The sequence below is a fragment of the Pogonomyrmex barbatus genome, unplaced genomic scaffold, assembly GCF_055798465.1.
Source record: "Pogonomyrmex barbatus isolate J1 unplaced genomic scaffold, ASM5579846v1 scaffold3, whole genome shotgun sequence".
Taxonomy (NCBI): Eukaryota; Metazoa; Arthropoda; class Insecta; order Hymenoptera; family Formicidae; genus Pogonomyrmex; species Pogonomyrmex barbatus.
The window spans coordinates 7,010,335-7,228,749 of NW_028297127.1; the positions used below are offsets into that span (position 1 = coordinate 7,010,335).

General features: G+C 30.9%; 21 protein-coding genes, 1 long non-coding RNA gene and 3 pseudogenes across 53 annotated transcripts in view; 7 read left to right on the plus strand and 18 right to left on the minus strand.

Moving 5' to 3' along the window:
• Positions 1 to 356: 356 nt before the first annotated feature.
• On the minus strand, positions 357 to 4,021 carry LOC105429194 (glycerol kinase 3). 3 transcript variants are annotated; one of them, XM_089079954.1, is made up of 11 exons: positions 3,853 to 4,021; positions 3,229 to 3,454; positions 2,613 to 2,871; positions 2,314 to 2,531; positions 2,015 to 2,227; positions 1,781 to 1,891; positions 1,406 to 1,662; positions 1,120 to 1,325; positions 880 to 1,020; positions 716 to 796; positions 357 to 636 (listed from the first exon to the last, which is right to left on the minus strand). In XM_089079954.1, the coding sequence occupies exons 2-11, from the start codon at positions 3,307 to 3,309 to the stop codon at positions 539 to 541; spliced, it is 1,665 nt and encodes a 554-aa protein (XP_088936080.1). In that variant the 5' UTR covers positions 3,310 to 3,454; positions 3,853 to 4,021; the 3' UTR covers positions 357 to 538. The 3 variants fall into 3 exon arrangements, 2 of the variants coding, with proteins under 2 accessions (XP_088936080.1, XP_088936079.1); XM_089079953.1 differs by having other exon boundaries at positions 3,229 to 3,476; XR_003096779.2 differs by lacking the exons at positions 357 to 636; positions 3,853 to 4,021 and having other exon boundaries at positions 781 to 796; positions 880 to 1,016; positions 3,229 to 3,611.
• Positions 4,022 to 4,503: 482 nt separating this feature from the next.
• Positions 4,504 to 10,153, plus strand: LOC105429193 (uncharacterized). Of its 4 annotated transcripts, none has more exons than XM_089079952.1 (12): positions 4,504 to 4,725; positions 6,114 to 6,341; positions 6,407 to 6,571; positions 6,663 to 6,875; positions 7,047 to 7,375; positions 7,470 to 7,711; positions 7,810 to 7,990; positions 8,078 to 8,315; positions 8,433 to 8,573; positions 8,686 to 8,805; positions 9,057 to 9,215; positions 9,285 to 10,153. In XM_089079952.1, the coding sequence occupies exons 2-12, from the start codon at positions 6,120 to 6,122 to the stop codon at positions 9,510 to 9,512; spliced, it is 2,238 nt and encodes a 745-aa protein (XP_088936078.1). In that variant the 5' UTR covers positions 4,504 to 4,725; positions 6,114 to 6,119; the 3' UTR covers positions 9,513 to 10,153. The 4 variants fall into 4 exon arrangements, with proteins under 4 accessions (XP_088936078.1, XP_011640316.2, XP_011640318.2 ...); XM_011642014.3 differs by having other exon boundaries at positions 4,505 to 4,725; positions 6,111 to 6,341; XM_011642016.3 differs by lacking the exon at positions 4,504 to 4,725 and adding an exon at positions 4,786 to 5,163 and having other exon boundaries at positions 6,111 to 6,341.
• A 105-nt stretch (positions 10,154 to 10,258) lies between these two features.
• LOC105429192 (midasin) lies at positions 10,259 to 100,116 on the minus strand. Its single transcript, XM_011642013.3, has 20 exons — positions 99,865 to 100,116; positions 99,093 to 99,328; positions 98,545 to 98,787; positions 97,371 to 98,425; positions 94,455 to 97,217; positions 93,811 to 94,291; positions 93,220 to 93,586; positions 92,803 to 93,120; positions 92,411 to 92,719; positions 91,944 to 92,168; positions 91,724 to 91,852; positions 23,384 to 23,528; positions 23,036 to 23,262; positions 22,154 to 22,365; positions 20,695 to 21,719; positions 19,187 to 20,319; positions 14,596 to 18,968; positions 11,928 to 14,372; positions 11,400 to 11,637; positions 10,259 to 11,269 (listed from the first exon to the last, which is right to left on the minus strand). The coding sequence occupies exons 1-20, from the start codon at positions 99,934 to 99,936 to the stop codon at positions 11,084 to 11,086; spliced, it is 16,182 nt and encodes a 5,393-aa protein (XP_011640315.3). The 5' UTR covers positions 99,937 to 100,116; the 3' UTR covers positions 10,259 to 11,083.
• On the plus strand, positions 45,484 to 91,559 carry LOC105429190 (uncharacterized). Of its 13 annotated transcripts, none has more exons than XM_089079957.1 (9): positions 45,484 to 46,435; positions 63,476 to 63,859; positions 80,635 to 80,836; positions 81,846 to 82,098; positions 84,659 to 84,913; positions 85,188 to 85,301; positions 85,650 to 85,832; positions 87,173 to 87,484; positions 87,696 to 91,559. In XM_089079957.1, the coding sequence occupies exons 2-9, from the start codon at positions 63,850 to 63,852 to the stop codon at positions 87,867 to 87,869; spliced, it is 1,503 nt and encodes a 500-aa protein (XP_088936083.1). In that variant the 5' UTR covers positions 45,484 to 46,435; positions 63,476 to 63,849; the 3' UTR covers positions 87,870 to 91,559. The 13 variants fall into 13 exon arrangements, 12 of the variants coding, with proteins under 12 accessions (XP_088936083.1, XP_088936084.1, XP_011640310.1 ...); XM_089079958.1 differs by having other exon boundaries at positions 63,502 to 63,859; XM_011642008.2 differs by having other exon boundaries at positions 63,527 to 63,859.
• A 1,343-nt stretch (positions 100,117 to 101,459) lies between the features above and the next one.
• Positions 101,460 to 102,875, minus strand: LOC105429188 (proteasome assembly chaperone 4). Of its 3 annotated transcripts, none has more exons than XM_011641999.3 (3): positions 102,572 to 102,872; positions 102,342 to 102,499; positions 101,460 to 101,913 (listed from the first exon to the last, which is right to left on the minus strand). In XM_011641999.3, the coding sequence occupies exon 3, from the start codon at positions 101,886 to 101,888 to the stop codon at positions 101,496 to 101,498; it is 393 nt and encodes a 130-aa protein (XP_011640301.1). In that variant the 5' UTR covers positions 101,889 to 101,913; positions 102,342 to 102,499; positions 102,572 to 102,872; the 3' UTR covers positions 101,460 to 101,495. The 3 variants fall into 3 exon arrangements, with proteins under 3 accessions (XP_011640301.1, XP_011640302.1, XP_088936094.1); XM_011642000.3 differs by having other exon boundaries at positions 102,556 to 102,872; XM_089079968.1 differs by lacking the exon at positions 102,342 to 102,499 and having other exon boundaries at positions 102,572 to 102,875.
• A 76-nt stretch (positions 102,876 to 102,951) lies between these two features.
• LOC105429189 (MKI67 FHA domain-interacting nucleolar phosphoprotein-like) lies at positions 102,952 to 104,457 on the plus strand. The gene is made up of 4 exons (XM_011642002.3): positions 102,952 to 103,234; positions 103,714 to 103,920; positions 104,010 to 104,118; positions 104,189 to 104,457. The coding sequence occupies exons 1-4, from the start codon at positions 103,100 to 103,102 to the stop codon at positions 104,431 to 104,433; spliced, it is 696 nt and encodes a 231-aa protein (XP_011640304.2). The 5' UTR covers positions 102,952 to 103,099; the 3' UTR covers positions 104,434 to 104,457.
• A 137-nt stretch (positions 104,458 to 104,594) lies between these two features.
• Positions 104,595 to 109,661, minus strand: btn (buttonless). Its single transcript, XM_089079969.1, has 4 exons — positions 108,266 to 109,661; positions 107,438 to 107,745; positions 104,985 to 105,142; positions 104,595 to 104,916 (listed from the first exon to the last, which is right to left on the minus strand). Exons 1-4 carry the CDS (start codon positions 108,550 to 108,552, stop codon positions 104,827 to 104,829), a joined length of 843 nt encoding a protein of 280 aa, XP_088936095.1. The 5' UTR covers positions 108,553 to 109,661; the 3' UTR covers positions 104,595 to 104,826.
• Positions 109,662 to 112,674: 3,013 nt separating this feature from the next.
• Positions 112,675 to 121,612, plus strand: LOC105429186 (thyrotropin-releasing hormone-degrading ectoenzyme-like). 2 transcript variants are annotated; one of them, XM_011641996.3, is made up of 15 exons: positions 112,678 to 112,957; positions 113,370 to 113,583; positions 114,197 to 114,550; positions 114,750 to 114,905; positions 115,043 to 115,351; positions 115,590 to 115,773; positions 115,915 to 116,343; positions 117,206 to 117,410; positions 117,759 to 118,012; positions 119,560 to 119,750; positions 119,986 to 120,150; positions 120,299 to 120,454; positions 120,673 to 120,739; positions 120,882 to 120,986; positions 121,316 to 121,612. In XM_011641996.3, the coding sequence occupies exons 1-15, from the start codon at positions 112,936 to 112,938 to the stop codon at positions 121,406 to 121,408; spliced, it is 2,904 nt and encodes a 967-aa protein (XP_011640298.2). In that variant the 5' UTR covers positions 112,678 to 112,935; the 3' UTR covers positions 121,409 to 121,612. The 2 variants fall into 2 exon arrangements, with proteins under 2 accessions (XP_088935795.1, XP_011640298.2); XM_089079669.1 differs by lacking the exons at positions 120,299 to 120,454; positions 120,673 to 120,739; positions 120,882 to 120,986; positions 121,316 to 121,612 and having other exon boundaries at positions 112,675 to 112,957; positions 119,962 to 120,121.
• A 1,922-nt stretch (positions 121,613 to 123,534) lies between these two features.
• Positions 123,535 to 138,456, plus strand: Kal1 (anosmin-1 Kallmann syndrome 1). Its single transcript, XM_011641993.3, has 8 exons — positions 123,535 to 123,953; positions 126,787 to 126,911; positions 133,808 to 134,000; positions 134,405 to 134,740; positions 136,393 to 136,589; positions 136,902 to 137,046; positions 137,162 to 137,373; positions 137,918 to 138,456. Exons 1-8 carry the CDS (start codon positions 123,878 to 123,880, stop codon positions 138,152 to 138,154), a joined length of 1,521 nt encoding a protein of 506 aa, XP_011640295.1. The 5' UTR covers positions 123,535 to 123,877; the 3' UTR covers positions 138,155 to 138,456.
• A 74-nt stretch (positions 138,457 to 138,530) lies between these two features.
• Positions 138,531 to 141,747, minus strand: LOC105429268 (uncharacterized). Its single transcript, XM_089079693.1, has 5 exons — positions 140,966 to 141,747; positions 140,703 to 140,805; positions 140,272 to 140,379; positions 139,794 to 139,949; positions 138,531 to 139,701 (listed from the first exon to the last, which is right to left on the minus strand). Exons 1-5 carry the CDS (start codon positions 141,745 to 141,747, stop codon positions 139,642 to 139,644), a joined length of 1,209 nt encoding a protein of 402 aa, XP_088935819.1. The 3' UTR covers positions 138,531 to 139,641.
• Positions 141,748 to 143,468: 1,721 nt separating this feature from the next.
• LOC105429267 (uncharacterized) lies at positions 143,469 to 145,269 on the minus strand (annotated as a pseudogene).
• A 2,057-nt stretch (positions 145,270 to 147,326) lies between these two features.
• LOC105429266 (uncharacterized) lies at positions 147,327 to 149,271 on the minus strand (annotated as a pseudogene).
• A 1,280-nt stretch (positions 149,272 to 150,551) lies between these two features.
• LOC105429265 (uncharacterized) lies at positions 150,552 to 153,373 on the minus strand. Its single transcript, XM_011642132.3, has 5 exons — positions 152,026 to 153,373; positions 151,483 to 151,582; positions 151,252 to 151,359; positions 150,685 to 150,840; positions 150,552 to 150,605 (listed from the first exon to the last, which is right to left on the minus strand). Exons 1-5 carry the CDS (start codon positions 152,805 to 152,807, stop codon positions 150,552 to 150,554), a joined length of 1,200 nt encoding a protein of 399 aa, XP_011640434.2. The 5' UTR covers positions 152,808 to 153,373.
• A 2,907-nt stretch (positions 153,374 to 156,280) lies between these two features.
• Positions 156,281 to 158,161, minus strand: LOC112552776 (uncharacterized). Its single transcript, XM_025218796.2, has 4 exons — positions 157,318 to 158,161; positions 156,917 to 157,016; positions 156,673 to 156,780; positions 156,281 to 156,536 (listed from the first exon to the last, which is right to left on the minus strand). Exons 1-4 carry the CDS (start codon positions 158,094 to 158,096, stop codon positions 156,321 to 156,323), a joined length of 1,203 nt encoding a protein of 400 aa, XP_025074581.2. The 5' UTR covers positions 158,097 to 158,161; the 3' UTR covers positions 156,281 to 156,320.
• A 1,560-nt stretch (positions 158,162 to 159,721) lies between these two features.
• On the minus strand, positions 159,722 to 161,582 carry LOC112552772 (uncharacterized; annotated as a pseudogene).
• Positions 161,583 to 163,077: 1,495 nt separating this feature from the next.
• Positions 163,078 to 165,026, minus strand: LOC112552779 (uncharacterized). The gene is made up of 5 exons (XM_025218804.2): positions 164,251 to 165,026; positions 163,927 to 164,026; positions 163,656 to 163,763; positions 163,217 to 163,372; positions 163,078 to 163,131 (listed from the first exon to the last, which is right to left on the minus strand). Exons 1-5 carry the CDS (start codon positions 165,021 to 165,023, stop codon positions 163,078 to 163,080), a joined length of 1,191 nt encoding a protein of 396 aa, XP_025074589.2. The 5' UTR covers positions 165,024 to 165,026.
• A 1,145-nt stretch (positions 165,027 to 166,171) lies between these two features.
• Positions 166,172 to 167,987, minus strand: LOC112552778 (uncharacterized). Its single transcript, XM_089079738.1, has 5 exons — positions 167,218 to 167,987; positions 166,936 to 167,038; positions 166,698 to 166,805; positions 166,367 to 166,522; positions 166,172 to 166,222 (listed from the first exon to the last, which is right to left on the minus strand). Exons 1-5 carry the CDS (start codon positions 167,985 to 167,987, stop codon positions 166,172 to 166,174), a joined length of 1,188 nt encoding a protein of 395 aa, XP_088935864.1.
• Positions 167,988 to 169,542: 1,555 nt separating this feature from the next.
• On the minus strand, positions 169,543 to 171,872 carry LOC112552777 (uncharacterized). Its single transcript, XM_025218802.2, has 5 exons — positions 171,115 to 171,872; positions 170,788 to 170,887; positions 170,204 to 170,311; positions 169,702 to 169,854; positions 169,543 to 169,602 (listed from the first exon to the last, which is right to left on the minus strand). Exons 1-5 carry the CDS (start codon positions 171,870 to 171,872, stop codon positions 169,543 to 169,545), a joined length of 1,179 nt encoding a protein of 392 aa, XP_025074587.2.
• A 3,740-nt stretch (positions 171,873 to 175,612) lies between these two features.
• On the minus strand, positions 175,613 to 178,798 carry LOC148935971 (uncharacterized). The gene is made up of 4 exons (XM_089080429.1): positions 178,001 to 178,798; positions 176,994 to 177,051; positions 175,773 to 175,928; positions 175,613 to 175,672 (listed from the first exon to the last, which is right to left on the minus strand). The coding sequence occupies exons 1-4, from the start codon at positions 178,756 to 178,758 to the stop codon at positions 175,613 to 175,615; spliced, it is 1,032 nt and encodes a 343-aa protein (XP_088936555.1). The 5' UTR covers positions 178,759 to 178,798.
• Positions 178,799 to 183,792: 4,994 nt separating this feature from the next.
• On the minus strand, positions 183,793 to 185,677 carry LOC105429264 (uncharacterized). Of its 2 annotated transcripts, none has more exons than XM_089079818.1 (5): positions 184,896 to 185,677; positions 184,638 to 184,740; positions 184,394 to 184,501; positions 183,975 to 184,130; positions 183,793 to 183,843 (listed from the first exon to the last, which is right to left on the minus strand). In XM_089079818.1, the coding sequence occupies exons 1-5, from the start codon at positions 185,672 to 185,674 to the stop codon at positions 183,793 to 183,795; spliced, it is 1,197 nt and encodes a 398-aa protein (XP_088935944.1). In that variant the 5' UTR covers positions 185,675 to 185,677. The 2 variants fall into 2 exon arrangements, with proteins under 2 accessions (XP_088935944.1, XP_088935943.1); XM_089079817.1 differs by having other exon boundaries at positions 184,394 to 184,497; positions 184,634 to 184,740; positions 184,896 to 185,674.
• A 1,037-nt stretch (positions 185,678 to 186,714) lies between these two features.
• On the minus strand, positions 186,715 to 190,064 carry LOC105429183 (uncharacterized). Of its 2 annotated transcripts, XM_011641992.2 has the most exons (6): positions 188,690 to 190,064; positions 188,314 to 188,596; positions 187,937 to 188,036; positions 187,557 to 187,664; positions 187,052 to 187,207; positions 186,715 to 186,969 (listed from the first exon to the last, which is right to left on the minus strand). In XM_011641992.2, the coding sequence occupies exons 1-6, from the start codon at positions 189,090 to 189,092 to the stop codon at positions 186,919 to 186,921; spliced, it is 1,101 nt and encodes a 366-aa protein (XP_011640294.2). In that variant the 5' UTR covers positions 189,093 to 190,064; the 3' UTR covers positions 186,715 to 186,918. The 2 variants fall into 2 exon arrangements, with proteins under 2 accessions (XP_011640294.2, XP_011640293.2); XM_011641991.2 differs by having other exon boundaries at positions 188,314 to 190,064.
• Positions 190,065 to 190,160: 96 nt separating this feature from the next.
• On the minus strand, positions 190,161 to 198,095 carry LOC105429178 (putative carbonic anhydrase 3). 2 transcript variants are annotated; one of them, XM_011641978.2, is made up of 6 exons: positions 198,050 to 198,095; positions 194,063 to 194,110; positions 191,915 to 192,070; positions 191,463 to 191,686; positions 191,128 to 191,361; positions 190,161 to 191,001 (listed from the first exon to the last, which is right to left on the minus strand). In XM_011641978.2, exons 1-6 carry the CDS (start codon positions 198,078 to 198,080, stop codon positions 190,810 to 190,812), a joined length of 885 nt encoding a protein of 294 aa, XP_011640280.2. In that variant the 5' UTR covers positions 198,081 to 198,095; the 3' UTR covers positions 190,161 to 190,809. The 2 variants fall into 2 exon arrangements, with proteins under 2 accessions (XP_011640280.2, XP_011640281.2); XM_011641979.3 differs by lacking the exon at positions 198,050 to 198,095 and adding an exon at positions 196,511 to 196,668.
• LOC105429177 (uncharacterized) lies at positions 193,180 to 194,056 on the minus strand. Its single transcript, XR_968065.3, has 2 exons — positions 193,644 to 194,056; positions 193,180 to 193,568 (listed from the first exon to the last, which is right to left on the minus strand). It is a non-coding gene; the product is annotated as an uncharacterized LOC105429177 (long non-coding RNA).
• On the plus strand, positions 197,378 to 207,280 carry LOC105429179 (TWiK family of potassium channels protein 18). The gene is made up of 4 exons (XM_089079979.1): positions 197,378 to 204,035; positions 205,120 to 205,365; positions 206,217 to 206,405; positions 206,708 to 207,280. Exon 1 carries the CDS (start codon positions 200,519 to 200,521, stop codon positions 201,542 to 201,544), a length of 1,026 nt encoding a protein of 341 aa, XP_088936105.1. The 5' UTR covers positions 197,378 to 200,518; the 3' UTR covers positions 201,545 to 204,035; positions 205,120 to 205,365; positions 206,217 to 206,405; positions 206,708 to 207,280.
• The window catches only part of nAChRalpha4 (nicotinic acetylcholine receptor alpha4), a 186,700-nt gene continuing 174,549 nt past the window's right edge, over positions 206,265 to 218,415 (plus strand). For 2 of the 9 annotated variants that reach the window (XM_011641988.3, XM_089079976.1), the window contains exons 1-2: positions 210,646 to 210,784; positions 216,386 to 216,627. In XM_011641988.3, the coding sequence (XP_011640290.2) occupies positions 216,421 to 216,627 (207 nt within the window). In that variant the 5' untranslated portion in view covers positions 210,646 to 210,784; positions 216,386 to 216,420. Of the gene's footprint in view, positions 206,406 to 210,644; positions 210,925 to 216,385; positions 216,628 to 218,415 lie in introns of those variants that run through there. The other 7 variants (XM_089079974.1, XM_089079975.1, XM_011641987.3 and 4 more) reach the window with 6 other exon arrangements.

The window sequence follows — 218,415 nt, forward strand, 5'->3', positions numbered from 1 at the left end:
AAGAATTAATTGATATATATATATGTTTATATATATCATTTCAAGAATGAGCTTTGCACTTTATTATATCTTTATTATAGGGAGTATTATCTACAATGCCTGCAACTAAAGAGTCCAAAGTATTCGATGAATGTATAGTATCAATTACTCCTGCTATTTTTCAAGAAAACGAAAAATCAGAAGATATTGCTGTCCAAGATAATACGGAAATAAAAAAAACTGACTTAAATATAAAGATATAAAGTTTATTTAATGAAACACTATAAAATCAAGTTGTTAAAAACAAAATAAAAGAAAGCTAAAAAACAATTTTCAAAAAGCTCTTATTAATACTACATTAATAAATCTGAAAACTATTTACAATCTTATGGCACTTTTTATTCTTGACTCTTTTTTAACTCATAAATACTATATTACATAAATAATTTAGATAAAGCAATGTATCATGTTTGTAAAATAACCCTACTTTCAATTATATTAATAAGCAGATTTTGTCTAAATGCAATATACAATACACAGTATTGTATATACAAACTTATTACAAAGTAGATCTATATTTTGCAACTATAAGCAGTATTATAGTTCCAATTATAAATACACCAGGCGCAGTAGCTTTATGTATATCTTCTGTATCATCTAGAGGTTAAATTTATTAATATAATTAAAATTTATTAGCATAACAATTTTATTATTAATATTTACTGTTAATAGTTACCATTTGTTTGTGGAAATTCTGACTCCCAACCTAAGCTTCTGTCAATACCCATTTTCCATCGAGAATATAAAATATCACGTTCTGAAATTAATATATTTCCATAATCTTTCTATATCATAAAATTTTTACATTTATCACAAATAATAATCACTATTGATAATCACCATTTTCAGTTATTGATGGCAAAAAGATATCACTGGGAACAACAGCAGCATCAATCTTTACATCCCATTTTTTTATTCCTTCTGCGCTTCCTGCAGCAATTGCAACTCCAAGTGCGGTAGTTTCACACATTAATGGCCTAACTTTCGTATAAAAATGGTATAAAAATAGTATAAATGTTTAACTTTGAGTCCAATAATATATATATATTTCTCCAAAATTTGAAGAAATATTCTACCTACCCACTGGAATTCCACAGATATCCGCGTGCATTTGCATTAATAAATTGTTATTAGTCATTGCACCATCAACCAACAATTTTGAAAGCATTAAGCCAGTGTCCTGCTTCATAGCTTCCAAAATATCTCTCGTTTGAAAGCATACTGCTTGCATAGCTGCCTTTATAATATGTGCGCTATTAGTATTTTCACTAATACCACATATAACACTGAAAAAATGTGTAGACCTTTGCAGATGTTGTTACAAAATATTTATAAATGTTTCTATTATATTGATAAAACTGATTACCTTCGCGCATCTTTCCTCCAATATGGAGCATACAATCCAGCAAAAGCTGGTACAAAAACAATATGATTGTCCGCGGGTATTTGTTCGACAATAGTTTCACAATCTTTTACATCAGTTAATATTCCAAGATTATCCTTCAACCATTGTATAACGGCACCTGCGACAGCTACAGAACCTTCAAGAGCATACACTGGAGAAGCATGCGCTCCTAATTGATAAGCAACCGTCGTTAATAAGCCATGGGATGAATCCACAATCTATTTAAAGAAAATTTTATCCAATTTTATCCAAAAATTTTATCCAAAATTTTATCTAAATTTATATTCATCCCAATATATCTATAATGTTGTAACAATGTATAAAAATTTTTCTTACAGCTGTGCCAGTATTATAAAGAAGAAAGCATCCAGTGCCATAAGTACTTTTCGCCTGTCCTTGTTGTAGACACATCTGTCCTACTAAAGCCGATTGTTGATCACCTAAGCACTATGATAAATATTTAATGAATTAAACTATTAACAAAATTCTTGTTTTTGATATTTTGATACATATTATTTGATATATCTTTAACTTAATAAAATAATATCTATACTATACAGAATTGCATACCCCTGATATAGGAACACCTTGTAGCAAATCATCTTGTATATAACCATAAATCTCAGAGGAGCTTCGTATTTGAGGTAAAATCTCAGCAGGTATTTTAAAAAATGACAACAGAGTAGGATCCCACTTCAATGTCATGATATTCATTAACATTGTTCTCGAAGCATTTGTTACATCTGTGCTATGAACACCACCGTTGGCACCACCAGTCAAATTCTAATTACAAAACTGGTATGTTAATCAATATAAACATCAATACAAAAAAAATATCTTTGTATTAGGCTTGCTTTGTGCGAACAAACCCAGATTAGCCAGGAATCGATGGTACCAAACATGAGACGTTTGTTAGCTAATGCCTCTTGAACTGGAGGTATATTTTCTAACAACCATTTTAATTTTAATGCACTAAAGTATGGACTAATCGGCAGACCACAGAGCGGTTTTAAATAATTCTTATTTCTATTACGTATATCCTTCAATATATCATCCATGATCAATGTGGTTCTCATATCCATCCATACTGCAATATATTATAAAAATTAATATTTTTACAAACGTTTTATGGAAAATATTTATGATATTAATAATAAAGCAACTTTACCTATAGCATTATAAAGTGGTTCTCCTGTTACGGAATCCCATACAACTGTAGTTTCCCTCTGATTTGTTATACCAATTGCAACTATGTCAGCTGGATCTATCGTCAATTGTCTTAAATTAAATACAGTTTGCTTAAGGCATTCCCTAACTGCTCTCAGTATTTCCAAAGCATCTTGTTCAACCCATCCCTCTTTTGGGCATATCTGTGATATTGAAACTTGATGATATGTTAAAACTTCTGCTGTATCTGCTGCAAAAACCTGTATTATTGTAATAAAGAAAGTATGTATAAATATGCATATATATTTTATAATGTCATGTTACAATAATATTAATCTAATGACAAATAGCAAAAGATGTAAACATAAGCCTCTTTTGACAAATCCACATTAATTACTAAAATCTAATTAAGCACTTTAAGCTTTTAATACATTCTCAATACAAACTTTAACAATAAATTAAAGTGTCATTTATTTGATCAGATGCACGAATATCTTGGGAAGAAAAATCGATTTGTTGCAGTGAACATATATCCTCGGATACATCCGAAATTACGATTTCACAGTAATTAACCGTGACGATAGCTGACAACACCGTGAAACGAGAATTCTTCGTACCAGAAATCTCGCACTGCTCGTGCCCTCGTCGATCGCGCCGACGAGAGGCCCGTATCTGCTCATCGATTCATTTTTGTTCATTTGACCGAACGTGGTCGCCTCTACACGACTGTGATCGGCATGCGACTTCACACGTGTTCGCTAAATCCAATCTGGCCAAGCTACGCCCGTTTTTCGTCCGCACAATTCAGAATATCGGCCAACTCTAGCAGCGATCTGCCGTTTCCTTTTGACACACGATAATATATCTGTGATGTAACAGAAGAAGAATCATATCGAGTCCCGAGTTTAATCAGTGTCAATTGAATACTTGGACAGTCTTAACTGAATTTGGATTCAAATCTACTGAACTCGATTAAACGATTCCCTTGAATTAAAGTGAATAAAAATGATATTGTACTTTGAAAGGAATTACGATAGGGATATTCAAAAAATATTTTTTTCTTCGTCTCTTGCATAATTTGGCGTAATAATATATATTAGAATAATTGTTATTGTTGAGTAACTGATATTTCAAGTTTAATCCATCAACAATTGATAATTGATATATTGCAAAGTAGATGAGGATAAATCAGCTAAGAAGTGTTGAGGCACATAAAATAATATATCTGAAATTTTAATTACTATCAGATCAGATTATATTTGTCTTCATTCAGTTGTGGAGTAAGTTACATGAAAATTGCCTTAAAATTTCACATGACGCACATGACGCGGCATCGTCGTGTGATTCTTAAAGCATATATGTAAATTTTTATTCGCGCATTTAAAATTTGAAATTCTTGATCTCGTAAATATATCATCAACCGACTATTTAATTATCAGAATCTGTCCTAATATTTTCATCCAAATCTGTTTCCAATCGAATAAAATAGCAATGACAGCCCATATTTTGAATCTCCTTTCAGTGATAAAAGTGGCTAAAGGGTATAGTCAATCAGAAGACTCATAAGCCACTTCTAGAATCATCTTTAAAAGAGAATTTAGAATATGGGCTTAAGGCCATCAATAATATTTTGGCTTTGAGACTTAAAACTTTAAATTTTATTATACAAAAGCAAAAGAAACAAATGCTACAATCCTAAAATGATTTAATTTTTTAGTTTATTAAGATTAGTGCAAATTAAAGCATTTTAGGTTTTGCTTTTGCTTTAATGCAACAAATTTAAAGTTTAAAGACAAAATATCGTTAATCGGGCCTGCATTGTGTGTAAATCGTTCGCTGCATTGTGTATCGAGCGACAAATGGCCAGCGCGTCGTCATTGCAGATGGCGCGCGCGACGCTACGTGATGTCTCATATTCTTTCTGCCCCGCCGGGTAGTGAAAACGCGCGGGCACCACAAATACGTCGCCATTTTCAGGATTCTCGACGTCGCGACAGCCGTCCAGCCCGATCGTCATCTCCTCGAAACTGCGAAACAGCCATCGACAGACACCGCTCGGCTGCCTGGCTCCTCTCTCGCTGCCAATCGTCCGCATCGGGGAATGAAAATTTCAAGTCAGTGCTGGCAACTTTTTACGTCTTATCGTTATTACATCCAATTGCACTTGATACGGCTATGCCATGCGTCCCAGCCGTCTCGGCCGCGTCTGCTCGCATGGCACACACGCTCACGCTCGAATGCTCGTGGAGAATTGTGCGACAGCGACCGCGCGGTCCAACGTGGGGTCGTCCGAACGTGCAGCCAGAGCCTCCGAACGCTCCGGGCCTCGTCGGCGACGATCGCGTTCGACGCAACATGGCGGGACAGCTGGGTCAGCCGTCGTCAGCCGTGTCCCGCGTCGAGTGCGCCCCGCGAACATGGACCTATGCCGACGAGTCGTACTCGCGTCTCCAAGCAACGCGCCTGGCGCTTAACTTGCGATCGCTCGAAATGTGAATATAGAAATTCGAGAATCATATAGGTCCGTTCTTTATACCTGAATTTTATATAACGTACGTTACCATTTAAAATAAAATAGATATGTATTTGAAACAAAGATAAGAAAGAAATTATGATATGAGGCCTATTCTTTTTAGCTGAATTTCTTGCACCGTTCGTCTTTTCTCTTTTTTTCTCTCCGATGTGGAAAGATAAAGAGGATAGATAAAATACAAAAAAGTTAAAAAGAATAGGCCTATGGATAAGCGGGTAAACGTCAATTTTTTACGCAACGTGCCGACAAGGACGAATATTACTTTGGCATACTTGCCAATTACATAGATTATCATAATTTATATTAAATAGTTGACGAAGCAGAATTATATAGGTTTGTTTTTCATCGTTGTATATGATCTATATTAAAATTTTATAATTTTAGGTGGAAACTTATAAAGCAAAATCTAAATATTTTTTATTTATATATATAGTTAAATTTTATGTATTTTATATTCCACATATATGTAATTAAATTATATCATCTCAACTGTTTTTTATAGATGCAACTTAATATGGACGTAATTGATGCTAATCTATCACATTTTAGTATTGAATCTGCTAATAACATGTCAGCATAGTTAATATTTTGCTTAGTATAAGACATTGGGAAGCGACATGAATTTTTCAAAAATAAATTTGTGATAATAAAAAAATTGATTAGAAATTATAATTTAATCATGTAATATATTAAAATTAAGAAATTTAAAAAAAATTGATCAGTATGACTTCTAAGAAGCTCATATAACTTACACATATATTTAAGTAATAACATGAGAGGTTTCAAAGTAATTAATTACACTCTGAGAAAGAAATATGACTTTTTTTTATTATTTAAAAGTTTTGATTTTGATATTGATTTTGATAAAGAAATAATACAAAATTTTCAGATATATTTAAAATTTAATTTTCAAATTTTTATATATTTAAATTTAAAATTACTAATAATAGAATATATTAATTACAGCAGTAAAATATGACGGCTGACTCTGATAAGGATTGCACACAGTGCTTAGTGTGCAATAGTAAAATTGCAGTATCCAGTAGAAATAGTGTACGCATCTTCAATGATTCTAGTTGCACTTCATCTGAGAAACCACTTGCGCATGTTATAGCAGCTGTTTTAGAAATTGATATAAATGAAAACTCTGTACATTCTCTCGTCATCTGTAAAAAATGTTTTAAATTGTTCAATGAGGTAAGGCAACATATAATATTACCTTTCAAGTAGTTCTTTTGATTAAGGATATGTTATAATTTTAGGTGGATGAACTTGAAAATAAATTACATGAAATCAAAATAGATTTACGTAGTAATTATAAAAAGACAATTGAAGTTAAGAAACTATGTGATATACTTCAAAATGAAGAAGAATATAACGATCATGATTATACAGATAACGCAGATAATCAAAGCACTGTAATAGAGGTAAAAATGCTATATAAAATTTATAGCAAAAATCAATTAATTATCATACAGTTACAGTTCGATAATATATAATTGTATTAATAATGTTTAGGAAATACAAAAAACTAAAAATATTAAAATAAAGAGGAATAAGCAAGAACAGGAAGAAGAAGAAGAAGAAGGAGAAGAAGAAGAAGAAGAAGAAGAAGATATGCTGATTGAACAAGATGACAGTTTATTTACAGAAGTAGATGAAAGTAATAGTTCTGATGAGAAAAAAAAATCGAAGAAGAACAAAATTAAAGAAAATAGCCCTCAGGAAAATGTATGTATAGATTAATTCATGTTCTTGCTGCAAATTATAAAAAATATGATATATAATATGAATTATTATAGTAATATTATTGTTAGTAATATAGAATGTAGTAATATAGAATTATTATAATAATAATTATAAGAATAATTATAGTAATATATGGCTTGTATATTTTTTCAGATTGTATTTAAAGAGGAATCTTTATATACTTGTTCTTTATGTTCAAATGAAGAAGAAAAAGTCGCCGGAGATGCAAAAACTATTATAGGACACATGAAAGATGTACATGATATTCGATTATATATTTGCGATGTATGTGGACAAGATTTTAGGAAGAGAAACGAGCTTTCTTTGCATCTTGATGATCATGTTGCAAAGGAAGAAGGAGATTTTCAATGTGAGATATGTAATAGAATATTTAGCAACCTGCGATTATTTCGGATTCATAAAAGAATACATTATCCACAAGTGAAATCATGGCCCTGTGATACATGTGGAAAGAGATACAAGTACAGTATTATAATGAAAATAATAAAATTATACATATAAATAAAATAAGAAACAAGAATAGGATAATTTATATATTTCTTTATTTCATTTTAGTTCCAAAAATTTGTTAGATGAACACATGAACACACATACCGGTGTTCGCCCGTATGTATGCGAGACCTGCAACAAAGATTTTGCATCTAAATATACATATAAAGCACATGTAAAAACACATGAAGTACGACCTCGTCCATTTGAATGCTCTCAATGCAACAAAACATTTTTGAGCCAGCAAAATTTAACTCAACATGAACGAACGCATAATGGCGTAAAGGAATATGTATGCCATCAATGCGGTAAGATTTACATATAATTAATATTTAATATTTTTTATATTTAATTTAATTTTATGTTAACATTTTTATTTGCTTTTTAACAACCATCTTTTTTAAAGGTAAGGCTTTTACTTCATCTCACAATTTAGAAGTACACAATGTAGTACATACTGGATATAAACCCTTTATATGCAGAATATGTGGTAAAGCATTTGCACGTAAAGCGGAAATACGTGATCATGAGAGAACTCATACAGGTGAAAAACCTTATCAATGCGAATTCTGTGGAGCAACATTTAGGTAAGCATTTGATGAAAAGTAAGAAGCTTATAATGAAATAATAATTCTTTATGCTTAATTGCTTGTAAACGATATTGTCATTTATAGTCAGAGATCGAATTTGCAATCTCATAAGCGAGCGACACATTACAATGATAAACGTTACAAATGTGATGATTGTGGAAAAGGTTTTAAAAGAAGAAGATTATTGGATTATCATATAAAAGCAGCACACACTGGTGAAAGGCCATACAAATGCGACGTATGTACAGCTACGTTTGTCTATCCTGAACATTTCAAGAAACATAGGCGTATACATACAGGCGAGAAGCCATATCTTTGTGAGGTATGTCTTTTAAAATTTTCATTAAAAGCTATTTTTTTTTTTTAATTGTCTCTCATTGAATTGATTTTTTTTTTATGTTTAATTTGCGATTTTGTATTCATAAAAGTTCTGTTTTAGGTTTGTGGTAAAGCATTCAATAGTAGAGATAACAGAAACGCTCATAGATTTATACATAGTGATAAAAAACCATATGAATGTTTGGTCTGCGGCTTGGGCTTTATGAGAAAACCATTGCTTTATGCACATATGCAAATGCAGGTAATATATGAGAAAATATTCGAGTTCATTATTTATTTCTTTTTTTATTTTTGTTATATTTAATTTTCTACTATCAATATAATACATAATTATAATAATTATAATTAATTAGGGTCATTTAAATGATACAATAGTAGTAAACCAACCGCGATTGACAACAGAAGATGATCAAGTAATAACTATCCCTAATAATAATACCGAACTACTGATGGAAGAAGTTGACAATGAACAGGTACATGACTTTTTATATAAGAAATATAATATATATAAATTATATTATTTTAAATGTTTATACTAATATAACACTATATAAATTATATTATTGTAAATGTTTATTTTATTTTAAATGTTTGCTAATAGAGAAAATATCTAATATATTTCTTGATTTAAAAATACGAATAATTATTTTATTGCATGTAATTGTGGAATGTACATTGTGTGTGATTTTATTACATGGATTATATGTATATTTTATTCATTTAGTTGAATGAAACTGAGTTGTATGTGACCGAATTGAAAGATCATGTGATCATACAACAAGAAGGTGAAGAACAGATGTACAATGAAGAGGATGTTGTTTTAAATATACCAGCAGCAGAAACTGTGAGTGGCGAAGTAGAACATCTTGTCGTTGAGAATCAGGTAGATAACAGTATCCCTTAAAATTGTCATAACATCTACTTACTGAATTAAATGTCATATTTTTTGTAGATAAATTTTGCAGAGGATGAAGCTATAACATGCAAAACTGAAACTACTGATCAAGTAGAAGCAGTGTACACTTATAACGGAAATGAGGAGAGTGATACAATAGTTGTACCCGCAACTTCATCATTTAAAGAGGGAGAAGACAAAAATGTGCGGTTAGTGCAGATAAGATTTCCGGCCTCTGTGGATGGAGAAGGCAGGAGTTGGTTGAGTTTAGTACAAAATAATTGAATTTTTGATGCAAGCAATATATTACATAATTAACTAAGAATGAAAGTGTTGAATGGAATAAACAGAGTGTTCCGTAAGTCGAGGTCAATCATTCGTGAAATGAATGAGAATTTGAAAATAAAAAAAAAAAAATTGAACATAAATCATAAAGTTATTTTCAAGTTATCCATTTTTATTTGAAATTGCTTTTGAATTTTTTTTATCAAAATTGAAAGAAGAAATTGTATAAGTTTGATAACATAATTAAAGTTAAATAAAAATTACAGGCTGTTTTAGCATTTAGGATGCACTATTTAGGATGCACAAATGCATCCTTGGAATTTTGATTGTTTTTGAGGTCCCTGATTATCTTTCGAGCGACTGACTTCTACTTTTGAAACATCCTATGTATTAATATTAATATGTTACTTATAAATTAAGTAATTTATATTAGAACAATAATTCAGACTATTTCAAATGTATATATATATGTATGTGCGTATGTGTGTGTGTGTGTGTGTGTGTGTGTGTGTGTGTGTGTGAAATAATATATTCTTATAATTAACTTCTACATAAAAATTTGATTAATATAAGTGAATATGATGACATATTATTTCAGCAATGATAAAATTAAATAAGAATAGAAATTAGAATTAATTTCAGTTCTATGACAACCTTAATTTTATCCTTTCATCTTAATCAATATGTAATTAATTCAATACGCAACATTATAAAATTTATTTTAATTTAAATAAAAAAATGGTAAGTTTTCATGATTAATTAAGAGTATTTTTTTATTATTAAAATATTTGTATTTTTTTAATTACAATTTTGATATATTTGAAAAATGTGCATGTATATATGTATATACACATACACAATAAACTTTACTAAATAAGAAATAAAATTAAATTACAAGTTTATCTACATATATTATGTATGAGTGTGCGTGCGCGCGCGCGCGCATATACATATTGTAAATACAATTGTCTTATTAACTTAAATTAAATTTCAATTTTTATAATTCTTAAACTGATTTTAAGGCTCCTGAGTAGTCACCACGGCGATTGGAATAGTGACGTCATAGGCAAGAAATGACAATAAAGTTTATTACGGTAATTTTGCAAATAAAGAAGATATTTGACTAAAATAATACTTGATATGGCTTTAAGACATTTATGAAAATGAGCGACTGCTAGCCTTTCTCTTCCTGATAATCAATAAATAGTTGTAAAAGGCACGTAAAATGAAGCCTGTTTAGGCAGAAAACACATGATTTGATAACTGTTGGAAGAAGAAAAAATGCTTTTACATATAATGTTCGAAGATAATTTTAGTTGCCGTTCGTTTTTAAAACAAAGTCACATCTGCACGATTAAGAACATAACGAAAATAACCGCAATAAAAAATTTCGTTGTCCACACGTCACTTATGTAAAGATAAACAAGGATAAGGATAAGATGAATAAGAATGAGCTTCTATTTTTCACCACGAGAGTACGTCGTTACCGTCAACGTGAAGTTCTTACTCACATATTAAATATTTATAAATATTATAAAAGACCGATTGTTTGAAACTATACATTTATTAGCTTAGGTATCAATTTTCCCAACTACTTCAAACCATTGACGTAAGGCATCACTCAAAACACCTGGCAATGTGTTAATGTCTCTAAGAATCATATAGAATGGAAATGGGAAATCGTCCAAATAAGATCGAAATTCTAATAATTTTCCTCCTTCCCCAAATATAGGCCTACGGATATCTAATATTGAATGCTGAAAAATAAAACATTGATTTTTAATAATTATTTTTAATATGCTGATATCTTTCATACACTAACAATAAGTTGGATTATTATTGTGACAATTATTAATAATATAATGATTTTGAGATATTAAAAATTACCTTGTTAACTGGATTATCAACTATTATGAATACTAAGAAGATATCTGCAAGTCTGGCTCTTCTGACAGCACGATTCACTTCATTTCTTCCGTTTGAAAATATTTTGCCATCTGACAGTATTAGCAGCAGTTTAGCATTGTCGGATGAGGCATATTGACTCTCAAACATGTCCACTGTAAAATCGAGTAACTGACTAACCATCGTCTTTTCTTGATCAAACCTTATTTCTTGTATTAGCCTATAAACAAAAAAAATCGTGAAGTAATCCCAATTTTTTACATTACCGAGTAAAAAATAGGATCATATTACTTATGTAAGATTAACTAAATCAAGATATCTGATTGACGAATTTAAATGTATAAAATAGCGAATCAATAGCGAATTCTGTCATCGAACATCGCACATCGAATTCGTTAAAATTAATATCGTTCTTTAATCTCGTTTCATCTTCTGAATCAGATATCGATTCAATATCAATTTATTTTTAATTAAATATTAAATGTCTATATAATAAAGATAAAGGTATACCTAGATCCACTTTGTTCTGTGAAAGTTTCTCCTAAAGGATGCAATACTTTCACTTGTTCTCCAAAGCTTACGACACTAAGTTGTCCTACTTCCAGATAAGTCATAGCTTTGCTAATTAACGACAGAGACTCGAAAGCCAATTCTTTAGAATGGCTATTTGCCATACTGCTGGAATCGTCCAACGCGAGGATGATCTGATAGTCACGTTTCGACGGTTTTGTACGCCTGAGCCAAATTTTATCCTTGCGAAATTGACTGGCTATATAAGGAATGATTTTACGCATATTGATGCGTTTGCCTGTCTTATAATCACCCTTCAATCTTGATGCTTGTGTGGGATCCAATACCAGTCTCAATTTTTCCGATAAATCCCTAGCGGCTGTATCGGTGACTGAACACAGACAATTCCACGCGGCTGTAGCTTCCCCTGTAGATGGAACTTGCGTCCATTCGCTCAACATTTTTTCTACCTCGAATCGCTTTCTTTCTATACAACCAGAGCCAAGATCATTTAATTCCAAATTGCATTCCGTCGTGTGAAATGTAGATTCATTTCCTCTCTGTACTGTCATGGTCGCCACTATTTCACCTTCTATTTCGACCGTTGTCTCCATTTGATTGTCTTTTACATTGTTCCTTTTATCGGAATCACTTCTGCGTTTATTGTCTCCACTCTCGGAGATCTTTTCAGGTTGCTGCTCATTTATTTTATTATCTGTTACGTCGTTTTTCTCATCCTCGTGCATCTCCATGTCCACGGAGACATCATCTTTTTCTTCTTCCTCATTTTCATCCTTATCCATATTAGAAGCTTGTTGTCTGACTTGATCCTCTGTCGCAGCGTCGAGTGTGTAATCATCGAATTTTTCAGAATCTTTGATGTGTTGAGCTATTTCAGTCTTATCGCTATTATCGTTGCCTACATCATCTTCCTTCTCGTTTCTTGAGACTTCGTCCAGCGTATAAACCGTCTTCAATTTCTTTAACTTTGGCTCAGGTCTATCCAATAGAGTGCGGTCTTCATTGCTCTCGCCTGGATTCTTTCTTTTCTCTGGTTTTGTCGTAATGTTGCTCTGCGGTGCTGGAACAGTTTCCTGCTTAGATGATCCTGAATGTCCACTCTCCTGTTGTGCCGATTGTGATTGTCCAGTGCCCTTATCGTTATTATCTTCTTGAGTATTTTCGGCTGAAGTTTCCTGTTGATCCTTCACGTCCGGCTTTTGTGCTACCGCGTCTCGCGAACCTTCCGTCGTTTCATTTATTTGTTGCGCAGCATCCATTTGTTCACTCGCATCATTTGCACTCGGCGCTGCCTTTTCTTGCAATTTTTCCTCCTCTGCTTTTTCATTTTGATTTTGCTCTTCATCTTTATTTTCAGCTTCCGCATTCTCCCCATTTTTTTCTTCCTTATTAGCTTCGAGTTCTTCTTCTGTTTTTCGCGACTGATTTTCTTTATCATCATTATCATTATCATTCTCATTCTCGTCCTCGTTCTCGCTAGAGTTTTCAGGATCACTTTCTTTAGTCTCCTCAATTTCTTTCTCGAGTTCTATATCTTGTTTCTCTGGCGGCGGCTTCTTCATTTCATCAATGTCAAACGGATTTTGTTCTTCACTACCGTTGTCTTCTTTACCATCTTCATCCAGATTCAAGTCTTCTGGTAGATCAAGCGGCTCGGGTTCGGGTTGAGGTTGAAATTTACCGTGATAAGGATTTTTGTGATCTTCATCTATTTGTGGCTCATTCAACTCGTTTATCTCCTTTTTATTTTCCTCTTTAGGTCGATCCTCATCATCCGTATCATCATCCTGTTTTTTCTTATTTCTGTCATCTTTCGCACCCATTTCCTCCTCACCGATTTGCTCACCTGTGCCTTCTTCATCTTCCTTTTCCGATTCCTGATTATCCTCTTCGGATTCTTCCTGATCGTCGTCCCAGATTTTTTTATCAAGCTGTTCAGCTCCTTCTCCTGTCTCTCCCATTTCTTTATCCAAATCATTTTCTTCGTCATCGTCGCTCTGTTCTTCATCATCATTGTTGTTTTCTATATCTTGAGGCTTACTGTCGAAATTTTCAGACATGTCAATTCCCTTTTCCTCCTCTTTGCAATTCTTATCGTCTTGTTTTTCCTGTTCTTGATCCGCAGGCCTTGCATCCTCAAGTTGATCCTCAGATTCTATTCTATCAGAAACGTCTTTCGTTCCTTCGCCATCAGCTAAACCCATTCCTCCTTTCTCTGTCTTTTCGCCCGATTCATCTGTCTCGCTTTCCTCGAGATCTAAATCCTTTGGCACACAGAAACCATTTGCAGCCAGATCTAAGAATACATTTAATTGTAGATATAATATCTTGCATGTAATACGGAACAACGCCACTTGTTCATTTAAATAAAATTGAACGAGCAAGATATATTGTTCCAGTAGAGGTGCACATTTTAGGAGCAATCTGAAAGAAATAAGAGTATGTATTTATTAATTTATTTTGTAGAATACACAGATTTCTTTTTTGTCAATATTTCATAGTGATAAAATTTTAACATCATTTTTATTTACGGAAAAATTATTCCTTTCAACAAGATTTTTTCAACAAGATTTTTAAGAATCGTTACGTTATATTGTAGCATCACTTGAACACCACTGAAAATATTAAATAATAAAATAATTCTTACCTAATACAGTAGTTTGCTGATCGCAGATCAAATTCACGTATCTTTAGTAAAAGATTGAAAAATGAATTGTATATATCAGAAAGCTTTAGATCCATTATATCCTGTTCAAGAAATTCGAAAATTTTCTCGTTTGATTTCTCATTTATCATGAATGGTGCATTTTCTTTCTCTCTAATATGAAAATGTTCTTTGTATTTCTTCTGTATTACAAGTAATGTCGCGTTTATTAGTTGTTCCAACATTAATTCGTATTGCTCGATAGCTTGATTCTTTTCCTCTAATTCTTGCGCTTCATCTTCGACATCCGCGAATTTTCGCAAGTTTTCAAAGAGTTGAAGGAAACATTCCATCTTCGTGTCTAAGAATGCTATATTTTCACAGATAGGATGCGCAACGTCTAGACTCTCAAACATATGTTTTAATTTCTTAGATCGCGCTCTTAAATCTTCGATTGTTGTATAGCATTGCTCCAAGAATTCAAAATGTTTCGAACTTAAAAATAAAATATGAGCGGAACATGTAGAACGATCTGCCGACAAGATTTCGAACGGCACGAACAATGCATGGAAATGTTTCGCGATAGCTTTTACTGAAGTTAAGTTGTTTTTCAATAAAGCGTTCGCATTTTTCCAAATCTCATCGTTTTGAGACGCGGCGATTATAGGGAGTGCATTTGCATTCAATGTAAGCGCGGCTCTATACGGATCTATCGACGATTGCGCGGGACAACATTGCAAAAATAGTAACAGCTGTTCGAATCCAACTTCCAATGTAATCAGTAACGTTTTCAGCTTTTCCACGCAATACTGGCCCTTATTCTGTCTCAGCATATTCAGATCCTGTTCGCGTATTTCGGACAGATTTGAAAGCTGTATGCGAAGCGACGAAAAATGATTAAACAACTGGACAATTGTTGTTCTCTGTGTGTGGGCAATCATCATCAAGTGCGCAGAATATCCTCGGCATCGATCTCTGTTTTGCAATCCCAGATCGGTTTGGGATCTGTTAAGCATTGCGTTGAGAGCGTTCAGCCTGATAAGAGATTTGTAGTAATACTTCTCACAGCCATTCCACTGCGTTAGCAGACTCTGATCGGCTTCCCTTAGTCTAAAGTACCGGCCAATTGTAGACAGATCCAAAGGTGATATCGTAAAGTCTATCACTTTGTCCACGTCGTTTTTCAACTTCAGTACACCAACGCGATAGCGTATGCCTATTTCAGCCAACTTCTTGAAGTAATCATCGAGCATCCTTTTCTTCTGCTGTAAGAAACTCTTCGCCTGAGACTTTTGCTTACCTTTTGGTAAACTTCTGTCAATATTCATATTCCGAAGATCTGCGCTTTGATTCATGAAATATTCGATGAAATGTTCAAGTTCTAATCGTACGTGATCATAAGAATTTTTTAAGATTATTTCCTTGCACAGAGATTTGGCCTTCGTCAGCAGCGTCTCTGTTCTAGTGATAAGTCCACTTGTGAATCGTATTTTCACGTTTATAGATTGCGAAGATATTGCTATGCTAAAATCTTCAGAATGTCTTCTTATCCTGTCTTCCAGATGTTCTCTATCATCCGACATGTATTTGTTTATTTCTGTATTATAAGATCCCGATTTAACAGTTAAGCAAGAAGATACGTTCTGCTTCAAGGCATTCTGGAATTCCTTTATAAATTTATGCAAAGTCCGATGTGTCTTTTCAACTGTCTCCTTTACAACCCAATAGTCGCTCTTGTTCCATCGCGCGATTTTAACAAAATCCTTCAACTTTTTCTCGATGGGCATCTTTAAAGCAATAATTTTCGCGTTTACATCGTCCACGAATTGTTTGTAATAATGATATATGTTCCATAATACGGCTAAAAGCTCGTTCTTGTTATTACTATCATTGAAATAATACACGTGACAGTGGAATGTTAAGAGAAGATTCAATCGCGATTCGAATTCGACGAGTGTCGACTCGTTCATGAAACGCTCCAACGTTTCTATCAATTCTTGCCTGGTGATAGGCTCATCATCCGTTTTCTGATTTTTATTTTTTTCGGATCTCATAATGTAGCTCTCAATCAATGCATACAAGAAGAACCACCATTTGGATGTGTCCGATTTGAGATTCTCATACGTTGTATCCAGGCAACCTTTCCAACAAGACAATTCCAATTTCCTCCAGCATATTATCTGTTTCTCTAATCTTAATACATAGTCGGTCATACTGACGCCGCTGTGCGCATTCTCCTCCCATTGATGCATTTTATCACGTAGTATCTCCAGACCTGTTAGGAATCTGGAAACAGGCGAAGTGATCGAGAACGTATAGATTCTTTCTATTATACATCGTATCGATCTTAGAGTGGGATGTTCTGGCCATTCCTCCATCAGTTGATCAACGCGATTCAGGATACTTTCGCACAAGGGCAAGCACTGCTTCACTTCCTCGATGTTGCTGTCCTTGTAAAAATCATAAGTTTTCATTCGTTCTCCAGTATTCTGTTCTGCGCTCTTTTCTTGACTCGCTTGTAATCCCAAAGTGACCAAAAAATTCAAGCTGTTGTACAATTCGATAGAGAGTCCCTCGCTCAAACTTGGCAGTAAGTTATCGAACATCCCGTACACAGTATTGTACCTTTGGATCAGGGGTTCAACGTAATTCGTTGAATTTTCCAAACCAGAACTGCTGCATATCCATTTGGCCGTAATGAAGGATGTTACGATGTTCGAATGGATTTGTTGAATCTTTCTGATGTCGTCCTTAGTGATGAGACCGCTGAAGTTCGCTTTTGTCTCATCCGATTGGATTGGTAACGCATTCCTTTGATCGAGAGAGGGATGCAAGTTATCCTCTATATCGTGAAAGTCTTTGTCGCGGTACGTGGGGAATAATTTACGAACTTCTTGGGCGAGTTCTTCCTCCTCCGTCAATGTATCGCTGTGATCTTCGATTTTATTCTTGTACAAACTGTCTCTCTCCGCGGCTCGTTTCTGTTCCTCTTGTTGCTGTTGTTTCCAGATCAAGACTATCTGCTGTAATAAATCGTTCATATCTCGCCATAATGACGGAGTCAAAACTTTATTCAAAATCACATAATTGTACAGTTCGTGCAAACCTAATTTGAATATTCGGAATTGCTCCTGCATTCTGACAAACGCATCCGTGGAATGCAAATTTTTACCGATTAGATTTCTCATACTTCTAGAAACGCATAGATCGCTTAGATTTAATAGATTTTCCTGGTGTCGGCCGATCGTCGGAAATCGAATTAGATTATATATCAAGGATTCAGTCACTCCGGTTTTATATAGAGATATCAATCGTTGGGTTTCGTTAATCATTATGGAAACGCCATGATTTAATTGTGCTAGCGCCGTCAGCAACGGAAGAATTATGTCCGGATAAGCCGACAGATATTTCGTTTTCATTTGTTCGGCGAATCGCTGCACTGATAAACTCCAGGTTTCCGCTTCTTGCAAAGCAGTTTCCGCGATTGTCAAATTGGCTGATTCATAATCTTGGCTGATCATGTTTACGCTCGCATATAGTTTGTTTATATGCTTCTCCACCAATGTGTAGGAACCTATTTTGTTCCTGAAATCGGCGCAATCTTTGTAGAGCGAAGTGAAATTGATGGACGGTGATCTGAACGCTTTCCAACAACCCAGATCATTTCTCGTCTTTAGCAAGCGACTCTCGCAGTTTTTCATAGCTGCGAATCTCGGATGATTGCGCTCGTCTGCCGCTGACATTCCCAAAATACGATCCTGCAACGTTGTAACATATATCGTCTTTCGACAATCGGCGATATCTTCTTCCAGGTACTTAAGCTTCAATTCCACTTTATGTACCGGATCCATAACATCCAAATTTCCAAAGAGCATTAATTGTATATAACCGAGAATCATCCATGCTTTTCCCCGTCGAAGCGTATTTTCCCCTTCATGAACATTTTCCTCACCGATATTATTTATTTCATCGTGCACCTCATGCAATTTTCCCATTGGTAGGAAATAATCACTTATCAATTTGTCTCTAATGTCATCTTTAATGTTGCGATCTCCGCTTTGCTTTATTAAGACGTCCGTGATTAAGTCATACACGTTATGATCGGTGTTCATTTTGTCGATTGTGGACAAATATAAACGCAAGTAAAACTTTAACGTTGCTAGATCGCTACTGCTCGAATTACATCGTTTGTTTGTCAATGAGATACTGTTGCGCCATAAAATCTCATTTAACAGCTGCAGTTGATTCACTTGCGCCGCATATGTTCCAAGTGCGACGGCGGGAAGAATATTTTTCTCTTTATCTTGATTTGTCTTATTTAACATTAATTGCAGTACTATGTTCAAGAGAATAGGTCGGCCGAAGTAGTATTGCGTCTATAAACACATATAAATAAAACAATAAATTTTGAGTTTTTAAAAAATGATTAAATTGAAAGATTGAAAGATAAAAATCAGAAAAGTAAATTGTATATAAGTATAATTTTATATTGATTATAAAATATTTTTTAATAATTATTTTAGTTCAAATTTCTGCCTATTAAAATTTAACATTAATCATAGAAGTAATTTTAGTATAAGAATAAAATACAAACCTTGGGTTCAATATAAGAAGTTACTGATTTTTCTATGTCTTTCTCTGTTATACCGCACCAATGTAAAAGACGACTAGTATTCTCGAAAGCATAAGATTGCTGAACAAATTGTGCGAGACAGCAGAACAACTCCGGCAGCAACAAGAGCTGTGATTCCTGCTTGATTTCCACTCGAGACATTACGCTCAACAAGCCCATCAGATTGCTCGGTATACTGGCCACATCCGCGAATCTTGCAAGGCAGTCCGCCAAAGTAACACCGGAAATCGTTACTCCCCGACACATTTCTCCCTGTAGAGTACAGGCAAACGACAGGAACACATACTCGTAAATCGGCCATAATCGTATCCTCGTGTTCAACTGCATCATTTCTTTCTCCGGAAGAGAACGTACTTTGTCCAAAATACTCTCGATTTCTACAGGAACTCGTAAACGAATGTGACTCTCATCGCAGAATCCTTCTATCTTGTGAACAATCTGCAATGTCGTTTCGTCAATTGGTTTATTGAAGTAAACGTCATTCCATAAAGAGATCACTTGTTGTCTCATCGCTAGCGCGTCTTTTAACTGCACAGCTATGATCTTTAGCTCTTGTTTCAGAATGCTGCCTGCCTCAATCCTCACATCAAAGTCTTTTGTTATCTGTATCAGTCCTGAATATACTTCCATGCTGATTTTCGAGGAGTGAGGCGGTGGAAGTGTCAAGTACTTTTTGATTTTTTTTGATATCTTCTTGAAAGGATCGTACACCGATTCCATGTGATGATTTATCTGGGCTACAATCACGCCCAACTCTTTGATCTTGATCTTGGTTTCTTTGTTCTCTTTAACAGACTTTCTAATTATGAATAACTTATGTAAAAACTTTAGCAACCATTTGTAATGCACTCTCAGCAACGAAGAAATTTGTTCCAAATTCGTGATTTTAGACTTTTTCGTTTTATCTATGAGCGTCATTTCACCCAATTTTTCAAATCTCGTGTACCATTTCAACTCTGATCTTAGTTCAACATACTCTTCAGTATTTATGTTTGTATCATGTAAAACAATGTCTATGCAAGAATTTACTTCTTTAAGGAACTTTACGAAACTTGTAATAAGCGGCTCACCTTTCAAATATGAAGATAACTTACCTGTAAATAAAAAATCCTGATATAATAAATTGTCCAATAAATCATCATATCTTGAAATGAAAAGTGACAATTAAAAAATAACAATAAGTCGAAAAAAGTATTTTTATACACAAATTAAAATTATAAATTTTTATTTATGTAATACATTTTTTTATTCAAAGTAAAATTCATATTATAATGATTTAGAAATGAGATATTCCGTTAACTACGATACATTACATTTAATACTTAACTACATTTCATAATTTTTCGAAAAAAATTTCCTTCGAGTTGTGACACTTTTTAATTCAAGATATGATATATTTATATTGCTAATATAATTAAGTTAAATAATTAATTAGAATAATAATCATCAAATTAAACAAAAATGTTTACCGGTGAGAATCAAGCTGGAATCTTGAATCAAGTTTGATATTTGCTTCACAGATAACAAATTTTCATCCTTCAACTTATTTGTCCTCACATGCGATGCATCATTTTTTAGAATCATACCGTACGCATATAGCATCAATAATAATTTATTTGTATTTCTGCTAGTATTATCATCCTTATCGCGTATTATCTTTCCAACAATTTGCCACAAATCCCAAGGTAATGAACTTCTCACATTTGCGGGTTCGAAACGAAACAGCGCGATTGCATTCGCCATTAGCTTGCTCTTCCTCTCAAGTTCGTCAAATATTGCATTTCGTCGCAGCATCTTCGAGATCCACTTCTTTCTGAGTGGTGCATCGTCTTGAGAAGAGTGCTCGTAAAAATTTAACAGAAGGTACGGCAATATGTCAGCAACGTCAACATCCAATGTAAACCTGCCATCCTCTTTAAAACCGCAGAAGTCATTTAACGACTTCGTTGTAACAATATTTCCTTCGATATTTTCTAGACCAGATTTTAAACGCGAGTCATACATTTTAACAGCCGCATTCAACAACAAGCCTTGCTGTCTGATAATAACGAGTGCCGAATTGTCTTGCAGATTCTTCACGCTCAACGTAGCGGCATCCAAATCGATCACTGAGATCTCTTCATCGCGTTCGACATGTCGTACGATAGTTTCATCGATCAGGGAAACCAGACGTTCTTTGAATCGTGAATCTCGCGATGGTCTAGACTTCACGTAGACATCGATGCAAGCATTTCTGAGCGCTTCTTTCGCGGGGAATCCACGCAATGATCGTTGCTTCACCAAGAACGCAGTGTGCAATAAATCGACCGCGCTGAATCGATCCACAGCGACATTTTCCTCCGACATTCTGTCGTAGATCTCGAGTAATGCGTCGTGATGTGCGGACCTCGTAATACCAGCGTTAAATAACAGCGACTTGAAATCGATTGCATCCTCCTCGACGTTCTCCTTTGGACCGAGCATATAAATCTCGACGCCTCTGTTACGCATAGCTCTAAAAATCATCGATTGTAATTTATATCGCGCGTGTAATAATGACAAGTATGCAAAATTATTATCGCGATGTAATTAGCACAACTATCCCTAATTTTATGAATTTAATTTCGAACGTTCATTGCAATCGTATGATGAGTGTGAACAATTATTATCGCGTATTTTTAATATATTATAATATAAAATTGTTATCTCGCTAATAATTTTTTCTCTTTCATACTCTTGTCTTACGTCAGATATTGGCAAATATTAAATAATAAATTATAAATAAAAATTATATTATAAATTATAAATGAGAAATATACAAAAATTTACGAACTTATATGTCATTTTCGACATGAAATAATAATTTAATTTTACAATCTTCTTATAATACATGTATAATAATAGGATTGTACGATTAAATTACTGACTTTCTGATGAGAGATAAATTACCTGGAAATTTCGCCGTATCGGGGATCCATGGTTAGAAATAAGCGGAAGTTTTCGTGCGGCTTGATAGTAACGACGTTGCCCTCGCTATCAACGCCTCGTTCACCGATACTGAGAACACCATTTGGTTCTAACAGTCCATTAAGTCTGTCTAATACAGCAGGGCTACATAGATTAACTTGGTCGATGAGTAACCACGTACCGTCTTGCAGGCACTAAAAGATGAGTATGTTATTACATTGTTTTAGATGAAACTTAGTGAGATTTTGCTGATTTCAAAACGAGATTCTGTAATGTTCGAACTGAAAGCATAAGCAAAAGTTAAAATTGTGCTAAAAAATTTGGTGTCTGCGACAGAATTTATCTAAAATATTTCATTATAAAATTATCGACTAATTCGAACGAACGTTCAGTATTTTCACTTTACTTTGACAATGAATATAATAAATACAGTAAAAATAAATTGCAATGAGACGGACATATATAAACGGAATAGTTTCATGTGTGAAGAAAGTTTTCAAAATTTTTGACTCTATTAAAACTTTCACAATATTTACATTATCATGTATCAAGGCTAAAATATTGAGAAAGCTAGCGGGAAGTAAAGTTCGAAGTAGCGCAACTTTATCGTTCGCGGCATGTGAAATATGAGAAGCGTCGTAGAGAATATCGTGTCTAAATTGTGTCTAAATTAAGCTTAGAGACTACAAAGTACGAGGAATAATTTAAAGCAATATTGTCAATATGTTCTCTGTATGTTTATGTATGTTTATGTTAGTACTTGCAGTACACACATAATATTTACATGAAACAGATTCATAAATTCTAATAGGAATGTAGCTTTCCGTGATAAAGAAATATTTATAAATGTCATTGATGAAATACCTTTACTAACACACTGTCCACCCATTCGAACTTTCCACCGGCATTCAAGCATTTATCCTGATGGACGAAAATCGACAAGTTCTTCAAGCTCGACTCGATATCTTGTAGCTCCAATTCGCAAGAAGGTTCCCGAAGCTTCATCACCGACACCAATTCCGACAATTTCTCGATTTTATGTAAGAATAGTTTGGTTTCCTCTTCCATTGTCCTACCGGCAACGTTTTCATCTGGCAGCAAACGGACGGCGAGTGATTAGATTTCATTCCAATAAAGAAGATCAGATTTCTCTTTCTCTGCCAGAAAGAAAATCTTTTCCGTAGCGAGAATTCCGAATCTCATTTTACTTACCGAATAAATGTCGCACTTGTTCCAGACGTTCATGAAGCTCGGTAACTTGCTCCAATTTGTCGATAGTTATCTTCGTTTGTAAATTCCCGATAAGTAAAGTCGTTACGCGCTCAAATAGTTGTTCAAGATGCCGATTGTAGTCGGTCTGAAACAATAATGAGAGATGCTTAATTGTCATAAAGTAGAAATTTTTAATTTTATTTTTAATATTTATTTATTATCGATTTTTCAAGCATTGTCGAATTATATATTAACAATAGTCTATACATTAAACTAAGAAACGAAAAAAATCACGTTCACATGATTATGTGAAATTTATTAAGAAACATGTACTCTGCATTATTTAAAAAAAGTACACAGAAAAATGTGAATTACAAACTTAAAATATATCCAATTTCTTTTGAAAAGTTCTTTTGTTGCGAGGAAAGAGATAAAAAGCCGACAACTAGTGCTGTTCAAGATTGTAGAGTAGACTTACGTGTAGTATCAGTATAACTTTAACTCGATTTACTTAAATTTTACGTTCTCTGCAATATTAGCATTATCAACGATCTTCGTGTACAGAAGGATTTCAATGTTAAAGAGAGTTGTCTGAATCGCACGAAGTACACATAATGAATATTCAAAGGACAAACAATAATCAGCATGGAAAATTAGACGCATGGCGATACGTGCACGGTGTAACATATTCACAAGCAAGATTGCAATAATATAGCAGCAGGATTTAGTTAACGGATTTAGCAGCTTACGAACCGAACAACGGGTTTTACCGAGAAGTTTGTAGAGCTTTCGCTTTGTGCACGATACGTGATACTTGTCGAACTTTGTATAGAATCAACCGCAGCTAATTGAAAACTTTATCAGTAAATGTAAATAAAGAAATTGATCTTGAAATTGATCTGAAATATATTAAGTTTATAATAATGTCTTAGATAACAAATAAAAAATTAAACTTTTCAAAACTATTAATATTATATTAACATTATGCATAAGTAACATAAATATTAATTAAGAAAATTCAAAGTTCATTAAACATATGGATAATAATATAAAGAATGTCTTTAATCATTTTTCATTTAATTTTAATTACAGATTGAAATATGGAATATCTTTTTTAGCAAAAATAAAAAGAATTCATGTTTAAGTTATATATAGACGAAAAAAACTTTTTTTTTTGCAAAAGTTTTTGCAAAGAAAGTTAATAGAGTTATAAGCTAATAAAATTTATTAATTTAATAGAAAGACTTTAAAAATATTTTGATTTAAAGTAATAAAGATGTAAGATCGATTGCAAGTTTGTCAGCAAAATCACAAAAGTTATGCATGTTACAGAATATTTTATATATTAAGTTTAATATGTCGTATTTTATCAGATTCTGAGACTTCTGTTAAAAAATATTAATTCTAATAGATAAAAAACCTACTGATAATAAAAATTGATAGCGATCGTTCGTAAATTCTAAAAATAAGTATCTTTTTCCAATACGAGATTAAGTATCTAATATCTGTTATTATTCTATTCGATTAGATGTCCTTTTTCACTCGACGATGAAGCTGTTCTCGTACTTTAAGAAGCCGACATAATCCTCGAACGAGTCCTCATAGTCGGCTAGAGAGAGATTCCGTTCCTGAGGAGTATCCGTCAGGATTATCCTTCGGGCGAATCGAAAGCTGCCAAGAATATCAGGCGTGAATCAAGATGATTGATGCCTGATGTGGAGCTGATGTGGATTTTCACATGTTTGCGTAACCGGCCGATAACCCCGTAAAGTCGCTCATTTTTCACAAATCCGTCAAAAATTAGCGCGTTCTAATGGGATGATTTGCGTCACCTCTCAGGAAAATCGCTGCCGACGAAGTTACGGAGCGGCTCAATCTGCCCGAGCGAATAAATAGATATCGTCGAATTAATTGCGAGTAACTATTTGTCACGTGCTTGATTATGGATAATTAATCGATAATTATGCAATTCTTTTTGGAATTTTGAGCTTAGAAGTTTAATTAAATTGAAAATCATTTGCAATTACAATTTATCTCAAATTTGTTTCTTACGCTCTTTTATTATCCTCAAGAAAGGCAAACGTAGCGTTGGTGATAAATTAGGATGTAATATTAATTGAAAATGAATTTAAACTTGAATGTAAACTTATGATGAATGGTTAGCCTTCGAGCGATTGCTAAGATATGTTCAATTTCTGAAACGCTTAAAAACATTTCCAGTAGAAATTTAAAATAAATTGTGAAAAAAAAACGATACAAAACAACATAAGTGATGAAAATGGGAGAAATAATTACGCGCTACATATCTCGTGAAGATGTTTTTCGTTCTTGTAAAGATGCGAATTTATTATTGCGGTTCGCCGGTTAGTATTTTTATTTTCATAGAAAACGACATCGTCGATCACGGAATCGTTGTGCTCGGATGTACTTTTTGCGCGAGTAATATAAATTATGAAAAATGTTAACTTTAGAAAAATCGATCATTGAAAAGCTATCTCGCGAGAGTTCTGCCGTTCGTAATCTTTTTATCGCAAACAATTGTATGTCGATTAATCCCATGAAAAATCAACTGTTTTATAATGTCAAAATGTTGAAATGTTGAAGTTGTATAAAGATAAAAATTCATGATAAATTATAATCGCGACAAATTTTCCTCGAAGAAAAGAATATGTAGGAGAAGTCTACAGTCGAAAGATATGGCACGATGTCCAATTCCGGTGCACCTTGAACATTACGCGCGCATTAAATATTTATTACGTTCACGTATCACAGACCGAAACGAATTCACGCCGTGAATTCATCTCGCGTGCGTTATGTAGCGAGAAAATTCGATATCGAGTTTTCCCGACTGCGCCTTTCGCCGCCCGTCTTCCCTGTGAAAGAAGTACCTCAACTTTTCCTCCTCCCACGACGAAATCCAAGAAGGTAAAAAAAGCAAAGAGACATTCCTCACCGCGAAATTGCGACGAAAGCTCAATGTATGTGCGCCGAAAAATAGGTGATAACCAACAGAAACGGAAAATTGATGTGGCGAAAATGAATGTGGCGATTAAATTCACTTTCGCGATATTATTTTTTTTTCGACACTTTTCAACATCTTTCAACTATGTAGGAAAAAGCAAATAAAAAAGAGCAAATTAGTTTTTCATAAAATTGCCGTGTAAATTTCAAATCTTAATGTTGCTTGTTTTGCATCAAAATGCGTTATATATATTATTCAGAATTAATAAAAGAGATAAACATTAAAAAATAATATTAATATAGAGCAACAAAATTTAATTAATTACTACTTTACTGTTATTACTTTATTGTCATAATTACATGTTATACCACAGTTCTATGAAAATATATTTATGGAAATATATTTATAACTTATTTATATCAGACACGAAAGACATATATTGGTCATATATAAATAAAGAATCATTCGATAGACTTATTTTTGAGAATTATTTTTGAACTTGCACATTGGCAGATATAAAAGAAAAAAAAAAATATATATATATATATATATATATATATGTCTTATCTCAAGCTGTTCTATTAAATATCGGAAGGTCATCTCAAAATTGGACATTTCCGGCCTTGTGTCAGTCGATCCTTTATCTCGTTCACGAAACGAGACGCAGCGTGTAGCTTTTTAGGAAAATTGCTCCGCGACAGTTTTCCCGAGAGATTCACGTATTCGGGGCACGTAAAATCCAACGGGCGAACGAACTATGAGTCAGAAGTGAAGCCCGATCGAGAAGGTGATGGAAGAATGTAAATTCCGCGATTGTGAGGAAAGACGGAAAAAAAAGACGGATTCCGTCTGGATCGTATAAGCTCTCGCGCAGTCAGACGGAATTTTTTTATCTCAACCTAAGGACTTCCTTATTGCACCAGATATTGCACTCGCAAGCACAGCTGCAATGTTGGCACGCGAAAATCAGTTAGAAAAAGATTTCAGGAATGAGGGGAAATAGCGGTAATCCCATTGCTTGACTTGTTCTACTTGCATCTACAAATAATTCTAAGTGGTATTATTATGTCTCATTTTGTAATTATTTTACATACATATATATATACTTTATAAATTTATAAATTAAAATAATCATCTCTTTTCTTATTTTCTTATTAATTTTAAACAATACATACTCAATGCAAATTATCAATAGCGTCCAAGAAATAATTATAAAACAGCATATTTATAATAATAGCTATAATAATACTGAGTCATTCATAAAAATGACGATTGTCGATGACGTCGATGAATCGGAGATAAAAGCGAACTCATTAGATTAGCCGTTTCGTCCGCATGTAGGCTCGTTAGTCAGCAGAAATATATATGTTCAGTGGATTCTTGATCTTTCACGAAGCATCGATTAACGTAGTCTTTCCAACCGGGTTATTCGGTTCAGAGGAGAAATAGGAAATATAGAACCGACTTTGCCCGATCGGGAGTGCGGAAGCAAAACGAACGAAACATGATTTAACGAACCGATTGCTCAGCTACCGCGAACGGAAGAAGATTCTGCCTCTGAAGAAAAGAGAAATATACTCGAAGCACGGGATTTCTACTGACGCCACGTATTTTAAAAAATATGTACGTACGTACATGTAGAGGTACTCGATATGACCCGATTCTATTGGGAGTATCTTTACAGAGCAAATCTGGTAAATCTGATTTCGATCACAATTTAGCGAATGAACGATTTAAATCGCCCGATATCAAATGAATATTCTACGAGATTTAGAGGATTAAACCTTTCTATAAAATATAATAAAATTTTCATAATATAATATTTAATAAAATATAATTGTATAATAATACATAAAAAGATAATATTTTATATAGGTTAATACAGTTTAGTTATATCGTAAAACACATATTTTTAATTTAAGACGGTATTCTATTTCATTTTCAGAAAATTTGATATTATGACATTTCAACATTTAATCAGTTCATTTTTTTTTTTATATAAAAAAAGAAATTTCATCTAAATTATGAGCTAACGTAACTAAATTATAAAGAATTTTCGTATGTTTCGTCATGTTTTCAGCATATTTAAGCATATAGCATATACATAACATTTAAACTTTTAATTTAATACAAAAACATTTAATTTAATACTTAAACTTTTAACTTAATACAAAAAATTTGTGATGACCGAGTTGCAAATAATGTCGGAACGGTGTAAAATAGTTTCTAGTCATCGGACGCCATTGTCGAGTTACTGTAACTTTTTTTCGTTTGTAGAGAAGAATTTCCGTCACCTTTAGCCTTCTTACATACAAAATACCGTCATCAAACAAGGACGTTATCTTAAGCACAGAACTTGTTGTTCGTGGAAAGTCGTATGAATACTTATATATTATATAAAAAATATTTAAAATCATTATTTCCTACTTAAAACATAATTCAATTTTGGAATTAACATAAACCTTCAGATGATTACAAATTAAAATAAAATTAAACAAAATATTAATTTTTTTAATCAATTTAGAAATTTTGATTCCAAAATACTCATAAAATCAAGCAATGAAATAAAAAATCCTGAGATCTTAAAAACACAAAAACACTAAAATTAATTGAAAAGGATTTAAAAACTAGTAAGACAAGAAGTTTGAAAATGTACTGATAATCAATGATTATAGATTTTCACAATTTATAAAGACATATTATACAATAATAGAATTCATCTTTCTTCCTCTCATAGAAGCAATGTTCGCAATATGTCAGAGTAGCAAGAATTACGAGTGTATTCGAGACTACTACTTTAATGACTTCACACACGCTTTTCTCTTCCGATAGCTTTGGAAAATCATTTTCGAAGGCGAAAGCAAAGTTAGTAAGACGAAGGGTGAAGTGGGATTGAAAGGGGATTTAACGAGCTCATGGGAAGTGGACCGTTAGCGCAAATTCTCGCTCAAAGATGTGTGCTTTTTGACCATTGACTGGCACAGGTAGAGCATAGTAACGGCGAGATGTCCTTAAAAGCACGCAAGAAAGAAATCCTAATACTTTTCAGCTTATCACCTCGAGCTTGTCTTCCCGCAAAATCTAATTAACAGTTACGCGAAGAATGTTGGTTTTACGCACAAAGCTATGTTTTTCGATTTTAACGATAAGACGACACGACACAAAATCAATTTTGTCACGATAAAATTCAACGTAATGAAAATATTACCTGATATGTTTTTAAATACATTAATGATAATTTAATAACGATTACATCAAACGAGCTAATTGCTGTCATCGGAATACTAATCGTGCATCCGCATTATGGCGAATTTATTGCACAAATAACGTTCTTTATGGCGCTATATACTATCGCCATACGGCAAAGGATTTACGTGTGGACTATTACGCGTTTTTCAGATATGTCCTTAAGTCTACCAGGGCAATATCTTCTTCTAAAGCGCTTTTATCGCGAGATACGCTTCGTGCGGATATTATTGCAAACGTGGCTCGCCTCGTAAAAGAGAACTATGAAATATGCGAAATGGTTATTGCCAATCAATTCACAACGGTGTCGACGGCAATCAGATCTCAAGCGAATATTACAGGCACATTTCGTCGAAATTCAATTTTTAAATTTGTCAAGATGTCACTCCAATTGTCGACACTGATCAAATTGATGTTTCTGATGCTGTATCTGTATTTTGACACACATGTTTTCCACGGCATACGCAACAATAATTTTTTTAAAATTCATAATTTATATTATAATTCACTTCATTACGTGATATATTATTAATTATAAAGTTTCCTGTTATTATAATAAGTCTCTGTTCTTTAAGGATATATAAATTTTACGGTATAAATTTTTTAAATCCTTTATGTTAACTATTTCCTTGATGACATCGTAATTTCATTACGACGGTTTTTATGAATGTGAAAGTTTTAATCGCGTTTGCACAAGGAAGAGGAAGGAAGGGGAAATTGCTGTACGAGGGCGACATAATGTCGCACTATGCATAAACAGATTTTAAATTTCCAAATGTCCCGACAGTTCACGGTTCTACCGTGTAAAATATGACTATTTCGCATATTTTGCGGGTACAGAATGGCAGTTTCGCTTAGCTAGACCATATTCGTCTCATCCGCGACCGTAAAGATAAATCAAATGTAATGCAATACTACGAAATTTCACTCAGAGCATCGTAAAGTGAGCCCCGCAGATTTCATATCATTGAATCCCCTTTAATGTCTTGCCCTTTACTAGAGATTCTCCAGACATCCTTAATGATCGATTCCGGTTTGATGTACTCGGGTTTACAACATAGTTTAAGAAATAGTTGTGTATCAAATAATCACTGACAATGAAATAATCCACGTCCTTTAAAAGCGATACGTGATGTTTAACGAGTTCGCCACAACTTGAACTAAACTGAATTTACACAGTATTAATAAATATTGATATATTTACTTTAGTCACAAAAAAGTTAATAAATTAAAGTTAATAAATTAAGTTAATAAAAAGTTATAAATTCTTACAATGCCTTTGTATAAGTAAAATTTAATTATTATAATTATATATAATTTGTATTGATTTGTATGGATACAAGAATTTTAATTAGCAATTGTAATTTCAAATAAATATTCAAGTAAATATTTTACTAGAAAACGCTTTTTTGATTTATTTCGAGGATATCAGAATAGTTGCCGGCATAATCTTTGAAATTCTCTCGAAAACTTATCTCATTAGGAGGGTCATACGTCATTCAAGATATATTAAGAGTTACAAACGGCAATACAGATCGCTAAGAGAAACGGGAAACAAAAGGGAATCTCAGACAAGCACACTTGCCAAACATTAAATTTGAAATACAGAAGTTCCATGCCATTAAATTTAGAATAAGAATCCTCCAAACAGATAAATTTTTCCGAAAGTAGAAAACATAGTGATACTTCTAATAAATAGTAACTCTTTCCTCGCACTAATTTTCTTTTTTCATTCAAATCGGATATTAACTTTCTTCTTTAATTGTACTTTTGTTACAAAAAATAGATAAAGTAATATAGCGTTTTAAATAAGATATTTTTTCATATTTTAAAATAAAATTTTGTAGAATCCTAAAACTGCTACAGTTTCTGCTGAACATTGTTATCTATATATTTATGTAATACTTTTTCTTTGAAATTATCTATGCAAATTATCACAGCTCTAAAAACAAACTCTTTAATCTTACAGTTTCGCATATTAGTACACATGATAATCCACCGTAAGATTATGTGTATCTAACTATGCAAAATGGCCTGCATTATTGTTGCATTTTCGAGATTAACCGATGAATATTAAAGATTGCTTCCTGGAAACTTGCAAGTTGATTAGACTCCACAATTCCTTCGTATTCTATATTCCCATTGTAATCGAATTAATAGTTGCCATTATCTTGCGCCAAGAAGTTGAATTAAACTTCAAATTTTACGTAGCAAAAGAAATGAATTCCTCGAGCGTAGATATTCAAGGAGAAGTTTGCAGATACTTTCCTTCGTTGATAAAAGTTGGAAGAACTTTGGTAAGAGTGACACTCTTTCTTTTAGTAATTTTCTCGTGGGCAACATAAAAATTAAAGCAAAAGCATAATTACAAGGTATGAATTTTTTGTCAAAGAAAATATCTCGAGTTGTTGCCGGCTACGTTTCTCCATGTCGGCGTAGCGACTTTTCGAAAAGAGAGATATTCAGGAAGGAATTCATATTAATACTTCGTAGAAAAGATTTATTTTATTTTTGAAAAATTTTGCATCGACAATATTTTTGTATGAGAAGTTTTCCATAAAAATAATAAAAAATTGAGAATAAAATCAATTTCACTCGGAATATCATCGATTACATAAAATAATAAAAATAATAAAAATAAAAAAACAAATCTCTCGATAAAAATTATCAATTCTTTTATATTGACGTCATCGTAAATCAATTAACTAATGCGGCAGTGAAGTTTAAATCGATATAAGAATAAATTTAATTAAAATGTATATTACATAATTGAAAAACAAGAATTAAGGCACACGTGTATATTTCTCATTCCGATGACAGTAATCTTTTCAATGTGCGGAATTAATACGTTTCCTCTACGTTTGGTTGAACATACGAAGCCATCCAGAACCTATTGTACTTTCGCGACAATGACGCCCATTGCAATCGGATAAAGCAATGAAGATAAGCACAAACTTGGGGGATTTCTCGTGCGCAGTGATTATAAAGAAATCGAAGAGAGAGAATTGCAGAAATCATTGGGAGAGCAAAGGCAATTCAAATTCCATTGAAATTCTCTTGAAGTCAGCATTAATATTATTATCATTTTTTTTAGACATAAAAAGACAGAAAAAGTGTACTTAATAAAATTGTAAAATATCATATAACCGCATTAACTATTTTTCTTAGATCATTTTTCAACATTTTACAACTTTAAGTATATATCATCTGTCTGTTACATATATATTTCACAATTTATTTAATTTTAAACATAAAATTTTTAAAATAAATTTTCTAATGTATTCGAAGCTGTGACAATATTTCCATATTTCGCCCACTTCTTTTAAGAAACTGAAAATGTTAAGAGCTTATTGCGCGCTTTACTTGATTATCTCTTGCGTTACTCCGAGAGAAATTCAAGTCTCAAGGACGAAATCAAGTACGTTTAGCTAATGTATCTCGTGTTCACGTTCCGGATTCTTGTTCGGAAAAACCGTAAAAATATGAAATTGCTCTCGGGTTTCATGTTATGCAATCGCTAGTCCGCGATGCGCAAATAAAACACTGGTGTCAAGACCTTTAGTGGTTAAAGCGCAAATGCCAACGGTGACAGAGATGAAAATTTCATCGTCGCAAATTTCACGTAACCCGATTAAAAGTTTCTCCACTTTCATTCGTGCTGTTTCTCCACTCTCGGGCTATATTGATTTCGCTTCCGTGTCGCTCGTTCTCCTACCGTGAATTTTTCTTCCAGGAATAGGACGACTACACTGACGAAGTGACAAATATCGAACTTCACGTTCAGCTCATTCGTTTAATTCATCGACGATATTAATGTTTCCGAGACTATTTTTGTAACTAAGTACAATGTACATTGTATTTACGACTTTCAAAAAAGAACGAGTTTACTCTCTATCATAATTTTAAATTTATTTCCAAATATGAAAAAAACAAATTTTTTAAATTAAAATTAAATTATTTATTAGGTTTATATATTAAAATTATATATATTTATAATTCAAAAATAATAAAAATTTCGATGATAAAGTAGAAGAACAGTTCAATATAAAAATAGAAATAGATATAAAATAGATTAAGAATGAAAAATTCCTTCGATTTACTTTTGAAGAAATTTTTCTTTCGTACTTATACAATGATATTTGAATACATAATAGAATCATGTATTGTTTAATGCTGAGATAAAGGTAGATACGTGGACATAGAAAATTTATGGTTAATTCAACAATTAAAGCGACTCGCGTAAATTCTCCCTGCAATGTCCTATTCGGAAGGAGTGGAGATCCAAGTTCATTCCCTTGCGTATTCAGGTCCTGGCAGGATCCCATTAAGAGGCTTGTCGTGATGGGCTAGATGATGGGAGTAGCCACTGGCGAGAGATGGAAGCTTTCTCAGCTTCTGGAACACGCGGAAGTGTCCTTTTCACGAAGATCTGAGCAAACACGTCTCGGCTGCATGTCGCTTCTAGAATCGCGACTCCTGAGCGGAAGAGAATCGCACTTGGTTGGCTTGTCAGTTCGAATTTTGACTGATTTTGCAATCGTACCAATAACATTTCTTCTAATTAATATAGATGAGTCAAGTTTCGACGCGTCATTAATATATTTCAAGTCAGATTACAGTACCAGGATTTAAAAAAAATGAAAGATGAAAAAATTTATGAGTATGTGTGTATGTAATTACAAAGTTGCAGTGGAAAATATTAAATTTTATTAATTCTAAGATATTTAAAATGAATGAAATATACACAGATAAAACTAATTAAAATAAATGAAGTAAAAGTAACATTTTAATTAAACATTCATACAAATAAGGATTACATAAATTATCATAAATAATTATATAAATCATAATAGATTTTCTTTAGTCGTCATTATACTTAAAAACATATACACTAATTTTACATATTAGTATTAATTTGAAAATTATAATTAATAAATCATGTGTATAATTAATAATTTGTTTTTTTTTGTTAATTTATAATTTACAGATTGTAATAATATTAAACTAGTTGTAGCGTAAACATGAAATTAACTTTTCTCTCTTCATTTTTGAGTACGTTGTATTATTCGTGCATTACACCTAATTACTTGTTTAATCCTAGTTTAATGATGTTTCAGAATGATAAACTGCTTGAACGCTGATGGCATCAATTCAAAGATGTTTCTAATAGTACAATGATGCACGTTGTTTTTGGAGAATATGCGATGCATCTGAAATGATTTATTGGTCGAACTTATGCGGTAGAACTTTATGCAAAGATCCGCCCACTTTGTGAAAATGTGTACGCACATCCTAAATTCCGGGGAATTATTGGACGAGATCCAATGAGATTTAGACGAATCGCATGTTTATGACGTTAATAAGGTAAAAAGAAACTCAAAATTGATATCATTCTTTTAATATTTATATGAAATGCTGCTAATCCTTCTTCTTAATTACGAAAATTTAAATAAAAAATAATGTTAACTATTCATAATTTTAACAGTTTTTAATTAATTAAATTGAACTATTTTATTAAGTATCAAAACTTTTTAAAAATAAATTTTATTTTCATTTAAAGAATTTTTTATATTTTAATGTACGTTTACATTATTAATATGTGATAACAAAAAGTCGATTTAAAATTTAAATTCAAAAAGAATCTGTATTTGATATGAAAGACACGATGCTTGAGCCACCATTTAAAAAGTTTATATACAAGTGAAACATAAGTTTCTGAAGAATATTGTCAACATTTCGTGGCATCCCCTAAAAGTTAGGCTTTATTAGATTTTACACGTGTTACGTTCTAAAGTTAATATTAAATTTATCGTTCTACAATAAGCGTTATTTGTCTTTTATTTAACGTCGACATGAGGGGATGGAAATGAGACAGTTATACATTCAGCAATAAATGCGCGGTTGGAGCGGTTGGAGGTCTCTCGACGTCCCTCGAAATTGTGAATTCCAAAATGAGGATGCATCATGTATCCTTACACGTGTTACGCTTGTTTTATGCAGCCGTTGCGCAATATATTTTATGGGGATGCACACGCCCGATCCTTTACGACTCTCGAAAACTTCAATAGGCTTGTTCTGTAAATACGGAGTAAACACAGTATCTCGATCGAGACGAAACGATCCTTCCTAAATAGGCAAGCGCGTAACTCTCCTTCGAGAGAAATCCATGAGCTTAAGAAATTGCGATTGGTATCTTAGGGTCGGTTTTATTTTATGAGGTACCAACAAGGATTACCAAGACGCAATTTAATGGTATCGCACGAAACATTACCCTCTGCGGGATAGTCGCCAACGAGATTATCTTCTTTTACAAGATATCGAATCACCACTACTCGCTGCTGGGAGTAAACATCGCTGAGTTCGTTCAATAAATCTCGAAAGTGCACATTGTACTTTGGCGCGTTACGAGGACTGAGAATGAAGGATGAGATGTACAAAATAAGAAGTAGAAGCACAAACTGTCAAAATTTTAATGGATTTTTTGACAGATATGGAATAGATATTTTCCTAGAGAAAATTTCGAGGCGGAACCATGCAGTTATTTGCGCTAGCGTAATAACGAGATCTCGCTTGAAAACTTTTATATAGTATCAATGAGACATTTGTTGTAGAGTTTTATTAATAATTGAAAGAAATTAAAATAACGTACGTTAAGATATTAAATTTTAAAAGTAAAATTTTTTTATAATTACGAGATAAGGTATAAAAATAGCGTCATGGTTGGTTATATCGTGCATTTTACCCGCCACGACACTTCCAAGTTGGTTAATCCCGAGATACGCAATGGCCGTCGTTTGTCTCCGCGTTCACTGTTGCTGTTCACGTCTTCGCAATTCAAAATGTAATTCCATTTGGGCGATCGTTGAGCCTTCAGATGAAATGCGCGCGGCGATAAATCAACAATAACGTCGATAGTTAACTTGTGTCAAGAAATACGTTAAACTAATTCACAATAGAACACAGCTTACTCCACTTCTTAAGAAACAATTGATTTAATTTACATTTAAATAAAAAATATTGTCAATGTTTGTGTGAAATACCAAGAAGAATGTATCACATACAACTTTGTACACTTGCAATGAAATATAAATTCAAGATTCGTTTTTGCAATACAAAACATATATTTAAGGGGCCAAACAGTTGAAGATAATTAAATAAGACTTTTTTACTTCTCACATATAAGAATTAATGTAATTAATTAATGTAGCAAATGTTAATTTTTAATTCATGTGAAATAAAAATCTTATTTGGCTTATATTCTCAATTGTTTATCGTGACCTAAATCTATATTTTGTTCCGTATATTTTTTATGTAATAATTCAAGTACATATCTGAATAAACCTGGAAGTGGCGCAGCGAGAAGCATTTCGAGATGAGAAATCGTAGATGCGCGATGTGATTGATAATTGGTCTCGTTATTATAAACGTCACAGTTGTGAACGGTGGAGGTCGTGGATGGGGTGGAGTGAAAATAAGTGAGCAAATAACAGCGGGCATTGACAAACGAGAGCACAGAAACGAGTGACGTCGCTGACCCGTCTTCGCGAGTATCCCGCGAACAGTCCATTCTCTTGGTGAACACAAAGCGATTTCCCTGCCTCGAAACTGATCGATAGATCTGCCGGATCGGAATTGATGAGAGAAGAATGGAAAGTGAGAAAGAGAGAACGAGAGAAAATCGGCGGAGAGAAAACGATCGCGTTAAATTGCGCATTAATCAACGTAGATCGAGCAATAAAAGAAAAAAGAAAAAAAAAACGGACGGTTTGTGTGCGTCAAAGAAAAAAAAAAATTTAATATTTTGCGTAAATTCAGCAGCTGGTAACATCGTTGTGTTCATGGTTACGCGCGATACACCTGCGTGTTCTCGAAAGCGAATTAAATCCTTGATGTGAGGAGTTGTAAACTTAGGGATCGTATATAGCAGATGTAATTTGTTCGCGCATAACGCATAAAACAGAAATTGGTATGATGAACTTAATTTAAAATTAAGGTTTTAAGTACGTTAATCTAAATTAGTTTCCCAATTAGTAGCCTTATTAAAGCGTGTGCATCAGTAATTCATTAGATCGGATTTTCGAGGTGCATTTATATATGTTTATTATATTAGAGGAAAAAAAAAACTATTCTACAACAAATCAGTACTTTTTATTTTTGTAAAAATTTACATTTTTTTCTAATAATTAAATAAATTTTATAAGAACTTTATAAAAAATATTATTTTCAACAAAATATTGAAATAATTCCAGAGATTGTTGGCAACTAACAGACTTTGGTTGGACTTCTTTTTTTAGAAAATACGTGACCACTCATTAATATTTATATTTATTTAATTATCAAATGCAAAAATCAATTGTACATTACGTCCGCGCATAAAATTACTAGCTTATCTCTATACGTTATGATTTTACTGATCGTCGTGTTTGCGGTAAGAAGACTTAGTTGGGATTAAGTGCATCGTCCTGTAAAGCGAGATTATGTTCGGTATTGCGGTCGTGTATCGACGAGTCTTGAATTATGCACATCGGCACGCCAATATGTGCGAGCTGCTTGCCGTCAGTGTTCATCGAATGCATCGCGATATCGCGGTCTCGCGCATCCATAATGCTATTATAAGCCGTCCTAGCATGTTTGTGCGTGCCGAAACGCTTCAACAGTTCGATGCAGCGAGCTTGAAGTACTGTATCTAAACAATACCTATTGTCGTGGATATTTAAAGTTCTGAAAAGTTCGCGAAAGTTGGAGAATAAGCGAAATGATCGGACCAGTATCCAGTAATTTGAAAAGAGAGTGAAAAGAGAGCCTTGCCTACGGGGTTGCGAGGAAAATTCGTTTGCTTACAGTTCGCAGATAGGACGTTTATCTTTCCAGGTCAGAAAAGGCACGAGAGATCCCGTGGGAGACATCTTAGAATTAAGTGCGCAACATTCGAGGGAAAAGTGTTTCCAAGGGAGCGTTTCCGTCTCACCTGGCTTAGTAGATTAAATGCGCCGCGTATAAGTAGCGTAATCCATTAATTATTTCTATTCGATAAATGATCACGAGAACGATCACCTTTTTTTTTTTTTTCCAAGAAATGTCCAAGAACTGATTAATTGCAATGAGTACGCGCAAATAATTTATACGCCATTAGTCTCACGTAGTCGTTAAATAATCTACACGATGGCTTGAAATCGAGATAAATCAACTGTAATAACAATGACGATAATAGGTGTTATTTAGTTGTTCCAGTCAAATAAATTTCCAGTTCATCGCATCGCATATAATAGCATTTGCAACAAATTGTTCGAAACGTAGTTATCCGTTAATATTCATTACAATAATGATATTAAGTAATAATGACATGGGATAAAATTTTATCTGAAATAACCTTTAATCTGAATTAACCTTTGAATTTATGCTTTTCTTCGAAATACCATCAGATTATGCATTCCGCTGCATATCGTCGTATATCTCATTATTATCAGCAAAAAATGTTATGAGTGATTTTCCACGAAACTGAAAACAAGGAATCATGATCTCTTCAGAGATGATCTCGCACCATCTTCCATCGTCGAGATTCTGTGGGGATTTTTTCGCTTCTTGCCGGTCCTTTTAGCCTCGCGGCACGTTCTCCGGAAGTCCATTCGGCCGATAGGAAGTACGGCAGCAGGCCAGATTTATACGTGATGAAATTGTCGGACGTTTCGCGGCGAAGACAATGTCGTTCCTGTCGCCACGGAAACTGTAATAATCTTGCGAGGACAATAGAGTTCCCTTCGAGAACTCTGTTACATGTGTCACCGGTGAACGGTTACTGATAATGTTGAAGTGCATTATGAATCCAAAGCATACAATATTATGTTAAATATAAACCGTAGAAGATAGTCTTCAAACGCAATATTTTTACACGACATTATTATAAAAGTTCTGCGTGTCCTTTTAATTTTAATATCTTAAATAACAAATTAAATGCATTGAGATTTCTAAGAAGATAAATTTTTCTTTATTTCAATAATATAATTTTGGAAAGCTCTAAGAAAAAACTCTCTTAAATAAATATAAATTTTTATTTTCCGATCAGGAAATAATTTACAAATTTTTAAGAAGGGATTTTTGATGATTTAGTTTAGTTTCTTCATTTGCTACATAATATGATATATAAAAAGTACGTGAGAATCTCAATATCACGAGATACTTGCAGTTTCGATGATAAGAGTCGATTATTATTATGATTGGCAAAATACGATCTGCGAAGGGGATAAGAATCGGTACTTCCATAGCGACGTGTTCATCGACGTTCCGAGATTATTACCGTTTGGCCAACGACATTTCCAACGAGTTCTTCGAGTGCTCGAGATGCGAAACGAAAGTGCTGCTTCAGACTTAAATGATTATGAAAAGACAAGCGAACTTGCAAAACAATCCGTGTACAGAACGTTTCAAAACTTTGCTTTGATAAGATAACAACACGTATTTGTAAATGAACTATAGTAAAATGTAAAAAAATTTTTTTCTAAATTTTTATGATTGTAATGTAAAATTTATAAAAACTTTCAAAACAATTTTAATAAAAACTGCAATTAAAGCAAATTTAAAACCGTATCAAAATATGATTTTAATTCATCAAATTTCTATATTATATTTTGATCTTTTCTCATATCTTCCTAAAAAAGTTTCTTGATTTTTTTTTTTTATTTAAAAAAATCCTTATGGGTATAATGGAGAAACTTCCAGGTCGGCAGCCGCGTAAATCACGTGTCACATCGGTCGATGATTCGATCGACGTGATGCCCCAGGTGGTCTATTCTCGTACTATCGGAAAACAATGAATCTAATGTCCTCATAGGACCAGTATGGGACGCGTAAAAAGTGCCAAAAACCTATCCAGAAGCCAGAACTGGAGAACGAATCAAGCATAAATATAGCATACATATGACCATGTGCGTCACGCGATGCTCTTATCAATATCAAAAATCTAAACAATAATCTGCAAAACACGAATGACATTTTGCGATAAAACTGAATATATGATTCTTTTATTCTCCGAATTTATGTATCCAATTCGAACGCTATATTTTAAATGAAAACAAAATAGGGGAAAAATTATATATAACGTTAATTATATATAACGTTAAAGTTATAACTGATTTTATTTATAAAAAAAAAAAAATCGTGTTTATAAAAACCGATGGTATTGGAAAAGTGACTACGATTATCATATCGATATCTTTTACTTCCATTTGTTTTCCTTTATTCCGACAGATGTACGATCAATGTAGGCTAAAAGTACACGTTCGTGTATGTTTTTCCAATGTCAAACAGAAAGGATGATTGCGCATCGTAAAATTCCCAGGAGAATAAAGTTTCCAACTGTGATACTGTAACGCGCCTCGAGCATAACGAACATCGCAAATCGTAAAGTCGCAAATCAAAGTGCAACGTCGATCCGGATCTATTTAACATGCATGGAATTTTTCAATAAGGAAAAGATATTAAGCATCAGCCACTTCCTCCCGAGCAGAACCGCAGCTGACGGATTTAGAGAATATTTGATTGCTTGCGACGTATGCACTCGGTCGCGATTTTTTATTCAAATAAAATACGCGTGCGCTCTCTGAAAATTTGCACGATTATTTGCGGATCGTGCAATCGAATCGAGTGCATACAATGCATTTTCTACGACAAAACGGGACAGGATACGACAACTGCAGACGATCGCAATCAGTTTTTCTATTGTGATATTTTTGTCACGTCGTGTCACTTCGCATTCGATTTTAATTGACGATAAATTAATCATACCTCAACCGAATTTTGAACATACATGCTTGAAATATTGAAAGCATAACTAATCTAACAGATGTGCTCCAACAAAGAAGCTACATAAATCTAAAGAAGACAATACATTTGATAAATCATTAATTTTCAATTCTTGTTTATTATTTATAAATTTATCATAGGTTGATAAAGTATTTCTCTCATTGATGTAAATTTCTTGTAAATTGCGCGAATGAGTTGTACATTTTTCGTTACACATAACTTTATTACGTTTTAATTTAATTCAATATGTTCGTTTTTCACGTCAAATTATATATTTCATAAAAAGATCGTGTGTTTTTCCGACAAATTATATTTTCTTTTTAGTAAACCAGCTACCTTAACAGCTGACCTATTTCTAATGTCAGCAATCCCATCGATCAATCAATCGAGCATTTAGATCGGTGGTCGAGGCTAATGCGACACGACGAGCGATGAGATGGAGAGTCGAGAGGTTCCTGCGTGAATCTCCAAGCACTCGAGTGCTAATGAAAACCCATGCCCACACTTTTCATTCAAGTTGCTTATCAGACCGAATCAGTGTTTATCAATCTTTTTTTAATCATAGAACATATATAAAATGTTTCTATAAACTGACACTACAGATAGATGTATGTTTCATAAATTTTTAATATCACTAATTAATTTCAAAATAATGCCATTGAAAAATATAATAAAAATTTCCCTTTTTTCCCTTTATCAAAATAATAACTTTGAAAAGCAATTTAAAATTCCATTTTTAAGGCAAGGTCTAAGTGAAAAGTCCAAGTCGAACAAGTCTTGGTTCGGTTCGGTTTAGTTAATTTTGTAGGTTTCTCATTTGTTAAGTGCAAAATGAAAATTATACAAAAAAAAAAATGCCTTTCGTTCCGCTGGTTGAAGAACACTGCGTTATGTATATACTGTAATGTGCAGATCGTAGGTAGTCCATAGCACAAGTGCACTCCATCCGTAACTGCCGAAGCGCATCTGTGCAACATGCATGCGGTTCGATGCTGGAGAATCGAGCGTTGGCCAGTGTATGTACACCAAATTGCCGGCAGCTCAATGATTAATCGCTTCTTGCAGTTGCTTACAATCTCTAATTACATTACCATCGTGATACTCCCCGTTATATATAACGTTCGGAGAATTGTTCATTTCCCGCCGATTATTCTGTCATTTGCTATAAATTATATATCAATTTAGCATTGTCTCTTTCTCAGCAAAGGCTTGACTAAAGGAGATTCTTCTCACATCTTATTTCAATTTCTTCAATTTTCAATTTTCACTAAAGCTTTCTTTGTAATTACAAGCGTAATATTAAATACAAATAAAATATCATCAAAATAGTAAAAATTCTCATTTTTCTTAGAGAAGGCAGAATCACTTTAATGAACTTATATTAATAAAAAGTGTAAACTTGAAGTATCTTTATTTATTTGGCATGTCAAAAGAAGAAGCTTATTAAACGTTATGAAGTATTGAACGGATTGCTTGATAAAAATTTTTTTACTATGAAATAAATATCAAACATTTGTTGAATAATTCGGTAAAATGAAGAGAAATCTACATTCTGTCTAATATGGAAATTTAACAACAATACTTTTAGTTTAATATGGTGTATACATGTATCTGTTAAAAGCTCACATTTCGATGCCAACAAAGTGCAACGCGATGAAATTCAACATGCAAACTGCATGTCGAAATTGTTCAGACCGAACTCCATGGGATTTCTATTTCGTTAGCTCGCAACTGTTGATTTTTTCCCGATACATTTGTCTTTCAATATGATACTACCTTATAGATTTACGAATGCTATATATTCTTTTATCAGTTTATATTGAAAAAAAAGATGTTCGTACGAACAATTCTAATATTTCAAATGAACGAAATACATTCAACATACAAATATTGATTTACGCGACAAATAATAATATTTAGATACATTAATTATTATCTATTAATCACATTAACAAACTTTAATGTTGTTAATTCGCAAATTTTATTTGCTTATAAAGTTTATTTTAGCTTTATATTTCATTTTCTTGATATACATTTATAAGTAATTTATAAGTAATTTAGTTATTTAGGACTAACAAATTATTTAAATATTCTATTAATTAATTTTTAATTTTGCTCGATTAGTTAATTAGATAAAATTAGCTAATTGTTTTAATTTTGCATTTGATCGTCATAATTTTGGTTTTCACATTTCACGCGTCCATTATTATAATTTATATACGTGCAGAGTTATTCTCCCGAGAATTTCGCCATATATGTCGCTGTTGCACTGGGATTTAGTCATTGGGTGAAATGCGTTGGCACTCGCCTGTAAAGCACTGCAAGTGACGTCACGGAAATGACATATAAGCGCATTGTTTATATGCGAGTGTTGGGACGCGTAAAACAATATATGTAGTACACAAAAATTTCGTCGAAGTTGCGAAACATTCGCAAAACAACGCATACTTTGCATATAATGTTAAATACATTGTGTTAAACATAGCGACTCAAATACAATGCACTTGTTCCGCTCTTTCTCTGCTCATCTCGTTTATGACTACAGTAAATTTTACACCATCAAAATGAGATATTAACGAGCTGTTGATTTTATATACGTTGATTTTATCATACGAATAATGTGAGATTAGATCTCGTCTTGAAATTAACAATTTAATTAATTGTTATATGTAAGATAATGTTTAACTAATAACAAAATTTAAATAACTTATTATCGTTATTACAATATTCATTAAATTATTATTATGAAATTATTATCACCTATAAAACTTATAATAACTTATAATTTTCACAAAAATTGAAAAACAGAACAAAGATTTATAAAAACTATAACACTATTAGTAATATTTCTTATATTTCTTTATTTATTTTTAAATATTATGTTTATGAAATCATTACACGTATTTTTCTCTATATATTATAAATAAAACTCTATTCTGTAAATATCTCTAAAAGTATATTTTACAAATTTGACAAATTAAATTGGAATTAAATTATGTAAATTAATGTTTTGAATATCGAATTCTTTCAGTAAAAATTAAGTTAAAAAATAAGTAGATTCAGGTACTCAATCAAACAGAATTTTTAGTAGCTATCTTTTAATTTTTTTTTCAATTGTTAAATAAATTCAAGAAACTTTAATCTTCACTATTAACTAGAATTAAAAGAATTAAATTATAATATATACAGAAATAATGTATATTAAAATCATTCATATTATTAAAATTATTATTAGAAAAGCATGTATTGAAGAAAGACAACGCATAAAATATTCCACATATATACAAATACAAATTTATTTCTTTTCCAAGTATTCATAAACATAGAAAAATTAAAAAACAAATATATAAAAATAGATATGACAAATATCAGTTGAAATATTTTATGAAAGTTTTATTAAAAGGTAAGATCAAAATAAACTTTTTTGAAACATTTTACTGCAATATTGCTTTCCACGCGACTAACATTATTTACTCTAAAGATCGAAGAAAACAGCAATGTCGGCCAAAATATCTCGAAGGACACGCGCACATACTTCAAATCGAGAAGGCACACGTAAAGGCATGAACAAAGTTCCAGTTAAGTGGTGAAATCCCATAACTCGCCTGGGTGACGACGACAACATTAAGAAAACTCATCCCCGTGTCCACAAAAATTGGCGATCGGCCAATTCTTGCTGTCATCAAGAGACAGCTTGAAGTTATCCGAAATTGAGTATACGTCGAGGACGATAGCGTCTCGGGATAAAAAGAAAAACGTCAAAGTATAGAAAGGGAAAGACAGAGTGTGAAGATAAAGTAAAGCAAGTAGTAAGAAACTGAGAGAGAATTCTGAGAGAGATAGAAGAACGAAGCGAAGAAGAGAGAGAGAGAGAGAGAGAGAGAGAGAGAGAGAGAGAGAGAGAGAGAGAGAGAGAGAGACAGATACGAAATGGGAAGCTGGCGAGAGCGAGAGAAAGATCGAGAGAGAAATATCGAGAGAGAAAGGACACAGACCGAGAGGGAGGAGTAGCGATTCAGGAGCAAGGGTAGCGGGGGAGGGTCGCGGCTTCGAATCAGGGGTTGCTTTCAGAGGAGCACGCAGTGCTCTCTCGTCTCGCGAGCCGAGAGAACGGGAGAGAACGTGCGTGCCGGCTCGCGAAAAGAGGGTAGTTTTCTCGCTTCCTCGGCAGACTTCTACCCTCGTGATCCCCGTCGCTCATTCCCGCCAAAAGGGCGCGAGGAACTCGCAGCGAACTCGCATCGTGACAAGCGTCGACTGTGTTGATACCTTTCACTTTTCTTTCCCCCCCCCCCCCCCCTTCTGTTCCTTCCATCTCCGTAAAATCTGGACGAGACACTCGGGAATGAGACGACAGCCGATTAACGCATCGGGATTTAAAACCAAGTGGAAGAGGGCTAACACTCGTGGAGATTAACAACGTGATCCTCGAGGTATTCCTCGATGTTATAGGATAACTTTCCCTCTTACGGAAGTGCCTTCGCCGATCAATTATCGTGTCGATTAAGACGATTTACGAAAACAAGTGAAAAACAAAGGATTAACGAAAACGTTCGCGAAAGATCGCGATTTTCGAGGTGCTTCTCGGTCACAAAGTCGTCTAGCTCGTAAGGAAGGCATCGGTTTGGAAAATCGGCATTTCGGGTTAATCGGATATCCTTGATTCCAATCGACGCATTCCCTCGATGATCCATTCGATAGTCCATTCGATCATGGATTGATTAACCCACCGGGTGGAGAGATTAACGCGACGAGTGCTTTAGTTCAGATGTACGATGCTGATACTACAGTGAGTTCACTGATCCGCGGTTCTCTTATCGTCACAAAGACGGGAAGAATCATTTAACAGACCGTATCCTTTCGTTTTCAAGTTCCTGGAGATTTCAATGAAATAGTCGGTTGTGTAATCAGCACCAGATTAACGCGTGAACCGTTTATAGAAAATGTTATAAAGAAAAATAAAATAAAATAAAATAAAATAAAATTAGAATGTTTGGTAAAAATAAAAAAATAAGTGTTTGTACATTAAACCTAAATGATAAGTGGTAAGTATACTTACCAGTCATCACAATTAAGTTCTTCATTTATACGACAAAAATTATTCTATTAAATAAAATGTGAGACCGTTTAAAAAAATTTCTATAGATAAAAAAATTCATGTATTAAAAAATATAGATGTTCTTTGTAAAATTTTTTTATAACCGGAACTGGAATATAATTAAACCTATAATAAAATCTATTTAAAATATACTATCAAAGCCATCCTTTTTAAATACTGATTTTGATAGTAGAAATCATTGTAAAAATGATGTATTATAAACGTTTAATAGTCTTCTAATCTAAATTAAATATTTAATATTAAGAGTGAAGAAAAATTAATCATTTAATATTAAAAGCGACAAAATAGTTTATCGCGTATAAAATATCGCATTTGCATCTTTTTGAATCAGCTAATAAACATAATCTGTGACTCGAGTGATAAAAGTGGAAAGGTTAACGCCCTAAAAGAATCATGATAAGATTCTTGCGGTATTTCGGAATGGAGAAAGATGACCTTTTCTACTTTAATTTATAATGCACATTCAGGATTATCACATACTAAACGTTAAAGTTGCAAACATAAAGAGAACTTTGATATAAATTTAAAATTTTGATTTCTCTCATCGTACTAATTGTATAAAAGATTTAATATAAAAGGCATATTTAGGCATAATATATAAAAGTAATCCTCAGAAAAAATTTTATATTATAAAAATTAATACGCTCTCTTCTTGAATTGATCGTGGAGTCAAAAGTGGTTCTCTTTACACAGAATTTAATTACAGTTATTTTCCGTGAAAACTACGATAAAAAAAAAAATTAGAATGAGGGAGCTTTGTCACCTTCGTTCTTGTAAAAGCCCTGTGTTACTGTCCAGATGGAATCGAGCTTTCAAAGAACAAGAATGATAAAAAGTCACGATCGCTTTATAAGATCCATTGATACAAAATAGCGCTTTTTAAATAGAGGCTCAAAGTTCAAAGATGATGATGAGATCAAATTTTATTCGATCACTGATTATTAAACATAATCATATATACTTCTTCATATATACTTCTAATACAATCATGTTTCATTATATATATTATATATTATAAATCAAATGTCAATTGTAGCATTCAACTTTATTTTTAAACAATTTTTCGAGAAATATTTGTTTAATAACTTTTTGCATTCAATAATCAATATAATATATCAATATAATATATTTATAATACAAGTATTAAGTTAATAAGTTAATTTTAATATTTAATAAACGGTAACATTAACAATTGGATATGGAAGATAATTCTTTTGTGAAAGATTTATTAAAATCAGACTTTATTTTACAATTGTAACATTTAGCTGAATTAAACATTACTTTTGAAATTTAGTAAAATATTTAATAAAAAGATAAAAAATTGCATCAAATGGTATTATCCAATATTCATAGTTAAAAAAAATTTATATGGAGATTTTCATCTTAAATTTGAGTAAAAAAGATCTTTTCTGTTTTGATTGGCATATTTGTAAACCTTTTTATACGACAAATCCTAGAATGATCAAGCAATAGTGGACAAACCACTGCTGCAAGTCAGAAAAGCAATTTCGTCAAGAAGGCTTCCTTCGTTGATCTTAAGTCACATGGGATTCTCGTCGTTCTATTTGTCGAGCCGAAGGAGAGTTTGTCTTTCTGGGTCGTGAATCGGTCTTTATTTAATTATTCCTGTCGGAATTCGCCGAAATCGCGGCGATGGTTGAGTGTTTCATCGCGCTTGTAAACAAAAACTCTGATTTAGATTCAAAGTTCAGCCGATTTACCTCACGAAATCTGTAGTAAATCGAGAAATACTTATAAATATCGCAAATATGAGCCGTTAAAAGTGACTGGTGACGTTAATATCTGTCCAAATGAAATATCGTCTCGAAACGAGACGCGAACCGCTGTCGCAAACTCGTTAAATTGTGCGCCGACTTTGTAACATTTGTCGATTCGATTTTATTCCGCATAAAAATTAGCGAATCCAATTAAGCGCGGTATCTAACGAGGCAAACTTAATTTAACTCGTTTTTCCGCACTGCACGCGACGTGTCCCTTTATTATGTCAGTCGCGTCGCCACTTTGGAAATTACGCGGCGATAGAACCGCGCTTTTTGCCAAGTCGGGGACTAATTTCGGCATAAATTCGTCCAAAAGAGAAAGAGGCTAGAAAGGATGCACGTACGTTTCTGTCGATATCGAGTTTGCCTTTATCTTCCCATTTCCTTTCACGAATATAAGAGATAGTAAATTAATTTACAACGTAACTTAATTTTATGTAATTAAATTGCATTTCAAAGAGTAGACATATAAGTTTTTGTCTGGAGACACGTGTACCTTTCTCTTTAGATCATTTGAAAGTTAAAAACAACAACCCAATTATACGTATTATTATCAAAAAAATATCACGACAATAATCATCGAATTAATTTAATTAATCGAGTCTGATTCTAATCCATGTAATTAACAATGTACTTACAATTCGCTTCAACTTGATACAGCTTCTTTAAGCCACAATAATTAAAATTTAATTAATTTAATTTTATCACTTTAAGCTCAAGAAAGATATTACCTAATTATAAATTCTCACCGAAATTCGCACATCATCTTTTCGAGTTGCAATTCGAAAGCAATAGAAAATTTCGCAAACTATTCTAATAAAAAAAGTGACGTACGTAAATAGAGTTACGTTTTACTTTCGAGAGAGGACTAATTTCCGAACAAATTCGCCCTGGAGTGCCTTGCCGAGGGAAGGCCGAGCGGATAAGTTTCTATCGGTAACCGTGTTCGTCTTTTCCGTCCGCGTCGGCGAAAACAAGGAACAACCCCGTTGCTTCTAACTTCCAACCGAAACAGTTCGGTTCGGCGCTGATGAGTTCGAGCGTGCGATGGAAACTTCGGCGCGATGGAACGTGTCCGGTGAACACGGTCGCGTTCTGATGCGATCCGGGGAAGTTTTCTCCGGGCCGACGCCGATTGTACGCCGATCCAACAGGGAAATAAAAGGAAATCCGATTTTGATCGGACTCGATTATATTACTTGCCCAAATTAGCGTTTGTCGGAGCGCAAGGGATAAACGTCTAGGTGTATTGCTTCAGATATACTGCAATACTAACAACAATACATCGAATTTAGTTCGTTTCATCCGTAAAAGACTTGCTACAAATTATATTTAATATAAATAATATATTGATGTATTATTTGTGTTTTCTTATTGTAGAAATATATTGATATTCGAAAAAAGCTGGTAAAGTCTCTCTCTTCGGTTTTACTGAATGGTGACGCATGAGATCGGGTCGATCAGGCAGTCGAAAAGACCTGTGAATAGCTATCGTTTACTCATTAATCGCGTCGCGAATATTAATTTGACGGTGATCGATAGACGAAGTAACGTATAACAAAGAAATTAAAATGAAATTGATGTAATTAACATGCCGGATGTCGGCGGCGGGAATATTAATGCGCCAGGAGAACTGAATCGGGTCGGTGACGATGATTAACACAATACTCCATACTGATATGCCGAAGGCAGGTTAAAATAATCTCACGACTGCTACGCTCGCATCACTTATCTAAATATTAACCCTCGCTAAAATTTAAGCATGAGTCCGTACACTTTACCGCCGTCACTTACGCCGTCACAAAAGCCTCTCGGAAACGCTGACTGTAATATCAAACAATGGACCAGCCGGAATGAATATTGTACATGACTGGCAAAATAGTGCAAAAGCGTTCGCGTATTGAGATTGACATTGTACTTCGCCATTTTGATGTTAACAAACCGCAATATATGCATGTGTCATTCACACGCCATTAAACCGCCGTTTCGTAAGATTTTTATACTGTTTCAAATCCATTATCTCAATACTAAAACGTATATTTGTTCAGTTACAAGCCATTAAATTTCTTTCATCTGAATTATATTGCAGTATAGGAAATAAAAATTTTGCTTCTCTCTCCGCGATTATATTTTCAAAATCGATTATTCCGTTCACGTTTTTCTGATTAATGATTTGTGTATTATTTTTTAAACTGCATGCTAAACGCAAAATAGATTATGTTCTTAAACACTTTCTTGGCATAGAATTTTTTTTAACACTAATACAATTTTTTTCTCTTCTCCTTATTCTGAGAAAACAGTTAATTTGTCATTTATCATTTTTTGTAACAAGATTTATTTTAACAGTAATTTTTATTGCTTCGTAAAGATATTCATATTTTACACATATTTAATATTAATAAAGTATCATCTTAATTTTTCCATTAGACAGATCATTGCGTAGGAATTTCATTCGGTTTAATTAAGTTTTTCTTACACTTTATTCTCATTAATTTTTCCGATATTAATTAATAACTTCCAAATCGCTGTCAAATTTACGTGAGCAAAAACATTTTTCACTTAACAGAGAAATTAAATGCGACATTAATTTCCTCGACACTTTATAGAACTCAAGAAGTCGTTTAATTTCTTTTTTTCTTCTTTAGTTTAGTTGCCTTATATATCCATGCTAGAAAATTAAACTTCTCCAGGCTTCTCTCATGCAGGAAAATCACGGTGCGAACATGAGGGGCTTTATAGACGGCCATAAAATACGATAATATAAAATTCGTCAGACGTAGTACGTTTTTTTTATGCTATAAGATTTAAAAACACAGATAACATATATAAAAAGATAGCGCTTGTCGCAATCTCAAGGCGTTAATGATTATTTAAGATTTGGCAAATTAAATCTTAAAGACAGGAACAAATTCTTGTTTTTTCGATAGTCTCGAATGAACTCTACTCATCATCAGATTATTTATCTTCCGATAACAAAAGGAACGAGAACGAACGGCGCAAAGAAAAGGCAATCAGACATGATTAATTATACCATCCGATATCTCGCGTTAATTTTTCTTTCGCGTCTATGTTCGTTGAGATAAAAAGGCAGGAGACATATTAAGCATTCGTCAAAGATTTATTGTCGATGTTTATGAAAAAATCTTTCAAGAATGTCAAGGTAAAGAAAAAAAAAAAGTACATCGAAGTATATTAATTAGTCCAAATCTAACGGACGACTCTCACTGATATTCCCCTTTGGATAACGTTTTTTTTTTTTCAAATTTCTATATTTATCTCAACATCGGATGTTTTAATTACACAAAAATGTGATATCGAATTAAAACCGATCTCCGAGCGAGAACTCTCTGTAATTCCGCTGTTTATATACGCAGTTATATTCTCATGACAAAATGAATTTCATTCGGTGGTAATTAACAACTACTGCCTGCAGCATGCACAAAGCATACTCCCTTTTTTGCATCCGTTTGCATCATAAATTATCCAATAGACAGGTGGCTACTATGGAACTGGCTTATATCTCTCGCACAAAACGAAATCTGTGATGCTGTTTATGCAACTAGTAATTACCGGCGGTTATCCGTCTTGTACCGACATTAACTCGCATTCGCAAACACATTCACCCCGAAGACCAACGTGTTTTATTGCAATCGTGACTTGGGTAAACAGCACGCGAACACGTGTTGACACGCACAAGTGGTAATTACTCGTCTCCCGTGCTGAATTAAATTAGACCGGAAGTAAAGAGAATTAAATTAGTCTACATTCACTTAAGATCTCCTTGTGTAAAGCATGTTCGCACATGTTGCTTTAATTAACTTAATATATTAGAATGTCGGATGATAATCTTATTTCCGGATGCGTTTTTAATAATATTAGTCCATTTATTTATTAATTTCAAAAAGAAAATGTTTGTTACGATGCAATTACATATGCAGTTTATTACGCCACGCATAAATAAATTAAGAGATATCTTGTATATTAATTTTATTAACAACTTTATTAGCAACAAAACAATTTATTTTTGAATAACTTCAAATGTGGAAGTGGATGGATGCATCAGCGTTCAAACAACTTTACATCCGTTTAAAAGCACACATATCCCTTTTTTAATGCAAGTGAAAAGTCCTTTCGCACCGATCGTACGTGAATCTAAGTGCCACTATGGGACAATAACGACGTCGAGACGAGTATTACTCGTCGCGGACAGCGAATATTAAAAAGTAAGTGCGAGAATCATGGTCGGACAGTGCCGTAACTTCTCGTTGTTTAGCGTTGGACTATTCCTCCCTTGGGCGCCGGTAGCTTCTGAATATTGCAACATCGCTATAGTTTGTAGCGCTTTGTACACTGCGATAAGGACGTGCTATTTGCAAGATGCAAAACCAATTACATCGCCTGCGAACATATCGATCCTGCATGAGCGTTCTGGAGTACCTCTCCACATCGTCTAAAATTACTCAATCCGAGGCCCGTTGGCCTCGTTCTTCTTTATTTAATGTTAAATTGTTTAAATGGAAAACTTATTTTTCGATCAAATTGTTTTACTCAATTTAAAATTAATTTTTTTCTCAATAAAAGAGATAATAATTTTTTAATCATATATTTCGAAAATAAAATTATTTATCTGGATTAAGTTTTAAATGTGTTAATTGTTAATAAAATTTTAATCTCTATTTTATACAGATTTTGATAGAATTTTGATTTATTTATCAAGATTTTAAAGCTGGAGGTGCTTACAAATTGTCAATCAAACATAATTTTACTTTAATTTTATCAAAATTTAAATCGTTTTGAAAGAAACGTAAATATATTTTGGTCAAAAGTGTTTCAATCAATAGAGTTATGTAAACAGAAATATCGTTTAACTTGAAAAAAAAAATAAAAAATGATATAGAGACGAAGGAAGTTCTTTTGGAAAGATATTTAAATGTCATAAGTCAACATTTTTTAGAAATAGAGATTTCTCAAATAGAGATTTCTTGATCACGTCTTTTCCGTCGTCATTATCTCACAAAAAAGTATCACAAGAAAAGCTTTATCCGCCCAAGAATTTCTAAAATGGCCCTTCTTCCGCGGAGAAATAAAAAGAAGCGTCCTCTCGTTTTTTTGATGATCATTGTAGAATCTTTAGAGAGAACGCTCGCGAGGGAAACGTTACTGCCCTCTTTTTTAGTTTATAGACTTACTTTACGTCCTATCGTAATAACATAATAGCGTTTCTCAAACCATAGATGGTGGGTACTTCGCAGCAAGAACAGTGGGACGTCTGAATACTCAACTGCTGTAATGAGAGAAAATTTAAACAAATGCGCAGCTCGTAAACCTTAACTTGTTTTTTTTTTAGCTTTTCACAGCTTACTGTGTCTTCTTGTACAGTAAGATATAAATAAGATAGTCTGTTATATTTTCAGAAAAAAAAAAAATCACTTAATTTTCCTAAAATAACTAGTAATTTTTTAACCTCAATATATACCGTATAATTTCGCAAAAGTAAATTCTACATAATATCGATATACATCTCCCGATACATAATTTTCTTTATAATAAAAATTACAGAAGTTATCCCAAGTGGGGAAATCGGATGACTTACTTTACATAAAGGAAATATGGAAATCGTTGCATTAAGGCTCGCGCACGATTGAGGAAAAATATGATTAAGGGACAAAGCGAGAGAGAGAGAGAGAGAGAAAAGGATCCGCATTTGCTTTGCTCGAATTCCGCGATACACGATCGCGTGAGTACGACAAAGCCGCCGGCATTACCCGGCAGCTCGAGGCCCCTCTCGATACGTCTTCTCGCGCGACAGCCGGGGTAGTTTTGCGCGCTCCCCTTGCAGTTTCGCGCCTCGTTGCATTGCGGCGCGTAGCACCATAATCCAGTCTGCATTAGAAACGAAGGCACCGCCGTTGCACGGAGCAAATGCGGACTAGTGCGCAAAAGCCATGGATTCGTTTTTCCAATACGCCCAATTGCTTCGTTCAGCGTCGGCTTTAGAGCATTCGACATTGGGCAAGAGTGATTATATATGCGGTGAAACCACCGTCGAAAATTATCCGGAAGATTATCAGAGAGAATCTCCGTTTTTTCACAGTACTTTTGCCAGCATAATTTTTCCTTTAATACGACGTTCATACATTGACGTAGAATATGCAGATTGTCAGAATCTGTTTTCTAGCTATAAAGGAAACATCTGAAATTAAAGCTGTTTCAAAAGAAAAAAAAAATCTCTTTTGTCGCGCTTTTGTAAAATCGACGCTAGGTTTTCGTTAACAATGAATATTTATATTCCATTGTGCTTACATTTCTCGCATAAAAGCATCTGTCCGCGCAAACATATCGCGGTCGATTCATCCGCAATATGTTTTTATTCATCCTTCTGCGCATTCTTTTTTTAACGCATGATACAAAACTATCGAAAAAAACGGGTTGCATTCTCCACTGTTATATCGCACTGTGATGTCGTTTTAGGGATTTATGTTGCGTACGCACCATGTAATGCTAGTTTTATTCGACGGCCTCAATTTGCCGGCAGAACGAGATAAGGTAGACGAGCGGAAATAATTTGCGGCTTTCTAATTATCCTCACAACAATAACCTCCTTTAGACATATTAGACTTAAAGTACAAGAAATACTTCTTTCGAAATAGAATTGCCGAGCAACACGCAAATTTTTTCCGCGTCATGCAATTCGACGTGCGAGCAATACCGGTATCTTACGAAATCGAATGTGGAAACCGCCACCAAACCAATCCACGGGCGCATTGTTCGAAGTTTCGAGCGTTATTTATCAACCAATATTACAACACGCAAACTTAAAACACGCAACACACGATTTCAACGTCACGTACGGGCATTTTATCGACACAAGCCGTTAGACTTAATTTCACGTAACACGTATGATAATTTTAGCGGGTATTGTTTCAGCGTAATTGAATGGTTGTATTCCATTCCATGCTATGTTGTTGAAAATGTTACGGACTATTCTGTCATTTATCTTCTCAACCACAGGCGACACGTGGGGAAAGTGTAGTGTCTCATCGTCGAATTCTCGTTAACCGGATCCATTATAAGAATCCTTGTTTTTCCAGTTGAAAGAACGAAGAATGATCATCGGTGTTAAATAATGTGTCTTAAACTTGTGAAAGCGTTTGCGAAAGGAAACTTTCTAAAGATGTTTTGTTTTATACTTTATCACAAAATGGGATGAATATAAATACAAATACTATTATGTGACGTCGATTTATATCAAAAATATATAACGTATTTTATGTCTCTCTTTATTTGCTATATAAACGAATAAATCTGCCTGTCAAGGAAATTTTATTTCAATGTACATTCAGTTCTATAAATACGAGTATTATCGTCAGTTTTTTAAAATATTGAATTAAAATATTGATATTAAAATATAAATATTAATTAAAATATTGAAAATAAAATTAAAATATAGGCATTATTTGCATTAGTTGTTATTTATTTATTGTTTTATTATTAAAATAATACAATTGATATTTTCTCAAGAGAAAAATTTTTCTCTTTAATATATTTACATTTGCAAAATGTCTTTGTTTTCTTGAATAAGCATATTTAAATAAAAAATTTCTATAGAATTGACTTCTAAAAATATAAAAACAGTATGCTAAATGTTCAGGAGCTGTTTTAAAATGAAAATGTTAATCGGTACATCGATTGATAGGCTATTCTTGAATGTTCAAACAGAAACATGATGTATCTGTTTAATTCCGTGACATTGTAAATTCGAGGGTACCGGAAGCTGCTATCCTGTCGATGTGAAAAAGTGCTGACGCATTACCCGATAAGCGTTCATATCGTGAAGAAAGTTCAAGGCAAAAGAGCGTAATCCATCACGAGGATCATAACGCGACTTTCTTCTGCTTTCGCGTAGCCGGATGTAAGACGTTCGTAAAAATAGACGGAAACGGGTCTCTTTAGTGCAGTTTCGAGGGGGTTTAACCGACCGACTTGCTACGTCCTCACTTCCGGAATAAAACGAGCATGACGAGGATATTGAGTTAAGTTAAGCGAAGTTTAACTTTCCTGTGGCGAAAAGAATTCTAGTCTCGTGTGGGCGAAGAATCGGAGAATCGATTCTGGTGCGAACGCGTGATAAAAGTAGATGGCGGGGATTAAACAGAAGTAAGGGAAAAGGGTGAGAGAGAAGAAGCGGAATAGTAAACTGTGAGTAAAATAAACCGATATAAACGACACTTGTAAACGCGGTAATTAATGTAAGTCGGGGAGATTGGCAGTGTAATAATATCTGTAACAACGATAAACGAATGAATTAAGACGTAACTCGTGAGCGTAAATGCAACATTTAATTGAACAGACTCTACGCAATTTAATTTCCGAGTAACTAATAAATTATTAAATTATATTTATATTATTTTTAATTATTTATATTATTTTGTTACAATAATAAATCTCTCTTCTTGAATATAGATTTTTGGATAAATTTATTTTCAAAGTAAAAATTTACGAATAGATCGCAAAATAATCTAAAAAAATTATAAATTTTTGCATTAAAGATATGTTTCTAAAAAATTCTTTTGATATATTCATTTTCCAAATAATTAAATGTAGAAGCTATCGCAAATGTAGAAATTATCACATACTTCTTAAATCTTATAATTAATCCTGTCCAATTAACGCTTTTGTTTATTTCATAAGATAAAGATCGTTAAATTTCATGTAGAATATCTTAATATACGTAAAACTTTCTTACCGCCGAAGTACTTCATTTCAACCAAGCGCGTCAGATGTAATCTTGGGTAAAATGCGAAGGTTCACGATATGACGGCACGTCGTTATGCATTTTGTTTATAACACTTTAGTACGCTCACTTATGAGTTCCCTATTTGCGATGCACACAAATTATGTGATTTTAATTTTTATGATTTGATTAAAAATATTTTTAAAAAAATTGAGAATTTAACTAATTAAATCAAATAAAGAAAGATCTAACAACTTATAATCCTAGGATTACTTATTTACATATTGCGTAATTCGCGAGTTTTCAAACGACCGATGGAAGTTGCACAATAATTGCGGACTATCTCGCGATTATCGAGACATCATTACCGCCGCGCCGCTCTCATTCGTGCGTGACAAAGGAGTCATTTCTGAAATTAAGGGCACCGTTTCACGAAACGAGGGGATACGCCGACAACGTTTTTCACGCGCTAGTATTCCATTCCGTGCGCGAAACAACCCGGCATTTCTCTCCGCCCACGTCATAATACGAAACTACCAACAATGCCGTACGCATCGAGACTACCGAGCTTGCCGTGTAAAACAATTGGACAACGGCACGTTCTGTTCTTACCCGGTATAAACATTCATTTACATCAACCACATGAAACTCATGCAACAACAAGAAATATGTTTCAAACGGATTCTTGAGAGGAGAATCTTATTTAAAGTCAAATTAAGACTTGCTAAATCAGTGTTCTGTAACTGTTAATAATAATCGAGCAACTTTTTTAACATGTATTATACTTGCGCAACGATAATAAAAAAACACTGTCACTAAAAATTACAGAATATTGGCACTAAAATTACGAAAAAAATTGTCGAAATAGAAAAATAAAATCCGTTTCATTTCTTGAATAAAAGTAATTTAAAAAAGACTTATGTCGAACATAAAAAGTGTGACGTTTTGCAATTTTAACTTTGCTTTCCATCAAAGATTTATGTTGGATAGATAACAAAACGTTTGTCAAGAATCGATATCACTGTATCTATATAATTAATCTTAGTTTATGTTTTCCCAAAAATATTTTATATGCATAAATGCTATAAATATTATATTCAAGATATTTTATTTTAAAAATCTTAATCTGTTTTCTATTGATAATAAACACGATTTAATATCAATATCTATATGTTGCAGATGTTTTAATTTAATTAACATTTACAAGTTTTACACATAAAACAAAATATGATTAGATCACACCAAAACAATTATGACATTACATTAATTTCGTGAAACAACTGTTCTTAGCAAGAAATTGACGGCGTTCCGAGAATATAATATAATGAGATATATGAGCTATTCTGGAGGGAGGAATCAGGGAAATTAATACATTTAATAAGCTAACAAGGTTTGTTATGACGTGACATTTACACAATAGATAAGTATAGTAATTGAGAAAGAGAGAGAAAAAGAGAAAGAGAGAGGAAGAGTAAGAGGAAGGGATTTAAGCTCTTGAAATCTGCAGAATATTCACTGCAAGAGAAAATAACACTTTGGATTTTCAATAAAGCAAGATTCAATAAGAGAGGAAAGTCTAAATTGTTCATGTTACATTAAGTTACATTTAACTTGTTTTAATAACTCAACTGTTTCCGGCGTTTTTACCAGAGCAGATTTATCTTCCTCCTTTAACTTTGTACGTGTCAGATTTCACGATGTTTTAGTAATTAAAAACAATAATATGATTTAAATTGTTGGACGATAAAAAATTCGGAAATACGCGTAACTGATAATAACGTCGTTTCTTCGTAATTACTGATTGGTGAGTGCTGCATTAGTTCCGAATTAGAACGCGCTATAAACGAAAATCATCCGATGCACAAAACCATCGTAGATAGAACGGCTTGATTGTATTACGACAAAATCAATATTCTATTAGCTCGTGTGCGTATCAACGTCGGACTCATGGGAAATGAGAATCATTTCGCGTTGATGGGACACGAACGAGTGCGTGGGACGTGAATGGTGCACATAGACAAATAGTCATATAGCCTGTCAATTGTGCCATAGTTAAACGTGTAAGCACTCCCCAGTATTCGAAAGCACTACAAAGAAGCACTTGATTCGAGGGGACTTGCTCTTGTCGATCTCGTAATCAGTTTCTATTATCAAATCAGAGATCCATTTAACATGTAAAGCGTGATGATTTAATTAAAAATATAATTCAAGTTTAAAATGTTGGAAATAAATAACTCTCCCTCCTTGCGTAATATTTCCTGACTAATGCAATTATCGCAAAATGCGCATAGAACATTGCAAACCTCAACTTACATAGGTTAATCTTTCATAATCATAAATTCCATTATCTCCTTTCATTATAGTAAGTGCGGGGAAAATTACGGATACGCGTATGTTAGCGCAAATAGTCGTAATAGAGATCAGGTCGAGTAGGCATAATATGCATCATATATTTCAATAAATGATTCAGTAATTAATTTATTTCAATGTTATTACACATGTATGGTATATATCTAAATGTAGACAAATGAAAATGATCGCTTCTATTTAATCGCAAAAGAGAATTACCCATCAACAAACGATACTGTCAATCTCTATTGATCCGTTTCTATTGCAAAATGTTAATGTCAATATCGCCGATATGATAATTCGCGATAAACGCATATCAACAAAGGATGATGTTAAGCCAACTGTGATGAATGGGCAACGAGTCGAGAATCGATTGAATCGATTAATGGCGATAATGAATGAGAGCCGCACTTCTACCGTCGGATTGACGAAGAGATGAAACTGACTCGTTGTCATCAAGTTATTTTCCCGAGAGGTTTAGTCCGGTCATTCCCTAGCAAAACTCTTCTGACGAAAAGTCGATGTAGACAATGATTCGCTGTTACTAGGACGTCAAACTTTCTCACATGATTTTTCATCCAGGGAAAAAAAAAAAGAAAAGTTTCGGCATGAAAGTTTTCGGCAAGACTGAAAGATTCGCGAAGATGACGGTTATTGATCGATTAATTAATGAACAATTTTTAACGGGATTTATAATGTGGTAAAGAAGTGTTTTAAGATTTCATTAGTATATTCATATTTTAGTCTGTTCTTAAAAAATTATATAATATAATCATATCAAAAATCGTAAAATCGTAAAATAAACTTTTTAAATATACAAAAAAAACAGAGGAAAAAAAAAGAAAAAAAAAATACAGATTTATCGCATTTATATTCCTTTAGCTTTTGATGTTATACATATAATTTTCAAAAGATCGTGCAAAAACACCAACCACTTGATGGTTAATGAAATGTTCGATGGCAAAATTATGAAGCGTGAATTTCCGCAAAAGCTTTCTAGCGCGAGAAAAGCGCGCAATAAAGAAGTCAGCATTCCAATATTTATTCACGGCCGTAGAAATAGGTCGGGCGGCTTTACGACGATAGTAATTTCGCGACAACTCGTCCCTGTATGTTGTGTGTGCCTGCAAGCGATAAAACTTTCTTCTAAATATTAGAATAATATCGTACTTACGTAAACTTTGTTTCGGGTGGGGAATGCACCAGCTGTGAAATAATATGGCGACAAGACCGAACATAAAACGTTTATAAATCCTGTTATCTGTCACGAGGAAAATGTATAAAGCCGAGTCAGTTAATCACTTCTCTCTCGCCTTAATCCTTATACTAGTAGCATTTGCCTAAAAGATATTCGTGTACATGCATAATTATCATTCCACTTTAGTCACATTGTTACAAGCAATAAAACTTTCATTTAATAATTACAATTATTACAAGATTATCAATAAAATAACACTATTTTCAATAATTCAATTCTTCTTTTTACTTAATTGTATAATTAGGTTATTTATTGAAATAATTGAACTACCTATTGTAATATTGAACTACCTATTATCTGGCTAGATAAATTGGAAATTATAGATGACCATAATTCAGATTTCCACACGAATCATTCGATATATAATCGATATGTATAACGCATGCCACCAATTAGTCAGAATAATAAATGATCTTCGATAATACTCTCGTGTGTTACACTAATATGAACAATTGTTTCATATCTTGAACATAATATAATAATAAATTCTAACTAAAAAAATGTGTAAGAATAAAAAATGACACTATTAATTGATGAAATTTTCTAAATTAGAATTCACTCTTAGAATTAAATAAAAGTTCAAGTTTTATTAACTACAAAAAATTTTAACTTTGCCAAAAACTTTTAGCATTATAACTCAATAATTATCATTCCTTTAACATTTTTAAACAATTTCTAATTCAATTTCCAAAAACATTTGTATAGATATTCTTCAAAGAAATTACAATTATTCTAAAACATTATTTCTAACGTCAAATATAATTATAAAAATTAAACTTTCTCGCCACATGAATGTATGATCGAAAAAAACAAAAATATATTTTATGAAGTAAAATCGACTTTCAAATTTGACCAAAAATAATTCCATTAAAAATTTGTTTTTTTTACGACATTTTATAACTAATGCGAGCAATAAATAGACAACACCGATTATTTAATATGCATATTTAAGAATGGCGAAATCCAATACAATACTGTGAAATTTCATCCTATTATAAGATGCCCCTCGCTATAAAATCGCGCAATAATATTTCCATATTCGCGACATCGAAGCATCGAAATATAAATTTCTATGAAAACATGAATTTATCTGTGTTTTACATTAATAAAACCGCTAAACGTACCAAGCGTACTCTCCTACCGGTAAATTTTCACATTATTTATATGTACGCAGTGCTGTCCATAAATTCCTATATCTGATTTAATAAAAAATACAATAATTAAAGTTCTCTCTGATAAGATCTATTTTTATAACATTTTTTAACAAATAAGCAGTATGTTAAATTAATAATTAATAAAATATTAAAGCAGGAATTAAAAAAAAAAAAACAGAAGATATAATATTCCCGAATGATTTTTCTTTAAAAGCTTCGTTTATTCTTTTGGTTTATTAGAGTTCGCGAATCTTGAAACATGGTAAATGTGATATATTTCATAATATAACGCAGACATTCTAAAAGTCGCATAGCTACGACACTACGACAAAAGACAATGTATTATTAGTCAGAAGATCTTGAAGATGCATTAAGTCAGCATTATCCGCGGCTTTATTAGAATTCTCCTCAAAGAGACTCAGTAAGCCCGGAGGAATAAACTTTTAGAATATTCCATAAGGAAGAAAGCAAGAGAGAGAACGATACGCATCTTGTCTGTACCTTGCAGTAACAAAAATTATGATTGATGTATATTTCATCGCCGCCAAATATCACTTGTCGTATTATTTGCGTTATTTCATAGTCGGAAATTAATGCGCCCATTTATAACAATTTTATGCGACTGCAGAATAAATTTGTTATTATCGTCTACTTTTCGTCATCACCATGACATTTATATTAAAAATTAAGAAATTTTCAAAGATTTTCTAAGTCCATTCACATTCTTATTACATTTTACTTTCGTTACATCTTTACTTGGATAAACTTCTCAACCGTCGTGAGCACATATATCTATGTATGTCTAGTTTAGAGCACCCTTTACAACTGTCAACAACCATCTCGTGCATGTTGGACCAAACTTCTTGATTTATGTCTACCTGGATTAATTACGTATGAGAACTTGAAGTAAATATCATATATCACAAATAAATGCAAGCAATGAATCATTACCAGTAGCATGAGTCCTATCTGTTATTTTAAGCAACTGCAAATCATCAAATGCAAAGGGATGTCGTACAAGCTTTACTTCTCTCTGGCATTTCAATTATTATTCCTGAAATAAATATTATAATAACGTTTAAATGACATAAAAAAAATATGGCAAATATTTTGGAATAATCTCATTCATATTAATAATAAATGTTTATCCATGATGTAAAGATTAATCACGAAGTTGAAAAATGTCCTGGTCTGCAGGGTCCGCGGGTCGGCGAGTTGATTCGATTAACAACTTGTTCAGAAATAATTTCATGCTGCGTTACACACCTTCATTAAGTCGGAATCTAGCCCCCGGAATTTCACGTGATTTTATTCCGTCGGGTGCACTCGTCACGATGATATTTCGCGACAGGCCAGCTAGGAGGCTCTTCTTTTCTACGACACATCGAATTCCGCACGATAATCACTTTCTATATTGTTTTTTAAAGTACTTTTGTTCTCTTCCGCAATAGTTTATATAATGACGTAAGTGCAGAGATAAGATAAATTGTTGCTAGCAGACTATGACGTTTATATAATAAAAAAAATCGATGATATTTGTTACATCTCATTTTTCTTTTTCTTTGAAAGATTTCGAATTTATATCTGGAAATATGACAGAGAGAAGTAAAAATATTAATTGTGTGTCGACAACTATGTGGTATATGTGTATCCGACACGGCACCATTTATTACAAATTCTTTATCTACAGACTGCATGTCCCTTTGACATCTTTAGACTATTCGTCATGTTTTCCTGAAAGGGGCGACGCGTGTGCCAGACGAAAATCGTCATCGCAGTTTAACGAGACGTATATCGATGATCGGGAAACGAGATATCCGGCACAGGGACGCGTCCTCAAGAGTGACAGCGGATGGAGAAAGAATGACGCACCCCTCGCGCGGAGGGATGACAGATCGAGGAAGAACGTTTTGCACGCCACGTCGTTGACTCGCCCTCGGCGGGCCAATTAGACGCGAAAGTGCTCGGTCGAGGATAAGAAACGGGAGCCTGGAGAAAGGAAGTCACTGCTGAGGCCGGGAAATTCGCCGGACGGAGAAGAAGAGAACGGAAGAGCCGAGAGAAATGGCCGCCGGTAAGTGGAAGTGGAATGCGAACGAATTAAGCACTCACCGCAATGCACAATGCACGGATCCCCGACTATCGGGGGGATAAAGCCGGCAACACGCACCTTCACGTATTAATAGTGGCCCCAGCAGCTCGCTTGGAAATTAAACTTCTCTTTTGCTTCTCGCGTCAAAGAGCACTCGCGCGGGCAGCGCTTTGTAGCACCAGTGATCGATATCCGTAATCCAACGAGCGCTCTACCATTCCGTAACTCTCACGCCGCGTGGTTAAACACCACTCTGCTTGACTCTTCTTAGAGCCACCGATCTGTTAGATCCACCCACACAGTGTAGCCCGCAAATTTCTAATTGCCCCGCGGCACCGAATTGCACCGACGTCAGTCCAGTCTAATTCGTCTGTTTCCATTAGAAACGCGCTCGCTCCTCCAGATCACGGATATAGTGCATCATTACGTGCTTGTGTTTTGTTCAAATAGAGTAATGTAACATTATATTAAATCCTTATATTAAATCCCAGCTTAATTGTGATTGCAAAAAAATATTATATAATTTTAATATTCAGTATTTATAAGAATTTAAAGAGTACAATAATCATACGAGGACAATAATAATTTCGTTATATTCGAAATATTGCAACTATATTAATTATGTTAAGAGAATTAATTTCGTTTAATTCGATCCACTTAATTTTTATAAAATAATCTCTCTTTGTAAGCATTATGATAATAATTATGATAATTTTCGAGAAAAGTTTTCATAAAGTTCTAACCATGCATCAAACTTTTTCCTCATTTTATTCATCACAAGAACCGTCCAAAGCTTTCACAAACATTAATCTTATTATATGGATATATATCATATAATTCTGCTATTAAATCTTGCAAATTGTGCATATAATTCATAAAATTTTCTTTTCGAGAAGGTTATAAATATAATTGCCGGCAAATATTATTATTGTACATCAAGGTTTAGCGTATTTTCGCAGTATAGAAAAAAATGTTCGATAGAAAATTACCGCAATACGAGAAAAATTGACTCATGATATCAAAGACTGATATCAAAGTGATGAATCAAAGTAATATCGTGCAAATAATTATTCTAAAAGAACCATTTGCACTATAGCTTGTTCTTACATAAAATACCTTTTTTTCTTATTTAGAGTATTATTTAATAATTATATTTCTCAAGCAAGAAAATATATAGCAATAAATTTTATGAAAAAGTTTCTAGTTAAACATACATGATAAGTGCCTCTTGCAAATAAGCTTGAATTCTTAATCAATTCTCTCAATATTGCATTTCCAATTTAAGTTCTTCTCGCAGAGAAAAGCGTCTTAAACATTGAATGCATTCATGAAGATGCAATAAACTTGCTCGGTTACGTGACCCCGCCCCAATCCGCATGCATCTTTGAATCGCTAGAGATGCAGTCGTCCTCCGCGAGAAGCGTGGCGTAAAAATGGGAAGAAAGAGCTGACCTGCCAATTTCGTGTGACTCTCCCTCGATTTCGATTTTCGCTGGAAAGTTCGTGCCGCTTTCATTTTCTTAGGGAATTCTCGTTGCAATTAGTTGCTGTATTATCGTAAACGGTGCACACGCATATAGTAAGATTTAGGGCTATCAAGATCCATACACCGATAAGATTTTCGGAAAAATTCTTTTCTCTACCATATTATTTTTAGATACGCAAAATTTATTATATTTTTTATATCAATTCTATAATAAATATTTAAAAAGAATTATTATCTCTTATGTTTTGCATAGCAATTTTTTAAGAGAAATTATATTGATTGGAATCTTTATTTGTATGTTAAAAATTTAATTATAAATATACATAAAAAAAATTTCCTGCTACCTTCCAGCGTCAAATAATATTTCAAATTCAGTCATTTTATTTAAATCTCATTTAATTCAGAATCCAAATGAGTTAAAATAGCTGAGATATTTATAATATTTTATTCTCTATTATTTATCCTCAGTTATTTTTTATAAATTTTCTGTAATAATACTGAAGAAGATAAAATTAAAGTGAAAGTTAAATCTAATTCTCATTTTCAGCATAATGAAAATTCAATTAAATACGAGTAAATGGTACATTTATAATTTCTATCAGTAACAGATGAAACTTCGAATTAAAATTACTCTTGCCATCAATAGAGAATTTCGACGCAGCAGAATTAATCGAGAGATGTTGCTCTAGCAATAAATTAAATGATTGCCAACCGTTCTGATTTTGATTGAACTCTTCTTAGCATGCACAGTGACGAGACGGGCAAAAGAGAAACTCGTAATCGAATGTCATTTCCATTTGTACGACATAGTAAAAGAGTAGTCGCGAGACGATCGTGACCCACATTATGACATTTAGCAATGTAAGCATGTAACACGAAGCAAAATTACGTTGCATAAAACAGTTTTAATACATTTCGCGAGAATATCGTACGCACGGTAGACGGATCTCCAAATATGAACAATTTAAAATTAGTATTGCGGTATTACAAGATAATTCACGATATGACAAGAGCGTTATTTTTCTCATTTGTATTCGTATTGTATTCGAAATAATGTCACGGTAGTAATGATGAAAGTGGCGCAGTGGAAAATTCCTTGAAAGAAAACATCATAATCCTGGCATTCTTGTATTTTCCAATCTCAAAGACGGCGAAAAGAATTCTCGACAAATGCGAGGAGATATCCGAGTGTGTGAAAACCCGATGGAAAATGAAAATCCCGTATGCTCGCTTACTTTATCATGGCAAGCATCCGCGAAAATTGTATTTTCCATGCCAGTAAAAGCTCGAGAGTATCACAAGGAATATGAACCATTCCCCTTGCGATATTTCGCTTCTCTCCGGGAATATATAATTTTGCTTCGATATATTCGCTACTCGAAGGAGAGAAAGAGAATTAGAAAAAGAGAGAGAGAGAAAGAGAGCGACAGACTATTCCGCAAATGGATCTATTTTTATTTAGATTTATTCTGAGAGGCTAAAGGTATCGTAATAGTATCTTTGTTACTGGAAATTCGCCACGTTTCTCGAAGATGTTTTACGAAAGCATAAAAATAGGAATTGAGCAAAATTCTCGGTTATTGTTTGAAAATTTAATCTTCGTTTATTAGCGAAAAATATCCTAAATTGAAAAATCTTTTTAGCGATCCAAAATTTCAAAGCGATAATCTCTTTTACAATAATTTTATAATCGATATTTCACTGTGTATTATTATAACTCGCACTCATTCTTAAATATAAACACTTTTAGTTTTAAGTGGATATTTTTACTATTCACAAATACATTTCAAAATATTTCCGTTAAAGAAAAAAAAAAACGAGCTTTATTTGCTCTATTTCTTCTTTATAATTGTTTTTAATTACATAAATTCAACGTAATAATCGTGAAATCTTTTCATTCTATTTTTTGCAAGATAATTTAAATATAATGTGCGAGTGGTTGTAAAAAATTTCCGTGCAATTAAAACTAGAATAGACAAGGATAAATTACAGCGCGATTGTGCGTAATTACACGTGACATTTATTCGGAATTGCCTGCGGCGTTAGGAAATATAAACGTTTTAAACAAAATTTATAAGTTATTATATGAATTTATTAATTGCAATGCATCCTCGATAATGGAAACCGGAAACCGGCTTTGATCTCAAAATAGTTTTATAGAAACGTAATTCAATTCCATGAGTTTAAGACATGAGAGAAGAGCCACATGGGAGATTAGCATTTTCGCAAATAGTTTTTCGTTCGTGTCGAAGCTTTTTAATCCAATCCTGTAATTTTAATCCAGAATATTATCGAAAATATGAATGTAGAATTTTAATGCAGAATTTTAATGCAAAATTTGAATACAGAGTTTTAATTTTATTTCGTTAAACACGATTGGATATTGTCTCCCTGTTTAAATTGAGGCAACTGACGGAAAAAGAATAGAAATAATCGTTTTATGGGGAGCTATTTAACATATGTAAAAATGGGAAATAATAAATTAAACGTTAAAACAGTTTCGAACAATGCATGTAGTAGCGCTTAATTTATCGTGAAACTTCTATCGACTTCTCTGTGATGTTTTCATGCATTTGCAAATTGGGTTACAATGGTTACGTCGTTGAAGCTCTCAATCAACCAACAAAGCTTCCCTCTTTTTTCATGTAATACGAGACGTATTTAACCTGGTATATGAGCGGCCTGTAATAGACAGTGAGAATTCGTTATCGCGAAAGTGATTACCGTCAGCATTTTTCTTTGTCTTCAATCTATATTGTATGTGCTGGCGACCATCGGGCAATAAAAAAAAAAAAAGAATTTTACGCCATTTCTGGGTCGAAGAAAAATAGCTTGTTTACTTAGTAGGTTCGGTAAATCGCGAGATCTACGGCTCGAGGGGATTTCGCCTGAAAAATGACCATTTGGGTAACCCAATTTTGTGAGTCTTAGATAAAAGTACAATCCTAATGGCCCACGGATTAGACTGCTCAGTCGTAAAAGTTTCACAAATGGTTAGAAATAAAATTCCCCCTTTGAATTTCTTAATGATGATATCTTAGTTAATGATAAGTAAATGCAAATTATCTGAAAATGTAAATTAATGTGAGATACCGCAATGTATATTTTACACACACACACACACACACACACACACACACACACACACACACACACACACACACACACACACACACACACACCGATTTATAAATAAAATACATTTTGCAGATAAAATGCGTAATATTTTTTGACAGAAGTTAGTCATAAATATCTCGTTTATTATATGCTCAACGCATATGATGCCATACATATTCTGTGATATATCTGCCTAGGAGCACTTTACAATTTTTCATTCAGCGCAAATAGAATAAATCATGCTGACATTTTCTTTACGATGCGAATTTATTCGTACGCGCGCGTGCGTACGTGTAGGGAAATTCCCGTGGCTTTCCGCAAAAGTGAACGGACTTATACTTTAGACCATAGGGAGGCAATGGTGTGCGGATTATCGTCTCTGCATTAGCTATTCTACCCATTCCCTTTGGGACATTAGATCCGTTTCTGGAATGCTGAACTTGAACATAGGCCAAGATTACATGAGGAAGAAGCAAATACTAGAGCGTGTATTTTGTAATTCATGTAGTAGATGACAATTAAATCATTAAACTATCGTATTGATATCGTCTATTGATTTTGAAATCAGTATATAAACAACATTAATGGCTACTTTTTTTAAAATAAGTATTATCAAGTAGTATTAGATGAATTAATTCTACATATTAGATAAATTAATTTGGATTTCACTCTGAACTTTTTGTAGAATAATTAAAGAATAAGAAAGAAGAAGAATAATTAAAAAACCAATTATCAAATATAATTAGCTTATTCGAGCTTAAATAAGAGAATATGATATGCGGCAAAAAGGCTAGCTTTTTTATTTCCTTATCACGAATATAAAGGATATTTTTCGATAAGACAAATTTTTATAAAATATCCTCTAGTTGCATATTGCATAAGGTAGTCTTATTAGCATTAGATTGCATCTGCACGTTTTGTTTGTTCCCTTAACTGCGCTCGTGGCGTAATTGCAAATTTAATGCAAAGTAAAACGCTCATATAATTCAACTTCACACTTAGAATAATATGAATAAAATATGTACATAATTTTAACTTGATTATGCTGTTTCAGGATTTCTAACATTTATTAGATAAAATATAAATCTTTAAGATGTTAAAAAATGACAATAGAAAAATTATGATTTACGTATCTTAAGATATAATCCATTTTATGGTTAAAATTTCTTTCATATTTGGTAATAAATTCACATCAACGTTCCGAATGCATAAAATCTGATAATGTCCATAAAATAAACGGAAAAAAGATAAGAGAGAAAGAAAGAAATGAGAAATGATATTCTTACTTCTGTTTTATTGATCTCACGTAGTATATGGTGAAAGGAGAGTCATTTACTTTACTGTATTCTAAAATGCTGAGAACAAGATGCACTAAACGGTAAAATGACTACATAATTTTGCTCAATTTATCAAGAAATATATTTGCTGAAACATTTCTTCCGCTTAAAACGCGCTTGAAGGAAATATTCGATGTAATAAAACGAGAACGATGTAATAGAATATCATGCTTGCTTTCACTTGTAGAACTTTTGACTGATTTAAAATCAGTATTTTCTTAACAAAAATTTAAAAAAAGTTTTAATTTGTACTTACTTAGGACTGATATTAGGACATTTTTTACAATTTAATTAACTTCAAAGAACAGTACATGTACAAATAAAATATTTCATAAAACTTCTCTTATAAATTTACAAAGATACTGTATCTTAATACAAATTAATAAATTTATGTATATACTAGTTAACAATATAAAACATTTTTACTAAAGAAAAATTTGAACTTTATCAAAGATTCTATAACTAAAAATGAAAAATGTCATGAACTTAAAGTGCAGTCTGTAGAATACAAAAGAGAAAAGATTGCTTAAGGCAAACTATACGATTTTAATCGCATTGTTATTTAAATCCTACAGTAACAAAGACGAGACTGTAAAAAAAAAATCATGGTCGCAGTCGATATTGGCGAAATTTAACCAGGTTTATCGCAACATGCGGCGTAATAATAAACCAGCCGTATTTTTGTCATAATACCTGCACAACCAATGGGATCCCGCAGACAAGATCAGTTTACGAGAAGATTATAGCAGCAATTATCGGGCTTTGTACATTCGACATGCCGATAGTTAACGAATACTTCGCACGTTCCATTTGCATGGTCAACGCTTGAAAGCGCTTTATAGGGTAACCACGGTGTGTGATCGTCTCGCAGAGAGCGTCGAGTCAGCCGTGAGTTCTCCGCAAATATTTGACGCCGTAACGCGAGATGTTCACGCGGCGCGAAATTGCGGGTTCACGCCCGAGAACGTCGCCGCGAAGTCGATCTTGCGGCATTAGCCATGAGAAAAATTTCCCGCGAAGCACGACTTTCGCTGCGAAAACTCAGGGATTCAGAAAATCGGCATAACCGAAATGAATAAAGACGAGATCTCTCACATTTATCATACGAAAGTGCCGCTTATGCAGTTCAGTGAATCAGTCATGATAACATTCCAGACAGATACGGTCTTTTTCGAAAAATGTTAAAAAATTCAGATATTGTAGAAATACGTATGCAAAGTTTACATACGCAGATTACAATTTATTAATATTTAACGCGAGAATGTGATTGTTTACATCTAAAAAAATATGTACAAAAACATACTGTTTAATATAAAGAGACTAATTTTTTTATAATTGATTACAAAACCTGTATACTGGAAATTTGATAAATTATTTTAATAGCTATTTTATCATAAAAATGATATACATTAATGACATATATATTTTAATTCTCTGTTTTAATTTTCTTTTTTAATAAAACCTGACGTTTTGTGTAATTCACATCCTTTGATTTAGTGTAAAAGAAATTTCTTAATCTACAAAGTTAATGTGTCACTTCCACATACCCATGCCTTATAAAGAAATGGAAAAAAAAACGGTACAAAGAAGTCACATTGAGTTTAAGAGATAGAGGTAAAGCACATGCATTGTTGTTCTCCCTTACGCAAGGAACCCAAGGAAGAGAAACCAGAGCGCATTTCAGAATTGCGTACCCTTCACAAAATGGTACTCGAGTTCTTCCTGGTAGCACGGTCGTCCTTTAAATTTTAAATAAAGCCGCTTGCGCGGGGATTCTATCGTCCAGGCAGGTGGACAATGAATTTCTATCATGGGTCAGCCTCGGTGTACTGAGAAGTCAGCTCGTCGCGAGACAACGGGAGCATTCCCACGGAATTACCTCGTCTGAAGTCACCGGAATAATATTTTGAATTCCACGAGGCTAAAATATTCGCCGTTTCTCAAAAGTCCGAACTTGTTGGAATAAATTTTACGAGTGAGAGGGACTAGTGGAGGATAGAAGGGATTTCCACGAAAGGAGCCGGAGGGCGGATTACAATGACAAGGCGGAAGAAAGATGGCGAAAGGGAGAAGAGCAGGAAAAGATACCGGTTCATGTTTCGGCAAGACATGGAGATGAAGATTACTGGGAAGAGTTTTTGGTTAAAGGATCAATCGAGCTTTGACGACGAGATCTCCGAGTTGATTTGTTGTATTCGAATATGTATCAGATAAGGAGTATCTGTATTTACTTAAAAACTTTGATCGCAACAACGTAAATTGCGAGCTTGGGACAACATGACTCTATGTAAGCAATACAGAATTGCTATCTTAGCATATATTATATTGTGAAAAGAAATGTATATAAATAAAAGAGAAGAGAAATAAGAAATTAAAATAATCATATGGATAAGATCTATTAAATAAATGGAGTGTATACATAAAATGTGTATATAAAATTGACAAAATTAAAAAATAAAATAAATGTGTTTAAAATACATCCTGCTTCTTATGAGTATAAATACTTGAATATACATATATATATTATGAGATAGTAGCACAAAATATTTTTTCTCATTGGTATTGAGCAAAAGTTAATAGCTTCTTTACGGAAAATAGTGATCATCGAATAGCCGTTCATTCGACTGAAACCTGATTGTGTATCCATACATGAAGATAATCCTACAGCAGCAGAGATATCGAACGCTCCATTTATTTATAGTTGTGAGTAGCTATTGCGATAGCTATATACTGCAGCCATAGCGATGGTTTATGCGACGGCAACCATCAGGAAGCGGCAAAGGCGATGAGAATTTTTGTGTCGAGATTTTATAGATTCCTCGCAAGCCGCAGTCACTGTCTCGGAAAATAGGTTCTTAAACAAAGGTCGATGCCGTTCTATACCTACGAAATTCCATTTTCCACTGTAATACTAGAAAAACGTGGCAAAAGTGTGATTTCGATATCGATAACAGGCAACCATTTTTGGATTGTCATTTTTCGAAGAGAATTTTATTTTTTTTTTTCTTTTTTAAATCTTCGTTTATATTTCATCTATCGTTTATGTTCACCTATCAACCTCGAATCAAGTTAAATTTTTGCTTTTCGTAAATCATTATGCGATGCGATGTTTTCGAAAGATTAGGTTTAAATACATTGTTGGAAAAAATGTGTTGAATTTAATATAAATCGCACGTCCCAAACGGTCCACTCAAAATTTTGTGTTAATTTAACATAATATAGATGTGTTAAATAGTGACATCGACACTATGTTAATATTTCAACAAAAAAGAAATGTACTTTTGATCTTAATTTGAAGTTAAGTTAATTTGAAATTTGTGTGTTACAATTAACATAATTTTTATGATAAAATAACATGTTGAGACGCGCCAAAATTCGAGATTGTGCCGAAACCACACAAAGAATAATAACAAGTCATCCCCACTTCTGTTATAGAGTAAAACCAACATTTTTTGTGTGTAAATTTTAATGTATTTATTGAATAAATACATACGAATTGTGTTATTTTAACACATTTCTTCTAAATCATTTTAATAATTTTACATTTTATATTTGTTAAGGTTAAGGTTTTATATTTGTTAAGTTAACATAGTAGACAAATGTTAAATTTACATATAAATATGTAAATTATTTAACACAAAAATTTTAACAAGAACAGATTTTAACACAAATTGTGTAATTACTGGTCAGATTATTTTGTCAAGCTTATCTATATAATATACTAATTTTATGTTAATTATATTTTGTATCAAATATATGTTATATTTTAAAATAATATATTCAAAGAGCAATTTTATTCATAAAAAAATAACATAATAATTTGTAGCTTAATATATCATGTTAATATCAAATATTCTATGTATACGAATTATATAATGAAAATAACAAATTAAGCGTATAACAAAATATTATACAATATTTTATGTCAGAGGATATTAAAATAAATTTAAATAATACAACGTAAAAAAATTAACATTTATAGAAATCCTAAATTAATTGAGATTGTATAATGTTAGTTATTCTAACAAGTATATATCAAGATTAAAAATATATGTTATATAGTTAAGGAAAACATTATTAATTCTTCATAATTTTATCAAAATATTATCGATAAAACAACGTCTTTCAGTAGGAGAAATATCTAATAGAACAATGTATTCTAACGTATAATGTGAACTTCTTATGCATTGCCAAAATTGTAACCCGACTATGCGGTAACCCGATAGAGCCCATAGATTCTGTCTACCAAGGGTCAAACAGGGTCCTGACGGGATACCCTTTGATTGTGATTTGTGAGTTCGGGGTTCCGAAGCTAATAAGTAGTTCAGAGACACAACGTCGGCCAGTAGTTCTGCTCGATGATAAAGCGGACCAGGCTTCCAACTTAAAGTTGACAGACAATGATCGATTAGCTCGCATCAGTGCTCGACAAGAGGCAAATAAAGGCACGATTTGTGAACATAACAATCTTTTTTTCTTTTGTAAACAAGGAAATCTGTTGTTTCGAGGAAATTACATGTCCAATTTGAAAAACTATTTCTGTTCCCTTCAGAAAAAAATAAATCTTTATTCGAGATTATATTCAGAAGCAAATAATAATTGCTCAATATATTTTCACAAATTTACTATCCATTCTCAGAATAGGTATGATGAAAATTTTTATCAGACTTCTAAATGTCAAACTTTCAGGATAACGCCCGCAAAGATAAACGAGCGGTGGAGGAAATTCGATGAATCATATCGTACATTTTCTTTACAATACTGCACCGGCAAAATTGATTTTTGATAAGATCGATCGGCGACCTGGACAAACTGTTCGAAATGCGCAATTTAACAAGGAATTTTTGTGTTGTTCGTTTCCCTTCAAATATCGTTTAAATCATGTCATATATGTACATATCGAATTATCCATATTTAAATTAAATAATTGCGGTCAAAAAAATTTATGATATTCATAATTTGAAATAAAATTCTAAGTTTCCTATTGTAATATGATTTTAATTTCGTTGCTTATGATTTTTAAATCATGTTTATTTTTTTCATTTTCTATCGCGTTTACGTTACAATGTAAATATTTAAAATATTAAATGTTAGAAAAATTTAATACCTTATATTTCTCTTTCGAAGCAAAAGTGCAGAAAAAGTTAAGAAATCTTATATCCAATAAGCAAGTAATTTATCACAAATTGCGACTTATCACACGTCGATGTGCACACAGTCGTCTTACGCGTGACAAGCGAATTAGATGCGGCGGAAGTTTACATTTACAGATTAATCATCCCCGAATGCGGCATTCATGCATAATCGTGCCCAGCAAGTCGTGCTCGCTTAAAGGCGAACGATCCTGAATACGTTACCAACCACTTTCAGTCACTGGGGAACATGTGGGGATCCAATTACCTCTGCGGTGAGGACGCGTAATTAACATCTTTGATGATGTTCCCTCAGCGTTACCGATGCACCCTCGATCAGATCCTCCCTTCCCTCCCCCCCCCCGCCTCTTTGTACGTACGTGCACGAGAAGGCCCGAAATTTAATTAATCACGCGACGTGATTGCCGCGGGAATCTCGCGCCCGAGACCGGAATAATCAAAATGCATCCTACAATCGCCTGTGATTTCAATGGCGGAGCATGCCCACCACGGATTTCCGGTGGTTGTTACAGCCCCGTGTTACCGCGCTCAGCGAGGAACAAACTTTGAGCGCGTGATGTATTTTCCAAATTATGCTCGAAGGACAGCAAGCTCGATAAACTCCTGTACATAACACAGCAAGGCTCAATTGTGCCAAGCAACTAAATAAGCTTGACTCGGTGATTTGCCCATTCATCGTAAATCATAGCTTCATCCACGACATAAATTTCAAGTTCAATAATGTCTTCATTTCCTATCCTATTATCATTAATCTCTAAATGATATTATTATCATCGTGGTTTTATCCATCATTATAAATATTCATATTTTTTTGCTTCTAAATTCCAAACGTTACAGTTTTAAAATAACTTGGAATAATTTTCCGTTTATTATAATATTTGCTAAATGTTATTTTAAGATAGTACAAGGAAAATGTCGAATAAGTCAATGCAAGTCTCAGCGAAATTATACTGCGGTAAATTACGAGATGCAAAGTATCGTTTCGCGAAATATTCAAATTGTTATTGGTTTCCGTCCAAGCCAGAGAAAAAGAGTAATCTTACGGCCGACTGCGATTTTCAAGGATGAGAAAATCGAAGGCGAGAAAACAAAGAGAGAAAAAAAAGAAACGATGCTGGAATCTCGTCAAGATTTTAATGAATTTATTTAGATTTGCCTAATTGGATTGCTTTAAATCCAATTACACATATTCACACACACATTCGCTTCTATCAGAATCTACGACTTTGTGTTGATCACCGATATTCTATTGCACACGTCTATCAAATCTCTGCATACGAATGTAATATTAGGTACAACGATTCACAATTTAGTTTTATATATAAAATAAGAAAGTAATCCTCGTATCTAATTATTCATATCACATAGGCAAGTATTACGAACAATAAGTTACATTACACGTCTCATTTAATTCAAAATTCGTGTTAATTAAACGGATAAGATAATGTAATGTCTAACATTATCAAGACTAAGATATTTCGAAACTTCAGAGAAATTAGCATATGCAAATAGCTGCAGAACTATAAGCGATTAAATTCTCACCACAAAGACCATATCTTATTCTGTAAAACATTTATTCTACAAGATTTTCTCATTTCTTTTCTCATTTTTTAAAATCTGCATAATTCATCAAGATGCATCGATGTACTGTGCTAAATACAATTCAAATTTATAGTATTTTTAATTCAACAATTTTTGGAAAAAAAAAATCTTAATTTTCACAGAGTTTCATCTTGAAGATGAAGTCGTTACCGCTATTGTATAACTTTTGCATTATAATAAAAGGAAGGCGTGTGACGCCTTCCTAATTTTTCACGAATAAAATGTAAATCTTCGTCTCAAAAGATATTTTAATAAGATAACTCATTATAGAATTTAATTTAAAATACATTGCATTGAATAAATGTTCATCCGGTGTTCTAAAACAAATAAAAACTTAAAAAATAAATTTTAAAAGCATAATCATTGTAAAAAAAATATTATAACATGCAGAAATAAAATTTTTCGTAAATCGAGAACAATTTACGATTCAATGATACCGCTGACACTACATAAACATATTCTTTTTCTAATTTTTTTATATCAATATCACTTGCGGCAGATGGGCGTTACGTGTGTGCCTCTTTACTCTGAAATAACCAAAGATAAAACTCACGAAGACGAAACGGGAAACGCCACGGGGAAACTTTCCCAGGAGAGATAACTTCGTCCTGGCGCCGGCTGAATATACATTTAAGTTTTGAAACATGCGAAAAGTAATTTCGTGCTTTCGAGCGTAACCGCGATTCTGGACCGCTGCGGGCGAAGGTTAGTCCGCAGGAGGACGAATTTCCCAGCAGGTTAATTGTGAGGCGGTTTAGGCGGAGGGAATCGCGCCGCTGATGTACCACGACCCTAAAATTGAATTATGTCATCCCCGCGTAAATATGCATGAGATGTCCTTCCAGTGCTTCCTGGACGCGGCTCGTTAAAAAACTCAAACAGATGGAAATTCACGATTCGTGGGATGGTCGACAAGAAAACGCATCGAAAAACACACATTGTTCGGCGTGATTTAATCAGGAACATTTCTTTCTTCTGGATTCCCATCAATGACGTGTTTTTACGTGTCGCTCAAATCATTTCTAATTAATTAATTTATTTTAGAAAAAGAGACCCGAGCCATCATCGCAAATTTCCAATTAAAGATGATGACTTTGCCAGCTTGTTCTTTTTCATTTTGTATCTCTCGTATCATGTAAAGAGATATGTTTCCGTGTTTTTAATATAAATTTAATTAACGTAACTAATTAACAAAATTAATCGAGAGTTTAATCGAGCTTTATTTCCGTGCAAATTGCCTCGTCTGAGAATAAAAGTATAAGAGGCACTTTGATCTTTTTCGATATTTCAATTTATCTATATTTCGCCTCGCCTCTTCACAATCTAGGAGTATTGCAAAGAGGCTGGAACTGATCGATAGGGATTTATAAGTCGACCGGATATCAATTCAATAATGATGTCAATTCGCTCACAGCTTAACGATCGACAGATAAAAGAAGCATCGGTAGTATACTTTCTGGTAATAGTACACCAGGAGAGATTCGTCGTCGTCTTTTTTGGCATCGAATCAGTAAAACTTTTTGCCACGATCAATAGCTAAAAGGGAAGACTCGCATCGACCGATTGCCAAGCAACTCCCAGTCATTCTGAAATCGAAAAAGTAGTGACGTCGAAGACGCTTTCAAGATGCCATGACAAAGCTTTATATCTACAAGAAGCTATGAACTTAATGGCAGATATATTTCATTTTTCTCTATCTCTAAAGAAAGAGAGAACATTGTTTGTCATTGCTATTTTTCTTAATCGTTAAAAAAAAAATTCAATCAGTCGGATTTCATATATAATTGCCAGAAATAATAGTTTCGTCTCAAAAAATAAAATTTCATCAAAAGTCAAGGGAAAGGAGCTCGCGATGACGAAACTTTCTGGGAAAGTTTAAGTAGCTCTAAAATTAAGAAAATCGGATACAACATTGAACAAAGCATCGCAAGCGAACCTTTGACGAAGAGTACGCGTCAATAGGCGACAGAGGATATTTTCTCTTCTCACCTTCCTAGTTCCTAACACAATTAACTACAACAGTACTGAAATCGAATTAGTTCGTATCGGATGCTGCTTAATTTCGCTAGCCTGGCTGTACATCGATAGCTATTGCAGTTTTCCCGGAGTCTGACAACGACCGACTTTTTATAGGTCGAATAAAGTTGAAGCTGTTTCTTTTTCTCTCCATGCACCCCTCTCTTCCTCTCTCCCTTTCTCTCCCTCCGGTTGACACTTGTCGTACGGTATCTCTTTCGGTTTAATGCGGAATTGGAATATGGGTCGTGTATGCGCGAAAACAACGAGACGCTTCGAAGTCAACGTGCGCTTGCGTTTATTCTGGTAAACGAGAACCGAATGATTTTGCCCGAAGGAAGAGAAAGGGATATGTGATCCCGCGGTAAGTGCTTCAAAGCACAGTGCCTCCCGGAATATATACGTCGAGGAAACCTTCATTGAATGATAAGAGATGAGATTCTCGCAAGCCAAGCACTTTGCTGGAAATTCGTTTGGCTCGGTTCATGTTCTATCTTTCGCTTATTTATTTTTACATAACGACGAAAAGATATTTTCTAGTAGATATTAAATATATAACATATAGATATTAGTATATAACAATAATTGCCTATTCACATTGCCTTGATCTTCCATAAATTTGTTTTTGTATAAATAAATAACAGAGGAACATTTATAGATATTGAATAAAGAAATAAATAAATGATAAAATTTCCGTGCCTGTTTAGAAGATAGAAATAAAAAAAGCTTTTTTCTCTCTTATAATTCAACTTTAGATATCGTGACATTTCTGATAATGAAAAATCGATTGACAAAAGGAAGCTGCGGACCTGTGAGTGAAGAAAAGTGCGATAGTTCCGACACATATTGTACGTTTTCAGGTATAGATATCTGTAAAATCTGTAAACTTCGGATATACTCGCTGTATTACTCTCTCTTATTTCCTCACTTCCTCACTTCTTTCAACAAAATGCGCGCGCAACTGAATCCCGGCGAAAGAATAAACAGCCGATATCGCGTTCACCCGGATTGGTATTTCACGCCTCTTCTCCGAAATACCTAGAGATATCGTGCTCGGCGAAATTAATTTAAGTGAAAAATGTTAGAAGATTGTTAGGAAAATTGACGAAGGCACTAAATTGGAACTAAAATAGAGATGTGACTATCTCAAAACGAATATAATGACGCCTGTTTTATAATACTGTTTAAAATTCACGATTGATTGATAGCTAAAGAAATAAAATTGTTTTATAAAAATTGTTTTTTTCTCACAAAATAGATGAAATAATATTATAAATTATAAATTACTTCATAAAAACGTTTAGCAATTTAATTTTTAATTTGCATCAACCTATTAGTAAAAAAGTGAAGTTTTATGGTTTTACGTATTCCAAATAACATTTATTAAATTAGATAATTAATGTAAGATAATAACTCTGACAATAGAATTTCGAGATATCATGCCATTGACAACATGATATCAAAATGATGACCAAATTAATACAACCAAATTAATACAACCAAATTATATCAACCAAATTAATATAAATTGTCGACAAACATCGTTTCTGTTATTCCATAATTACTGAGACAATATTAGAAATTTAATTAAGTGTTCAACCTCTAGTTACACATAAAGTGAGGAGAATCATCAAGACCTATTGGAGTAACTGGACTTCAACCGGAAACATGGCTCGAAATTTAGCGGAAAATGGAAATACCTGAGATTCTTACACCTTTGATCAATAACAATTTCTAACGTTTTAGTAATGATGAATTTCTGACTTCGTACTATAGCATATCCCGTGAAATTATATCAATCATTAAAATTTTTATCTAACATTTTTATATATATTGATAATTTTGCACATTCCATTTTGTTATATTTTATACCATTTATTAACTTTGAAGATTCGTGTATTGAAATCGGATTATGTTCGGTCGGATGGCAAGCCGATTCAAATGAATTCGAGATTTCAGAATCGCTTTTCGCAACTTCAATAGATATTACTGAATTCGAATGTACGTTCGGCAGCGATGACTAAATTAGACGATTCTATTGTGCAGGTTCAGCGGTAGCGATGATCGGAGCTAATCTGAGATTCGGCATCGGCGCTTCCGGGAATGTCACGTCCAACGCCACCAAGGTGTTCCAGTGTCATCCCGGCGGTGTGACCGAGGCCACCGTGATATTTAGCCTCGGTGCATTGGGGATGGGGGCGAATATCATCCTCATGACGTTGATACTGGCGAAGCGACAGCTGCGCAGGTACGAAGCGATAATAATCCACCGAAGAACGGCGCTTTATGACCCCCCGTGCTTTGCACAGATTAATCCGGGAATAATGCCGGAAATTCTCTCGTTATGACACGTTCGATATACAAGATACAATCGGGCATTCTTACGAGCATATTGCGCGTGCAAAAATCACACGACTGTAAATTTCTTGCAAATAGCGAGAAAGGATATTTTGCAATATGAAAAACATTTTTCACATTTTTATTTCGCATGCTATTTCATCCACCTCGTGACGTTCGGCATGTTCGTTCAAGAGGGACACGTCGTCGCAATAAACGAAAACAAATTTGCTTTATTGCGACGTCTCATACTTTCGAATAAAATTTATAAGCTAAGGGCAAGTTCAGCCTCGTATCGTACGTGAATTTATTTCAATCTCACGTAAGAGTATCCTGACTTGTTAAACTTTATTTCAGTACGTGAACAGGAAGCTATATTGCAGCTCGATAACCGTCACGTGCTGTTTACCGAATAAAGTCTCGATGCTATATGCTTGCGTGTAAACAAAATATTGTCTGATCGATACTTGAAACATGTGACACTTGGCGCACGTGACAAATTGCGAAGTGTTCCCAAACGTGAGATGGAACTTTAGGAACATATTCTGTTATCGATTTAAAGTTGACTTCCCTTAACGAATAGGGGTATATCATTTAAGATTGCAAGTAAATGTATATCGTATGTGTATATTTTTCGCGAAAAAAAGTTAAAGATTAGATAGAAGTACGTAAAATTTAATTATGAAACAAAAATTAGAATGTTCCTAAAAAATTTGATGATTTAAAAAATGCCTTATTTGCATTCATACGAATTCTTTATTTCAAATACAATTTAACCGCAAACGAGAGATCGCCTATCTGTGCGGCAATGAAATTGAGTGTATCCTATAAGATACAGCAACAGCTCTTGGATCAGGGAGGTTTGGCGAAACGGAGAGAATAGCGAATGTGTTGACGTATATTTATCCCGGGATTCACAGGTGGTCCCAGGGACTGTTATTCCACCAAGCCATGGTGGATTGCGCGAGGGCTGCTATATTGTTGCCCCTAGGCTCCAGTATATTGAATTGTCAGCCCGTTAACAAGTGCTCCCTGGTAGAGACCGCCTTTCTGTTACTGGTGACCGTTTCCACGGTAAATATGCTAACGACCGTGCTAAACGACAGCCCGGTATTCCCAGAGAGCGAGGAGGAGGCCGATCTGACCGCTCCCTTGCTGATGGATTCACCCCAGGTAAGAATTATAGCGCGTATACCCCTAAAGCTAACACGATCCGTACTTTCTGTTTACAATGCTTATTTCCGTAAGTTGCGCAAATATATAGCAAGATATAACCGAGAATGTTGGTTTATGCGTACGTAACTTTCAATCCCCGAATCTTAACAATTAAGTTTCAACTTATCTCTTAGCTCTCAGCACTCAGCTCTTCCAATTTACGACTATTTGTAACTTTTAATCTCGTTAATCTTTTCAAGCCTCTCTGGAACCTACATTTGATATTACATCTCTACGCCATAGAATTTCTAGAGGATTCATTTAATCGAATAGACACTTACTTTGAATTTGTGTTAATTCAAATTAATCTAGCTCGGCTTGTTTATAACAGGATATTGAATCAGAATTGTGACGTATATAAACCGCGTGACTTTGGCTAACATAGACTGCGGTCGTTCATCTCTCATTTCTCTCTCCAAAATTTCCACCTAACCGCAGCGTTGTGATAGCGAATTTAGCAATGAGTAATTGCGGTGCAAACCGTTCGCGTCATAGCATAGACATGTCGAAACGAGAGCTGTCGGATTGAACCAGATTTTTCAAAGGAAAATTAATCGCGCCGTAGAAAAAACGTTAAACGCACAATCTGGATCAGACATACGAAATCTTCTTAATAGATTATGATAAATCATGAAACGATTTCATCGATGCTTAAAAAAGAAAAATTTTTTTCAATCAATTTCGTAGCAGATTTTGACATCAAATTTTTTAATTTACGTTTTAAGCGTAATTAACGCTTAAAACATATTTACCAATAAAGCAAAATAAAAAATAATGTTTTAAGTATCATATGGCTCGTTTAATTTTCTTAATATAAATTATTAAAAATGTTTCAAATTTTTATTCAATTTCTCATTCAACTTTGAACGAATTGTATTTCAATTCCACTCACTCACTTACGCAGCAATGCATTTAATTAAGAATTTAAAAGTTGCGACAAAGAATGCTTTGCCATTAAGTAAAAATTATCTCCAAATTCATGCCGCACCTCAAAATTCAATCTAGATCTTATGAGAAACTCTATATCATTATCGTACGACCCGAGACAGTAAATTAGCGCAATTAATTCCTTAACGACTTGGCTTCCCTGTGCGCATGTAGTAACAGTCATAGCTCCAAATTAATTTAACGCAATAACTTGTACGTCTACTGACACTCGACTCGCTTTAGCAACAGCAAGGATTCTAATGATGGTTAAACATATATGATGTCGTTAAACATATATGATATAAAAATCTTTTGAAAGAAAATTGCAATTTCAATTACAAAATTTCAGTTACAAATGTTACATTCTAATAATTTCTATAATAATTCTAAATGTCACTTATGTTATACATTCTACTCAGCCTCGATTTTAATTATTTTAAGATTTTTCATTTATATACATAGTTTATTAAAGCTTTTCATAAGTTAAATTTTTAACTTGCAAATGGATAAACTATACAATTTTAACTTTAAATAATTTAAAAGAATAGAATGAAATATATGAAATTTTATTAAACTGTAAAAACAATATATATAATTATTAAAAAGTAAAATGTGTTAAAAGTTAAAAAATGTGTAATAATTTTATTTAATATTTTTGTTTAAAAAAAAAAATGTTAAATTCCTCGTATTTCCTTCGGATATTTAATATTTAAAAACTTAGCTCAATAACAGTTTCTATCCTTTGCGACGACGGATCAATTGTGGATTACAGAATTGCATAGATGTGTCAGGATTTAGAGTTAAATGAAGACAATCGGATTAAATGAAGACAAAACGGATTATATCGTAAACTCGTTAGACTGTCCAATCACGATTCTAAACGAGACCATGTTTGATCGAATGAATATTTATGAAATCTTGTGAAGCCTGTGGATATCTGTTTTCTAAAAATTTACGATCACAATTTGTTATGATTGATGGTTTTCCGATATTTTCACTAATTTTGTTTTATGCTGTACAAATAAATGTATAATTACGTATAAACATCCTGATTTTGTAAGAAATCATCAAATTAAGCACTGTGTTTGATTTAAATTGTAAATTTAAATTTACCTTTATCTGTAGAATTTATTTATATAAATTGTCAGCGTTAATCAAATAATTAAATTGAAAGCTAACACTTATTCGAATTTACAAAGTTAAGAGATTATTTATCGAGGATTTTAATTTTAATTACAGTCTGAAAGACAGTTTGTTTTCTATGTACTAAAATAACTACCAAAGAAACCCAATATATATTTTTCTTATCTTAGAAAAAAGTATGAAAATATTATAATAATTTGTAAGAAAGACATGCAAAAAGTAATGTCTGTTTCAAAATTGCTTCTGTATTTTTCAAATAAAGCTTAATTTTCTTTATATAAAAAAAACTTCGAAAACTCTTTAATTAAAAAACTTTTATTAAACCGCAAGCGCAATTCGTGAAATGTTATTAGTCAACGCAAGTAATGTCTTGTGTTCGAAAAACTTGGGAAGAACAAGAACGTGAAATTAATAAGATATTTTGAAAATAATCTTTCGTTGTTTGCAGTGTGTGCTCTTTGGCACCTTCATGATCTGGTTTGCCAGCATAACGATCAATCTGGGACCGACATTCCTTAGCGGCGCCTTAGCGGCAAACACGGAGAGCGGCCACAATGCGCCTGGTTGTCCATTAGTACATGGCCCTTTTCGCCACTACATACTCAATGTTCTCTGGATTGTCATCAACATCATTTGCGTAGCACTCACGCTCTTTCATTTGAGAAAATTACATAGAGATCTGACAAAGGCTAACGTCGAAGCGGTAAGCGATAATATCAATTATATGTACAGCCAAAATGTATAAAACTATAGTTTCTCCCCCAAAATTGATAAAATATATGAATATAAAATATATATCAAGTTGGAATTCAAAATTCGATTAATAGCGTTTTCATAGCGTTTTCTCTCACAGGAAAAGAAATTTTTCTGTTTAAAAATTTTATCCACTTAAAAAAAATATTACTCGTTTAAAATTAAATTTTTTCTATTATATATAATATATTTATGTAAAATACGATTATATGTTTTATATCCAGGTGCGAGTAGCTGGTCTCGTCACAACGCTCGTTAATGTAACGGGAGGACATCAGGGTGCAACGAATGCGCTTGCAACCGAGGATGGTGATACGAGAAATGGTACGACACCAAAGGTAAGTAATAATTTTCAACGCAGAGAGCTTATTTCTATATATATCAAAAATTCGAAAATTATGAAAATTAATCTTAACAAAAATGATATTTTTATTTGATTATTTAAATAATAAATTAATGTTTTATTTTTAAAAATCGCGTTTTAAATATCACTGTTAATATTCGTGCGTATACAAGGACATAAATTCTTTTCGGATATGAACATTTCTCATGTGTGTACACTCACAAATGCAAGCTTAGACATATATGCAAAGCAAGATGAAAATGAAAGAAGGAAGAGAGTGCCATAAGAGTGAGGCATAAAAAGATCTAAAATTATTCAGAAACGACGTCTATCGACATTTCAGAGAACGGGTGCCATCGAGGAGCACCGGAAAATGAGGAACTACCTCAGGAGGATGGAACGTGAAGGTGTGCAGCGGGTGAAAATGTTCCTGGTCATAACAGCGGCGTACGTTATATTCTGGGGACCATTGTTTTTCGTTACTCTGGTACACCATCCCGTCATAGGAAATCCTACTGGCTATGAGGTAATTAGAATGTATAGAGTGCTGCGACGAGATAATGGGAAGTTTGTATCTGCGTTCGCGTTAATGCTACTTCTATGAAATTCAGACACTATCGTATTTATGTCCCCACAAATATAACTTCCGGCCATTACTTATCTCATTCGTAATTGCATTTGTGCACACTTGCGATATCAGTGCGAATATTAATAACCCTGTGTATGAATGCTCGCCGCACGCTTGCAGATTAAATTTTGTCTCTATAAAAACGCCAGTTATATATGTCACGTTGTTTTATGTTGTTTTATTCATCCCGCGAGTGAAGTTTCCTTATTAATTTTAAAAGACACATTTACCAGAAATGATCGTCGGCAGTTTACATAAATAATCATTGTAAATATAAATGAGTACAGCTGACGTCATGCAAGTAGCAAGTAATAATCATGATCGAAATTAAAAAAGTCGAAGTTAATCGTCTGGCAGCGATATAAATAAATATAAATCGCATCCTTTTTTATCCGTATTCACACACCCTTTCTTAATCGTTATAATTCATGACGCAGTATTTGCAACACATTCCGAGAGACACAACAAAGCGAATTGTCAAGCGAATTTAGTTTTCCGGTAACAATACAGAGTTCCGATGGGAACAAATGCGAAAACTTGGCGAGAAAACATGAAATCGCAACTTGCTCGACCGTGCCGATACAGAGTTGTACGTGAATCGCTCGAGCGAATTCGCAGCCACCGAGCAGAGTTCCTTCGAAGAGTTCTTTTCACGAGAATATAAATTTTCGAGAGAGAAAAGTCTCCATCGAAAAACTCGTCGAGTGATTCAAAGACATCACCGTGGCGGTTTTGCTGATGTACCGTCGTAGCAGATGCACGAAATAGTCGCATTTTATCTTCCCGATGTGCAATAAATTTACAGGTTTTTGACAAAACAAAAACCGCGATGATGAAAAGTGTAATTTAAAAAAGAAAGGCTATTCTTCTCATGATGCATATAAACTCCGACATTTTTCAATGTAAAAAAATTTTACCTATAGCACGTGTTTTGCGTTCTCTTAAATATAATCTTTTCTTAATTTAAAAGAATAGAAATTTTAATAGAATCAGAGCTGTATATATAAATAATTGAATTAATATTTTTTATTGATCTTGTATGTTGTTGAACTACTGATATCACTATAATTTTATTTTCATGCTTTAAAAAAAAAATATTGCTTCCTTGAGCGATTTCTACTCTTTACTTTATTAAGTAACGCCACTGTGCAATTTTGGATTAGACTATAGATTTATGCTTGCACCGTGCTACTGTACACCGCATCTAAATCACTGGATTCCGCGGTTTGTTGTACCAGGTGACCCTGCACATCGCGTACGTACACGCTTTCGTAAACCCGGTTCTGTTCCTCACCCTGCACCGGGGGCTGCGACAGGGGATGTCAGACGTGTGTTGTGGCTGCTGCGAGAGCATAGCACGGTGGATCCTCGGATCCGCGGCGACCAGCCCGATGCAGAATGTTCAGCTACCCCGATACGAGGCGCCGATGAACCTCCCCTCGCCGCCGGATCCGCCCCTAGCGGCGCCGGCTGCACCGCCGGGATGTAATCTTACTGATGTGGCGCTCTTAAAACCACCCCTGCCACCAACTGCCAAACACTTACTGATGGTACGACATTCGTCCGAATGATCACGAAAACTTATCGCAGTGTTCGCTTAATTGCTTAAAGATCGATCTTTAACGACTTGAAAAGTCGCCATCGCTTAAATATCACTTACAGTAATTATCTTTAACGTCTCTTCTTCTTTCAATTTTTATAATTTTTGTCATGTAATGTATTTTATCCAAATAATACTAGATAGAAAATTATCAATTACAGGATGATTCTATCGTGATACCACCCGATCCTTGGAGTCTCACTTCAAGACCGAAGAGTACTTCTAGTCTTTACGAAGAAGAATTCTCTAGGAGACCGAGCCTCCTGTTACCACCACCGGCGGAATTAAACGATCTGCAAATGAGTCCGACGAGTAGTGACTTGCCTAGCGAATAAACAACTTTAATCAACATCGAACCAAAAAGCACAAAGTTAATCGATTACTATGTAAAAGTAATTGTAAAAATGAAGAAAAAGAAATAGAATTTTCAGGAAAAAGTCCTCCCTAATCCTCTTCCGAAGCATTACTCCAATCAGATGTTACACATATATTGTCCATAAGCCGAAATCAAATAAGTCGAATACCCGCAAATACCCTAACATTTTTTAATAATGAGAATTAATATTCAGTGAAAATATCACAACTACAATTATGTTTGGGAATATCCGTACATTTTACATTCATAGAATTTTTAAAGTAAAAATAAATAAAGATTAAATTTCATAAACGGTCAAGATAAAATTAAAGAATGAATTCGTTATAATTAAAATTATAAATTTAACTTCTATGGATATATTTTATGCGATATCAAAAAAGCAAGAATACATCAAGGTATTGTTAAAATTAATTATACAAATAATGCATCTTAAACTTTGTTAAGAAATGTAGTCATTGAGGACTTGGTATGCACATTTACTTTTATAATACGTATATAAAATAGATTTAAAAACAATTAACAGACTGACTTTTTTCATAAAATTTGTATTTATGTATATATCAATTTACACAATTGTTACGTCCAAAATCGTCAGTTAAAACAATCTAAACATCATTGTTTTCATCTGAACAATAATATAATTGTTTTTCCATATAAATGGAAGATATGAATTCCATTTATCACAGATTCATAATTAAAATTCTTTCCGGCAATTCTTTGCAATTTTTATCGCAAAGCATAAATCAATTCATTCACGATATTTTAGAAAATATTATATTAAAAATTTTAGATTAAATTTAAATTATATTATAATCCAGTATATAAATAATTGGTAATTAAATAATAAAAAATTAAATTTATTTTAACTGTCGCTCATATGTAATTAGCAATGCAATTTAAATTTAAATTCTGGATGATATATACGCTAAATATATGAAAGTACAATTATTTATCATTACATGCTATTTTAAAGCCCGAACTTTATCCGATATAAATCGAAATTAAATTTCCTTTTCTTCGCCGATATTTCACGTTGTGGTAAAACTTAAAAGAAAAAAAAAAATGTAACAAATTGGAAAGGAAAAAAATATAGTCCATCGGGCATCATCTAAATGTATCTGTGATTGCTTATAAACGTCCTAGTCTTATTGTGTCATTGTGCTGTCACTAATAGAGAAAAAAATATATAATGTATATACACAAAGCGGTACACACACACACGCGATAACTTGGAGATACTAGATAATTTTACGTAATTCGCGATCTGCTTTTTCAACTATACAAAACAAAACGAATATCTGGCAAGGCAGAGAAGTACAACGCGAGAAGTAGAAAGTATTAACTAGCAGGAAAAGATTTATAATTCCTTCGTTTAAATAGTTCCAGTAAGTGCACTAATTAAATGTACATAATGATAAAATGCACAGTCTCACTGCGTGTTGACGAAAGTGGTTGTTGCGTGAACTTCTTCATCTATGGGGACTCAATCTTTTCGAAACAAAACAGCATATATATTGAATTACATATATATTTTCTACGCAACATTATAGAGATTGCACCCGTTGCAATCGCACGATGCATCAGCATCCCGCCGACCTAATTGTGCGTTACACTTCAACATTTTTGTTTTATACAGATGAAAGAGATTAAGAAGAACGAGAATAAGAAGACAGAGAAATCAGTCATTTATTTTACAAATGACAAACTGAGCCAATAATTACGGCCAATATAAATGTAAATATGAACAATTGTCCCAGTTTCCTTGAAGTTCTCTACTAATTGTACCTTTGTTAATAATTGTCCGCAATTGTTAATTTGTCTCATATTTTAAATTCATAAATTTTACGTTATATTTAAGGCTAAAAAATATACGGAAAGCACTTGTATATCTCAAATATTGGAATATTTCATCACTTTCTTGTAAAAAAGACGAATAGTTCTGAAGTCACATTCCTCAAGAAATTATGATATTAATTAATACGATAACAGAGAACATATTAAAAAATTACAAATTTTTGAAATGTGAAAAATCAAGAAAAAAAGAGAAAGAGAGCAGAAGAGTTATAATATTAAGAACAATCAAAAGTCAGTTATTCGAATTTAAAATTGACAAATTTGTCACTTAATTTTTTAAAACAAGTAGATAATATTTCATAAAAATTAAAAATACAACTTTTAATTACAAGAATATACAAGAATCTTGTTTAATTTTATGTAAAAAATTGTAAAAGTTATTCATCAGAGTAAATCATATTATATCGTCGCAGTTAGCAAATCGGAATCGAAACAAATGATTTTCTAAAAATATAAATTAAGCACATTTCAATCAGAAGAAAGATATTTAAAATTTTTGAATGTGGAATCTGATAGAGCATAACATCTTTCTTAACATGTTTATATTATATAAATCTGATAAAAAATCAATATAAATTAAAATTGTGTTGAAATTTCATTCAAAATTATAAAAAAATATTCATTATTAACATAATTATGACATATGTGTATCAAAGTATATTAAAAATATTAGTATAGAAATTGTTTCTTATTGTATTGCAAAAAGCATATCAATGTAATATAAAGTATTATGTGTTTGAAAACGAGTGCAGCATAATATTATGTGGCGAGTATCAACGTTTATTAAAATTATGTGTGATATCCTCGCTAATTTTCCTTCTTATTCATCGGAGATGTGAAAGCAGCGCGCAGAGAATACTGCTTAAATACAAGTCAATTAATTATACTAAATATTTTGTTTTTAGGTACGTTTAATAAATGTTGAATGTAAATTATGTATGTTAATGTAAATTATTAAGAAGCGTGTAAAAAAGATAGAACAAGATCGAAATTTTTTATCGTAATTTTATAAATGCAATGCCAAAAAGACATAATCCATATCGATTAGTAGCAAGAAATTATAAGAAAGAATATTCAAAAAGATGTGTTAAAAGTACACAGATGTGTCAGAAATGTCGCTGTCTCTATTATGTATTTAATATGTGTGTTCGATATATTGCAAAACATTATTATAAAAATATATTACATTTACATTATATATATATATATATATATATATATATATATATATATAAAACACATTAATATATTTTATATTATATATTAATTAATGATGTTATTTTAATTTATTATGATAGTTTATTTATAATTATTTATTTTATTTCTAAATAGATCATATATAAAATGATAATAATATATAAATTGAGATCAATTTAAAATTTTTGTATTGTAAAATTTCTGTGTTTTCTTTTTTGTGTTTTAAGACATATTTAATGTGTGTGCATATAAAATATATATATATTCAAAATTATGTTAATGCAACTTTTTCACATTCTTATATATATGATTCCCTTTATTTTTTAATAGCAAATATTTTAAAATTGCTAAAATCGATTTTTTGAAATTTCTTGAAAGCTAAAACACTCGAACGAATTATTCTAAACAATTTCATCAGGTTTCAAAGTATATTATTAAGAACATTTTTAAGAGAACGGTGCCTAAAAAACCAAAACATCGCTGTAAATCGACAGCGAAGTATGCGAAATGACATACTAAATTATATGAATTATGCAAGCATAAATTTTATCCTTGCCAAAAGAGAAAGCATGCATTATACTTAAATGTATATAAAATCCTGTTCACATATTTGAAATAAAGATATGTGTAATATATAATTATATATGTATTATATGTTCATCTTTTTATTAAATAAATAATAAAAGTGATATTGCGTATTTCAAACATTGATAATCAAACATTAACGTTAAAAAAATTTGTTTATTTCACGTTGTCACTTACCTGTTCGAAGCCACCTAATATCTCTGTCGTGTCCATTGCAGAATTCAGAGCAATCGACCTCAGCTTCTGACCTGTTAAAGCGGCGAGTAGACGAACCACGCTGCTTTTCCCGCAACCGGAACCACCAACCTTATATTAAATTAATCACAATATAATTAATTAATCAAAAACAGAATACTAATCAAAAGTATTCAATGATATAGTACATGAATAAACATACAAGTATTGACATCCAATTCATTTTAACACACTGCATTAGACTTTTCAACACTCTTTTCTGTTCTCTAAGCACCAACAAATTGAAGTCCTGATGCGCGCTGCAATTTTTCCGGCTTAGTGTCATGTCACCGATGAAAAGTTTGTCAGCTGTGATATGCATGGGCAGTTGAGTGGGCGGAAGCGGATATTCTTCGAGTGAAAACATTTCTTCATATATTTGATAAACCTGCAAAATAAATAAAAAATGCGGAAAACAGTATATATATATATATATATATATATATATATATATATGTCAAATCATATTTTATTATATATATATATATATAAAATATAATTTGACATATTTTAATTTTATTCTAATAAGCATAGAAAATAGATATTACAATATAATTGTCTTCTCCAGTATTTTTCAAAATTTTTATTGAATATCTTGATGAAAAGAACATAACTTTATAAGTGATTCACCTTTTGTCGATCTTCATTAGTTCTCATTCTGTTAACATAAATGAGCTCCATGCTGTCACCTGGATTAAAGTACTGTTTATCGCCGCAAAATTCGTTAGAAGCAGCTTCGATAATCGTTTCACACCAACGGGTAATATCTCGTAAATTCATCTCCCACGGAGACCCAGCATGTCCCCATACAATGCCTGCTTCCGACGCTAACTTGTTATTGTACTGTACCATGTTATTGATCAATTCCATAGGAAGTTGTGGAAATTGTACACTGAGTATAAACTTCAAGTCATCCTTCATTAATGCATCTATAGAAACCTACAACAAATTTTGGATTGTATAAATTTTGTATAAATTGTATTATTTTTATAGCATTATATTATCATATATTCGTAATATACCTGAGTAAATCTATTTAGAAAAGATCTCGGTAAACCTCGTCTGGCTCCACCTTGTCGTAAAGGATTTTGACAACCGAACAATCTAGTACCAGGTTTGACCGAAAATGTTTTTCCCAATTCAGGAATGTATATTTCTCCCCTGTGATCAAAGCATGCGTTAAGGCCTTCTAAAACTGATTGTGATGCTAAATTTAATTCATCGAGCAAGATCCAATATCCGGCTCGCAAAGCTCGCAAAAATGGACCGTCCCGCCAGCCAAATTCACCTCCTTTTCCACCTTCTACAGGCAGATCAGCACCGAACAAATCGGATATGTCCTGTAATTACAATAGAGATGTCATTTTATTTTAATTTGATAAAATAAGTTTGAGAACGAACGATAAAAAAAAACTTATACGCTGTTTTATGGTATATACCGTTTGATCGCTTAAATTGATTCTAAGCAAAGTATGTCCTGCGGCTTTAGCCAGTGCAGACACTAAACTAGTTTTTCCTACACCTGGGCTTCCTTCCAAAAGAATCGGTTTGTTTAATTGCAATGCTCTTAGCAGCTTTAACGTATTCAGTTTTGTAGTAGAAGTTGTAAATGTAAATGTGTAGTCTTTGCAAGAGATTGAACCTTTTTTAATGTAAAATGGTGGTATTCCAAATATATCTGAAGTATCTACAACATTTTCGTTTACCACAGAAGTTACTGTATTAAGATCAAATTTCATTACATTTTTAATTTCCAATTTGATAAATTGAAGAGCAATTTCTGTAAAAGCTTTCAATTTGCTGACACTGAAAATAAATAACAATTAATTAATGAGCATTACATCGTTCATTGTAGTAAAATAAGTGAATAATCATATTAAAGTTAATTTTATCAAAAAAATTTATTAAATATTATTAGATTTAGAAAATTAAAACTTCGATTTTTATAAAATTAAAATATTAGAACCTAAAAAGATAAAATAAAAAAAAAGAACGCATGATAGAGAAATATTGTGTTAATAATATTTTACCTCTCTGAACCTGTGGAGCCAGATCCAAGACTATCAAGGTATGTAAGACAAGCACCGTGATAATATGCCTCTCCAATCGTCAATTTTGATAACAGAGTACCACTAGTGCACACATTTATAAAATCGACCCAAGTAAGTATATCTCGAATGCTCACAGTAAGTTTCTTGCCCACTTCGGTGGTTTGTAACCATTCGATGAATTTCAATATTGCAGTAGCGATGGACTCCTTCCTTGTTTGTGAATCGATGCGAAGATTATGTATTATTATATCGTGCAAATCATTTCTAGCTGAACATCCCTCGCACCACACTTCGGTGAAACGATTTCGCAAGGCTGGCGAAAGCTCCTTCTTGCCATAATCACCGCCAGGATTCATCGTGCCGATGAATATAAATTTCTCATCCGCCACGATCACAGTATTCTCTTCTCCGTACGAAGACTCTATTCCTTTTTCAGTCAATAAAAGACTACGATCTGGTTCTGTAAAAGATTAAAAATAAGCTTCTATAGTAAAATAAATAAATTAAATTCTTGTAGATGTCATTTTCTATTAGTTATATTTTTAGATATATAATTAATAAATATATAAGTAATATTTTTTGATAGAATAGAATCTATGTTGTATTTCACACTTTATTCTTACCTAAAAGTGAATTTAGTCGTTCCAATACGCTGTCATCAGCCAATGAAATTTCGTCGGCCAAGAACAGATCGCCGTTACGCATTGCGTTTATCAGAGGCCCGTCTAACCACTCAAAAAGCTTTTGATCATCTTCCGAATGTTCTCTGATAGGTCGTAAATTACCCAAAAAATCTGACGACTCCGTATGCATGTGACAGTTCATGCTATACATTGTTTGACCGTTAATAGCTGCTATCAATTGGCAGATTGTTGTCTTGCCCCCACCAGTTTCTCCGACCAACAACACCGGTTCCTTAAATTGGCAAGATTTCTTCACAAGAACTGCCATTCGACGCATGTGATAAGTCCAAACAATATGATTAAAATTAGGGATAACATTTTTAAGAATGTCTTCCAATAAATGCTTTGTTACTGGCGAAGTCTTATCATTCAATGTAAACAAATTATAAGGATCTACATCTCTCTTTAGATGTTTTTTTATAACAGATCTTATTTCATCCGCTTCTTCCGCTTTGCGGACTTTAGCCGCGAGAACAAGATAGCCTTCGTCCGCTAGATGTTGACTCCAATCGTACAGTTTGTTACCTACGTCGGGAGCTAATCTATATCTCTCGCCCCAACGAAACAGATCTCGCAAAGTTATAAATCCTTTTTTACCAGCAAAAGTAGCTGTACTCTTACGCCTTATCTGGAGATCCGTCATTACGTTAATCATTTGTTTGCTATATGATTCTGGCAGACTGCATCTTTGACTGAGTATTATCTGTAATTCGTTTGGCGGTATTTCGTCGAAATGCAATTCAACAAATCTATTTCTGAACGCTCGTGACAGAACTTTTCGGCCGCCGTAGAGTCCAGGAGGATTTTGCGTTGCAAATAGCATGAAATGTTCGTGTGCTTTTACTACCTGTTGTGTTTCAAGTATAAACAATTCTCTGTTGTCATCGAGGACTCGATTCAGAGCTTCCAGAACATCACTCGGCGCTAAATTTAACTCGTCCAAAATGATCCAATATCCTTTACGCATTGCATCAACTAGAACACCTTCCTTGAATACTAGGTTTCCCTTTTCGTCCGCGACATAACTTCCGACATATTCTTGTAGATCCGTATGCTCATGATTGTTTATGCGGACACAAACATGTCCTGTGATTTTCGCTAGATACATAATCAAACTCGTCTTGCCTACTGATGTGTCACCTTGTAATAAAACTGGAATTTTTCCGATCGATACTACTCTTACTAAATCTTTCAAGTTTCTTTTAATAGAATCAGTCAATATGTAATTGTTAGGTGTTTCAGGTGTTAAACTTCCTTGCAAGATCCAATATCCTTCAATGTTTATGTATTCTTTTGCAAAACTATTCTTCGGTTTCGGTATAGGATGGCAAAGAATTGCTTTGATGTTTTTATTATCTAAGATAGCTTTTACGATCATTCTCTGTACGATTGGGTACGATTTATAATCCAGCTGTGTCAAAAAACTCAAAGAGAAGGCTTCATATAGAGATCTCAGAATATTGCCACAGGGAACTGACGCAGAAATGTATAATGCGCGACACAACGTTCTCAAACTGTAATGCGGCTTGTGCGCTGTACCATCAAATAACGTGTTCATAGCTTCCTTTTTCACGTTCCGATAAAATTTTACGATCGCTTCATGTTTTTCTGGTGGAAGATTTAGCTTCTCCAGATAGGATCTTACAAGCAAAAGAAGATCTGATTGCTCAGTCAACTCGTCAATGTAAAACTCAGTAAATCTGTTCCTCAAACCAACCGGTAGATCTCTCTTGCCAACATCCGTAGCCGGATTCATACACGCGAACACAGCGAAGTCGGGATGTCTTTTCACAGGTTCTCCGTCACCACGCTCTAGTAACGGCAACGATTCCGAAGAATTTTCCAATAAACCAGAAAGACATTCTAATGTATCGGCATTCGCCAAATTAATCTCATCTAAGAGAACCCAATAACCATTTCGCAAAGCCTTGACTAAACTCCCTTCTATAAAGGAGAATGCCAGCGCATATTGGCTAATCACTTGAAGTCTTAATTTCTCTAATTTCTCCATTATTTCTTCCCATTTTTTCAGCATATCTATCGTTTCTAAATATTTTTCATTTTTTTTCTTGCATACATGTCTTTTTTCTTGCATGCATGCATTGTCTTTAAGCTTCTTTTTCAAATTCTTTATAGCAGCATCGGCAGAATGGTCCATCATAACAACAACAGCCTTCCATTCCTTTTGTTCATAGTACTCAGCTAAGTGTTCAAGGAACATTTTATTCGGTTCGAATAGAAAATGAGAGTGGAACAAGATTTCAAACTCCCTTCGGATGGGCGATATCAGGAACTTCAGATCGATCGGTTTATAACCACCTAATAAGTCCGCGCTCTCGCTCTGTTGATTCATATTTATGATTATCAATTTGTGACCAGTATTTCTCGCCAAATATTGTATTGCACTTGTTTTTCCAGTTCCCGTCTCACCGACTAGTAGCACAGGCTCTTTTTGCATGACGCAAGTAGCTATACGTTCCAACAAACACGCAGAAGGTCTTGTAAAGGAGAAGTTGATCTTTTTTACACTTATTTTTATTGTTGCGTATTGTTCTTTTTTACGAATCAACTCCACTCTGCCTGCTCTCAGAAACTCGGGAAGCGGTTTTATGATTGGTTTATACACGTTGCAAAAGTAATCTGCTTTCATATGTACAATGCCAAGTTTGTGAGCTACCGCTTTCGCCAAATTTAATCGTTGTTCTATAAAAAAAGATATAATATTTATTTGAAACCATTTTAAATATTATGAAAAAAAAAAACAAAAAATTAAAATTAAATACAAACATATCAATAAATATAACGATATATACTTTATGTAATATTAAACATTTAAATAAATTAAGAAAAATCTACCTTGATTAGGTACCGAATAACAGAAGATATCTAAAGCATCCTGAAATATTTTTATTGCAGAATCTGACGATGAAACATCAAAATTAATGATAGCTCTGGAGCACCATTTTATTAAATCTCGCGTCGACGTCTGTCGTCCGATTTTCAGTGATAATATAGTATCATTTTCGTTACTTTTACTATCATGATTACCTACTGAAAACAACAGGAATACATTTACTATTTTAGTAGCAATGGTGCTCAATACTGGGAATAATGTTTGAACAACAGTGATTAATTCGTTTCTAGACAAAGGTTCCACATTTAGACACAGCCAATGTTTTTGTAATAAACTCGAGGATCCCGTGAAAGGTTTTTGAATTCCTGTAGTGGACATCATCAATCGCTGAGTAACGAACAACTGGAATCCACTGTTGACATAAATAGTATCGCGATAACCAGGTACACAGAGTGTTCCAGTTTCCATCAGATTGCTCAAGACACTAGCTATATCAAGGGCAGCGCTGTCTATATCTTCCAAAAGAAGCCATTTGCCGGCAACAACCGCTTGTGTGAGAACACCCGGTTGCCAAACAAATTCACCAGGTATATCAGTACACCTATACATTCCCAGCAACATCTTCGAGTCAGTCTGATCGCCTAATTGTACTTTAATGAAATTTGATGTATCGTGCCCAGTGATTCTCGCCAAATACTCTACCAAAGCTGTTTTACCACTACCGACTGGCCCTTGCAAGCAAATACATTTTCTAGAGCCAACAGCTATGGCTAAACTTTGTAAATTTTTCTTCGTGGAAGAAACTGGAACTAAATTATAAGTGCTTTGATTTCTGCCGAGAGTGGGCAATAAAATACCATCGACAGATACAATAGACAAGATATTTTTTACTATATCTTCCATTGACTCAAAGCTGGCACAAGCAATACTAGTATTAGTGTCTTTGTCTTCACAATCAATTAAAAAGTTTTCAAAATTTGGAATTAATGCTTGCGCACATGACAGCCTTGTTGATTCAGACATATTCAAAACTATTGCAATACATTTTAAAGCCATCCTAAAATCAAATTAACAAATTATTTTTTTCAAATAAATGGATTATTAATTAAAAAATCATCCTATACTTAATTTTATAATAATAATAATTATTATTAAATTCTTTTGCAATGGACTTACCATTTTACTCTGTCATCAGTACTCGTTAGATACTTATAAAATTTAGACCAATTCCATTTATGCTTAAAATGATTCACAGCAGACTGCAAGATATTATGACATGCAATAACAATATCATATTCAGATACTTCTGAGATATATGAAAATTTTCTTGTATTCCGTTTTTTCATAGGTATAACTTCATCAAGCGAGTCAAAATGTTCAAATGGAGCTGGATTAATATCAAAATAGTGTAAAATAAATCTAAAACAAAAAAGTATTCTATAAGTATTAAATCTATAAACAAAAATAAAATAAAACAAAACAAAACAAAATAAACAATATCAATGTTCAACATTTAACTTTTAAATTTGAAAGTAACTAACTGATATTTATAACAGTTATATGTTATAGTTAGAAGATATTTATAACAGTTATAACATTTAAATACTTTATACTATATTTAATATACATCTATCTTACATTCATAGCCAAATAAATTCAATTAAAAGAAAAATTAAAATTATTGTGTATTAATCTTTCATAAATTATTAGAAATAAATACATACACTAGTAAATCTTGATTAATAATAAGCAGTTTTCCTAGTATAACACAATTCAATCTATGAATAATATCCTTATCAGCCAACACTGCTGATTGTAAGTCATTTGAAAGTATTGCTAGAGAAATAAGTGCTGGTAATAATTCTGGAAAACATTCTGCAACATCTTTCGTGCACTGTGGTTGCATAAAAAATTCACATAATATTTCCAAAATTTTGTCATATTCAAGTTTACTAAATTCCTGTAAACAAAAAGTTATATTTACATTTATTTTAAACAAAATTTTCTATAACAATCAGATGGCAATAATTGGCAGACAGAGTCTTTAACGTTCATCATGAAATTGTATCGAGAATAACTCGAATAAAATTGTTACTCAATCCGGTATTAATTATTAATTATTTATCGATCTTTCTTTCTCTCTTTTCTCAAACAGGCGATCATCGAATCACCCCCTCTGCCAAATAATTATTGAGTAGCCGTGCGTTTTGTCGCCGCGTACCACGCTCCGACTCGCATACGTGAACAGTTACAGTATTGTGTTATCGTGGCACGTGCCTAGCGTCCAAACGAACTTGAATTCATAATTCGCGGATTGAAGGAAATATCGTCGTAGTGTGCCGATTATCTGACGAGCCGGCGAGGGCAAGGGGTGCGACGGATTTGGGCCGCGCGGTCGCCGATCGCGAGACCTCTCTCATTCGAGAGTGGAGTTGATAGATTAATATAATATATAATAAGCATAATAATTCATAATTTTAAAATAGCGATACTTACTTTCAACAGCGAGAATTTTTGTTTATATTTTTCATTTCGTGCACAGAAAATTGATAAATTTTCAGTAAACATCTTGCACGATTTTTTCAGAAAGTCAAAGCTAAATAAAATTAAGAACAGTACACAATTATGAATATGTAGAAATCAAAAAAGATTGGAACAGGTTATGATTAACGAAAAACACGTGGTTTTATCAAACTTGCAGATGCACGCACCCGTCGACCGTACAGTGAGCAGAATGATGATACAAAAGAAATACAGGCCCTTTTAAGTCGTTTTGTGCGCATGCGCATTAACTTATCATCAAAAGACTATATCAAACTAGTGTCGGTCCACAATAAGTATTTAATCTTTAAGCCGTAAGAAATTGACTAATCATCAAGAAATTGACATCATCACTAATCAGTCGATTATTCTTTTCATATTCGATTATAATTGATCAATTTCTTATGTCTTAAAGTTTAAATCATCTATTGTGGACTGACATCTAATAATTGCCCGACTACGGTTATCGGTTGATGAGTTTGATATTACCAATCACATTAACCGTAAGCAGGACCTGCTACATTGTGATTGGCTGAAATAGAATCGTCAACTGGCAATCGTAGATGCGCAACCGTTAATCTGATATAGCCTTAAGGTTGGTTGCATACAGGACGCGATTGACCGCTAGCCACTCACAGTGCTTGAACAGTGGAAAAATTCTAGATGCTGGCCCCTGTGGGACGTGATCAAACAGGTATCATCCTAGCCGAAATTATATATCAGAAACAAGACGGTGATTGGCTACCGTGTTGCCGTATTGCCGCGTCGTGTATGTAATCAGCCTAAAGCCAGAGACACACGATGCTTTTTTTCTTGTTAGTTTCTTAGCTAAAGCTTGTGTACTTTTTGAGTTTCTTATCTTTGATTAATTGATATATTTTTTACATTTAAAAGAATATATCAATTAAAGACAAGAACTCAGCAAACATGCAAATCCAGCTAGCAAACCAGTAGGAAAAAAAAAACATAGTGTGCCACTGGTTTTAAGCATAAAACGTAAGAACATTGACGAATCACAGACGATTATTCGAAGTTAGAAAAGAATTGAATTGTGAGATTGGCTCTTAATCTTAAATATCTTGAATTTATTTCAAATTTGTTTTTATTATTGCAAAAAGCTATCAGAATTATAGATTCTTTTTAATTTCAGAACCATTAAAGAAAAATAAGTTTTATGGTTGTACTATTAAAGATGACTCAAATTTGAGTCGAAATGTTGGAACTTTTATTAATAAACTAAGTTTAAATTAAAAATGTAATTGCACACCGTTTACAGCGCCGATTCTCAATTGCCCTATTGTTTCTCGTTTCACATATCTATTCATACCTTCATTATATAACCATAAACATAAAATTTTTCTTTTCTAATAAAATAAAATAATAATTATTATCTATCGTTAGTTATTATTAGTAATCGGTAAACATATTATCTTTTGTGTTCAAAACTTTTGTATTAAGGGTATTAGTTGAATCTTAAAAGTTTTTGTAATATACAAAGGAAACTTATACAATATATAATTAAAGTGATTGTATATAAAAGTATTATCAAATAAATATTCCAAGAATTCTTTATTGATAATCCAAAGTCAAAAACTCAATAAATCCGCATGTGTCTTGAACTCTTCTTGAATTCTTTTTTCAATTGATGGCAATGTCAGGTTGTCTGCAGTTATATTAAAACTAACATATATCGGTTTTCCAAACTTCATGCTTAATCTCTTAGCCATATTTGTAGATGTAGTATCTGCTACAGCACCCATAAGCTTGGTTGTAATAGGTTGTTTTTCAAAGTTTGATATAAGAGCAAAAGCCAAGTCTTCCATGCTGGGATTAGAGGAATCTCCAATCCACAGATATAAGCAATCTTCCATCTTTATTATTTGGCAATTAATGTTAATATCACTGATTTTGGCAACAAAGTTGTGAAACTTGAAGCTGCATGGTAGTAATTCCACTGTTGATTCTTTTTCTGTTGTCATTCTTTGTTTTGATTTTTTATCTAACCTAGAAATAATTATATAATTCTAAGGAAACTTAATGAAAAATAAAAAAGAAAGATACATATAAATTCATCAAAACAATATTGATACATTAATATGTTAAATATATGTATAAATTATATATATATATATATATATATATATATATATACTTTTAGACATTAATATTCGAAGTTAAAGACATTTTTAATTCATAAGAAAATATATATATTACAGAAAGAAAACATATTGCATGAATAAAAGTTGCCGATTCTTATTGGTCTTGTCTTCTACTTCTATCAATTAACATTCTTTTTGTAAAATTTGCTTTAATTGGTTCTTTAAACTTTTATAATCATACTTCTTTAAAGAATGAAAATCATGAATCCTGATATAAATCCAAACGGAATGTTAAGTAGAGATAATAACAAGATAAATAACTTAATCAATTACTTTGTACTTCAAGTAATTGAAGTATAAGAAATTTGGCTATCTCTCAAGTTGAACAGCTAATTGAAGTCACTGAATTTGAGTAGTGCAATTTTTATTCCACATATGATACTCTATATATGGTATTGTATTCCTCTGATCGTGATAGGCAATCGTGCTTCCTAAAATATAAGATTTAAGTAATAATTGCTAATAATTAGTCTATAGCATTATATACCTATCATAAATGATACCTATAATAAATAATCCGTTCCAGAAGCTTATCGAATCCTGTTATTTTTGAAACCTGAATTGCATGTTTTTTTTTTTTTTTTTTTTACAATTTAACCTAACCTAACCCAACTTTTATGTGATAGTAATGGGAAATAATCCATAAATTGAAATGTCTAATAAATTTCCTGCTTATTTCTTCATTTCCTATTTTTTTTTTTTCGCTTTGAGTCTAACAGTATTCGTTGTTACAATAAAATACACATGATACGATTGAAGCCTAACAGCGGTTATAGCATTTGCCCGTACATCGCACTACGCATGTGCGAACATCTCCCACTATTATTCAGGCTGCGTTCCGATATTCACTGCCAGTACTGAAAATCTATAATATACGTGACGTGATATATTTTCAGTACTGGCAGTGAATATCAGAACGTAGCCTCAGTTTCGTTCACTTCCGTCTTCCGTCCGGCATCACCGATCATCGAGTTGCGAGTATTGCACGTGGTAATAGGGTTAGTGTCGTTATTTTGACTGATTGAAGAAACATGAAAATAAAAAAAGAGAACACAACGTCCAAAAAGTCGATCAAGAACATTGTTAAGAACAAACAGACGATTTTGAAACCAAGAGCAAGAGTTAATCTCGACAAAGCTGTGAAAAATGTCAAGAATATTTTGGAGGTATTTTAGCATAATTTCCAGAAAGTATTTTTTTGTTTACTTTAGCTTTGCGATATTTTGTTTTAATAAAATTATTTTGTTATATATTTATAATGATGTTAATCTGTTGTTAATCTTAAAGAACTCACATCGAATTGATCCGAACAAATTTTTAACTTTATATTTTAAAGCGTTTTATTGAAATTTTTATAATACAAAAAATGTCTAATTTAATATGTGTTTGTCGATTAACTTTACGAAATCTTGAAAATTTTCGAATTTGAAATCATTGATGAAATCAAGCATGAAGCGAATATAAGCATAACATAAATATGAGTTCTTGAGAGTTGATGTCATATGACTTAACTAATAATTGTATTGCATTATAATAATTTTTGTTGCTTTCTAAGTTAATACAGTTACATTAAATAAAATTCTAAATGTGAATTTAAATTATTCGAATAGCAAACATCCATGTAGCAACAATTGTTTTTTTCTAGGAAAAGAGATCGCAAGCTGAAGTAACTGAGAAGAAAGAAGTAAATTTAGGAAAACCTAGAGTTAAACAATTCAAAGCACAAAAATCAGAGAATAAAGGAATAGTCTATGTAGGACACATACCACATGGATTTTATGAAGAACAAATGAAAGATTACTTTCAGCAATTTGGAAAAGTACTGCGAGTACGAGTGGCAAGGTCCCAAAAGGTATTTATATATTTAGATGGATAATAATTTATTTTATGATTACACTATTTTATAAAATACTTATTTAAAATACTTAATTGCATTTATAGACTGGGAGAAGTCGTGGCTATGGCTATGTCGAATTTGCCTACCCAGAGGTTGCAAAAATTGCAGCAGATACTATGAATAATTATTTGATGTGCGGCCGATTATTAAAAGGTATTGCTTAGTCTAAAGTTAATATTGCTAATTTTCTTTCCTTTTTTATTAACATACATATGTTTTTCAGCTACATATATTCCACCCGAAAAACAGCACTTTGGATTTTTCTCAGGCGCAAATTGGTCAGAAGACGAGTATCCTAAACTCAAAAATAGAAGAAAAGCAACATTAGGTAGAAACCGTCTTCAAAGCGCCGAGAGTCATAAAAAGTATGTTAAAAGATCGCTTCGTAAACTTTCTACACTAGAAAGTAAACTTAAAGAGAAAGGAATTAGTATTAAATTTCAACCTATTGATGTACCAGAAACATAATAAACATTTAAAGATGCAACTTAATTTTGTTTTATTTCTAATTATTTTATAATTGATTATTTTTAGATAAAGATTTATGTAAGTGTCGGTCCACAATAAGCGATTTAAGTTTTAAGAAATAAGAAATTGACCGATCATAATCGAATATGAAAAGAATAATCGATTATGATTGGTCAATTTCTTACAGCTTAAAGCTTAAATATCTATTGTGGACCGAGATTTACATAACATAAAAGATTTTCTCTCTTCTCTCTCCTCCCCTTCTCTCTATGTTGAAATAAAATTTCTCTCTAAAACACTCACTTTTACAGTTTATACCTAAATCTATACCTAAATTGTTATGTTGTTATGTACAATTATAAATTTAAATACATGTTGAATAACGATCTCAAATTATGATACAATAGTTGTTTCTTGTACATTTGTCGTACTTCCTTTCGTTCGTTTCCATTTCATACGTCTATTTTGAAACCACACTTTTACCTGTAAAGTAAATTATTTAATAAAAAAAGGATATAAACATATTTAACATATAATTGTTTATAATCTACCTGACGTTCCGTTAAATCCAATGCTACAGCAATCTCATAGCGACGCAATCGTGTCAAATAATTACTGTGAGCAAATTCACATTCAAGATGTCGGACCTGTTGCTTCGTAAATGCAGTTCTTTCTTTCCGCGGCTTGTCGCTTGTCCTTTTTGTCGTTTCTGTAATTAATAGGATAATGAAGAATTAAAGCATTTTATTTTAGATTAGCAAAATTCTCGAATTTTATATGTGAAATTATATCTTATTTTTTATTGAAAAAATATTTTTACATCGATTTTTTAATTTTAATTGATCATACTTTATCAATTCTCTAATTTTTTTATGAAAACCTTAAATATAATTATAGATTTATAAGTTACATAAATGAAATACCAAACACACACACACACACACACACACAAAACACACACACACACACATATATGTTACATATATATATATGTTTAGAAAGTTATACCATATGTGATGGTAATGGATGATGATGATAATGGAGAATTTATAATATAATTTTTAGTAAATAATTCAAAAACGACACACCATTTTGTTTCTGAATTATATATTTTTTAAATTAAACTAAAAATAAAATTTTCAAAATATAAGTACAAAATAAAAAGCGTCTTTCAGACGCTTTGAATAATACAACAATTTTTATAATACTGTTTTAAATTTTGGAATTAATTTTTTTAGAAATAAAAATGAACACAAAGAAATTAAAAAAACATTATTTCATATTTCATATTTGAAAAATTTGTCTTTAGCTAATTTTATATACAAACAAGTCACAAAAAATATATGAATTATGAACTTTTGCTTCTTTTATTATCTAAGTGCCTCATATTTTTGTTAGAATTAATGAAGTGCAATGTTTTTAACAAACATGTAACGATGTAAAGATGTATCTCTTCAGGAAACTTATATTAGTACCGGCGACTTTCTTCTATAAAGAGGTATGGAATGCAATTAGAGAAAAATGAATTTTTGTCGACACCAAAGAGCACCCTCTTTAAATAGTGTCTTGATTTAGATGCGAGTTTTCGCCTCTCCCCGTACGTTAAGAGAATGGTCCAGTTTCATCCCGGATGGTGACATAACGTATTCATCATCCGGCTTGATCTTCTTGCCGCGTAGTTTTTCGCGGCAAGATTTCACGGCTCGTCGGCGACTTTTTGTCGCCAGCCTCAGATGAAAATAGCCGCGCATACGATGCGTCAGTGCACGTTGCACCGAGGCACCCGTTTTGCGGCTTGCGAAACGCTGGAAGTGCGCTCTTTACCGCTATGCGACACGTGGCTGCCGAGAGAACGAGAATTTCTCTTTCTCTCTTTCGTTCTCTCCAGGCCCTTAACTTTGCTTCCGTGCCGCTATCTTGGCTCTAATTGCTACAACTGACGTCAATCGCGAAATCTCTCGTAGTCTACGAGAGCGATCCGCATCAATATCGAAAGTAACACGAGAGTAACATCAAAAGGAGCAGCTAAAAAGCTACATTTTATATCATCAATTTATAAACTTTGGATAACTTGATATACATTGATGTACTTGTATAATAAAAGCATAGTTATCATAAATCAAAGTGTTTTAATTATTATCGTATTTGAAGATACAGCCGTTAAAATATCCAAAATAAATAGATAAAAGAATATTAAATTATAAAATTATGTCTATTAATATACAAATTGAAGATATTTAAAATAAGGCTAATGGATTTTATTAAATTTTAATTTTAACAATTTTGTGATATCGACTTGTGTTTCTATTATTTATAACACTTTTTTAATTAAATTTTTAATATTTAATTATATATATATATATATATATATATATATATAAAATAATGTCTATTGAAACGCTTCTTTAAAGGCAAAAGAATATTCTAATTTTAATTTTAGTTGAAAAATGATTTTTTTATCTATTCTATTTAATTTATTTTTATATAAACAACATTTTGAAAGATTATTTAATAAGTTTAATAATAGACACAATGCATATTGATGAAAAATATCAGTGTAAAAGTGAAAGATTTATAACGTTTATTACGCAAGATGTGTATCAGCTCGATGCAGTTAGACATTCGATAAACATTTAGATTGTACTGGGCCTGTTATGGCCGCATTGGCGACACTAAAGACATAAAACTTACAACTGTATTGTCAACGATTTACGTTGGAAATCTGTCGAAGTTGTGCGATGCGAAATGTTTCAAGCTAATTCATTACATACAACTACATATGCAAGTTATTGAAATTTGTAACAACTTAATTAATTTGACAACAATTGAAATGGCATTTAAATAAATATCCAACCATATTTTGTAGTAAACTTCTTTACTTGAATATTAAATAATATTTAATATTCAGGAAAAGAACAAAACTTTTAATATAGTTTTAGATCAATATTTATTTGATAAAAGGTGAGTTTATTTATCGGGTTATTAATGAAGAAATAAATATTACCTCGTTCTCGATGTGGTCGTGTATTTTCTCTCAAGAATGAATTCGCGTAGTTCTCATTATACTGCGAATGCTGCATGGAGTGATACTTATTCTCGTGCTCGCGATCCATAATCGTATTCTGCAAATGAGGCATTTCCCAAGCGCGAAACATTGTCCCCGTGTTTGATGAAGTTATTATACGACGATCTTGATTATTCTCATATAATGAATTTTCAGGTTTGCTCAAAGATTTTTCATCTTCCTTTCCATTCAACTGCTCGATTATTGGATGACAATCTGCAGCATTTTGCTGGGAATATTGCTCCCATCTTATGAAAATGAAACTTTATGATTATAAAATGTAATTATGAAAACGTATAAAAAAAAAATACAAAAGTCATTTCATTTATCATTTTAATTTATTCATTTATTATCAAATTATAATAGAAATTTTAATATATAAAGCAATATATGTTATGTTGAAAGTCGTTAGTAATATTTGCTTTTTATAGATATTCCTAAATAAATATTTTAGAATGTAAGATAAAATAACATTTTTATAATTTTATAACAATAACATTAATATATATTTCTCAGTACACTACTTTGCTTAAAGTATGTTTCACTTTTGTTTTTAAATTTGTTATTTTTTTCTTGCTTTTATATTTCTTATTTTATTTAAATAAAATATTTAAATTTAAATATTAAATTAATATGGCGACAAAATAATATATCGATATCCAATTTTTCTCCAATTATTAGAATTATTAGAATTTTATAATCATGAATCTTCTTATTGTCCATTAGTCTATATTCATACATATACGTGTATACTTATTAGAATCTTACCTGCACGTGCGATAATTTTGATTACTGTCGGCGTTTTGAAAAAAATTCACGATGTAAGGCGATGGAATTAAACAAGCGGCTTCATCAGTCGTAATATCGTACTCATTGCAAGAATTCGTTGGGTTGCTCCAAGAGCACTTGTGATACCATGATGTCTCGCAACCTGTTACTGATCTCGCGTTCTGCCCTTCCATATGTAGAGATGACGGTGTCGGTGGTGTCGGTGGTAATTCAAAATGATCTGATATCCGATGATTGTTCGCAATTGTGTCTTTTGACCACGACATAGTAACAAATCAAAGTCCTAACAGTTTTAACAATTTTCGATAGTCAATTTGCGAATTTTTTATACGATTTCTTTTTGCAAATTGATAGAATAAGATTAGTAAGTTGAAAAAAAGCACAAAATAATCGAGCACAATAAATATATTTATAATATTTTTTTTAGTATTTGTTCATTTAACATTTGTTTTTTCCTACGATTTGTTTCATAAAAATCAATATTTAAGAAAAAAGACAAGAATATTAAAATTTCTAATTATATTTATATCTATTCGAAGAGAAAAGTTTTCGTCAGATATAATAAAAGAAATACTATAAAAAAGGCAGAGTAAAGATTATATAATGATAATATTTTTCACACTTTTCGGTTCATATATTTTTACTGCGGCTCTTATACCTATTTTCTTAATAAGATTATGTAAAATTCCGAAATTGCATTAAAATATAATTTTAAATGATAACATAAAATGGATCACTGTATATAATATTTAATCTATTGTCACTTTATCTCATTTTTGAAAAAGTCACATGGATGAGCACAGATTCACCGTAAGATCACGCACAGTCGCGCGGATGGATGCGAATTGCGTTAGTGTCTACTGAGAAATGTCAAACGAGCACATGCGACGACGTCGTCATAGGGTCGCGAGAACGTCATGGAGAATATTGAGAACGTTGAAGGAGAATCGTAGGAGTAGGGCTACGGAAGCTCCAGAATCTTTTTTTACGTTTCCCTCAGTTTTTTGGCCAATCATGGAACGTGAATTGTTCCTCGCGGCCAAAGTGGTTGGTCAGCAATCGCGAAAGAATCTGAATGACATACGAGGCGACTGCGGAGTTTTTTGCTCCGAATCATATATTTGTCGAGAATTACAAGAATTTTAGACGGTACGTATATATATATACGTGAGATATTGTTCTTTTGTGAAATGTTTTATGTGCGCACCGTTAAATTCTCAATGATATTTTTCTGCGAATGTTAAACTTTAAAGTAAGATAAAGAATTAGAAATATAATTTAGAAAATTAGAATATGTTATAAAATCTATTTAAAATATCTGTAAAAGTTTAAAATATCTCCTTTATAAACTTAAAATTAAAATATATTTTTAAGTATTTTTTTCTTCTCAAAGTTTTCAAATAATCTTCTCTCTTTATCCAAAATAAAGAAAACAAAAATAAAATATTTTTATTAATATTTAAACATTTTTAATAATCAGTTTTATTAATATATATTATTAATATATATTTGTCTTTTTATTATATAGTTTATTTGACATTACGTAATTCAAACATGATCGAAGCTTCTCCCCTCTTTTGAAATGTGATACTAACGTCCTACTAACTTCCGACTAGGAGACAAGTGTGACATACTGTGTTAGAAAGGAAGAAATCATTCGTTTCGGTTGTCAAAGATTTTTTAAATCTAGTAAGAGGAAGACAAAACTTATATCTATAGTAAAGTATATTTAAGATTATTGAAAAAATAAAATTGATTTATCATATACATTTTTAATTATTAGTATATTCATTTTTTCACGCTAACTTATATACGATTTCAAAAAATTTTAATTAAAAATTTAATTTTTTTAATATAAAATTAGATATGAATTCCTCAAATTTTTGTTTATTATATGTAATTTATTTTTATTTTTATTATATGTAAAATTGTAGTTTTTATTTTTTCATTATTATATAAGTTTGATTGTTTTCTTATTAAAATAATATATTTATAATATTTATAAGCATTAGTTTGTCAACATTTTTAATGACGTAGCTTCAATAAATGAAAAATTTCGATTATATATTAATACAAATATATTGAAGAAATCTGAGATTATAAAAAAGATTTTAACAGTTAATTTATGATGGTATTGTATATATAATTTTAATCTTTGAAAATAATAAACAATATGATAATAAAAAAATTAAATCTTTATAGTATATTTAATACTAAGAATGATTGATTCTTTACACTGATGTTAACAATGCACTCTTTTCAGTAATATACAAGTAAATTAACTATTTATGTATAATTTAATTATTATAAATTGAATAATTATTAATATTAAAAGTGTAAAAAACATAGATTCATTTAAATGCAATCTTTCTATTAATAGTAAGATAAGATTTTATTGACGAGGATTGGGAAGATATGAAGGAAAGAAATGAAGCTGTTTTCTTTCTCGAATCGATTCATTCACGAATTCATCGTCGGTGTTTCATTGAGGTTGGCTATTATTCCATCAACGAGGAGCGTAAGTCAATCTCGGTAAAGGCCCACCTAACAAAATACGGGGGGTAGAGAGAGGAGAGAGGGAGGGAACGAAAACTGACAGCCGCGCAAGAATGAGAGAATAGGTGGATGGGGCATCGGCCGGAGTTCGAACGTGGTGGCGGCATTTCGAAGGGTCGACTCCTTCTCGAGGATCACACGTCTCCATTAGTCATCGGCATTGTTTGGCTTCCTTTCTCGGATATTCGCACCTCCTCCGAATATGGCTCACGCGTATGATACCGAAAGAGACGCGTCGAGAGGCCTCAACCACCTCGCCGAGATACTCGGCTCGCGGCACAGGAAGCGAAATTCCCTGAAACACGAGACACTCCTACTGTGAAACGGTGCCGAGCAGTCTACGAGGACGGGAACGCCCGCTCGAAAACATGTTTCCCAAATTTCACATCTTGCGGCTGGTTTTTCCAGCATTTTCCATACCAGAAAACATTGGAACATTGGAGTTTAAGCTATAAAATTGCATTATAAAGGACGATTCGAATATCATCATCATTATCGATTGTGTAATACATGTTAACATTTTTATTCGTAAAAAGAGAAAATTAAATAAAATATCTACATTTTAGAGAAATAAGAATAAATATATATCTATTTAAAATAATAACTCATATAACACGTATCACAAAAAAAAAGTTTTTTTTTTTAAAGATATTTTTGAAGTCTCCTTTCTTTCTGATTAAGTTTTTATATTTTGTTAATTTTAAAGAATTTAGTTTATTTTTGTGATTCAAAATCTTTTTCTGTAATTTAAAATCTCAAATTTATTTATTAAAGTCATAATTCTTGTAAATATAGAAGATTCTTAGAAATATAATTCTTAGAATTTTATTGTTTATTATTTCTTAATATTTTATCAATTTCCAAGATTCTTGATTTTTACAATTGAAAATCTATAATTTTCGGAATCGCGATTTTTGGAGACGTTCAAAAATGTTAAGTATATCATAGCGTTCGTTCTTCCCACGAGTTTTATTTTTCAAGGCAGATGCTTAAAATAAACAATATCTCATGAACTGAATTTTTTTGTGAAACCAAGCTCGAAGTTTCGTGGGACGTAACGTGAAAAAAGCGAAATCCCACAATGAACATTGTCGCGGGCTCGACCGAGTCTTCTGTTGAGTATAAATTCATGAGTGTAGATGTCTGGCTTTCTCATCAACAGTCGAACGTGGATTCTCATGTAACTAACTCAAAAGTTAAACGTTGATGCCGACATATCTACGGATCATAGTCGCAGCACATTAAACGCACATTAGACATCCACATATTCGTTGCACATAATCCAATCGGCCTATAAGAAGAATTAACTTCTCACTGAAAATATATAAAAAAATTAATAATAATAATTAAATTAATAACAAAAACTATTTTGTAATTTATAAAAAATTGCAATGTTTTTTTCTGTTACGTAAAAATATCTCATAGTTTATGAAGTTAAATCCTATATGAATGTATACCGAGAGATTTTAGATAAATAATCAATTAATTGATGTGACATTGTGACATCTAATTAAACGCTCGTTGTCTTAAAGTTTGCCCGTATTCTGCCCTATATTTTTGAGATTGGCAAATTTTTTTTTTAGTACCAGCCAATTTTATCCGTTTTGTCTGATGGCTGATTTATGCGCGAAATGAACTTCCTAAACTTCTTCTTCGACTACTTATCGAAAGTCTATAAATTAAGAACAGCATCTCGGGTAGTACTATTGGTTGGCAGAATGTGGTTTGGCCAGACGTTAATATATGTTGGCTGACAGTTTATCAATCAATATATGTTGCTCAGGGCGAGATGACGGAGGTACTCGTATATTCTTGACGACGATATTGCATAACGAGATACACACTCGTCACGACGGCTCACGAAAATGTTCCAGGCGAATGGCGATCTACAATAAACGTCGGAGTAAAGTACCGAGGAGGGAAATGGTGTATAAGTGCCTCCCGGGGTATTTTTGGCGGACGTATCTGGCCGAACCACGAGCCCTTGACGCGTGTTCTGCCTTTTGAACGCAGTAGCCGCCGATTACCCGTCGCGGCGATGTTCGTTCGATCGCTAAATCCTGCGGGAGCGTAGCACCCCTTTGACGACAAGCATGGAGAACAACCCAATGCAAGGTAAAAATAGAGTGACGTCGAGAGGAGAAATTAATTAAAAGATGTAATGTGCAGTGCAAGAAAGAAGAACCCACTCGAATTTAAAATATAAATAAATTTTAAGATAATCGATCTGCTATCGATTTGTACAAAACACTTGACAACTTGTATAGTATATAACTTGTATTTTCACGTAAATATAATTATTTTATTTTATTTGTAAAAATATAGTTAATTCAGATATTTATCAAACACGTACTATATATGCCAATTATGAATCCTGATAAAAATTATATTAATTATATGCTATGCAGAATTGAAAACCGATCGATACGATGGTTGCTACTATTCTTATTTAAGCTGTTTTGACAGTTCATTTGACGTTCATCAAATGAACATAAGTAAAATTTTGCGAATGAAAACGATGCTTCAGGAACAGCTTACGTTAGACATCGCGGATGGCACGTGAGAAAGCGAATCGCGGTGGTGATACTCATCTGTGTCGGTTCGATGATCATTTACTGGTTCGTCAGTTCGAGCATGGAAAATCGGCGGGATAGTAGACACAGGGGGTCGACCGGTGGGAAGCCTCGTAAAATGGCCCATTTGGAGAGGCTGTCCGATCAGGTTTTACCGTTAGAATACACGTAAGCATAATGATCAATATATCTCTTACTTCATTTGTTCGATTATTGAAAAACTAGAAACAAAGAAAAGAAAATTTTTTTTTACAGAAGATTTTTTTGTATATTATATTTATATAATATATCTTTAAATTACATTTTTTTAGATTTTAATAGAAATAAAGTGATTGTTTTCTCAAATTTAAAAATTTTTCCAACATTAAAGCTTTTAATTATAACAAAAAGGGGAGCTATATTTTAATGCTGCGACATTTAAATAAATGCGTGTTTTCTCTAATTCTATATTTATAGTTGAGATAGAGTATACATTAAGTAGTTATCATTGTGTTACGTCAATGATGACGTAAATGTCTCACTCCATGCCGTAGCTATCATTAGTGATTGACATTGTAGACAAACTAAAATATTTACACACAACTTACTTAAGCTACGACTAAGATTAATATTAGAAACCAAACACACAATGTAATAGTCAGATGAATAGCCAGATTTGCGTTTTGAATAACTAAAATAATACAAATATAAACTTTTGAAACAAACAAGATAACACAAAAAATTAATTTTTATTATTTTTATTTTTTAATATTACATCGCAATTTTTTCCTTCTCACTGCAGTTTGAAAATATTGCCCATACTAGAAGAAAAAAATTTCACGATGATTGGTGACGTACAGATTCAGTTTTATTCCAAAGTACCTACTAAGCATATACGATTTCATGCCCATAAACTCTCCATAGAAAATATTAGCGTGGAGGAATATCGTTCGACGAATTCATCGAATATAACAAACACGTACATTAACGAATACGTCATGACGGATGACGGAGACTTTATTGACGTGTTCTTTTTACATCTACTGATAGCAAGAGAGACCTATATTTTAAAAATAAAATATATAATTCCGTTACGTGAAGAGCCAAGAGGATTTTTTAGGAGCGCTCACGTAGATCATGCTACAAACGAAACTAGGTAACAATTCGGTGCAAAAGTGTGATATTTAATATTAACTTAATTAATATTATAACTTAATATTAAGTTAATATTAACTAAATTATATTATATTTCTTGAGACTGCAATATAATATGTTAGTTTCACAAATCTAATTTATTTTTTATATTTAATGTAATTATTTTAATTGCATTTTGCGAAAAAAAATTTTTTTTTTAGATGGATAGCCGTATCAAACTTTTCTCCAGACTACGCTCGAAGAGCTTTTCCATGCTTCGACGAACCGTGGATCAAGACACCATTTCGCATTTCGATTGGCAGAAAATTTAATATGAGATCGCATTCAAATTCGATGCGTAAATTCACCGAGGAAATGTAAAAAGAGAACGATTCAATTGCTGTAAAATATATCGTTAATCGCAATCCTCCGATTGCTACAAAGTTTTATTTATGTAATCACAAAGTTTAGTTAAAGAATAATCCGAATTTAATCCAATCTTCTTTTTCCTCAGACATGGCATGCCAGGATATGTCTGGGATCATTACGAAAAAACCTTTCGGATGCCTACTTACGTGGTCGCCTTTATGGTCACTGATTTTTCAAGTTATGACATTGCTGTCAACGATCGACCATCGCATACGATCTATTCCAGAAAAGAGATCGCAAATGATACAAAATATATCGGCAATTTAATATCAAAAATTGTTCGTGCAATACAAAACCTTACCGATTGCTATTACGAATTAGATAAGTTAGATGTGATCGTGGTCCCTAAGCTGGCATATATTGCAATGGAAAATTGGGGCCTTATAACATTTCGGTAAATAAATTAATCTTTTATAATAGTGAAAATTTTCTTATAAAGTTTATTAAATAAACATATTAAGTAAACATATTATCTTCCTCGTATATAATTTATTTTCCTCAATAATAATTTATAATCACTGTTATTTTACAACATGTGTATATTTTATATCGTGTGTATATTTTTGTTGTACAATAAACTAATTAACAAAATTTTATATATAGACAATTAATAATTACATTGATATTTTTAGAGAGGACTTTATTCTCATAAAAAAAAACGATAATATGTTTGAATCCGAAAAGTCATTTATTACTATCGTAGCACACGAAGTTGCACATCAATGGTTCGGTAATTTGGTAACGCCGAAATGGTGGGATGAAGTGTGGTTGAAAGAAGGTTTTGCCTCATTTTTTGGACATTTAGCATTAAAACTGGTAAGATGGATAAGTCAAATTTCTAAATTGTGCTAATTTAAACTTTACTATAATTTCAGGCAAATAAGTTGTTATTTTTATCATTGCATAATTTTAGTATTATGGCAGTTTACTCGCTTATTAACTCGCTTGGTCTTTTAGCTCGAGCCTGCATTCTGGGATTTGCAGGCCAATTTCATGATCGAATGTCACAGAGTGTTTGACAGCGACGCCAGCGAAACGGCACATCCATTACATATTGATATGAGGAAACTAAGTAAGCTCACCGGCATCTTCGATTTGACATCGTACGTCAAGGGTAATTGTATGGTGCACATGATCTATCATTTTCTGGGCGAGCGGATCTTCCTCTCATCTATGCGCCACTACATGCGCATGTATCATTATCGGAACGCCGATCAGGAGGATCTCTGGAGCGCTTTTCAGATGGGAATCGATGGAGCGAGCGGACTACCGGCTTTCTCAGAGCTTCCCATGAAGGACGTTATGCGAACTTGGACGTATCAGGCTGGCTTCCCTGTCTTGCGCGTTCAACAGAACCGAGAAACCGGTGCGATCGAGCTTACGCAGGTGCGCCGATCGCAGATCGATCTCCGGGCGTTTCTTCATCTTGTTCCATCGACGACAAATTATTTATCGATGGACTGCATTTACGACGATATTAATCATCATTATTCTTTTAACGCGATGAGAAAAAAGGAAGCTGGTTTTACTTTACGAATAAATTATACAGAATTCAATCTTTTTCGGATCCTTCGATTAATCTAAAATGGATTTTTTTCTTAGCAAAAACGTAATTGAGTTCCATATTTAATTGTAATTTTTTAATTTTTTAAATTAACAGTATTATATTAAAAAAGTATAAATTTGATTTTATATATTGAACGCAGTAGATATCATACATCGCACGATATAAAAAAAATTTATTTCGTTTTTTTTCTATAATATTATAACTTTTCTATAATATTATAACTATTTACAAATTAATTTATAAATATAAATTGATAACACATATTAATTATTATATATATGTAGGAAATATATAAAATGTAGAAAATATTAAATTTAAAAAAATTATAATTTATTTGCATAAATTATAATTTTTTTAAAATTTAATATTTTCTACATTTTATATATTTATATATATTTTATATGTTATATATGTTTATATATGTTTTAAAATTATAATTTTGTCATACAAAAATTGATGAAAAAAGAAGAAAGAAAGAGAAAGATTATACGGAACATTACAGATAATTTTTATGAATAAAATTGCAATTTATAAACTGCATTATTATATTATAATAGAATCTTATTATATTATAATAGAATTATTATAATATATTAAATAAACAAGTAAAATATATAATTATGGAATGTATATAATTGACGTTGATAAAAATTGCTCGATTATGCGATGTTTATGTTTCAGGACCGATTTTATCATTATGGCCTAAATAGTACGAGCGAAGAGTTATGGCACATCCCGTTGACGTGGACAACCGAAAATGAACAGCAATTTGATAATACCCTGCCGAAGGCATGGATGATCAAGAAACGCATGAAAATTAACGACACTGCTTTGAGCTGGGCGACTTCCAACAACCAGTGGATTCTGTTCAATATCAATCAAACGGGTAATATCTACTGTCGTAATATTCGCCGACCAATTAAGAAGATAATATCTAAAGTAATATTTTTACTGACAACGTGTGTGTGTGTGATTGGTGTCGATCAATTTGGAAATAAATTCGTGTCTTCATAATCTTTTATAAATTTATAAAGAATGAATTGTTTCATGATGATCAAAATGATCAAAAATTGTCGAGAAACATAAATACTAGAATCTAAATAAAAAATGATACCATTGCAATATCGAACAAGAAAGATTAATAATTTATTAATTATAGTATTTCTTTGTGAAAACTGTTGTTAATTTATCCACAAGAAGTCTCTTAATAATTTATCTTTTATTTTATTATCAGCATTGTATCGTGTCAACTATAATGTAGAGAATTGGAAATTGCTATCAAAATCTTTCCGAGTTCTGCCGGAAATAACCAAAATACAAGTGCTAACTGACTCGTCTGCGATGGCTAACGCCGGATTGCTTGATAAGAAAATCATGTGGGACATCCTTAAGAAAGTGGAAACGGAAAGTGGAGAAACATTGTGGACACCCGTGCTGCCTTTATTGACTACCATTCAAAGTCATCTTTGGGATTCAAATTTGTTCAAGGTAATGTTTAAAGCTACCGTGATATTTGAGGTAGATTTGTGTACAATATTTCAATAAGAAAGTGCAATTTTTTTAATTATCGACCATTCGACAACAAGTTATCGCACACCGGGGAATTCGTTAATCTTCTGCAATAACATTTCAGATTTTGATTCTGTCAAATTCGTTTGTTCTTCCGAATAGAGTCTTCTATACGTGATTGTAAAGGCGAGCACATTTCCTTTTATTATTAATTTATACACGACCGGGGCGCGATAAGATATGCGAGATATAATTGACGTCGCCTCGCGCGATCTAAATCGTCCGCTATGCAGTTCTGGCTTATGTCGTTATTACGCGCAGTTAAGGCTTAAGTATGGCATTATAAAGCGTATGATTATCCCTGGGACAGATATATAAGTGATCATCGACCCATCGGCCGTCGTTACGATTCGACGTTCTCAATTAGGTCGGAGGACTCAATCATTATTTGCACCGAAATACGAAATACGAGGCACGTAACATTTAATTAAGCACTCGCGCCGACCAATGTTGCCGTAACAGTTCCCTTTTCACAGAAGCCATTATTGCAAAAATATACGAGAAGAGAGGCACCGCGAGTTGAGAGGCGGACCTCGCGGTTTCTTCAGGCGCTCCGCGTCCGTAAACCTAACGTGCCAAATTAAATAAATACGTTGCGGCGTATCTCTGCGTTTTAATCCACCCGGGTTTATTGCTCGTAAATTCTGGATAAATGGAATTACTTACTCTTACTTCTTGTGCGAATCAACCGCAGATCTCTATAATGTTGCGATAAATATCGCTGCCGGTTACTTTACCTTCCTCTTCGCAGTTTCCCAAGAACACTTTGATGTTTTTAAAGACGGAATCTTGAAACGGGAGAGTGATATTCGCTTGACACGGTAGTAGCGGATAGTTTTTCTTTGAAAAAAAAAAAAAACAAGACACATATACAGATTAAAAAGAAAACAACTTTTTAACTACATTTTAAAATAATAATTTTAAAGCTTATTATGTACATATATCTGGCAATGTTTTTAAATTGTCATAGATTTTTTTTACGCTTATAAATGTCGAATTAATCTTTTTGTAATGCCACGTCATCTTTAAGAATCACATACTCATATCTAAATTTTTAAGTCTTATTTTATTTTTACTATAATTTAGTAGCATCTTACTAAGTTGTATTATTCTTTGATACTATGAATCTGATTTTATAATAAGAAGAGTCAAGACATATCAGACGTACAATTTTTGTAATAAATTATTAAATAATAGAAAATTGTTATTTCATATTTTATGGTCAATATTTGTTAAAGCATAAAAATATTTTAGTTATAGATATTGAACTATACTTGATGTGTATTAGAAGGAAGCCTCTTGTTCTACATAATTTTAAGTTTAAAAGATCTTGATATGATTAATTAATTAATTAATTAATTAATTTATTTATTTATTTATATTATTAAATTTTAAAAAATTTGTATATTTTCGTTTTTAAAAAATTTTTTTATCTAAATAAAAAAACAATAATTTGATTTTTTCAGTTTGTCATGTGCAAGCTTATAGATAAAGTATATAACAAAATAGCACCGACGGTGATTCAGAAGGATCCTATGTTATGGGTACACTTTGAGATTAACGTAATAAAATCGGCATGTTTGGTAGATCATCAAGCATGTTTAATGGCAGTCCACAAATTTGCTCGAGAAATGTTACAAAACAAATCATTAAACTCGTATGTATCATCAAGCTCAAAATTTCAAATTTTTACTTTTTATAAAACATAATTGTTCATTTATAAGATATTTCTTTCAACACGCTTTTATATTAATCTTAATTGAAAATCTCTATTAACATTAATCGGAAATTACAGAATCGCTCTTATTAAATATAAAATAAAAATAGATATATTTTTTAAAATATTACATTAAATATTATTGTGATAGAAGGAAAATTATCTATTAAACTAGTGTACCAAAGGAATTTCGCGATTGGACATATTGCATATTCATGAAACTTGCCACGGAAGAACAATGGCTGACACTTCTGAAAAGATATAATGAATCAGTGGCACATGATAAGATAAATCTTGCTTTCGCGTTAGGATGTCATTCCAATGCAAGTCTGTTGCAAAGGTATTATATATGGTAAACTAATACAATTATTTAAGCTAACATTCTTAGACAAGTATAATACAATATTAATTAATATTAATTAATATTATAATATTAATAAATATGCATTATAATTTTTTTTATTTTGTAATATGACAAATAATTTTAGATATCTGTCCATAATGTTTTCACAAAGAAATATAACTGAATATGCTGAAAATGCTCTAAAGTCTGTGGCGATAAATCCAAATGGATATCACATTGCAATGAAATACTTAACTCAACATTGGGATAAATTTAACATAAATAAAACAGAAGGAAATCAGTAAGTTAAATTAAGTCTATAGTTAACAATAAAAAAGCTATTCTGTTTTAAATTTTATATTGAAAAAAATAAAACTTAAAAATTTTGAAAAAATCTTGAAAAAATTTAAAATATTTAAATATTTTTTAAATATTAATTATTTTTCTATGCATTTTATATAATCGTTCAAATATTGTTGTCCAATATCCGTTGTGACATTTTCATTATTATATTTCTAGTCCGGATGTTATAACCAGTGTATTGCTTTCCTTGAAATATATTCATCAAAAAGAAGACGTGGAAGCGGTAAGAAAATTGTATGAGTAGTGAAACTTAACGAGAATCGGAAAATAAATGATAGTGTTCCCTGAAAATTAATATTATATGTTATATATATAAAAAATGTCAAATCGTTACGTAACAGACATGTTGTTCTTTTCTTTCTCAGCTACTACAATTAAAAGGCAAAAACAAAAAATACGACGCCGTAATTGAACATATTATTAATAAAGTTGAGACCAATATCGCATGGTATAAGAAGGAAAGAAATGAGGTAACTGTCGAGTCTAGTTCATAAAACGAAAAAATAAAATGAATTCTGCACTTGAAAGTTAATTGTTAATTATTTGATTTTTAAATTTGCACGCTTTTTTATTTTTACTGTTTTAATTGACAATTAATTTAGTATCTAGTAAATTTTGATGCATTTATCACCATTTAGTAATTATAATTTACATTTTACTTTTACAATAAAGAAAGAATGAGTATATATATAGATAATAAAGAGTGTTTATTTAATTTGTAGCTTTTAATATTATTAATTAAAAAAACAATGTATTTATTTGTAAATTATAAAGATTCTTGAATATATTTATTCTACAGACATTGAAGATAATTGAAGAAATTTCTATGGAATTTGCCGACACGAGAAATTGCAGAAAACAAAATATTAATGAAAATATATTAAAAATTTAATCGAATGCAATCATGCAATTATTCAACATGAACAAAATAATTATAAGTAATTATAATGAAATTAGTACAGATTGTACAGATTTTGATGCCATGACATTCTAATCCAGAAATAGATTTTTATCGAATTAATTTTTACCAATAAAAATAATTTAACAAAAAAATATTTTGTATAGAATTGAATAAAGAAAGCTTTTAAGAAATTATATATTGCAAGTGTTGTTACTTTTTCTTTCAAGCTGAATCAGTACAAAATCCGAAGTACGTGTATAAAAATACATAAAATATACTAGAATTAAGTATAATTAAGAAAATAAGATTTTCTTTTATTTTTGATTTTTTTAATTTGACTTTTTAGCCTGACTTTTTATCTCTCAAGTATAATAGACTTTTTATCTCTCAAATATAACTATAGAGCTTAAGGCAAACAGAGCTAAATCTTGATATCAAAAGTGATCAGTATTAGAGGCTATCGCATCATTGATATTAAAATGAAGCGAGTGTCGATGACATCAGAGTATCGTTAGCACCCCTCGAGGGATACGAAAGTGTCGCAAGTTCTTACTGCAAGAGGTGACGGTCCTAACCGGACAATAACGAGTCGAGGTTTCGTGTGGTCGGAGAATGTTGCTAAGTAAGGGATTGATTCACGGGCAGTTATAATACCGCCAAACCGAAGAGCCCTAATAGATTCAGGTCAATGCCACTACCGTTCTTCGAAGTCGTTTATTATGTGGGAAGAGCGGGCCCCGTTCTCATGCCACACAGGTCGCCAGTAACCTGTGTGTGCAGCGGGCTCCGTGTCGAGAGAATTCGCTCGCTGCTACGCCCAAAGTTAAGATAGAAGGACCCTCTGAGAGAATCCCTCTTCCCTCGCATCGTACTTTCTTTTATTCTGCATGTGTCTTGATGAAGATCATTGGACAAAAGCTAAACGCGCTTCATTTATTTTATATATATATATATATATATATATATATATATATATATATATAATTTTATATGTAAATATATATTAATTTTATATATATCTATATGTACATTAATTAGTACATTAAACTGTCAAACTCTTGATCCAATTAAATATTATGACTGAATTAGATATTGATTAATTTTTATAACTTTAGATACATTTTTATTTTCTATTGTAATAAATTTAATTTTTTATATTAATAAAATTATTTGTGATTTTATTATCTGCTTCAGGGAATGAAAATGCTAATAGTCACATATACTCTCTTTGTCAATTGAAATTATAGAAGTTTGCTAAGGGAAGTTGATTGGTAACTTTCTCACGCCTGAATGGTTACCCTTTGGAAAAAGAATCTCACGCCAAGTTGTTTTGACCTGCATAGTTACACGAGTGGCGTTCAAGTCCATTTTTGAAGAATGTTTCTAATATAGGTCACGTAAGGTGTTAAATGGTCATTATGAGTTAATATAAATATACACTGCATTCAAACAGTATAAAATGGTGATATCATTTTTGCACGTATTTAATTAATGTATACTTAATGCAAGTTAAAATTTATATAGACATTTGTGATAATTAATACTGTACTAAAAAAAATTTAATTCTTTTGAATGCATTTTCTCTATATATATTTCAAGTGACTATAAACTATATAAAAATTATTTTGTATCGTATTAAAACATAATATAAATAAAAATCTTTATTTATTTAATATATTTATTTAAATAAAATAATAAAATAATGCTTGAAATGTGGCATAAGGTTTTTTCACAGTCAACATATAAAGTTAGAAGTAACAAGCATAGTTAGAAGATTAAAGAAAGAATCCTCTTTTTTTTTTTTTTTAAGGGAATGGTCAAAGAGTGCTACCGTGTCCCCAAACGCGACAGGGACGTATAAAAGAAAGAAAAAAAGAAATAGGAAGGAAGTTCTCGTCGCGTTGGTTCGGCGAACACGCTCCCTGCGCGTGTGCTCCTTGCTTGAGCGCGAGCCAGGACCCTTCCTGAAGTTAATGATTCGGTCATTGCGATGGGTGGCAGTGGCGGTGGAGAGTGGTGGAAACGAAGTAGTGTGGGCCCGGCGTGTAGAGTAGGAGAAGAGTGCGCCAGGAGGGCGAGAGCAGGAGAGAAGGAGGATCGGACTGTAAAGGAAAGTAAGCCCGATCCCAGTTCGAACGCTTCGGTTCGATCTTACGGGTTTAGTCTTGAACGGCAGATTGTTACTGATTGTGGCTGATCAGGAGGATTCGAAATAGATATCCGAGGGCTAAATATCATCGTATACATACACACCGTATCTGTTATCAGGGGGTGAACAAACGTTACCACGTCTTTACGTCTTCTTTGAAAAGTAGACATCGCACCGTACGGGGACCAAACTCTTATCGTTTTCCCGGTCTTCCGAGGAGTGATTCTTGACGTTTGTCCGAAGAAAGAAATCCGCGAGATAAGATTCTCGGACCAAGTAGATTATCCTCCTGGAAGGCCACCGGCGATTCGATGCCGCACGCCGGCAGTCCGTCAGATATAGCTGCGAAGAGAAGGCGGAGGCAACAACTACCAGCCACCCTTAAAAGTATGTATGAGGAAGTGGGGTTGTAAAATGAAGATGCAACGCTTATTAATAGCAATATTTATCATTCAATGAAGGAAATGTCAATCGCTCTGCAAACTTTATTAATTTTATCTGCAACAATAAATTTTTATGTATTAATTTGAGATTTTTAATTCGATGTTGACTATAATTTAGTTTAAGAAAGCTATTTCTAAAACTGAAAGTTTTAATATTATATTTACTGTTTTTTTTTAATCTATCTGAATTTATTTCTCTTTATCTGCAATGTTGTATGAACATACATGTATATATATTGTAAGCATATACCTTTCAAATTATAAGTAATTAAGGAAACCCAATAAAAGCCGCACAAAAATTTTCACGTTCAAAATGAAGAAAAAATTTTAGAAATAAGGCTCCATGACATGAGACATATAAGACATTTCGCGTATTCGCAAAAAGCTAAAGTGGATTGACAAGAACCACTTACGGACACTGGTCTTGTCGAAGTACCGTTTTAACTCAAAGATTCTCGGTAGTATACCTTTAAAGAGTATTCCATTTATTACAAAAAATTGAAGGTTAACGATTGAAAAGTAAGATTGCGGATTAAACTTGTCATTAAACGTTTTTCACAGAGACAAAACCATCAATTTAATTTTATTAAAAAATCTATTTAATATATCGTGTAGTAATAAATTCAAAATGTATATTCCAATAATAATAATAATATTTTTGAACTATAAAAGTTAAACATTTATTACATTTTTACGAAAATTTTAAATTTATCGTATTTTATTAAAAAGCAATATAATTTATAAAAAGATGTTTATAAGTATTATTTATTTATGTATGTAAAAAATATGTATTTTTTAATATGTTTTTATATATATAAATAAAAAAAGTATGATCATTAATTAAATATAATAATTTCTTCCAAATAAGTTAATAACAATAATTTTTTATATAACATTTTAAAATAATTTAAACATGAGACAAAAAAAGAGGAAATGAGAATATCATATGATTAACCTCATTAATAATTCATTTACTATGCTAATTGATAATATTTGCAAAGTGATTAATATTATAATATAAGACTAATATTTTTTTCCTTCCTTCGAAAATCGGATAATATATTACGAAATACACTTTTTTGAAAAATATATTGAGATAAGAATAATGAACAAAGAGAGAATGTTAAGAAAAATTACAGTAAGATTAAACAGTGAAATAAATCTGGATTTTATATAAGGAATAAATAGAACAATTACCTTTGAAACAACTTTGCTTTAATTTACAATTTTAGCACTTGTAAATAATATTAGAAACATTTTTTTCTTGTAAAATAAAATTAACAGTTTAATAGAAATTAATTATGATAAGCGAGAATACATTCAATCTGTGTAGCATAAGCTTTGGAGCGTCAAGAGATCTGCGTTAATTAACGGGCCAGGTTCAGGCCATTAAATGTGCGAATTGACAACAGGCAAAAAATTAAGAGTTCATTATGTTTCCGTGACGTTCAATTGTCGCTGGTAATAGGCGACCCTTTCTCTGCCAGTCTCTCAAGAGGACGAGCACGTCCTTCTCGTTGAGGACAAGCATTGAAGTCACCGACAGGCGCGGTTCTCTTTGACAACCTATGTCGTAACACGAGTTCATCGTGTATTAATATTACGACTGATATTAACTATAGATAAACTTGAAGAAAAGACACGAAGAAATAAGATATGTTAATATTATAAATTATACAATAATTGCAAAAATTTTAAATTTCTTTATAATTTTTGTGTTGTAAACATTACATTAATAATAATTAGATAATTAATTCTATTTTTAAGATTAATTTAAATAACAAGGCAGTTTAATATTACTAAAGGATATTGTCACTTCTTTTCACGGAGCTTTTGTACATTTTTTTGATAATATTTGATCACGCAAGAGCTAACTCATGGCCTTTATTCCTTTTCCTCGTCCTCGCTTATCTGTACGATCGCTCGCTTACAAGTATGATCGATCGTGATCGTCACCGATGCTCATCGTTCTCTTTATCTTCGCGATCTCCGCCGTATCATTCCGGTTTCCGCATTTACGTGAACGACGAAAAAGCGGACGTGATCGCCTTCTTGTCGACAAGCCCCAATCGGAATTCCGAGGAGGCGCGTGGGATTGGTAGCGCAGGTAGCGTATGTGTTACGATCGCGATCGCGATCGCGATCGAGCGAACAAACGAGCGTGCGACCGCATGAATCGTATTTTTGCTAAAATGGAGAAACAATCTCTCCGGAGGAGCGGGCGGTCACGGTCGGCATGTTCGCCTGATGCGCCGCGAGTAAAAAAGGACGAATTCCTAAGACGAACTAAATTGCGCTCGGAGCTATCCCAGCGGGTAGCATACTAACGGCATACATACGTATCGCGCTTCCTTGGAATTACCGTCGTGGGAGGTAATGCCGATAGCGAGGAGTGATGTAGAGATGCACGGGGGAGAGCGCGAAGCGCTCATTAAGTATCCAATTCTTGTTGAAATTTTGCTTGTTTCTACGACGTAAAAGAGTTACATGTCAAAATACATGTATAAATGTGTGCGTTATTATTGCATAACGAATTTTTGAGGACCTCTCTCTCGCACCTTTTATCTTACTTGCTCTAATGCTCACTCAGATGAACCACTCGGAACGATTCGATCAATATCACCATATTCGTATCGATTACATTCATACATATCATACATATCACATTCATATCGATTCCTAAAGCTACACACGTTTGTGTGTATTAAAAATAAGGAAAAGAGTATACTCATAAAATTTCGCCCGATAGAAGAGTTAATAAACCGATGTCTGCGCAGAATGGTGGCCGTGGTGGTTGCTCCTACCAGGATGTTTGGCATCGTGGACGCGATATGTCGAGGAATACGACTCTATTAGAGTGGCCAGATGCGACGCTCGATGCGGGGAGAATCACCCTGACGAGGTATGTAGGATGAGAACACGTTACACAATCGAAATTATCTTAATCATATCTCGTTATTGATCTGTAACATTATTATCAACGATACATTATCATTTTATATACATAACATTATTATGTAATCTTACATAATGTATAATTTCTTTTATATTATATTATATTATATTATATTACTTTTATATTATATTATTACAAATTTCAACATAAAATTAGTTAACGCATAAAACTTTTTTAAACGTTTTAAAACACGCAGTAAAAACATTATTTAATAAAAATTTAAAGAATGTTATAAAATTTTAATAGTTGAATCTGAATGGAATAATGACAGGGTAGAAAATTAGCATCGCACATACAATTCATTATTCCCAACAAGCTCGATCGATTGTTGGTGCTTATGGCATCGACCTGGCGCGTCGCAATCAGGCGGAATAATCGCTTCGATTAATCAACGCGCTACATTGTACGCTGCTGTCCGAGTGGAGATCGATTTTAATTTCGATGGCCGATTCGACACTCGATAGCGTCGCTAAATAAACTGGTTCCCGCAACGCTTTGTCGCCTCTTGAGAGTCGCAGACCATCGATGATTCATCCAGGACTCGTCCAGGTTTTGCGAGTTCTCGCTCGCGTGTAATTAGTTATGCGAATTCGAGCGTCCCTGAGTCCGCGCCCACTTGAATCATCGTCACGCTCGACGATTTATGAGGCACGACGTGCCACCGGCCGTGGGACTAGACTCGCATGATGCTAATTCGGTAGTCGACAACGGCGGATCGATAACACTGTATTTAGGTCATCCGCCCGAAGAAACCTGTCGTAGCCTAAAATGTACGTTTCTCGTCTCTCAAGTGAAAAATATATTATTTCATCAGTTATTTCACGAACAGTTATTGTGCCTTTCTTCTCAAATGTGCACGCGTTAGGAGTTTCTGGAGAAAAATATTAAAATTATTTTCCCAGATAGCAATTTACAAAGGTTTGCCCCAATATCGGATGCTGATAATAATTAATAAAAAATAACTGCTAAATATATATATATATATATATATCGATACTTGAAAAACAGAATTGTCATTTGCATCAGTATCATTCATTGATGTTTGATTGCTATGAGCAGATCAAATACGAACATCGGTTCATATTTCTGATGTTGGTCTATCTGGATATATTCATAGTGTTTTGATTGTCAACTGGGCGATACGGATTTAAATTGTATTTTTCCGTTCGTAACAACATCTTGCGAATCTGAAACTATCAGGCGCGTATTACAAATGAAAATATGTTCATACGCAACGAGAGAGTTAAACATTTTAATTGGCGTTGGTCGAACGATAACATGAATACAAGCAACGACATTAGCATTGACTTACCAGCAATTTCGCCGCGGCACTTTATTGCTGATTTTTTTCACCGGTGTGTATACACACGTTATTACGGCAAACGATCCCGAAATAATTCCGGAGAGTCGTTGATGGGGTGGAGGCGGTTGAGAGGGCGGGTTGGGATGGTGGACGAAGGAATGACGAAGAGATAGCCCCCGAGCTCTGACTGGCGGCCAGCAATAAAGTTCCGAAGTAATGGCCTATAAAAGAGTTGTACCGTGCGCAACTCACTAAGTCCGGATGCGTACCTATGGCGCGCACTAGAAACGTATCTTCCAACATTATCGAAAACAGGTTCTTATCCCGAAGCACCGACGATCAATCTTCCCGATGGCACTCGACTGCATCGTGCGCTCTCGCGCAGCGCGTCGCCCTTCGGGAACTTCGCGAGTGCAACGAAACTTCCCGTTTCCGCCTTCAATCCTTGAAGAATCGGCGATCCTTGGCGGCGAAATTAATTCTTTCGTGTTTCTTATGCTGCATCCAACAATTATGCTGGTGGTAACAAACGTTGAATAAAGTCAGCTGATAATCTGTCAATATATGTATGTTTTACAAAAATTAAAAACTTCCTTTATCTTTGTGTTAAACTCGTTTTAATTAGAATCCATTTTATGTTAACATAATTATTAATTGGCAGAATCAATGAGCCATTTTGATAATTTTAATTTGTCTAGTTCACGAATGCAAAGCGTATTATTTAGAATATCAATTAGATTGCAAAGTTAAATTTTATCGATTTTTAGTTATTTTCAGAATAAAAATTGAATTATTTTGTTTTTTATTCTTTATTCAGCTTTTGAGAGATTAATATCTTAAATTTAATTTACATATAATTCTTAATTTATTTTTGTTAATTTTTTTAATCTTGTTAATTATTATTAATCTTGTTTTTATGAAAATTCATTTCTTATTTAACATGTTACTTTTAATTAACGTATGAAACACAAAGCATTCACAAAGCGTCATTATGTCGGCCGAGATATTTCGCGTATGTTCCACCGGAATTTATGGTATTTTTCTTTCCTCATCTGTTACGTAAACTTCCGGTTTTTTAAATGATGTTCACTGTTATTATAATTAACTGACGCAATCGCGGCTGTCAAACTCCGCTAAAAATATTTCCTTGACAAACGTGAATTCCATGATTTCAGCGTTGCTTTATTGTTGAATGTTGATTATTAATTATTTAATAATAATAAAAATATATGAGAATATACAAAAAAAAACAATTTGCAATTATCATATCATTTTACAAATAAAACATCGTTGATATAGTCATTAAAGCAAAGTAATTTTGCATATTATAAAACTGTAGAAGAAATCGGAAATTAAAAATATAATTTTCTACTATTATTACAATTAATTTCCTTAGAAAAAAATTTATTGAAAAATTCAATTTTGGAAATAATGTTTAATGAGCAGACATTTTTCACTATCAAAGCGGCGGCATCTTTTAATGCATTAATTAAAGAAAAAAAAAAAAGATAAACCACCGTTCTTATGACAATCGACTTCGTTAGCGTGACCATTATATTGCCAGGAATTCTAGCGGAAACTCATCCGTTCGTCGATCAAATGCGAATTCCATGCGCGGCGCTCTTTCGATTGTTAATTATCGGTGTCGTTGCGGGGGAAAAAGATAAGTGAGAAGAAACGAAGTACAAAAGAAAGAAGAAGACGAAGCGACAAGAAAACGATGCTGGTGAATCGCCAATGGGCAATATAATTTTCTTAACGACGGCGATCGGCGGTCAGCCAATTCTCGCGATGAACTTCGATGGAAGACCGCCTCGACTATACCGATCTTAATGAATACTTCAAACTGCGATCCTCGCGAAGTCTTTAATTGGGATAGTCTACCGATGCGAGGAAGATTGAGAGTAAGAGAGACGAAAAGAAAGCCGATCCGCGGGGGAGGCGGAGAAAGATGGAGCAAGGATCGGCGTGCATGATTTTTCAGTATTGCCGATCGACACTATCGCCGATCTTTGCGGCGGACTACATTAGTCTCCTGCCATACCCTAATCTTCGCGATCAGTTCACGATGGCCGCGCGCTCCAATCTTCACGAAGAAGCTTTCGACTGGAACAGATCGGTCTCTGCGCGCCTTCGGCACGTCGACAAAGAGGACGATGCTTCTTTGCCAGTACAGAGTGGGACAGAAGAGTGAGATGTGGTGAACTTCATTAGCCTTCTTGTACATCTTTGATCCGCGTGATCGCTTCGAATATCATTCGACGATCTCGATGCGCATTGGCGAAGTTAATTCTTCGACCGTGACGACGCTTCATCAGATCTCGTACTTCGGCTCATCTTTTTACGCCCCGAGGACGATTATCACTTGCAATGCGAGTATCACGAAACTGATGATCCTCTATTTATTTTTTTTATGATGCGTGTAAAAAAAATATATATGTTACAAAAATCAGAATAGAATAGCTTAATCTCTTCGGGGAACTTAATTTATTTTTAAAATCTAATTTCTTTATAAAACATTTTAATGTTATAAAGAGTTTATATTCTCACAATTCTGTATTATACTATAGGAGAAAGGGAATACATCTTTATACTTATTATTTTACTAATAATTTCAAAACATTAGCAATAAATTAAGATATAAAAATATAATAAAATTCTATTGTATGGTATAATTTTGATAATATGTAATAATAATTTAATAAATAATAATAATTTAAATAGAAAATAAGAATAAATTTTAATAATACTACACTATAGTGATTCTGTAATATTCTTGTTTAACTCGTAACAAATCTCAACCAATCGACAATGGAACGCGGAAGCTAAGCTACTGATCAGTTCTGTATTTTTATGAAAAAGTCGAGAGAGAGAGAGAGAGAGAGAGAGAGAGAGAGAGAGAGAGAGAGAGAGAGGTCAAAGAGGTTTTACCTTGTGTAAGAAATTATTTAAAATATTATCTGTAACTAAAAAAATAGTTCCCTTCTCTCTTTCTTGAAATGAGATAAATAATCTGTTAAGATAATTTGATATACAGATGATAAGTATGCTATATCTAATATATGTGAAATACATCTATATATCTATATGTATATCTATATGTGTATATCTATATCTATATGTATATACATATGAAGAAAAATAAATGCTATATTAGTTTTTATAGAGATTTCTAGAGCAGGAAACTTTTCTTTAATTGCAAAGACATTTTCTGTTTTAATTAATAATTTTTTTCTTTTATATGAACTATTAAATAAAAAATCATATATCGCTTTAATTGTTTCTAACCATATACTTCCGTTCTGCGAAACAATCAGTGCGATCGTCGGAAGCTGATTCGGATATTGCCCGAGGAGTCCCCGAGAGTTCTCTGAGAAAGGGAGCAAGTATAATAAAGGGGTAACGCGATATGTATGATTTTGCTAACAATACTGATCGCGGCGCTACCGGCGATGCGACCCTCGCATTGTGAACTTTATTAGCTGGTCAACGGCCTCAGGCGATCACGCCGTCGGCGTCGACGACGCCGTTCGGTGCAGAGTGCTGCGGGTTCGATTTGCTCGACGTGTTCGCTTCCCTCTAAAGTAAAAAGTAGGCCAATAAGTAAACGAACCAGTTTCCTCGACCGTTCGAATGACATATGTCGCAGTCGTAACAGTGCGATAACGAATAACCGTTCCCAAGAATGTTCTTGAGTTTCCTCCGGGAAGAGTCCGTGATTTGTCACTTTGCAAATCTTATCAGAACCTGCCGCAAAGACCAGTCATAGCTATGTATTGGTACTTATGTATTATCGTCGATCTCATGACTTTTGGATTTAATATGATCAACAGCTAAACCTTGTGAAACTTTCTAACGACAATCATATCAAAGAAATTTCCAAAGGAAAGCTTGTATTTTTTTCATCCTTTGTTTCTTTACGTTTTCATTGTTTTTTTATTTTGTCAATTAATTGTACTCTACAAACAGTTTTTGTTCAAAACTGTCGATAAAAATACATTGATTAGTTGTCATATTTATATGCCGCAAAATTCAATAGATGCATTACGACGTAAGCAACCTCGTCAAGTCCGTTTGTTTGCTGTGAGAATAACCGTACGTTCCCTTCAAGTGATTCTTTATGGCTTATACAATAACATACACGTGTCACTAGACGATATAGCAGACTATAAACCAACCAACATCCGGCATAGATTTACGAAGAAAACGTACTGTGTTACGATCATAAACAACAACTCGCGATTCTTTTTTTTTTTTTCGATGTATACGTAACATTGTATTCTGATGAAGTTATTGATGGAGCTATCACGATCTCGAAATTTGATACGATGTATTTATTTTAATGACTTAACTTTGGAAATTTGCCGTCAGTCGCTATTAAGTTTAACGACTCGCACTTTGCAAACACCATGTTATGCTTGTAATCATACGTCTTACAACGTCGTCGATGTTTATCTTAAATGTTGCATTTTTTGGTCGACTTGGTCGGACCGGCTTTCTCGCGTCTACATTGTACGAAAATGATGACGGCATAAAAAACACCGCAACGCGCGCGAATTGGAACGCGCATTAGGTTGAAATATATATGAAAGGGCATTTTCGTCCTGGACGATCAGGAATACGCCCCGGGGCTCGTTTAAAGAAATCCGAACTCGCATCTGAACGGAATCGAGGAGCGGCAGTTTCGTAACTACGTAGCAAGGGATTGGCTTCCACGAAAATGGCAGAGAAGCTCTCAATCGCGGCCGAACTCGACATCGGCGGCGATTTGTTATATCTTTATTTTTTTTTTTTCTTTTTATACGGCGATTGGCCGTATCTTTTTCGGAACTGACAGGATTGGATCAGATCGCGGATGGAGAGCAGATCGAAAGCACTTCGATTAAGATGGAATGCAATGAAGCTGACCTTGATAAACTTGCTTCACTGAAAGAATGGTGAAGAAATAATTTTGTATGAATCATTAGATACAACGTGATATAAATTAATAAAAATAATTATATAACATTTTACTTTAAATTCAAAGAATAATAATGTCAAAGAAACATTTTCTACTAGATCTGCTAAAGATTATCAGTAATTATTTAAGTTAATATATTTAAATAATATTATTTTTTATTTTCCAAATATTTTAATATTGAAATTACAACGTTAATATTTCACTGACCGCATAAGATTTTATAACAGTAATGATTATAAACATTTGTTTAATCAAATTTCATTAACAAATTTAAAAAATAGCAATTCTTTTTGCATTCTGCTTGCATCGTGCTGTTGATTTTACATTGTGTATCAAATTATATTTTTAATATTAAAAACAATGATATGCAGTACAAAATTTAGATCTCCTAGCTACATATATCAAAACAAATGCTAAGATTAAATAAGAAAATAAATAAATAGATAAATAGATAAATTTTTATAAAATTATAATAATTTTTGAATGCTGTATATACTTTGATATATAAGAAATATTAAAAATAAGTTGCACCAAAAAGAAGAAATCTTTTCTCACCACATATTTATTGTCAAACCGTAGTGTGTAGAAAATTGTCTGGCATCGAATTACACAAAACCCGGTTATTGTCCCGAGAGAATGTCCATGACGCCTTTCGAAGCTGCTTGCTTGGTTGCCTGCGTCGACGACTCGCGCTGTCCGGATTTGGCAAAGTGTTGCTCCCACGATTGCGGCATCACGTGCATGCATCCCATCGGTTTGGATAGTCAAAACGGTGAGTGAATAATTATTATGTAAATCATGTGTTTTCATTTATAATGATATTTATGCAGATTAACAATTTTGTAAAATGCTGAAAGAGTCATAAAAATGAAGGACTTTTCAGAAATTAAGTTTCAGAAATACATCCGGTAATAAGACCTTGCGTTTAATTTCAAGGAAATTCTATTTTATTCTATATCTCGATTCTATTTTAGCTTGTAACTTAAGATTGAATGATAATAAGATATTTAACATAAAAAAAATGTGTGAAAATGACAAATCGACGAATCTGTGACTTATATTGATATTTTTGCTAGATAAATATCAATTGTAAATTGACTTAGAAATTTGTCAATAAAACATAGTTTGCTGATTTTATGCTAAGATTATAAAATGATGCTTTTCAATTTAAATTAGATCTGCCGGCTGTGCCCGAGAATCTGCAGATACAACAGCAAAAGAGGAACTTGGTACTTCTAACGTGGCGCAACGGCAGGCCAGGCATCGGTAATATGTCCGCTATCGACAACGATGGGGATGTCCGGTATTTGGTGGAGGAACGTCATTTGGTCGGTCCCAGATATTTGGAATCCAGGCTGAGTTCCTGGGCTGTATGTCACGTGTCGACGAAACCGCACGCGACCCTCCGAGGTAAACTGAAAACAGGACATTGGTATCAGTTTCGTGTGGCGGCTGTCAATGAAAATGGATCGCGCGGATATTCACAACCCTCGAGACCTTTTAAAACGAAAGGTGAGTCTATCTAAACGAGATAAAAGGAAATCCCCTGCGGGAGTTTATTCGCGATTAATTACTATTTTAATCACATCATTCAAATTAAAGCAGAAACGAATTTTGTTTATATAAAATAATATATGATTTAATCAACGTAATGCTATATATAGCAAAGAATGTAATGCATATGTGGAAATTTAGTGGCAAGAATGAAAACAGTGTGAGATTACAACTTGCAAATGTAATAAGTTCTACATTCTTATTTTATGGTTATTATTATCGAGTTTTATTAATGGCCCAATGTCAGCCTTCGGGACCATTTAAGCCCGTCATTCCTGCATTCTAAATTGACACAGGAAAACAACAATTTAAGGAAGGCTAGAGCTATTATGGCTGATTGTTCGAACTTGTGGAACAACTCGTCTCACGCGAGATCGACATGCGTAATATACCGCTGAAGAAAATTTACCTGAGTATATTTATGTTTGAGGACTGTTTGTTTGTTGACTTGAAATTCGGGCCATTAACCCGCAGTGAAAAGTTTCAGAATCATGTTAATCGGTTGTACAAATCGTCATGGTAAGTATTGCTTAATGTTGATCTTTCGCACGCAAATTAAGCTTTACAAAGTGAAGGTCAATGGATAACGCAAGAACAAACATACCATCGAAAGGTCGCAGGTATGTATGACGCGATTCGACAAAAGAAAAAGTACTCGTGATAATAAGTATAGATATTAGCTTAATTATTAATAAACGGTACTAATAAATCCTAGTGTCAATTATTATCTTAAGCGGATCTGAAATTGATCGTTAATATGTCTTCACATAAACTTTCCGCCTCCATCACGATAATGCCAAACAGGTTTCACAAAAAAGAACCGATAATTAGTATAATGAACGGGTCACGCATCAACAGATCATGCAAAACCGGATTAAGCATTCCAGTCATCCCTAAACACATAAAGAATCAGCTAGAAGTCTCATCTGTGCGATTATTATTCCAAATCAGAATCGAAAGGATTTATTTTATTTATCAATATTTATCAATATTTTTGTACACATTATTAAAAAACATTTTGTATTCGTATGTAAATAAAATAATTTTTAAAATATTTTTTTATTAAATATTTTACGATTCACGTTGAATTTATTTATCAAATGTGTATCACATGTATTATTAGAAAAAAATTTAAGTGAAAAAGAAGTTATTAAAAATCCATTAATGTTATAAATATCAAGCGGCCATTTTTGATCACTTCTATTTTTTGAAATAAAACTTTTTTTCTATTAAAGATACAATTTGCAAGTTTTATAATTTTTCGTCAATTATTCTTTTTATTATAATATTAAAATCCAAAAGATATTTATGTCATCTTTGATACTATAAAAAAATATCAATTTAAAAAAATAGAAGTCATGAAAATGGTCGCTTGATACTTTTAATGTTGTAAGTATTAATTTTTTAAACAACTTTTGTGTATTATGTATAAAAAAAAATATGTTTCTTAATAAAAATTGCAATGTCGCAATTTATTGCAACAAGGAATTACCTTCTTTATTATGTTCTCTCTGGAGAATATATTCATAAAGCATATAATCATATGTTGTAATTAGCATTATACTGCGAAAAAGCAATGAACTCAATGGTATCTTCTTGATCGATTGCAGAACCACGGAATCCGAAGGAACCACAGAACTTGACTTTGTCTAACGCACGGCTCATCGGTGAAAAGCTGCGTATTAATTTACGATGGGTTAAACCGGCGTCAGATGTGCCGATATCGTTTTACAAAGTATTCTGGAGCAGATTTATTCATGGACCAACAAACGATTCCATTCTCGTCTATCATAAAACAATTCTTAAAGTAAATTCTCTTTATCTTTAACAAGACACTTTGAAATATTTCTTTTAATCATTGAGCTTAATGTATAATAAAATGTGAAAAGAATTAGAGTAACCCTTTCGTTAAATAATTAAATGTAAACAAAAGTTTAAAAGTATTATTCCGATACATGCAATTTTTATTAAAGCATCCGAAATAAAAGAGATTTAAATTGTGTTTTACATTATTACATTATTAAATATATGATATATCCTAATTTTGAATATTTGAGCTCTTGCTGACAATTTTTTTAAGTGGATACTTTTACGTAATTGCGATTTTTATGTTTTTCAGGACAAGACTTGCTATGAGCTAAAGAATCTGGAATTTAAGTGCCAGTACTTCCTTCAGGTGCAAGCGGTGGCGATGTACGGCGGTCGACGTCTTACTTCGCGCAAGGCGTCGAAGGTCTTCAACAGCACCGATTATATGGCGTACGGTAAGATATCATACTCGATCCTCGATAGCGATAGCTCGTCAGTCCTTCCCTCAATCTCCCTTCTAAGTCCAGTGTAGTCGGGATAACCAACGAAAGCAGTGACCTTTCATTGAAGCCGACGTCGGGAGACGTTCCCGCAGGTGCGAGCGAACGCAGGCTGGTCTTCATGTGCGTCACATGAATTGCCACTGTGGAGAAGTCAGAGCGCGTTTAGTTTGGTCGGCGAGCAGCGATGCTAGCATGTATAATGTCACCTGGCAAGAGGAATCCTGTTCGCGTGAAAGAAATCCAGAACGACAGAAATTTGCTGCTTGGAAAGTAGTACAGGTATGTTTGATTTGAGAGTCTTTTGCCGCATCTTCTCGCGAGGAATATTATACTGTAGCAGATTCTTAAAAATGTAGCTTAAAAAAAGCGCATAGAATATACCTTGATGTAAAATTGTGAATTTGATTTGATTTTTATAACTTTATATATATATATATATATATATATATATATATACAGTCAACAATGTATGCAAACAAAATAGAAAAAAATCATAGAATTTATAAAAACGCTGTTTTTAAAAGGATATATTTAAAGTTCTAGCTTTTAATATTCATTTTAATTATTAGAATTGTGATAGTGTGCATGCAGGTAAGTGTACGAATAAAATTTTATATATAATTCAAAAATATTATCAAAAATATTTTAAGTTATTATTGCATCAAAACAATTGATATTTATTTCAATTTTTGATCGTAGAAAAATTAATATTTAAATTGGTATAAATAAAAAACATATTAAAAAATTTGAATAATTTGAAAAAACATAAGAATATGTTTCCAAATATATATCTCATTTCTACCTTGTACAATTAATTTTTTAGACATCGCATTATGATCTACGACAACTTCGAAATGACTGTATGTACAGCGCGAATATACGAAATATATTGAAGAATGGCGAAAGTGTTGGTTATGGGACCAGTATAGAATTCTTCGCAACCGGATGTCAAAACGATCAAAAACAACGGAAGTATTCGCGAGGAAAAGCAATGCGATGCAAAACAAAGTCATCTAGATCCATAAAGCAATTTTCCGGTTTATTTGTGATAAATAAATAAGTAAATAAATTTTGCCAATGTATAAATCAAGGAAATGATATTATGTAAGCTGTAATTATAACATGTAACTTACGAAGATAATAATAATAATTTTTTTATGGCTTATAATATTATAACATTTTATATTTCAATTGTACCTTATGTGGAAAGTTACATTAATAATAGTATTCAAGAATTGTAAAAACTAATGTAAAACAATTTTAAATGACTTTTTTTAAAGAAACTGTGAGATTTTTGCAATTGTTCACAAATTTTTTTACTTAAATTTTCTTTTTAATAAAAATTCAACAGATGATATCAAATTTCCAATATTATTATTTTCATATTTTATTAAAAAAAAGATAATCTGTTTATATCTATTAACAAATCTATTATCGACCTAAATGTTAAACAAAGTGCAGATCGAAAAAGATAATCATAATTTAAACTCAAAAATTTTATTTGCATTTTTCACACCAAAATGTGTCTCCAAATTAGATGTTTTTATTTTTTAAAGGATATTTTAAAGGATATATAAAATAGCAAAGAATTTAAAAAAAAACGTGTTATAAGTCGTTTCGTAACAATTAGTTACATATATTACATTATTTTTAAATGATAAAGAATATTTGGAACAGAAAAAGATAAATATATTATATAAATATATTTCGCGAGATATAAATCGCGAATTGACATATATATTTAATGAAATATATATTTCTTTTTTTATTACTTAAATAATATATAAAATAAAAATTACATTTATGTACATTCATGTACATTCAAATGTATATTTATTTTAAAAATAAGATGTTTCTTTTTAAACTTACTGCGATTTACTGTATTTTTAGACTCTTAATATTTACAGAGCAAAATGATATAATAAAAATGATAATATTTATTCTTTATCATTTAATTATATAAATCTGATATACAAATAATAAATTGTAAAGCAATTATATTTTTATGCATGATAAATAGATTTTTATAAAAAATTGGATTGGTTTTATTTGACTCATTATTGATATGATTTATATGTTCAAATTTGAAATATTGAAATTAACTATTTATTAAAAAAGAAATGTTGTTGTTTTAGAATTGTTTAAGTTCTTACAATATATCAATAAAAAGTATTTAAATAAGATGCTTACATATAAGATGCTTACATATATAATAAGAATATTATTTAACAAAAGAAGTTTTTAATAATGATATAAAATGTCTATTTTATATCATTTTACTGCACAATAAAATAAATTTTAAATTACATTACATACCATCATTATGGATAAATTATTTTTTTTTCTATATTTTATTAATATCTAAAAAATTTATTTATAGCCCAATAAAATCATTAATCGATTATTTTCATATACTTCTTTTACTGAAACAAAAATTGGCAACACATTAAATTTGAACGTGTATAAATTATTTATACATTTATTATTTATTATATTTACCTTATAAAATAAAGTTTTTCGTTCTATTTAAAAATGTTTGCAATATATTTATTGTTTTTTAACAATTTTTAAACATAAAACAGCAATTGAATATGCCTGATTCATAATCTGGAATATTGTTAGCAAGATTTTGGGAAAATTTTGATAATATTTTTACAATATAAGCAGGTAAGTGACAGAATAAATGCGTATAATCTTACCGTCATAAATGATGGCAGGGAAATATTAAACTTCTCAAATGCCGCGAGTTTGCACTCTAAATTATTAGCCAATATCATTAACATGAATTTACGTTTTAATGACGATTCAAATTGATACCAATTTTCATGAAATGCCACTTCCGTCATTTTTATACTCTAAATTAGATATAGAAGCTAATATAATATAGTTATTAATAAAAGTTTAAATAAAAACATTAAAACATTATTAACTTCAAAAATAATAATTTACATATTGTAATTATTTTTTTGCTCAAATAAGAAATCTGCAACAATAATTTACAAATAATATATCTCAAAAAGTTAAATATTCTCTTTTAAAATATTTATTTTGTTTTGTTATATTATATTTGAAAAAATTATATAATAAATAGTAATTAAAGAATATTTTGTAAATTCGTTACGTAATTATTGACAGAAAATAATATGTAATAAAATATGTATTACAATGAAAACTTACTGCATCTAACAATTTTTGTACATTAGAACATAGAATGTAAAATTGTATTATTTCGCCAGATGCAAAAAAAACCATTGCAATCCGTTCAACAAAAGTCGTCAACAACGCCTAGAAATTTAAAAAAAAAAAGAATATGATATTACACTCTTACCTTATATATTATAACTTATACAATACAGATATTAAAAATTTATTCTTTTTTAATTATATTTTAATTACATTATAGTTCATATTTTAATTACATTATAATTCATAATGTTTTAAAACAAGAGTTGACATCTAATATTCAAATTTTTTTTAAGTCATATAATTTAATATTATTAAAATAAAAATATTTTCTGTGCAAAACGCCGTTAATAAATAATAATAATTTACACATTTTAAATTACGAAGAAAAGATTTTTAAAATAAGATTAATAAATATTACTCACTGTATTACTTAGCATGACTCCAACAAAAGAGAACCGCAAGACGCTATTCACATAAATCAAACTGAAGTTTAAGGATAGCAGCTTCTTTAACATAGACGACAAACTGAAAATATATATGATACAAACACATAAGAATATAATATTAAAAACAATTTTAATTGCATAAATGATAACTTAATAATAATTGAATTAATCAAAACAAAGCAAAAATAGTTCCAAAACAATTAGCAGATTAATACGATAAATATTTGCAGATTACTTACTAAACTACGGTGTTGTGATGTCGACATACTGCTTTTATCTCTGTTTCTGCCCATGATTTTGTTTTAGGATGATGTTTCTGTTGAGAATTATTATAATTGTCTTCCGAATACTCTTCTTGAAATATGTTTTCAAGCTTCATCGCAATGTAGCGATATTGTGCTGTCATCAACAGCACAAAATTCAACATGTAAATATCCACCGCGACTTTTTTTCCAACAATAAATATGCTGCAGATTGTCAACATTATTTCGCCTAATAAGAAAATTTCTGTTGAAAATGGTTGTTTGGAAATAGCAAACGGTAATCTAAAATCCTCGTAAAAGAAAGAACTCTTCTTGAAAACTGAAGTAAACGGCACGCCGATCCAAATTGTGCTGGTTATTATGCCGGACAGCCAATAAAACTTGAATGGAGAATGCATCAGTTTTAGAGATGATATCACGATACGTCTCATAGTTTCGTCCTGAACGTGAAGAATGTCATTCATATTCTGGATAAACTTTTTCACGAGATTTCTTTTTGTATGAATACGCACAACCATGAAGAATACTTCTACGATGAACACGGTGCCAATCATACCATCACTTATAGCTTTTGCCTTTGGCACCAACATGAAACCAAAGAAGAACCCGATGACTATGATTATAAGTATCAACCATATAACGGCGCTATATATTTTCCAACTAATTCCAATTGACGAATTATCTGCTGTCATTGGAAACAAATTGCCAGAAATCATGTTTGTTCGCACGTTTAGGAGATTTACATTTTGAAAGTCCATGATTCCTCGATATTATTTTTTTTAAATCATCAAATTTGTTGTATAAAAATAGATCGATTTTTTTATGAAAACAGAACACTCGGTCTTTCTGATGCTTAAGTGCTATTTTATACCACTGTGAGTTTAAAACTGAGTGTAACTACTCATATTGAACTCTTGGCTTATGCCATTAAGTGTACGTTATTATGCTATTTAGAAAGAATATGTTGGTTTAGTTAACTATAATTCTTAAAAGTAACTCCCTGAAAACTTTCTTTTTAAATAGAGGGAAAGAAAATTTATAACTAATGACACTTAATGATCAAAGTTGTTCGTAGAACACTGGCTCATGAAACAAATAGCTATCTTTAGTATTAAACTTACTTCTACTTTCTGTTCCCCATACTACTTGTCATACATGATATTATTTTACAAATGAAAATAAGCAGTTCTGCGGTTGATTATAAAGGTCGTTGATAGATCACTTTCGATTTTTAATTTTTAAAGATATGTTATTCCAATATGTATATAATTCTTACTATCTCTTAATTGTTATTAATATATTATGCATATGTATAATTTTTTAAATTATTAAGTGATACTGTGATTATTGTTTACTAGTACAGTAGATTAATTATTCCTGGCGATGTTGCGTATATCTCTCGTTAAATAATAATTTCATACATATAGATACATACTATATATAGAAGTAATAAGAAAGTTCATTAATAAATGTTGCAATGACAGTTATTGCAATGATGATTATTATCTCTCTCATTATATTTATTGCAATATGATGTACAGTTATTTAGATTTCATTCGTAGATATTGCATTAGTAGAGGAGCAATCTTGTTAACTATTGTAGAGCACAAAATATGAAAAACTAGTAAAATTTTAAATGAATTTTAACTATTAATAAGAATGTCTAATGCGCATTACTTTGATTAAAATATTAATAATATGTAACATGTTAAATGAAATTTGGATATATTGTTCTATAAAGTGTTCTATAAAGTTTCCAAAGTGTTTTAAAATGAATTTGTTAAAGAAAATTTTTTCTATCATTGAATTTATTTTAAAAATATAATTATTTTATTTGCAACAATATATGAAAATTACTAAACTAATTTAATTCAAAAATAATTAAATTAATTTAATTAATAGATTAATTTAATAAGATTAATTGAATTTAAAACATAGTTGAATTAAAAACTATGTCAGCATAAATAAATATAAAATATATCACATGTTTAATAAATTATAATAACTTGTGATAATTTTATGTTTATCTGCAATACTAAATAGTAGTTGTTTTAAAATGTTGAATTTAAAAATAAAAGAAGCAAAATTTAAGTTTCAAGATATTGTTTATATTTATATAAAGCTATTGTTTTGATAAATTACGGACATGTTTTAATTTTTTTATGTTTTTATGATAAATAAAATTTTGTTCGTCCTAAAATCTATATAACAATAAGATAATTTCACGTAATAATATTCTCTTTTCATAATTTATTTATTTATTAATTTTATGTCACTAATATCTATATTACAATGTCTACTATAATTTATTATAAGTTATAAGATGTCATTCTATAATTATGTCTCATTAAATACATCATTTTTATTTCATTTTTAATATCAGAAGAGCGATTGAATATGATTGATTTAAAACCTAAAAAGTTATAAAATTATGTTAAAAGTTATAGAAAAGTATCTCTTTTTAAAAATCTCTTAATTATTAATCTAGTAATTAGTATTATCAAAATCATATCGATATAAATGCAGATAGAGACAATTTGAATTTTTCAAACATTGAAAGTTAATTTCCAAATTATTATTAGACAATCAATTAAAATATATATGTTATAAATCAAATCGATACCATCTTCATGAAATGCTTTATCCGTTAAATTTGTACTTTAAATTTGATACACATAAAATAATAAATAATATAATTTTTAACTACAGAATAAATTTAATTTTTTTTACATTAGATAATTGTGCATAAACCAATTAAATTTATTATTATTATTATTATTTATATTCCAAAAAATATTTTTCTAATTTTGATAATTGGACTTGTTGTTATAACAATTAATAATCGCTTTAATTGTTTATAAATTCCTTAAATATAGGTTGTTTAACAAAAAAGATAACAAGATAACAAAGAAGAAAAAGAACTTGTTCCTTAATTTTTTTAAAAATAAATTTTTTAATCTTACGAACAATCACATTATAATAAATCTTACCGCTTCTGATAATTTCTGGACACATGAACACAATATATAGAATTGCGTTATTGATGCGGATCCATACATGATAATCATACATCCTTCCAAAAGAGATGATGATATCTGCAGTTCACAAAGACACATTGCTGCTATATTATAATTAAGTAATACGAGATAATTCAATAGCATTATATATTTTTTAACAAATACTTGTGCAAAATTTTTAGATTAATTAATGTCACATACACATAAATTATTATTATTACTTGACTATTATTATTACTTGAGTCAACATGATATCAATAATACAAAATCGAAAAATGTTATATATAACAAAAAAGATATTTAGAGATACCAATTTTTTCAACATTAATGTTATGCTACAAAAGAGAATATTTATACTTATAACTTATCATAAAAACAATAAATAAATATAAATTTTCTACAGGATAAAATTTCTTTAACAATTTGTAATTTAATCATCAAGTTCTAAAAAATGTACTTACTATATAACAACGATGTGTTGCTGACATAATATTTTCATTTCCTTCTTTATTGAGGAATCCACTTTAGAATAATTTTTTTGTAAATTAGTCGCTTGCGCGAGTTGCTTGCGAGTTGCTATTTCGAAATATTGCTATAAACTTCAAAGCAATATATTGATACTGTGCTGTTATCAATGATGATGCTGATATCAATGTATTATATAAAGGTATTAATGTATTAAATCCACACTAGCTTTCTTTAAAAAAATATATGTATTGCTAATCAATGATATCACAGTAACACAAAAATATCAAGAGAAAATGATTCTTTGGAGTAAATAGCTGGTGTTTTCAAATCCGCATAACAGAAAGTACTTTTTTCAAAAACTAATGGAAGCGACATGCAGCCCCAGAAGAGAACAGAAAATGCGCCAATGATTAAGTAAAATTTGAATGGATTATTTATATTTCTTAGATTTGTTGTTACAATATTTCTCATATTTTCACCTCCAATGCTCAAAACCTTATTTAGTTTTTGTATTAGTTGCTGTACTAATATTCTCTGCGAATGAATTCGTATAATCATAATGGCAGATTCTACAATGATCACCAAGGAAATTACACTATCATTTAAAGCTTTCTCTATTGGTACAAAGAAATAGGCGGGAATTAATGTGACCATGTAAACCAATTCGATCAACCATGCGAAAACACTATGTATCCTTTAAAATATTGGAAATGACAAATTGTCGGTCATCGATAACAGATTGCTCGAAAGCAAATTTAAACGAACGTTTAAAAGATTCATTCTTTGGAAATCCATAACATCGATATTGTGTTTTGTAATGAATAGAAATTGTTCTTTTATGTAAAAATCAAAATAATTTTTTTGATTAATTTATTATATTTTTGTGTGTTTATGGATTTTTACTATGCATCACATACAATTAATTAAATCATGTTAAAACTTAAATTTTTATTATTAACAATACTGTAATACAATTTTATTTATACTTAAAATTGTAATAAAATCCAATTAATCAAGTTTACTTAGCAATATTTGTTTATGATAAAATATTCTTAAATTAGTAAAAAATTTTTCTTAAAAAATATACTATTTATCTGTAATTGTCAATTAATCTGTTTTTTTAAAACAATTATTCAATTATTTTAATTCTATAGTATAGTGAAAAAAATATACAATTGCGGTACATTAATCTTATCTCACGTTTCTATTGATACGCAAGTTATTTTCTATTTAGAAATTCATGTTAAATTTATTTCTGCTATTTAGCTAAACTTACTAATGTACTGAAATAGTATTTCTTTCGGATTATTTCTGTCTTTCATTCATATATTATACACCATTAGATGATAGTGCATATAAAATGAAGTCAAGTTGCTTTCTTTGTGATCAAAGTTAGTCCTGTTAACAACTGTAAGTATAATTATATGGATGGATTATAGACAACAACATGATGCTTTACTGAAACAGTATTGAAAAAATACTTTATATACGAATATAAAGGAATTCAATGTCAAAAAAACAAATGTCCGATAAGAAATTATTTATAAAGGGAATAGATGTCGACTACGTAGACGACAGTTGCCTTGTTATTATCACTGCGCTCTAAAGTGATGATTATCTTATGGTATTCTTGCAATCCTGTAGCGAGAGACTATACAAGAAAGCGCACACAATGTTATTTGCAACATACGCTCGAAGAGAAGTATTTATTTTAACTTGGAATATATTTGTATAAAATATTTTTAGAATGTATAAAATATTTTAAAAATTAGTCTGTGCAATGTTTAATCATTTCGTATCATTTGATGTGTAAGATAATTCTTAATGTAAGTTGTAATTTGTTAATTACTCATTATTTAAACAATAATATAAGTTTTTTTCAAATATTAAAAAATGTATTAATAAATTCCTATTTTTATTAATATAAAAGATTAATTAAATATATATCGGACATAGTAATTATGTGAAATACAAAATACAACATAAGATAGATAAAAGAATGATACTATATCGAAAGATTATTATTATTATATAGTACTTTTTGCAATAAATTTTTTGGATTATGAGCATTATTTTCAAGATAATGATGCATCTCCATGACAAAAATAAGAAAGTCGTGTTGATGATAATAATGATGTTGTAAATATTTTTTAAATATACAGACCTAGGTATTTTGTTGCTTTGTTTGTATTATAAATTTTATTATAATTAGCATTACACTGGACAGAATTTACAATTCTTTCCAATTTTATAGTTTTTTATCAGTTATTGTATAAAATAGTAAAAACCGAAAAAATAATATTAAATAATTAGAAATAATTAAGGTTTACTTAAGGTACTTAAGGCTTACTTTTTTGATGAGGAAGTACATATTAATGACATGCAATATACTAAAAGAATTAGATATTTCAGTTTTGAAAGTTACATACAAGAATTTATCGATTCTATTTGTTGTACGAGAACAAATATTTAAACAATAGATATTCTATTATACATTAATTTAAAGATATAGTACTATTAAGTTCCATATAATTTTAATTTTGTTTGAATTATTACACAACAATAAATTTTAATCACGTCGAACATTATTGTTATAAATTAAAATTTTTATTTTTAAAAGTGTTATTTTAATAACATATACAGATAAGTAAATTAATAATAAAAATTTTGACGTAAATTATTAATTTTAATTAATTTGTTATTTTTTAATATTTTTTTTTTAAAACAAAGATTATATTTAATAATATAAAAAACTGTTTATAATCTTATTAATTATTATTTGCAAAAATCTTGCAAAATAAAAAAATTTGATATTTTATTAAAGATTTCGATGTATTTCAGTGTATTATAGTTTATTTCATTTTTAAAAATAAAAGAGCAATTGAATATGCTTGATTCATAACCTGAAAAATTATTAACAAAATTTTGAAAATATTTATAATATTATAATAATAATAATACAAAAATAATACAGTCTATAGACTATAGTCTTACCGTCATAAATGATGGCAAAGAGAGATTAAACTTTTCAAATGCTGCGAGTTTACACTCTAGATTATTACCTAGTATCATTAACATAAATGTTCGTTTTATCGGGGTTCCAAATTGATACCAATTTTTGTGAAATGCCAGATCTGTCATTTTTGTGCTCTATACAAATAATACATGATGGAGTATAATTATTAATGAAAGAATATCTTTTCAATTCAAGAAAGTGAAAAGCGGCTGCGGCTTTGAAATAATTTGTAAATCTTATTGTATTAATAATTTAGAAAGAAAATAAATAAAGCTTACTGCATCTAATAATTGTTGTACTGATGAACATAAAACATAAAATTGCACTATCTCAGCGCAAGCAAATATGAGGATTGAAAAACCTTCAATGAAAATCGTTGATAATACCTGAATATTTATAAAAGAAATATATTACTTATAAATTTATGTTAAATATTAAAAATTCATATAAAAGATGAAATTTTAAATATATTTCATCCTAAGTATTAAGTTTTATTAAGTATTAAGTATTAAATTTTAAGTATTAAGTTTCCATCTTTTTTAACTAATAATCATTAATTTTACAAACTGAAGTACATAAATATATCTTATTCAATATGTCTCGTTTTATTATAATAATTTGTGAGAAATTTATAATTTAAATTTATTAATATTTATATTACGTTCTAAATTGTAAAAAGATATTTTTAGATTACAATAATTTTATCAAATATTACTTACTGTACTCAACATAATACCAATAAAAGAAAACCGTAAGATGCTGTTTACATAAATTAAGCTAAAATTTAAGGAGAGCAACTTCTTTAATGTAAATGATAAGCTGAAAAAGTAATGAATGTATATACGATACGTGTATATGTGTAATATTATAAAATATAATTTCCGATAAAAATTTTGCTTGTATCAAGAATATTAATATTTCAACAATAATTAAAACTATTTGATAAAAATTGAATAAATCGTAAATAATTTCCATTACTTACTGAATCACAGTGTTGTGATGTCGACATATTGCTCTTAACTCTCTTTCTGTCCATAAATCTTTTCTTTTAGAATGACGTTCTTTGGAAGAATTGCATTCATCTTCCGAATTTCCATTCCGAAATATTTCTTCGAGTTTCACCGCAATATAACGATATTGTGTTGTTATCATCAATACCAAGTGTATCATGTAGACATCTAGGCCAACTTTTTTTGAAAACATGTACATGCTAGCGATTGATATAAAAAGACTTCCTAACAGAAAGACTTCAGTCGAGAATGGCTGTTTGGAAAAAGCGACCGGCATTCTGTAATCTTCATAATAGAAAGAAGTCTTTTTAAATAGCAACATGAGCGGTATTACCCCAGACAATTACGGCTACTAAGCCGGTGAACCAATAAAAATTTAGTGGGATTTTCATTGGCTCCATAGTCATGGTTACAACGTTTTTCATAACCTCATCCTCGATACGCAGAATATCATTTAATTTTTGAATGAACTCTCGTACCAACGTGCCACGGAATTGAATTCGCGTTACCATAAAAATTACTTCTATAGTGAATACAATGGCGACTGTAGCATCTTCCAAAGTCTTTCCTCTTGACACGTGCATAATTCCGGGAATTAAACTGACTGCACGTATCAACTCAATCAGCCACACGAAGCCGCTGTATATCTTCCAGACAATCGAAAATTGCGTATCATCAGATGTCATTGGCAATAAGTTACCAGAAAAAGTGTTTAGTCTCACATTCAACAGATTCACGCTTTGGAAGTTCATATTTTTATATTGTTTCTTTGCAATAAATTGTATGGTCTTTTCTACTTCTTTTGATCACTTTGCATTACATTTCTGTTATTGCAGAAAATATATGACGCACTTTTCTCTTCAAAGAAACATGTATGACTCTTCTTGAAACTGACTCGCTCATTCTATTATTCTTCGATAATTTCCTTTAAATTTCTTTAAATTGTCTCTTAAATTTTATTAATATACTGTATATCACATATTGTCTTACTGACAGCAATGACATGTCTTCTAGATTCGCGTCAATTATCGACATCTGTCTTGTGATTATTGTCCGGAAGACTCGAAGGCAATAATGTCATGGACTTTTCAGTAACTAATAATATAGGAAGACTTTATGTAGTATTGTGAAGAAATTATAAAGTAGTTCATAAAATTGACATCATGATAACAAATGGCAATTTCTTGAAACAAGAAGTTGCTTTTTCATCTGATTATAAGCTAGTCATGTTTATCCCCTATGATATGACTTCCGTTAGAACCACTGTTCTATATTATACTTCATCGACGATTATCTTATGGCGCTTTGTTGATCACGAAGTCATGAAGTTACAAAATTTGTAGTATTTGATCGAATTGTAGTTAAAACTGTACCACCTAATATTCGTCAATGGAAAACTATAATAGTTTGTAAGAAATTAAATCGCCATATCGAATATGTTTTTGAAAATGTTGCACGATTTTTTTTTATAAACGATTCACTATAAAATAATTAATCAAGTTGGCTAAATTAAAAAAAATACTTTCTAAAAAATACTTTTATTTATTTTATAAATATCTTTTAATATTTATAATTCTATATTCAAATACACGAAATTATACACAAGATATTGCTAAATAACAAATAAATAAATTATAATAAATTATATAATATTATATTTTAATAAAAATTGTTATTAAACGATTTATAAGAAAAACAATTTTAACAGAATAAAAAATTAAATATACAACCTATAAATTAGAAATTTATTGAGAGAACATTAATATTTCTATTAATTATAAAAATTAGCTCAAAAGTATAGTTAATTGTTGTATAGATTAATTTTACAAATATAAGTTGCTAAAAAAATTTATAAAATGTTCTAATTTTTAATTTTTATTTTTTATGCTATATTTGTGAAATTTACAAATTACATTATAACATTATAACATAATAACATTTGCATTATAACATGAAATTCTTAACTTTTATAAACAATTTTATTACTCGAAAATTTCAAAAATTTAAGCATTTAAGAATTCTATATATTCATTAGTTCTCATAAGTTCTCATTAGTTCTGCACTCTTAAGAGTAGAAGAGCAATCGAATATGATTGATTTAAGATCTAAAAAATAATAAAAAATATTAAAAAAAACAAATGTAAAATTTTAATAGAGCATCATTATTTATAGCACAACTCTTACCGTCATAAAGGAAGGTAGAGACAAATTAAATTTATCACACGATGAAAGTTTGCATTCTAAATTATTACCTAATATCATCAACATAAATATACGTTTCACAGATGGTCCAAATTGATACCATTTTTCGTGAAATGCTTCATTCGTCATTGTCTTACTCTATATTAAACCATACAAAAACATAAGATAAATAATTTATATAATTAATTAATCATTTTAAAAGTAATTGTATTATGCGCAATATTCATATGAAAATTTAATTTTCAAATTAAATGTATATATATTTAATAATTAATTTTTTAAATGTATAAGAATAAAGAAAAAGAATAGAATTAGTTATATAAATTTAAAAATATAATATAGAAATATATAATTATAATTAAAAATAATTATAATATAATATATAATACATATAACATAAATAATATATAAATATGAAATTATATTATAGAAGTATATAATTGTACTTATATAAATATAATTATAATTAAATTGTAATTATAATTATAATTAATTATAATTACAATTTGTATAAAAAAGACAAATTTTAAACATTACATTACAACTTACTGCGTCTAATAATTGTTGGACGCAGGAACATAACATGTAGAATTGCACTACTGAGCCACACGCGAACATGACAATTGAGAAAGCTTCCGGAAGGGTTGTTGATGGTACCTGAAAACATATTACTTATATAATATAAAATATATATATATTTATATTAATTGATAATAACTATATTTATTTGTATATTAATTGACAATATTGAGGAATTAATTATCATTAATAAGTGCTCACTGTACTTAGCATGATACCGATAAAACAAAACCGTAAGACACTGTTCACGTAGATCATACTGAAGTTTAAAGACAGCAATTTCTTTAGCATAGATGATAAACTACAACAAAGCTTCCGTATATAACATACCATAATGTTTCATTAATCATTGAAAAATTTAATTTTTTTGTATTTTTTGAAATACTAGTTTGCATCTATGAAAAATACTTTGGACTTATTATACATTTATTTTTGTGATATTTCATTATAATATTTATGATATTTCATATCATTATGATATTTTATCGTACTTAATATAAAATCATTATGTAAATTTCTGATAAAAAGTAATATTAACATAATTAATTACAAAGTAGTATTTATATATATTTATAATAGCGCAATTAGATTTTCTTTACAAGCCTTAAAAGCTAAAAGAAAAAGAAATTTTTAGCCAATTTTTGAACTTAAGATTTCTTTAACATTTGATCTTTATTGAAGCGTTCTTACGAACAATTTCTCTCTTTATTAATAAGTTTTAGTAAAAATTCTCTAATGACTTACTGAACGACAGCGTTGTGATGTCGACATAATAGTATAATTTCTTTTTCTACTCGTTGATTTACATTGGAAGAATATTTCTGGAGAGATTCATTAAACTCACTTCGCGGATTTCCATCTCGAAATATTGTCACGAGTCTTGTGGCAATATATCGATATTGTGCCGTTATTAGTAGTACGAGATGTATCATATAAACATCCAATCCAACTTTTTTTATAAATATATACATGTTACCAATCAGTATCAGAATGCTGCCTAGCAGGAAGACATTGAATGAAAAAGGTTGTTTGGAGAAGGCCGCCGGCATCCTATAGTCCTCGTAAAAGAAGGAAACTTTCTTGAAAATTAACAAGAACGGTAAAATAGCCCATACGAAGACACCCATCCAGCCGGAGAGCCAGTAAAACTTGAGCGGATTGTCCATTGGTTGCAGAGTTGCCGTCACAACATTCTTCATAGTCTCGTCCGCAAAGCGCAGAATGTCATTTATTTTCTGGATTAATCGATTCACCAACTGCCTGCGTGAGTGAATCCGCGCGGCCATAAAAAACACCTCTACGGTGACCACACAGACAACTGTACCGTCTTTTAGGGCCTTTTCCCGTGACACCAGAATCAACCCAGGAATTAATACAATCGTTTGGATTATTTCAATTAGCCACACCAAGACGCTGTACATCTTCAATGTTATGGGGAATCGCGAATCATCCGGTTTCAAAGGCAACAAGTTACCTGAGAGGGCGTTTATGCGAACGTTTAGGGAATTTACGCTTTTAAAATCCATATTCTTGATGTATAACTCTTGTTCTTATTCTTTTGATAAAAACTAAGAGAATGGACTTCTCTTAGATATTCGTGATTTTTAAATCCACTTTATTTACATGGATGCTGCCGCTGCACGTTTAATATTAAATATACAAGAATAATATAAAAGGATGTTTATCTCATTTTACACACTCTCTATATTACACACGTACCTTTTCGGTCCTGACTGATATATGTCTCTCTTCTATTGTGCTTCGGAAGTTACTCTTGCCGATGTATCTAGCCGATCATGAATTTACAGTCATTCATTCTTTCTTAGTTAGTACTTTTCTGCATGTATACTATTAGAATATTATACACGTTGCCATACAGAGACGAAAGATATTCCGCTATCTTCAATCGCAATTAAGAACGTTGACAAAGAGACAACAATAATATTATACCCACATAAGTAAAGACTAGAGAGAGAGTCTTTGTTACAGACAAATAAAACATTTATGACTACATGCCGCAATAATATACGACAATTTATTGCGATACGATCTATTTCACTATATTTATTCTGAAGACGCGTCTATAAGCTTCCTTTTAATTATCCTTACTCTGTGGAGGAATGATTATCTTATAGTAGATTATCTTCATGTATACTTCATGTATATCGTTGCAAGGCATCAAAATCAAACACTATGTAAACGCAAACTTCTTTGACTTAAGATTATAGATTAATATGGTTTAATCTATGAAATATCTTGCAATAAAATGGAAATATTGTCCCAAAAAAAATTTATCAAAACCAAATACATTCTCCTAAACTACAAATCGAAACATCAAGTTTGCTCTTATATTTTAAATTAAAAAGCAAAAGACTAATATACATTGTAATGTAAAGATAAGTATTATACTTAATTCAATAGAAATGTATTAGTATTAAAATAAATATATATATAAATAATATATATATATATATATATATATATATATATATATATGCCTTTCATAGCAACGTATTTCTTTTTTAGTTTATTTTTAATTTCTTAGTTTTTTTCAATGAAATAATTATAATATTTTTGTAAACCATTAAATAGCTATATTTTTATGAAATTAAAAATATATATTTACAAATCCAATATCAAGTCAATATTAAATAAACAATATTTAAATGCAATTTTATTCTGTATTTATAAAAGAAAACAAATTGCTTTCATAAAGCTTTTATAACTTTATTATTTAAAAATGTGTCATCAAATACTTATTATAATAAATTGTAGGCATATTTTATGCTTTGTTAATAAATAGAATTTTACTTCTTCTAAATTTTATAATAATAAGATTGTTTACAATTAATAATAATTATATTATGATTAAAATACTAATTTAATTTATAAGTGCTAAATAATATATTAATTGCAACTTGTTAATATATAAAATATATTTTATGCTAAAATAAGGATTACAAATTATAATGAAAAATAAAAGTGCTTTTCATATTTAATAAAAAAAAAAATAAATTATAAATTCCCAGATTTTACAAATGCATCATTATATTCATTTTTTATTTCATTCTTAATATCAAAAGGGCAATTGAATATGATTGATTTAAAATCTAGAAAAATAATATTTCAAATGAAATATTTTAAAATTATTTAAAGCTACTTTTTTCTTAAAATATTAATAATAAATTATTAATTATATTATTAATCACAAAAAATTATGTATATTATCATAAATAATATTTTAAATGGAATATTTTAAAATTATTTAGAACTATTTTTTTTTTTAAATATTGATAAGGAATTATTAATTACAAAAGAAATTATGTATATTACCGACATAAATGCGGATAGAGATAAGTTGAATTTGTCGAACGTTGAAAGTTTAAGTTCTAAGTTTAAGTACTACTAGCTATTATCACCAATAAGAATATACGTTTTACAGACAAATCGAATCGATACCAGTCTTCGTGAAAGGCTTTATCCGTTAATTCCGTGCTCTAAATTTGACACAAATAAAATAATACAAGATTTACATACAATTTTTTACAGATTTACATATTTGTATATATAATTTTTCTTTATAATATATCAATCAATTAAATTTTTTATACTAAATAATTATATACGCTTTTTATTAAAAGAAAAAGATTTTTTTAACTTTAGTAATTAAATTTGATTGTAAAGATTAACAGTTGTTTCTTGTCAAAAATAATCTTATCTCTATTTTAGTTTCTATTAATGCACGCACTCCTCTTTCTATCTAAAAGAATATATTTCTGTCAATATTTGAAAATTATTTCAAACATTGGAGTAGTTCCTTTAAATTTTCTCTGTTTTTTATTAATACATTATACATCATCATATAGCAGTATAGTCAAAGAGAAGATAAATTGCTTTCTTTAGGATAACTTATCCTATAATTTTATGGAAACTTATCCTATAATTTTTTTGTACGAGGACATTATTGAAAATAATATAGTGGTTTAAAAGTGATGAGAAAGATAAATGTAAATTGATAAGAAATACTTTATCTACGAATATAAAGGAATTCAATGTCAGAAATAAGTCTAACAGCTATGGATAAGGAAAATAAATATATGTCTACTACGTGAATAAGAATTTGCTTGTAATTCACTGCGTTATTAAGTGACAATTATCAGTACATTCTTGCGATCTTGCGAGAGACTGTAGAAGATATACATAACTTGTGCTATTTAATACATGCTACATCGAAGAGAAATATTTGCTTTAAAATATATTTTTATAAAATAATTTTGGAAAATTTATCTATATAATACTTAAGAGTTTCATCTTTATATTCGTAAGATTTTTAATACAAATTATAATTTATAATTAATTATTATTTGAACAATAATCAAATTTTAAAAATATATTAAAAAATATTAAAAGATTAAATCATATTTTTATTAAATTTTTTAAATAGCACTGAAGATTGTCATTAATTAAATATATACATATATACATATGTATACACACACACACACACACACACACACACACACACACACACACACACACACACACACACACACACACACACACACACACACACACACACACACACACACATATGGCTACTTAATATACAAGATATAATAATATTGTTGTTATAAGTTTTACAGTTTATTGTCACAAATAATTTTTATATAAAAAATTTTTATTTTTATTTAATTTTCTACTACATTGAAATCTACGCTGTGTACTAAAATTAATTTAAATAATTATTTTATTAAGTATAATAATTTACAATTATTCATTATTAAGTGTTAATAATTAAACGTTATAATATTGTTATTACTAAAGTACCAGTTCTAAACTTTAAGAAAATAAAAGTTAACCCTTTAAATTTGTATTAACTTTTATATTTCGTTTGTATAATAAGAAGCATACTTACGATATGTAAAATCTGAACAGCAGTGCATTTTTTAATTAGTTCTATATAACAAAAGCGCGATTGAATACGATTGATTTAAAATCTAAAATATCATTCGAAAATTTATAATATCTATAAAAATATCTTATAGTCTTAATAAAATGTTAAATAAATTAATAACATATGAAATGTTTATTAAACTCACCGCCATGAATGAGGCCAGAGATAGATTGTATTTTTCAAACGTCGAAAGTTTAATTTCTAAATTATTAGCCATTATCATAAACATAAATGTACGTTTTATAGATTCTCCATATTGATACCATTCTTCATGAAATGCGTAATCCGTTATTTCGATACTCTGAATAAAAAATGTCATACATATACATAATATTATATTTTTACTTTGTTACTTTAATTACATATTTTTTTCGATTTGTATTCTTTTGATACATATAATGCTCATGTATAAAAGTATGCATTGCAACAAAATTTACCGCATCTAATAATTGCTGCATACAATAACATAATATGTAAAGCTGCACCACTCCGCCACTTGCGTACATAAGTTGCAAGAATATTTCCCACAAAGTCACTGATGGTATCTACAATTTGTCGAAAAAGAATAGATTGATAATATACTAATTAAGAATAATTTAGGATAAAATGAGATGAAAATAATAGTATATTGCTTTTAGATATAACAAACATTCCATAAGTAGAGTAGAACTTATTGCTCACTGAAATCATCAGGATAGCAATACAGCAGAATCGAAAAACGCTGATTATGTACATCAGACTAATATTTAAAGACAATAGTTCTTTCATCATTATCATTATACTAAAAAAAAAATATCTCTTTTGATATTATATCAGAAGATAAAGTGATAGTTAAAGAATAATTATAATAAGAAATTTAAATTGCATACTACAGTGTAAAAGTATATAAAAAATATTTTAAAATATTTTAAAATATATATATAAAATATTTTAAAAAATAATTTAATTGTTATTTAATTTAATAAAAATTATATTTTTATAAGCCTAACTCAAATATTACAAATAGATTTGATTTTGCCGAAAGATTTCTTAACATAATATGACAATTCTTTCTCTTGATAATGTTTAAAAAATAAACCCACTGAATGACTGTATTATGATGTCGACATATAGCTTTTATATTTCTTTCTGCGTAATAATCTTTGTTAAAATGACCGTCCTTATTCAATTTGTTATTATTACTTTGATGTAATCCATCTTGAAATATTGTTGATAGCTTCAATGCAATGTATTTATATTGTGCTGTTATCAGTAGCATCAAATTTATTATATAACTATCCATGCTCACTTTCTTTGTAAAAATATATGCGCTGCTGGTCAACACAATAATACTTCCCAATACAAAGATACTAGTCGAGAATGGTTCTTTGGAATAGACAACTGGCATCCGATAATCTACATAAAAAAAGGAACGTCTTTGAAGGAATATCAATGGTGTACCGCTCCATAATACTATGGACATCACGCCGGCCATCCAGTAAAATTTAAGTGGAATCTCTATTGGTTTTATGGTTGCCATCACTACGCTCCTCATCATGTCGTCTTCCATGCGTAGGATATCGTTCAGTTTCTGAATTACTTGTTGTACCAGTTCTCTTCGCGTGTGAATTCGTATGAATACAGAAACTACTTCGATGGTGATCACAATACCGATTATACCATCTTTTAAGGCTTTTTCTTTCGGTACAAAGATGCATCCAGGAATTAGCACGCATGTTTGGATTACTTCGAGTAACCATATCAGTATGCTGTATATTTTCCAAAATATCGAAAACGACGAATTGTCGGCAGTCATAGGTAACAAGTTACCTGATATCATATTTAATCGAACATTTAGAGGATTTACGTTTTGAACATTCATATGTATTCGATACTGTTTTCTCGTAGTAAATATAAATTGTTCTGTAACAGAATATAAAAAAAAAAATAAAATATTTGATATAAAAACATTAAAGCATTTAATTAAATTACTTTATTAAAATTTTACACAGGATAGAATTATTTTATTAATTTTAAATTTACACATTGCACACATTTTTATCTTTAAATATTGTTGTCTGGCAAATTTTGAAATTGTATTATAAAATGACTATAAATTTTTGCGAATTTCTGTATTAATCAGTGTTAATAACTTATAAAATTAATAATATCTAACAATATCGATTTATTTAACTTAATGTTTTGAAGAAAATGAAGAAAATTTATCTTTATAAATAATGTTTATTACCAAACGTTTCTGAAAATATATATAGAAAGTATTCGCTTCGTGAAATCAGCATGAGGAATGCAAGGAGATTATTCTTTTAAAATTCTATTTACCTTTGTTCACTCTTACTCCTTTTTGTGTCTAGATGATAATATATAGCATTTCTACTAGAATTAGTTGTTCACAAAATTTGAACAATTTGTTATTCCTATTGAATTTATACTTTCCTTTGTTTGAATACATTATAGTGTCATATGATGATAAGCAATGTTTTTCTCCCGTGTTTCTTCTTCTAGAACATTGTAAAGTTACTATCTATAATTTTGTAAATTGTTTGATATACAATAATTAAAAGGAGCTTTCTCATATCCCTAAATAATAGAATGGCTTACAAATAATAGGTACAATTTCTTATATTTACATGGTTTTACTACGTATGAAACTAAAAGCCAACTATTCCTTGTGACATTCATAGAAGTCACTAATTATCTTATGCTCATTGATTATTGATTGCTATAGTACTGCAACGATCAGACAAGAAGCAATGACTAGTACATCATTGAACGAGAAAATGTGATATATCTGTTAAACTAATTTGTGGTAAAGAAAATGTTAATATTATTTTGTAAAATATTTTTGCTTCTAAATTGATAACAAAGAATTCTAGTATATAACAAAAACATTTCATGAAATAATCTTTCTTTATCTTAACATATAATATTATTATATTAAATAATAAAACGTTTTTTTTATTTTTGTAATATGTTCAAACTAAATAAAATAATAAATAAAATGAAATAATATATATTTTATTTTTTTATACATACACATATATAAAATATATATGAAAAATATATATATTTGCATTATATATATAACTTTTATTATATTATTATATTTTATAATTTTAATTAAATTATTTATAATTTAATTTAAAAAAAAAGAAAATATAAGATATATTTAGATTTTTTGACAATTATATTTTTAAATTTCATATTCTATATTCTATATTCTTCATTCTATTAATAATTAAAATTTATTTATCACATTTTCTATTACAACGAAATCTATTACAACGAAAATTTATTTTAGAATTTATCTACTATTTACATAAATTTCTCTTTAATTATGAAATTTAATGTATAGTGTAATACTGGTTTTTTCTGAAACAAAAGATACATTCTTTAAAAAAACGACAACTTTTATTTATTTTTATATTTTAATCATATAATAAAAAGTATATCTACTGTATGTAATTTCTGCATACTAATATATATTTTTCAATTAGTTTTAAGTAGCAAAAGCGCGATTGAATATAATTGATTTATAATCTAGAATATTATTCAAAAATTTATAATATTTAAGAATATTAATATAATATTTTGAGATGTTAAAAAGAAATATATCAATGACGCACTTAATATTAACCTTACCGCCATAAATGAGGATAGAAATAGATTGTATCTTTCAAACGTTGAAAGTTTAATTTCTAAATTGTTAGCCATTATCATAAACATAAACATTTGTTTTATGGATGCTCCATATTGGTACCATTTTTATGAAATGCATAATTTGTTATTTCAATACTCTAGAACAAAATGTATGTAATAGCATAAAGATTTTTCAGCTTATATCTATGTATATATAATATATATATGTATTACAATAAATATAGATCTATGTATTACAATAAAGCTTGTACCGCATCTAGTAATTGCTGCATACAATAACATAATATATACAGTTGTACTACTCCACCAATTGCATACGTAATTAAGGAGAACTTTTCCCACAAATTTATTGATGGCATCTTCTCAAGGAAATAGAACATATTAATTATATATTAACTAATAATATTTTGCAATGACATTTGCAATAATATTATATATCTTTGAGCAAGTATTTCTAAATATTAAAGATTATTACTCACTGAAATCATCATAATAGCAATGCAACAAAATCGGAAAACAGTGTTTAAATATATCAAATTAATGTTTAAAGACAATAGTTCTCTTAGCATTATCATTATACTGAAATAAAAAGTACCATATAAGACAGTATGACAAAATATTAAATAATAATTATTATTTTGTAAGTATTAGAAGATTTATTTGAAGTAGTATTAATAGTTTATAAAAATCGCATATTGCAATACAATATATTCTTAAAAAATTTAATTGTTTATATAATTTGATAATCGTTATATTCTTTTAATGATTTATGTGATCAACTCAAATAGCATCAAAGCAAAATTAATTTGAACTGAAAGTTTTCGACATAATTTCTAACGTCTTTGCTAACTTTTGAACAATAAACGTACCGAATAACTGTATTATGATGCCGACATACAGCTTTTATGTCTTTTTCTACATAATTATCTGTATTAAAATGACATTTTTCTGTAGATTAGATTTGTTGTAATTATTCTGAAGCGATTTATTTTGAAATATCGTTGATAGTTTTAATGCAGTGTATCTATATTGTGCCGTTATCAGCAGCATTAGATTTATTATGTAGCTATCCACGGCGACTTTCTTTGTAAAAATGTACACACTGCTAGTCATCACAATGACACTTCCCAACAAGAAAATGCTAGTTGAGAATGGATCTTTTGCATAGACAACTGGCATTCTATAATCTACATAGAAGAAGAAATTTCTTTTAAAGATTAATATAAACTAACAACTCCATAATATTATGCCCATCACACCGGACGTCCAATAAAATTTAAGAGACATCTCTATCGCTTTTACAGTCGCCATCACTACACTTTTCATCATCTCGTCCTTTATATGTAGGAGATCGTTCAGTTTTTGAATTAATTGTTGTATCAGTTTTTTACGCGAGTGTATACGTATGACCATAAAGACTACTTCTATAATAACCACAAGACCGATCAAGCCGTCTTTTAGAGCCTTCTCTTTCGATACAACCATGCATCCAGGGAGTAAGACGCACGTTTGAACTATTTCGAGCAATCATACCAGAATACTATATATTTTACAAAATATTGGAAACGGCGAATTGTCAGCAGTCATAGGTAACAAGTTACCTGACACTATGTCCAATCCGAACATTTAGAGGATTTTACGTTTTGGAAATCCATGTACGCGATATTGATACTTTCGTAACAAATAACGATCGTTATAGATATCTATAGAAAACTATTACGTTTAGCTAAAAGAGAAACAAAAAAATTAAATAATTAAGTGTAAGCAAACAAATTTAATAATTTATTATCCAAGTTTACACGATATATTTAACTTTAAATATTATTGCATAAATATTAAAATCTTATTTATTACTGTGATCATGATCTATTATTAATGTCAAATTATAATGTTAAATTAATGTAATAGCAGTTCTTTATCACGGCGCAGCAACTTAATATAGAATTGCTTTTCCTAAGAATTTCTTTATATATGCTGTTAGAAAGGGGATTGAAGAGGTGGAAAGAGTGGATATAGAGAAAAGGAATTGGTTGTCTAAACTACAGTTATATTTCGAGTAAATTGATCAATCGATTTGTGGAAAATTAATAATTTAAAAAACTTGCTTAAATTAAAGTTCATCATAAAATTTGAATAATTTGACTTTTATTGAATTTATAGTTTTTATTTTGCATGAATATATTATCGTGTCGATACGATAATAAGAAAAGCAATGCTTTTCTATCATCTTGTTCTAGAATTTTGCAAAGTAATTATTATCTATAATTTCGCAAAATATTAATGTAAGATAATATAAGAGGAGCCCTCTTGTACAACTATACAGATAGTAAAATGATTTATAAAGAATTTCATAAAATGTCTTATATTGTCGTTTAAATATGGAACTAAAGGTATTCATAATCTTCCTTGTCATTAACGTTAAGCCATAATGGTCATTATGTTATCGCTCATTCCAGCATTGTACACGCCAGAAGCTTTGTAGTATCTGAAAATATCTGACTCGTATAATATCGATAGAGAACAGTTACATACATCTGTTAAATAAAACAAATGATGCAAATGATACAAATGTTAAATGAAAATATTATGTGATAAATTTTTCTGTGGAACAATTTTTCGTGTTTATGAGTTAAACAACAAATTAATTCTAATATGTTACAAGAACATGCATATGTTTTTTTATTTTAATAGTTTATTGTCTTGTAAACTTATAAAATTTTGTAGTTTAATATGAAGAATTAATCTATTAAAAATACAGCTTTACTATCATTTAAATAAATTATGTATTATATATTATGTTTCAAAAATATCTAATAATAACCTTCTCTCTCTCTCTCTCTCTCTCTCTCTCTAATGTATATATAGTATTAACATATAGTATTGATTATATTATTTAAATTGTAATTAATTACAAATGCAATTTGTCATGAATAATCTCTACTTTATTATTATTTTCTCGGTGCTATTACTAGCGTTATATATGTAGTTATAAATACTACTACAGTTCTTGATATTTTTACCTTAATATTTTTACTAATATTTATAAAGTTATTATTTTCAGGAACTTTCTTCGCTAAGATAAATTAATGTTCTAAAACTTAAATAGCATTACAAGATTATTAATCTTTGTTATTAATTTGGAAGTAATAAATACAGTTTTAATAGATATAATATTTTTTTTATACTTAAGATTTGACTCTTAGAAATAAAAGAGCAATCGAATATGACTGATTTAAAATCTGAAAGAAAATTTGGAGAAAATCAAATTTTAAATATTTTTGTTATATTATGCATAAAAAAAAGACAGGAAATAGAAAACCTTACCATCATAAACGAAGGCAAGGAAAGATTGAATTTTTCAAATGTTGCAACTTTGCATTCTATATTATTGGCCATAATTATCAAAATAAATATACGTTTCATTGATAATTGAGACAAATGCCATTTTTCGTGAAATGCTTTATCTGTCATTTCTGTACTCTATTTTATAATAGATCAACATAATAAAGAAATATATAACAAGAAGTAATACTATTATTATGTATTATACAACACAATTAACAGTTTAAGCATTAAGTCTTTTTATTATTAGAATAAATAATTTTATATTATCATTTCTTTTGTTAAAAAAGATTTTGTTGTTCATAATTGTATAATATTATGAAAATTAAATTTTTAATAATTTAGAAATAATTTATAAATTTCATAATAATCATAGATTAAAAACAAAATGATATAAATAATAAATTAGATCAAAGCTTACCGCATCTAGTAATTGCTGCACACAAGAGCATAAAATGTAAAGTTGCACTACTGCACCTGACGAGTATATGACAATTAAAATTGCTTCCCAAAATGTTGTCGATGTTATCTAAAATAAAAAATTAGTTAATGCGTAATAAATAAGTTTTCACTATAATCAACTAATTTAAAACATTTGCGCAGATATCATACAAAAAATATATAGTAAAGTTGTAAAATAGTTGTAAAAAGAAAGAGCTAGAGATTAAAAGAATTAGCTAATTATTACTCACGCTACTTAACATAATACCGAGAAAGCAGAATCGAAAGACGCTGATTACATATATTAAACTAAAATTCAAAGACAACAGTTTTTTTAATAGTGATGTTGTACTGGAAAAAAGCACATAATATAATTTATACACAATGTTATATAATTCTAAATGTATATTTCATGAAAAGTAAATTTAAAATATTTTGTAACTCAAATAAAATGTTATCATATAAAATTACAAATTTAATTAATTTATCATAATTTGATTAATCATTATTTATATTTTGAAATGAATATAAATACTACAAAGGAATGTATCATACATGATCTTTGAAATTCTTACTATATTATTTCATTGTGATGTCGACACAACGCCTTTATTTTCTTTTCTTTTCTGCGATCTAGCCCAGAGAGATGTTTTTTTTGAGATTCAACACTGTTATACTCTTCTTGAAATATTATCGCTATCTTTGTCGCGATATATCGATATTGCGCGGTCATCATTAAAATCAGATGCACCATGTACACATCAACGCCAACTTTTTTTAAGAACAAAAATATCGAGCCGATCACTAAAAACAGACTTCCTAGTAAGAAGATTTTGAATGAGAATGGCTGCACGGAGAAAACAACAGGTATTCTGTAATCTTCGTAAAAGAATAAATTCCTCTCAAATACCAACAGAAGTGGCATACAGATCCACACTATTATCGATGCCACGCCACCGGACCAGTAAAAGTTGAGCGGAACCCTTACCGGCTCCAAAGTCGCTGTCACAACATTTTTCATGGCTTCGTCGGCAGTGTGCAAAATTTCATTTAATTTTCGAATTAATTCGTACACTACATCTTTACGAGAGTGAATTCGTAGAATCATGAAAGACATTTCTGTAAAGATTGCCAAACAGATCATGCCGTCTTTCAGAGCCTTTTCTATTGATACGTAAATACATCCGGGTATTATCAGTATCGCCATGATCGTCGTAAGCATCCACGTAAAAATACTGTGTATCTTCCAGAAAAATGGAAAAGACGAATTGAGATTGGTCATCGGTAATAGATTGCCTGAGAGTAAATTTAGTCGAATATTTAGAAGATTCACATTTTGGAAGTCCATGCTCATGCGATGTCAATTGTGTGACTCTATGTATTCTTATTTTTATTTGATTTCACTTGGTTTTTTGTGATGTTATATCGTGCACATGTCTCCTTTCTCTCAAGGGAACATGCGCGGAACCTCCTTTGATATTTCATTATTCTCTTTGAATTTCTATTCGCAATGTCAGAGCTTGCATTAAAATAATGTACATCATTATGCGACAAACAACGACCTTTCATGTACTTTATTAGAACTTGTAACGTTTTGTCTTATGATTAGTCTGCATTAGAATTTATCAAAAATATACCGCACTTTGAATAAATAATGATTCGGTAATGTTCTCTTTTTATTTTATAAAATAATATATAAGAGCTGATAAATAAATGCCACGATATTGAGAAACAAAGAATCTATCAGACTACAATCTTGATTACATCTACTGAAAGAATAAGCATGATTATTGGTTTCTTTATAAACATCTGTACTCTATGAAACAACGATTATCTTATAGTTTTCTGTTAATTCTACGCATGACCGTATCACAGAACTGCAAGTTGTGTAGAGACTGTAGTACCTACTATTGTTTAACGTGTATTTTATTAATAAAGAATAACAATAATGTTTTTTAAAATAAATTAGTGTCAAATATGTTAATAATATTTTATAAATTTAGTTTTTGCAGTTAGTTTTGCAGCATGTTTATGTACAATAATATTATTAAATCAATCTTTCTTTTATAATAGTATATTTTATAATCACCTTTTGGGCTTGTAATAAATTTATTGAATTAAGGAATCAAAATTATAAAACGGATAAAGGAATGTAATTAACCAAACGCAAACTCACGATGTAATAAATATGATAAAGTATTATTATTGTTAACTCATTTATTCTCAATGTTTTCAGTTTTGAAAGGATATTATATATATTGTATAATATTTAAATTTTTGTTTTGTTATTGTATAATATTTAAATATTAAAATTTTTGCTTAAATATTAGTTTTAACTAAATTGCATATTTTCTAAGATAAAAATAAAAAATGTAAATATATTACATGTTTTTAATAAAACAGTGTACGCATAAAGTTTTATTATAAATTAAGAAAGCACAAAAAATAAATAGTTAAAGTATTTAAGACAAGGAAAAAAACCTACCTTATAAATTTTTATTTTATTCTCAAAAATAAAAGGGCAAATGAGTAGGATTGATTCAAAATCTATATAAAAGAACATTTAAAAATTTAAAATAAGTTAAAGCATCAATAATTTTAATGTTGAAATTATAATAAATTTTCAAAAACATTAAAAAAATGATTTACAAAATTAGTGTTGTCATTTAATGTAAGTAGTATACGTCTTACCGTCATGAATGAAGGCAAAGACAGATTAAATTTTTCAGAAACTGAGAGTTTACACTCTAAATTATTGGTTATTATCATCATCCTGAACATATGTTTTAATAATGGTTCAGATTGGTACCATTTCTCATGGAACGCCTTATCTGATATTTCTGTACTCTAAATTTTACACATATTTAGATATTAACTTTAATTTTATAAAAATATATATAATAATGAAAAATGTTTTATTTTTATTAATTAGAGACCTTAAAGAATAAATTAAGATATATTGAAGATAGAAATAATGGCAATATATTTTAATAAAGTAGTAAGATATTTTAACAAAACTTACCGCATCTAATAATTGATGAACACATAAGCATATAATATAAAGCTGTACTAAGCCACCGCATATGTACATAATGATCATAACTCCTTCTAGGAGATCCGTCGATAATATCTAGATTTAATATATGTTGTTACATTATCATAAGTAATTTATCATTACATTATCATAATTTATCTTCAATCGTCTAGAAAATATTTTCGAAATTATCATTATTCAAATTGTACTGTATTAAATTACTCACTGCACTTATCAGCATGATATCGAGAAAACAAAAAGTGAAAATATTTGTCAAATATAATAGACTCATATTTAAAGATAATAATTTCTTTAGCATGTACGTAATTCTGAAAGGAAATGCAAAAATGCATGATATGACAGTAAATAAAGCAAATAAATATTAGAAATGGATTACAAATTTATTAAGTTATTAAGAATTAAATTAATTAATTAAAATAATAATTTAAAAAATAATAAATAAATAAATAAAGTCGTAAAATTTAGAAAACGCTCACCAATTACTTACTGAACTACAGCATTGTAATGTCGACATAACGCTTTCATCTCCGTGAGTGCCAATGAATTTACAGAAGAATATTCTTGTTGGGATTCATTCTGTGGAGAGTTTTTCCGAAATATTGTTGCGAGTTTTATTGCCATGTAGCGATACTGTGATGTTACTAATAATACAAAATTTATCATGTAGACATCCAAGGCAACTTTTTTTAGAAACATAAATATGCTGGCAATAGATACAATACAGTTTCCAAGCAAAAAGATTTCCGCTGAGAATGGTTCTTTTGAAAGAACTATTGGTACCCTATAATCGTCATAATAAAAATACTTTTTTTTGAAGATCAACGCAAACGATACACTACACCACACTATTAAGGATCCAGTTCCAGCGATACAATAAAATTTGAGTGGAACTTCTACCGGCTTTAATGTCGATTTCACGATGATTTTCATAGACTTGTCCTCAGCATGCAAAATTTCATTTAGCTTTTCAATCAATTGATTCACAAGATTTTTGTGCACGTGCATTTGTCGTAGTAAAAAGAATACTTCTATGGTAATCACAAGACTGACTGTTCCATCCTGTAAAGCCTTATCTTTAGGCACAGATAAGATTCCGGGAATTACGGCGCTGGTTTGAATCGCTTCGATCAGCCATATAATGGCACTATATATTCTCCAAGATACAGGAAAGAGCGAATCATTGCTGGTCATCGGTAACAAATTGCCTGAGAATTTATTTAATCTAACATTTAAAAGATTTACGCTTTGAAAATCCATGTTCTATGAAACGCTCTTTTGTGAAATTAATTTCCAATTTTATTTCTTTCTTTCCCTGTTTATGAAGTATACTAAGCAATATTTTCTTCTTAAATTATCTAGTTTCCTAAGTTAAACAAAATTTAGTTAGGTAATTTATCATTAATGCGAATTTTTTTAATTGATCTGTAAATTGATATGTATAAATAAAAAAGCTACTTTCAAACCTGTACATATTTAGATATATTCATATTTACCTCTGCTCTTTCTCGACATTTCCATTAGCGTGCACATTCTATTCTTCCTTTCAGAGACATATACGGAAATTTCTATTTGAAAGTTAGTCGCAACCTTAGATACCTTATTTCTCTTGAATTCCTATATCTATCTAATTTTTATTATAACATGCATTATTATCAGGAAGATATCATTTCCCTTTTATCACAATTATAAATGATAATAGTACAAGCATGGCAAATTATTATGAATGGCAGGCTTTTATAGTCTGTTATAAAGAAAAAGAGAAGCTTATAATTATCATGACAATGTGCGATACGTTTGAAATATGTCTCCATTTTCTTTATGAAGGGAACATTTCTGATTCTAAGTTAGTTTGTATCCTTGGACTACGCAGCAACAATTATCTTATGGCATTCCAGGTTTTCTTGCAAAATCGCAAAAGAAGAAACAGTATTTGATGCGCATTTCTTTGGATTGAAGATTGATATATCTACAATATATTGCAGTAAGTTTTTTCATTCACAAATATTTTAGAAAATTTAGTTAGAAGAAAAGTTTCATTATTCTATTTCAATTATTCTAATTTTATTTAGCCTTATAATTAGTAATATTAGATTAATTTAAATTTTAACATTTATTTATACACTATATGAGAGATTTTCAAAATAATTTATATAACAAGATTTAAAAATTATTTACAATAAAGCTAAATACTTTTAAGTACTAGTTTATTTTACAGTAATAAACTTAGTAAAAAATTAAAATTATGCGGTAAATCTCAAACATACTGTTACATGATTATTAATAACTAAAATGTTAAGTGTTCTCTTAGTGTTAATTTAATAATGTGAATCTGCATTATACTTTTTGTATATACAATTTATTTTAACTATTAATTGATTTTAACTATTGATTGATTATAACTAAATCTCAATTTTTTTTGAAAATCAAATGTTATAATTATTAAAAGCATTAAATTTTATCTTCATTTTATTGCTAATTATTAGATTACTACAATTTATCTATAAATTTACTATTCAATAAATACAATACAATAAATTCAATAAATACTATACAATAAATTTAATTTATTCTAATTTGAAAGAGAGAAATAATAGGAGACAAAAAATATTAATAAATTCCAACAAGAACATTATGCACCCAAAAGTATTTTAAGTACAAAATGTGTATATTGTTATACTTTAAAATAATCTAAACTTTAAGTTAATCCAAGATTCATTTCTTGATTTTAAATTATCTTAATTAAATATTTTTTATCTCTTATAATTTCTGTCAATCTGTAAATACTAAATTTAAAATGTAGACGGTGTTATCACTAATCAATCCAGCTAAATCTTAAAAACAAAAGACAGACTGAATATGATTGTTGTATGATCTGAAATATTAAACAAATTAGAACATTTTTCAATGAAGTTTAAAAAGCACCTGATAATTTTGTAACATGTGTATAATATAATAAAATTTTATATCTTACTGCTATAAAAGATGACAGAGACAAGTTAAATTTTTCAATTGCCGAAACCTTGCATTCGATATTACTAGATATTAAAAACAGAAATATACGCTGTAGCGACGGTTTAAGCTGATACCAGCCTTCATGAAATGCTTCATCTGTTATTTCTGTGCTCTATATTTTGCATAAAAAACAATATAAAATTAATAAATAATTAATCATGTAAATATTATTTACGATTTAATTTTTTCATACCCATAATATTTTCATATTAGTTCTTATATGTTTAAATTATAAAATTTATACAATTTATTTTTTATTTCTTTATATTAATTGTTATTCGCGATATTTTTTATATAATTTTTAATATTTTTATTTTATAATATTTTTATATTTTTTTAAATCTTAAATTTTGATCAACAATTTGATGTTACTTTAATTAAATTATAATTTACTGATATTAATAGTTTCCTTCGTTTACAAATGAAAAGTATTTTAAATAGAGTAAAATAATAAATCATACCGCATCTGATAATTTTTGTACGGCATAACATATTAAGAAGAATTGTGTTAGTGAACTCATTGTAAACAAAATAATCAAGATTACAAAGAAGAAAGATTCGACTGTAACCTAAAAATTAATAATAATATATTTTTAGAAATGCTTAAATATAAGTATAGCAGTAAAAGCGATATCTTTTGTTTTTAACAATTATTTTAAAATTTTCATAAAAGCCATAATATACATATATTTTGAATAATTTGTATTGAAATTTATTTTCTAATAAAATTAAATTATAAATACTATAATTACATTTATTTCAGTACACACTTTTACTTTGAAATTTGAACGATACAAAATATTCGATACAAAAAAATTTTCCTTTGCAACTTTTATTGAAAAAAATTAGATTGTATAAATATTTTCTTTTATACTTTAATCTATTCTCTTAGTCCATTTACTTTTACTTATTTAATTGAATTTCAATTATTCTATTGATAACCAAGTGTCTAATAAAATGCATTCCTAATTAATAAATATTTGTTAAATAATAGTTAGTTAAAAAAAGTATTTTCGCAAAGTTAACATTTACACTTGTTACTCACTGTAGATATCATAATACCTATAAAGCAGAATTTAAAAACACTGGTCACATAAAGTAGACTAAAGTTTAGAGATAATAATTTCTTTACCAGAACTGATATGCTGAAAAATAAAATTATGCAGTATTCGAATATGTAAACATATTACTAATATGACATATTGAAAATTTATAACAAATTTATATCCAATAAATTGTAAGATTTAAAAAATGTTATAAAATTTGTTATAAATTTTTTTAATTATACATACTTAAAAATCTATAATTCAAGCATTTTTTTATAGAAAAAAATACTCTTTAATTATTTAATATCTATCTTGATAATGCCTACCGTCCAATAGTCTTTTGATAACGACACAATGTTCTTAATTTTTTTTCCGCCCATTCATCCATCCTAGAACTATTTTTATCGCAATAGTTCTCCGAATTTTGAAATATCATCGCAAGTTTTACCGCTAAATATCGATATAACACAGTTAATAACAATACAAGATGTGTCATGTAGACATCAAGGCTCAATCTTTTTAAATAGCCAATTACGGCGCCGGTTGCTATAACAATGTTTGATGATACGAAAATGCTCGTAGAAAACGGCTCGGTTGAGTAAGCGGCTGGAGAATTGTAATCGGAATAGTAAAAAGTATTCTTTTCAAAGATCAATGTAACCGGCTGTATGCCCCAAAAAAAGGTGATTATCACACTAATCATTCCATGTAATTTAAATGGCACCATTACTGGTTTCAGAACTGTGTTTGCGATGTTCTGCATCGTTTCATCCCCATCTTGCATAATATCATTCATCATCTGGATTACTTGTATTATCATCTTTTTGTGGGCATAAAGATATATCAACATAATGAAGACTTCTATGACCATCACTATGCTAATAAGACCGTCTTCTAAAGCTCTCTTCGACGCTACCAGAATAAGCCCGAGAAACATCCCCGTCAAATGGACAACTTGCAGTATTGATACAATAGCACAGTATATTTGCCAGAATATTGGAAAATTATTAGGCGTTACTGGTAACAGATTGCCCGAGAGTAAGTTTAACAGATTATTTAGTGGATTTACATTTTGAAAATTCATACTTTTAAGGTCTCTCGACATCAATTTTATTTTGATAACGACAGACTATAAAAATCGATATTTTAATTGCTCAGATCTGTATTAATTCCTTTCTTACCTTTCACTTTTCTTTTCTTTATAGACAGAAATGCCTCACGTTTCTAACTGTTCTCTTTACTTCACTTCTTCATAGAACTGTTCCATTGTCCGGCATTTATTCCGGATCCGATAATATTCTGTATTTAACCGTAATTATCAAGTTTTCTTCTATGATCATAGTGCACGTATATTAAAACTTGGATATCGTGTAGTGACAATAACAATATAGCATATTAATGGGCTAATAACTACTTTCTGAATAGTTCTGTATTTTGATGTTGAGGAAATATCGAAATTAATAAAGGAGTTACAATACTAAGAAAGTAAAAGGCTTAAATATAAGACTATATTTCATTCCAATAATTACAAAGATAAATAGAATCACCGGTTTTCATGCAGCTACACATAAAGTTTGAAAGACAACAATTATCTTATGGCACTCAGTATATAGCGTTTATGGCACGCGGACGCATGTTGCAAAAGGAAGGGTTGACTACATCATAAGGAAGGATTGACTGTAAAAAGTACACTAGTACACTATTTATCGCAAGGGTTGAGAGAATATGTACACTATAGAGAGTACACTATTTAATGCAATCTTCAATAGATGGAAAGCTGCTCGATTCAGAGTAAGTTAATGTGTTAATATTGTTTTATAAAACGAACAGAGAACATTAGATTCTTATCATAACTGTGGAAGTTTTTTTCTATTTTTGATAAAAATTCTATTGCACTGTTCTTTGTTACAAGATTATTACAATACAATATCTTTATATAAAATTTTTTAATAAAATAAGAATATAAATATATATATATATAAAATTTAATAAAAAGATACACATTGGTTTTATTAAAAAACTGAAGCAAAGTGATAAGTATTGAACACATATGTTGTATGTTATTAATAATAAAAAAATTTTTATTTTATGCTGTGCTGTCTAAATGATACATGTATTATACAACTTAAAAACAACTTATAAAACTTACATATTATACGTATTATATAACTGACATTTAATATGTTCTATTTATCAATAAATTAATTTCTAATTTTCATTTCGTAGTGACTTTTATCCTGAATTGCGTCTAAATAAAAAGTAAATTAAAAGTAAATTTACAAATCTCAAACGTACTATATATTATTATTAACAACTAAAATGTTAAAGGTTCTCTTGGTGTAAATTTAGTAATGCAAATTATATTTTTTTACATGTATAATTTATTTTAACTGTTAATTGTCATGATAACTAGATCTCAATTTCTTTTTGAAAATTAAATATTATAAATATTAAAAGTATTAAATTTGATCTACAATTTATTGCGAATTATTAGTTTGCTACAATTTATTTATAAATTGACTAGTTATTTAAAATTAATCTAATTGTTTCTAATTTGAAAGAGAGAGATAATAAGAAACAAAAAATAGTAGTAAATTTCAACAAAAATATTTTGTACTAATACTACATAAAAGTATTTTTGTACATTTTCTACTTTTAGATACAAAATATGTACATTGTTATACTTTAAGGTAATCCAAACTAGATTTATTTCTGGATTTTAATTAACTTTTATTAAATATTTTCTGTCTCTTATAATTTCTGTCAATCTGTAAATACTAAATTTAAAATGTAAACGATGTTACCACTAATCTGTCCAGCTTATTCTTAAAAACAAAAGACTGAATATTGTTGCATAATCTATCAAAAAAGCTAGAAAATTTTTTGGAAGAAGCTTAAAAAGTACCTAACACGCAATGATTTGGATTGCGCAACGAAAATATTTATCGGAAACTGTTATTTCGGATAGGCTGTTGTCGCAAAATCTATTATTATAGAAAAAATGCTTTTTCTTAAAAAACAATACAAACGAAATACATTTTTTTTACGGTCCCAAGTAATTATCGAATAAAACTTCAGTGAAATTTTATATTGATTTCAAGATCGATCTCACGATGATTTTCATAATCTTATCCTTTATTTTTTTGTTACTTTTTAACGAACAGTGACCGCCATCTAAAACCTTCTCAAAGTCACTCAGGATAGTGACCCTGACAACATATGTCAAAGTCAAAATTATTGAAGAAGGCTCCGTTTTTTTAAATATATCCTTTTTTTTTGGTTTGATAAACTAGAAGTTCTCTAGTTCTCTTGTATTGCATTTCATGAGCTTATTAACTATTTCATGAGTTTTACAAGATTATTACAAAATGCTTTTTTTGTAAAAATTGTTTCCAATATTTTTTTCTTTTCTTTGCTTGTTTATGAGATATAATAAAAAATATTTTCTTTTTAAACTATCTGTTTTCCTAAGTTAAATAAAATTTAATTTGTTAATTTATTAATTTGAATTTTATAGTCATTAATGTCTATAAATAGCTACTTTCAACCTGTATATCTAGATATATTTATATTTACCTCTGTTCTCCCTCGACATTTCCATTAGCATGCACATTTTTTTCTTTCTTTCAGAGACATATGTAGAAATTTTTATTGGAATGTTGGCCGCAATCTCCGATATCTTATTTCTCTTGAATTTTTTGTATCTACGTAGTTTTTTTATTTAATAAGCATTATTATCAGGGAGATATCATTTCCCTTTTATCAAAATTATGAATGATAATAGTACAAGTATAGCAAATTATTATCAATGACAAATTTTTATAGTTTGTATAAAAAAAAAGCGAAGCTTTTAATTGACCCTGTTGAAATATGTTACGATGTCTACATTTTCTTTATGAATGAGATGAATTTGATTATAAGTTAATTTATTTATCCCTGCATTATGAAGCAGTGATTATTTTATCACATTTTGCACTATTGCGGAATCGCGAAAGAAGAAACAAAAGAAAATCCAGTATTTGATACGCATTTTTTTGGATTGAAGATTGATCTACGGATATATCACTAGTAAGTAAGTTTTTAAGTAAGTTTTTTCTATTATTGACAGATATTTTAGAAATATAGGTAGAATAAAAATTTCATTATTCTATTATTTGTTGTATTGTAAATTTTATTATTTATTTAGCTTATTAATTTATAATTTTTAACGTTTGCTTTTAATTTTTATTATTTATTCGTATGTCATCATATAAAACATTTTTTCACCAAAATAAGTTATTCAATAAGATTTAAAAATAACTTTATAATAAGATTAGATAGTATATATTTAATGCATTTAAATAAATGTTAAATACTGTATATTATTATTAACAATTAAAAGGCTTAGTGTTTTTTAATTTTAATTTCGTAATACGAATTATATCCTTTATATATATATATATATATAATTAATTTTAATTATTGATTATAATTTTTGATTATTAAATCTCAATTTCTTTTTGAAAATAAACAATATAATTATTAAAAATATTAAGTTTTATCTACAGTTTATTGTGAATTATTAGTTTGCTACAATTTGTGTATAAATTTACTAGTTGTTTTAAATTAATTTAATTGTTTCTAATTTGACAGAAAGAAATAAGAGGAGACAAAAAATATTAATAAATTCTAATAAGCATATCTTACACTTTATTGTTAGTATTCTAAATTAATACTCAAACTAGATTTATTTTTTGATTTTAAATTAAATATTGATTAAATATTTTTTGTCTCTTATAGTTCCTTTCAAATCTGTTAATACTAAATATAGTCCACGTATTACCATTAATCTTCCCAGTTTAATCTTAAAAACAAAAGATAGACTGAATATGATTGTTGCATGATCTGAAATATCAAAAAAACTAGAAAATTTTTCAAAGCAACTTATAAAGTACCTAATAATTTTGTAGTATGTATATAACACGGATAAAATTTTATATCTTACTGCTATAAAAGATGGCAAAGATAAATTAAATTTTTCAATTGCCGCCACCTTGCATTCGACATTACTAGACATCATTAAAAACAGAAATATACGTTGTATCGATGGTTTAAACTGATACCAGCCTTCATGAAATGCTTCATCTGTTATTTCTGTGCTCTATATTTTGCATAAAAGACAATATAAGATTAATAAATATATAACTATATATTATATAAATATATAACCATATAAAATTAACGGTTAATGATGTAAATATTTACGATTTAGTTTTATCTTATATATAAGTGTTGTTTTATATATATATATATATATATATATATATATATATATATAAGTATTAGCATTTATATATATGTGTAAATCCAAAAATTATATGCATATTATATGCATAAATCCAACAATTTATTTGTTATTTCTCTATATTAATTGCTATTCGCGATATTTTGATAAACATTTTTAATATTTTTATTTGATAACATTTTTATATTTTTTATATTTTATATTTTTTTTTAGTTTTGAACTTTGATTAATAATTGGACATATTATAATAAAATTATTATTTATAAATATTAATAGTTCCCTTTATTTATAAAAAATTCTGTAAATGGATTAGAGTAACAAATCATACCGCATCTCCTAATTTTTGTACAGCATAACATATAAAGAAGAATTGTATTAATGTACTAATCATATAAAAAGTAATCAAGATTCCATGGAACAAAGGTAAAACTGTTATCTAAAAATTAATATTAATATTAATATTAATATTAATATTTTTATTTCTTTAGAAAAGTCCAAATATAAGTATAGTAGTAAAAATGACTTTTTTTTTAACAATTATCATAAAGCTTTAATAAAAACATAATGCACATATATTTTGAATAATTTGTATTGAAATCTATTTTGTTGTAAAATTATAAATACTAACTATATTTATTTCAATACACACTTTTGCTTCGAAATGTGTGTAATACAAAATATAAAAAAAATCTTTCATTTCTAATTTTTTATCGAAAAAAATTAAGTCGTATGAATATTTTCTTTTATATTTTGATCCATCTTCTTAGTCTATTTACTTTTACTTATTTAATTAAATTTTAATTATTTTATTTATAAGTAAACATGACTTATAATATGTATTTCTAGTTAATAAATATTTGTTAATTAAAACTTGGTTAAGGAAATATTTTTGTAATGTTAACTTTTACACTCTTTACTCACTGTAGACATCATAATACCCATAAAGCAGAATTTGACAACACTACTCACATAGAGTAGACTGAAATTAATAGATAATAATCTCTTTACCAGAAACGATATGCTGAAAAATAAAACTATGCGATATTTGAATACATAAACGTAACACTAATACAGTTTACTGAAAATTTATAATCCAAATTTGTCCAATAAATTGTAAGAGTTGAAGAATGTCATAAATTTAATCATAAATTTTTTTAACTATGTATATATTTAGGGTACGTTCAAGGAGCTCATTACTAGCGCTATTTAGTGCTACTATTACTCGGAGAGCTAATTGGTAGCGCTACCAAACACTATCGTTAAGTGATATTGGTAGTGTTTTTTTCGTCACAACAACAATGTCATCAACGCTATCGCTTCCGAGGTAATGCATTAACCTTTGCATTAGTAGCGTTTGCAAGCTCCGTGAACAGTAGCGAATTGTCTGTCATCTCAATTGTCTGAGGATTTGCAAATTTTTGCTAAATTTTGAAAAAATTTTTAAAAAATTTCAAATTAAAGGATTAAAATTGAAGTTAATTAATTTAATTTAATTTCTTTTATTTTAAAATTAAAATTTTATTTTAATTTTATCTTTTTAATTTTTTGATTATCGGTATATGCCTTCTTGAATTTATATTTCTTTCTATTATTTCTAATTCTTCTCACCGTTTTCAGACGATGAAGAATTTATTAATTTTCGCTCTATAAGTACTACTGCTACTAATAATTGTTTTCTTCGATCTTGCTCCATTTTGTCGTTTAGTTGGTTTGAAATCGATTATACTTTTAATGCTACATTCATTACCGCTGTTCGTGGAGTTCGCATTTGCTAGCGTTATTTTAACTCCGTGAACGGAGTTGGCAGCGTTAGCGTTGATAACACAGTAGCAAGCTCCCCGAACACGCCCTTAGAAGCCTATAATTCAAACATTCTTATAATAAAAAATATTCTTCAATTATTTGATACGTATCTCAATAATGCTTACTGTCCAATTGTTTTCTGATAATAACACAATGTCCTTAATTCTTTTTCCGCCCATTCATCTATCTTAGAGCCATTTCGATCGTGATAGTTCTCCGAATTTTGAAATATCATCGTAAGTTTTACCGCCAAATATCGATACAGCGCAGTTAACAACAACACAATATGTGTCATATACACATCAAGACTAAATTTTTTGAGGAATTCGGTTACACCGCCGATTATTATCACAATGTTCGACGATATGAAAACGCTTGTAGAAAATGGCTCGGTCGAGTAAACGACTGGGGAATTATAGTCGGCATAGTAAAAAGTATTCTTTTCAAAGATCAATATAAGCGGCTGTACCAACCAAAGAAAGGTTGTTGTCACACAAATCACTCCATGTAATTTAAGTGGCATCATTATTGGTTTCAAAATTGACTTTATCATGTTCGTCATCGTCTCTTCTCCGACTCGCAAAATTTCATTCATCATCTGGATCACTTGTATTATCATCTTTTTGTGGGCATAAAAATATATTAACGTAAACAAGAGTTCTATGAAGTACACTGTGCCGATAATGTTATCAGATACAGCTGTCTTCGACGATAGTACAGCACATCCGAGAAATAACCCCGTTTTATAGACAACTTGTACTATTAGTACAATAGCGCCGTATATTTGCCAGAGTATCGGAAAATTATTAGGCGTTATTGGTAAGAGATTGCCCGAGAGTAAGTTCAGATAACTATTCAGTTGATTTACATTTTGAAAATTCATGCTTTTAATGTCCTTCTTGCAAAAGATTAAAATTATTTTGATAATCACAGCCTATAAAAATCGATACTTTAATTGCAAGTCTATATTAATTCCTTTCTTACCTTTCACTTCACTTCTCTTCTCTTTAAACGTAGAAATGCCTCACGTTTCTATTGGCATTTTAAAATTACTGGTTGATGACCAACAGTTATTTGAACTTCACTATTTTCATAGAACTGGCCTATTGTTCGGCTTTTACTCCGCATCCGGTGGTACTCTGTCTTTAACCGTAATTATCAAGTTTTCTTCTGTGATCATTGCGCATGTATATTAAAACTTGAATGTCGTTTAGCAACAGTGACAATGTAGCCTATTATTGATCTAATAACTACTTTCTGAATAGTTTTGCATTGTGTTGTGAGAAAATATTGAAATTAATGAAGGAGTCACAATACTAAGAAAATTAAAGGACTTAAATGTAAGACTACATTTTAAGACTACATTTTATTCCGTTAATTACAGAGATAAATAGGATCACTGGTTTTCATGCAGCTACATATTGATATTTGAAAGACAATAATTATCTTATGGCATTGAGTACATAGCGCGAATGGCATGTGAACGTATGTCGCAGAAGGAATAGTTGACTGTGGAAAGTATACTAGTATTTAACGCTACGGTTGACAGAGGATACACTACAGAGGGTACACTATTTAACACAATCTTCAGTAGATTCAGAAAGCTGCAACTTGACTTACAGTAAGGTAAATCAATATGCTATTATTGTTTTAAAATTAACAGAAATTTAAATTAGATTTTTATCGTAAAATCTGCGTTTAAAAACTTTTTTCTAGACTCTTTTTTCTAAACTCTTTTTTTGATAAATTTGAAAAATTCTCTCGTATTATTTTTTATTACAAGATTCTTATAAAACGCGTTTTTTGTGAAAATTGTTTCTATTTTTTTTTTTTTTCTTTCGTTTATGAAGTACTGAACAATATTTTCTTCTTATACTATCTGTTTTTCTAAGTTAAACAAAATTTAATTTGTTAGTTTATCATTAATTCGAATTTTTTAATCATTAATGTTTATAAATAGCTACTTTCAAACCTGTATATATCTAGATATATTTATATTTACCTCTATTTTCTTTTGACATTTCCATTAGCGTGCGCATTCTTTTTTTTTCAGAAACATATATAGAAATTTTTGGAAAGTTGACCGCAGCCTTAGATATTTTATTCCTCTTAAATTCCTGTATCTTTGTTTCCTAACAAAATTACCTTTTAAAAAAGGTAAAAGATAATGCCAAGTTCACGTGCCCTTTTTTATATTTATGTAAAAAAAAGAATTTTATACAAAAATTTTTATCTAAAAAATCTTTATAGTAATAAATTTTATACAAAAGATGTGATATCAAGAACTGGCGCCAACTTCTAATTTAATAAAATAAAAAGAACTTTACAGTGAAATACATTTTATTTTGTAGTTTATCTTTATTTGAAAAGTCATTTCATTATTTCTATAAAACATGATTTCAAAAAATGGCCCAAACTTTTAATCCTATAAAGTAAAAAAGAAATTTTGCAAAAATGAAAACAGATGTTCTAAATCCAAAATTAATATCAATTTGGAGTTGCCAATAAAATTTTATTAAATTATTGTATTTGTGTTTATATAATAATAAAATATAAGAGGAAATCTGACGTGTAAGAAAAAAAAAACGAGTACAAAACACAACTTAGCGCGTTTGGGTCACATTAAAACTATTTTTAATAATAACATTGAATTATGTGAGAGACAAATAGAAAACAGTTTGAATTAAAATTTAATATATTTTAAGATTTTTTGCTTATACTCTTAAAATTTATTTCTTTTTTAATATTAATTTTTAATTTTTTTTTATTTATACATATGTTATCATATAAGACAATTTTCACTGAAATAAATTATTCAAGATTAATAATTTTGTTTACAAATGGAAGATAATGTAAATAGAATAAAATAATAAATCATACCGTATCTCCTAATGTTTGTACGACATAACAAATAAAGAAGAATTGTAATAATGTATTGATCATATAAAAAATACACAAGACTGCGTCTAACAAAGCAAAATCTATCTAAAAATTAATAATAATATATTTTTAAAAAAACTTAAGTATACATATAGAATTAAAAGTTACATTTTTTTCTTTTTAACAATTATTATAAAATTTTTCTAAAACCGTAATACATGTATTTTAAATAACTATTAAAATCTAAAATTCTTTTGTTATAAAACTAGATAGTAAATTCCAACTATATTTGTTTCAATACGCACTTGTGTTTATACAATATGTACAATATAAAATATAAAAAATCTTTCTCACTTTTAATTTTTTACCGAAAAAAATTGAATCATATGAATATTTTCTTTTATATTTTAATCTATTCTCTCAGTCTATTTACTTTTATTTATTTAATTGAATTTCAATTATTTTATTGATAAACAAATGTGTTATATAATATGCATTGCTAGTTAATAAATATTTAATATTAACTAACAGTTAGTTAAAAAAAGTATTTTCGTTTCCGTTTACACTCGTTACTCACATTAGACATCATAACACTCATAAAGCAGAATGTCAAAACACTACTCATAAAGAGTAGATTGAAGTTAACAGATAATAATCTCTTTACCAGAAATGATACTGAAAAATAAAACCATGCCATAAATTTAAATACATAAACATGACTCAAATACGATATATTGAAAAATTAATAAGAAATTTATATCCAGTAGATCGTAAAAGATTTGGAAAACGTCATGAAATTTGTCATGAAACGTCATAAATTTTTTTTACTATGTATATATTTAGAAGCCTATAATTCAAGTATTTTTAATAGAAAAAATACTCTTCAATTATTTAATACTTATCTCGATGATACCTACCGTCCAATAGTCTTCTGATAACGACATAATGTCCTTAATTCTTTTTCCATTCATTCATCTTAGAGACATTTCAATCGCGATAGTTCTTCGAATTTTGAAATATTATCGCAAATTTTACCGCCAAATATCGATACAGCGCAGTTAATAACAACACAAGATGTGTCGTATACACATCAAGATTAAATCTTTTCAGAAATTCGATTACGGTGCTGGTTGTTAACAGAATGCTTGATAATATAAAAACGTAGAAAATGATTCGATTGATAAAGCGAATGGGATATTAAAGTCAGCAGTAGTAAAAAGTACTCCTTTCGAAGATCAATATGCACGGCGTTACGCCCCAAATAAAGGTGGATGTCCCGATAATCATTCCATGTAATTTAAAACGGTATCATTAGTGATTTCAGAACTGACTTTGCGATGTTCTGTATCTCTTCCCCGTCTTGCAAAATGTCATTCATCATCTGGATCACTTGCATTCTACATCTTTTTATGGGAGATATGTCAACATAATGAAGAGTTCTATAATCATTATGTTAATAATGCTGTCATTTATAGCTAACTTCGATGTTACTACAGCAATCCCGAAAAATATCCCCGTCTTATGGACAACTTGGAGTATTAACATAATAGCGTATATTTGCCATCGAAAAATTATCAGGCGTTACTGGTAACAGATTGCCCGAGAATAGTTTATTATTCAGTGGATTTATATTTTGAAAGTTCATGCTTTTAATGTCTTTCTTGCGTCAAACAAAATTATTTTGATAATCACAGTCTTTAAAAATGGATATTTCAACTGCTCAAGTCTGTGCTAATTCCTTTTTTATTTTTCATTTCTCTTTTCTATAAAGATAGAAGGATAGGTGCCTCACGTTTCTATTATTTTAAAACTGCTAATCGTTGACCAACTATTCTTTGAATTTCACTATTTTCATGGAACTTTCCTATTGTTCCGCTTTCATTCCGGATCCGATGATGTTCTGTCTTTAACTGTAATTATCAAGTTTCCTTCTGTAATCATTGTGCATGTATATTAAAACTTGGATCGTGTAGTAGCAATGACAATGTAGCACATTAATGAACTAATAACTACTTTCTGAATAATTCTGCATTTTATGTGAGGAAATATTGAAATTAAAGGAGTCACTACTAAGTCAATACTAAGGAAATTAAAGGACTCAAATATAGGACTATATTTCATTCCGTTAATTACAAAGATAAATAGGATCACCGGTTTTCATGCAGCTATACATAAAGTATGAAAGGCAATAATTATCTTATGGCACTTAGTATGTAGGGTGAATGGCACGCGAATGTATGTCGCAGAAGGAAGTGTTGACTATAATATAAAGAAGGTTTGACTATAGAGAATACATTATTTAACACTATGGTTGACTATAAAGAATTCACTGTTTAACACAGTTTTCAATAGAATTCAGAAAACTGCTGTTCGACTTAATATGTTAAATCAATGTGTTAATATTGTTTTGTAAATCCAACAGGGATTTAGATTTGATATTTAGCGTAATTGTGCTTAAAAGTTTTTTCTAGCTTTGATAAAAATTCTATTACACTATTTTTTATTACAAGATTATTAGAATATAAGATCCTTATATAAAATTTTTTAGTAAAGGGTACAAATATATATATATATTTATAGTAATAATTTTTTATAGTAATAAAAAACAGTATAATAGAATTTTTATCAAAGCTAGAAAAAAACTTTTAAGCATAATTACACTAAATATCTAATCTTATTATATATATATATGTATATATATATATATATATATATATATATATATAAAATTTAATAAAGGAAAGATACAGAATAGTTCAAAAAGCTGAAACAAAGTGACATAAATATTGAATACATATGTGTCTTATTAATAATCAACATTTTTATTTTTTGCAGTGCTATTTAAATAAAATGTATATATATCTGACATTTGATATGTCTTATTAATAATATTAATCTCTATTTCTTATTTCGTGATGTTTCCTATTCTGAAATAAAAAATATTTTAACAGTGTTGATTATTTATATTATCAAATGTTATTATTAATTATAAACGTAAAGGTGAAAGTGTAAATAACAGAATAGATACCCGCAACTTTCACTTTACTCTTAAAAGGAGAAGAGCAATCGAATAGGACTGATTTAAAATCTAAAATATTGTTTAAAAAAAATTAGCAAGAGGCAGTTAAATATGTGCTTTAACATTAAGATGCAAATAATTTTTGATTAATTGCTTAAATGTTGTAAAGATTTACATAATATTATTTAATTAAATCTTACCGATAGAAATGAAGGAAGAGATAGACTAAACTTTTCAGAAATCGAAAATTTATTTTTTAAATTATTGGCTATTATAATCGTTCTAAACATATGTTTTATTGATGAACCAAATTGATACCACTTTTCATGGAATGCTGCATCCGTTATTTCGGTACTCTAAGTTTTATACAAAATAACAATACATAAAAATAAAAAAGGTTAATCAGAAATATTAGAAATTTGTATAAATTTACGTTGTAATTATTAATATATTATTAACATTTTGCATTTAGTTAGTTCAATATGAGAAATGAATATGTTTTTAATATAGTTGTTATATAAATTTTAGGATACAAAGTTTGTCATGTTAATTAAAAAATTTTTAAGTGATTAAAATAACTGGAAAAAGGAACATAAAATTATGTTGCATTTATATTTACCGCATCTAATAATTGATGAATACAGAAACATAGAATATAAAGTTGTATTAAAGCACCACATATGTACGCAATTAGCAAAAATCCTTGTAGGAAAGCTCTCGACACTATCTAAATTTGACATATATTATTAATACCTTATAACTGATTAAAGCACATAATAATTTAATATTATTAAATGATTTTTATCTTTGATCGCAAAAAACATTTTTAGAATAATTAATGTTATATATTAATTTTTACTTACTGCATTTATCAAGATAACATCAGTAAAACAAAAAAGAAAAATATTATTCAGATATATTAAACTCATGTTTAAAGATAGAAATTTTTTTAATACTGTTGTCATACTGAAAAAAAACGCAATTTGTTACTAATTTGTTATTAATTATTACAATTACTAAGAAGAGAAATTAAATTTAAGACATAATAATGATATAAAAAGATTAGGAAATAGATAAAGTTAAAAATTATAAAGTTAGCAAATCTTTAAATAATTATTTACTGAAGTGTAACGGTATGATGTCGACATAATGTTTTCATTTCTTTCTCTATTAATGAATTCATAGAATATTCCTTTTGATATTCATTAGGTTTATCTTGTGAAGTATGATTACGAAATATTGTTGCAAGCTTCACCGCGATGTAACGATACTGTGCTGTCAATAGTAATACGAGATTTATCATGTATACATCCATAGCAACTTTTTTTAGGAACATAAGCGCACTAGCAATGATTTGAATTACATTGCCCAGCACAAAAATGTTTATTGAGAACGGTTGTTTCGAATAGGCTGCTGTTAGCCCAAAATCTTCATAGAAAAAATACTTCTTCTTGAAAATCAATACGAGCGGAATGCAGCACCATAGTATTACAGACCCAGTTCCAGCTATCGAGTAAACCTCGAGTGGAGTCTCTATTGGTTTCAAGGTCGAACATACGATGCTCTTCATTGTCTCGTCCTCAGAGTGCAGGATGTCATTTAGCTTTTTGATTAATTGATTCGCTAGATCTCTGTATGCGTGCATACGCGTGAGCAAAACGAATACTTCAATGCTCACCACGATGCTAAGTGTTCCACCATCCTGCAGATTCTCGCGTTTCGCCACTAATACAAATCCACAAATCGTTGTGCTAGTTTGAAATAGCTCAATTAGCCATACGATAATGCTGTATATCTTCCATGCTATAGGAAATGATGAATTATCGCCAGTGATAGGTAACAAATTGCCTGAGATCTTATTTAACCGAACATTTAAGGGATTTACGATCTGGAAGTCCATATTTTTGATATTATTTCTTTGCAATGAATAAATATTATTTGGGCGAAGGTAGTTTCAGTTATGAGATCGCTTGCGTTTATGTTGATGTTATTTTATGTTCTGTCATTACAAATGTTTCTTCCTTTACAAAGATAATTTTTCTTTTCATATTTCAAAATAAAAGACCAGAGCTTGATTATTTTCAATAATTCGCTATTCTGTTTGATATTTTATTTCTTCCAGTTTTATTAATACAATCATACAGCAAACAGGCTCTTTATTTGATTATTTCAACGTTTGTCTTGTGATCATTACGAATATATTATACAAATAATTGTTGCCTTGAACGATGGTAAATTTAATACGGTACTGTATATTTTTCGGTACATTTATTGCATAGTGAACATAGTCACTAATTTCCTTGTAATCATCCCCGTGCCATGAGGCGACAATTATCTTATGGCACTATGACCGTAGCAGAATCACAAGGGAGTCATCGTGCTTAATGCTATCTAAGGAACATTTCAGTCAGCAATAAACTACGATTTGGTTTATAGTGAAGACAAATGCAGAATGTATAGATATAAAATTGTGTTTCTTAATAATATTGTAAAAATATTGTAAAAATTAACGATTACATAGTCAGGTGCAGGTTTATGTTTAAAGTATGCATTTTTCACTCTTTTTATTAATATCTTTTTTTACTGAAATAAATTACAGTTACATATATTGAAAATAAGTTTAAATTCAAATTATTTTATTTAGAAAAATGTAATAAAGAAAAAAGTAATTAAAATATTATATATTACAATAAATAAGTTTCTTTTGTTAATAATTTTTTCAGAAAAATTAAACATTGATTAATATACATATTAAACACATTATATTTTTTTAATTCAATTACATAATTTAATTATGTGTGTAAATATTCTTTAATAAAGTAAATTATTAATAAAGTATTATAGATCTATATATATATATATATATATATATATATATACATATTACAAATTTAACAAGTTATCTTTAAATTCATTTTTTTCATTTCTAGTTTGGAAAATAATAAGAAAGAAAGTAATGATAAATTTTCGATTATCATAACTTCCATTGTAACACAATAGATATTATTATAATCAAAATTTTCAAACTATTATGTAAACTAAATTTTTATATGTATTTATATTAAATCGTTTATAATAGTTTTGTTTGTCTCCAATAACCATTATTTATTATTTTTATAATTTAAATGTGTGCGATATATTTTTTTATTTTGCTCTTAAAAACAGGAGGGCGATGGAATATGATTGATTCATGATCTAAAACACATTAAAAAGCACATTGCAAGATGTAAATAATTAATTATTTTGGGATAAAAGGCAGAAATAAACAACTTTGTACCGTCATAAATGAGGGCAGAGATAAATTAAACTTTCCAATTGCCGCAATTTTGCATTCTAGATTGTTAGCCATTATCAATGATATAAATGTACGTTTATTTGATGATCCAAATTGATACCAGCCTTCATTAAACGCTTTATCTGTCATTTCGGTACTCTACAATTAACACAAAAAAACATGACAGATCATAATTATAAATTACAAAGTTTTTACTGAATTTTTTTCCACAATATTTTAACTTATGACTATTTTTATATGTATGTTATTTACATATAAGTATAGCTATTTTATTATAAAGAAATACATATAATTATACAAATTATTTTTTCTATCATTATTTGGAAATTTTAATAAATTTTTCTAATAATTAAATATATAACTATAAAATTTGTAGTGATTTATATTATATACATAAAATTTAACAAATTATTATTTTTTCAATTTTATAAATATTGCTTGCAAAATAATCAAATTAATGTAATGTAATGGAAGTAATAAAGCTTACTGCGTCTGATAGGGTCTGTACAGAAGAACATAATAAAAAAAATTGCGTTAACGAACCAAGTGTAAACAATATGATCGAAATTCCTTCTGCAAAAGTTGACGATGGTACCTATACATAAAATATTTGTTGAAATATTTTGAATTAAAGTATACTTAAAATAAAATTGATATTTCTATTTTTTTAATAAAAAAATTTTCTTAATTTAAATCTTAAATTAAATAAAAATTTAGTTTATATTACAGTAAAAAAAATTACAAAAATATAAAGTTATAATATAAGTTTTGTTTATTTCTTTTATAATAATGACATTAATCAATAACTATAAAATTATTAAAATAAATTTTTATTTTTGAACAATAATGTTAATTGTTATTACTCACTGTGCTTAATAAAATACCTATAAAGCAGAATCGGAAAACGTTGTTGATATAGAGTAGACTGAAGTTTATAGATAGAAGTTTTTTTAACATAAATGATATACTGAAATACAGCATCGAATATATAAAATATTGTAAAACATAAACTATATAAAAAAATTCTTTGTTGAACATTAAAATTAAAAAAGTCAATATGTATAATTATAAGATTTAATGAATATTATATATCTTTTATTATTTTAGATTTAAAAGCAGAATTATTTAATTAAAAAAAAAAACAAAGAAAAATAAATTAATTCCAATGGCTTTAAATAAATAATTCAAATGCATTTCTGTTTATTATTCAATATCTGATTTTAGAATAATCTCATTATACTTACTTTAAAACAGTATTCTGGTGACGACATAATTCTCTTAATTCTTTTTTGATCCAGCGATTTTTCATAGAATATTTGTTTGGAGATTTATTCTGAAAATTCTGATCCTGACATAATATCGTGAGTTTAGCCGCTGTGTATCGATATTGCACCGTTAACATCAACACCAAATGTATCATATATATATCCACGCCGAATTTTTTAAGAAACAGATAAACGCTGCCGATTGTCATTAAGATGGTAGAAGAAATCAAAACCTGACTAGAGAACGGCTCGGTACTGAAAGCTGCTGGCAGATTGTAATCCACATAGAAAAAGTTGGTCTTCTCGAAAACTAATGTAACTGGCCGTACAGTCCATATCATGACGGATATCGCACCGGTCACTCCATATATCACAAACGGCATTGTTATGGGTTTCAGGGCCGACTTCACGATACCCTTCATGATTTCATCCGTGTTTTGAAAGATGTCGTTCATCTTCTGGATGATTTGCTTCATCAGTTTCTTGTGCGAATAAAGCGACAAAAGCATAAAAGACGTCTCTAAAATAACCACACTGCCGACAGTGCCATCTTTCAAAGCCTTCTCTTTTGGTACCAAAATAATTCCAAAGATCAACGCGATCGTGTGGATCAATTCTATTAACCACACGATAACACTGTATATGCGCCATATTATTGAAAATCGCGAATTATCAATTGCTATTGGTAATAAATTCCCCGAGAGCAAATTTACTCGACTGTTCAAAAGATTTACATTTTCGAAATTTATTTGCTTCATATTTTCATATATATGTGGTCGATATCTTGATAAACGTAACGTGAGAATTAATGCAGCTTCAATTGTTCATGCTTGAGGTAATCGCTCGTCTTACATCCCGCTGTCGCTTTTCCCTTTATAAATGAAGATAAGCGACATTATATTTTGTATTTTAAAATTCCACTTAATTTTATATTTAGGAATTTATCATATATTCCCTTTATTTCTCCCTGTCTCAATATATTATACGCAGTCAGACAAACAATGACATTTCTCTCCCTTTATTCTATTTCTCTGTTATATTTGCCTTGTGATCATTGTGCAGACATGTCAAACTTAAATAGTTTTAGATGTCTCGGAAAAAACAATAATTTTGCGACATTCTGCAATCCATCATAAAAGAAACTATAGAGGAGTTTCAAATACAGTAAGTGATACACATTCATTGAATGTGACATTGTCTTTTATCAAGGGAATAGATGATTACTAAATTCCTAGTAAAATTATTCCCTATGTTATCGTAGCAATTATCTTATGCTCTGTTAAACCACTGTTTTAGAGAACCACTGGAAGCCAGAGGAGTCGCAGAACGTACTATTTGGCGCGAGCGTGTCGACTGGAATATACAAATTAATCTATGAAAAGCGACAGAAAGAAAAAGGCAGAGAGGATTACAAATATATTAAATAATTTGGAGTCATCTTATTCGCGGTATGATATTATTATATTTTAAGTTTTAAGTTAATTAATTTATATATAATAAAAAATATTATATCTTTTAATAAATATTAATCTTCTTTTCGATCTTTTTATATCTTTAGAAAAAGATATAAAGATAAGATAAATAATTTTTTTCTCTTTTAATAAATTAATAGATTCAATTATAAAGATAGAAATATTTATGATGCTAATAATTTGTTTCTTATTAAATTTAGTTCTTTCGTATTTATTATTAATATTATTTTTTGATAGTTTTAAGTGTTAGTAAAATTTAAAAAAAATTTTTAAATTTTAAAACTATATTTTTACTTTTAATTTGTCTAAATTAACTTTGTAAAATAAATAAAAATTCAACAAATAAAAAAGAAGTTTAATTATTCAAAATATTTAAATTTATTTCATGTTTGATTGTGAGAATCTGTTATTATTATATATACTATATATCTATTATTATTATATAAACTTAATCTATATTATACATTATATAATTTTTTAACGTAATGTATATTTCTATATACATACAAATAGGAACGTAACTTTTATAAAAATGTGCATTTCACATTGCACTCGATTCTAGACAGTTCGTAAATTGACAATTATTATCAATATTCACATGCAATTTATAAGCACATTACAATTATATTAAACAATATTAAATAGTAACGTATCGTTGTATTTTTGTGTTAAAGCGTAATAAATTTCTTGTATAAAAAGATATCTTATGCAGAGCTACACTTTTAACAATGAAAAATTACAATTTAATAGAAGAAAATTCTTCGCTTGTTTATAAAATCCTTATTTCTTTATATATTAACGTCGATAATAATCTCTCAATATTTTTATAAAATACATTGCCTTACAAATGATTTGATTTACAGAAACTTGTGATATTCATTGTAATAAATGCACGTCTCGTTTCTTTAAATCAATGCAATAAGTTATATCACACAGCAGTCACATCGCGTTGTACACATTGTAACATCAATTAAATTCGACTTTGGCACTTAGCTATTTCAAACTAGAAGTCCTCGCGTAAAAGTCTGACTAGAAGAATACTGAAAACCGTATAAACACTGTAGGTGATACTCGAGGATGCGCTGACATATCCCTCCAGACGATGGTATACCTTTCTATTGCCGAGTTTTTGAATAGGCCTATAATTGAACTTTAACGTGCCATTGCTGCTCTCTATGTGTCTAAATACGCTCAGCTGCAAACAAATTAAGTATTATTATTATTCTAATAAGCAATTCGAAGATAATTTAAGTTATGAGGTCTTAAAACAAAATAAGCCTGAAAAATGAATGCTTTCTGCTGAATTTTATACTTAAATCACCTGTGCTTCCGATACTGTGAGCTTCTCCGTCATAACAAACCACATTACAGACTCCTGGCAATTCGGTGTAGTTAAAGATCCCTCATAATGATAATATGTTGTATGATCTTTCGGTAGAAACAATAAAGGTATTAGTTTAGTTCTTATCTCCAACATGCTGTGTCCTACCCAATTCGACACCATTTCCGCCGTTTCCACGATTGGCATCAGTTCAGGATTATCATAATTGTCCAACTATAATGAGTCCAACGTTAATTAACATCGTGTTCGTATACGCCTCCGTAAAATGTTCAATACGGAAAACAGCAAAAGCATAACGATTTAACAATTGTCACCTTAAATAAAACGGCAACGACGGCAATCCCGGTTTCTTTTTGCGCGGCTTCGCTGAAATTAGCGTATTGCTCGTCGTAATGCACTAAATGCAATTCCAATGGGTCACGTAAACCGTCCACGATATGCTCGGCAGGCCAGTGAAAATGCATTTGCTCCAAAACATACACCGATGACAGACTGCCGCCGCTGAGATGAATTGGCACTCCATGCAGCCGAATTTGGACTATAAAAAATTTTAAACTAATAAGAAATATTACCACAGGAATATGAAAAAGATATATAATAATTTGATTACTACAAAATGCGCTTATAGTTCGTACTAGTCTTAATTTGATTTAACAATAAAAATTTTGGAAAAATATAGAATAACAATTTAAATAGCAATTGAAATAACAATTTAAATAGCAATTTAAACGCTTATATAGTAATGTATTACAATTGATTTACCTACCAGAATGTCCAGTATTAATCAAGTCTCCAGAAAACGCGAAATCGTATCGATTGAATTTGAGAGCGCCAAGATCAATTCTTTCAGCATCTTCCGTCGCGATATTTATCGGCGATTGCTTCTTTCCCGTCGTACATATCCCCGGCCAATTGTTTGGTCCTATATAATAATTAACATACAGTTGTAATAATTTCAATCATTACAACAAAATTTAACATTTATATTATAAAATACTATTGTATAGAAAAAAATACGTAACACCGGTTTTATATATAAATTCAAAAAATTATTAAATTATTAAATTTAAAGACTCAAATTATACAAACACTTGCGCACAATTTTAAAAAAATATATTTTTTACATCCATTTGCGTTAATAACTCTTTTTATTCTCTTAATGTTATAGGTTTTTGAAATTTAATTTATGGACACACCATTGTTACATCTTCTATTCTAAAACACTCTGCGATAAAATTGACGCAGTGTTGAACGTGCGAACGTGCTATTTTAATCATAATAATACATTCCAAAATTATAAAGCCACCATTATTGGTACATTATACTATGATTAGTTAGTATCGAATTACTGTTCAAAAAATTATTGTTCACAAAGCGGAAGGACTACGACTACTCATAGTTTGTACCGAAAAAATGGAAAAGCTGTGTCATCCGCTATAATTTTCCGACGTGTGGTTCTTTTTTCTGTACATCGATAATAATTTCACGCTTATACTTTTCATGTGTTGTTTATAGCACTCTTCTGTAGATACACTCACACACGTGCACATACACATATTTTCTAATTCGTATTCGTTTAGACTAATATTATAACGAGATAAATCATAGTGTTTGGCTATTTCGGAGAGCAAAAATGATTGTCCACGAGTCATGGTTGATGCAAAGTGACTGCTATCAAAAGACATAATCTAATAGAGGATTGTACTCTCAAATCCTATTGATCGAGCAAATATTACTTGCTTCCTTCATTTTATTTACAATAATTATAATTGTAGTAAGAGCTAAGTGGACAGATTTTGTAAAAAAATAAATTAAGCATTTTTATAATATAATATCGACACATACTGAGACAAATATACTAAATGTCAATTAAAATATTTGAAATTATATTAGCCAAGAAATTATCCAAGAAATTATATTAAAAAGATTGAGCAATATAAAATTAAATTAAAATTATTTAACTTGTAACATATGAATATGTGGTCAATGTCTCGACTAAAGCATACATAAATACAGTTATCATAAATAAACTTGATGATAACGCAATCTTTATATTGATCCAAATCAAATGTACATACAGTAGTTCGTAGATATATGAAACATATAAAAAAAATATATGAGAATTTTTTTATTGTAATAGAAGGATACATTAAATATAATAAATATGTATAACTTTCTAAACAATTTATGTACAATTTCTGTTTCACAATATATTACATACAACTGAATAAAATAATTTATAACTTATACGATTAACTTTGTTTTGTTAAGCCAACATATTGATCGTGGCCTCCAAATACCTTTAACTGACATTCAAGGTTGCTGTCATTAGGTTGTTAATTACTTGAATGCAAGTTTCATATAAACTAGATGGAGGAAAATTGTACTTATCACATTTTATGCTTATCGTGAATAATATTCTGTGAACACCGATATTGAAATTGCATTTCATTAGAATTATTTCTTAATATTTTAATGATTTTATCAATACTTACTTACACTTCTTGTATATTCTTGGAAAATTTATCATTAAATTAAATCATTATATTTGCATTGTTAAGATTTCTGATAAGGCTATATGGTGAAAGAAGAAGATAATATGGAATTATTTCTTCCTTGACTTTTGGCCCAATATTGATAATGCTCTATTCCGTTTAGAAAAAATTTTAAGTTCACGTTTAAGTTTACTTTTGAAAATATTTTATATCATTCTAATCTTCAGTAATATTTATCGAAAGATTGTATGACGTCAATGTGTAATCATGCACTTGCATGAGTACACACACACACACACACACACACACACACACACACACACACACACACGCACACACACACGCACACGCATACACGCACACACACACGCACACACACATAATGTACAAAATTTTTATCGTAATTATCAAATAATTACCATATTTGCCCCAATATCCCCACTCAGATGCATCCGATGCTTGTAAACCTGTAATTACATAATATTCGTTATTTATTCTTTGCTAATCGATTCTTTGCATTAAAAAAATATCCACTTCTCAATAAATAGCTAATATCTTTAAGAATAAATTTTTAAGAGTATAACATAAAAACATGCAGAAATAAAATACGTAACAATTAAGCGTTATTAAACCATCCTAACGAATGGTTAAAAGAGTTAATCGAGTTAACCTTGTTCATATAAATGAACTTAATCATTAAAGAATGATTTTTGTATGAAATTACTAAGTTTAATTATTATCCCAAAAATATTTATGTATTAAAACAACTTTCCCTCGACTAAAATTTTTCCAAATTTTTAAAAAACAAAAATTATTTATTTAAATATAATGATTGTTAATATAATAAATTACATTAATGTTATATATTATAAATTTTAATTAAATTAAAGAAATAAGAATAATCAATTGTAAAACATATTAACACGTTAAGATAAAGATCATTAATCTTCGGGTAGTATTACTATTGATTATAGTAATATTGCAATCAATTTTACAGATTGATCAATAGATAATGAAACGATACATTTAGTAGTAGACATTTTAGTGATTTCCGTAATTAACAGTATGCCTCGATGTGATTATTCCGGCATGTTTCAATCCGGCTTTTCAGTCGTACAGTTTCAGTATTACATGCAAATTCGTTCAAATGAGATAAATTGCGGAGGAACGTGAGCATTATAATAATCGCGATCTAAAGCTGGCGCTGACCTCGTGCTCGCTCTATCAATTTGACGAGTTCGCACGAACTGTTAATAAAATATAATTAATTCCACGACACTGCCACGCAAACGGTTCGCCATATCGCGAGCGTGTCCGTCTCATTGGGCCTAATAAGTAATTGAACGCGCACGACAGGAAACAGAATTGACCTCATTGACCGCTCGGATCGCGACGAATTTGTTCGCACTTGTTCCTAATCGTATTCTCGTCTCGGCTGGGAAGAAAGCGACGTCGCGGCCGAGCAAAGCGATCGTTCCGCGAAAGCCGTCCATGCGGCCGGCAATTAGATCACAATCGGCGGATAAACGCCGGCGCTTTCTAGATCAGCGCACCGGCCGCAACAACGGCCGAATCATTCAAACGACTCGCAGATTTTAATGAGCATAATGCACGCTTCCGCTGCGGAGATAGGGCGCAAGACCGACCGATTGGCATATGAGATTCACACAGTTAAGAATGTTTAAGATAGTTCGATATATTACCAATATATCGAGCTTTCATTTACGTTTCTCTCTTTGGTCGAAAAGTGATAGCTTCGTGCTTTCAATATCAATTAACTCGGTACTATTTATTATTAGGTCATTATTTTTTTCAGCAAACATATTGCAATATTACTTAAAGGAATTTCACAAAAAAAAAAAAATAATTTTAATATAGGATCTAAAAATTTAGCCAAATGATCTAAAAAATAATTTTGTTGGACTATCGAAATTATTATATAGAACATTTAAATATGATGATTGTATTATTTCTTTTATATTTTAACAATATCCTATATAATTATTTTGGTGGTTTACCAAATTATTTTTCGAATCTATATCTAGTAAAACTAGTCTATTCGAGTTTCTTTATTTCTATGAAAACATAATTGAAACTAGACTAATTTCACTATTTTAAATGTTAAAATTAAAAAAGATTATTTTCTAATATAAGAATATATTCATTAAAAAATATTTTTCTGCATATTGTTTACTATTATCGCATATATATAATAGTTTTACATAATTTATTTAAGTATTTACAGCATTTTGGTAGAACAATTTAGTAATGATATTTTTAAAAATTTAAAATCTTAAATTGGATAGAAGGAATGAAATTATTATCTCGCATAGCTACGCGCATGAAAAAATACACAGAGCAGAAATAATGAGAGTTTAAATGAATAAACCCACATATTAAAAAAAGGAAAATGAGCTTTCAGAAGAAAGAAAGACAAAATTATCTGAGAAATGCCTCAAATAATTGTAATAAGATAATGATTAAGAAAATGATATGACATGAACAAAACACACTTTACATAGTCATCAGATAAATAAATCAAAAAAACGTAAATACGTGTTGAGAGAAAAAAAGTACATAACTTACATAAATTGATACCAACTCGGTAATATTTATAAATATTTTCAAAAAGCCTTTGCAACAAAAAAAAGAAAAGAAATTAAATGTCTAAATTTAATTTATCATACTCAAGCGAGAAAGGATGGATAAATTATAAAAAGAAATTAAAAAAAGAAACTAAAGATATTCTTTTTATTTACTTTTTCATACATATCGATAATCTTCCTGGAAAGCTCGTCAGATGAAGTGAGCAAAGAGTAATCATGAGTGGGAATCAAATGTCGGGTACGCAGTAGGAGAGCCCTTACCTAGAAGAAGAGCGATTAGGCAGAAGAGACGCATCGCGGGGAAACCACCTGGAACGATGGGTGACACACGAACGCAATGACGACAAGTGTACGACTGATGAACGCGACGTAAATCTAACTGGATAACCCCGAGATTACACTAGGAGCTATCGCATGATGAGATTTAACGTATACACGGGCATGTCAGGTCATAGTGACCACAGTGTGCGACGCGGACCGTCGGTGGACTGACCACCCATTTGATTATCAGTGTGTTCAATTATGATAACGTAAAGAGGAATGATGATTACTTCTCTCCTCTCTCCTCTCTTTTCTCATTCTTGATTCATCAATGTGAAAGTTTTTTTTCTGTGCAAATCGTCAAGTGCGTTCATTCATCTGTACTAAACGATTGTAATTCGAGCGAACGTGTTGCAGAGTGATTCATTCAATCTACGCCGACTGATCGAATGAATGCACTTTTATAATTCAATTATCGTCGCGAATAATATGCTGTTTAAAAAAAATAATAAAAATACAAAAGTATAAAGATCACAGAATTTGACCTCCTTTCTCGACTATGTTTTTAGAGATTTCTTTTTTTCTCTTTTTCTTCTGAACATTGAAATTATTAATTTCTAAAATTATTAATATACATTAAATTCAAGTGTGATAAAACACAGCTAAAACAGAAGATTCTAAAATAATTAACAAATAAGTGAGACATTGCATTTTCGTTGGTCGTATCAAGTAACGGCATCATCGAGCACTAACCGGACCGATCAACCGAGTAAAATTAAATTCACGAACAAAACACAGTCCAAATCTTAAATTTAGACGCGCGGTTTATGCGTTCATCAACCGATCGACCAAAGTATTCGGTCAGCAGGTAAGTATAAGCTGCCACCATTGTTACGTTCATGTTACGTTCGCTTAAAATAGGTCATCGTTCGTCACTCATATTTAAGTATTCTTAAAAGTCATATTTATGCAATAAAAAGAAGTTTTTAGTGAAGCAAAGTTGATATAAGAGATAATACCTAAAGATATTTTGAAGCAGGATATATCAACTCGATATATCCTCTATTTAAACAATAAATTTTTAACGCTTTTAAAAATCTTTAAATGCTATTAAATATCTAAAATAAATGTTACAAGAAATGTTATAAAAAAATTATAAATAAAAAAAAATTATTAATGTTATATGTGCAGAAGCTCTAAAACGTAATTATTTTTCTCAGAAATTTAATTTATAAAAAACAACATATAGATCATCAAAGATTAAAGTTTTGTTAATAATTCTTTAAATTCTTTGATAATGATTAAAAAGAAAGAGAACTATAATTAACAATTCAAAGTCAATTCGAGTCCAGAACGCGTCTATACGATAATTTTAATGTTCTTTTTATACATTTCAAATTACATTTAAAGAAAGTTATTTTAAAGTTTTTGAGAAAAAATGTTAAATTTTGACTTTGAATTGATAATTATAATTATCTATGAATCAAACAATTAAAAACGACAAGAAACAAAATTTTAATAAAAAATGGGATATTTTACCTGTGTCAAACAATATCAGTGTGATTATCATTAAATGATCCAAATCCATTTTCACGTATTGTACACCTGTTACTGTCGAGATACAACTTGGACGATGATCGTCATCCGACTGATCTACCTGGCAAATTTCTCGTTGAGAGGCTGACATATTTAACCCCCGCATTACCGTATCAAACTCATGCGAAACAACAGTCTCAATCAATCGATTTGAAAATAGCGAGTTGAGATAAAATATTTTTTTCACAAATACAGTGTTTTGTACGCGAGAAAAAAAAATAGGAAGGATTAGACATTACAGTCTTATTTGAAAAAAAATCGTATATTTTTTCCCCATTATAGAATGTAATTGTAAGCATTTCCTTATTCTTTTATGAGAAATAAAAAAATTTGTAATTGTCTCAAAGACTACTATTTCCGATTGAAAATCTCTTAATTATAAAATATTTATGTTTGTTTTCTTGCGTAATGATAAACTAATCTTGAAGTTTGCTAATCAAAAATTTATTTTTCCGTTTGAAATTAATAAAATAATTTTATAATATTATATAAAATTTGTTGTTAACTCTGTTTTAATTTTAGATTTATTTGAGGGTTTAACGAAAAGATTTGTTTAAAGCTACCGTTACAAAGAAATAAGTAAGAAATTTTAATTAAAATGTTGTTTAGAATATTGAGACAGTTTTCAAATTTGAGAGATCAAATTACCAATGAGTTTGAATATTTTTAGACACATAAAATCAGACCTCTTGTGACACGTTCTGTTTCTCATCATTCTTAATGGATCAAATGTGATATACATTATGTGGCCATTAAGACCTCTTCGAAATCGGAAGGCATGTTGCTCTTCCTTTGCATATTCTCAAGAGCGTTTGTAAGATATCAGAATATACAGCCGCTATCCAAAGTACGAGGCTGATTACACAAATTATAATAAAGCAAACTTGTCAGTGTTCCAAATCCAATAGTATCTTTTTCTTTACCGAAAATCGTGATAAATAATAAACACTATTATAAAGCATTTTTATATCTCCTGTTCTTTTTATTTCATAAATTTTATAAATTAATTCAAGTTATAAAAGTTCATTAAAACTATTGTTGTATCTTAATTATATATTGGATATCAAAATATGAAATATTTCTTGACAAAATATTTTATTTACTTTTATAACAAGCTCATAAGATTTTAACAGTAATTAGTTTTGGTATAAGTATTAAAATTATTCTTGGTAAAATTACGTAAGATCATATGCGAATGTATTTATTAAAATCAAAACAAACGCATGCAAGCAATATTAAATTATGTGTATTATATGATTTCACTTATAATTTTGCAAAGAGAAAATAATTTCACGAAGGGGACTCTCCCCCTTTCACGATGATGCGGGTTATTATGTCACACGATTCTTTGTATCTCCCCCTCAAGTTCCGATGTACTCGTGATGCTGTTTCGGAATGCTGACTATGACTACACCACGCGATTAAAGCCGTTATCGTGCTTAATATAATTTCATAATCTTTCTTTTCGTTATGTTTTAAAGTTAATACAATGAAAATAATGACAAGAATAAAGAATTTTTGTATAACCAATTTTTACAATAAGATATGACTAATAATGAAACTTATTTATTATAATTTTTTTATAAAATGTCTTTGTCTATAATTAAAGAAATTCTGTTTATTGGTTTCGTGTTGCAGCATATTATTTGGCAGCAATCACTAGCATGTGTAACTATTTCAAGTTCCACGTACACGCAACGTAAATTTAGTGGACAGCGTTCGTGTTGGTAAAAATAGTAAACTCGATAGAGTTGGTTAGTTGCGCGTAATCGCTTCATAATGAAACTATTTCTTTCACTAAATATATATCATATCACATATATTTTAACTTTATATTAAAAAATTTTCATATCTTTTATCATCTTTTAAACATTAACAAACATTTTTAACTCGTATCTTTAACTCGCAACATATTCTTTCTTAAATACAGAATCAATAGTTTTTAAAGATAAATATACAAATTATTTATCAAATAATCATATGATTTCTTGAAACTTAGAAAAACTAAACTCATCAATAAGTTTCATAGATAACTTAACTTGTGGCGCATAAATAATAAATCGGCTTCGATACTGAAAATTCAAAGCATACATACAATTCATATTAATAACAATACCGTTTCTGAGGATTATCTTCGCAAATTAGTTGGGTGACTTCAAGTCATTTCAGCGATTCTGATCCGATAGAAGTAATCCGCAAGAGTAAAACATCGTAGTAGGGAGTCCTACGATTCAACAAAAGCAGAGAAACAGAGACGGATAGACAGCGAAATCCCGAAGGAAGAACCGAGAGGCAAACGACGGGGCGTTCCGACCAGAAATAGAAAAGCGGCACGAGGAGAGTCGTTGAGTGCCAAGGTGGTGTTCCATGTGAGTCTCTTCGAATCGGACTTGGTAGTTCGCATGTCGAAGCATGCCACGTGGCATCTCAATGAGATCCTCCCTAAGGAGCCGAGATTCGTCCTCGACGTCAACCGGGGTCGACCCTCGGGAACGCGTCAAGGATTGCTGCAGAAAGCTGGTGGCTTTTATGTGCACTCAGGTCGGCGTAGGCGGTTTGGTAGTGGGCTATGCCATCGTGGGCGCCTTTGGCTTTAGAATGATCGAGACCCAGATCGATCCGACGGCGCCGGTGTGCAAGCAGGATAACATTCGTGAGGAATACGCCAACGAGCTGTGGCTCAGCACCGCGAGCAATCAATCGGTGAATGTATTCAACGAGACCGCCTTCCACATAGTGTCTAACAGCATTTTGCAGCGTTACCAAAAGAATATCACCAATGGCGTGCGACAGAAGCTAAACTGCAACGGTCTCGCGCCTGACGATCGCTGGACGTTCCCGGCGGCGTTGATGTTTTGCCTCTCGGTGTTCACGATGATCGGCTACGGCAGTCTGGTGCCGAAGACCCAATGGGGTAAAGGCGCCACCGTGATTTATGCGGTGCTGGGCATTCCATTGTACGTGCTTTATTTTCTGAACATGGGCAAGGTTCTCGCGCAGACTTTCAAGTGGCTCTATACGCGATTGCACGAGTGCACCGGTCAGCGGAAACCCGGCCAGCGGATCATCGTACCCTCGACCGCTTGTCTCTGGGTGATATTCGGCTACATCATCGCTGGTTCGATCATGTTCGCCGAATGGGAAAACTGGGACTATCTGGACAGTACTTATTTCTGCGTTACATCGCTCTGCAAGATTGGTATGGGCGATCTAATACCAGGCTGGGGCCAGGGAGCCGAGACGGAGAGCGACCAGACAAAGCTCATTATTAACTTCGTGTATTTATTGTTGGGCATGGGCCTGATAGCCATGTGCTACAATTTGATGAGGGAAGAAGTATATGTAAAGGCTCGAGAACTCAAAGAACAACTGAACCAAGCGATGGACGCGGCCCATTACAAAATAATTACGTGTTGTAAATCGGAACCTACTGATTGAGAGATCAAGAAAAAAAAGAATTCTGGAATTATCAAGATTACAAGTAACATCAAAATCTATTATAATAGATTATAAAAACGATAATTGGAATTTTATTGAAGAAAAAAATCTTTCTTTCTCTATATAATTCATTTCAGTGATAATTATTAAAAAATGTTATATAAATATAGAGAAGAAATGAAATATTATAGGAAATTGACGTGTCGTATCAATGCAAAGTATAAATGTTATTACAAGTGCAGAATAGTTTTTAAGAACATTTGCCAGTGATTATATGCGGTTTTTGGTGCATAGTGCGTCATTTCATTGTGTTATAAATGTTCAATGTTATTATGATATATATAATAAAGTCCATATTTTTAAATTTGATATATGTGCGTGTGTGAGGGGAAAGCGTGCGTTAAATGAAGAAAAGAAATGTTGATAAAAAAAAACATCCAATTCTCAATACATAATTGTTTAAATAGTTACAGAAACAAATAAAAATCATAAAATAGTACAACAATTGAAGTAAACACATTGTATAGCTGATAACAAAATTTATAATTTTTGTTATATTACTATATGACATAATTGTTAAGATAATAAGACAATAAGAATTTTCATATTTTACAAATTCAAAGATGAATTAACCTCTAGATAAAGCGTACTATCGACAATACGTCAAAGTTTGCCAATGAAACATGGATTATGCCAATAGCTTTGATTTTATACCAATAGCTGCGTTAATAGCATTTTTTATATCATCGTAAAATCGATATCATCAGCTTCACTTATGAATAGTGTGTTTGAGATGACAATACGCAAGCGTTTACACATTGATCACTAGATATATCGATCATGTCGTAAATTTTTGCGACAGATTATTTGTTCCTTGATATCGTCGACGAAATGTCTGAAATCTTTTTATATCTAACATTGCAGAATTATTATTACTTTTTTGCAAATATGAAAACCAATACGACATTAAGTATGTTCAATGGATAGATAAAAAGACAAAAAAAAACGATTGTTAATAATTTCTGTAGTTATATTTAATTTATTATTTTTATTTAAATATTAAATAAGAATTAGTATTAATTTTTGTGTGTTTTATACAAGATTAGAAATATTATAATTATATCTTATATATTTATAATATATAAATCAGTACATTAAGTGTAAATAAAACAAACATTTTAATTTATAAAAAAAAATAATTCATTTAGAAAATAATCAATTATGTAATAAAAATAATTCACTCAGAAAGACATATAACAATCTGATGACGAATATGCGATGAATCGTGACTCTATGGTTTTTGCTTATGTTTAATTTATTAGCATTGAATTTGAAGATGACAAAGATTTATGAAGCTTCCGATAAGGTGTTCATAAACGTAGACATAGGCATATGAGAATATATTGATCTGACAGGACATGTCAACCACAAAATAACTGTGCTACCGATTATCAAGAGTATAGTCACACTGCTAATTTATCGATCATGATAATGTCCGGTACAGTAACAAATTAATGAGCCTGCAATGACCTCGTCGAGAGAAATGATGCACAAATGTATAGATAATTTATTACGTGCATTATTATATATTCCATAAAATAATTTGTACATAATTGTTCAAAAATTAAAATTTTTTGCTATTTATAAAAAAAAAAAAAACAAACTTACATATGTTATTTAATGTGTGGTTATATTTTTATAATTATTTGCTGACTTAAATAAAGTTGTAGTTAAAGTTAAGAAAATGTTATATTTTGTTCAAGACAATATAATTTATTTTATTAATATTATGATTAACATTTTAATTAACATTTATTTTATTTATTGTATATTATTCTTTTTTATTTCATTATGTATATCTCTTTAAAACGAACTTTTTTATATCCGGAAGAATCTGATTAAAATAGAAATATATAAACGAATCTTTAATTTCCTTGACTTTAACAAAATTTAACAGAAATTAGATGTATTTAAGCTTCCCATTTAACGTACTATTCAGCTGTGTGCTTACATCTTATACCTATGTGTGCCTTGAAATAATAATCCAGTGCGATCACAGAAATAACCCAACCCGAAACTGTCATGAATCTTGTGAGTCATTTCAGTTTCGCTGCAAATGGTTAACGGAGCTATCTACACAATCTCGATTCACACAATTTCTTAATGCTTAGATTTTGTGTTCATATTTTGAATAAAAATAGAAATTGCATTTACATCATTTCACTTGTTAGATATAATTATTTATAATTCATAACACCATAAATTAAATTTTTCTTTATATTCATGACAGAGTCCTCATAAATTTATCATGGTGAATGATCACTAGTCTCATAAATTTATTGCGATGAATGATTATCAGTTTCGTGAATTTATTACGACAGATAATTGTCGGTTCATAAATTAGGTAAAAATTTATTATTAAACCCTGTAATGTGTTATTGCGCTGATATAATTGTACTGTAGCTGATAACAGTCAACTGTACTTCTTCTGGTAAGTGTGATTTATTAAAATAGAAACGCTTATATTTCGCGGAGTTCTCTACTTTATCTGCCTTCAATAAAATCGTGTAACGTAACGTGTATGATACAAATACAATGCATTTATTGAGCACAGATAAATGATACTTCAATCATGTTCTATTCAAATCTTAATTTGATCTTTTTGATATTATTTAAATTAAAATAGATATTAAAAAAGAAAGTGTATATTTTTCAATAAATATAAAAGTTAATAAAAAAAAAATATATTAAGCTTTAATCAAAACTCTTGTTATGTGTTATATAAGTTACGACATTGCTTACAATATATGAATTTTAAGCTTATACAGATTTTCATAATACTAATAATAAATTTAGATAACAAGTAATTGTACAAATTTCATTCTAAATATAAAACATTTCGCTAAATTTATATTCTTTATTTTAATAGAAAGATTCAAAAATGCTACATTGAGGAGGAAGATAAAATACTTTTGTGTAATGAGATAACGAGTCGTATGGAAATGTTTTAGCGGTCAGAAAAGAACATTCATAATTCATAAGCTTCAACGAGTCGTGCACACGGATCATGCAAATTGCAAGAACGATGCAAGAATGCTGCTTTTAATCAGCTGTTCTTGCTAATTTATTTAAACTTTCATGTACTCTATCTCTCTCTAAACGTAATATCTAATAGAATCCAAAATCAATTGATTAAGCATTATTATTATTTTAAACAAATTTAGATTGATTAAAAAACAATAACAATATAACAGTTATACGTATAGCGCACAATTTATTAATTTCTATCATAACAACTTAAATAATTAGTTAAAATTTATTTGTTAGTACTATTGTTATTATAATGAAATTTTGTTATTATGTAAACAACGAAGACAGTTATTATTATCTCTTCTTTTTCTTTTAATTGTATTTTATTTTGAAATAATTTAAAGTACAAACATTAGATTTAGAAATCTAAAAATCTGGAGAGGCATAAAAAATATCTATACAAAAAATACAATTTACAAGAGCTTTATCATATTTATTGTAATGCAATTGTATATACTGCAATTACTAATTCTGTCTGTTTCAAGAATTGAAGAATATTATTAACGATGAAATCAATTTGAAATCTCGAAGGAAAATGCACAAGGGAGTTACCTCGATGACAAGTTGGCACCGTCGTCGAATTGTTGAAATTTACAGTAGGATCCTTGCAGACGTCCAAGCTTACTGGTGCAATTTGTCGGGTTGTCCTCACTTGGCATCTGAATGCAAGCAGTTCTCCAGGATTGCCGAATCACTACGGCAGCCTGCCTTCATTGGTCGTTCTTCGCCGTGTACGTGAGCTATGCGCTTATAGAGATGTGTAAAGAGCCCTGGCCTGTTAATATAAGCAAAGTGGACAATCAGAAATGCCGACATTGCAATACCATTACGATACATTACATAATCAAGCCATGGCTACATATATACTTGCATGATAATTGTGTTTAAAAGATTATTCTACTACATAATATGAATGCACATAATGTTGTTTTATTTTAATATATATTTTATGATCTTTTTATAATCTTTTAAATTATAAATAAATACTTATAATATTTAATGTTAATTAGACTTTAGTAATTTCTAATAACATAATATGGATATATGCATCATATGATAATGTTTTGACAGAAATGGAATTATATAGTAATATTTAATGTATGTGTTGTAATTGTATGTATGTGTATGTGTGTTTGCGTAACTAATGTATTCCTAATTAAGAACATTATTCTTTAATTAGATTAGATTTCTTGCTTCATCAAAACAAAATCTCTACTATATCTCTTAAGTGAGAATAAAAAAGTTTCTGAATTCATGCCGAATTTTAATGATCCGTGATCATTTGCAAGTAAATTTAATCTCAAATATCCTAATCTCGTGCCGAATGCAAAATGAATTCAATTAAGTCAATTATTCGATCACCTCTCCAATTAATTAAGATTATCTTGCAGTAAAATATAAAAAAAAGTTATCGATATTTACTAGAAAAATATTTTCTATTTCAAGAGAATGCGATCTCGAACGATAATTAAAAATTCCTTCACGCAAGAAGCGAAAAGATTGAAAAAAGTTATAGACCACTGACCAACATTGCAATGGCGAAGAAATATGTTTGCACTAAACTATAAAATTTTATTTGTAGGAGCACATATTGACGGAGATATTTTCTTCTTTGCCGAAGTTTGAAGGCAGACACCTGAATCAACATCGAGTGCAGCACGCTTTCCCGCGGAAGCAGCTCGCATTTTGCGAGGCCGCTGTTGATTCTGACAGATTTGCCCGAAAGAGCTGTCAAACAAAACCCGAAACTTTCAGGGAAGATTTTACTTCGGTAAGCGAAACAAAGCCAAAGGGCTTCATATATATATTGTACAGTAAGGATCAACAAAACAACCAAATTGTAAAATCAACAAGTAACTATTTAAATCAACAGTAACTATTTAATTATTAAGAACAGATATAATAAAGAGAATATTTTCTCAATTTGGTATGGAAGATGTATTCATCCGTTTGTTAATTTTGTTATTTAGACAATTGATAAAAAGCGAAATGTTTATTGTTTCGTGATATAAATTACTGATAAATTACTGATTTATTAATCGTATGCCTATGGTAATTGCCGAATTTTTCAAGATCCATTTCCAAAATTCGGCAATACGTCATGGATTATGATCTTCAAACTCGTCCATAATAAAAGGGATACTCGTCTCTGTGGCTTCGGAGAGAGCCGGATCACAGTTTGGAAATTCTATAGCGATAACTCGATTTAAACTGAGAGTCAACTCCTGCCACTGAAACATCGCGAACTGCGTTGGACTTGAAATTAATAGTAACTTCTGTGCTCGCGAGCGTATCCGGCGAGTGCTTTGACTACATATACGAAGCAAAATCTCGACGGTAATACGAAAGTAATTTCCATCGAGGACACTTTGACTCCAATCAAGTTTCCACTGAAAACGAGCTAGCTTAAAATTCCATCATCTTGAGTATCTAACTTTTACCAGGTCATCGGGTATTTCTTGAAAAATATTCGTTAGTTATTTTATCTTACATGTACTGCGAAACATGCAATGTTTCACATTCTTTTGTACTATTTTGACTATCACTGGCTATTGTTTTCATAGAAAATTTAGTTACATTGTATAAATTGTTCAATTCATTGTCATGTCTTTAATTTCAATGATAAAAACTTACGTTTCAGAAAAAGTTGTTGTTTTATTTAATTTATTGTTTAATTTTTAATCGATCTTCTACGAGCGTTTTTTTTTACATTGTGTAAAAATAGAAAAACAATTACAAAATATACAATAACATTTTTCTTTCGTCTCAAACAAAGATTGCTATATTTTACTTAAAGACAAAATACAACTACGAAAACGTAATGAGTTGCTTTTGCCGATGGATGTATCTTTTATTTTGCGTATTCGCACACGGAAAGAGAGAATGAGAGAAAAATGTTCGCGAGTATTCGTATCATAAGTAGACATGGACGCAAGATCGATGGCCCAATCGCGTATTTTTCCGGCTTGTATTTTCCCGGATTCTAATTCCGGTGACGTTGGCTGACATTTTTCACCTCGATGTGCTCGACTCGATCAAACGTACATACATACACATTCACACACACACACACACACACACACACACACACACACACACACACACACACACACACACCACACACACACCACACACACACACACACACACCACACACACACACACCACACACCACACACACACACACACACACACACACACACACACACACACACCACACACACCACACACACACACACACACACACACACCACACACACACCACACACACACCACACACACACCACACACATACACACCACACACACCACACACACACACACACACACACACACCTGATACGTACACATTGGACAACGGTAAATCGAGTGACCTCACGTACCTAGTTTGAGGCCGAAATCGCAAGGCGTAGGTAGATAACGCCGATGGTGGTGATCCAAGGAGATTATTGGAATCTTGCCAAGTCCTCTTCAATATAGAGCTCCCACGTCACCTACCTCTATCTCCTTGCGTTTATCCGATCGCTCGACACACGATATGTAACGCGACACAATGGGCAAAGGAAATATACATCGGCCCATCGGTGAAAAAGAGCAGGTGATAGGGATACCGCCTTTGTTGTTGGGGCTTTCCGCGACGGAATTAAGTTTACATCTCGTGAATAAGATGTGAAAGGAATCTTTCGGGATAAAGCAGCGCTTATTATTCTGATAATACGCGTAATACGATAACAATTAATAATTCCAGAATACGACGATTTCAAAATTTTCTTTTCAATTAGGACATTCTATATTTCTTACTATATACCGACCGTATTTCTTTCTTTCTTTTCTTTTCTTTTTTCTTTTTTTTTTTTTTAAAAACTTTTTCTACTTCGTTGTGTGTTTCAAACAGAAGTTGATTCCTTTTTAGAGAAGCGAAAAGACGTTATCTTCAATCTCGAGGAACGTCTCGTTATCATGAAAACCCTCGAGACGTCCATAAAAATTAGTAAGAGAACTAAGAAAAGAGATTTCAATCTACATCGCGAACGAAGCAGCACGGATTGATCCGACAATTTCTGGAGCACGTCCGTTTGAAATGCCCGTAACCATAACGATCCGTAGGATGAATTAAGAAGGAAAGTTTAATTCTTGACAAACAACCCGCCAAACTTTCCCATCCCCTTTTATCCTTCGCTCCCCACAGGCATCCCTCTGCCCGTTTCTTGCTTTTTTCTTATTCGCGAGAGGGAGATTGGCGTTCGAAGCCTCATGATAAATGAGCTACTCAAATCTCTCTCTCTCTCTCTCTCTCTATATATATATATATATATATATATATATATATATATATATGTCTGTCTGATATTGCAATCTTAATTCATCAATATGTTGGCATGCTACCGGAAGCCGGATGTACCGAAGGGGTTTCGTACCGAAAGGGTTTAAAGGGATCGTCACGGTATGTCAGTTAATGCGCGCCACACAATGCCACCGATCCATTGTTCCACCTAAGGAACACCCGTTACCTTGCTCCCGGTGCTTTTCAGTTAGCTTAGTCTATGCCATAAAATGGCGAGCTAGGTTCATGAGGGACGCTAAATTGAATTCATGTGAGGCTGCAACTATCCGTACCTCCTGACCGCATATCTTCCCCTCCCTCCCTTCCAATATCATTATACATATACTAACCGTTTATTTAAGAGAAGGCATACATATATTTTATAAGAGGAACAAAAACAGTTTTGTAGTACGTCTAATTTAAGTTCTGGTTAAACTAATATAATGTTAGCAAGTATTTAAATAATTGAATTCCACGCAAAGGACTAATATATCGCATTAAAATATTTTCTATGTATGAGATGTCTAAAATTATATTACATATCTCTCCATTATAATTCCATTCTACATTTTTCATCAGTCAAAGATTTTCAGACAGCCATTATATAACTTCCAAAAGACATAGCGTTTTTATTCAGATATTTGTGTAAAATATCTGCCACGTCATGGACCATGAAGAATATTGGTACGACGAAAGAAAATGCTTTCTCATTGAAGATAGATTACGAAAATTTATGATCTTTATGTAAAATCAGCGCGTTATTTTTGTTTTAAGTATTTGCTGGGTGACATTGCTGTAAACTAGCCAATTTTTCAGTGAGATAATCTGAATAGCACTAATACGATTAATCCTTTCGCATTGTGCTTATGACAGGATTTATCATTCAGAGAGATTTTATTGTAATCTAGAAAAATCAAGCAACTAATGTTACAAGACAATTGCTTGCTCTTGTTAACGATAGAAGCGTTGAACTGTACGACAAATAAAACATTACTTCTCGCAAAAACCTACTTTCGTTAAATGAAAGCAACAAAATTCAAACTCGTTTGTTTCGTAGATAAAAGATTAGAAACGTATAATTCAGAAGAAAACAATGCGAAAAATTTTTATCATTTTTTTTCTTTAGAATGAAGGCAGCCGGATAATTTCATCTTTTTAGATAAATGACAGATTTTTCTTCTTTCAGTTTCTTTCTCTCTCTCTCTCTCTCTTTCTCTCTCTCTCTTTCATTTATCATCTCATTTATCTCTTTCTCATTTATTTTATGTATATCAAAATTTCTTACTGTGCATTGTACAATTATTTTTCAATATCTAAGAATTTATTTTTGACATAATCACTATTTATCAGCCTCATACAACGTCACCTAAAAAGTTTCTCCAATGCAAAAAGAATCATGCATTGCGACGATCAATTTCGCGTCATCTAATGAGAAATCGAAATCTATTCAATCCCTTTGAGGAGATCCTTTCCCACCTTCTCCGCGTAGGCGGAGAACTTCTTCCAGCTGATGTCTTCGCGGTTACTGTGTCGTGTTCGTTTCCTCGTGCACAAGCGTACGCGCAAGTTCGGTCCAGATTTCTCCGTCGCGAATCCCACCCCACTGTCGCAAATCACCCTCCCGGATGCCCGACTCTCCCGCGGGTTTATACTGCGCCCGATGGTGCGCACCCGGTGGCGCCTCCAAGCGACCGAGATCCTGGCGCACCCCCGCCGACCACGGGCCGCGACGACCACCTTCAGTCGTGGGTGCAGTGCGTGCGAGTGTGCAGCGGTCCCGAGAGCTGCTGCGAGAGACCGGCGTGGCTTGGAGTGCGCGCGAAGTTAGGTCAGTGTCATCCCCGTTTATCCCTTCGTTGTTGACGCCCTTGGTGGGCATCGCTTGGGAACCGACGGAACCGGAGATCTTCGCCTCCGGCCAGAATCATCAGGGACTATCGGGCATCCCTATACGCTACGTGGTTCCCGGTAGGCGTGATGTATATATGGGAGGTGTCGTAAAACCCTTCACGTTCATCATGTACCGGAAGAATGAAAAATAGGCAATATACGAATTTTTAGACAATTTTGCAAATTGTTTTTTTTTTTTTTGAGCAGACAAGACTATATAAAAATTATTTGAAAATTATTCAAAATAGAAATTTTCAAAGATATGCACAACACAACGCGTAATATGCATAATGATATACATACTTTGAAAACGTATGCAAATATTATAAAGAAAATTATATTATGTTATAATTTAGAGGAAGTATTAAAACATCTCTGGTAATATAATTCTTTGAAAAAAATTAAATACATGTAAATTTGTATGAAGTGTAATAGTTAAAGTTTTCAAATAGTTTTCAATTCTCGTAACATAATTTCGTGAAAATTATATAATAATAATGCGAAAATGATTTCCTACACAGGAAATTCCAACAAATAAAGTTAAAATTATTTGTATAATTATAGCGGTTGAAAGATATTTTTTCTAAGCTATTAATTTTAAATTAGCTTTAACGATTTGCAATGGAAGCTTAAAATATTAAGTGTAACATTATGAAATTACAAAATGAACGGCTATTAATATTTTTCAAGAATTGAAATAAAATTTATATCACATAATAAATCTCAGTTTGGGAAAAATAAGAAATAAGGAATTAATACGACAATAGACAATTCTTGTATTTGCACGAATAACGCTTTGAGATTTATCGTGTAGATTCAAACACGCGTAAGATATAATCGCGAGTAATTACAGCAAAGTTGTGGGAATGGTTCGCGCTTACTCGACAGCTGCTGCGCTAATCTAAATTCTCATAAACTTTAATCGCGGAAAACAAGAGCCGTGAAGCGTAGTAATGGAGAGATGCGAGCGATTCGCGATCCGCATGATTTCCGTGGCGGCTGTGCGAAAATGTCATAAAATTATTTCATCGAGATTCGACGAAACATTTCGTTATTCGGACACGCAATATCGCACGCGTGGCGTTCTTTATATTATTTCTCACTCCTTTGCACCCTATCTACACGACAGATTCAATATCCTTCTCCGTGAGGAATCCTTTCCATTGTGTTCGCATGCGAAACTTTTGCCCGGTATTCGGATTGGAATTGCGGCACGATTTTTATTGAAATTTAATAAATGCTCTAATCCTGAATATCATTCACGGAAAACTTCAATATCCCTCTGAAATCCTTTCGATTATACTATTACTTTTCGTTTCAAAGAAACACAATTTCACCATTTACCTTATCTCTTTTATTAAATTTACATTATTACATTTCTATTTCTTAATATAATATTACTTAGAAATGTCCATAAAATAATAATTCTTTGGTAAATTATTCTTAGAGAAAAACAGAGAAAGAGAGAGAGAGAAAGGGAAGTAAAAGAGAATAATTTAATGATTGATTCTTTAACTACGATTATAAATAGATATATTTATAAATACTTCAATATGGTTATTTATTAGAAATGTTCTTAAAATTTAAAACGAATCTATTTATTATTTAACGCAACAATCGTTGTACTTCACACAAAAGTACTTCGCACAAAGTACTTGGTATTTGATAATTGGAAATAGTAGATTGTCAGAAGTCCCATGAGCTTTAACCCAATCGGGTTTTGACCCAATCGACAGATTCTCGTTTAAATTTTCATCGTCAGCAAAGTACATTCTGGGTCGTTTCAATTATGCGTCCGAATCGAATGCTACGGTGTGCGATACCGTGGGATCCTTTTCAGAGAGCTAATGGATTGTCAAGAATAGAAACTTCACGTGGTTTTGCGATCGTTGGCTCGGTATGGCCGATCGAATGTTTTCAATTCTATTTTCCGCGAACCGCGTTTCACCCTCTCTGTCGGGGCTGAAATAGTTTCAGAGATAGATATCACTGAAAACAACGTGCAATTTTCACATGATAACTTTTTAATCTGTGATGTATATATGGTGTGTATATATGGCGTGGTGTATATTGTGCGGAATATCGTTACGGCTTTCCAACACGATGTTGTATCATTATTATTATCAAAACAAACAACATCGTTGTTATATAAAAGATCATTAATTATAACGAGATATAACTTAATACCCTATGTTATATTTTAACTGAAAATTTCATCAAATGTATTAAAATTATATACACAAAGATACTAAGTGATCAATCTTTTAATTTATATTGTTCTAGTTTCGATTTTCAAGATTGGCTCGCACTATAAATGCAAATAAGCACAAGAAAAATTATTGCGACCGTTAATCCTACGGCCAGTATCGAGTGCCAACCGAGTTCATTGTCTCGATTTTCATCGAACTCATTCACCTACTAGAAGCGATCCTTACTCGGAGGCGCTTGAGCGATCACAAAGGGTGCTATAAAGTAATTTACTTTCCCGATAGAAAAATAAAGAGGTAGCATGAGAGAAAGAGAGAGAGAGAGAGAGAGAGAGAGAGAGAGAGAGAGAGAGAGAGAGAGAGAGAGAGAGAGAAAGAGAGAGAGAGAGAGAGGCGTGCATTGAACAAACCCTGCGCTAAACTCTGGAGTGTTTAAAATCTATTTGGATTGTACGACATTGAATTGTTCATCAGTTTTGCGAATTATACGGATTTTAAGATCAACCGATAGATTTTTTTGCGTAATTATAAAATGAAAAATCAATAAAATAATTTTTTAAATAACAGCAACACATGATGAAGGCAAATGCCTCATTCAGCTCTTTCATTTTATATAAAATATTATTTGTTTCAATCCTTTGCTTATTACAATTTATTCAATCCGACCCATTTGTATATCTCAAAAATAGAAAATTTAAGAATTAGAAAAACGAAGTATCGCTAGATTAAGACCAGACCTTTACAAGCCGTTAGACTCAAGCTGTTGGCAGGATTGATTTTAATATCGATTAAGAGTCTTCAGTGTTATTACTCTTTTGTCTAGATAGATTCCAGGCTGATGACAACGTCGTAAGGTCGGCTCTCCTCGGCTCGCTAATCCGAAATAATATACCGTTGACCCAGTTAGCGATGCAACAGCAATTAGACATTCGCGCGATGGCAGACGAGGCGGGACCAGGGCGTTGATCGATCCTTCCTCGTCGTCGGGCGTATGTACTCGCGTAAATTTCCTCCGTTAATACCCGCGTATCGGCCGCGACGACTGCGTCGACGTAGACATGAGTTACGATCTTGAAGTCGCTCACCTGATAAGGGAGGAGCTGCTTGTTCGATTCAAACAACAGCGACACGAATCACAGACGATTTGATAATCCGATCACGCTTGCTTCACAAAACGTTCAATTTGCAACAATAATAAATCACCCGATACTTGGCTCAAATATGATTGGCAAAACAAGTTCCTATATGCGAGTTAGTTCACATAGAAACGAAATTGTCTGTTATATCAAAATTTCTAAACGAGATTTAATTTATATAAATTTTTGAATTTAATTAAAATTATTTATTGATTTTTATTAAAAAGAAAAAAAAATCGCAAAAACCTATCTAAAGATTTCTATAGCTTAAGCAAACTATATTTAGGTCAGGTATCTGCTACGCTAGTTACATAGGGGTGACTCGGCGCCAGTTGTCTCCTCTGTAAATAGAAAAAAATTTCACAGAAAGTACAGAAGCTTTTACAATTGTTTCACTGGCGGTTCTATTATCTCGCTTAGTAACTTTGTTGCATAATACTGTTAGATAGATGCGCATATAAAATCATGCTTTCTTATCTCAGGATATATTAAAGGATATATTAAGTCTCAAGAGTATACATGAAATATGGAGAATAGTTCAAATGTTCTTATCTAGTTATTTGTCATAATAAATTTTTAATCATAGAATATTCTCAGGATATAATATTGGCAGAATAATTCTGCCCGGATATTATTTCATTATAAAATAAAATTTTTCATAAATTAAACAAGCTTACGCATTGCTAATCTACTTTTTGTAAATCTACTTTTTGTTTATATACGTTCAAATTTGAGAAATTGCAAATTAAATTACATAATTAAGATTTATATAGAAATTTAAATTTTTAATCATATAAATTTTTTAATGATAAAATATTAAAAGTTGTGTTACAAGCGTGCGCCGTCAAATTTATTTTAATCGTCGCACATCCGTTACGTAATATTGTCATTTATGTAATAGATAAAATAAGAGTGACAGGAAAGGCCATTTTATTCGAGTTCAAAATTACCTAGCTAACTCGCTTAATCATGGCATTCGCGGTGAAATCGTTGCGTAATGACGATGGTAGGCTCCTATTCGTTTGGACTCCGCTAAATTCCGGATGAAATGCCAGCGCGAAGCACCCCGCGATTTGCGAGGCGTGTGATCAATCGCCGATCTATGACGGCGCGCGATTTGCGGTCGCGAATTAGCGCCGTAATGCGCAACGAAAATCAACGCCCGCACTATGCCAAGTGTCGGCTTACCGCTAATCGGCCCGATTCCACACGAACACTTTAACATCGTTACGCATCGCGATGCGCGATCAGAGGATCGTTTCCTGTCAGTGCTCCCAATTCACTGCTATCGCCGTTTAAAGTTGCGATTGCATTTGCATTTGCATCGCCAACGAGCTTCCTTGTAATATTCGCTACAAAACAGATAAATCTTTCGTACACTCAAATATTCCGTAGCTATGGTAAAAGAATGTAGAATAAGAGAAGAGAATGATATTTTTGCAAACTAAATTTCAGGCGAAAACGTGTATTTTGCACCGAGTGACATTATTTTCATATTCAAAGCGGCAAAATTTTTTTACGTGGCGCTCGGAGTGAAGAGAAAGAAAGAGAGAGAGAGAGGGGAGGGGGAAGGCGGGAAGAAGAGAGGGATTAAACTCGTTACTTGTATCCATAAATCCGCCCAAGTTGTATCCTTCTGAGTTCATGGTGTACTATATGCCGGGAATTGCACGTACCGTAACGAAGTATAGTCTAGCAACATATAATATAGCAGCTCAACTCGGAGTTTCGCTTGTGTATTAGTGTACATGGCATAACAAAATTTACATATTCTCTCACGACTACACAGTTTGGAGGGGGGAGGGGGGGGCAATTTTGTGGATTCCTTTTTTTTTTTAGAAAAAAAATTTAATCAAAAACATTTTTTTCAGAATTCCTTGATTAAATTTTAAATAAAGATTTTCTTAAATAATGAGGACTCATTCGGAATTAATCGTAGAAATTTAATCGTAAAATCAATTAGCCAGCTGCGAATTTAAGAATTTTATTAAAAAAGTTAATTAACTTGCAAGAGTAAAAATTAATGACCGAAGCGTGTGCCTCGATAATTGAATTGCGCTTAATTAAATTTATCCTAATGTAATTCAGACAGTAAATAATAAAACTCGCGGTGAAAAAAAAGGGTTCCCAAGCGGTGCTCCTTCGAACGAATGTCGAGAAAAACAAACAGCGGCTGATCTGCATCTTCTCACTTAGATACGTGTCGTTCATAGTGGAGGAATCGGGGGATCATGATGCCCCCCATAATTGGGGAAACGCTGCGCGTATGGTTCCTCTCGGCGCTGGTCGTCCACGGAGCCGTTGCCGGAAATCCGGACGCGAAACGCCTCTACGACGATCTGCTGTCCAACTACAACAAACTCGTGCGGCCCGTGGTGAACACCTCGGATGTGCTGCGCGTATGCATCAAGCTTAAGCTCTCACAGCTCATCGATGTGGTAAGTAAACTTTTATCAAAATATTGCTAAAAGTTGAAAAATATTCTGCAATGGAATCTCTAAAATATTAATTTGCCTTTGTTGACATGATTGTTGGACTATAATTAACTAATTATGAAGAGTCTACTGTTGCAATAATTGATAATTATATCCTAAATAACTAATTATTAAGTTTGCACATAATAATTGGCACAATATACACACAAATAATCAAGATATATTTATAAATAAGATAAGTCACTTTATATTACTGCATATAACAATAAATAGAAATATTACAAAAGATTTCCAGTAATCCTGTATTAATAATATTATTAAATTTAAAGCTACAGCATAAATAACAATTAATAATTTATTAATTAAATTAACAATTTATTATAAAAAATAAATCGCAGAATTTATAAAATAAAAAGTAAATATAAATTGTGGAATAACATTTATTATAAAGAAATTTTAATATAATTTAAACTTGATTTTTTATAAATAACCTTATTTTATGCTATTTAATTAATTCTTGCAATATAATTAATTTTTTTTTATTTAATCGTAAAAGAATAAATTTACAAGCTGTGTCATTGCTTCAAGTAGTATTGATTATCTATTTCCAATGTATCTGTGTAAAGTGGCTTCAAACTTTGCTAATATTGCATATTCGCTAAGTTGATGGTTAAACTTGCGCAAGTATTAAAGTGCGTGTTATAAAATCTATAGCTTATAAAATCTGCGGACATTTTAGAATGGCCAATTTGCGATTTAAGTTAAGATGCTCCCCCAGAAACTACCGTAGAAATCCAAATTGTCGCAAAGGAAAATGGCACGAAACTTGAGTAATTGGAATAATTACTTAGTTGAACTTTGACGAAATTCCAGTTAGTGTTGTGATTGTGCTGTGCAAAGTTGGAATATGGATAAAAACTTTTAAAAGCGTAGGATCTTATAGATCTCTTTGTAGATTCAACTATTGCTGATAATATAATTAATTAATAATATAATTAATTTGTATGATATATAGTTTAATAGTATTGATGATTGTATTCAATCATCGCGAAAGAAAGATAATATTCAAAGCAGATAATATTAAAGTGGATAATATTCGATAATTTTAATTATTTGACTTTGAAAATATATGACGTTTAAAATTTTATGCAAGTATCTATATCCAATAATAATATTCAATTTTAAGCTGTCATTAAACAAATTGTTTAAAATCGGGAAATATGAAACATTGCATTACATTTGCTTATCATTTGTAATTAGAGTAACATATGGTAAACGTAATGAGAATCAGGAAATATCTTCCTGCTCAGTAAGTTGAACTCTGCCAGAAGTTCATATCTATATGCGTTTAACTCCTGCATCTGTTTGGCAACGAAGCACTTACGGCCAATAACACACGCATAAATTAATTAGCTAAGCTGTTAAGTTGCGCATCTCTGTTTGAAATCTGTTGAAACACAAACTCGCTGTTTTAATGTTGATATATGATAAGTCATATTTGTGTTAAATGCACTTATGGTCTATTAAATCTACACTTTAAAAAAATTAATGAACATTTTAACTACGTGATACAATTTTTTTTATATTGCATTCTATTGAACAAATAAGAGCATAAATATATTTTTAAAAACTTTTTTATATTTTAAGAGAGAAAGACAGTAAAAGAAATGAAAAAAAAAACTAAAAAAGAGAGAGAGAGAGAGAGAGAGAGAGAGAGAGAGAGAGAGAGAGAGAGAGAAAGAGAAAGTCAACGTATGCGAAATATCAATAGCTCTTTCTTCACAATTCGTG

Bases quoted from the DNA above. Each gene is read 5' to 3' on its own strand.
- LOC105429194 (XM_089079954.1), bottom strand. From the start codon at position 3,309: ATGAACAAAAATGAATCGATGAGCAGATACGGGCCTCTCGTCGGCGCG. The intron at 1,663-1,780 runs GTAAGAAAAATT...TTCTTTAAATAG, and splicing joins TTTATAATACTGGCACAGCT to ATTGTGGATTCATCCCATGG. The intron at 1,326-1,405 runs GTAATCAGTTTT...ACATTTTTTCAG, and splicing joins TGGAGGAAAGATGCGCGAAG to TGTTATATGTGGTATTAGTG.
- LOC105429193 (XM_089079952.1), top strand. From the start codon at position 6,120: ATGACGGCTGACTCTGATAAGGATTGCACACAGTGCTTAGTGTGCAAT. The intron at 6,572-6,662 runs GTAAAAATGCTA...AATAATGTTTAG, and splicing joins ATCAAAGCACTGTAATAGAG to GAAATACAAAAAACTAAAAA. The intron at 7,712-7,809 runs GTAAGATTTACA...TCTTTTTTAAAG, and splicing joins ATATGTATGCCATCAATGCG to GTAAGGCTTTTACTTCATCT.
- LOC105429190 (XM_011642003.2), top strand. From the start codon at position 79,364: ATGAAAAATCGATTGACAAAAGGAAGCTGCGGACCTGTGAGTGAAGAA. The intron at 84,914-85,187 runs GTAAGCGATAAT...TTTTATATCCAG, and splicing joins CAAAGGCTAACGTCGAAGCG to GTGCGAGTAGCTGGTCTCGT. The intron at 85,302-85,649 runs GTAAGTAATAAT...TCGACATTTCAG, and splicing joins GAAATGGTACGACACCAAAG to AGAACGGGTGCCATCGAGGA.
- LOC105429192 (XM_011642013.3), bottom strand. From the start codon at position 99,936: ATGTTTACTGAAAATTTATCAATTTTCTGTGCACGAAATGAAAAATAT. The intron at 99,329-99,864 runs GTAAGTATCGCT...TTTTGTTTACAG, and splicing joins AAAAATTCTCGCTGTTGAAA to GAATTTAGTAAACTTGAATA. The intron at 94,292-94,454 runs GTAAGAATAAAG...AATCTTTTACAG, and splicing joins ACGACTAAATTCACTTTTAG to AACCAGATCGTAGTCTTTTA.
- LOC105429188 (XM_089079968.1), bottom strand. From the start codon at position 101,888: ATGACAACAGAAAAAGAATCAACAGTGGAATTACTACCATGCAGCTTC.
- LOC105429189 (XM_011642002.3), top strand. From the start codon at position 103,100: ATGAAAATAAAAAAAGAGAACACAACGTCCAAAAAGTCGATCAAGAAC. The intron at 103,235-103,713 runs GTATTTTAGCAT...GTTTTTTTCTAG, and splicing joins ATGTCAAGAATATTTTGGAG to GAAAAGAGATCGCAAGCTGA. The intron at 103,921-104,009 runs GTATTTATATAT...TTGCATTTATAG, and splicing joins GAGTGGCAAGGTCCCAAAAG to ACTGGGAGAAGTCGTGGCTA.
- btn (XM_089079969.1), bottom strand. From the start codon at position 108,552: ATGTCGTGGTCAAAAGACACAATTGCGAACAATCATCGGATATCAGAT. The intron at 105,143-107,437 runs GTAATATTTATT...TATTAATTACAG, and splicing joins ACGACCACATCGAGAACGAG to AAACGACAAAAAGGACAAGC. The intron at 104,917-104,984 runs GTAGATTATAAA...TTTACTTTACAG, and splicing joins TGGATTTAACGGAACGTCAG to GTAAAAGTGTGGTTTCAAAA.
- LOC105429186 (XM_011641996.3), top strand. From the start codon at position 112,936: ATGGAGAACAACCCAATGCAAG. The intron at 116,344-117,205 runs GTGCGCCGATCG...TTTATGTTTCAG, and splicing joins GTGCGATCGAGCTTACGCAG to GACCGATTTTATCATTATGG. The intron at 119,751-119,985 runs GTATGTATCATC...CTATTAAACTAG, and splicing joins CAAAACAAATCATTAAACTC to TGTACCAAAGGAATTTCGCG.
- Kal1 (XM_011641993.3), top strand. From the start codon at position 123,878: ATGCCGCACGCCGGCAGTCCGTCAGATATAGCTGCGAAGAGAAGGCGG. The intron at 134,741-136,392 runs GTGAGTCTATCT...GATCGATTGCAG, and splicing joins GAGACCTTTTAAAACGAAAG to AACCACGGAATCCGAAGGAA. The intron at 136,590-136,901 runs GTAAATTCTCTT...TATGTTTTTCAG, and splicing joins ATCATAAAACAATTCTTAAA to GACAAGACTTGCTATGAGCT.
- LOC105429268 (XM_089079693.1), bottom strand. From the start codon at position 141,747: ATGGACTTTCAAAATGTAAATCTCCTAAACGTGCGAACAAACATGATT. The intron at 140,806-140,965 runs GTAAGTAATCTG...ATATATTTTCAG, and splicing joins CATCACAACACCGTAGTTTA to TTTGTCGTCTATGTTAAAGA. The intron at 139,702-139,793 runs GTAAGATTATAC...ACAATATTCCAG, and splicing joins CCCTGCCATCATTTATGACG to ATTATGAATCAGGCATATTC.
- LOC105429265 (XM_011642132.3), bottom strand. From the start codon at position 152,807: ATGGATTTTAAAAGCGTAAATTCCCTAAACGTTCGCATAAACGCCCTC. The intron at 151,360-151,482 runs GTGAGCACTTAT...ATATGTTTTCAG, and splicing joins TCGGTATCATGCTAAGTACA to GTACCATCAACAACCCTTCC. The intron at 150,841-151,251 runs GTAAGTTGTAAT...GGTTTAATATAG, and splicing joins TCCAACAATTATTAGACGCA to AGTAAGACAATGACGAATGA.
- LOC112552776 (XM_025218796.2), bottom strand. From the start codon at position 158,096: ATGAATGTTCAAAACGTAAATCCTCTAAATGTTCGATTAAATATGATA. The intron at 157,017-157,317 runs GTGGGTTTATTT...TTTTTTTTTTAG, and splicing joins CATCATAATACAGTCATTCA to TATAATGATAATGATGAAAG. The intron at 156,537-156,672 runs GTAAATTTTGTT...TTTTTTATTCAG, and splicing joins TGCAGCAATTATTAGATGCG to AGTATCGAAATAACGGATTA.
- LOC112552779 (XM_025218804.2), bottom strand. From the start codon at position 165,023: ATGGACTTCCAAAATGTGAATCTTCTAAATATTCGACTAAATTTACTC. The intron at 163,373-163,655 runs GTAAGCTTTGAT...ATTATAAAATAG, and splicing joins TGCAGCAATTACTAGATGCG to AGTACAGAAATGACAGATAA. The intron at 163,132-163,216 runs GTAAGGTTTTCT...ATTTTCTTTCAG, and splicing joins CCTTGCCTTCGTTTATGATG to ATTTTAAATCAGTCATATTC.
- LOC112552778 (XM_089079738.1), bottom strand. From the start codon at position 167,987: ATGGATTTTCAAAGCGTAAATCTTTTAAATGTTAGATTAAATAAATTC. The intron at 166,806-166,935 runs GTGAGTAATTTA...TATTAAATCTAG, and splicing joins ATATCATGCTGATAAGTGCA to ATATTATCGACGGATCTCCT. The intron at 166,523-166,697 runs GTAAGTTTTGTT...TGTAAAATTTAG, and splicing joins TTCATCAATTATTAGATGCG to AGTACAGAAATATCAGATAA.
- LOC112552777 (XM_025218802.2), bottom strand. From the start codon at position 171,872: ATGAATTTTCAAAATGTAAATCCACTAAATAATCTGTTAAACTTACTC. The intron at 170,888-171,114 runs GTAGGCATTATC...TTTATTTTTCAG, and splicing joins TATCAAAAGACTATTGGACG to CATATCAGTTCTGGTAAAGA. The intron at 170,312-170,787 runs GTGAGTAACAAG...ATTAATTTTTAG, and splicing joins TAGGTATTATGATATCTACA to GTTACAGTCGAATCTTTCTT.
- LOC148935971 (XM_089080429.1), bottom strand. From the start codon at position 178,758: ATGAATTTTCAAAATGTAAATCAACTGAATAGTTATCTGAACTTACTC. The intron at 177,052-178,000 runs GTAAGCATTATT...TATTAATTTCAG, and splicing joins TATCAGAAAACAATTGGACA to TCTACTCTATGTGAGTAGTG. The intron at 175,673-175,772 runs GTAAGATATAAA...TTGATATTTCAG, and splicing joins CTTTGCCATCTTTTATAGCA to ATCATGCAACAATCATATTC.
- LOC105429264 (XM_089079818.1), bottom strand. From the start codon at position 185,674: ATGGACTTCCAGATCGTAAATCCCTTAAATGTTCGGTTAAATAAGATC. The intron at 184,741-184,895 runs GTAAATAATTAT...GTTTTTTTTCAG, and splicing joins CATCATACCGTTACACTTCA to TATGACAACAGTATTAAAAA. The intron at 184,502-184,637 runs GTAAGTAAAAAT...TGTCAAATTTAG, and splicing joins ATGTTATCTTGATAAATGCA to ATAGTGTCGAGAGCTTTCCT.
- LOC105429183 (XM_011641991.2), bottom strand. From the start codon at position 189,092: ATGAAGCAAATAAATTTCGAAAATGTAAATCTTTTGAACAGTCGAGTA. The intron at 187,208-187,556 runs GTAAGCTTTATT...TGTTAATTGTAG, and splicing joins TACAGACCCTATCAGACGCA to AGTACCGAAATGACAGATAA. The intron at 186,970-187,051 runs GTACAAAGTTGT...AATGTGTTTTAG, and splicing joins CTCTGCCCTCATTTATGACG to ATCATGAATCAATCATATTC.
- LOC105429178 (XM_011641979.3), bottom strand. From the start codon at position 196,544: ATGCGTCTCTTCTGCCTAATCGCTCTTCTTCTAG. The intron at 194,111-196,510 runs GTAAGGGCTCTC...ATGTAATTACAG, and splicing joins CCTAATCGCTCTTCTTCTAG to GTTTACAAGCATCGGATGCA. The intron at 191,362-191,462 runs GTGACAATTGTT...GACTCATTATAG, and splicing joins TCGTTGCCGTTTTATTTAAG to TTGGACAATTATGATAATCC.
- LOC105429179 (XM_089079979.1), top strand. From the start codon at position 200,519: ATGCCACGTGGCATCTCAATGAGATCCTCCCTAAGGAGCCGAGATTCG.